Source organism: Carettochelys insculpta, chromosome 6 (genome assembly GCF_033958435.1).
Source record: "Carettochelys insculpta isolate YL-2023 chromosome 6, ASM3395843v1, whole genome shotgun sequence".
In the NCBI taxonomy this organism is placed as follows: Eukaryota; Metazoa; Chordata; order Testudines; family Carettochelyidae; genus Carettochelys; species Carettochelys insculpta.
Genome location: NC_134142.1, coordinates 113,774,498 through 114,062,855, shown reverse-complemented (window position 1 = coordinate 114,062,855; position 288,358 = coordinate 113,774,498). Strand labels below are relative to the sequence as shown.

The 288,358-nt window shown below is 45.6% G+C and overlaps 5 protein-coding genes across 11 annotated transcripts; 3 read left to right on the top strand and 2 right to left on the bottom strand.

Moving 5' to 3' along the window:
- Positions 1 to 5,289: 5,289 nt before the first annotated feature.
- DEAF1 (DEAF1 transcription factor) lies at positions 5,290 to 52,051 on the bottom strand. 2 transcript variants are annotated; one of them, XM_074997876.1, is made up of 13 exons: positions 51,112 to 52,051; positions 47,640 to 47,737; positions 46,091 to 46,220; positions 43,438 to 43,584; positions 42,232 to 42,371; positions 39,880 to 39,945; positions 38,630 to 38,756; positions 35,790 to 35,918; positions 33,735 to 33,863; positions 24,140 to 24,390; positions 12,568 to 12,633; positions 10,190 to 10,279; positions 5,290 to 8,779 (listed from the first exon to the last, which is right to left on the bottom strand). In XM_074997876.1, the coding sequence occupies exons 1-13, from the start codon at positions 51,350 to 51,352 to the stop codon at positions 8,675 to 8,677; spliced, it is 1,719 nt and encodes a 572-aa protein (XP_074853977.1). In that variant the 5' UTR covers positions 51,353 to 52,051; the 3' UTR covers positions 5,290 to 8,674. The 2 variants fall into 2 exon arrangements, with proteins under 2 accessions (XP_074853977.1, XP_074853978.1); XM_074997877.1 differs by lacking the exon at positions 35,790 to 35,918.
- On the top strand, positions 52,048 to 66,114 carry TMEM80 (transmembrane protein 80). 2 transcript variants are annotated; one of them, XR_012646041.1, is made up of 6 exons: positions 52,048 to 52,067; positions 59,637 to 59,653; positions 61,794 to 61,887; positions 61,997 to 62,089; positions 63,892 to 65,225; positions 65,836 to 66,114. XR_012646041.1 is itself a non-coding variant. In XM_074997878.1 (5 exons), exons 1-5 carry the CDS (start codon positions 52,049 to 52,051, stop codon positions 64,095 to 64,097), a joined length of 429 nt encoding a protein of 142 aa, XP_074853979.1. In that variant the 5' UTR covers position 52,048; the 3' UTR covers positions 64,098 to 66,114. The 2 variants fall into 2 exon arrangements, 1 of the variants encoding a protein (XP_074853979.1); XM_074997878.1 differs by having other exon boundaries at positions 63,892 to 66,114.
- Positions 66,115 to 78,622: 12,508 nt separating this feature from the next.
- On the top strand, positions 78,623 to 197,244 carry EPS8L2 (EPS8 signaling adaptor L2). Of its 2 annotated transcripts, XM_074997874.1 has the most exons (22): positions 78,623 to 78,915; positions 108,662 to 108,725; positions 110,788 to 110,843; positions 115,108 to 115,152; positions 142,647 to 142,711; positions 152,895 to 153,056; positions 154,108 to 154,257; positions 155,514 to 155,593; positions 158,042 to 158,184; positions 169,781 to 169,860; positions 170,664 to 170,790; positions 171,163 to 171,251; positions 180,099 to 180,173; positions 181,076 to 181,224; positions 181,517 to 181,643; positions 183,003 to 183,118; positions 187,032 to 187,143; positions 188,634 to 188,753; positions 191,693 to 191,825; positions 192,592 to 192,775; positions 193,750 to 193,879; positions 194,212 to 197,244. In XM_074997874.1, exons 2-22 carry the CDS (start codon positions 108,682 to 108,684, stop codon positions 194,281 to 194,283), a joined length of 2,259 nt encoding a protein of 752 aa, XP_074853975.1. In that variant the 5' UTR covers positions 78,623 to 78,915; positions 108,662 to 108,681; the 3' UTR covers positions 194,284 to 197,244. The 2 variants fall into 2 exon arrangements, with proteins under 2 accessions (XP_074853975.1, XP_074853976.1); XM_074997875.1 differs by lacking the exon at positions 115,108 to 115,152.
- Positions 197,245 to 200,016: 2,772 nt separating this feature from the next.
- TALDO1 (transaldolase 1) lies at positions 200,017 to 211,782 on the top strand. Its single transcript, XM_074995997.1, has 8 exons — positions 200,017 to 200,217; positions 206,127 to 206,250; positions 207,982 to 208,089; positions 208,667 to 208,798; positions 209,127 to 209,302; positions 209,475 to 209,672; positions 210,650 to 210,795; positions 211,596 to 211,782. Exons 1-8 carry the CDS (start codon positions 200,121 to 200,123, stop codon positions 211,626 to 211,628), a joined length of 1,014 nt encoding a protein of 337 aa, XP_074852098.1. The 5' UTR covers positions 200,017 to 200,120; the 3' UTR covers positions 211,629 to 211,782.
- A 40,777-nt stretch (positions 211,783 to 252,559) lies between these two features.
- GATD1 (glutamine amidotransferase class 1 domain containing 1) lies at positions 252,560 to 275,814 on the bottom strand. Of its 4 annotated transcripts, none has more exons than XM_074997869.1 (9): positions 275,641 to 275,814; positions 274,299 to 274,375; positions 269,211 to 269,316; positions 267,421 to 267,528; positions 265,158 to 265,252; positions 261,682 to 261,775; positions 260,186 to 260,297; positions 257,109 to 257,698; positions 255,774 to 256,396 (listed from the first exon to the last, which is right to left on the bottom strand). In XM_074997869.1, the coding sequence occupies exons 1-9, from the start codon at positions 275,744 to 275,746 to the stop codon at positions 256,152 to 256,154; spliced, it is 1,533 nt and encodes a 510-aa protein (XP_074853970.1). In that variant the 5' UTR covers positions 275,747 to 275,814; the 3' UTR covers positions 255,774 to 256,151. The 4 variants fall into 4 exon arrangements, with proteins under 4 accessions (XP_074853973.1, XP_074853970.1, XP_074853972.1 ...); XM_074997871.1 differs by having other exon boundaries at positions 256,241 to 256,396; positions 257,405 to 257,698; positions 275,641 to 275,808; XM_074997872.1 differs by lacking the exons at positions 255,774 to 256,396; positions 257,109 to 257,698 and adding an exon at positions 252,560 to 253,446 and having other exon boundaries at positions 275,641 to 275,796.
- Positions 275,815 to 288,358: the final 12,544 nt, after the last annotated feature.

Here is a 288,358-nt window from a genome sequence, read left to right as displayed (position 1 = left end):
AGGAGGGGAATTTGCCCTTTGTAATGCATAAGAAAGTGGTGAGCCCTGTTAAGGCCAAGGTTAAATGTATCAAACTTGCAAACGAATTCCAAGTCAGATGGCTTCCTCGGTCATCATGTGGTAAAATTCTTTTGCTGTGGGATGGCTTGTTTGTGTAGTGACAGACGAACATGGCTCCCCCTCTGAGACCATACAAATGAGTTTGTCTGTGGTAGTGATCGGTCAGCGCTGCATCTTTTAGGGCTAAACCAGGTTAACTGGGGGCGGGGGAGGGCTCTGTTTTGGTTTTGCAGCCCCAGCCCTGTGAGAGTCCAAACAGCAACACACAAAAGGAAAAAGTTCCTTGCCGACTAGTGGGCTTGCCTTGTTCCTGACCTCACACTAGCAGAAGGAGTCCTTCTGCATGTAGCCCATCCAGGAGTGTGAAGGGCCAATTGACAATGGCCCATTTAGGTTTGCTCAGCCTTCAATACTCCTCCCTGGGTGTGCAAGTTCAGGGCAAACGTCTTTGCGGTTACAAAGCAAAAACAAGTACCTTGTGGCACGTGCTAACCTTATTGCAAAGTATGCAGCAACTTAGAAGCATAGCAAAGGCTGACTACACTGTCATGATCCACGCCCTCTTGGAGCTAGGCTCACACAGATGAAATAGCCTGGTTTTCAGCAATGCGGTTTCCAGTACTCAGTTGAGGCTTAAAGCCTGGGCAAGAGCTGGCACCAGGTCAGCCAATGTTACTCAAGGCTTTTGGGGGAGTTAAGTCTCTGTTTGAACCAGAGGGAAAAGAGCAACCTCAGCTGCTACCCAAACCCACATATTGCAGCATCAGGAAAGTGTGGCCTTGCAAACAGCTACGCCAGGGTAGGCGCTCTGGCGCTGATGTAGCGTGAGCTGTCCCTTGGTATGGCCTGAGCGGTTGGGGTGCAGAGCAGCCCATGTTGTCCTTTGAACTCAATAGGAGCCTCAGGTGTTCCACACCACTGAAATTTGGGCCACAGGTACCTATGCCTTGATTTCTCCAGGTATGCAGGGTGGTGAGTCCTTGTTATGACACTGGATAGGATGGGGTGGAGGGCGCGTGTAGATTATAAATGCAGAGCATTAGGATCATGACGCTGAAATGCCATAAAGCAATAAACACACCCCACTGCTTGTGAGAGGTGTGGCCATCAAGCTGTTGCATCTGCAGCTGTTAATCACGCTGTGTTTCAGTAGAAGCCAGATGTTCATTTCCCCTGAATGCTCGCTGCTGGATTTTTTTTTTTCAGCTGTTCCAGTCCCTCTAAAGAGCTCCTGAAATAGGCAAACTCACTAAGTTGGCCCTTGCTGCGTCCTGGATAACACGCGCTGGGGGGGGGGGGGGGGGGGGGGCTGGGCAAGTAGGGCAAGAAAGCCAATTTGCAGGCTAGCCAAAGCTCCTTTCCAATTAGCCGTCATCTGTGCAGAGAGCCAGGCTTGGCAGCAAACCAGCGGGCTCGTTTTTGTGTAACAGCTTGCACTAGGCATAGCCCAACCCTGCCAGGCCATGAACAGTGTGTTTTTACACACTGTAACTGTTAGGCCTAGTATAGCTGGTCTCCTCTGTCTTTGCTGGAGAGGCTTGGAGAGTCAGTGGGTACAGCCACATCTTAAGGGAAGGGGCTAGGAGCACTGAGCCCTTAAGGCTTCCTTCCCTTTCTGATAGTGCTAATTAGGCAGTGACCTTAATAGGCATTAAAGTGTTAGACTTACTAAAAGCAGCAGCCTAGCTCAATGCCTGGCCCAGCACTCTGACGTGAATTAAGCAGCTCCCCAAGTGTAACTCACTGGGCAGAAAGCCTTTGCTATACTCAGAGGCGCGCTAGCGCTGGTCATCTGAACAAGCAGTGGCACAGCAGGTCCCCTCAGGAGGAAAGCTTAATGGGAATTCCCCAATGGCATATGGGAGCAGGTGCTTGTGTACAAAATGCAAGCTTTTGTTTTCTTCATCATAAAGCAGGGCTTTCAGGCTTGCTTGGCCCTCCTAAGCACCAGAAGGAAGGGCACAAGCCTCATTTTTTTCGTTCATGTTTAAAAGTCAGCAAACTGATTCTGCAGGTGCAAGCTTGACCAACACTGCATGATAAACCGAACCAATACCTCACATTTGCAAAGTGAAGTGCCAGCTGGAACTCAGGCCCCCCCCCCCCCCCGCCAACCCGCCCCGGGTCAGCCGTAATGAAAAAGAAACTTTGTACAAATGGACTTTTTGGTGATTACAGCCATTACCTTCCACAGAGAGACACTTACATAGTCCGCCCCCCCCACCCCAACTCAGCTACATCACCTTCCCTAGCTAAGCTTGTTTCTGTTCACCCCATATCCAGCACCACAGCCAGCCCAGCCCTGACCTGCTACCCCTTGATCATGATGCCCCCCCCCCCCAACTAATGTCTGTGTCTTACTGAGATGGTTGTGCCGCCACACTGCCAGGAATTTGTCTTGTGGCCCAGCCAGCGAGTGCGCCCTGCCCCGGGGCGGGGCGGGGGGGGGGGGGGGGTGATGGGAGACAGTTGGGCAAAGGAAGCAGTGTCTGTGACTGGGGGGGGGGGCCTGGTTAAGTGCTTACACAGCTGTGGCTGCAGATGGCCACTGTGCCACAAGCCGACTTCCTAGTGCACAGCAGGGGCACGCCCACCCAGCTGCGCCTCTCGTAAGTCCGCTGGGGCAAGTTTGGCTCACTTGGTCATGGGCTGGCACACTAACACCAGCCTCAGCATTTATGCTCTCAGCCTCTCATTCTGGGCAAAGAGGCTGCTGTCATTAGCACATTGAGCGACACACTTGTTCTGCTGGCAGCCTCCCCAACAAGGCAGGTGTCATTACGCACAGCTAATGCTGGTAGCAGACCTCATCCACGTGCGCAAGCCCACAACCGCTGGCCAGGAGGCCTTCAGTCTCTGCTACAAGAGTTCCAGAAAACGTTCAGCAAGGCATGCTGTGCATCCCACAGAGCACCATCTAGCCCATGCTTTCCAAACTGGGGCGGGCGGGTGGGGGGTGGGGGGGTGTCAGCCGAGATGGAGATGGGGATGGGGCAAGAATGAGATGTGGTGGTGCCTGGCTTTGTAGGAGGGGCTCGGACTGATGGGTGGCCAGCTAGCCCCAGTAGCATGGGTCTTAGGGGCAGCTCAGGTTGGCAGGGGGCAGCTCAGGTTGGCACGTGGTCAGCTGGCCGGGCAGGGTGGAGCTTGGGTGGCTGGCCCGGCGGCTGGTGGGCGGGTGGCTGGCCCTGCTGGCTCATGGCTGAGGCAGGCAGCTTGGGCACCATAGGTCTCAGGTGGGTGGGTGGCTAGCATGGCCCGCTCTGGAGGCTGGCCAGGGGCTCAGGCAGCTGGGTCAGCACCAGGCACCCATAAGAGACCAAGAAAAACTCTTTGGGCTTATTTTTAATTTAAAAAAATATTTTATATCAAGTTTTGTGTTTATTTTAAATTATAAATTGAATTTTTTGTTAAAGGACAGTTGGATGATGGTAAAGAAGAGGGGTCGGGGGTGGGGTGAGGGTGTCTCAAAAAAATCCAAAGGGGTGGGGCATGATGCTGAAAAGTTTGGGCACTACTGATCTAGCTCATCCCAACTGGGCCTTCGTCCAGGCTTTAAAAAAAATCTCCAGCTTCCCTAAGCAATTTATTCCAGTGTTTACCCACCCTAACAGGAAGCTTGTCCCTACTGTGCAGCCTAAATCACCCTTGTTGCACTTTAAACCTCCTGTCTCTTGTCCTATCATCAGTGGTTTAGGAGAATAATTTTTCTCCCTTCTTGTAATAACCTTTTAGATACGTAGAAGCTGTTATGGTCCCTCACCGGCAGCTCTTTCCCAGACCAAACAAAACCAGTTCTGTCAGGCTTCCTTCACAGCTCATGTTTTTCTGGACTGGCAGTAATTTTTTGTTACTCTTCTCTGAACCTTCTCCAATTTGTCCACATCTTTACTGAAATGTAGTGCTCAGAACTTGACCCAGTACTTCAGGTCAGGGCCAATCAGTGCAGAATTACTTATTGTTGCATGCTTACACTACGTCTGTTAATACGTCCCAGCCTGATGGGTCCCCCCTGCCAGAGTTACACTGCTGACCCCTATTTAGCTTGTGGGCCACTACGTTCCCTAGACTCCTTTCCACCATACCCCTTCTTAGGCAGTCATTTCCCACTGTGTAGGCTTGATACTGACTGTTCCTTCCTAGGTGGAGTACTTTACCATTACTCTTATTGGCTTTCCTCCTATTTGCCTCAGACCATTTCTTCAGTTTGTCCAGATCATTTTGAACGCTAATCCTATCCTCCAAAGCACTTACAACCCCTCACAACTCTGTATCGTATCATCCACAAACTTTTTAAGGGTATCAAAACAAAAAAAGCACTCAAGTAGCACTTTAAAGACTAGCAAAATAATTTATTAGGTGAGCTTTTGGTTTGATAGTATATAGAATAACACGACTCCTTCCCTGTTACTATTGGTAAGCATAGTAACAGAGAGATAGCCGTGCTATTCTCTACACTAGCAAAACAAAAAAAGCAGTCCAGTAGCACTTTTTGGCAAATGCATCCGACGAAACGGGTCTTTGCTGCCCCCAAAACCTTATTCTCCAAAATATCTGTTAGTTTACAAGGTGACTCAGGACTTCTTGTTGTTTTTGAAGATACAGACTAACACAGCTACCTCTCTGATAGGGAGGCCAATGTTTCCCAAATCGGGAGTCCTAACTCAAAAGGGAATTGTAGGGCAGGAGGGGGTCATCACAGTTATTTTACGAGGGTCGCGGTATTGTCAACCTCGTTTCTGTGATGCTTCCTGCAGAGCCAGGGGTGAGAGGTGGCTGTCAGCCAGGCACCCAGCTGGGAAGGCGGCACCCTGCCAGCAGCAGCACACAAACAAGGGTGACAATCCCATCCCACCCTTACTTCTGCACTGCTGCCTTAAGAACTGGACAGTGGCAGCTGCTGACCAAGGTCCCAGCTCTGCAGACAACATTGCAGAAGCAAGGGTGGTAATACCATTCCATACCACCCCCGCCCTTATTCATGTGCTGCTGCTGGCTCTGCCTTGAGAGCTGGGTTCCCAGCCACTCTCTAACTGACCACCTCACAAGGCTCTTCTCGACTGACCTCAAGCTGCAGTGAGAGGGCTGGGGGTCCCTGGGGCAGCTTGCATACTGAACCCTTCATCCCCAGCCCCACCCAAAACAATGATTTAAATGAAGCACGTCCATTGTCATTTTATTATCCAAAATACAAAATTTAATTGAGTTAAGGACCAGCACAATGCCGGGTAAATCTTCTAGTTACTTATACACACAAATCATCATGCATTGCCCACTGCTCCAGTAGTGCTGCACTGGCAGGCCGTATTTATTCTCCAGCATATTATAATTATCTGCCAGTCGCGTATCATATGTGAATAAGCTGGAATTTTAGTCCCCGTCTGATAAAGGCCAGAGTCTCAGACCCATCATGAGAAACCTGATGGGAACAGAAAATTGCAATTCCCACCAATGCTAAATTCTCCCTTTTAATCTCTTTAAAGTGAACCATCTTTAATCTCCATCAGATGAAGGTCAGAGATTCACAGACACAGTTATTGGCCCTGGCATTCCTCCCATGCCAAAGGAAAGGCATGTCAGGAAGGGAAATTGATAGACCGAAGCCACTAGTCTTTCAAATCAGCTGACCAAAAAAACTGAAATTCAACAATTTGCAGCTCAGGTAAGCTACCATTTGATTTAGACTGTTCTTGGCTCAAATAATGTTTCTTGCCTTGAAATGGGGGCTGTTAGTGCTTCGTTGTGGCTACAGTCCTTCTTCGGAAAGCACTCCTATTAAGCTAAGGCCTGAGTGGGGCCTGAAGATGTGGTCTAATAATAGCTTTGATAGAAATGTACACAAAGTGTTAAGGATGCCAAAGTACTTTAGAAGACTAGAGAGTATAAGCCAAACCTCATTTCTGCTCCTTCTGAAAACGTTGAGTCTCCCTTTTATTTCATTTCATGTAGCAATAGCTTAGGGTAGGAAGTGCAGAAAAACACCATTTCCAAATTAAGCTGCACAAGAAATTTAGGGAAAATGCTAGAGCTGATCTCAATGGTCATTTTTAGACCTTTTCTTCTGCAGAAAATTTGAGTTTTTGGCGAGGAAATTAAGAAAAACAAATGGTTTGCTGAAGGCTGTTGGGTCTTCTGACTACCTTTGGAACTGATCAACATGGTTTGATCAGGCATTGCCAGCTAAGTTTTAATTCCTGCCCACGCAAACCAACAAACCAAACCAGCCAGTAATTTTCTGAGTGGACTAGCTGGGGAACAGCAGGGCTCTGAAAAGACAGTGCTACAGGATCTTTAGTACCAAATTATCAGCACCAAACATTTACTTTGTGTCAGAAATATACATATGCAAACAGGCACAGGATGGGATTTCCTTATGTCTTCTGGTGACTCAGACACTGGCCATTTATTGGGACTTGGGCTTCTCTAACATGGCGACTCCTACATTGTTATTAACTGATGACACAATTGCCTATATCCAGTGTAGCTTTTAGAAGTGCCTTGGCACATCTTGTTGCAAGGCCAGTTTGCAGTTCCTTACACGGTTGTATTCCTCTGTAAATCACAGAGGGCTCTGTTCCTAAAACTGCAGCAGAATGGAACTATTTCTCTCTCTCTCTGTCTGGTGGTGGATAAAGCCCCTTCCAAGATAATTAACATAAGAGGAGTTAAAAAAAATAAACAAACATGAAAAGCAAAGTGCATGTCCAGTTCGCTATATTAAACACTCAAAATTGCTCTTCCAAGCTAAACTTCCTGCTAACCTTCAAGCTAACCCCAGGCTTCTCTCCTATGTTCTGGTGTGAGATTCCATGGAAATGCATGGTTGCATTTTGTCTTTTTCTGGCAGAATAAACAATACCTTGATCAAGAACTTTATTAACTTGAAGCTATAACTTTGTTTCTGGTGAACTAAGAAGTAGCTCAACAAAAGTTCTGCCGCCTAGCTTTGTTAAGTGGATGGGGACCCACCCAAGAAGGATGGGAAACAAGTACTTTGCTTAAGTTATGGAAAGGAATGAACCAAGCCACGCTGCATGTACTCAAATTACCTATGTGAAGTCACAGAATGTTTCCCTTGCCCCACTATGATCTGAAGTGAGATCAGTAACTCTTCACACAGAACACCAGTCACTAGACAGAGACTGAATCATTACCACCAACTTGTGCTAGATTTCAATCCTCTGCCTAGGGGAAAAGGTTTCATGTTCCATCAAAACTATTTTCCACACCATCCAGTTCTTGTTGGTACTGTTACTGGCAGAAGCAGTCTTAGTGAGGAGAGACCATGTGTGAGACCAAATGGTACAGCGTGAGATATCACAAACCAATTCCCCCTTCCCAGAACAAATTCTAGTTTACCCTTACAATAAGGGGCTGTCATGATCTTTTAGTCTGACCTCCTGCATAACAGCTTGTGGAATTTCATCAAACAGTTTTTGTGTCAGTCCCCTCACTGCTGCCCACTTGTCAGTCTATCAACTGGGACTGTACTTAAATTTTAAGCTAGGACATGGGCCCCATGGTGAGTGGCATTAGTTCACGTGAAGTGAACTGAAACAATGGCTAAGGCACATCAGTAGCAGATTTCATGCCTAAGTCAAAGAGAGCATGGAGGAAGAGTTTTTCATGGGTTGGGAGCAAGTCTCAGCTCAGTGTATTTCTCTTAAAAGGGACCTTGAGGATACCTGGCCTGGCAAATCTAAGTTACTTGCTAACTTGCCTTGTTAAGGTATCTAGCCAAATTAGCCACTTTTGTAGGCTCTTACTTCACTTAAAGTGTCAGCATTTTGTTTTAATAGCTATAGCAAAGGCCCAGTGTCAACACACTAATGCCAAGAATGAAACCATTTCATACTCATATGTTGGCTCAGGTGCAGATCCGATTTTGGCAAGGCAGTTGCTGCAAAAAGGCAGCTCAGAAACATAAGTGCCTTGATCCTTACTGTGCTGAGCAAAGCAGGCCCATGCTTTCTGGTTAACAATGCTCCAGCTAATACATTTGGTGTAAGAGGACTATTGCAGTAATGCACTTTCATGATTTCACTGTATTTTGTGTAATGACATGACATCTTGTGTTTCTATACACGTGCAGAATTTCCAGTATGTAAAACTTTGCCCTGGGGAAAAATGAATGAGAAAAAGGGCTTCTAATGACAGAATGCAATTTTATGAGATATGCTTTTAAAGACAATTAAATTAAACAAATGAAGGAACACTTTTTTCAAATGAGAGGTAGGGTTGCATGAGGTGGAATGGAACACTGGCACATCTTAACTTTCATTCTCAAGAGAGAGGGCTCTAACACCGAACCCCCTCCTTTGTGGATTATAAAGTCTTGCAAGTTTTACTTGACAGTCCAAAGTTCCTTAAATTGAGGGTGGCATCCTGATCAGTAAAGTCTAGGGACTCTTCCCAGACTACGCATCGTTAGTGTCTGCTTTGCTAAGATTTTGGGTAGGCCAGCAAAAAAGTGCTTAAGCATCTTCATAAGATGAGCTTACGATGAGAAGAGTTCACATTCCAGACCACCAACAATATGAGCTCCCATCCAGCTTGCTGGTCCAGCCAAGCACCTCCCCTTTGTCCTTCCTAGAATTTCAGTGAAGTAGATTTTTCACACTGCAACTTTCTCCATGACGCTGTCTGTGACATGCACCTCATCCGCTTGCACTGTGACTGTTGCTGACTGACCACACATATGCTGGTGATCTTTCCAATCCTGCAAAGGAGCATGCAGAGAGAATGTGAAAAAAGACAGCATCAAGAGACAGTGGATATAGCTAAAGAGCAAAAACAAAACCCCAAACCCAAACCTCAGTGTGATGCTGCTAGAAGCCCTGATACCAGCAGCCAGCCTGCAAGCATGCAGGTCTCAGCCTGGCTTCCCCAAGCCTCACTATGCCTTGCAGCAATTCCAGTCCATAGTCTCCCCAATCTCTCTACCCCATGTTGTTAACTCCGAGACACTCAGACTTCTTCCCTGACAGAGAGAAACCTGCCTCTGATAGCAGGTCATTGTGGGACACATGCCCCACACTTCACACAACAGGGTAAAAATAAACAAAATATGTTATCTATTAGAAAAATGCAACCCCCACAGCCTCATGCTCCCAATAGCTCATGTGGTGAGGTGACCAGGACCTGTTTTGGGCCTTCCCGCAATTTTCATTTTACCTTGGCAGTTCCCTTTGACCACTGAATTGCACATCTCAGAAAACCTGCTCCATATAATACAAACAGCAGGATGCCAGCAACGTCATAGAACACGTGAGTGACACATGGGTGCAAGTTAAGTGCATCCAGTGTGCCTTAGTGTGCAGGAGGTTGCAGTGAAGCTTGTGCGTTACACCATACGGAGGATGAACGTGCTGTGTGGGTGTATTTCCTTTATCAGCTGGTGTTGGGAGGAGAGTCCTAATGACAACGCAGAGTCTAACAGTCAGTGGAAACGTGTTGTGTGCGTGATTTCCTTGTTTTTAGGGACTGCATGATGAGGGATGTCACAATGAACTACCCAATCTCTTTTTAAAGCAACGTTTGGTTTCTGCACTACAGATAACTGAGGCACCTAAAACAGAAGAACTTTATTGTTCAGTGAAAATGGTCTCCTCCTCATCTCTCCTGCAGCATACCTCTGATTGGCAGGGTCACTTGGCATAGTGCCCTAGCGTGCTCTCTGCTGGTGATGTCACAAGCACTACAGCTCAGCCCTGGAACACGCTACGCATGTCCTAGTGGTAAGTTTGACTTTCAAAAAAATATGACCGCCAACTCAGAAGATGCAGCAGACTCTTGGGATGACAAGCAGAAAATACCTGAATAACCTAAAAAATGCTGAATAAGCTCCGACAACAAGAATGACCACACTCGTACAGGCAGCCTGTATGTTCTCAGTCATGGGTGTAATGCTGAGTACCTGCTGAGGTTACTCTGGGAACAGCAGCCAGGGATCTGTTGTGTCTGCAATCTGTAGATTCCCATTAGAAAATAACTCACTCATACAACTATGCTGGCCAGACCTCTTTACCTGGCTTATTTGGGGGTATTCAGTACACGCATGCATCGGTTTTGCCAGATATGCCGACTGCCTTTACGTCATATTATCTGTGACTTATAAAGAATCCATTACCTTCCGCTGGCAGAAAGTTGAGCAGTAATTGACTTTATGGCAACCGGTGCACTCGTTCATTGCCTCCCGACCACAGTTTACACAGGACTGCTGCAAAAATGAAAGGCAAAGGGGATAAGAGAAAGCTAGATGCTTTCAACACAGCAGGCTTTCCTAGCAATGCACAGGAAAAGGCACATTGGTCTCAGGCAACAGTTCTGGAAATCCATTCTCCTGGCTGTCTTGTGGTAAGTCATTTCAAAATGCAACATAATTCTGAGCCAGCACATCAATTTCCCAGTACTCCATCCTTCTGCTTTCCTGAAAACCAAAGAGCAACTCAAAGCCATGAAGCAGAACCTGGGACATTGGGGGAAACTAGCCACCCTGAGGTGACTAGAGGAACCTAAGAGGTTCTTGCCACCGTTTGACTTACACTGAGTTGATGTACTTGAAGACACAAGCAGAAAAAGGAGGTACATAGTATATAGAACTTGTTCATAATCCACCAACAAGCTCTTTACAGCTCTCTATAGGCAGAAGTTTAACCTTTCTGCCTCATTCAGATTCATCCAGGGTTTAAAAAGAATTGATCAGGTACTCTGAATGGATCAGGTACTTAAAAAGGCTTGGAAGAGGCAACATCATCTAAATTCGCTCTAGGTTAGTTTTAAGTATGCATTGCTTTAATGGAGTCTTCACACACATACATACTCTAACCCCCAGCTGGGCTCCCCAATTTTCATGAAAGATACATAAGAAAAACCTTCATTTTACCAATGCACTTAGCTCCTTTGTGCCAGTTTATTGGTGATTCTGACTGTAAGAGAAAGGTGTGCATGGACGTTTGAATAGCTGGCTTAATTTTCCCTGATTTCCACAAGAGGAGGAGGGGTCCTACAGACATGGACCATTATGTACTAAATGAGAAGCAGCATATAGACACATGAAGACAAACGAGAACTGAATTTCAGCCTTCCTCGCTGTATTGATCAAAAAGAACATAGCTGCTGATATGACCAAAATAGCAATTTCCTACCAGGAAAGAGAAGCAAAGGAAAACAGATTATTTTAGAAGCATAGAGGCAGAACCTCGGAGTCACTATGCCTTGTGTTTATTACTTTATCCCTATCTCAATAAAAATCCAATTAAAAATGAAAAAGCTGTATGTTTAGTTGGGCACATCATTTAACCAGGGCAGCCAGGGCACATTTCTTATAGCTCATTCAGTTTCCAACTCATCAAATTACTGACATGTCATTAGCAAGTTGCAATGGTGTAATGCCATCACAGGAAGTCGTTCTTGGCTGTGAATATATTGTCACACAGAGGCAACATTAACACAAGCAATATTTAGTTCAGCTGTCTCCTCTCTGTTTCAGGCACAACTGATTTAACATCCTAGTTCCTATTAACACTCCGCTCATTCACACTGTCTGTTTGCATCTGATCTGCATACCTAGAAATAAAGCCAGTGCAACAAAACTATATTCAGATAGCGTTAATGTTTGGACATAAATGCACAAAAATCAAGGAGAGACTTCCAGCTCCCACTCATGTGAACTCATCACCAGTGATGCTCAGCAAAGTCATTCAGTACCTCACACTCCTATGAGATACTACTAAATATCATTTCATACACAGTTCTGAGAGTCCCACTGAGATATCCAGAGACATTGCTACGTCCTTTGAATAAAGAGATCTAGTTTGAATCCCAGCTCAAAGCTCTGCTTCCAAAACTGCCCAGAATGCAGAGATATGTAAGGACAGTTTCTCTTCTTCTCTAGCAATACCTGCTACACAAACACAACTCAGAAGGGACTCAGGTTAGCCTGTCTGGCCAGCACACAATGGTGTCATGAGACTTGTGAACACAGAAAGCTATGTTAATGGAACACAGGATTTGCCAGATCATATTGCTGGTACATCTAGCTTGATATTCTTCATATTCTTCTGTGTGCTAGAGGACAAGACCAGATATTCCAGAGCAGTGCCATTTTTGTTTTTTTTTAAAAAAAAAGGTGCCAGTACTCAGCCAGCTCCCTGCCCCACTTCCTCAGCCAATCCCCTGGCTGGGGCTGCTGAGATTCTGGTACTCAATAGCAGCAAGTACCAGCACAAAAAAAGCACTGCTTTAGAGATTAAATACACTTGATGCAGATGGCTATGCAAACACTCACTGCACTCCATGGTGCTGTACAGCCATGGGGACCCAGATGATGCATGCAAGTTCCCTGGTGTGTTTTGTTGTACCACAAATCACAGCATGTGTGAGAACGAGCCCTGTATCTTTAGCAGAGAAAGGACAAAGAAGCCAGTAAATGCCTGAAGAGCACTCCTAAAGCATGTGGCATTTCCAGGTGGGATTTAAAGGGTGAAACAGCAGCTTTGTTCTTACCTTGATGATGATTTCTGTTTTACCATCGACATCTTCCGTTTGCTGATATAACTGGTTTTGATATTGCTGCAATGAAACAGACATTGGAACATTACTTGGCACATGGATCATGGATGTGAGGTGGTGCAGCACATGGAGCTGCTTATATCGAATGTTTAGTGTATCTAGGCGCCATGGTAATATAAATAGTAAAGATACCATTACTTGAGCTCGTTCTGTGGTGCCACTGGATGTGGTCTTCTGAATGAACCATCACCACTCTTTACAAGAAGCTGTCATGGAGGGGTCCACTCATGGTAAACAACAGAGCCTGTATGAAGTACTTCTTTTGTGCCAGTACTTGCCAGTACTCAGTACTGGCACCTCAGCAGTCCCACCCATGGGATTGGCTGGGGAGGGGAGTGGGGAGGCAACTGAGTACTGGCTCCTCAAAAAAAGCACTATATACGTGCGTGCATGCGTGTGCGCGTGCACACACACACACACACACACACACACACACACACAGAGACAGACAGCTTTTTGTTTGTTTTTTAAAGTAAATAAAGAAGAGACACTATGCAGCTGCCTCCCTGCCCCTTCCCCCACACCAGGGTTTCCATGGCTGGGGCTGCCACCAGGGCTCTCCAACTCAGAGCTGCTGGGACCCCTGCCCCCAGTCGGGGCCCCGGGACTGGAGCTGCTGGCAGAGCCCCGGCTGGCTCCCAGCCCTGGTGTGCCGGGGTACCCCAGCCACATCCAGGTCCTTGGGGCTGGAGCTGCCAGCAGGGCTCCGCCCCCGAGTCGGCTAGGGATCCCTGCTGGGATTGCCAAGGTGCCAGTATGGTGTCCCAGGTTGTACCATCGCTAAAAAATACTGCACACACACACATATATATAAAACATTCTAAGCTACGTCGTGTATTCTGACAACCATTTTGAGGTAGAAATAGACTTAAATCCTTATGATCATTATATGGTTCTTAGTCCCGAAGTAGTTATTGTAATACAGTATAATAAAAAAGAAGGAATGATTTGTTATGTGTGTGAGTGAGGAATGTGTAGGAGATAAGTATGAAGGCCATCACTGGGCCAGATGGTAGAGGGAGGGCCCAACAGCCCAGGAGAAGGCTCCAGAGATTGCTGCATATCAAAAGAGGGCAGACTCACAACCCAGGACCCTAAGGGAAGGCATGACTAGAACCAGCTTACCATGGCAACATGAAAAGATAAGGAACAAGAAGGACAACCTGAAATAACAAACATCCACTAGGATAACAGCATGCACTGACCATGACAAAGAGAAAACATTATAAAAGGAGGACTCTTTTCCCATAAGGTCCAGGTTCATCCTGCCATTACCACTGACTGAAACCTCAGTCCAGGCCAAAACAAACCTGGTTCCCCTCTCACATTTGGCCTGTTTGGCCACCAGGTTGATATGAGCAATAGATTGGTGACTTCCCATCATTGGCAGGAGAGAGAGATCGAGAGAGAGAGAGCATCTCTGTGTCTATGTAAGCATAAGCTAACTGCTTTGATATTGTAATCTCAAAATACTGCAGTGTATTGTATTCCCTTTTCCCTCTGAAAATATCCCATGTGTGTCTAATAAGCATAACATTTCAACATGCTGGTTTTCTGCTCATGTAACTGTCAACTAAAGGCAAAGTTCAAGCAATCCCAACTTCTTCTCTCGACACAAACAAGAACTCATCCATTAACTGCTGGCTGAGGGCACATCTTCCCTAGGGGTGCACTACATGGTGTACGTGCTTCCCATGATGGGAAGGTTCTTTCATCAATGTAGATAACTGACCTCCCCAAGCGGCAGTAGCTAAGCTGATGAAAGGATTCTCCTAACATGTCTAAACTGGAGGTCAGGTTGGCTCAGTGAAGTACTCGGAGGCGTGAACTCTCCGAAACACAAACATCTAGCTCAAACGGAATTGTAACAAACACAACACTGACCAGAAGCAGTGGAGGTAACTATGGCACACAGTTACAGGCATTTCATGACTACTAACTTGAACCAAGATTCCCTTAGACCATAAAGCACCCACATCTTCCCTGCAATAGAATCCTGTAGCACTGAGTCCCAGAGCCAGGGCAAGTGACTTGAACTCAGGGCTGGGGCTTCAGGGCTAAAAACTGCAGTATAAACATTTGGCCTTGGGCTGAAACCTGGGCTTTGATACTCCATGTGGGGGAGGGTCTCAATGACTGAGCTCTAGCCAGAGCCTGAAAGTGCACTGCAATTTTTACCCGCATGGCTCAGCCAAACTAACTAGTACCAAGTGACCTGGCTGAAGCTGTGTCACACGTTTTTTACTGCAGTGCAGCTATATCTAGAGAAACCAAGTAGATTCTGGAGGAATGGAATAACCCCTAAATGAGAACGGGGGGAAAAAAAACAAAAACAGACAAAATGTTTCAGATCTTTTAGAAACTACACTAGCTGTGCTATCCAGTCCCCCAGAAATATAAAAACAGAAGTAAAGGATCCATTGCAGTTCAGCTACCCTAGGAGAACTAAATGCCAATCTAACCAATTCAAAGAGCATGCATACAAAGTCATCTGGATTTACTATAATCATCACACTAACCACCAAGTAGACACATTTGGCCAAGACAGACTAGAAAAACTGGATTTTTTTAAAACTTAGGCCAGGTCTATAACTTGGTTTTTCCGAGATGCAGTGTTGGAGCCATCCATCTGCCTGTCTCCCACTCCTTGGCTTACTACAAGCAACCTGTCCCAAAGCAGTTGGCACTGGGTTTGTGTCAGAGTACTTTCAGTTTTTTCAGTCTCTGAGGCCAGGTCTACAACAGGAGACTGGAGTCGATGTATCTAAAATTGATTTTTGCTGCTGTCTACAAAGCATGAGGTCAATGGGAGAAACCGTCATGGAGTCTCTCTTTACTCCTCATGACTGCCGGGAGTACTGGGTTCGACAGCAATACCCTGATATTTTGGTTTAGTGCAGTCCCACTAGGTGCACTAAATTGAACCCCTGGAAGATTGACCGTCGATCTTCCAGTGAATATAGACACAGCCTGAATACAGTAAATGCGCTTACCCTCCCCGTAAACACCCTGCCCCGTGGGCCCAACAGTAGACACTGATGAGAAATTGTAATTAGCTAACATAAAGAAGGAGAGAAAGCAAATTATATTCAGTGCTGACCCAGAGTTAAATCTCAGTAGAAGGGGTAAAAACACGTTATCACACTGTAAAGAAAAGTAGGTTTATCTGAGAGTAGGTCCCAATGTTTAAAAAAGATTAAGGGCTTAATTTCAGATCATCTTTGTGACCTGGCAGCAAGGCATTTATGTACCTGTGAAACCACAACCTTGGAAATCCTTAAGTCACCCTGACATGGAATCAAATTAAGGAAATCTTGGGAGGTGACGAATAACAGAAATATCTCACTCCTTATAGCAAGCAGCTTGGTTTTGCTCCAGCTTTACTAAATGAAGACATTCAATCTATCTGTGTAGAATTCAAAGTACCATGCACAGAATCTTTAACACTTCAGTACTGCTTAGACACAAACAAACAAAGCCATAGTTGCAGCAGAATTTAGTAAATACAATTTCCTGTCTTAGAATTTGATGCCAAAATTTTGCCCAAGCTAAAGACAATCTGGAACAGTAACAATAATTGCTACTTTGAGATTTTTTTCTATGTGGTGCCAGTTTTAAGCAGAATGACTTTTCCTGTGCAAAGGGTAACCTTAAGTCTTGAGACAGACTGGAACTGACAATTTACACCAGCTGGGAATCTGGATCTGACTTCTACATTCTAACTAGCATTTGTTCTTTGGCTGCCTTACCACAAACTTGTCTGTGCAGGAGAGGCAATGAATCATGCTGTGAGGAAACACTATGTTCTTCCAGGAAGGTTAAAACTGACCTTCTAGTAACATGTGCAAGGCAAAGTACCTATAATAATACCTACAAGGTAGCATGAAGTGTGGGAATAGGCCACACTGTTTCTGAAAGTGGGGTTGAGGAGTTTTTGGTTTGTTTTTGGTACTCAGTGCTCAGGTCTGTATGACAGCAATTAAGCGCAGGACATTAAATTGTTAAATATTCCCCTCCAATACATGCACACATGGGCATAACACCAATCAGTCACAATAAACCCCTCAGCAATGGTCTATGCCAAAAATTCTCAAATAGTGTTCTGTGAGCTCCATTCACGTGTTCTGCTGGTAGCTCCCTCTAAGGTGTGTGCCTGACTCCACTGGTAAGGTGCCTGGACCCTGGAGAAAACATATTTGTAAGATGAGGTGGTGGCCTTGGGAGTGGAGCTGAGGGGTGAACAGAAGGCAGTGGGGGTGCAGTGGGGTTAGAAGATAGGGTGGGGGAATTTAGGATGTGCAGGGCTATGGCTGCTGGATAAAGAGGCTACCTTCTCCAGCTCCCAGGCTGTGGCTGCCAGGGAGAGGCCCCCTCTTTCCCAGCCCAGCTCGGTGACTGCCACAGACTACTGATTTTAAAATATGAGTTGTGTGGTTTTATTTATAGAACAAAAAAGTTAATTATGTTTTTTTATATAGTTCTTTTATACAAAGAGCTTTGCAATACTTAGCTAATGGTACAAACAACATTCAGTAAGATCATCAAGTGGTCTACCAAGACCCTCGCAATTTTCAAATGGTTTGGGGAAAAAAAAAATTGAGAACCACTAGTTCACATACACTGATGCACAATGTGGACAGCCAATGAATTCTAGTTCCAGGGAGCTGCCACAGGCTGTGAGCTCTACAGCTGAGACTTCTTCCCCACCTAATTTTCAGTGACAAGACAGCCACCAGGGAGCACAGCTCTCATACACCCAGCACTCTCCCAGCCCCCATGCCTTCCTGGAAAATGCAAATGAATTTTTTTCACCTCCATTTTATTTATTTGAGTCAGGAGTCCACCAGTTATGGGCCACAGATCATCAGCAAACTGCACATACTGAGACACTTCAGACCCAAGCAAAGGGGAACTGGGTGGTGAACTGAACCACAAGAGACACCCTCTCTCTTACAGTAGGGTTTCCAGAAAAGTTTGGAGAACCACTGACCTGCACTGGGCCTACTGCTGTGCTATGCAGCAAAATCCATATTACTAACTATGCTCTGTGTCCAGCTGGATCCCTTAAACGCCTGATCTTTTTTAATTTAATTTCATGCCCTCCTGCCCTGAACTGTTTAAATCTTTCTGGGAAAACAATTCAGAAAGCCAGCTGTTAAATAATCTGATCTTCAGTTGTGTCCTTAAAACGAGCACCCCCTCCAGCACTGTTTCATTGAAGGGATGGGACTTTTTCTATTGTTTTCTATATTAATTCAGAGAGGAATGATATTTTATAAGCACATTTTGGCTTAGAGTCTTAGGTTTTTTATTGGCTTAAACAGTATTCATTTTACACAGAATATAGGAAAGGATTTTTGGTGGATTTACGAGTTCTCTAAAACTTGCTTCAACTAAATAATGGCTTAACCAACTCTAAAAATATTATTTTTGTAGGCATTTGGGACTTTGTGTAAAGTCATGCCTTTTATCCATTTATTTTGGGCTTATCCTGAAAGATACTAAGTACTTTCTGTGAAAAGCTGAGCATCCTTAACCTTTAAATGCAAAATATCCCCCACCATTACTCAAACAAAAAGAAGAATTGAAACCAGAATTCAGTGACCAATCAAATGTGGTCTTTTAAAGGTCTTTCAATAAGGATGGCTGAAAATTTTACTTGCCTAGAAAGCAAGAATATTAGATCATACTTCCTGGACACCAACAAATATTTTATTGTTAAAACACAAATACTGAGATATGTCCATTGTTACACAACACATGAAATACCAATAGTTCATAAAAAAGAAAAGCCTTTAATGTGTAAGAGATCGCTCTTAGCCAAAACACAGGTCTGTCCATCACTTACACTAAGCCAACCGCATGTAAACAATGTCTGGTGCTTCCAAGTGGCAACAAACAGCAGTACACAGAACTAAAGTGTCAGATTCATGCACACCAAATGTTCACATATACTGGTTGTATCTTATAGGCACTGAGGTCCAAACCTTTTCAATGGATGTCAGTCCAATATCTGGGACTAGCGCTAGGAAGCTTCTGATTGCAGACAGAGCACAGAGGTAGTCTCTGAGTTCAGAAAATCTTTTGGATGATGCATAATCCAAAGTGGCTTTTAACGCTGGTTTCATTATAGTTTTAAAATACTGGAGATTTATTTAAACTTTGCAACTCAGACATGATAAACACTACATATCAATGTCCTGGGTCATTAACACCCCATTACAGAACATCTGCAACGGTTCTAATAGACTGACAACATATCCTAACTATTTGTAGCACTGATGCACAACTACCCTGTGTGCAAACTGAGACAGTTCCACTACAACTCCAACTGCTCCAAGGTGGTCGCTACAATAAATGATGGGATATTATCTTTCAGCTTTAAAAACTGCTATGAGAAATGATTTAAAAGTGATTTAAAGGATGATTTAAAAACATGTATGATTTATATATTGCCTGTCAGCCCAGGGAGGGAAACAACAGACTTTCGAGGGGGCACAGACATGAGTCCAGGAAATAAAGGCCAAAAGGCCTCTACTTCCCCCTCCTTTGAGAACCTGAACTCAGCAGGGATGCACGAAGAGGGGCTGGAGGCATAATGGCACTGGCCCTTCCTGACTGGCATGATGATAGGATGGCTGAGCCAAATCTGAGTGAGCAGAGTTATGATCTGGCATGCAGGGTCCCTTCATTGTAAAAGATAAGGTGTCTTCTTATAGTACCATTTGACATGCATTTTGATGAAACAGGAATGTCCTGAACAAAAACACTTTAGCAACAGCAGGTGGCAGTATCCTTCTTGCTATTGTAAAGGGGGGATGCTTCAAGCTTAGAAAAAGAGAAAAAAACAGTGTTGAGGTGGGATATGATAAAAAATGGTTGGAAATGACCTGGATTAATATTTTGTACTATAGTGCCTTCCATGCAGAGATCTCTCAAAACTTTTCAAACACTTGCTAAGACTTCACCAAACCTCTGTGAAGTAAGTACTATTGTTATTTGATCAATGAGGAAATTAAGACACAGCGAGGTTAAGTGTCACATAAGATATTTGTGGCAGAGTTGGAAATAGAACCTGGAATACACTCCCAGGGCTGTACTTTACTCACAAAACCCAGCTCCTTAAGCACATTTGTATCAACGAAAAAGACAATCAAAATTAGTCCCTGAATATATACGTACACTTAAAAAATTATATCTTGAAAGAAAATGTTTGAGATGTTTGGCTTACACATTTGGAGTCTGTGATCCTACATTTACACTGTAATAAAACTGAACCTCTCTAGTCTGGCAACTTCACGAGCTGACCAGTACCAAACAAGAGAATTTGCTGGACCATGGGAGGTCAATAATGTCTAGCAGCATTGCCAATAACTTCCATTGCTTACTGGACTCTTAGAAGACATTTAGGAGTAAAATACAGCTACATAACAGCACAGAACACTGAGAGTCACGACTGGTGTCCGTATACAAACTTTATGGGATCACAGAAAACTTGGTCACACTCTCTAGTCTGGCACTTTCTTGTCCAGCTAAATAAAATCATGCCAGATATTAATGTTTCTGGACAAGAGAGTGCCAGACAAGAGGGATTCAACTTGTAGCTGACAGCTTCACAAACATCTAAACTGGAGCATTTCCGTGCTATGAGCATGAGATCTATGATGGTATCAGTGGTCTAAGACAAACATACATTTGAACATAGGATTTGGAAGATACATGATACAGGAAAGTATTTTAAAATATTCCTTTTAAAAATGTGAACATGTGTTGTCTACATATATATTCAATTACTGCATCTGGCTGAATTTTGTTTCTAAAAGCTCTACAGTCCAGCCTTAAATCCATACATTGACTCAAACTATTTGTGCCTAGAGATTTTCACAGGTTAATAAGTATAGCCAGTGATCTAACACTCCTGCCCAATTTAGACACAATGGATCATTTAAGGAACAAACTGCAATCTCAAGTCTGTTTGGCTGGCTTTCATCAATTTCAATGACACAGTGTTTAATATATTTTTATTTGCTACATTTATTAAGTCCCCTTTTCCAAAAATTCTCTTTCTGCAACCACCACCCCTTTCAAGTATTTTTTTAAAATGCAGCCCAGTGACTCAAGTGAACTGTCACCAGACAGCAATATCAGTACAGAATATCAGAATGAAAATCTATGTCAATCATTTTACTACACGTTGTTTCATTCAATGGTCAAGTAATAAAGAAGATTTATACCCAGCATAAATCTTTCTTTCAGTCTAAGATGACTGGAAGTCTACCTTTCACATGGTTATGAATTCTACAGAGCTCTACACAGGAAAGGTAAATACCATTTTATTGTACAAGGCAAAACTTGCTTCACTTCAGTGACACTAATGAAACTGCTGTAATTTGGAAACTGCAAGGATCATTTGCAATATTTAAGGATTAGTCAGTCTTTACTGGTGATATCTGTGCGTTACACATGATCAGCATCTCAAAAATGCTTCATAATTTATCACTATCTAAAAAGAATAAACCAAAGATAATATGCAGACAAGCTTTCCAGTTTTCTTTCTTCTCCTGCCAGTAAATGTATACATCAACTAAGCTACGCATTACATATAAGGTGTCAAATGCCAAAATGAGTGTCATGTCACCATACTGAGCAACAGTTCTGCAAGCTTGTATTAATAGCTGTAGCAACAAAGCTTGTTACTGAACCACCTATTAGTAGAAGCAGGCTGTTTCCAATAAAACAGATTTTTTTCTTTAATCCTGAAATGTGCTAATTCCACATTACAGGATGATCTGACTCTATTGCTCTGTTCTGGTTTCATCTCTAATTAGGGCTTGCTCTGAATTTCTTATTTAATGAGAAGATCTTTCATTTGAAAATATGTAAAAACACGGCATTGCAAAGAGACCCTGCATAAAACCAATGGTGATCCTGAACAGAGGTAAGATAGCAACTGCATTCAGCATTTTTGTTAACAAAAACTGATGAAAGCCTCTTCTGATTTGTCCACATTAACCCCTAAGGATTCTCTGAACGTAGGAAAAGCACTTTGCTGTACCCAATTCGCATACTGCTACAGAATGGACTCTCTTTACTCTTGGCTGATTCATGGAAAAAATAAATTAGCTATTTAGAAAATAAAGCTCTTGTTCTATACTAATCCATGGAGATCTGAATATTCAGAGTAGCAATTACTTCCGATGGAACAATAACGACAAGATCCTCCCCTTCCACATACAGATTATTCTTAAGTATCAAAGATGACTTCAGATAGAAAAGATTCTTGTGTTACAAATTAGTTCAACTGGCTTTCAAGATTGTTACATCCAGACAGTGTTTGGCCAACAAAATTAAAAGTGGAAAAAACCACCTGTTTGAAAGTAAGTAAAATAAATGCCTTTGTTATGATCCCTGCTCGTGCACCCTGCACTCTTCCCTATAGTGAAAATCACAAAATTAAATATAAATAATAAGTAATGGTTACATAAAATTAATCCACACTTGTTTTGCTTAAAAACATTTACCAATAAGTCCACATTCATTTATTACACTTTTTTGCAGGTTTTCATTTTTTCCAGAAGTTGTTGCAGTTGGTTCTATCAGAAACTAAAAATCACGAACTTAATAACGACAGTGGATTTATGGCTCATTACAACAATCTGTAGCCCTCTGACCCTCCTTTGTCCCATGATTGAAGAGGTATTAACAGCACACTTTGATGTCTCACAACATTAACTCCTTTTATTTGTATTTAGCTGTGACACTCTCAGTGCCATCCCTGGGTCTGAGGAAGAGCTCTGTGTAAGCTCAAAAGCTTGTCTATTTCACTAACAGAAGTTGGTCAGTAAAAGGTATTACCTACTCCACCTTGTCACTGATTTTTTTCCAGAAGACCATTTCTTAAAAGCTAATTAAGAGACAAACCTGGAACCACTGATTCTAAATATTATTAGCTGGTATGTTAAACAGACCCAATAGCAGATTAGTATTTTTATTCTGATTGGGTAAAGCAATCTGTGCAGGCTCAAAAGTCAAAGTTTTACAACTGTTATTAAGGTTCAGTACAAATGACCACATCACCTATGCAATTTCTCAGAGGACTACTGTGCCACTCAGCAGCACACGTACCAATGACATATTACAAAAATGACAGCTAGAGATAGTACAGATGGGGATGTGTGTTACTGAGAAAAAGTCAGTCTCCCTCACAGGCTCTCAGGCTCACCAAATAGATCATTTTCTTAGTCTTTCAAGTGCTACAGTACTGCTGTTTTGTTTTGTTTTGTTGGGCTCACAACAGTTGCCCCATTAATTAGGGCTCTTAACTGCCATGCAGCAGCTGAATTTGATCCCTCACTTCCTGTGCCAGCAGAGAATAGAAGCAGCCAAGTGAAATGGGACAACTTGGCCCTGGTAGGAGGATAGCAGTCTGTACTGCCATCAGAGATGCTTTCATAGAAAACAAGAGTAGCATCAATGGGCTGCTAAAGGGAGCCCCAACCACCCTTCTTCATCTGGGAGCCTGAGAGAAGACAGGGCACGAACCAGAGAAGGGAAAAAACAAACAAGCAAGCAACAAATTATGAAATAATAAAAATCATCTATGCCTGCAATCAACTGTCTCCTCAAAGACCTGTTGGTCAGATTCTCCAATGCTTCAGACCTGGTATATTCCCCTCCACCTGCATAACCTGGGTGCTAAATCAGAAAAATTGCATTTGACAGCCACTGTGAACTGATGTAAAAAGGCACACCAGGAAGAATGCAATGGAGAATTAATTCTTCCATTGTTAGTGTGTTTCATGGGAGAAAAACACGTCAATTTTACTAAAGTAACTAAAATCCTACCAAGATTGTCCTGCTAGCTCTTAGCTCCAGCACTGAAGTTCTGTCAAATATCATCTTTCATGGATTCTCTCTACACTCTTCCCTGGGAGATCCACGGGGCTAGAGTCAGCAATGGCTGTGACAGTATCAGAAGTTGTAGCCATAATAACAGATGCTAGTCAGGCTTTGATATTTAGCAATAAATAAAATAACAATTTGCCAAATAAACATTTTATCCCACCTAATCTCCCCCTGCTAAACTTTACTTAGTAACATGTGGCTGCCCCATCCCTCGCTCCACTAGCAGGAAGTCAGCAGTTTGAGTAGTGTCTTTGAAGCATCCCCTTCCTAGACACCACCTGATTCCTTGACACCAGGGCTCAGGATTTGTGACCCCCAACCTACAGAGCTTAAACTATTACTATAGCATCCTCTGCTATTTAGAATCCCAGCGTGCCCTTTTCCCTCACCACAAGACATGAGTAGCTGAGTGACTTCAACAGAAGTTATGAGGATCCTTCAGGGTGATGAACACGACTTGGGATTTCTGAGACTATGCTCATTAGTCAGTCTTTCATTCCAACCATGGGGGACGCTGAGCAAGCTAGCACTTTGCTCACTTAGTAGTTGGGAACAAAGATAACACAGGCTCGAGCAATGTTGTCTCTTCCAGCTTTGTTACCTCTTTCCTCTCCACGTCGGCTTGGATTTTCGCTTGAGTAACAGCAGCCTCCCGGAAGGAGGAGCTGGCTTGTTTAGCCTGTTCAATCAGGGTCTTCAGTTGTTGGGCTGTGTTGAGTAAGGAGTTGACCATCTCCTCCAGGTACAGCCAGCTCCGTTGCTCTGTCATCTCTAGGCCGTTCACCACTGAGGGGGATATGGCTTTCATGGGGGTAGTGGGTGGCACAGCCAGGGCAGGAAGGGACGTCAACACTGAATATTAAGAAAGCAAAACAAATTACACAAGATCGAAGGGTTTCAACTCCACAAGATGCTTCTTTCCATATCTCAAATGTTCAATTCAATTTAATCAAAACCCAGTTAAACACATATAATCAAGCCACCCAAAAGACCATGACAGAAATGTGTGGAGTGATCCCTTAGGGAGCTTTCAAACTTAAGGGCTGAAGAACATATGCTTTTGAAAAACTTAACTCATTGTGACAAAGGGGTCCTGAAAGACTATGACTTATTGCTGGGGGGGAGGAATTAGCTACAGTGCAACTCTAGTGAAGCATAATGCAGTCAAGTGGACAACTGAGGTTTTTGGAAATTAGGTAGGCATGGAAGACAAATTGGAGCTCTCGGAGAACTAAATCAATTGGCTGTTTCTGCTACAATGATCAGCAACAAAACAGTTAAGGTTGACATTTGTCATCTTTGGGTTTCACAGATAGCTACATATTCTGATCAAGCTCTGTGGAGGCAGTTCACACTCATAGCTACTGTTTAAGGCTGCCTGCAAAACTCAAGAGGTCAAACTGTGTTCATTTACATCTGATTCGCATTTCAGAGGGTTGCTTCACAAGCATGAGGCTGGAAACATTTTTTATTTTTTTGTTTTAAATCATTCCAGAACATAACTCTGCAACATAATTCTGAGAAAAATCCCTGGCCACAATTACACAGCACCCTTAATATACTGAAAAGCTCTTTGAGGGATGAAATTCTGATTATTGGAACGTGTCACAAATATTCTAGAAACCTTATGGAGGAGGATAAAGGTGCGATGAGACAGGCAGACCTGCACTGTAGCCAGAATGTTCAGAATAGGAGCATACTAAAGGTTAATCACTTACATTCATATATAAGTATCTAACCAAGGTCCAGTAGCAGAGAGAAAGCCATGCTAGTCTATATACTATCGAAACAAAAAAGCAGTAAAACAGCACTTTGAAGACTCTTTAAAGTGCTGCTTTACTGCTTTTTTGTTTTAACCAAGGTCTGATTTTCAAAAATGCTCAGTTTACATTGGTAGGAGTTTGGAGTATTCAGCTCCTCTGAAAATCAGGTGCAAATCAATTACTTAAATTGCCTTAAAAGGAAGTAGGTGACTAACTTCAGAGACCCACATTTGAAAATGTAGGCTTGTTATTATGCCCTTTGTGAAATTAGTTTAGTGGGGTCACATGGGATAGTGTGTATCTGTTCATATCCAGACACAAACTCTTGTTCCTAGCTTTATAGGTGGAGTCTGTCAGCTGAGCCACCTTTGCAGGAACAGGATCACAATAGGAGCCCTTCTAACCTAAGAACACAGAGAAATGATTATCTATATATTCTCATCAACATCAGACAACTGGAAGGACAGGCATGCCAAAAACTCTAAGTAATAGCTTCATTTGGTATAAGCAGACAGGGCTGTGACATCAGAAGTGCAATCACAGAACAAAGAGCTATGGACAAACGAGTGAATGCAACAGCCAGGACTATCCTTATTTGTCATATTCTCACATGACACAAACAGTAAGGAGACACTGCTACAGAGAAGAGCTACCAACCCCTTCTCCCATTAAAAACATTTATCTACACACTCCTGTCCTTCTACACCTTTTAAAAAAATTCCTAAATGTAAGAACATCTGGAAACTAAGTTGAAATAGTCAGGCAATGTGCCACTGCCACATATTCCTTCTTTACTCACTGTCATTTGACCCAACACAAAGCAGAGCAGGGATCACAAATTCTTACACACTGTCATGCATGTTCATGTCAAACTGACTCACATAAGATATGGGAAGCAAGCTGCACCAGCATTCCCTGCAGCATGGGATCTTTAATCAAAATATGAGATTAATTCAAAATGATGAACATTTAACAGATTATGGCTGCATCTTTCCAAAATTGATATTCTAAATCTCTCTGGAAGTCTAAAAATGGCTGAGTTGGACACACACACTATAGCAACAATGTACTAGAAAGAACAAAACACATCACTCTTCTTTACTGCCTGCCACGAATGGTCATATCTACCATATTGATAAAAAGGCCTATGAAAGAATTTAGCAAAATCTAACCAACTTTCAAAATGTGTTAGCTCTCTGTACATCAGTCACAGGAAGAGTATCTAAGAGTGTCAAAAATGGCCAAATGAACTGCAGGGATAAAATAAAAACTGAATTAATCCCAGATTGACAAGGTAAACAGCTGCTCCTGTTATTAGCCAAACTGTGATTGGGGAGCATCCAGTACTGAAATCAATTCATATTAACTATTAAAAAATATTATTCCACTGGTTCATTGAAGTCAGCTTGGAATGAGCCATTCAGTGACATATGATAACTTGCAATGCACAGTATCTCTTAAGTGGCTGAGTGCACTCAGGAACCTCTCTTTTGCTTCTCTTATGAGCCAATAGCTTTCAGCACTCTCGTAGACTTCTGCCACACCAAAATTACTTTGCACTGGCAAAGTCACCTACAAGGGTTAATTGCCCTACTCCACAGTTTCACACATTGCATTTTTCAACACATTCAGTTCCCAGTGAAATCTTCCTCAAGTCGAGCAACCCCTCTTCTAGTAATTTTAGAATGAATATCTTAAAATCCACCAAAAAATGACCTTACTCAATCAGATCTGCTTGCTCTAGAAGTGTGTGTCACAATCTGGTACTGTTTCAAGATTTTTTCCCATTAATATAGTCACAAAGCCTCTTGCTCTTATGTTTTACTAAGAAGATGAAACATCCCATGGCAAGTATTTTCAGAAAAAATAAACAAGCAGAGCCTTCAGCTTTAGAATATTAGTCATCTTCAGCATAGCTCGCCACTGCTGAAGCTGACACCTCTGTGTATACTGGGCCCACAAAAAAGCAAATGTTAAATACCATCATTTTTTAAAATACAATGGCACATTTATAGGACTAGTAACAGAAGCATTTCTACAGAGACATACTATTGGTTACAGAGCAATGTCTAGCACAGCTGGAAATATTGGTGGTAAGGATACAATAATGGTGTTTTCAACTCCCACCATTGTCTGATGATAGCGCTTGAGAAGACTCAGAATAAAATTTCTCTCCCTACCAATTTTCTCTCTCCATTTGGGATAGGCAGATCCTTCTCAGTGATGAATACATCTGAGTATAAGGATGCTTTCTGTATCAGCTTCAGGCTAAGTCTGTGTCTAATGTGGCAGCACAGTGAAGGAGGTTATCTCAGCTCAGAAGAAAATGTTTGATAGAGTAAATGCTACTGCATGGCACAAAATATTGTTTTCACTAAAATGGTGGCTATGGGCTCTAGATTTATGCTAGAAAGTTTACGCTGGGGGAGCTTTGTGAAAATAAAGCAATGCATCAGTGCTAACATCTTCGAAGCATCTAAAGGATCTGGCTGTACAACTCCCTGTAACTTGAATAAGAACTGGTTCTTTCCTAACTTTGAAAAATTCAGCGTAGGTGTCCAGAGTCATGGGGGTATTGTCATTAGATACTAACAGCTCTTTTCAAGTTAGCAGGCTATTTTATCCTATTTAGCAAAAAGCAAAACTAGGGAAAACCATCTTTGTCTGCTTTTGCTTAGGCCTGGGAAAACAGAACTCAGGACAGTGAAGCCTAAGTATAAACAACGCAAACACAATGACACTCCATTGCCAGGCCCTAGTTCAGGGAAGCATCCCTGTCCATTTTATACCTGGGTTTGTGCCCAAAACACATACTTCAAAAGCAAGCACTGACTGAAGTGCTGTCCTGAAAATGGTTGGGTTTATGTGCTTTCCTGAGCTTGCGCTGTATTGAGAGGTAGACTGAGAGTCCTCAATTGCTTCAGTGCATTTATAATGTGTTCAAGGCAGTTTTGATTAGAGGGACACTCTGCTTAGTGAATTCTTGTCAAAAAAGACTTTACCATGTTGAATACTGAATATTCAATGTGCAAGTGATTAAAACACAGTAACATGTTAGCAGTTTTCAGGGCATAATTTCATTTGATATACAAATGACAAATCTTATGCAAATTTAGATGAGGTTAGTACTTCCTGCCGGAAGTAGCTAACTGTATTATTTGGTATGCCGGACATGTGACCTTCGCTTACAAGTAGCACTGCAGGTGTAGCAACATGAAACAGATGACTGACATTCTGCCCTAATGTCCTTAAAAAGACAGTAAGTTAAACAGATGTTTGCACACTATAATCACAGTGCTATTTGTATTTAGTGGCAGACAGGCGACCTACCCTCTTTGATCACAGACTGTTTGCCAACAAACTCTTCCAATGGTGGATTCTCTAGATAATAAAGACTACAGTTTGACATTTGATAACACTCGTTAATAGGAAGTATTTGTGTTCTCTCAGTGTTAGCATAAGACTCAGTAAACACCAGTCAATGTTCACAAACTTCATCCACTTCCTTTGTGAAAAAACCCAAATATTTAATCAATAATAGATTTAAGCCCTGATAGAGAGGCAAAGATTTAAATTTTATTTTTGACAGAGTAGAAATGTAACACATTGCTCCACCCTGTAGTGCAAAGTGTAGTTGTAAAACGTCGTACATTACTTTAGGATTAAAAAGAATCAAAATCTGTCTAGGAAGATATAGTATATTAAAAAGTTAGCCCAATGAACCCCAATTAGCCATCTAGCTTAATAACTTTTACAGTTAACTAAAATTCTTACCTATCTACAAAATGGCCAGTAGAAACCTAGCCTCACTTCAAAAATACTGTTACTGTAACATTGTGCATTACAGGACACCACTCCAAAACCAGTGAATGAATTTGCAAATGTGCTTCCTATCCTGAAATATCTGCACCATGATATTGTGCCTAAGCCCAACTTCCATCAGAACAGAACACAAACACTGAAGAATGTGAGTTGCCTGGTAATTAAGTTATCTAGTCTTTGCTTTGTAAATTGGACTTCAATTTATCTGATAACAGCACTAAAGAAATAGAAAGGTCTGATGAGTATTTAAAAAGGGAAGAGGAAATTAATTTTTCCTTCTGGCTTACAAGCTGCTCAGTTCATTTCTGTATATGCATATCCATTTCTTGGAACAGAAGAGAATTAATAAAAGGGCTTTAAAACTGTTCACCTTGAGCTCCTGAGTGTCAATAACCAAAGAGTCGCATTAGCTGTCACGTCCATTTGGTTCACTCCTGAATGGCTTCAGGGAATCAGAAAATTAGAGAAGCAAAAGGCCCAGCCAGAGCAGAGTACATACTTACTGTATGCTTTTTGGCCAGCTTCATTTGAAAGCAGTGGCCCCCAGACCTTTTAGGGTTGTGCCCTCTCTTTCCCCAATATGTGCCCTGCAGCTATCAGGTGTGTGAAAGTGGTGGTGGGCAGAGAGAGAAGGACACAGACAGGGTGAGGGAGCTGAAGGTGGAGGTGCAACTGGACACACCACCATGGCCAGGACCCAAGGCTACAGCTGGGGCGGGAGCAGAGCTTGGGGTGGAGCAGGGTTGGGTGGATATTCCCTCCCTGTTCCCCAGTGGGGCACGCCCAAGCCCTGCTACATTCTCTGAATGGTCCTCTGCACCGCTCTAGGAGAGCATGTACTACTGTCTGGGAGGGCGGGGCACTATTCTAGAGCAACACAACACAACACATCTGCCTGGAATGTCCACTCCCTAGCAATCGTTACAAGTGACATGAGATTAAGAGGAAGAGATCAGTGTAGCTGATTGTAAAAGTTGCATTACTACAACATTAAGTTTGCATCAAATAACTATATAAATGTGTTCAGATCCCCACTGAGCATATTTGGATGTAATTTTTCACTAGCTCATTAACTTTGTTTTTAAAATACACCCATCCAAGTCCACCATAGGCAGCAAACTAGTTAGAAGAAGGGTGAAAGGAATAGTTGTCGGAGTCACACATTCTGGGTTCTTATGCCTGGTTCTGCCACTAATTTGTTGTGTGACTGGACAAGTTGCTTAACTGCAGTTTTCTACATCTATAGAATGATAAAATTTCCCAAGCTCAGAGTATTGTATGGCTTATTAGTTTGTAAAACGCTTTAAGATATTCAGAGAAAGTCACACTAAGCAAGTCTATCAGGCTACTATATGTTCCCCAGTTACAGGAAAAATGGCTGCCATTTGAGCCTCGGGTCATACCTTTAAACAATACATTTAAATTCACCTTTGGGCTGAAACAACTTTTCCTATCAGCAAAAAATATGAACACTTATTTCAATGGAAAGTTGCATTCCAGTCATCAATACACTCTTTACCAATTCTTAAGAAGAATGGCTCCACTTAACTTAATGGGATGGCTTCCACTCCCAATGAAGCCTGGTCTCAGCTGAGGTCTCTAAATGCCACTGCAGTACATATACAAAACAGGAGCAAATCTCCCTTTAATTTCAATGGGGACAAGCAGTAAGAGCCTAAAACTTTTTACCAGTATTTAGTAACTAAGCTCTTTCTGGAAACCCCACCACGTACAGAGATTTCAGACAAACCTATCAATGATAAACTACAAAAATTAATATGTCAGAAAAATTTCTACTGACATGTAGAATACACAACATCTGTATGATGCCACCTTATCAGCGCAACTAGGATTTACAGACAATTATTTTTAAACCAAGATCTTCCCAGCAACCTGTACAGGAATGCAAGAGACAAACTTTGTGAAGGAGGAACATATTTAGATCACATAAAAATTCCCTCTTTTAATCAGTATGGATGGAAAGATGTTATGCTAGTACAGTGTAATTATGTTTAAACAGACAGGTCATATTTCTTCAGAGATAGCACAAGAATCCATATTTTGGTTAGCTACTTTATCAGAACTTTTCTGTACTGATTACGGGAACCAGTAAGACAAAAACATTGCAGTTCATAAGATTTGTGCTAATTTTTGCAGCTAATTAGAAAATAAATGTTTTCTTTTCAAAATGCTATAATCACATTGATGTCAGAAGACAAATATGCAAATAGCACAAGTCAGTCATAGTCAAATGTGATCTCAAATCCACAAAACGCTCATTGCTATGCTGGAATCAGGTCACAGCATCAGTTACAGCTGTGTGGAAGGACCCTAGCATCCATGCATTACATTACACTGAGTGCATTAGACTCTAGGGAATACACCTTTTGGGAAAATAAAACATTATCAACCAAAAATTTAGACTTTATGTCTACAAAAATGAAAGTTGTTTCCAAGTATCAGAGAGGTAGCTGAGTTAGTCTGTAGCTTTGAGAATAACAAGAAGTCTTGTGGCACCTTATAGACTAACAGATATTTTGGAGCATAAGCTTTCGTGGGCAAAGAGCGGGTCTTTGCCCACAAAAGCTTATGCTCCAAAATATCTGTTAGTCTATAAGGTGCCACAAGACTTCTTGTTATTCTCAAAGTTGTTTCCAGTCTATGTCTACACTAGGCAAAATAAGTCGACCATAGAAACACAATTTTAGCTATGGCAATTGTGTAGCTAAAATCGACATATCTGCACTTGGCTAACTTGGTGTCTGTACTGGGGAAAGTCGATGGGAGAGTTTCTCCCATCAACCTCCCTTATTCCTCACACACAAAGAATACAGGGGACAACTGCAACCCCTAAGAGGCTGATTTCGTTCATCTGTACTGGAAAGCGTCAATCTTCTGGGGTAGTGTAGACATAGTATGTCGATCTTCCGGGGTAGTGAAGACATAGCCCGAGTCTGCGTATCGCAATGTTGTGAAAACATCTCTTCACCTTTTAAACTCAATAAACAGCTCCTCCAGTCTTCAGATATATCACAAAACCTGTCAGTTGCTGTTCCTGAGGGTATGGTTTAAAGGCCCTTAGTGCACCACAGTTAACAACATATGTAACTCCGAGTTTGCTTTTGACAGGCTGAAATTTTCTTGACAGGTTGACTACGTATCAAGTTTTACTGAATCAATCCCTGTTTTACAGCTGCTGTTTTGGCATTCAAGATTGTGAGGCAAACAAGGAGACTACTCCCCATTTCTTTAGAGAGAATCCTAGATACAAGCACCACTTTCCTTTCAAATGGAAAGAGAGGGTCAGCTGCTTCTGCAGTACTGTCTCCAACAAGTTTCACATCCAGCACCAGACAGTCTGCAAAGGCCTCTGTATGCATTCTCTGATATATGCTGGGAAAGGGGAGGAAGACTAGCTGTCCAGAGGAATGAGTGGGGACAGCAGATGCACTTTATCCACAATCCAGACTTGGAGAAATCAAGTAAAAATAACACATACCCCAGTTTGTATGAACTTTTTGATGTGGCCACTGCAGCTAATAGAAACCATGGCAGTACGACTCCAACAATTCCAAGGAGCCAGGAGGAGATTTTAAAAGGCATCATACTTAGTGCTGAGGGGATGATCTCAGCCAGTGTTTTGCTTCTCAGAAGTCAGAAGGCACAGCATAGTTTCACTGAGTAATAAGTATGAGCTCTTCTACATGTAGGAGAGACAAGGTCTATTTTTAAGCAATAATATTATGATTTTTCTCCCAAAGGATCACTATCCTAGTCCAGTGAACATCAACGCTCTTGCAATACACAGTAAGATACCAATAAAGGCCACATCTCTTTCCAAGTATGTTCACAAAATTTGGCGAGACAGTACACTCCAACTAATGCAATTTTCATGAAGATTTCTGAGATTTTTTAATCAGTCCCACAAAAAAATTAGACAGCAAAACAAACAACACAAAAGCAAATGATCTTATCCTCAACTTTGTCACTAAATGTGTGATTTACATCAGGCATCTTCATTCTCACCTCCACAAAATAGTACGATTTTCAGCAGTTTGTCCCTCAACAAGATAGATCCCTCATCTGTGGTGAAACTTGCTAAACCACAAATATCCTAAAGAATGATACATGTCAACATATGGGAATTGGTTTGGGGACACAGAATTATAAGATTATCTCTGTGCAAAAAAAAACAAACTCTCCCAAAAAGATGAATGAAAACCTGCTAAGCCACAGAAGGGAATGGGAATTTTAGAGTCAGCTACATGTGAATTTGTATTTGGAGACTGGGAAAGAACACCCTGACTACAAGATTTTATTAGTCAAAATTAGCTAAAACCGGCTGACAACATCAAGACAGTTCTATGAAAAGGTGTTAAAGGAAATCTCAATCTGATTTAGGAAACGGGATTTTACTGTAACTCTGTGTGACATAAACCAACAAAAATGATTTGTAAGACTTCAAGGAGGAAGTGGAAAACCCTCTACAAAGAACAGATTTCTGCCCTCTTCAATTCTTAACCTTAGTTCAGCTGAGGACCTTAGGAGTAAATTTACTTCCGTGTACAATCATTAGCTAAAGCAAAAGTGGATGTTATGGGTTAAACTTACCTATTTTGGGATGGGAGGTTGGCAGTGCAGCTTCTGGAAAAGGCGAAATCTGACAATTGTCCGGATAACTTGGATAATGAGGTTCTGGATGACTGACACGGCAAGGCTGCTGGACAGTAGTCTCCTGTACTATTGGAAGAAGGGGTAGTATTACTAACAAGCTTTAGGGTCTCTGACTTTTTGTGTACTTAAATTGACGTGGGTTTCAAAAAGCTGTGAAAACTGTAAGGATTCAGAATGCTTCTGGACACAGAGATCTGATTTGACCAGACAAAGAGTTTCCTGCACTCCTGTTCCCTGTACCCCAGCCCTGAGCCCTCTCCCAGAGCCAGTACCCTGTACCCGCTCTGGAACACCAACATGCTGTCCCAGACTGGAGACTCCCTCCCAGAGTTTGAACACCTGACCCTCTCCTGTATGCCAACACCCTGCCCTAGGCTCAGCATGCAGCCTCCTGTACACCGCAATACCCTTGGGCCCAGTCCAGATCCTGTACCCTCTTCCAAAACCAACCCCTGTGCCAGCTCTGTGAAAGTGAGTGAGGGTGGAAGAAAGTGTGCAACAGGAGGTAGGGGGAAAAGGGCAGGTGTGAGTGGGAGTGGGAGGGATGGAGGGAGCGGAGCAGGGTCTTTGGGGAAGGAGCAGAATAGAGCTTCAGTTGTCCATAAATTCAAGTAATCTTGGGTATGCATTTCAGTTTATTAGCCTTCCGCCCTCTGGGATATAGGACTTCCCAAGGTCATACACAGTAGGCCAGCAGGAGAGCCAGAAGTAGCACATAGGTATCTCTCTCCACCCTACCACACAGCTCCCCAACCATTATTTCACCATGTTCAATCATCATGCCACTATATCTTAAAACGTTAAACATCCAACACCAGTTTTGCACCCACAAAAACTAAACCATGCAAAACCGTATGCACAAAATGTGGACGCATAAAACTTCAGGAGACATTCAGAGGGAGGGTCAATATTTTGAAGTTTTGCCCATAGCATGGTAACTAAATTATAGTGTCATTATTCTATACATTCCAAGTTAATACAAATAAACCTTTATATTCACTGAACTTGCTTTCAGGCTACATTCCTTTGTATGTAATCTGCAGGCTGCTAGTGTGCACAGACTAGAGGCACAGAGTTTAAAGAAAGAAAGGATCACTAGATCATCTAGCCTGATGCCCTGTATAACATAGGCCATGAACACCACGCAGCACATGCACACTAAACCCAACAACTAAAATGAGACTAAAACTATAACAGGAAACTAGACTATTAGGTGCCACAGATAGAAAATGAGAAGGACCAAGTTGCACCAGTGCCTGAGCCCCTGCAATGGCAAGAAAATAATTCAGTGAGGTATACCTGGATAATCCTGGCAAATGACCCACACCCCATGTTGCAGAAGGAGGTGAGCAAAACCCTTACGTTTTACAATAAACACACAGAGGACTTTAAAAAAATTACAGGACACATGCAATTTGTACTTGATTTTGTGCAAACTCTAAAGCAAAAGACACTATACTGTTGTAAGGTATGTTTTCATCATTGGTATTTGTTCGTTCTGTCAAAGCTATCCAAATTGTTTTACATTCCACCATGCAGGCCATCCAGGTAACACTTGAATTATCACTGAAAGAGCATGTGTGTGTGTGGCAGGGAATATTTCTCTTTTTTCAGTTTATTTTGAAAATTTCACAGTATCTTCCATCCAATTTCATTGCATGGACAATTTTCCATTTTTGTGGGTTGTTTCTTAAGAGGAAAAAGGGGAAGAGGAAAAAAAGCGAAAAATGGGTCTGTAAAAAACGCAAAAAGTTCCAGGGAGGACACAGAGCTAGCTGCAGTAACAAAATATTTGTAACTCATTTTATGAAATTGTCCAGATTTCAAGCTGATGGTGTCATTCTGAGGAAAAGAGAATGATCTACGCCCTTTCATTAAGCCCTTGAAAAAAAGCCTCAAAGCTGCCTTTCAATGCCCTTCCTCCCTTGGCAATGGGAGATCAGAACACTAAATGTCATTACTGCAAATGGCACATGGGTTTCGAGGACTCACCAGTGGCGCCAGTGAATACATCACCCTGGGCTGGGCTTTCTGAGATGATAGCTGTGGCCTCCACGGTTGATGCACGGTCGAAGGTCAGAGCACCAGAAGTAGTGATCTGTCCTGAAGGAGTCACGGTGACTGGAAATAGCAGAAGCACTTTCAAAATTAGCGCTCAATTCTGAAGCCTTGGTTGTTTAGCTGTTGATCTCCCTGTTCTGAATCATCCTACGTCACAGAATTCACAGATCAGTATCTGACCTGTGTTATCGATATTTGGATAACACCTCCATCCCACAGAATGGAAACAGAAACAAAAATCTCATTCTGGCTTCTGAATTTTCATTGCGCACACATCAGCTTCCCAGTGTTATTGGTCCATTTAATCTTTGAAGTGTGAGGGCCAGATGAGCCTGGCAGTTTTATTTGTATTGCATTACACACATGTTCAAAGTGCTATGCAAGTGACACTGCAACACAGAAGTCAACTGAAAATAAAGAAACAGGGCTAGAAAATCCAACAAGGCAGATCTCTAATTCATGGAAACTTTAGTGAGAGTAGCTACGACTGCTGTGAGAAATTAGACTGGCCTCTATATACTTCCACTATGGTTTGGTTCTTTGGACCAGTACGTTATTGAACATCCCTTAAAAGGTAATTGACACCACTCTTAGGCTAGGTCTACACTAGGCATAGGCATTACTGTCGATTTCAGATACGCAGTTCTAGCTACCACATTTGCGTACCTAGAAATGATGTATCAGAATCGACTTTCTTCTCTAGTGTAGTCCAAGCCTCTTTAGTTTTGTGTTGACATTCCTTGCTCCATGCAATAGCGTGGAGTACAGAGGTCGAAGGACGAGCCCAGAGAGGTCAATTTTGCCGCATCTTCACCAGATACGCAAAATCAAACTCCAGAAGATCAATCACAGCATGTCCATTTTTCCGTAAGTATAGCTGTGTTCTTAGACAATGAACACTGTGCAAGGCTAAAGTTACAAAATCATTCCATACCAAAATTCCAACAACAGTAGATTAGTGTGTTTAGAAAGATCTTAGAACAAAACGTATCTTTTAAAACTGCCCTAATCAGCCCAAGGAAAAGAACCACATCTTGAGCTCACTCCTGTTTCTATTTACTTTCAGATAGGTCTTTTCTCAGACACACACACAAACTTGAGAAATGACTGCAGATACACATTCTCACAAGGACAAGATGATGACTGCTACTAGCAATGTTCAAACAGGTTCATCTTTATCTCCCAAGCTCCTTTGAGCATGTTAGAGAGCCAGAAATCCTGACTTCAATTACGTCTTTAAAAACAAAACTGACCCACAGAAACCAATTTCTGAAACCCCTGGAGCACAAAGATCATGAGACTGAAGTCAGAAGGATTAAGCAAGAGACCAAGCCAACTCAAATTCTGGATCTCTTAAAATCAAACTGCTTTATTTTTCAACCAAACTTCCAGTCAATTCCTATACTCTTCTATATTTTCTTTCTCAATATTGCTGACTGCTAAATAATTTTCTGGGCTCACAAAAAGTTTATTTTCAGGCAGTATGATTCTTCCTGCCCATCTTTTTCATTAATGTTGCAATGCAGATGATCAGACTTCACTACCAGGAAGAGACTGGGCAGTAAAATATACTGAAAAGCAGTATCACTGAAGACGTCAGGAAACAGGAACAGACTATTTATAAAATTGAACCTTTGTTTTCACATAAATATCTCGGTAATCAAAATCAGTAGGAAACAACATAAAGAAAGATTACATGGAATCTATATAGGAGTTAAATTTAATATATTCTGAGAAACCTGATTAAAGGTAAAGATAGCCCATTCAGCAGCTCTCACTAAAAACTTCCAGGTCAGAGACCATTCTAGCATCTTTAGATTCTGAGTGAATTTTAGTACAGTAAACCCTTGAGATACATGCAACCAAGTTGTGCATGTCTCAGGTTAACATGACTGCCGCCCCTAACAGGAGCAAGTGGCGGGGAGCCCCCAGACTGCCCCCTGATTCCTGGCTGCCCACCACTCTGGGAGCCAGGAAACTGACCAGCCCACTAGGGCTGGCCAGTTTCCCAGCTCCTGCAAGCCCAGGGGAGCTGGGAACCAGGCTGCAGCCTGGTTCCCAGCTCCCCTCAACTTGCGCAAAACTTTGAATTACACAGGGGTTGCAGGAATGCAACCCCCACTTAACTTGAGGGTTTACTGTATGCCTCAAGAAAACACGAAGCTGAATATACAGCCATTGCCTGCTCTTGGACGGCAAAAGACTAGCATAGGGAATTGAACCTGTGTCTCCTGAAGAGCACAAAGGAGTACATTTTCAAAGTATTATTGCTTAACGCCTACTGAAGGTCAAATCAACAGGTGTTAATCCCTAGTTCTGGAAAATTTACTTCTAAATCTCTATGGAGCAAAACTAGGACTTCAAAGGTTTTGATGGCCCAGTGGACCAAAAGACTAGGATGGGGAAGTTTCCTGTGCAGCAAGAAAAAAAAATACAACCCAAATTTGTTAAACATAAAAAGTTTTCAAGATGCTTAAAAAATATTTTCCTAGAAATAGAAATAAACATTTTTCACCTGAGTTTGCAAACCAACTATTGCAACATGATGTTCATGCTAAAAAATGAAACTGACTAATCAGATTCGTGTAGTTTTGCTAGCCAAACAAAATGACATGCCAAAACTAAAACAATCAAATGTACTAAACTCTTTCCATTTGGATTCTCTAGGATGTACTTGATATTGAAATATAACAGAAAAGACAAAATATGATCTATCATGACAATGCTTCTCTAATAAAGATCCAACGGGTCTATTCCAGAAGGAGACTTACAAGTGGTAGCAGCTGTAGCAGGAAGCAGAGTGATGTTTTTGGGAGAATCCTTTTTCACTGGAGTTGTAGGCAGTTCATTTTCTTTTTTTCGCCTTTTATAAGGGACAAAAAGTCGTACAGGGCCACTCTGAGACAAAGAGAAATGAGCAGTTGCTAGAGCAGCTTTCTTATTAAAGCTTTATCCCTTTTTGACTTGACCATGTTTCCACTAACTCTCCAGACACAGCTGTGAGCATACTGTTTTATATATAACAGCTCTTCTTAGGGAAGATAGAGCTAACCAACCATTGGCCTCTCCTGCTGCCACATTTTGTCAAAAAGCCAATTACGACTACTGCAGAGTATCTGCTTCTTCTCTCCAAGACAAAGAGAACAATTAAGATGCACAATGGCTATGTCTACACTAGCCCAAAACTTCGAAATGGCCATTTCCAAGTTTACTAATGAAGCGCTGAAATACATATTCAGTGCCTCATTAGCATGCGGGCAGCCACGGCACTTCAAAATTGTCATGGCTCGTCCAGACGGGGTTCCTTTTTGAAAGGACCCCAGCACCTTCGAAATCCCCTTATTCCTATCTGCTCATAGGAATAAGGAGATTTTGAAGTTGCCGGGGTCCTTTCGAAAAGGAGCCCCGTCTGGATGAGCTGCGCAGCGGCGAGCCATGGCAATTTCGAAGTGCCGCGGCTACCCGCATGCTAATGAGGCACTGAATATGTATTTCAGCGCTTCATTAGTAAACGTCGAAATGGCCATTTGCATGGACATTTTGAAGTTTTGGGCTAGTGTAGACATGGCCAATATTTAAGGTATTTGATCTCAATCTTTTCAGTACAGTTGCTGGTGTCACTCCATGGTCAGCACTAGAGATGGTCAAAATTGAAGGCTAAAATATCACCTGCCTCAGCAAAGAGCATATTTTCAAACCAGTTACCCACCTGGACCAACAAAATTTCTGTCTTCCCACCACCATTATGCTACTAATTTCACACAAAATGCCTGCTACAGCTAAAAGGGCCCAGGCTCAGCTCCTTAACATCATTATCTAAGGAGCAGCTCGGAACAAACATCAAACATTACCCCAGTCATGAACAAAGCACGCTGCCTCCACAAGACTCCCAACCCCTTACTCTCTTAGGCTGTTCCTGACTTAAGCGCTGATGCTCATGTAACAGCTTAATTAATTGTCACTAAACCATGAAGCCAACACTGAAAGTTTTCAAACTTGTGGCTGTAAACTTGCAACTCACCAAGGTCATGTCATCACAGCAGGCAGCACAAGTGCATGAGGCAGCGTGAGGATTTAAAATCCCGTCCTGAAATTGGGAAGTCACCAGGACAGCATTAAAAGACTCACAAACCACCAAAAGCATGAACATAGTCTAGCAAAAGATTTAGGCCTCTCCTGAGAATCTGTCCACTCTCTGAAGACCCTGGATAGCAGTAAAAATGACAGCTCTTCAGACACAAAGGGAATGGTGGGTACTATACCATGGGAAGAAGAACTCCAAAAGCAAAGACAAAGGGCAGGTAAATGTGTTTAGAAAAGGACAAAGCAGGGGAGGACAAAAATCAGCCCTGGGGGCCAGATCTGGCCCACCAAGCATTTCTGTCCTGCCCAACCAGCTGATCAGTAGATTACAGCCAGCAGCATGTGTTCAGCTGCTCCTCCCTCCTATCTTGTTCCATCTGCAGTGGAGCTGCTCCTAGGATTGTCCTGCTAGCTGAGCAGAGAGTAGTGCTAAAGTCAGGGTGATCCCTGGCCCCATATCCCCTCTCTGCAGAGCAATGCCTGTGCACAGGACGACATACAGCGGAGCTGCTCCAGTCTGAAGAATGGATGGTATGTGACTCAGGAGCACAGAACAGGGAATGAGGCAGATAACAGAGTAGGACAGATTTTCCTTAAAGAGACAGAGCTTGTCTCCCAGAAACTTATCCAGCAGCAGCCAGCACTCACACACTGTGTCACTATCACACATACCCAGTCTGCCATACACACACACAGTCACTGTCACATATATACTGCAGCACATACTCAAGCTGTGCCACAAAGTCCAACTCTCACATACATGTTTCTCTTTCATACTCTCACACTCTCTGTCTCTCTTTGTAATCCCCAGCCCCGACCCTTTTGTCCAAGGCCCCATCGCTTCCATGGGGCCCAGAGCCAGTCCACAACCAGTACCAAAATTTGTGGAGTGGCACCTCTGCAAAAGTTATTTCTCACTCCTGGTCTAAAGGATCTCTGCCCAATTGTCTGTATCATATTAATATCTCATAAAGGATACTTGTAAAGAATGGGCCTCCCTTCTAACACTATGGCCGTGTCTGCACAACCCAAAAACTTCAAAATGGCCATGCAAATGGCCATTTCGAAGTTTACTAATGAAGCGCTGAAATACATATTCAGTGCCTCATTAGCATGCAGGCGGCCGTGGCACTTCGAAATTGACACGGCTCGCTGCCGCGTGGCTCATCCAGACGGGGCTCCTTTTCGAAAGGACCCCGCCTACTTCAAAGTCCCCTTATTCCCATCTGTTCACAGGAATAAGGGGACTTCGAAGTAGCCAGAGTTCTTCCAAAAAGGAGCCCCGTCTAGATGAGCCACACGGCTACAAGCCGCATCAATTTCGAAGTGCTGCGGCCGCCCACATGCTAATGAGGCACTGAATATGTATTTCAGTGCTTCATTAGTAAACTTCGAAATGGCCATTTGCATGGCCATTTTGAAGTTTTTGGCTAGTGTATACATAGCCTATGAGATATAAGATGTCTGGAATAACCTAATAGGGAGAAGCAAGGGAACAACTTGTTCCCAGTCAAACATCAGTGGAAGAGGTTAGATTATAGAATTAAAAGGATGTAATGCAGGTGGAGAGCCCTAAGGGCAGGGGTGGGCAATAACTGGCCTGTGGGTTGGTCGCAATTCGCAAGGTTTAGCCCCTGGTGGGCTGCTAGCCACTTTATTTATTTATTTACCTGCATCTGTAGATGTGGGCACTCACAGCTCCTGTTGGCCACAGTTCATCGTTCCCAGACAGTGAAAGCTGCAAGAAGTGCTGCAGGCTGGGCCACCACTTCCTGTAGCTCCCATTGGCTGGCAAAGTGAACCATGGCTAATGGAAGCTGCAAGCAGCCATACCTGCAGAGGTGTAGGTGAATCGTTTGGGAGTCTGCCAGGAACTAATCCTGGAGAATCATGTCTGGCCTGTGGGCCGCTTATTGCCCCCTCCCCTGCCTTAAGGCTACTGTTTTCTGAATTTTACCACATGTAATTCAGTGCTGGAACTTACCCCATGGCAGCTTCTAACTGAAATAAAGCTATAACCCTTTCTGAACTTATGAAACGTTTGGACTGACTTAACATGGGAATCTGGACAGAAGTTCTAACCCATGGCTTTCAGCAAAACCAAATCACTGTTAATGAACCGTCCCACTGCAAAAATCATGTCTCTTTAATACTCCTGTGACTGTGTGTGTTCTCTTCCCCACACCCCTCCCTTGACAGCACACAGGCATTTGGCCAGGACATTGGAGAGTCCCTGATCAGACATTTCCCTGCCACCCCAGAGCAGAGAAAAGCACAGGCTTGATCTTACGTGAATAAGGCACTGCAATGGCCTCCCAGCATAGCGGATGCTTCTTTTCCAATCTTTGCTGCTGGCTCTTCCTGCCATGGCTTCAAACTCAGTGGGGCTGTACCAGTTCTCTCCTTGCTTAATACATCGGCCACGGCCTCCTGAAACAAAGCAAGAGAAGGCCTCTGGTAGTTAGAATAACTTTCACTTTTCTGAAGACTTAAAACACTGAAACCATCAGGTGATGCAGCAGTTAAACCAGAGTATGTAAATACCTGGCACACTACTCTAGTAGTTCCCACCCTGTTCAAGTAATTGTACTCATTTAAGACCTTGGCTGTAATAACCAGCGCTTACCACCTCTTGTTCATTTGTGGATGCTTACGCTGCTCTACCTCCTAGTCACAGTAGCACCTAGAGCCATACTGGAAGAATGTCCTCATCCATGGCATGTACACAGCTTTCAAAGGGAAATCTATCAACTTCTTGAGAAGCAGCGCTTTCCTTTCCTTTTATTTAAATTTCTATGCTTTATGGTTGTGAAGAAACGCTTCCATATGTGAACCACAAGGAAACCATGGAAGCTTGAATTTGCTTGCTAAAAGCTTCACTGCCCCATGCTGCTTGTGGTTCTGTCAAGATTCAGCAGAGCAACAAAGAACAGGAGAGCTGCTGACATAGCCCAGGAATCCAGGTGGGAGTCAGACTTCCTACTCTCTGAGGCTACGTCTACACATAAGCCTAAACTTGAAATAAGCTATGCAATCTGCGTGATGCAAATTGCGTAGCTTATTTCTAGTGTAGTTCAAAATAGGCTATTCTGGTATTTGTGCCAAATATTGAAGTACTGCCCTAACTGGAGGCATCCCTTACTCCTACTGCAACAGGGAGTACAGGGATGCTGAAATAGCATTATTATTTCAGAAAAATATTTTGAAATGATGGGTGAGCACCAAAGACACAGCGTGGCTATTCTGGAATACCTCTGATATCCTGAAATAGCTCTGCCATGTAGACATAGTCTGAGGGAATGGAGAGGAAGGGCAAGAGGTCAAAAGATCCAAGAAAAGCAGTGCCCAAAGGCAGAAGACTGACTTCTAAATTCTCTCTTCCCTTAATAACAGGTTTTCATTCAGAGCACCACAAGGAAAACAAGCATGCACCAGATGAAGATATAAGAGTTGCCCTGCCTTCCTCGCTCACAGGAAACAGGAAGGGCCTTTTTACCTGAGCCAAGCCTGTTTTTATACAGGATTCCACTGATATTACGGCATCGCACAGGGAGTTCACTGTCATACACTGATGGGTCCCAGTTATACTTTGTGCCACTTTTTTCTTGACCAGGTGTTAAAGGAGTGGGAGGAGATTGAGGACCTTCAGATTAGGAAAATAAACAAACAGAGAAATATACATCGTTTAATCTAGAGTATGTTAACAACAACTTTCAGGCCAATGATGTTGTTTATGGTGGTTCTAGGAACTGCTGGTTAGGTATAACATCATAAAACTGATCTGACCAATAATAAAGGATGCTAAATCAAAGACGTGCAGGACTAGACACTGTGTCAGCAGGACTATGTTATTTAGTTGAATCCCCTGTGCTCAAGGCAGGACAACATAATAATAAGACTAAGTGCTTATCTAATCTGTTCTTAAAAATTTCTAGTGCCAAATATTTCACAACCTTCTCAGTTAGTTTATTCCAGTACTTAACCACCTTAACCAATAGGTTTTTTGTCTATTATCCAACCTAAACTCCCTTTGTTACAATTTAAGCCCGTTGCTTCTTGTCCGATCTTCAGAGGTTAACAACAACAATTTTTCACTTTCTTCCTTGTAACAACCTTTTATGTGCTCAGAAACTACTACCATTTCCCCCTCTAGTCTTCTCTCTTCCAAATTTCACACATCCAATTTTTGAAATCTTCCCTCATAGGTCATGTCTTCTGGACCTTTAATCTTTTTCTTAAACTCTTCCTCCTCCACAGAGGCCGTGTCTACACTAGCCCCAAACTTCAAAATGGCCAGGTGAATGGCCATTTCGAAGTTTACTAATGAAGCGCTTAAATACACATTCAGCGCCTCATTAGCATGTGGGTGGCCGTGGCACTTGGAAATTGACACGGCTTGCTGCCGCACGGCTTGTCCCGACGGGGCTCCTTGTCGAAAGGACCCCGGCTACTTCAAAGTCCCCTTATTCCCAACTGCTCATAGGAATAAGGGGACTTCAAAGTAGATGGGGTCCTTTCGAAAAGGAGCCCCGTCGGGACAAGCCGCGCGGCGGTGAGCCACGTCAATTTTGAAGTGCCGTGGCCGCCCACATGCTAATGAGGCGCTGAATACGTATTTCAGCACTTCATTAGTAAACTTCGAAATGGCCATTTACACGGCCATTTCGAAGTTTGGGGCTAGTGTAGACATAGCCAGAGTGGAGGAGAAAGATTCTCTTCACATGTCGTGCTCTGCTAATACATCTTAGAATTATGTTTGCTGGTTTTGAACAGCATTACACTGTTGACTCATATTTATCTTGGGAACTACAATGACCTCCAATCCCTTTCTGCAATACTCCTTCCTAGGCAGTTATTTCCCCTTTTTGCATATATGCATTTTGAAATGGATCTTAACAGTGAAATCGAACAAATAGTGAAATAATCTTGCTTACAAATGATGAAACTATTATTATTTCACAACATACAGTGAATATGTGGAACTACCTTCCAGAGTTGTTGAAGCCAAGACACTAACCCTGTGTCTACATGAGCCCCTTCCTTTTGGAACACCAGATAGGAAGAAGGGGCTTTCAAAAACTGGGAGGTCCTTTCAGAAGTTTCCTGTCTCCACGGGCGGTGCGCGATTTGAAAGCTGCACTTTCGAATCACCACAGCCGCCATTATGCTAATGAGGTGCTGCATAGTCATAGCAGTGCCTCATTAGCATCTTTCGAACCCGCTCATTAACATGCCCCTTCCAAAAGGAAGGGACTCGTGTAGACCCAGCCTAACAGCGTTAGAAAAGAACTGGTCATGAAGGATAGGACGATTGGTGGCTATTACCCAAGATGGACAGGGATGGTGTCCCTAGCCTCTGTTTGCCAGATGCTGGGAATGGGCAACAGGGGATAGATCATTTTACGATTACCTGTTCTGTTCATTCCCTCTGAAACACCTGGCATTGGCCAGTCTGAAGACAGGGTATTGGGCTAGATGGACAACCGATCTGAACTAGTATGGACATTCTTGTTTTCTTACTTGTGTCCTTTAAAACTACATTGGCTGAGGAAGAATGGTTGTATTAGGTATTTTCCAAAATCTGTTTCTAGGAAATGTGACTTTTGGTACTAAAGAACTGTTACGCCACCTTGTGCATAGAAAGGTGACTGCAATGCAGCGTCCCATGCACACAGGGAATTATAAAAAATAATTTTAGAAACAAAACAAAAAAATAGTGCTATCTTGACATTCAAATATCAAGGGAAGGTCTGAGTGGAAACATGACCACTTGCAAAGATTAAACCATAAATCACTCCAGAACTAGGACACCAAATTTATCAATGTTGCAATCCTTTTCCACTATCAACAGCTACAATGTGCAAAGACAAGTGAACATGAAAACAGCAAAGAGAAGGTAAGATTTTTCCCAAATATGCTTATGAAAAAAACCTCACAGAATGAGTGACAAATAGATTCCTTATAGAAGAAATGAGAAAATATTTTCCTCTGTGCCCAAAAAGTACTTGGCTTTTAGATCTACCAACAGAAGTTGACAGTCAATGTTTAAACATGGTTTCACAGAATTATATGGAAGGGTTTCTAGTTCCCAACTACAGGAATGGGAAATTCAGGGCTAATCTCCAAAGCACAGCAACACAGTGTTATACCTGGTGTGAGAGGTGCAGAGGGCCCCTTCAGCCCTGTTGTTTCTACAATGCTGCCATCCGTGTGAACCACTATCAGAGTGGCTTTTTCAGTATTCAAGCTGTCCCCGATTTGAAGAGCTGTTCTGCCAGACTACAAAAAAAAAACCAAAAAAAGTTTTAAGTAACATAATTCAAACATCAGTAATTTTGACCTCTCAGATTGTTTTCTCTGGACCCCTACAACTCCAATCAGTATAGGAGTAGCTAGATCAACATGTATGCTTTCAAGTCAGCCAAATCCTGGTCACAGAAAAGTGAATCCAAGCGATGCACTTCAATTTACCAGGGCTATATGAGGTGGGGTGGGAGGGACAGACCATGTTCAGAATGAGCTAGCTGTGTAATTCAACTTTCCTGGTGGTTATGTGGCTAAATTCCTGAATGTTGCCATGAAGAGGCCTCCTCTGATCTTACCACATTCTGAACATCAGAGTTTTACTCATCCTAAGATATTACATCAGGCTTATCAAATTCCCCAAAGCTGCATGGTCATGCAACTTCCCATTAAGCTCTGCACAGGAGCCTTGAAGCTGCAAGGGATGGAGAAGAGGAGCCCCCATCTGCCAGCCCCAGCATGGAGCTGTCTTGGCTGACAAAGGAGGGGGAAAGTGGGTGCCCCTCCATGCTGGTCCCAGCAAGGAGATGCTGGAAACAGCAGGGGATGCCCCTCCACACTGGCCTCCAGAGCCACACAGGTAAGCCCAAACCTTGAGGCTCTGAACATCCTCCTTCACTCCAAAACCCACATCCCAAGTTTACACCTTGTACCCCCAAGGTGGGCAATAAGATGGACGAGGTATTCCAGGGTTAGCCCCGGCAAGGTTCTGGTGCTGTATTTACCTGTACCTCTGCAGATATGGTTGCTTGCAGCTCCTGTTGGCGGTGGATCTCAGCTCCTGGCTAATGGGAGCTGCAGGAAGTGGTGTGGCGTGGGACACCATTTCCTGCAGCTCCCATTGGCCAGGAACAATGATCTGCTACCACCAACTGGAGCTGCAAGTGCCTGTACCTACAGAGACACAGGTAAATATAGCAGCCGTGGACCTCATCCAACCAGTAGGCCAATTATTGCCCACTGCTTCTGTACCCCCTTCTGCACCCCAATTCCCAGCCCAGAGCCTGTACCCCAAACCTCTCATCCCCAGCCCTACTCCAGAGCCTATCTTCCCAGCCAGAGCTTTTGCATCCCAACCTCTGTCCCAGCCCTGAGACCCTCAACCCCAGGCCCACCCAAGAGCCTGCACCCCAAGTCAGAGCCCTCACACTTCTGCAACGCAACCCTCTGCCCCAGTCCTGAGCTCCCTCCCACACTTTGAACCTCTTTGTCCCACTTTGGACACACAAATTTTGTCATGTGCACCAATATGAAGGTGATGTGTTGCATATTATCACCACATTGATGCATATAAGAAAATTCATTCTGCTCAGAAGTGGGAAAAATTAGAAGAAACTCTGTCAAAGGCCTTCAACATTCTAATGGAACAAGAAAAAATAAAGAACTGTAACTTACCAGCACATGTCCAGATATAGACGCAGCATTTGCCACAGAAGTGGTGAAGACATTGTCTGCAGAGGCACCCACATTAGCTACTGTCACCGTGGTCACCTCTACAACATAAAACAGAAGTTATCTTAACATACAGTGGTATCCACAGAACCTGATTAAAGTTAAATGGGGAAAAAACACTATTCCTTTTTTTCACACAATATTATTTCCAATATTTTTCCTAAGTTGGCATTCCTTAAGAATCAGGTCATCCAAAAAGGATGTTCCCAGCTCCACGTCTGATACCAATTTGAAAACTTTTCAAAGAATTTGAACAGTAACCAGAACGACATTTATTTCTAGTAATTTATAATAAAACTGGCTTGATCATTTGAACATTCTTGAGGCTAAGATAGTATTAAACAGCATGTGATTAGGAAGGAAAATGAAGCTGATCAGTGTGTATGAGAACTGTAAAAGGACGTGGAAACTTAGAGGAAACTTACAAAAATGAGGATAAAAGGAAGAAGACAACCTCAGAATCTCTGCCTGATTCTGTTGATATATTAATTGCTAGAACTTCAATAATTTTAAATTAAATTTGGAATAATATTTGATAGCATATTTAGTTATTAAAAGTTTTCCAGATTGTTTCTCTCATGCTGCTAGCTATAACATTTGTTTTTAAAGGAAATTTGGTATAAGCAAATAGAAGCTCAGGTTTTATATCAACTTCTGTTTACGCATTAATTACAAGGTGCATAAAAACCCTTATGACAACTAAGCTTCTTGAGCAGGGATGAGGTCCTATAACTAAGGTGTTGTAAGGCATATACATGGTGCTTCCCAAGGCAAGATCCTACAAGACCCCTTTGTAAAGCAGAAAGAAAAGTTGGGGGAGGCAGTATCTTTTGGACCAATTTCTATTAACATGAGAGAGAGAGAGGAGCACACAGAACTCTTCTTCATTTCCTGTCTTTCTAATATGCTGGCCAGGGCCATCTTGGGGACAGAAGTGGACAGGGCCCAGGGCAACCTCCCCCCACCCAATGCCCCAGGCACAAGGCCCATGGGCAGCCTCCCTAACCCCCACCCCAGGTCTCATCCCTTCCCTGACTCTGCCTCTACCCTGACTCCCTCCTCAACCAGCCTGGTCAGAGATTACCTGGGGCAGGGGACAGGTGGTAGACAGCAGCAGCTGCTGCAGGAGATTGCTTCCCCCTGGCCTCCCACCCTTGCACTCACCATGCAGCACTCTGCCATGCCATCTCCAGACCGTTGAGCCTTGCTTCTCTGTGGGTGACTGGAGGCCACCCCAGACACCTGTGTGGAGAAGCTGGGCTCAAAGGGCTGGGATGGTGTAGTGGTGCGTTTGTCTGGTGAACGCTGGGGATGAGGGTGGGCAAGAGGAAGCAATCCCCTGCAGCTGATGCTGTTGTTGTCTGCCACCCAGCCCCGGCTCCAGGTATTCCTACCCCTCCCATCCATAGGACAGCTGGGGTGGCCACCATAGACCCCCAACAGTGCAGGGCCTGGAGCAGCCACTTCACCTCATCCTATGGATGGGATGACTCTGATCCTGGGCCTGACATAGCTGTACAGAACATTTATAAAGTAATACCTGTTAAAAGTTGTTCAGATCACAAACAAAATACTCAACTTGAACCCTGCTGCTGTATTTCATGGCATATACAAAAAAAAATTCTATATTCTGTGAATGAAAAGGCATAAAAAATAACACTCAGATAGACAGATGCTTCATCAGGTGCCTTTGCCCATGAAAGCTTATGCTCCAAAATATCTGTTAGTCTGTAAGGTGCCACAGGACTTGTTTTTGAAGATACAGACTAACTCCACTACCCCCATGATACTCAGACAGATGTGCATCAAGGGTGACAGTTAGTTATGGGTAACTTCAGACATATTAGATTTTTAATCAGTAAATGCTGATTTTACTTTTCATACAAATTGATGAAAAAACATTTTCATCATAATTGAAATTTCCAATAGGCAAAGTAAGAAGTATGCTGCTAGAGCAGGTATTACAGTTTAAGAAAATTTACTTTGTATATTTTGGTGAACGACATGCACAATTTCTGTCTTAATGGTCGCAAAGCTTTACTTTTTTAATCTAATGCCTATTGTTAAACAATTACTGTTTTATCCCTCTCTTAATTTCCCACAACTATAAAATTTAAATAGATAAAACTGGAAATATTAATAAACATTCATATTAATCATTGATATATAAAAATAAATTCTATCAAGACTGATGTTGGGCTAAGGGCAACTCTCCAGACTGTATGGTGCAGTTTATCTCCACTATTCTACATTTATTTGGAGGGGCAACACCAATCAGAGATCTTTGCTCACAGGGTCAGTAGCAGGTCAAAAACAAGATCTGATATGCTTTTACCACACCAAGGGAAGCAGTGCAGAGTGTGCTTGTGAAAGTAGTTATAGGCTGACATAGGGTAGGATCACCAACTCTCTAGGATTATCCTGAAGTCAAAGACATATGATGAAACCTCCAGGAATAAGTTCAACCAAAACTGGCAATCTTAGCAAAAGGCTGGGACACGCTGGGCTGCGTTTAATTCTAACTCTAAATTTGCTACTTATTTGTTGTGTGACCAGAGATATAGTACTTCCCTAGTCTGCCTCCCAGTCTGTGAACTCAAAAAGGTGCCATGAGCATTCACTGTTGGAACAAGGCTGCCCCAAGCACATGAAGTCATTCTTCTGCTCTACTCAGCACTCATTAGACATATTGTGTTCAGTTCTGGGCACATTTCAAGAAAGATGTGGAGAAATTGGAGAAGGTCCAGACAGAAAAGAGCAACAAGAATTATTAAAGGTGTTGAGAACATGAGCTATGAGGGAAGACTAAAGAACTGGGCTTGTTTAGTTTGGAAAAGAGAAGACTTAGAGGGCACATTATAGCAGTTTACAAGCACCTAACAAAGGGTTACAAGGAGGAGGGAGAAAAATTGTTCTCCTTGGCCTCTGAATTCAGGACAAGGAGCTATGGGCTTAAACTGCAGCAAGGGGGGTTTAACTTGGGCATGAGCAAAAAGTTCCTGTTAGGGCGCTTAAGCACTGGAGTAAATTGCCTCGGAAGGTTGTGGCATCTCTCTCACTGGAGATATTTAAGAGCAGGTTAGACAACAACTACGGGAGATGGTCCAGACGGTGCCTGCTCCTGCCGTGAGAGCAGGCGGCTGGACACGATGACTCCTCCAGGTCCCTCCCAGTGTAGTGTTCTGTGGTTCTACCAAATCCCCGGAGAAGGGGTCACATGCCTGGCAGCGGTTGCAGTGGGAGCTGGGGAGAGAGCAGAGGCGAGCGGTACCAAAGCCAGGGCAGGAAGTGCAGGCGAACCCGCTGCTGCGGCATCCTCCGGCGTGCACAGAGAAGGAAAAGCTACGAAGCCGGTTTTCGCAGCTAGCGCGCGCGCCTGCCGCGCAACTGTGCGCATGCGCCGCCGCGCTCTGACCTGCGAAGGCGGCGGCGGCCTCGTCTGCGCTCGGCAGGGACTCGGCTCCCATTTCGATGTGTTCGGCATCCGCCGCCATCACAGTCACCGCCGTCACCTGTGCCGCTGCCTCCGCCTCAGGCTCCGCCTCCGTCCTCTGGTGCTCGGATCCTTCCGCCGCCACTGCTGCGGCTACTGCCGCCGCAGCCACTGCCGCCGCCTCGGCCAAGCCCAGCTGCTTCGCCGGGTCCGAGTCCTCCATCCGAGCCCGCCCGAGGCGGCGCTAGCTGGGGGCCGAGAGGAGCCGAACCGGAGCCGAGCCCTCTCCGATTTTACACGAATCCGGTCCGAGATCCCGGGTGGGGCGGGTGGAGGCGCTGCCCCAGGGTCCTCCGAGCGATCCCGAGTCCTTCCGAACAGATCCGAGTGCTGCCGAGAAAGAGCAGCCGAGAGCCGTGCCTCTTCCCGAATCCCCTCCGATCGTGGCCGAATGGCTCCGAGCCCTACCGAGCTCGCCCGTGCAGACCGCACGCCGGGCGAGCCGAACCTCTCAGAGTCCTCGCCGCTCTCGCCGGAGCGGTAGGGGGCCGGGGAAGACACCTGCCCGAGGCGGCTGGGGACTAGAGCCGATTAGACACGAGTCTGCACGAATCCTCTCAGCTCCTCGCCCCGATGGCAGCGAGGAGCCGAGTCCGTTCCGATCTCAGCCGAACGCCCCCCTCGGTCGGGGAGCCGAACGGACCGCGCCCGAGTGAGCCCGAAGTGGAACGAACCCGGCCGGACGCCCGAAGGTCTCCGAGGCGCTCCGAAGGCGGTGGGCTGAACGGAGCCAGGGAGCGCCTTTCCGCCCTGAGTGCGCGAGAATAGGCGGCAATGGCCGAAGGCGCTCGAAACCCGAGCGGCGCAAGGGATGCCGGGATTCTAGCGGACTGAGGGCGGTGAAGGGAGGGGGGAGAACATGGCTGCCGTTAGGAGAGGTGAGCCGACGCGTTGCCATCGTTACCGGGAGCTCCGTGGCCGAGGGGCAGGGGGACGGTTCACAGCCGGCTTGCCCCGGCCGTGATGATGGGCTAGGTCCCTCACCGCGTTGCTATGGTTACATCGCCGCGAGAACGACGCCTCCGGCCGGCGCGCGGCCCAGGGAGGCGAGCAGTGGCTCGCGGAGCGTTCACACGCGAAAGGGAAGCAAAGCGATTCCGGAGTTAGCTTGCGGTGGGGAGGGGTCAGGGCACCGCGACCTCTCGGTGGAGGGGGAGGGACAGGCTGGGTGAAGCCCCTGCTGCCCCTTGCCTACAGCTGGCCTTGGGAAGGGGGGCGGGATGGGTGTGTCCGAGCTGCCGGGCTGGAGGAAGGCAGGGGGAGACGAGTGATGGGTGTTTGGGAGAAGGATGCAAAACACAGAGCGGGGTCTTATGTGCATGGGGGAGGGGAGTTACTAATGGAGCTCTGGATGTCTAGGGATTTCCAGGAGTGCAAGGGACTAAGGCAGCAATGGACAGCCTTGGGCTAGAGTGTGGGCCGCTTGAATGACTTCTTCTCAATAGGCCACATCAGTGTACATAGATGGTCTCCAGGGACAGGGCAGTTTTACTAACTGCTTGAATATCTAGAATTTGCGAGTGGTAACAGAGAGATAGCCATGCTAGTCTATATACTATCAAAACAAAAAAGCAGTCCAGTAGCACTTTAAAGACAAACAAAATAATTTATTAGGTGATGAGCTTTCATGGGCCAGAAGATCTGATGAAGTGGGTCTGTCCCACAAAAGCTCATCACCGAATAAATTATGTTGTTTGTCTTTAAAGTGCTACTGGACAGCTTTTTTGTTTTGCTAGAATTTGCCAGGGAGCCAATTGAACTGTAGTAGCCCTTTCATTGGAAGCAAAGGGAGCATGTGGCTCTCACAGTCAATGTTGCATCCAATCAACACACACTTAATTTCATCTGATCTTGTTTTCCATATGTGCCAGTTTAGTAGTAGGGGCAGGAAAAAAACAACACGGATGGAATCTGGTAAGCTCGTGGGGGCAGTGGTAAATAATATGCTTTGCAGGCCACACATAGAAACCCAATGGGCCACAAGTGGCTCTCACACCTAGACTAAGGAGAGGGTTGCTGGTGGAGACTGAGAATGTGAGTGGGCACAAGCTGGAACTAAGGAGGGGGGTTAGGTTTCTAGGTGGACAGTTGGGGGCTAGAAGTAGGTGTTAGTTGGAGGGTGTCTGGAAGAGACAAAGAATCAGAAAAGCATGCAGCTGCCCTGGTTCACTCTCCCCTTTTCCCCAGTACATACCAATGATGATATCAGGCACCAGATGTCTGCAAGGGCATGACCAGAATTTTCTTGAGGGGAGCCAGGAGGGGCTCATGTGTAAGGGTTCTCCTCCTCCATATTGTCCTGATCTTTTTCCCCTCTTCCCCCCGCCAGCTGGAGAAACTTAAGTCCTCTTCCCCTTTTCTCCAGGAGAAATCTGGAATGATGGGGAGCAGTGTACCCTGTAAGCTAAGCACTTGGGCAGCCACCAGGAGAGATTCACATGCCACCCAGCAGATTAGAAGCACCTCCACAGTCTCCTATTGTTGGCAGCATGTTTCTGTTAGTGGTGTACATCAACATATACTTTGGTGCACATAAAATTTATTCTATGCATGTATGGGGGAAAAAAATGAGGGAACATTGGTGGGTAGTCCCTTCCCCCATCCAGAAACACCTCTGCCAGTGAGAACTTTAGTTGCGCCCCCTGCCTGCTTACTTCTGATTTTTACTTCCTGAACTCACTAGAGTATTTGGAGTCAGAAACTCCGTCCTATGCGCTGCTGCATCCCAGTGCTCAGTGAAGGGCAACAATTTGTTTTTTCCTCCCCGTTGCATGCTGCTGCCTACAGCTATATGTGCTGCACTACTGCATGGCACAGGCGTCTCCAACTTCTGTCCTTTAGGTGTGTGCAGCCTCCCACCTCCACACAGAGAGCACTTGGTGTGTCCTCCTGTGACCTATTCACATCTGTGCAAACTACAGCCCTTCACCACTTTCACACAGAGGGCCCTTCCTCTTGCTTGCAACCATAGTTGGGCAGGAAACAGTTTACATATCCCAAGAAAATTTTTGAAGCAATGAAAGTGTTCCTACTGCAAAACAGACCAACATCTCAAAAACTGCCATGAATTAACCATATTCCTCATCCCCATTTCAAAACATTTGAATTAATCAAAACACTTGAACCCTGTAAATGCAATAATGATGAATCTACCTAACTGAGCATAACTAAATTGTCAGTATCATGACTAACTTGTCAGGTATTCTTTGAATGAGTGTTTCTGGCAACATGCATTATACAGCATGGATATTTTGTTTAATTTGTTCTCCATGTGGGATACTCTATAACATATAGGCCATGTCTACACTAGCCCCAAACTTCGAAATGGCCACGCTAATGGCCATTTCGAAGTTTACTAATGAAGCACTGAAATGCATATTCAGTGCTTCATCATTAGCATGTGGGCGGCCGCGGCACTTTGAATTGACGCGCCTCGCTGCCGCGCATCTCGTCCCAACGGGGCTTCTTTTCGAAAGGACCCTGCCTACTTCGACGTCCCCTTATTGCCATCAGCTCATGGGAATAAGGGGACTTCGAAATAGGCGGGGTCCTTTCGAAAAAGAGCCCCGTTGGGACGAGACGCGCGGCGGCGAGGCACGTCAGTTTTGAAGTGCCGTGGCTGCTCGCATGCTAATGAAGCGCTGAATATGCATTTCAGCTCTTCATTAGTAAACTTCGAAATGGCCATTTGCATGGCCATTTCGAAGTTTGGGGCTAGCGTAGACGTAGCCATAATGAAGTAAAGCATGGGAGAGAAATGCTTCACCAGTGAGATAGCTGTAACTGAGATGCATGCATTATTAACTATCAGTCAGTACAATTTTGTCCCACTCCATACAATTTGGAAGTCACTGGCAAAACTCTTCTTGAGAATTTGCTTATTACATCATTCTTAGCTATTTTTAAATTGAGCTGATCAGAATTTTGTTTGTCATTATTTTGATGTAATGTAATATGAATAAAAAATATGAGGCTTACTGTTCACAACTGACCAATAGAGTGGGGTATCCTCCCTTGAATAAAATTATATTTTATACTTAAATTAGCACCAACCTTCTGCAGTGTTGAAGCATCATCAAACATCAATGAATGAAACCTTTCAACATCTTTCTGATATCGGTAAATTATCTCCCCACTGCTGGGCTGCTAGGGACCCCCCACTCCTCCTGCCAGATCCCTGGGGCTGCCAGGGTTCCCTTACGCGTGGCCCGGTCCCTGGAGCTGGAGTTTCTCATGCAGGTCTGTGCCCCAGCCAGCTGTCAGCCCCAGGGCTTGGTGGGGTCTCCCTGCCACCTAGCTGGGGATCCCATGGCTGGGGCTGCAGGGGTGCTGGTAAATATCTGCACAAAAAAAGCATTGCATATGCACAAGCTGCATGTATATCTTAAGAAAGCTGTTTTGAAAATTGTGACTTGCGCTAGATTGTGGAGATACTCAGTGAGAAGAACCTCACTGATTTCACTGGAAGTTTGACACATTGACAAAACATAGAACCAGGCCCATAGTCTGTTTCAAACAAGTGGTTGGGGGTTTTTTTTTTGTTTTTTTTTTTTAAATGTAGCCCCTGCCTAATTTTCTTAAAGAACACCATGCATGCGTATGGGAAGGGAGAATTTCAGCTGACGTATTTCCATTATTTTGGAAAATGAAAGCATGAAAAATTAATGTTATTCATGTTCATAAACTATAAGATTAAGTGGATGTGTTACTACTGGGTTCATAATTACTATATTTACAATATGTGTGTCATAAGTGTGTGTTGTCATGCATCAGTAAATTATGTTGGTGAAAGACACTGAGATTCTATTAATGCTAAGGAGGGTTATTAGTAGGGCCTACCAAATTTATAGCCATGAAGAACGTGTCACAGACCCTGAATTTTTGTGTCCTCCACCCAAACTGTGAAATCTGGTCTTTTGTATGCTTTTACCTATTTATACAGATGTCACGGGGGGAGATCAGCATTTCTTGAATTGGGTGTCCTAGCCCAAAAGGGAGTCACAGAGGAGTTATAAAGGGCATGGGGGAGGGGGTTGCAGTATCGTTGTCCTTAATGCTTTGTTGCCTTCAGAGCTGCAAAGCTGCAGAGTGGTAGGTGTTTGCTGGATATCCAGCTTTGAAGGCAATGCCCTGCAAGCAGCAGCAGCAGCACAGAAGTAAGGTTGGCAATACCATACCATGCAAGCTTACTTCTCAACTGCTGCCTTCAGAGCTGGGTGGCCAGAGAGTGGAAGCCGCAGACTGAGGGCTCAGTTCTGCAGGAAGCAGCGCAGAAGTAAGGATGGCAATACCATACCATGCTTCTGCTCTGCTCCTAGTGGTGACTCTGCCTTCAGAGATAGGATCCTGACCAGCAGCCACCACTCTGAAGGCAGTGCTATTGCCAGCAGCCACATAGAAATACGGGTAACCGTATTTGTTACAACCCCTTCACAATAACATGACCCTCCCAACTACTCTGAGTCTAGACCCCCCAAAATTACAACATCCTGAAAATTCATATTTAATTGGTGAAATTAAAGTCAGTTTTTAAAATCCTATGACCATAACATTGACTAAAATGGATCATGAATTTGGTAGGGCCCTAGTTATTCGCTATTATATCATTTGTCTTTGGTACAAATGTAGGACTATGTTAATTCTTAGTTGTGGGCTAATGACAATGGTATATGGTTTCATAGATAAGAGCAGGGAACTGGGAACCAGCTCTTTCATTGACTCAGTATGATATTTGGGCAGTTCCCTAAAGGCTTGCGTATACACAAAAATTGTACTGTTTTACCTGTCCCAGCATACTTAAAGTGGTACATTCATTGTTGTATGGAATTAGTTATAACGATGTATCTTAGGCTTGCCTACAGAAGGAATTCTGGAGTAAGAGCTATCACTATTGCAGAATAATGGTATCGTCTCAAGGAGTTACTTCACTTTTAATTAACACTTAATTACAGTAGAACAGGGATTTCCAACCTATGGGTTGGGATCCAAACATGGGTTGGGATTAGATTTTCTAAGGGTCGTCAACTGGGCAACTATGACCATCACATGGCTCTGCTGCCACTCGCCCCTCTGGTTCCCAGTCTCTGCCCTGCCACGCTGAAATGAAATTAAATTTAATTGGTTTAACTGCCAGCAGGAAGGGTCTGGCCATTAAACCAATTAAATTGAATCCCATTTCAGCACAGCAGGGCAGGGAACCATCCACACTGCAGGTGAGGGAAGGGAATAGGAGGGCTGTGGGGGAGCTGTGCAGAGGAGATGGTGGTGGCGGCCCAGCAAAGGAACAGTGGCTGGCAGCAGGGGCAGCACATGGAACTCATGTGAGGTTGGCGGGGCGGGGGAGGTTTTCCAGGGTCACCGCCTTGAAAAGGTTGGACATCGCTGCAGCAGAAGCTTGATTATCTGGCATCCCTGGGGAACAGGGCTTGTCAGATAATCAAATTTGCCTATTAGTCAAACAGAGCTGCTGGGGAGGCTGCCAACCCCAGCAGTGGAGCTGGCCCTTCTCTGCCCCCTGAATGGAGGAGCAGCTCCCTAGCAGCCAGCCCCAGCCAGGGGAACCACTCCGCAACAGCCGGCTCTGGCCAGGAAGCCAGCCCTGCAGCAGCTGACCATGGCAGAGCACCCGGCTTCATGGCAGCTGGCCCAAATGTTGGTTAATAGAATGTACCAGTTATCCAAGTGCCAAATAACATGGCTTTTACTGTAACAAATACAGACAAGCTTTTTTTTTCCTGTCTGGGAAGGGGAATAAACTATCCACATTACAGGTTATTCTGGTAAAATTATTTTGGTAAGAAAGCACCCCTTAACTGACATATCAATACAAAATTTGTGTGTAGCCCCACCTTCGGCCCTAATCCCACAAAGACTTCCTTCCACATCAGCTCAGCTTTACACATTGTAAGTAGTCTCACTGACCTAAGTGTGTAAAATTTAACAGCAGAGGCATAAATCTTTGTGGGATGAGTGTCCCAATCACAAAGTGACTTAGTTTTGCTTTCTGAAAACTTGGGCTAATACAAAAGATTCTGTATTCTTTATGTACCTATGAGGTGCTAGAGGGATAACAATAGACAGAGTGAGCTTTCTATGAGGCCAATACTGCCACACTTCAGGAAAACTTAAATTAGTATTTTATAAAAAAGTCAGATTAGACACTAGCCCCTCCCAGAGGAACTATTGCTTGGTCATGCATTTCTTTTTAAATTGCATTGTGGCAATATAACTTATATGGGCTTTCAGTGATTGTGGTTAGAAGGAAGTAGGTGGGGATAAGGCAACATTTTGGTGTCTGAGGCCATAGGTTGGATTTGGTCAACCTTTGGTTGTATTTTAACAACAGATGAGATATACTGATTCCTTGTGCATGTTTCCCTGGTTCTTGTACAGTTCAGACATAGGGAAACTTCTTCAAGTGATTCATAATGAGTGCTGCAAACATACAAAGCAGTAGCCGGTAACCTGCAGCCCCAGGGCTGTATGTGGCCATTGGGTTCTGTGTGTGGCTCACAAGACATTTTGTCTACTGTTGCACACAGTCAGCGTTGCCAGATTCTGCTGATTTTGGTCTGCATTGTTTGACACACCCTGCAAATTGTAGTCAAACTGCCCTGTCCTGGGAGACTCACTTGGTTGCAACAATCTAGTGGCCCACTGAGATGAAGAAGGGACATTTATGCAGCACACCCACTAGCCTAGGTTGCCCATCGTTGGTGTAGATACACAGAATATTTAATATCTATTAGGGATTTAAAATCCCATTTAATTGGTTAACTGGTTAAATGTTAGGTTTAACCGAATAACCAATTGAGTGGCAGGGGCAGTTGGAGAGGCCACTCTAGCCCAGTTTTCCAGCTACGAACGGGGCTGGACTGTCTGGCCTGGAACATCTTTGCCCACAGTGCTGCTGTGGGTGGGAAGGGCTCTGGTGTGGCTGGAGCAGCCCTATCAGGAGTGGCCCAGCCTGGGAGCATGCCTGCTGCAGATGGGGGTTGCTCTGGACACACTGGAGCATCCCCCACGCATGGGGCCCCACAGGGATGGAGCAACCCCCTACCCATGGTGGGTGAGAGGGCTGCTCCAGCTCCTACTAGTTAACCATACCCAGTAAGCCTCATCTGACTGAACTTTAACATCCCTAGTGTCTATATAGTGTTTAACATTTTCAGAGAGATGTACTCACAAGAGAAGGAGAATTCTTTCCAAGAAGATTTCACAAAATTACTTTAGGTTTAATGTATCCTAAAACAAGTTATTTTCTAACTCTGAAATGGCTGATGTAGAGAAATACTAGTTCCCCTCCCCATGGAATTGGAGGAAATCATTATTACAATCTCCTTAGCCTTCCAAATAAGTTTGTCATAAGTGCATTTTGAAACATTTTTAGGAGGAAAAATTTAGAGTGATTTTCTTCTAATTATTCCTTATTTTCCCTCTGAGAGCAGGAAGAACTTCATCAGTTGTATCCTTTTGGACATTCCATCCCTTGCACTTTACACTCAGAACAGTAGGAGTAGATTGATTTCTTCTTGTCTAATAAATTTGTGCAATATTTAAACGAGTATAGTTTACTGGTATCCTTTTTGTGTGTGGCATCAACCATCAACACCATCCATTTGAGCTACTGTTGGTAAGTGATAGCTTTGAAAGGTTTGTCTTCACAGCTGAGTTAATTCAGGGTCCTACTTGAATGTTGCTCCTACCCTGCACCCATACACCAATGAAGCCTTCTCACATGAATGTACTTATGTTTGCAGCCTGGGCTAGATGGCTAGTTTGGTGCTATAAGCTGATGAGTAAGTGCTGCTTTCACTCATACTGGTCACCCACCCACTTTGCTATCAGGACATTAGCTAAGCTAGTCAAATGGCAGTAATCCATTTCCTCTATTGCTTTCTCACAATTGCTTCTCCCCCATCTGTTGGGAAGTACAAAGTTCTCCTGCAGTTGTCTTGGAAAGAATCATAGAGTGGGTCATTTTACAGCCATACTAAAAAAACATGGAATGTGCCTCGAGAAATCCTAGCAACACATGAATCACTGTGGACCCAGTAACTCAGGTGTGGTTTTGCAATGTCCCTGCTCACATCCAGGCTAGTTAAGTCATGAGTTGCTCACCTAAATGAAGACATACCCTAAGTTAGTGATGTGTAGAGGAGTAATGGAAAGAGGTGAAACAAAAACCAATCACCAGATCCATGGTCTTTAGCGGTGAAGGTGAGAGATAAGAGGCAAAGGAGACAGTGACTGGTTGGTCCATACTAACAACATAGAATTTATGCTTAGATTCATAGACTGAGCCCTATGAAATCCATGCAGCACATACCCCTGAGACTTGGCATTACATAACTGACAAGAGGCGCCAGAAGAACATTGTAGCACTCTCTTTATCTGTCTGTCTTCTCTGTTTAATTCTGCTTCCTACCTCTCCCCTGGTACCCTCTTAAAAAGAGAAACAGACACCTTATACGTCAAAGACCTCTGGTACTGGAATTTCTCCACCATTTTTGCTCTACCTTCCTTCAACCAGATAAACAAGAAAACCAAGTTCTGCCTTATTAAAATTAAACATGCTTGGGAACTGGACTACACCCATGATATTTTCATCCAAAACTGGGTGGACAGTAACATTAAAATAATTTGTATGAAAACTTAATATGAGCTTAAAACTTGTGGACAATATAACTAAATGGCCACTAGAAATCTATGACAACCTCTCTCTTGGTTTAAATGCATGCAGCAGAGATTTTTGGCTCCTGTATTTTACTAAAGAAAGTATCTCCACTTATAAAAAAGGCATTGTCAGCCTTTGAAACACATATCACATTTGGCTCCTGTGGCTTTTCCCCTTTTAAAAATACATGATAAACTGTGAAGGAAATACTAATGAAACGCATGGCTGCTGGCTAAAAGACTCTTGCTAACAAACACTCTTTGAGTGGTAGCCTCACAAGTAGTCTGTAGCTTCACAAATAACAAGCAGTCCTGTAGCACCTTAAAGACTAAAAGGAATTACTAAGTCATGATCTTTTGTGGGTAAGACTCACTTCTTCAGATGAAGAAGTGGGTTTTACCCATGAAAGCACAAAGACTCTTGTAATATTTACCTAACTGGAAAAATGGATAAGAGCACTACCCAAGCCCTTAAGAGAGTTTGATTCAAGATCCTGCTCTACTGTAGACTTCCTGTGTGACCTTGTGCAAGTCACTCACCCTATGCATCAGTTCCTCAGATGCAGAATTAGGAATAATCCGGCTCGCCAGAGTGTTGCGAGGATAAATACCCTAAACACTATACAGCATAAAGATATTATGCTAATGAGGGCCCCCTTGACACCCAATTTAGCTAGAAGTAAGCATTCAAACAGACAAGAAACCAGCACACAGTTGCCCTAAATCCATAATACTTGGAATCACAACTGATTTTAGGTATTTCCAAGACACCACTTACCTGGCTATCTTAAGTGTAAAGGTAAAACCTATATGTACATGAACTGCTATGGAAAATAAGGCATAATAGGTTGAGGTTACTATGCTGTGAATGATTTATAAAATAGATCTGGACTGCATTACTGTTACAGATCCTTAATAATATTTGTCAGCTGTCATCTGTTCCCTTACAGATCCTCTTGTATTTAAATGGATTTTATTATATCTTTTATTTCTTGGCAACTCTTCTAATGATTATTTATAAAAGTAAGTTACTTTATACTTATTCTAAATACAGAACTCAGATGTGTGTGTGTGTGTTATGTTGTGGTGACAACGTACCTAGTGGTTTTGTTTATACTTTGTTATTCAACAGGTCAAGTGTTCAGTTATCCAGATAATTATTTGGCTGTTGATCTCGGCTTACTGTTCATTATGGCCATTTTAGAAGCAATCCGATTATACTTGGGTATGTTGATCCTAGTTATCGTTGTGCACTTTAAGATGGAATGTTTGCTTCATACTTTTCACACATTAATCATGGTAATAATGTGTGTCAAAACTTGCTGATTGAGCAGTTTAACCAGTTATTTTACAGACTCTTAAACATGCATGTTAAACTTTAACTGATTCATTGATGTGTGTGGCCAAAAAGGCAAATAATAGTAGTTATGTATGGGTTAAATGTAATTTTTAAGTATCCCTAAAAATGGACAGATTCACAGATAACAAGAACTACTGGAAATATAACACTAGCGTATTGTTGTGCTGGTTGTAAGAGTGTATGTTGTACAAGAGAATAAAGCTCAAAACATTTAAGTCCTGTTTCTACTGAAGTACTCTTACACTGCTACAGCAGCACCATAAAAGAGGTCAAGTGGCTGGTCATAGCCTCAGGGAACATTCAGTACAGATTTCCTTGAGCAACTTAGAGCTGTCACATTTGCTCCACACTCTCCTTCGTGCAGCTTTCATTCCTTCCAGCACTGTGCTTTGAGGATGGGGTATGGGCAGGAGGGACTCCCACCTTGGCTCTGCCCCTTTGCAGTGGGTTAATGGGCTAAAGTGGTATAGGAGCCACATAAGCCTCAGTTTCAACCCCCACTGTAGATATTACTGAGTCATCATAAGGGTGCTGGGCAGGGGTAGGGTGGGTATTTTTTATATGATAGGTGTTCTTAATACATTTATATCAGCATACATACCACAGGCTTCTGCTGAATTCAGCTAGGTTACAGCACTGATGAATTTAGCTTGTTCTAGTCATGTTATTGTTAAAATGTATCTAAAAGTAAATTCTCTGCATGTGTGCTCAGGGCCAGCTTGATGAAAACATTTTATAAATTGGACAAATACCTTTCCAGTCCAAGGTAATTGAACAGTATAGGTTGAATCTCTCACATCCAGCACCCTCCAGGCTTGATTGGTACTAGACAAGAGAATTTGCCGGATGACAGGAGGTCAATGTTTTCTAGCACAGTACCAACAAGTTCGGTGCTTCCTGGACTCTTAGAAGACATTTAAGGGAAAATTACAGCCAAATAACAACACAGAACTCTGGGAGCCAGGACTGGTGGCTGTAAATAAACTTTATGAGACCACAGAAAACTTGGCAACACCCAGGATAAGTGGTAGTCTGGCTAACTAAAATCAGGCTGGATTACAGAGTTTGCTAGTTGAGAGAGTCCTGGATTATTGAGGTTCAATCTGTAATAACAAAACTACTGACCCTACGACTGTCTTGGACATAAGGTACAAATATCTAACAAAGATTCTTAACAATTGGAACAGATGACTAAGAGATGTGGTAGACTCTCCATTACTTGAAATACTTACATCATGTTTGGATTTCTTTATAGAAAATATACTCATCAACAAGTTGTTAGGCTAGATGCAGGAACTATGTCATGAAATCTGATGGCCGTTCAAGCAACACATCAGACAAGATGATTGTAATGGTCACATCTAACTTTAAAATCAATTAATGCAGGTGAAAATGTAGGAGTTGTGCTTAGGGCTTGTCTACAAGTGCATGGTTGCAGCTACACTGATGTAGCACTTAATGAAAATGATATCTGTGCTGACGGGCGGATTTCTGCTACCTTCAATCAGACTCCATTTATGAAAGCATGTAAGCAAAAAGTCATTAAGCATGTACTTCTAGTTTCACGTGTTTACGTACCTTTACTGAACAAGGCTGCTTTCCTGGATTGGGGTGCAAGATTTTGTCACTGTAAACAAAGATTCATTTAACCTTTTTGTTTCCTTAAGGTACAAAGGGTAACCTGACAGAAGAAGAAGTTCCACTAGGGGTCAGTCTCATGATTACTGTTGGCAGCATAATGCTGTCTGTCTACTTCTTGGCGTGGGCGACTTACGTGCTGAAAGCAGATGTCATTATTAATGCGATTCTTCTTTGCACATATGGGCTTGAGGGAGTTCTACAGATCATAGCCATTGCTGCATTTGTCAGCTAAACCTCTGGGACAGCATGCTTCGTTAAAGTGTCTTACTAGTAAAGTACAATAGGGTTGCAACATTTGCGATGGTTCCATGTTCAGAACCCTTGCAAATGTTGGTTTTCACAAATATGGGAGCCCTAAGGAAGTGGCAGCCTCTGGCACTCCCCGCCTGGAGCCGCAGGGAAGCAGCGGCTGCCAGCGCTCCCCGCCAGAGCCCAGGGAAAGCAGCATTCACAAATAATTGAATTCACGAATGTTGCACTCACAAATGTCAAGATCTTACTGGTTTTGGTTTCACTTTCCCAACGTGAAATAGAGGGGAAATTCATCCTCATGATACAAGTTTTCATATAGCCCTACTTTAGCACAGAACCCTATGAATAAGCAGCTAAAATATCCTGTACGCTAGCTCTGTGCCAATGGCCCTGTTTCACAAAACCACTGAAGTACATGCTCCTCTTTAAGTTTGAGTAATTCCATCGCAGTCAATGGAAGTATGTCTGTGCTTAAAGTTTCACACATTTTCAAGTGTATTCCTGCCTTGGGTCTGTATGCTGACTTGCTGTGCCTAAAGATGAACATGTGTATTTAATCAACATTCTGCATCAGATATTTGTATCCAGATCAAAACATCTACACCAGCATATTACTCCAGTTGTATGAGGGGACAATGCCATTGCTTTTAATGGAATTGCGCTGGCATAAAACTGGAGTAAGGCAGAGGGGAGACACGTCCTATCTACATTAGAAGAAAATACTGTGAGCTCAATTCTGCCCTTCTGTGTACAGGGTTGTATTCCAGGGAAGAATTTTGTCCTGTTGTCCTTATTCTGATCTCACTTGTTCCATTTACACCCATGTAGCTCCACTGACTTCAGGGGGGTTATTCTGATTGATACCAGTATGTGAAAGAGCAGAATCAGGTCTCCTTCATGCACCAGGGTGCTGAGTTACAGCTGTTGTCAGAAATACAGGTTTGTCCACTGTTCATTTCCACTAAGGCACCATGTGTCTACATTGGCAACGTAAAGGCTGGGGCTTTAAAATGGGCATGAATGTGACATCCCCTTTCTACTACCTTGACAGTGTAGCGTGGCTGTTAGACTTTGATTCATCCGTTTGAAAGACCAGCTTTCATGTTGTGTAAGTTTTTTATAGTCTCTACATATGTCTGTTTTTTGTATCTGTCTTTCCCTGTTCTGTTAAATCACTATTTTCAAATCAAAATGCAAGCTAAGATTTTCAGATGCCCATGGAGTTTTGCAACAGTATAATCATTGGGTTGTGTACATAATTGTGGTTTTCATATTCATGTGATTTATTTTTATATCTTTTTTTAAAAAATAAAGAATTCTTTACACCCTCCTGCTGTTTGCAAGTGCAAAATATTTTGCACCAGATTCTGTGGTGTGACTAAGTCACACCGAGCACAACTGGGGGGTTAGGCAGAATGGGTGGAAAGGACTCCTTTGATTTTGCTGCTGCTGTGCACAAGCCAGTTCTCCTGTACATTGGGAGAGCAACCTGAGATCCCAAGTTGCAATGGCTGCAGGGGACTGAAAAGGCAATCAGAGACTGGTGCTGCCTGGGTAGTGGTTCAGCTATATGCCTTTTTCCCAGTTTTGATGGCAGCAGAGGGCCTATAATGTAAGATCCCCTGCAGCAGCACTGTGCCACCATGAGGTAGTTAGCTTCTGCTTCAGAGCCAGATTATATTACAGCATAAATAACATCAAAATCTGCATTTCTCCAGGCATATCTACTGGGGTAAAATCCTGGCACTGCTAAAGCCAATGGCAGAAATTCCCATTTATTTCGGTAGGGACAGGATTTCATCACAAAGTCAACGTGAGAACTGTGGAGAAAATAAGCTGAGCAACTGAATGCTTTCTTGTTTAACCTGTGTAGTTCAGATACCAGTCCTTTTGTTCTAAATTTGCCTGGCATAATGGAGTCTGCTCTATAACAGAATTTCTATTAATAAAGTGAAATGTACAACCTATAACACTGCTTCACGCATCCTAAGCATGATGAAAGCATACCGTGTATAAGTATATCTAGTTTTACTGTGTGTGCGCAAATAAATGACTGTTCATTTCCTGGTCAAGATTGGACCTCCCTAGTCCAACAGAGCTATCCTGTCCACACTGGGGTGGCTGTCCCAGACCCTGCACTTTTGGGGGCCCAGAGGCAGCCACCCAAACCATTCTATGGATGGGAGGGACAGGGAGTTACCTGGGGCTGAGGGTTGGGTGGCGGAGGCAGCAGAGACTGCCCCCCACCACCACCACGTGGGCAGTGGCAGCCTGTTCGGCACTACTTTGCCATGCCACCCTTCCAGCCCACTGCACCTCACTTCTTCGCAGTGGCAGGAAGTGGAGCGCCCCTCCAGTTCCTGCCACCTGCAGAGAAGTGAGGCACAGCAGGGCAGACCAGGCTGCCACCGCCCACCTGCTGATTACAGTGGGTGGGGGGAGGTGACCCCTGGTGTGTCCATCACTTGACCCTCAACCCCAGGTAACTCCCTGGGTCCTGTTGCTTGGGGGAGGGGGATGGAGAGGGAGATGGGAGCAGGGGAGGGCAGGGGCCTACAGCATGGTGGGGAGGGGTTGGGTTGGGTTGGGCCCCACCCCTGGACACTGGGGAACAGGAGGTTTCCCCCTGGTCCTGGCTCCCCTTTGGGATGGCCTTGTGGTCTGGTACCATTGGGACCTGACCACTCTCAAACCACGGAGTTTGTCAGACAACGAGTGGTCAGTGCTGGCCTCTCTGCTGCCAGTCTCCAGGCTTTCCTCTAGCCCTTTGGTTCCCCTGCTGGGGATGCTGGCCCTGATCCTGGCCTATGCCAGCTGCCAGCCAGCACGCTGAGTCCCACCTGTGCTCCCAGCTCCAGCAGGTCTTCCAGTTTCCCACCCGCCCTGCTGCTGGACCGGCTGCTCCTGACCCCAGCAGGGCTCCCAGCGACCAGCTCTCGTACCGCTAGACCCCACTCCTAGTTGTCAGGGCTTTCAGGTCCAACAATGTCGGTGGTCTGGATGTTGCTGAATGGATGTTGCCGAACCGGAGATTCCCAGATTACAGAGGTTCAACCCGGATCTACCTGTACCTGTCCCATGCAAATGTAGAAATGTAGGCCTTAATGGAAGCCAAAGGAAAAGTGATGTAAACAAAACCACAGTTACCTGATTGTTCATGAGGGGTAGCCATGTTAGCCTGTAACTTCAAAAATAAGCAGCAGTCCTAGGGCACCTTAGAGACTAACAAATTTATTAGAACTTGTCTTTTGTGGGTAAAACCGATGTCAGACAGGGATAGCACACCTTACAGTTCACACTGAGTTACCTATAGCATCCATCTGTTACTTACTTCTGGCAGTCTGGAAAGGTAGCTGCAAGTGGAGCACCTTATACTAGTCCAGCTAGAGGTAAGAAAGACATAGATAAACGTCTAACTTCATCAATAATTTAAATACACTTATCTTGTTTCCAGTTGTTGTTGTGAGTCCCATAATTAAGGCCTGAAGCCACGTGCCCTCTGTGCCAATAAAGTACCCCTCCTGTGTCTCCTGGTGTTTGCAGCTTTCTCTGTCAAGGATGTAGATGGGCTCAACTATATCTGTAGTGCAATGTTCTGTGATACATTGTTGCCTATATGCATTACTCTGTGTACAGACTGTCAGCAATTTTGAAACTCTCTGAAAGAAACTAGACTACAACTAAACCTTTGTCAACATCCCTTACACAGGTGTAGTTAAACTGGAACAATGCCCTGTGTAAACACTGGTATTTTTGAGCAGTATTTCTGACTTAAAACTTGTTCCTAATGTACTTAAGGTGAATTGAACCCAGTCTTAAAATAAGTGACTACATGGAAGTTGAACTAAACTGATTTAAATTCACATATTCAGTTAAACCAATGTGTCTGTCTTTGTGGCTAAACCCTAAACTCTCAGGCCGCACCAAATACTCCAGGCAGGGGCTAATGTTCCAGAGATGGATTCTGAGTCCTGTTACGCTATTATTAATATTAGCTTGGCACACCCAGCTCTCTGGGTAAAAGGCTGATCTCACTGATTATAATGGCTGTGGGTGGAAAGAGGAGGAAGGAGATTGTAGAAATGGGAGGGCAGCAAAGACAAAGTGAAAAGTTCAACAACCTCTTTTCTACTGTCTTGCTAGTGCAGCTTCAATCCACTGTCCAGGTTCATGGTTAGTCACTCACCTAGGCATCTTTTATGATCAGGATGGGCAACCCTGGCCTGCCAGCCAAATGCCTGGATCTGGACTCTGAGGCTTGGATGTCTCCTGCCAAGCATCCAGCCCATGGTGGGGTGGAGAGTGGGAAGCCTCAAGGGTTGGATGGGGCAAGACAGAGCTGGATCTGGAAGACAAGCTCTGCCGGGGGGCGGGGAGGGGGTTGGTGGGGGACAAGACGTGGCTCCATGTGATGCTGCTGCCACTTGTTGCTGCTCCCTTAGCTGGGGGAAGGAAGGAAGGAGCAGTAGCTGCAGGACTTCCTGGAGGCTTTATCCCACTGCTCTGGTTGGCTGGAATTAAGGCCAATCAGAGCAGCAGAGGGTGGTGCCTGGGATCAGGGGCAGGAGAGGCATAGAGCTATGCTTCTGTGGGTGCTGCCCAGGTAAGCTGCACCCTCATCACCCAGCCCCCATGCCCCTAGACCACTTCTGCACCTTGCCTCCCATCCAGACTCCCCACCTCTCTTCCCTCCACTCCCACTGTGACCTCACCCTTGCAGACTGAGCCCCACACTCCAAACCCTCCTGAACTCTTTCTCCCACCCAGATGCCCCCACCTCCAGCCCACTCCTGCACCCCACTCCTATCCAGATCACCCATCCCTGAGTCCACTCCTGCATCCTCCCTCCTGTTCAAACCCCAGACTTACTTCCTGGCAGCCCCCTCCCACACTGGACCCCTCATTTTGACCCCACTCCAGAGCCTAGAGGAGCCCACAAAATATACTAGCATTGACCCCACTATTCTCTGGGGCTAGTGTGTGAGGGAGGTGTCTCCCCTGCTTTTTTTTATTTTTTTGTCTTCCAAGCAAGGACCACATCAATGGTTTGGTTTTTTTTCCCCCTTTCTCACTTGTGTGGCCCCCAGATGATTTCTCTGTGGGTCAGTGACCCAAAAAATGATTCCCCCCACCCCCATTTTCCATGATCTCATTCGCTCATTTGTACCCTGAAATCATGGACGCTTAGAGCGAGAAGTAGAATTCTCTCCATAAATTGTGTGCTATTGCTTGAGCGTGTTTTAAAAGAGAGAGACAGGCTTCTCAATTACATAGGGGACTGTGAAATTACTAACTTTCTGGATGACATGATGAACTAGAGGATTTATACTATGATGGAATATTAACTAGTTATGCTTTTATGCCCACATGTATACCACTGCTACAGAGTCAACAGTCTGCTGGTTCATGTATACCAAGCACTTTTCCTTTCACACTTCAGAGAACTCACGGATTCCATGAAGCCAGCAAACCATAATGCTCACGCTCATCTTTCTGGTCACCACTGCTATTGTACCCACTCCTATATTTAAACACAGTCCTACAACAAGCTCTGTCGCCGCAGATCACTGCTTGTGTGTGGAGGTCCTTGCAGGATCAGGGTCATAGGCTCATTTCTTTGGGACAGAAATTTGTTATCTTTATTTAGCCCAGTATACCTGCCGTACAGCACCACATACAGTTACACTGCAAGAGACACTATTTTGGAGTTCATATAGCAACCCAGCAACAGCAAAACAGGAATATCCTGTTGCACAGAAAGGGCTGTTGGATGAGTCAATTCTGTCTTTCACTGGATGGAGCCAAGTTTTGATTAATACCTTTTATTTACAGTTAAAAATAATACAGACAAGCTCTGAGGATTTGCAAGTCTTTTGAGTCAGTGAAGGAATACATTGGAAAAGAGGCTGGTCAGGTTCCTATTTGACTATTTTTGTTGATTTAAAGAGGCCCTCTAAAGGATGAAATGGGATTTGTACTATTTGCCTATTCTCTGTGGAGCTGAAAGAAATTTTTCTTTTTAATCTTTCTTTTCCAGTTCATAGAAAGAGTGTACACACCCAATTGTTTTTCTCTTTATAGGGCACCTTTAAAAGGGACTGATCTTAGGGTCTGGGAGACACAATGGTTTAATTCACTAGTGTTCAGTGTTGGAGTTCAAAGTTCACATATTCTCGTTTAGGTCAACATTTCAGCTGCAGCTGGTGATTTCAAAATAGGGCCTGATCCAAAGCCTTCTCGAAGTCAGTGGGAGTCTTTTCATTGGCTTTGGATCAGGTCTCTAATCCCTAGTAAATCTCTACATCGCAAACTCTCCCTACAGTTGGTAATGTCCGCTCAGGAGAAGTCTAGGTGCTGACTAGCACATAGCACAGAGTTTCTCAACCAGGGGTATGTGTACCCTTGGGTGTACTCAGAGGCCTTCTAGGGAGTACATCAACTCATCTAGATATTTGCCTAGTTTTGTGACTGGCTACATAAAAAAACACTGGGGGTGGGTCTACACAGCACAGCTCTCCTGGCACATCTATGCTAATGAGCAGCCTTGACATTGCAAATGGCTGCTCATTAGCATCGTGCCATGCCTTATTAGCATAGCCATGCAAGAGCTTGGTCTCAGCAGAGGTGGGTGCTGGCAGTAAAGAGGCCCTTTGGACGTGCCCCTGCTGGGTCTATACGGCAGCATGTCCACATGGCCTCTTTACTGCCAGCATCCCCCTCTGCCAAGACCGAGTTCTCGCATGGCTATGCTAATGAGCCACAGGATCATGCTAATGAGCAGCCATTTGCAATTTCAAGGCTGCTCATTAGCCTGGATCTGCCAGGAAAGCCACACTGTATAGACGCAGCCTAGTAAAGTCAGTACAGCCTAAAAGTTCATTCAGACAAGTACATGTTTCTACTGCTTCACATGCCTCACGGTGAAATGTAAGCACAATATTTCCATTCCAATTCATTTATTTGATAAGATGGTAGAAAGTCAGCAAGTTTTCAGTAGTAGTCTTCTGTGAAATTTTTGCAGATAAGTAGTTTAAGTGAGCTGTAACTTGGTAGTATGTAAAACAAATCTGACTCCTGGAAAGGGTACCGTGATCTGGAAAGGTTGAAGGGCACTTATTTCAAGACCTGAGATTACCATAGGACCATGTTTCTCAACCATTGGTATGTGTATCCTTAGGGATACATGAGAGAAGTCTGGACTACTTACAATTTTTTTTTTTTTTTTTTTAAAAGAAAGGGGTACTTTATTAAAAAAGGTTGAGAAATACAGTTACAGTAGATGCACTAGCAAAACTGAATGGGGAAGCTTACACTGCAATTGGCATTTGTCAGTGCTATTAGCCCTTTGAGGTCTTCTGTTGGTTTCTCATGATACAACATCAGCAGGGAGGATGATACAGCAATGACCTAGGGCAGTGTTAAGGAGAGGAGGAAAAGATCCAAAGGTTATATAAACCCCATTCAGATGTTGGCAGAGAGGAGATTAGTCATCCCCACTCAGGTTATGTCAATACTAGACAAAGCAGTCAACTGCTGATACTCAATTTTAGCTAAGCCAATTGCATAGCTAAAATTGACTTAGCAGTTGACTGCTATGGCTGTCCTCATGGAAGAAGGTCAACAGCAGCATTTCTCCCATTGACCTTCCTTAATCCTCACAGCTTGCGAGAAGTTCCAGGGTCAACATTGACCCCAGAAAGCAACGTTCCACACATGCGCAAAACAAAACCACAGCAGATCAACCCTGAATTGGTTGATCTTCCAAAGTAGTGCGGCAATCATCTTAGAGGAAGAAGAGTTGCCTTCTCTTAGTGCAGACATTTACAAGGTAGCCAGTCCAGCCCAGCTGAAGTACTTGATTTTATATCCTGCAGTGGCACTTCACAGAATGCCCAGAGCTGTGAGTCACCTTGTTACCTATTTCCAGCATGATCGAGTCTTAACTGTACAAGCAGGGTGTTAAGTCCACCCTTATACAACCAGCCTGTCAGTCACTCAGGCATTCTCCAAGCTAAACAACCCTGCCTTCATTTTCAGGTGGAGAAGAGATGCACCTCAGCCCCTAAGTCCCTTTACAGTGTCTCCAAAACCCAGACCACTGGATACCCACAGAAATCACAAATCCTCTTTTCCAAAAAGGAACAGTGTACCACAGTCCACTGTTTTGCCGTATATCAGCAGTTCCTGACTTTTTCACTAGTGCAGTCCTCCATCAAAGCCAATTCTAGCCACTAGGTACACTTCAGTACACGTAAAAGGAAACCACAACATGGGTTTTCAGACAGCCATTAACAACATTACTGGAAACTATTTAAGTTAAAAATTATAATTGATTATAACTTTACTATTTGAAACTTATTTTATGTGATCATTTTTATCTCTCTTTTATTTTCTTCACTGACCCCCTGCAATACCTTAGGTTGGGAGCCACTGCCTTATACCATTATGCACAGCACGAGTTCAATTGTAAAATAAAAGGAATTATATTTAAGAAAGGATACAGATTCAAATAAACCAAACAAGAGATGAGAACAAATGGTTACCCATCAAACAAAATCGTACTTCGCATTCTAGAGACCAACCCTAATCAAGCTAACCTATCTAAAGCAATTTCTTTCTTCCAAACATCTTTTCAGTGTTTTCAGTCAAGCCTGGCTGAAATCTCTCTTTCATGAAGCAAACTCACTGTCAAGTTACTTCCTAGCATAGCTGAAGGTTACAAGGGCGCCTCTCTACATTGCCAGATATATTAGAACATACCTTCATCCACTTTAAACTATAGTCTTTGCACCAGCCATTTACCGCTTCCTGTTAATTTCCTTCTGAAGTCTCCACCAGCTTTTCATTAGCAGTTTTAGTACAATAAAAGACTCCTACTGCTGTCCTTATCTCCATATTTATAGAAGGGCACTATATTTGCCTTTTTCAAGTCTTTTGGAACCTTTCCCCTCTTTCCATGAGTTTTCAAAGATAATAGCTAATGGCTCAGATATCTCCTCAATCAGCTCCTGGAGTACTCTAGGATGCCTTTTATCAGGACCTGGCAACTGAAGCTATCTAACTTAAGTATATTTTTACTTGTTTTCTCCCTGATTTTCACTTCTGATCCTACCTCTTTTCCACTAGCATTCACTGTTAGATCTCCAACTGCCACCAACTTTCTCAGTGAAAACCAAAACAAAAGAGTTATTAAGTACCTCCACCATGCCCCCATTTTCAGTTAATATTTTTCTTCCCCTCCTCACTAAGCAATGGGCCTACCCTGTCTTCTGTCTTTCTCTTGCTTTAGATCTCTTAGGATTGAGCTCACAAGCTTTGCTTTATACCTTTGGGTTGGTTGCAAAGTTAGGTTAACATAGCTATGGTTCTCAGGTGTAAAAAATTCACACCCTGAGTGCTGAAGCTAGGCTAACCAAACCCCAGGTGTAGAAAAGGCTAGGTCAGTGGGAGAATTCATATGCTAACCTAACAATCCCAGTCTGGGGTGTAAATTACCTACACTGATGGAAAAATACTTTCTTTCAGTATAGGAAGCATCTACACTATGGGAGCTCCAGTGGCATAGCTACAGCGCTGCAGTTGTGCCACCAGAGCCTGCAGAAACAGGGCTATGTTTCTGTTTAGCCCTTGGAGAGCTGGAAAGTTCCATTTACTAACAAAGCAGTCATAGTGGTATTTAAATGCCTTTCTTAATTTAAATACCTGGCACACGGAATTACCTCTGACACTGCAACTCCACTTCATTCAGCGTAACAAGAAGATTGTAACTGACAGGCCACTGCAGTCTTTTCCTTCTTAAGTACTCCTTGGGTTTGATTCTCTACCACCCTTGCACTGTCTCATTTATAGCAATGTGAGCTGGATCTGATACATTGATATTTTATAAGCTCTTTGCATTCATATAAATATTACTATTGAGGATCAGGCCCCTTGCCTCAGATCACCTGCCTAAGCAATGACACCCTTTGAAATCTGTTCTCACAGTTTGGATCCTGGGCATGACATAGCCAAGCCACTGATAATATTTGCAAATGTGCTGCTGGCGTATATAATTATAAGGGCCGGTCCTTCTGAAACAGGCTGAGCAAGTGTGGTGAAAACTACCTTAAAAAGTAGAGGAATGCATATTTTAAGAAGCTTAGATTGAGCGTTGGGTGTTGTTTATGCTTCAGGGTAAAAGAGCCATCTTGGGGTGGTTGCTGCCAGAATGACTGAAAAAAGACTAGTACCTAGAAGCAAGCTCCAGTGATGTTGCAGTCAGAGATATTTTGGATCATATTGTTTCCTGGGCTGCCTTTGTTTGCAAGCAATAAAAACATGAAAAATTAAATACCAACAAAGCTCTGCCTTCTTCAAGAACTTATCTGCTGCTTTATCAATCACAAAGCAAGAGGCGTATGTAAGTTAGTAAATGTTATTTGTAGGAACACAGGAATTGCCATACCAGATCAGACCAGGACTGACCTAGTCCAGAACTCCATTAAACTAGCTAGCAGTCTGGCTTCAGGATGGGTTAGCAACCCAATGGTATGACAGCATAGGGTGACAACCAGGCCTATGTCAAGCTTGGTTGTTAGCGGGCTGCCATGTCATATCTTCAGGTAACCAGGCTTCCTAGATTAAAGCCAGCATGGGTTAGCCTACCTAACCTACAAACACACCTTTACCTTCCAGTGCAGACATGCTGAATCAGTAGGCAGCACGAATTGCTTAAGAGGAAGTTGCAGGAACACCTACACTCAGCAGTTCTGGGATAACCTGCCCCAAAGGACTAGTCCCTCTTTCAGCTCCCAGGGTTGGGGGTTGGCTCCTGCCATTAGCCCATCCCAGCACTTGTTTGTTTTTTAAAAGAGTTACTATTCTAGCTTGGGATGTTCTTGTTAGTCAAATAAGTCTCTATGTCTTTTTGAGTCATGACAAGAACATGGCCTCGATGTGGGATGGCAAGTCCCACAGTTAACTGTTGATTATGTGGAAAAGCCTTTCTTTAAGTACGTTTAAATTTGGTGCCTTTCGTTTAATTGACTGTCCCTTTGCAATAAGAGAACAGTCGCTGCAGTTCACCTTTTCTACCTTTTCTATACGATTGTGGGATACAGGTTCACAGTACCTTCCTTCCCCTTCATGTCTTAACAGGAGCTCATTTCATGTCATGCAGAAGTCACCTGCCTGCCCCTCCAGCCTCAAACTCTCTCCTGTGCTTATGGATTATTCTCTGGTGTGTGCCATTGGCGGTAGGCAATCAAAGCTGTCACATTCTTGACTTTGCTCAGACACAGCGGGCTGACCATTTCCTGGTCTGGAATTAGGGCCCAATCCAAAGCCCACTGAAATCATTGTAAGATTCCCACTGACTTCAACTAAGGTAGGATCAGGCCCTTATGCTACTTCCTAATCCACTCTAAATTACTCTTTCCTTTAGGCTAAACACTCATCATTTAACAGAGTGGTGGCGCTCTTGCTGTGCAAAGCCATGTACATTTGCCCTTAGGATATATTGTTTCACAGTGGACCATGTGGCTTAGATGTATAATTTATGTGTAGCACAGGCAGCCAGAGTGGGATATCTTAATGTGTTAAGCCTAAAGTGTATTGTGCCTAGAATCTCTGAAATTACAGGTGTGCATCTTGGGAAGGTCAACGCATATTCCCTCAGAAATATCTACGATACATAATATAGGTGACTGAGAAAGGATCTTGTGTGTGAAATCTTAAACCCGGAGGCCCTAGTCACTTTCTGCGAATTAAAGATTCCATCATGCTTTTCATAAAAAGAGCAAAGGCTCTTTCCAGAGACCTGGTTAAGCCTTCCCCTCCTTGTTATGTGTGGTAGTTATCTCTCTGCCTTTTGCCCTCCACCCTCGGGGTGGTTTCATTTTAATGGTATTGCAATACATACAGGGTTTATGAAGCATTTTTTAGGAAAATAAAGGAGTCATTGGGGGTCTTATGTACACACACAAGGTATATATCATTCCTTGTATTGGTGGTGAAAGAGGACATTCTGCTAATGTGGGGCCTCTATAACTGTCAGTAAAGTGGATGTCTATCAGCCCAGCCTCGCTGTGTGCATCTGGTCGTGAGACATTCCACTGGCGGGAGCTCAGCAGGGGCGTTTTCTCTCCAGGTAGTCCTGTGCATATGCAAGATTGAAAGCTGCAAATCAAGTCCCCTCCCATAACATGCAGGGCAGGAAAACTTTGTGGGACAAGATTAGACCCCAGGAGATAAGGCTGTTGCCACACTGTACATTGTTCTGGTGAGACGCCAGTATGAACTAACCTGTCCCATGGTTGGTGGCCTTATCAGAAAATTGTGTGACAGAGAGAAAGCCGTGCTAGTCTATATACTATCAAAACAAAATCAAAACAAAAAGCAGTTAAGTAGCACTTTAAAGACTAGCAAAATAGTTTATTAGGTCAGCTTTCGTGGGACAGGCCCACTTCTTCAGACCATAGCCAGACCAGAACATGGTCTGAAGAAGTGGGTCTGTCCCACGAAAGCTCACCTAATAAACTATTTTGCTAGTCTTTAAAGTGCTACTTGACTGCTTTTTGTTTTGATAGTGTATAGACTGGCACGGCTTCCTCTCTGTTACTATCAAAACAAGAAAACAGTCAAGTAGCACTTTAAAGACTAACACAATAATTTATTAGGTGAGCTTTTGTGGGACAGACCCACTTGTTCAGACCATAGCCAGACCAGAACAGGCTCAATATTTAAGGCACAGAGAACCAAGAATAGTAATCAAGGTTGAAAAATCAGAAAAAAATTATCAAGGTGAGCAAATTAGAGAGCAGAGGGGCAGTGGTGGGGGGAGTCAAGAATTAAATTAAGCCAAGTATGCAAAAGAGCACCTATAGTGTCCCAGAAAATTTGCATCCCGGTTCAAACCATGTGTTAATGTGTCAAATTTGAATATGAAAGAGAGTTCAGCAGTCTCTCTTTCCAAAGCAGAGTGAAAATTCTTCTTCAATAAGATGCAAACTCTTAAGTCATTAACAGAATGGCCCACTCCCCGCCCCTCTGCTCTCTGATTTGCTCACCTTGATAATTTTTTTTTCCGAGTTGTCAACCTTGATTACTGTTTTTGGTTTACTTTACTACTTTTTTGTTTTGATAAAATTTTGTGTTATTGAACAGCTGAAATCAGAGACATGGTAGAAGAGGCACAGAGACAGTTCTTTTAGAGTAACGATGGGTTACACACAATGTTTTGTATGCCCTTCTAAAAATCCAACATCACAACCAGGCCTAAAGATAAGGATGTGTGGAAGAGTTTCCAGGATAAGAGCCTGAGAAGGTGCTGCTTCTGAAGCATGAGAATACTCAACTTTCCAATGGTGCAGTAATATCGACTCTGACGCCCTGAAAAACTTGCCCAGTGAACACTTTTTAAAAGTCCCTGATGTGTCCAGCCAAATGTTTCATTTCTCTTTCTTCCAACCACAGATTTAGTAAACCCTGAAAATAGTCACTTCTAAGTGTAATGGTTATGAAACTGATTTTCCCAAGTGTTCTGCTTGGGGCCAACACCTAGGATGGACCCTCTCTGTCCATACAGTAGGAGTTGAGGGACTCTCATGCCTCCAAACACTCCTCTGGTCTGATCTGGCATTCCTCATGCACCCAAAATTCTCCCTGAACTCAGTGGGGGCCTGATCCCCTTCTTGTTTACAGGGGTGTCAATCTGGAGTAACTTCACTGATGTTAGTGATGCCAGTGTAAATGCAAAGTGAGTGCTGAATGTGTGTAGGTGGTTTGAAAGAGGTATGCAAGGACTAGGATCAGGCACCTGCTGGCTCCCATATGCTTAGGAGGAGGTGTTATTACTAGTGGAACAGTAACACAGCAGTGAAGCTGAAGCAGTGACTGTGGCCCAAACTGTCCATGTAAATCTGCTGATGGCAGTGAATAAAACTAGTGTAACACAATAGATGTTAGCCCTTTCCTCCTACACTTCATATCTACTTTTGATGTCCAGAGGCTTTGCATCAGGCCCTGGGTGCTATTTGCCCACATCCTTAGCCTCACTCCAAATTCCACACCAGAGATGCCAAGACAGGGAGGTCCCGAATTACTCAAGCAGGAAAAAACACCTAGGGAGACAGAGCGAGCCTGTGAGGCACTGGAAGCCTGGGAGAGGTGGCTCGTGCTTCACAAAAGACGCCTTGTTCCCCCTACTGAACTGCCAGGTTGGTAATTTCCCCTCCTCCTTCTCTCCTGCCGCCACTGCCCCCAGGCTTCCCAGGGAACAGAAATCATGCCATCCCCAAGCCCTCCCTGCCCTTTGCCCAGGCTGCGTGCAGCTCTGCTCCCTGCCTGCTGCGCCAGGTGTCAGCAGAGGCACCCAGCACTGGAGGCAGCTCTAGGGATGCCTCCTGACAGCCAGGGCCTCAAGCTGCTAGTTACACAGTAACCTGTTGTCTGACTGCAGCTCCACCTCGCCCTGCCTCCCAGCCCTCCCTTCCTGTGCTGTGCCTCCAATGCCCAGACGCCTGTCACCTGCTCTCAGAGCAGCTCCGGAGCCTTGAAGTGGAAACAGTGGCAGAGTGAATTTTAAAGGGAGCCACCCTGGACAATTAGGTGGCTCCCCCACTCCCTTGCTCTGTTACACTAGTGAGCTAAGAGCCTCTGGGATCTTGGAGCTGCATTCACAGCAGCCAGAAGCTCTGCGCTGAGGGGAAAACAGAGAGGTGGCTGGTGTACTGAGAATGGCAGCAGGACTTTCCTAACAGGGCACAGCTATCTGGGAGAGGAAACAGAGACCAGGAAACAGCAGAGGCTTCTCCGCACCGGTAAGTCTCACTTTTGTAAGAAGTCTCAGGGGCAGTAGCTGAGTTAGTCTGTAGTGTCTCAAAACACAAGCTGTCCTGTAGTACTTTAGAGACCAACAGATTTGCTTATGAGGTAAGGAGCTCTGAGGAAGTGGGCTTTACCCACTGAAAGTTCATTACCTAATAAATAAATCTGTTCATCTTCCAGGTGCTACAGGACGGCTTGTTTTTTTGTAAGAATGTACACACCTAGTTCAAAGAACAGGGCCGTGCGGCTAGAGAAAGGTGTGTGTTTGGTGAAGGGAAGGGTGATAAGAATTTAGTGCTGGTTGTCATTAAAGAGAGAGATTTCTGTAAAGGAGAAAAAAAGCAACAACTTCTCTAGAGTTTTCCTTTTCTCGTCCTTCCCCACCCAGTGTCCTACCTCCAGTAGGTGGCACTTTCTTGGCAGGGAATGGCTATTTGGCAGAGAAGAGGCTTTTAAATGAAATCTGAGGTTGGTATTTTTGCATCGTGCTGTTTGTTTGCAAACAAACTTGGAGGTTTCCTCCTCTCTGGAGAAGATGGAAGGAATTTTCCATGTTTCGCATTTGGGTCCTGTCCTACTTGCTGGTTTGCTGGGTTTTCCCACAAGCCACAGCACAACCGTGACACAATTTTACACCAGCTTTGAAACTCTAGTGGGAATAAATTCTGAGATGCAAAGTTAACCCATGACAGACTCCTTGAAGTCTTTCCTTCTATACCTGTCACAAACAAGAGAGATTGTCTGGATGCGTTCTCCCTTTTGCTTATTTGGATGTTAAATGCTGGTGCAAATTCCTCTGGGGGACGTTTGGTGAGACTATATCTCTTTGAAGTATTGACTGATTGTATTTTTAAACCTTGGCAATTATTCCTCTTATCGTGAAACCATCAGGCAGTAAAATATGATGGTCTGTTTCCTATAATCATATCCATTTCTTGGGGTTCTGCCTCTGCTGGGATTCTCTGGAAAATGTTCCAAGAACTGTCTGGAAGATTAAACAGGGGCAATTCCTTCAGCTCTCTCTCATTGAAAAACCACACTGCCCATCACTGAGCTGCCACTGCAGGGTTCTCCCCTCCCTGCACCCTGTGAAACCAGTTCCATGTCAGAGAAGGCAGCTGCAGGAAGAAGGCTGGATCCCCGGCTGTCTAAGCTGTCCTACCTGCCTAGAAGTCAATGGAACTACTCTGCTGCCCACCACCTGAGAAGCTATCTGTGAGCCTTCTTGGTGCCAAACATCAGTCAAGTTTGCAACTGTGCGTTCACAGTTCCATTTAGTTGTATGATCAAGTGATTCGCTTGGACAGTAGAAAAAGAGATCCTGATACCTAAGCTCTTTGCAAGTCTAAGCTTTTCAAAAAACTCTGTCATAAAAAGAGAGATTGAAAGCCATGGACTTTGCTTTGGAAATGCAAATAAATGCAGTAGAAACTGTCCTTCTGGGAAGCATATTATTCTCATTTAAACAAGGGGCATTTAGAGTGATATAAATAAACAATTTAATTACCATCCTAGATTTGCGGTCAGACCTGAGTCAGCTGATGTCCAAAACTGGTTGCCTAGTATAGGTTGGAATCAAACGGCACTGGTACCCACATGGGAACACTTCATCGTCAATATTATTTGTATAGTGGTAGGGCTAGGAGCCACAGTCATGGATGTCCACCCCACTGTGCTAGGCTCTGTACGAACTTTAAAGTGCTCACAAAGAAGGTTTGCTTGTTAGTGCCAGGCTTAATGCAGGTGCAGGGTTGTTTGTTATTTGTCTGACATTTTAAAGCGCCAGTCATTAGGTTCCAAGTATCAGAGGGGTAGCCGAGTTAGTCTGTATCTTCAACAACAACAAGAAGTCCTGTGGCACCTTATAAGCTCACAGATATTTTGAAGCATAAACTTTCGTGGGCAAAGAACCGCTTCATCACATTAGCTTTTGTAGGAGAGCTCTCGAAATCCAAACCCATGCTAAAGAAACATATTAGGGTGAATCTGCCAGTTTACTCCAGCTGAGGAGCTGCGCCCTTGATGTGACAGATCAGTTTCCTTTGTGTGTTGCAAAGGTGAGTGCCCTTGAGATGGGCTTTTGACTGTCTAGGTTCTTTATTAGGGACAAAGGAAATTTAAGAGGCCCCACTGTTCTAAAGGCCCTGAATGCCGCCAAAATATTCCAGAGGTTTTGTCAGATTAAGGAAAAAATGAAATATATCGCTGTTTGGTCAGTGGGTGCAGGGTTTGAGGAAATAACTCAGAGCACCGGGAGTGATCAATTAACCATTCTGGAGCATAAAAAAAATCCCACTTTGGGAAGTGGGGCACCCAGATGGGGAGGCAGGGGCGGGGGGAGAGTGAGTGTGTAATCTCATAGCATTATTGCCTGGATGATTTTTATGGGACTGGATCCCTCACCTGTGTCCTCTTGACACTCTCTCTCTCTCTCTGCTACCTCTCTCCAACACATCACAATTTCTCTGTCTTTGGTGAATGTTGATGCCAGGCTGTGCTATTTTTATGCTGGTACTTTCCAGTACTGAGTACTGGCACCTCAACAGCCCCACTGACAAGATCTCTGGCTGGGTGGCAGGGGAGGCCTGCCAGCCCTGTGGCTAGGAGCTGCTAGGGTGCGGAGCCCCACCAGCAGCCCCAGCTGTGGTAACCCCAGGGCCAGGGATGGGGAAGGAGACAGAAGCCAGCTGAGTACCAGCTCCCGCTTTTAAAAAAAAAACAAAAAACGACTGATTACAGGAAAGTTGAGTGGTTTTGAGGACAACCATTTTCTCCCAGCATGGAGCCAAGTTCTGCCCTGGTTCACATCTTTGCACAAATGTATTATTTCAGCATGGTTTGTAATAAAGTTACCCACTAACTGCTGATTTGACCCAACTATCCACAAACCTGCTGGCCTTCAAAACATCCCCTCTGAAGGCAGTCCCCAGAGGCTGTGCCTTTGAAAGGCTTCACACTTACTGGACTAACAGAGCAGCCAATGATTATTTCTCACCTTGCAATAAAACACACCCAAATGGCCCAACCTTTGTAACTCTTCTTCCTGGAAAGACGTCACAATGGCAGCGCATAGCATAATTAACACTGCAACATCATTCCTTGGCCAAGGTACCCACATCAGACCTATGCTGACGCATGTTCATTAGATAGATAACCAAGTACCCATGTACTAACTAAGGGCCTTCAAAACCTCCCACATGACTTTCAAGATAACTGTGGCTTCCTCTCCCATTCAACTTATCGGTAAGACATCTTACTGAAAAGCCTTCATAAACAACATGCACGTGATTATGCTGTGGCTAATCGGAAATCCTCTAGCTACAGAATTGTGGAAGCTTCCAACACTATCCCACCTATATTACAGCTGAGATTTATGGGCCCCTGCCAGGACCATGCTAGGCATTGAGTAATCTGAGCCCAAGCTGTGAGCAAACTTTGACTCCTGACTCCCAGTTCAGTGCCCTACCTCCATGCCCACATGGCTTATTTATCTTATTTCTGGGAGGTGGCACTGCTAGAGAAGAGAGGGGAGACCATGAGTCTCCAGATTCATTCATTCATTAGCCTCTCCGTCGAAATGGACTTTAAAGTCAGTGGTGGTGAGGTGGATCCTTGTTCACTCAAAGCTGGACTGAGACATTTTGTGGGTCTTTCATGCACCTTTAAGGGGGTAACAAATCACCGTACCAGCACAGGAGTTGAAGAAACAACCTTACAGTTACCTTATGCTGTTACCAAACCCAAAGACAGATGGTCACTAAAACCAGGAAGATTAACCTTCAGTAGGTGCCCAACCAGCTTATGTTTAGGCCACAGCATGGGCTGAAGACTGACTTTGGATAGAGTTAGGGTTTGGGGTCACTAACCCAGAAACTCTGGAGATCAACTCTTTGTGGGAGCCTCCTGCCACCTAGGGCAGAAGATCCATGATAGCAGAAGCTTTTGTGAAATTTAAGCTGCATCTGAATGGGACCATTACTGGGACTCTGGCTTTCAATCTAAAGAGGAATCAAAACCACTGAGGCAGATTTGGATGCTGGGATTGACTTGAAAACCTCCTATCACCCAACTCCCATGAAATTCACGGGAATTCCAACCTTGGCCCATGTCTAATTGTTCATAAATACAGCAACTTTTGTTCCTTATCCCAGTGAAAACCATCGTAATGATTGTCCAAGTTGAAACACGATGCTTGCTACTCAGGAACTCTTACACATGCAGGCTTCAAGATTCAGCCGTCCTCTGTAAAAGAAAGGTTGTCTGGAGCAGGATGTAAACTGTGGCGGTTATAGGAAGTATCGGTCTGGACTGTGACTTTCCTCCCAGGGAGAGTACGTCTCTTTCAGAGTTACACAGCACTGGTGAATAGCACAGCTGGCTTGATGGTACTTTGGTTTACTGCCATGCAAATGCACTTTACCCCTTGTGGAATATAAATCTGGACAGTTTGGGACTGATAAGGCAAGAAAGCACAGAGAAAAAGAAAACAGAAGAAAATGTTTCAGAAAAATTAAAATTAAGAGACTGTTTTGAGCTGATACCAGAATCAGACTCTAGAAGTAAGTGGAAGTTTGCTGTCCTCCTTGAGAATTTGCATTGAAAGAACACATCCACATTAAGCCTGTAATATTCTTATTAGTGCCAAATCCAGCTAGCTGCATTTCTCATTGGCTTGAATGAGAGTTGCACTCCTACAGAAAGGCTGCAATTTATTTAAGATCCAGATCCTCAGCTGGTTCAAGGCAGCTAGCTCTATGCTGCTCCCCCAGGGCAAAGCTGCCTTAAAGCCTCTTTACCTGGCCCAGAAGGATTCTATCCCCAGTAATGTAGTGGAAATTTTGCCAACTCTTCCACGCAGCCAGCATGGGGAGATGGGAAAAAGTTAAAAGCTCAGATCAGCTGTAGCTGGCATGAGGCAGGGTGTGGTTCTGGTGGGCATACAGAAAACGAGGGCAGGAAGGTTGTAGCAGCACTTTAACTGGGGCAGGCAGGGAGTTCTCTAGAGAGCTTCAGAGATGCCAGCATGACAAGTTTGATTTCAGAGCATCCTTGAAATGGAGATGCACTCAGCCTGAGTTCTGATAGATATTATGGGCCACAGTCTATGCTGATTTACTCACAGTGCAACTCCAAAGGGCAAAATTCTGATCTCAGTTACGTGGGTGTCAGTGGAAGTTGCCTCTTGACTTGTAGTGTGTGAATAGCCCTGTTGACTTTAAGGGAGGTTTGAAAGCTGGTCCCCAAATCCAGACCCATCTCTGGATAGTTTCTGTGTCTATAATGAGCTGGTCCAAAATCCCCAGATCAGAACACCTCCAAAATTCCATGGGGGCTGGAATCAACAAGCCTGATTGCCTCTCTTTTGCTGTGATAGCACCAGGAGTAACTTCATTAAATTGCACACACCACAGCCTCAACATGACTCCAATAGAAATGCACCAACCAGGTGATGCCAGCTGAGAATCTTGCCTTTATAGTTCTACAGATGTGAGACTCAGGGCTGGGCTCCAGACCCAGATTTGCTGTAACCAGCCACTATCTTGTAGTCCGAGCCCCCACGTGATTCAAATGAAGCCTGATTAGGGCGGCATGTTAAGAATGTGGATAAAGTGGTTTTTTTTGCCCTGGAGATGAGGAGGAAAAAGTAAACAAGGCACAAAAGGCTCACAGCACTGATTTCAACTCAGTGGCCAATCTCTGGGCTGAAGAGAACATCCAAAGATTAACTACTGCTGCTGGTCACGGGTGCTTAAAAAATAAAAAACACATAACAAAACCTTTATATGCAGCAATAAACTCGAAATCAGCAACTAAGTCAGCGGAGACTTGAGCACAAAAACTGGGCAGGAACAGATCCAGCAGGACAGGAAAGCAAAATGCTGATCAGACTTACACGACAGTGCACGCTGCATATGACACATGGGTGTGACCAGCTGATTTGGTGACCCTGTCAGATAGGAGATGGATTGGCAAGTAACCCTTGTCCTGCTGCATTGCCATGTGACTGTGGGTGCTCAATTCTTATAAGTACTGGTTGAACCTCTCTAATCTGGAACTCTCTCGTCTGGCAACATCCATAATCCGGCATGATTTTAATTAGCTGGACAACCACTTAGCCTGGGTGTGACCAAGTTTCCTGCAGTTCCATAAAGATTGTTTACAGCCACCAGTCCTGGTTCTCTGTTCTGTGCTGTTATTTAACTGTAATGTACTCCTAAATGTCTTCTAAGAGGCCAGTAAGTAGTGGAAGTGTTGGTAACCTGCTAGAAAATATTGTTCTCCTGTCATCCGGCAAATTCTTTCATCCAGCACTGGTCAGGTCCTGAGGGTACCAGATGAGAAAGGTTCAACCTGTAATTAAGCCAACGCAAATAACCTGTCATCCAAGTGGAAGCTGGCCACAAGAGCAATCTAGATTCTAGGAAATGAAGAGCTAAAAACACATACCTGCAGCTGTCTGTGGCTATCAGCAGCTCCCCATCAGCAGCTCCCCTTGAGCAGTGGATGGGCTGTGGGGAACCATTGCTCCTAATTACAGAACATAATTACAGTCTGGAAAGCCTCCTGAATCAGTCCCTCCCTTAAAGCCAAGGTCTTCATCCTGCCTACTCTGGAACATTCCAAGGGAAGGGGTTTCTGCCTCTTTCTGTGGGAGGCCATTCCACTGTGCAATAGTTCTTGCTGAGCCAGATTCTCCATTGCTGTTTAGCTGCTGCATTAACTAGCTGCTGCTGTATTTACTAGCCTAACTACAATTCATCTGCAAATTCGAGGCCCTCAGCTCAGGCTTAAAGACTGCGAATGGCTGGCTAAATACAGAAGCAGCTTCCCCTCCCTTGGTGTTCACACCTCCAGATCAACTGCTGGTAGTAAGCCTCACCCTTGCTGACTGAGCTAACCTTGTTATCCCCACTCTTGCTCTGGCTTATTTATACCTGGCCCTGCAGATTTCCAAGACCAGCATCTGATGAAGTGAGTCTGTGCTCACGAAAGCTCACGCTCAAAACTTTTCTGTTAGTCTATAAGGTGCCACAGGACCCTTCGTTGCTGTTACAGATCCAGACTCACACGGCCACCCCTCCGATACTAGCCTAACTTAGTGTGCCTCAAATAGCCACCACTACTCCCCCTAGTGCTCCAGGAGCCCATCAGCCTGAGGCTAAGAGGTGTTTTTGTCACCAGCTTCTCCCCGGCTGCTCCAGGAGCTTTCGAAGACCAGCTGTGCTCAGCCTGCTGCCCTGCATTGTTTTGAAAGAGCCTTTCCACTAGGTGAGCACTGGTCCTGACCCCCTCCATCCCTGAGAATGGGTACAAGGGTGTCAATGAAACAACTTCCTTGGGAAATGCTCCTCATTGGTGCCTACATGCAGAGCCTTACCTGTGAAAACCCTTCGGAGCTGGACATCAGGGCTGAGCCTCTGCCCAGACAGCCAAGAGACCTCAGAGGAGACAGCTGGGGGAAAGCTAGCCAAGGCCTGATGAGTTCATTGACTGCCAGGGATTTCATGCATCCAGCTTCCGTGAGGTAGTACGGGTGCTGCACAGACAACTGTTCCCCCACCTGCCTTGATGAGCCCACCCCACTGCTCACTCTGCTAGGCTGCTCCTCTACCAGTCAGTATTACAGCAGGCCTGGGGTTGCCAGACATCTCACAATCTGCTACCGAGGTCCCCCGCCTGGGGTTCCCGTGGCTGGGGTTGCCGGCAGGGCTCTGCATGTTCCGCATTGTGAAAATCTGGGAACCCAAAACTGGCCCGTGCCATCGCTTCTGCTGTTTGGACAAAGAACAAGAGCTCTGACAAGGAGCAGGGGGAAACCACATGGCTGAGGCTCTCTGACGCAGCGTGAGAACGGCAACATGGGTCCAGAGCTCAAATGCAATGATGGCTCTTTTTCCCCAGTGTGTCAAGTTAATTATTTAGGCTAAGATTATTAAAATGCTTCTAATTAGAAATGGTCCTTCTAAGCTCCCTGGACCAATCCAGTGACACTCTTCCTTCCAGTCTAAATGACACAAAGGGCAACACGAACACATTTCATTTGGAAGGTCTCTTGGTGAACCATCCCAGTTATCAGTTACTGTGCAGCTCACCATTCGGTATGTGCTATAGACAGTGCCCTTCTTGTGGAAAAAAAAAATGGTGCTGGTACTCAGCCGGCTCCCCGCCCTCCACCCCCAGCCAATCCCATGGCTGGGTCTGCCGAGGTGCCAGTACTCAGTACAAGCAAGTAACCGTTACAAAAAAAGCACTGGTTATAGATCCCCCTTTGTGCCTGATCCCCAGAAGATGTGTTTGTGGCAGCTTCTAGGTAGAGGAACTAGTCTTGCTTTAGCTCAAACTATAGGGGCTCACGCTCTTAGCTGCATAGGTCCAGGGTCCAGTCCTTCGTGCTGATTAAAATGCAAGTCATTACAAGTGAACCCTAGATTCAAGCTACTAGAGAGAATTACCCTCTCTCTTAAGCAGACCAGATTGCAGAGTTCAGATTCAACTGGGTGGTGGGGTGGGGGACACTCATTATAATGTAATTCCGGCTTATGGTGACATTTGGTTTCAACACAAGGCTCACCTGAAAACTCTTCTTTGCAGAATGAGCCAAATACTAAACCATCCTCAAAAAGCACCTGCTGAGCTGTACACCTGGCTGATTAAAATGGCTTTGAACAAAGGCAGGCAATGCATTGGGTGATACTGGAATCTACAATTTTGGTTCAGCCAAGACTCTGAGTTTGTAGGGTTGAGGTTGGAGGGTTGAGATCCAGGTTCAAACGGCGTGGCTGGGACCCTTCATCTCCCTCTCCAGATAGGGCCCCCATTCCCAAAATATCTGAGCGCCTCTCCATACTTAAAAGTATTTATCATCACAATACCCCATGGGGTAGGGAAGTTGCATTATCCCCATTTTACAGATGATAAACTGCAGCACAGAGTGGCTGAATGACTTGCCCAAGGTCAAATATAAAGTGTGTGGTGCAGCAGGGAACTGAACCCACTAAGCCATCCTTTCTGCCTTAGCACCTTTTTAAATGACAAACTGAACTAGGTTTTCACCCTCACTCTTATCTACTGAATGCACGCACCTTTACATTGACAGAGATGTGGCTCAGCAATATGGCAGGTTTCAGTAGCTGAGGGCAGCCTTTGTACAGCTGCACTATAGCACTTACTAGTAATTTAGGACATCTGAAAATGGGATTTCAGTTCCCGGTCAGGCCTGCCAGTGGGATGGGTGGAGGGGAAGGGCACTGCTACAGGGCCTGACAATTAAAAGGGTCTGGGCCCCAGGTCACCACCACTGCTACAACAGCAACAGCAGCAGCTGGAATACTGGGTCCTTTAACTTGCTGCTGGAACCCGTCTGTCAGCCACCCTGCCCTGGGGTTATCATCCCAACTCCCCTCATCAGGGAGAATGAAAGAAGCACTATATAGGGATGACTATGATTCAGCAATAGCTATCTGGTACCAGATGCCTCCGTGTTTGTGCCTTCAGCAGAGGTGTTTCTTCCTAGAACTTAGGAACACAAGAACAGCCATGCTGGGTCAGACCAAAGGTCTTCCAACAGGGACAACTGAAATAAAATGACTTCAATGAAATATAAGACGACTCCCCTGACTGAAAGCCAGCACTCTGCTTCCAAGGCACTTTGAAAAACGAAACCATCACTGCCATTTTCAGTCTACAGTCTTTTGCCCTTATTCCTGTGTTTTCAAACAAAGTTTTGTCCTGAGACCAAGTGAAGTGGAGGAGACTTGTAAATGACCTAAGCTCCACCCAGAGTGCAAGTGTTTAAATCTAGTCAAGTCTGTTTTAGAAGAGGATGTCATGAATGGAGATGGGCACCAATTTTCCACTGACAAATTCCATTTGGTCAAAATTTAAACTTTGCATGGGAACATATTGATTCTGGAAAAAAAATATTATGAAAAGAAAGTGAAGAAAAAAGAAACATTTTGCAATAATCAAAACATTCCCTTTTGATTTTAAAAACATGCAACATTTTGATTTTTGTTTCAAAATAACTCTTCTTTGAAAACTAGATATTACAAATAAAATATAAAATTAAAAAGCATGTTGAAAATGGAAGAAAACTGTGTCATCTGACTGAAATGGAACATTTTAATTAATCCAAACTGACAGCTTTTCAAAAATTGCATTTTGTGGGACTTGTCATTCAATTTTGAAGTAAAAACAAATTTCAAAAAGTTTCCTAAGAATGGAAATGCTGAGTTTCAGCCAGGTTTAGTCATGGTCAAAGAGCCAGACTATTGGAGCTCTGGGGCCAGCAATATATTTAGGTTTCCCTTACATAACCGAAAAGAAAGGATGGCATTGTGATTAAGGGCTTATCTACACTTACATGAAGGTTGGCAATCCAGAGATGGATCTCCTGAGGGGTTAATTTAGTGGGTCTAGTAGGGATAAGCTGAATTAGCTGCTAATTAAAACAAAAAAGCAGTCATGTAGCACCTTAAAGACTAACAAAATAATCTATTAGGTGATGAGCTTTCGTGGGACAGACCCACTTCTTCAGCTCATAGCCACACCAGAACAGATTCGATATATAAAGCACAGAGGTCCAAAAATTGTTATCAAGGTTGACAAATCAGAAAAATTGTTATCAAGGTTGGCAAATCAATACAGCAGAGGGGCAGCAGGAGGGGGTGTGTGGGGTGGGGAAGTTAAGAGTTAGATAAAACAAAGTATGTAAAAGAGTCCTTATAAAGGGCGAAGTAATTGCATTCCCTCTGTAAACGATTGTTAAAGTTCCTTTTCAGTAAAACATAAGACTTTCAGGTCATTAATAGAATGGCCCACTCCATTAAAGTGCTGGCTGACAGCTTTGTGAGTTAGGAGTTTTTTTGTGTCCATTCATTCTTTGTCGAAGAGTGTTTGCAGTCTGTCCTATATATACGGTGTGGGCATTGTTGGCACATGATGGCATATGATGTTAGTTGAGGAACAGGAGAATGTGCCTGTGATCCTGTGAATAACCTGGTTAGGTCCAATGATGTTATCTCCAGAATAGATATGTGGTCAAACTTGGCAACGGGGCTTGTTGCAAGGAAAAGTTCCAGAATTGGTATTCCTGTGGTATTGCCTGTGGTTTCTAGTGAGAATCCTTATAAGGTTGGGAGGTTGTCTGTAGGAGAGAACAGGCCTGTCACCTAGGGCCTTCTGGAGTGTGACATCCTGATTTAGGACAGGTTGTAGGTCTTTAATGATGCGTTGCAGTGGTTTGAGTTGGGGGCTGTAGGTAATGACCAGTGGTGTTCTGTTACTGGCTTTTTTGGGCCTATCTCGGAGCAGTTGGTTTCTGGGTATTCATCTGTCCCTGTCGATTTGTTTTTTCACTTCTCTCGGTAATTGCTTCTAATTGTGCTACCATCAACCCTGGTACTTCACGGGTTTACAGGGAGTAAAGGAAATCAACAGGAGAGTGTCTCCTGCTGACCTCCCACTGTGGGGACCCTGCAGAAATTCGGCTTAAGGTACGTGGGCTCCAGCTACACTATTCATGTAACTGAAGTTGTGTACCTTAAATTGATTTCTCCCTAAGCATAGACCTAGCCTAAGACTGGAACTCAGAAGATCAAGGTTCAGTACAATTTCATTTTGACTGAAGAGCATTGTATAGCCCTTTTGGACTGCTGTAACTGAACAGGGTGTAAATCTGAGTAATCACTGTGCAAAAATGACACAATAGCCGTGTCTACACTAGTCAAAAACTTTGAAATGGCCATGCAAACGGCCATTTTGAAGTTTACTAATGAAGCGCTGAAATACATATTCAGCGCCTCATTAGCATGTGGGCGGCCGCAGCACTTTGAAATTGACGCGGCTCGCCGCTGCGTGGCTCGTCCAGACGGGGCTCCTTTTTGAAAGGACCCCTATCAGAATAAGGGGACTTCGAAGTTGCCAGGGTCCTTTCGAAAAGGAGCCCCGTCTGGATGAGCCATGCGACAGTGAGCCGTGTCAATTTCAAAGTGCCGCAGCTGCCCACATGCTAATGAGGCTCTGAATATGTATTTCAGTGCTTCATTAGTAAACTTCGAAATGGCTGTTTGCATGGCCATTTCGAAGTTTTTGGCTAGTGTAGACGTAGCCAATAGGACAGTGAAGAAGGTGCTGGAGTACAACAAACTTATGTTTTAGATATACAGTAAATACATATTTCTACATTCAAGTGATAATAAATTGGGCAGTGCTGTTTAACTTGTTGTAGAAGCCAAAAATTTACCACCATGCAAAGAGAGATTGGACAGTTGCATGAATAACAAGAATATGCAAAGTTATAATAGCTAATGCTGACAGAAATTTGGGAAGAGGGATTGAACCCCCTGATGCAGAGTTTAAATCAGTCTCTAACTATTAGGGATTAAGGAAAGACCATCCTGCAGGTTACATTATATTACATCTGCCTACTGGGGAGCTTCCTGCGCTTCTACTGCTGAACACTGTCCAAAACAAGGTAATGGACTAGATGGACCCTGGGTCTAATCCACTATAGTAATGCTTATGCTCCTGTGTTGATTAAAATTTCCTGCGCATCTACCACACAGTCAATCCTGTGGCGGTTTAAAGACGAACAAATTTATCTGGGCAGAAGTTTTGTGGGATAGAAACAACCCACAAACGTTCATGCCCAAATAAATTTGTTAGTCTTTAAGGTACCACGAGTCCTCATTTTTGCTGAAACAGACTAGCATGGCTGCCTCTCAAACAGTTGGGCATGAATACTGGGATGCCAAGGGCCAAGTTCAATCAGCAGAAAAATCAATGGATTAGGTCAGTGGAGTTACAACAGCTGATAATTTGGCCCACAGACACATTGGTATTTGTTTACTGGATGTAACCTGCATCCAACAGACCCCCATTGCCTTTTGAGCCCGCCAGCAAAATCGGTCAGACCAGCTGAGCTCCCCAACCCCTTTCAGAGCCATCTACCCCTTTTGGGGGACTGTAACCACAAGGGGTGAGGAAACCTACACCACTCCTAACCAGAATCCATTCCTTCTGCCTGGCTGTGGCTGTAAAGGGCACAGGCTGTCAGAAGCACCTATTGTGCAGCAGCACAAGGAAGACTAGCCGGTATGAAATATTAACAGCAAAAGTGTGTCAGGCACACAGGAGGAGCAGCTGCAGGGATATCACCTAACAGAAATGCCACATCATACAGCACCGCACTAACCCACAGGCACACACTGGGAATGGCATATGGTTGATCAGCTCCAGCCAGCCCTCTGTGCAAGACTTCCTCTGACTCATTACTGGCAAATCTGAGCCCAAGGGTTCTGTGGAGTCAGGTCTCCAGAGGCCATCAGTGCCACCTCACACATTGTCCAGTTGCTGAATGGGCTGCTTCAGTAACATTCCCAAGCCAAGGGCTGGGACTCACACCGTCTGCCCATGTGGTTGTGCTGCCACCAGGCTGGCTCATACGGTCTCTGTCTGTTTTCTAGGGAGGGACTCCCAGCTGAGTTCATAAGTGCCAAGTTTCTGCCCAGAGCGAACTGTTAGCAAGTGTCCAGAAATACACAGGGTGTGTGTGAGAAATAAAAATGGAGAGAGAGGAGAGGATTATGAAAGCAGCAATGGTTAGTTTACAGACTGAATAAGCTCTAGTGTGAGACCAGATTTCAACAGATGACATGTCTAAATCCTCCCACCACCCAAAAAACCTCAAAATTCCCACAGTTGTAAATGGAATTTACTGATGCAATGGCCTAATCCAAACGCAAGCATCTGTGAATTGCCCCAGGCGCCCTGGAAAGTGGAGGAGGGGGCACTAGGAGCAGCTAGTCACCTGTAGGGTTAGACACAGGAATATTTGCAGCTTTATTCCTTAACGGGGAATATTTATTTATTCCTTAGAGAAGCCTGGCAGAGGCTTTTCGACTCAACAGAATGAAGAAACTAGCAATTTAACAAGGAAGGAAGGACGGAGAAACTGAGCCCATTTTAGGTGGAAGGTTCCAGTTCCCCAATCTGGATTTGCACCTAGCTGCAATCCCATTGACCTCAGTCAGGTGTGAGAGAGTCAGCACTGAACCTGACCCATGGTCCATCCCCCTTGAGGAAGCAGGCCAGCCAGCAGGCAAGTTGTAAATACTTTATGTAAGCCTCCAACTTGCCCCTCCTTTCGGGCAGCATTCTTCTGTTAACCCACAGATGTAAACCAGTGTCTCCACGCCTGGTTTCAGTGATTTTATCCCTTCGCAAGCCTATCAACCAGGCAAGTGAGCCAAGTTTAACACCACCTTTGAGAAGTGTCAGAGACATCTTAGCAGCCCATCTCTGTCTCAGGTGGAGCCCAGGGGAAAGAATTGGGGCCAATTCCCAGACACACACAGCTCACTGATCGCAACTCTATCAAGAACTGCAGCTGATGGGCAGACCTCTGCCCCTCTCCACAGAGGGCTGAGAGTGGCTCTTAAAGGGGAACACACCTCAGCATTTCCAGCTGGTTGGCATGAAGCAAGTCATTGTGGCAGGTTTTCTTTCTTGAAGCATTTTGGCCTTGTCCAGACTGGACCCATGCTTGTCCCTGTGACAAAGTACAGCTGTCAGTGCTACTGGGTCCTAGTGTAGACACAGCCTTTGCTGGGAAGCAGAATGTTGCAGTGTGTTTACCTCCCAACTCGATGCACCGAACAGGGAGCTGTTTTCTGGCAGCACAGATTACACCATCCAAACATGGAACATTGTGACTGGCGAGCAGTTAAAAGTGTTCAAAGAACATCAAGGATCAGTTATCTGTCTTGAGGTAAGGACCAGTGTGTATCATAATGCCACCTGGAGGTGGGTTACCCACAACATACTATTTTTGGTCAAGAACTGAATAGGCCATGCAGGAAATCTGCCCAATTTTCCTCATCCATGACTAAAGAGCTTCAGTACGGACAGGCTATGAAATAAAATCTCCAGTAAATCGGAAAAAAAAACCCCAAAAAAACCTCTATTAGAAGCAAGATTACAGGTCACATATGAAACCAAGTAACAAAGTGCAGTTGAGAGCCAGATGTATCTTATGCACAAGGCCTAAGGTCAAGGGCAAACTACAGATTACTGCATTGTATTAATATGTTAACTTGGCCACCTCACACATATATGTTAAGGACATGGTGGTTTTAATTAAATATTTATGCAGGTAAATGATTACCTTAAAATAACCATTGCTAAGAAGCCAATCACTGACCTGGCTGCCATCTGACTATAGCAGTGGTAACATTAGTGCTCTTAGGATAAGGGAAGAACTGTGATCTGTCCCTGGGCTCAACAGTAAGCATGGGCTTTTAAATGACAAGAGTTCTCACTGCAGCGCAGCCTGCTGAGGCGTAAAGCTGCTGGAGGAAGCATGCTCTTGCATTTCCTGACTGACGTGCTTAAATTCTCCAACTTCCTAATCCAGTAGTGCCATTTGGAGCGCTCAGTAACAACAATGCATCACAGGTATATTCCACCCCGTTTCAAGTGAGGCTCTCTGAGCTCTGGAAGATTCATTTATAAAGACTCCCCACCCCCACTGTTAGGTAGATCCGTATCTTACACCTTTTTCTTAAAATGGAAGCATGCAGACTCCAAGCAACAAAAACACATAGTGAGTCAGTGACACAGCCGGGAGTCCTGACAGTGTGTCTTCTGCCACTCCAGCCACTAGACCACACCATTACATACACATCGCTGCTTGTCATAGCTTTTGGTTGCTTCAGAAGGCAAGTGCTTCCTAGCCTGGAAGACACATGCACACGTCTGTGTGTAAAAGCAGTACACAGTGCTCTACTCATTATGAGTATCATATGCACTGCACAGCCATTCCCTGTGTTGACTGACCAAGCTTTTCATTCGGTATAATGCTCTATTTTGACTGGGCCAGTCTTTGATTTATAAATGCAAACACAAGGTGCACCCAGAGGGGAGAAAAAAAAAAAGCTACAGGAGTCTTCATCTCCAGAGACTTCAGGCCCTGTCCTGCTCCAAGAGAAAGTAATAAGACAACTCCCATTGATGATGAATCAGCCTTTAGCATGGTATGCCAGGTTGGAAAGAGTGAATTAATGGTGCTGGATTCATGTTTCTGAGTCAGGAGTGAGAAACATTCCTGTTTCTGCTATTGGGATCTGAGAGCATTTCACTCTGAAATCACCAGTGCACCTCCTAAGCAAGCACTATCCTACTGATACTTCAGGGTCTGGAGACAAAGTCTAGTGAAGTTGATGGAAAGACAACTGCTGACTTGGAGGGCTCTGACTCAGGTGCTAGCATTCTTCTCCCAGCCTCCTGAGTTGGACTTGCTGCTGAAATTAAGAATGCTTCCAAAGACCTCTTGTTCAGCTCCCATCTTTTGTGGACTCTGCAAACTACAGGTTTCCTCCTCTGCAACTTTGCACTGAGAAGGAACGAAAACTGGTAACAATCCAAGGCTCAAGGCAAGAGGAAAAGCTTTGGAACACTTTGCAAACACAAGTGGTGAGCCATTTCCAGGGAGCCTGGGCAGTTTTTAGCTGTTTTTCCACAGCAATGACTCATATTACAGACCCTCCCCTCTGGTGCTTTTGATTTGGGTCTTTTAAAGAAGATGTTAATGAGCTTTTCTATGCAATGCCTGTTGGGCCCTCTGCTCTTGGGCATCTCCATTTCAGGGAGCTCTGCTTGAGGCACCCAGCCTGATTTTCAGAGCACTCACAGCTCCCATTGACTTCAGCTGGAATGCAGGGCTCAGACTCAAATCAGGTCCCAGAGCTTTCAAGAGGGCACCTTAAAGCAGTGAACATTTAAGCCTTCACTTTCATTAATATTGTAGGGTACCAGACTTTAAGGCTAGAAGGGATCATTATGTTCCCCTAGGCAGGCACGCTTCATAGGTGATCATCTGTGACGTTTTGGACAGGACAGCACCGTATTTGGGACACCTTCTTGGTGTCCATTTTATGTTAACAAAGGGGCTGATTGCCCCATATTTGTGTGGCTGCTGGGAGCCGGGAGTGCAAAGGCCCAGCTGTCACCTGGTTCCCAGGTCCCTGCAACTTGGGGGAGCTGGAAAACTGAGCAGCGCTGCTGCACCTGGCTCCCCACCACTTGTTGTTTTTATAAATTTGTTATTTTTACAGGAAACAACTGGAAAATAAAAATAAACGTCATCTGACAGTTTTAATTGGAAGTGGTTTTGCATCTTTTGATCACAAATCTTCTTAACACTAGGAAAGACACTGGACAGTTGGAGCCTCATATCAGCTGCAGCATCACATGATTTCTCTGAACATGTCTCTTGCCAAAACAATCTGAATCGACTCCGATTGTTTCACCGTGAGTCAAATAACTATATTATTATGAATGCGATATAAATATTAATATGCCTGCAGTCTAAATACTATTCAAATACCTTAGTATTTCTAATACACACATCATTTCATATTTAATATATCAGAAGGCAAAATATCGCTAGCATCAAAATTTTTTCCCGGACACCCTCACTATGTGCGGAACACCAGTGTTCCAGGAAACACAGTTTGGGAAGCACTGGAATAGACTAAAAAACTATCCCGGGGCTTGAGGGTATGCTAAAATCAGGCACCCTAATGAAACTGGAGTTGTGCCCTTCCAATCGTTTAAAATCGCTATGGGGCCTTTGCAGCTAGAGGACCTGATTCATCATGGGCTGCAGTGCGTGTAGTCACAGCAGTGTGCACTGAGTGTAGAATGCCACCTGATTGGAATGGTCAGGCTCTACTGCGTGCTCTGTATTAAGTGCCTTCTCAAGAAGTGACAGGCCATGGAGAATTAGGCCCAGCGTGGCTACCAGGCCTTCCTCACCCTTAACCACTCTGCCCTGTGAGCAGAGGTACAAAGCAAAGGGTAAGAATATGAGGGAATTTCAAAAGACAAGAAAGAAAGTGCCCAGTTTTGAGCCAAAACTATTCAGCCTTGATAGAAGCACAGGTAACGTGCAGCAGGGCATGCTTGGCATGGCGTGTGATCAGCAGGCACATGACAAGCTTAAACCTGCTCTGTGTTTTCCTTAGCTTGGATGTGACAAAGCTGTCAGTACAGAAGCACACAGTAAATTCAGATGATATGAATCAGCTCAGAGATGGGATAATCTGCCCTCTGCTACTTCACCCTGCAGACTGACACTGAAGTCACCCTCCAAACATCTTCCAAGTTTGGGTGGATGCCACACTTTCCCTGCGCATTCATAGCTCAGAGATGCGGACTGGACGTGCATGCTCCTGAGGACAGATTCATCTCCTGGCCGGAAAATACTTTTGTTAGTAATAACCATGACATGATATTATTTTGGTCTCTCCACTAGTGTAAGCTGCTGAGGTCCCCTAACTCCCATTTACCTTGCTGGTCATGGAGAGCTTGCAGCGGTCTGCTGCAATGGACTCCTGCTGAGCTACACCAGATGAAGTGCTGCTTGCAAGTTGACAAGGCAGAAAAATAGACCCACTGCATGAGCTCCTTCCAAGCACTTTCTGAATTTCGTGTAAGGATCCTGCCAGTACCAGCCTGTTCTCGACAGTCCTGCTTTGTGGTATCAGTTTGTGTTTTGGCTGCATTAACAGGAGGTTGCAGGATCAGGTTTTATTTCCCAACCACTTATGTGATCCACATTAAGGTGGGCAGACAGAGAGGCAGTCCCTGTAGGAGATCTAATCCAACCTAGCAGCCGCCTTGCCGTCCCTCCCTCCCTCCCTCCGCCCCCAGGGAAAAATCCCTGCCAAGCACAGACTCAAGGAGAGACACATGGGTGGATTACTTTCAATGCTGGGAAGCTCACCCCACCTAAACTTTTTCTCAGGAAACTTTTTTTGTTCTAGTACAAATCCTGAGTTTTATTGTTTCTGGGGCACTTAGATAAACAGAGGGCATTGGGTTCCTCAGAGAATTCTTCAGCTGAGTAACAGTAGCACAACAATGTAGGTTAACTGTGAACAAAACACATTTTGTCACTGCTGATCGACCCCATCATGTGCGGTAAAGGGGAGACCAGCCCTGGTTTCTGAGCCAACGCCAACTCTGCAGTCAGTGGGAAGATAGGATGCTCTGCAGCATACCTACAACATGAGCACACAAAATGGAGGGCAGGAGAGACGTGACACAGGGAGGGCTGAGGAGCCTCGCGCTGCTGGGCAGTACTGCCCAGGGAAGTGAGTGTGAGCAGGTGCCAAAAGTGGCTGCTGCAGTCCTGTGAAAGTAGCCTTATTCTTGGGGTTAGGGAGGAGTGTTAACATGGGACAAACCTGGACCATCACAGACTTGCTCCTCTCCTGTCTCCCCCAATGCTCCCCTCTTCTGCCCCCTGGTTCAGAGCTGCAGGGGCGCAGTGCCAGGAGGGAGCTGGGTGGGGTTCTGAAGATCATCACTATGAAAAAAAACTCTTCCTGCATTCACAGGAGACACCCATTGAATGTCTCCTCCCTAGCCTTAGAGTTCATTCAAACACACCCACTCCTGTCTCAATCTTGGACCTGCCCAGTTTGCTTTAGCTACCTCCAGAGCCAGTGGCTGCCAGTCACCGAGGTCACCTCCCCATGAGGTTTGATTATTTTTAGTTGCGTGTTTATCTTCCATAGAATTTCTGCAATGTGAAATATTTAATTTGAAGAACAGGGAGTGTTTGTTTCAGGTTCCTAGCAGGACCCGCTCACTTCTTTAGTCACATCAGAGTGCCCCTGTGCCACACACACAGGCTGCCTGAACTCCCACACTCAGCTACCGGTGCTCTCACACAAGTAATAGGCCAGAATCTTCCAAACACTAGGAATGAGAACTGGGGGAGCCTCGGTCTTCAGGTGTCCAGCTGCAGACACCTTAAAGGGACCAGATAGTCATATGCTGGGGGGTGGCCTTTCTGAAAATCAGGACCCTTTAAGGCAGGTCAAGTCGGCTGCCCAATAACTGAGGTGTGCCATATTACTGGCTCCTCAAACAGCTTTTCTCACTTGGAAAGAAGGAGCCAGATTTTTAAAAAATATCCATCCAAAAGTAGCACTAATGCCCCTTCCCCTAGTAACTCATGTGAAACAAGCAAAATCAGGGTGGAGGGTTGGCACATTTCAGAAAACAGGTTTTGAAAAGCTTGATTCTTATGTTGCAGAGAGGAATTACAGCCACAGCAAAAAGAGATGAAGTGCATTTGTTTCCTTGCTGAAATTCTAAGACTTGAGTGTCGGGCACTGGTTTTCCACAGAACAGTGGACTCCCCTTCCAACCAAAACAAAACAGACCTTTCTTGAGTGTGAACCATTTTCTTAGTTTGTTTTAAACCAGCAGTTCCAGACCTTTTCAAGACGGTGACACATTTTGACAATTCAGTAAGATTTTGTGACCCAAGGCAATTCAAAAATGACTGGGGAGGTTCTCCCCTGGGATTCTTTTTTTTATAAATCTTGATTCACTCCCCCACCCCTCCCTGCAGAGCCCTCCAAACCCTCACAGCCCCAAATCACCCCCTTCCCCCAGGCTTAAAACCCTCACAGCCCCAAACCATCATCCCTGCCCACATGCTTACCCCTCACAGCCCCAACTTGCCCCCCCACCACCAGACTTAAATCCCTCACTGCCCCAAAACACTCCCCCACCCCCAGGCTTAAATCCCTCACAGCTACAAACCACACCCCCAACCTACCTCACACCAGTGTCACTGCTGTCCCTGCAGCTCCTTCACCGGGTCACCACTGCCTCCTCCCCGCAGCTCCCCTCAGCCCTCCTACTCCTTTCCCCCACGTGCAGCTTGGGTGGTTCCCTGCCCTGCCACACTGAAATGGGACTCGATTTAATTGGTTTAAGGGCAGGATCCTCCTGCTGGCCGTTAAACCAATTAAACTGAGTTCCATTTCAGTGGGTCAGGGCAGGGACTGGGAGCCAGAGGTGTGAGCAGTGGCAGTGGCTGGAGCTGCAAATGGCCCCTTAAAGAGCCACATGTGGCTCGGAGGCGCCCAGCTGGTGATCCTTAGAAAATCTAATGGTGACCCATGTTGGGAATCCCTGTTTTGAGGGATTTGTTGGTGGTGGGAGACAGAGCCCTTGACTTCTAAGACACATGTTGTAATCCAGACCAGGACGGTAGTGGCTGAAATTTATCATTGCCATCAAATAGCTTCTAGGCAGGCTATGTGAAAGAAACAAGAGATCAGCTTCTAGACGATTGGTGTCAGCATCACAGGACCCACACTACATTGGCACTTGCAGGCACGCTCATTAGCAGACCGAGCAAAGCCACGATGGGGAAAGAAGGGAGGATGGTTCTATCATGAAGGCACAAGGCAGGTTCAGGAAAGCTGGTTTCAATTCCTCGGTCTGCCAGGGCTTCCTGCTGTTGCTTGGCACGTCACTCAGTGCCTCACCCCAGACCTGTTGAACAAGGCTAATACTTTCCCACAGGAGTGCTGTGAGGATGGACTCGTTAGCATTTTCCAGGCGCAGTAAAGAGGCACAGGGCAACACGCTTACTCCTGACGGTAGACAGCCGAGGCTGTGGTAGAGGCTTGTGGATCAAGCAGCACAGGGCTGTTTGTACGACTGCCGTCTGTGCTCTACCTGTTCTTGTGAGCACAGGCAGACTTAGCTCTTCCTGAGTGCCAAGTGGGCAGCTTTGCCTAATGCCACATACACTGCCAAAACTGTCCAACAGCGTGAACAGATGGAGCTTTGTTACCCTGGGCACTGAAAGAGAGAATGTCACATGATCAGCAGCTAACTGGAGCCGGGTGTTATTCGCTCAGGCTTTTCCTAATCTAGCATTCTTGTGACACCCTTTCCAGCAACACTGGTCATACATGTGGCCAAAGGCAGAGTAAGAGCAGATCTGCATCCTGACTGAGCGGCATTTCTGCCACAAACATCTCCTCATCACCAAGCCCTTCCACTAACAACACTTGGTTCTTGTGTGGGGTTTCAGGGTGACCATATCTCCCATGGCCACATACGGGACAGGGGTGGGGGGGTGCTGCTTCTCCTCCTTCCCCAAGCCTTGTGAAAGTGGCAGAGAGGGAGCAGCCAGGGCGCTCTCCCCTCCCCAAGCCTCTGGGGAACCAGCCAGGACAAAGAAGCTGCAGCACTCCCCCCGTCCTGCTGCAAGCCGTGGGGAAGTGGCCGAGGCTTAGCAGCTGGGGCGCTTCCCTTCCCCCCAATCCTCGAGGATGGGGAAAGCAGCTAACATGCCAGCTCCCTATGTTGTGGAGAGCACATACTGATGTACAGTACATGCCCTCCGGCAGGCAGCTGCGCCCGCGCAGCAAATACGGGCAATTAGTCCCTTTTATAAAATAAGTCAGGACACCTTTTTGGAATGGGACAGATGGTCACCCTAATGGGATCCTGAAGCACTTCCTGGGCTTTCCTTAGCTATGCCTGATGGCATCCCTGGGAGGTGCCAACACTGTGCTCACTGACTAGTGCTCTTTCCTGCCTAAGCCTGCTGTCTCCCTCACCCACTCTAAGAGTAGAGAAGGAAGGAACCTGGCATAGTTGGCAACTCAAGAGTCAGCCCAGGCCAAGCCAGGCTTCCTACTGACAACCACATGTTCCATTTCAGCTCTCGTAACCATGTGACAGTGGCTAATGTGCAATAGAATTTCCCCAACTAGAATTCTCTTCAGAGGTCCATTGCATTTCAGTCGCACTGTTTGGTGAGACTTCAGAAAATAAACCACCTCTTTAGGGACACTTCAGCATCGCCTGGGCCAGAAAATACACAACAAGGCCAGAAGACAGGCACAGCTGACACTGACGACACCTTTCTGGGTTTATCCTAGGTAGCCCAACCTATGCTGAATATGATATGCCAGCTCCATCTAGAAAAATGGGATCTGCTCCAGGGTGCTAACCCATCAGATAGGGTCTGGATTCCAATCATACAGACTAATGTTTCATTGAGAAGGCTGATGAAGAGGACATGGTCTGCTGGAAGTAGAAAGGCTTAAACCCCAATGTGGAGCTCTCAGCATTACTCCTTAGCTAGCTTGTGATTTATTCCTCTACATTTTAGAGGCGGGAGGACTGCAGCAAACTTCCTAGTGGCAGTCAACCTGGTATATTAGGGCAGTGTGGACTAGTGGATAGAGTGCTGAACTGGGACCCACGAGACCTCCTATCTGCTGCTGACCTGCTGGCTGATCTGGGACAAGTCACTTCACCCATCTGCCTTGTCTATTTAGATTGTAAGCTTTTTAGGGGCAGAGACTGTGTGTGAACAGTGACTAGCCCAAAGAGACCCTAATCTCTGTGGGTGTCTCTGAATGCAACTGTAACCTGAATAAGAAATAGGCATGAATTAAGATATATATACACATATGGCAGTTTTGAACAATCTACAGCAGATCTGTAGGTTTTGCAGCCATTTTTAAATCAATGGATTCACTTCTTGCCATCCCATTTCTCTTGTCTATGTTTTAGAGAGTTTGTGTGTCTGTTTCTCTGAGTCCATCTGTTTGCAAGTCCATTTGTTCAAGAACTCCTCCTAAAGAGTAAGAGTTAGAGCCACCAAATTTGGTATACAGCTTCCTCACACCCTAAAGCAAGGTCAGAATTTAGTGTGCTAGGAAAACAGGAAGTGCCTGGAATGGGAATGTTTTCCAGAGCATGGAAAGAGAGGGGGGTAGAGAGGAGGGATGCTATACGGCACAGTGACCACTGAGGGCAGTGAGCACAGGGGACACTTATACTGCAAAGTCATCACCAGAGGTAGTCGGACCAGCAGGAGACAGACCCACTGGGGTCAAGCCTCTGCATGTCATCAGCCACCAGACTGGGTAAGTGGCACCTGTGCCCCAATCAGTACTGGATGGGGCAAACAGTGAAAGCTATCCCCCACTCAGAGGCCATACCACCCTGCACCTCTGGAACCACCCTGGCGACTGGGAAGCACAGACCTGGGATTTGATAGCAGCCTTCAACTGTCCTAAGGGAGGTTTCAAAGAGGATGGAGAGAGGTTGTTCTCAGTGATGGCAGATGACAGAATAAGGAGCAATGGTCTCAAGCTGCAGTGGGGCAGGTCTACGTTGGAAAAACTGTTTCACTAGGAGGGTGATGAAGCACTGGAATGGGTTACTTAGGGAGGTGGAATCACCATACTTAGAGGTTTTTATGGCCAGGATTGACAAAGCCGTGGCTGGAAAGATGTAGTTGTTATGAGTCCTGCTTGAACGGTGGGTTATAGTAGATCAGTGTTTTCCAACCGTTTTTTTTTAATAAAAAAAGTACCCCTTTTAAAAAAAATTGTGTGTCCCTCTAGTACCTCCAATTTTCAGACTTTTTTTTTGTACCACTGCAACACATTTGTTTAAACATAACTGGCTAGTTGGAAGAAACTGCCTAAGCAATAAACTCACAATCATACTTATGACTGTGCATAAAGGATAAATTAAAAAATTAGATGAACATAAAATAAGTCCAATTTTTTATGCCTAAAAAGGTTGAGATACACTGATTTAATGTATCCTCTGGAAGAGCTCTGCATACCCCCTGGGCTACATGTATCCTGGGTTGAGAACCACTGTGTTAGATGATCTGTTCAGGTCTCTTCCAGCCCTAATCTTCTATGATTCTACAACTGACAGATCCCACAGTACTGCTCATTCCTGTTTTGTAGCTTTGCATTTGATCTTTCCTTCCCAAGTGTTGTACTTTGCAGTTGTCTCTACTGAATTTCATCTTGTTCATTTCAGACCAATTCTCCAGTACATCAAGATTATTCTGAATTACAATCTTGTCCTCCAAAATGCTTTAAAAACCTTCCAGTTTGGTGGTGCCTGCAAATTTCTCTGCCTCCTATCTCCTCATCCTCAGAATTATTAATGAAAATATTGCATAGTACTGGTCCCAATACAGACCCTTGTGGGACCCCATTACATATGTCCTCCCAGTGTGACAGCAGGTCATTGATAACTACTCTTTGAATACAGTTCTGCAACCAGTTATGCACCCGCTTTATAGCAATTTCCTCTAGACCACATTTTCTAGAAATCATATAGTTCCAAAAGCATTACTAAAGTCCACTTCTGCCACATCTACTGCTACTTTAAATACTGAAATAAACAAAGGCAAATTTCCTGCTGAGGGAGATGAAAAAAAGGCAGGGAGGAAACAACCAATGCAAACAGCGACAAAGCGATCCTGATACACATCATGTTACTAAATTTGCCTTTTGTTTCATTTTAAAAAGTACCTCCTCGTGCCCCATTAATACAAAGGAAACAACCACGCCCATCAGGAAGATGGAAAGAGAGATCAAGAACTTTCATTAGGAAAGCATGAGTAAGAAAGGGAAGGGAAGCAAGCAGAATCACTACAGGAGACCTTTGAGAGGCCCTCCAGGCTGACAATACACAAAGGGAAGGGGAGAAGGGTGGATGACAGGCCTCAGTCACTTAGCCATTTTCTTTGGTCCACGTGTATATTCCACATTGGAACAGTTTAACTGTCACACTATTTTAAACTGGCTTAATTTTATTTAAACTTAGTTGACTGCAATTTAGCTTAATAACAACACCACCCTGTAATTCTGCACAGTGTTTTTTAGCTATGGATCCATGAATAGGAACTGCGCTTAGCTGATATAAGCCAAGTTTACATTCCGACTCAGAATTCACACAGGAAGATTTTGCAGGGAATTAAGTCAAGCTGCTAGAGATCACGTCCTCAGTTAAATATGGAGAAGGCCTACCGGTAAGAGCAGCAAGGCAGACAACCACCGTGGGCTGCAGGGCGAAGTGGGAGGAGAACCAGCTCGCAAAGCCACGAGTGGAGGGGGCAGGTTCAAGTGCAGTCTCCCTTAGTGCCACTGGGACTGCAGTGCTGGGCCCCCCACAGCCACATGGAGCAGCACTACTGGCACTTCAAAGGGGCTCGGAGCTCCAGCTGCCAACACTGCCGAAGGAGCAGCAGCTGGAGCACCGGGCCCCCTTGAAAGGCTGAGTCTTGGAGCAACTACTCCCTTGCCCCCACAATCAGTGGGCCTGGGTAAGAGATATTGGTGACATAATCACACAAAACCTTGTCACAATGAAATAGTTCAAGCTTGTGTGTGAGAGAGGAATCAGGCCAGGTTAAATGCTACTAACAACCACCAGTAATCACTGCACAAAATGAGAGGGATGGAAGTGCTGAAAGGAACGTTTGCCAACTCCCTGAACTCTTCCCTTCTGGTGTGTTCTTTCAGACTGTAACCTCAGTAGGGCTGGGGCTCACTCCCTGTCTGGCTACTTAGCTCTGGGGCTATTTGTAGCTATCACACTATAAATAATGATGATGATCGGTAGCTTCATCAGTTCCAAAACCAGGAGGAACCACTGTCATCATCTAGTTTGACCTCCTCTATAATACAGGTCTTCCCCAAAATGATTCCTAGAGTGCATCTTTCAGCGAAGCATCCAGCCTTGATTTAACAATTGTCAGTGCTGGAGAAACCACCATGATCCTGAATGAATTGTTCCAGTGTTAAAAATTTGAATCTGTCTGGTTCCAACACCTAGCCCTGGAATGGCCTTTGCTAGACTTAAGAGCCCATTCTCAAATATTTGTTCCCCATGTTGATGCTAATTGATTGCAGTCAAGCCACCCCTTCATCTGCTCTTTACTAAGCTAAATAGATCGAGCTCCTTGATTCCCTTTCTGTAAGCTATGGTCTCCAAGCCTTGAATCATTCTTGTGGCTCTTCTCTGAACTGCCTCCAATTTATCAACATCCTGCTTGACTTGTGGGCACCAGAACTGGAGACATTATTCCAGCAGCTGTCACACCAGTGCCAGATTTAGGTGTAAAAATCACAAGAGCCCTGTGTGGATGCAGAATTTGTATCTGCATCCATATCCGCAAAAATGAGGTGTGGCTCTGCAAGGATCTAAAAATAACCTTTCTATTTCTACTAGAGATTCCTGTTTATATATGTTAAGAGCTCATGCTCACTGGTTTATGCTCCCCACATAGATACAGGGAATCGTTCAACAACGCATGAAGCCACAGCCAGAGTGGAATGTGGCTCTATAGCTGTATGAATTCACCTAATAGAACAACAGCCCTGCAGTCCATCTGTAGGGACTGACCCTCAGACATTGGCTCTGAAAAGCAGGACCCCTTTCTGTTTGAGTTGCAGGAGTGCATGCAATTTCTGAGAGATGATAGCACTCTCATTAGCAGCTAGAAGGAGTCAAAGGACCACTCCATGTTAGCGTGGATTACACCCACAAAAACTCCAGCACAACAAGGCACCTAGCTGTGACTGTGGCTCAGTAAACAAATCATTCATCTCACTGACATCTGAGGCTCCCCATGTCTGTGTGCAGAATCAACCTGTTGTCTCTCGTCATACAGACTGGAAGCTGTTTCAGGCAGAGATCACTGTGTGTATGCAGCATGTAGCATAATGGGGCCCCAATTCCTGATAGGGCGACCTTCCACTGATTTCTGTGTGCTGGATTAGACCCTGAGTCTGTTCCATTCACTCTACCGTAATTGCACTCTCTTGCTGACACAGCTGTTGCTGCACAGCAACTCACCTTTAAGAAAGTTAGTGCCATCTTTCCACTCTACAGAAATGCAGGGAATTTGCATGTGACACTCCCATTGATATGCCAGCAGCACTTGTGCATGTGAATCCCACGGTTGGCCTCTGAAGCCTTTGGGCTTGTCTACACTGGCAAGTTACTGCACTGTAACATTCTGGTTCAGGGGTGTGAGCAAGTTACCGTGCTGTGAAACACCAGCGTAAACGGGCTCTCACAGCTGGGAGCTATGCCCCCATGGAAGTGTTTTACACAGAGTGCTGGGAGACAAGGCTGGTGCTGTCGCTGCTCTGTCATGTTAAAGTGCTGCTGATGCAGTGCTTTAAATTCATAAGTGTAGATAAAGCCTTTGTATGCACATGGGGCTTACACCCAGGGGGGCTGACAGACATGCCAGGCCCCTGGGCGAGGTGGGGAGGGTGAGCTTTGTGCTCCCACAGGGGGTGGAGCTTCAGGCAGAAGGGGCAGGGCTGGGGGGTACCAGCCCTTAGCGCTGCCCAGACCACATCACACGCCCCCACCCCACCAGCCCTTCAGTGTTCAGCGCTCCCAGAGTGCAATGCTCAGGGCTCCAGTGGCGAGTTAAAGGGCCCAGGGTTCCAGCTGCCACCAGGACCGCCTGGCCCTTTTAAATCACCAGGGCCTGGAGCAGCTGCCCCTACCCCTGTCAGCAAGCCTGCTGACAGCAACAGGAGACAGACTTTACCTCTGTGGCGGATGAGTCTCATTTCAAACAGTAAGTTTTAATAGGTGGCAGGTGACTCTTACTTCCTTTGAGGCTCCTGCTAGGCCAGGAGTGAGCAAACTTTTTACGTTGGCCCCACTTTTCATCCCTGCAATTAGCAGGGCCTCCCCAGCATGTCCAATGTAATCCAAACGGATAGAAAATTGAGTTATGTTCATACGAAAAAACCCAACCCTTTAGGCATCTTAAGAAAATAAGTCTGTAGAATGTAAAAACTATTAATCGGTATATAAATGTGAATACACATACATAGAACAGTAACATATTTCAACATTTTTAATGAGATGGATGAACCTCAGACCCAGCAGCCAATCGTACTGTGTCCCCCTTATGAAATGTTACGTCTTCCCTCCCCCCAACTTTGTGCACCCCTCTGTTAGACCATTACGCAGAATTCAGTCTTTGGCTGTTCTCCTGGGTGCAACAGCTTGTTCCACTGGGGCTCCACTGTTATCCGTCATGAGGTAAAAACCACTTCATTTTATGGATTGTCCAGATTCGGCAGAACTCAGTGCACTTGTGTAAAACTCTGCCTCCCCACCACAATCATGCTTTCTGACAGACCAACACAAGTTCTACAGTTGTCAGGGTGACCCCTCCATCTGTCACCTCTCCCATTAGAGCCTTCTCTTCTAGGATCCTGGAGGTAAACTGCCAACAGCCCAGTTCTGCTCTCCATTATGCCCACGCAACACTTCAGAGAGGTTGTGTAAGTTGGAACCCTGGTGCCATGGTTTAAGGAGAGGTACGAACAGGAGATAAAAACAGCCCTCAGGCAAACAGCGTACAACTGGGGTTTGTAGAGCACTGGCTGTTTTCCAGTAATCCCAAAGCACATCACAAAAAGATCCATCAGATAGCTGCAGCGTGGGATTTGTAAAGAGAGAGCCCCAGCCATTGTGGACTCTGCAGAAATTCACACGCACAGTCTGAGAAACTGCATCTGGCTTCAAAAGACTTTACCTTCTGCCTGGGCAGAGACGAACAGAGGGAACCTTGAGTTAATCTGTCATCTAAATAATGGACCTCTAAGAGTGCAGCAGCCTTTAATGATACCAGGCTGGAATGCCAGCACCAAGTCCTAAAAGAACAACTCAGAACAAACTGAAAGCATTATGTTAGGCAAGGGCCCACAGCCTGCTGTCAAATTTGAATCCAGGACCTTTGTCTGCGTGGGCATGCATGTGTAGAGAAGGTTTTATGAGCATAAGATTAGAGAAATCTGCCTGTGTGCATATATTGGGTATTTTATACAGGGTGATACAGCAGTACAGACAGATGTGTGCTTCGGAGAGGTCATGGAAGCACATGAGGTGCACCTGAATGCTATTTTTTGCACACACTATTGCCTGTGGACTCAGTAGCTGGGCCCCGCTGCCGAATGAAGTTTGATTATGAAGTGTGGTGCACACCCGGGCAAATATTTCTTCAGGTCAGATGAGCGGAATGCGCTAACCACAACTCATTTGTTTCTGTTGCAGTTTAATGTCTTGAGGGCACCATGAGTTTCAGAGGATCTACCAACAGCCAGTCCGGCTCCGCAAAGTAAGAATCTGAATCACAGAGTCTGTCTGAATGGCTCATCCCCAAGAACCTGCCACCACAAACACACGTCTTTCCACTCCTGCTTCTCCCCTAAAGCGAGACTCTGCTTTCTCCAGCTTGCTTACTTGGCTATCCTCAGTGGGGGCCAGGGGAGATTCGAGCTGGCCATGTCCCAGCACAGTCTAAAACTGAACATGCTCATGCATGCTGTCATGTATCAAGTCTTTGCCACACAGCACCGTGTGATCTGATTGGTTTCTCTGCCATCTAGACTGTCAATGTCCGGTTGCTCCGTTTCTGTAGTTATAGGGTGCGTTGGGATGCCCACAGATTGTATGGGGCAGATTCAGATTATACTGAAAAAAGCCCGTTCCCTCTCCCACTGAAAGCTTTACCCAACACTGGTCAGCGCTGGGAGCGTGCGGCAGGTACGCTACAAGCCTCTGAGTTGCTGCCTGCCCCAGGACGGGGAAACCAGGGAACATCTCACTATTATTGCTGGCCCTATTGCTGTAGCGCCCCCTGGCATCAGGTCATGTCACTGCAGGATACTTTATTATGTACGCCTCCTGGTGTGTGGCCTGTTGCTGTCTGAATCTTTTGTTGACATCACTTTAAATTCAGCTCCCTTCTGGGGTTACAGGAGTCCAGCTGTAAACCGAAATAAACAACCAAACTAACAGTTCTTCTGCCCCCTCAGGCAACGTTGAAGTTCTCTGTCCCCCACTCCTGACCCCGGCTGGGTTTCTCCTATGCTGTTTCCTTCCCATCACAAGTCTCTTTCACTACCTCACCTCCCCAGGAACTTTAGCAGCTTCCATCACGGGGCCTTATCGTAGATCCTACCACGGGGTCTCCCCAGAGGAACCTGACCAGCTCCCTAAGTTCTCCTCCTGTCTGACCTCCCCAGGTGCCTTCTCCTGCTCCATTCTGGACTGAGTTCACAGCTCTGTTTAAAGCAGTCTTCTCTCTGATCCCTCACAGCTGGGGGAATAGCCGTCTGGTCACACACAAGGCTGAGTCCAGATTGCTGTAACGGGCCAGCCAGCAGGTGACTAGGCCCTACAAACAAGAAGGGACCAGCAGATGCTGGGAGAATAAAGAGAAAACTGGGCGGTGGTCAGTAGTGGAAGAGCCATACACCTGTTGTCTTAGGCACAGGCTAGGTCTACACTACGCAGCTTTCAACAACAGGGCTGTGTCAATACAATGCTGTCACTAAAAGCTGGCACGTGTAAATGCCGTTGGCTGGCACTTTTGCCCCCACAAGCAGCTTTTGCTTTGTCAACAGGAGAGCACTTCTGCTGACAAAGCAGTATTTAGGCTTGTGGGGTGTCTACGCTGCATGTTTGTGGACAATAAAGGGAGGCAAAAAGTAAAACGTTCTTGGGGGGGAGGGTAGTTTTTTGCCATTGAAACTCGGCAACAAAAGTCGCCTTACACTGTACACGCTCCTGCTGTTGTGTCCCTTCCCCTGACAAAAATTTAAAGTTCTCCAGTGGGGCCTGCAACCATGATGGCATTTGCACATCCTGCTATTGCTTTCCAGCTTGTTGCACATGGAGGTGTCACTGGAGACATGGTGTCAAATGACTGATACAGCATGGCAGCCCCTAGCTGAGTGGCTGCACTCAGTAGTTGTAATGGCATGAGCACCAGTGCAGAGAGGACGTGCATTTCTCCAGCCATGTCATGAAGACCTGCTGTAAGTACGGAGTATAGGAAAACAGATGTCTGTCTGTTTCCTGTCATGCAACACTCAGCAGTGAGAAGTGTAGGAAACAGTTCTGACCAGACACATGGCATCTGGTGTCCTGTCTGCAGTAGCCTCTACTCCAGGGGTCAGCAACCCCCAGCAGGCGTGTCTCCAGTGACTGATACTCCTTCAGCTCACCAGGCAGGGTGCTGATAACTACCTCACTTACCCACTAACACATGCTGCTGGGGAAAGCCCACAACTAGACCAGATCAATTGTTATCATCTGTATTGTTCAAATGAATCACAGAATGAGAAAACTTAGAAATGAGTTATTTTATTTGCTCTTTTTCTTTCTTTTTGCAGCAACAGCCTGGGCAGAGCAGATGGTGCTTCGAGAATGAGCGCAAAAGATTTATATGGTAAGTCACCACAACTGATAGGCAAATCTCAGCAGCAGCCTAATGTGAGTAAAGACTGCCAGGTTCAAACTTGGCAGCTGGGAAGGCTGGAGGCCTCTTTATTGCATGGCATCCTATTTGCATCTCATGGTGGGCCATTGCAGAGCAGCTGTTACATCAGCTGACATCCACATGTCACAATTCACAGTTCAGGGGCTCCTCACTTTCCAGTGAGGTATCCAAGAGAGTAGGAGTTGGCAGCCTTTCCAAGGTGGAGTGCTGAAATGTGACCTTTTGACCCCTATGTACGGTCTGAGTGCCAGTGATACTTTTTAAAATCACTAGTAGGTCTACTTACAACAGCTTCATTAATAAATAAATTAAGATGCAGAGCTTTACTGTTTAGGCAGGGGTTGGTAGCATTAGCTGGTCTTTTGTTAATCCACAGGAGGCAGGGCTTTGAGCGTATTCCCGGCTGCATTGAGGGGGGGTACACTGACATCCCACCTTGTGTGCCGATGGAAATAGCTCCCATGCTACTCTTAACACACGTGCTGGGGGTTGCTGACCCCTGGAGTACAGGCTGCTGCAGACAGGACACCAGATGCCATGTGTCTGGTCAGTATTGTTTCCGATACTTCTCACTGCTGAGTGCTGCATGACAGGACACAGATATCTGTTTTCCTATACACCATATTTACAGCAGGTCTTCATGACTTAGTGGCAGAAATGCACATGTCCTCTCTGCACTAGTGCTCATGCCATTAAAACCCCTGAGGGCAGCTACTCGGCTAGGGGCTGTCATGCTGTATTAATTTTGCTAGTGTAACAAGCCTGCGCAAACACAGGCACTTCCTCATGGTCCCCAGCCGTCTCTGGTTGGTTTAACCTAGACAACTGCGTACTCAAAAGCGCCCATCAAATAAAAGACTCTTGTGAGAAGGTTAATGATTATAGCCTTTAATTACTCAATATAGGACTGAAAAGGCAATGACCTCTGAACCTGTCAAAGAGAGAGTTTATGAGTGATCATTTTCGAAATGACATTCAGGGCCAGATCCTTAAATGGTTTAAAATGATGTAGTTCCATTGGAGGCAATCAACCCACATATAAAAGCATTTTATCAGGGCTAGGTATTAATAATCATCATCACTAATGAATCTCTGCTGACTTACACGAGCTGAGGATCTGGCCCACTCTTTGTTATGATGACCTGATCAAACAAGGAGAGGGTAAGAAGAGGAATCTTCTTCATCCAGTTCAGCTAGGAAGATAACAGGCTTCTGAACTTGGGGAAGTCTAGTTGTGGTCTGGAAAGACGTCTGTGTCGAGAATTCCCACTGACTTTTTTTGCACGATCAAGCTACAAATACATAACTTTAGTTTTGGGATTCCAACGTGATGGGTGCAGATCTGAAGGCCACAACAGAACAGGACTTTTCTGATGTTGCTTTCTGGCTGCAAAGTTATTAAAGATCCTTGTGAATATTGGGTATTCTTCTCTTCTGGATTTCTATTGACAAGCATGCTGGCAGTAATTCAGCGAGTTGCCCTTACTTGATTAGAAACTTGCTTTTGCCTACTGGTTGCCTGAGCTTTATTGTCACTGTAAGGTGACCATGGTCACAGGCAGCTTGTGCCTGGGATATTTATTGCTCTGGAGTGACCTCTCCTGCAGACCAGTTGCCTGGAGATTTGTCACTGTAAAGTGACCTCAGCTTGGAATACTATCACCATGAGTGACCTCCATGGCTGAAAAGTTGAGCAGTTAGTCTACAGGATAAAGTGTTGAACAAGGTAATCATTAATCATTTAGATTAGCTGCAAGGCCCTGATTCACAGAAGTTACACCACTCATTGTTTGAGGTCTAATTTCTTTCTGGGGAGAAAGTGCATGGGTTATTCTGTAGGCCACTTGTCTGGTGATTAATCAACATGTACTTGAGAGGGAAAAAGAAACGTTGATGCATTGTGTCACCCCCCCCACGCTTTATGAAAACTGACTTATGAATATGCATAACTAGAAGACACTTCATGCAAAACAGGTCATGTACCATATCATTTTTAAATTTACTATCTGCTGAAGGGTATATCCCATTTTTGTGCATGTGTCATTCTTGTATGTGAAGCTAGAAATAGGAAATGTAAATCTGCTTTTAGTTCTAAATGTGCTAATAAGGGCCATACTTTAGGAGCTTAATGGCTCAGTACTCAAGCCAACAACCCGTGAATATATTTATTTTAATATATTTAAACATAAAATGTGGTTGGTCCTAGAAAGACATGTGACATGCCACCTGATACTGGAATCCATCTTGGATCGCATGCTTTTCCATGATAAATAGTCTCAAGGGGGTAGCTGTGTTAGTCTGTAGCTTCACAAAAAATGAGCTGTCTTACCCACAAAAGCTCATCACCTAATAAATAAAATTGTTAGTCTTTAAGGTGCTTCAGGACAGCTTGTTTTCATGATACTTTTCTATGTGGGTGTGGAGACTGAGCAAAGGTCTCCCACTCTTAGTGAAAGTCTATTTAAGGAATAGAAAGCAATCAGCTCTCTGTCTTCAGCTGGCTTTTGAAATTGCCACACACCCACTTCACTTTACACACACACAGAGAGAGAGAGAGAGAGAGAGAGATCGAGATCTGGAAACAAAGAACTGTAGCAAAAGGGCGAAGGCAAATCTGCTGGGCCCAGGTCAGAAAAAAAATCAACTCTGGCCTGAGATAAGAACAACTGCTTAGAGTAAGAATTTGCACATAACGAATTCCTTAGTGTATTAGAATTAGCTGGCTTATTTTAACTTAGTCACTTACTTTAATATGACTGTTTACAAATTCACTGGCACAGAGAGCTTTTCTACACAGCTCCAGTGAATATGGAACAATCAGCATTAGTCTGTGGGCCCAATCTTCAGTAGGCCAAAACTGGCATAGCATCATTGATTTCAAGGGAGCTTTGCTGATTTACAGCATAGCTAGACAGACAGACAGACCTCTCTTCCTTCAGAATCACTACAGGCTGAATCTTTCTAATCTGGAACTCTCTCGTTTGGCAACATCCATAATCCAGCACAGTTTTAATTAGCTGGATGTCCACTTTTCACAGGTGTGACTAACTTTCCTGTAGTCCCATAAAGTTTGTTTACAGCCACTAGCCCTGGCTCTCAGTGTTTTGTGCTGTTCTTTAGCTCTAATTTACTCCTAAATGGCTTCTGAGAGCCCAGTAAGCGGAGACAGTGTTGGTAATATCCTAGACAATATTGACCTCCCATGGTCTTGCAAATTCTCTTGTCCAGCACTGGTCAGGTCCCAAGAATGGTGGATGAGAGAGGTTCAGTCTCTACAATCAAATTAATGTTCCCTCATCCAGATTGCTATGACCACAAAGTGAATGGGTTACGTCCCGTTGTTGGGTATCCTACTTCCAGGTCACCCTGGGTATGGGATCATCACCCTTAAAAACAGAAACATAGACTCTCCTTTGCTCAGCACGCTGTTCTGGAAGGGTCTCTGGTAGCATTTACAGAAAGAACCCTGGCTAGCCAGACAGTAGGCAGAGCTATCATGTTTCTGCCTTATTCAACACACAGCAGCCAGCTGAATAAATGTTAATGTACACCATGAATAAATAAAGCTGCTTCTCTGCTTACCGGCCTCTGTTCTGAACCTAGATGAAAGGACATTGGGGGAAATCCATTGTATTCTTGGCAAAGCCAAGAGAAATGCTGGGAAGGAAGTACTTTTAAATAATTAGTAGTTTATACAACAGGCTTATTGCTGTCTTTGTGGTTGAATTAGCTGGCAGTCTCCTACTGGCCTGAACGGTTTTCAAGGCTTAAAGGTATCCATTGAAGAGCTGTCCACTGAATGCATGCACCAGGTGAAAAAGGGACTGATCCTAAGATAATTGATACTAAAGAGAGGCCTTTCTTTTGACTTCAGTGGGTTTAGAATCAGGTCATAAGAGAAATAAGACAACGGCAATATTCTAGTCTATATAAGTACATACATTGCAATTATCACCTGAGTACCTTGCAGTAGGACAGGGTGGGGAACCCCGGTCTATGGTCCAGATCTGGCCCGCAGCTTGCCTGGTTCTCGCCCCTGAGACTCAGGATTCCCCTCACCAGCATGCAGCCTGCAGCAGGATTGGGGGTGTGGAGCCTCGAGTGTTGTGGGCTGAAGTCAGGCAAGTTGGGACTGAATGTGGCCCACAGGCTCTGTCTAGTAGGGTCAGGAAGCGACTCTGAGATCTTGAGCACTGCCGTTCCCCTCCTGCAGGTGGGAGAACAGCAGCTCAGTGCTGCCAGGAGAGGGCACACACAGGTAAGTGCCTTCACCCATCATGCAGACCCTCTATCCTTGGCCTGCTCCTAGTCCCCTGCAGCCCAGAACCCCACCCTTACCTTGCTCCTGTGTCTCCTTCCCACCCAAACCCCACATCCCCAGCCCATCCCTGCACGCTTCCTTTCACCCAGACCCCACTCCCCCAGCCCAGTCCTGCCCCATCCCTCCTGCCAAGGCCCCATACCTGTTCTCTGGAAGCCCCATCATGCACATAGAACCCTGAAATCCCCATTTTTGGTCCTACCCCCGTCCCCCAGAAGAGTTAATCTGGCCTGTCTCTATGCACACCCTGGAGCGTCAGGGGAGCAAAGCATCTCAGTCAGGGGCAACATCAGTGAGGGCTGGTGTGCTTGTTTTGTTTCATTTTGTTTTGTTTCTCACTTCTACGTGGTGCCCGGCTGACTTTTCTGTAGGTCCATGGCCCCTGACCCAGGAGAGATTCCTCACCCCTACAGTAGTGCATTAAGCAGTGCGAATAACATGAATGGCAGGTGGAGCCCTCCTTCCAGGAGACTAGTCCCCAGCTCTGCTCCTTCTACCAACCCCGCCGCCCCCTGCATCCCCGTGGCCAGAGCCACAAGTCCCGCCCCATGTCTGCCCAAAAGGAGCCCTGAGCCAGCCACATCACACCTCCCCAGAACATAAGCTACCACGGGGAAAAGTGTCTTGAGCTCTGTTTTGGAAGAAACTTTTGCTATGCCCCCTGCAGGTTCCAGGGCAATTGAGGAGGTAGAATTTTTTACTCAGCTTCCTGGGCTCATTGGTAATCTCTCCAGAGTCCAGGGAGACTCCTGATGAGCCCAGGAAGCTCAATAGACCACACCACCTCCTCAGCCACCCTGGAACCGCCAGGGGGCATAATAAAACTAAAACTTCCTCTGGGGGCCACAGCCTATTATACCCATTGCCCTGGTGACTAACATCAGTCACATGTCTATACCAGCAGTCGGCAACCAAAATAACAAGAGGAGCCATTTTTTCCAATTTGGTAAAAAACCTCAATAATTCAAGAGACGCAATGCATGTGAATACGAGACGGTCTTTAATAAATAATGTCAAACCATACTTTTTTGTAACCCCTAGTTTAAGAACAGAGCACACACACAATGATTTGTAATGCGATACATGTTTACTGCAGGACGTTCACAAACATTTTACATATTCTATTTCCTCACACTTTACATATGTGTGTTTGTATCACTGTCTTCCTGACTTTCATTCCCAAACCTTCTCTCTCTCTCTCTCTCTCTCTCTCTCTCTCTGGAGAACATGAGGGGGACTTAGCCAGCATTTCAAGATCACATATAATTTGCTATTTAGATATGAGTTGTTCATTTTGGGGCTTTTAAACATTCACTGTTTATTAAAAATAATCAGGAGGTTTTTTGTTTTTTTGTTTTTACTTTGCAATTATAGTGCTGGGAGCCACAAAAAAGTCCTTAAAGAGCTGCCTGCAGCTCCGGAGTTGCAGGTCGTTGCCGACCCCTGGTCTATACCCTTCTGTTTGACTGTACGCTGTACTGATCTACTTGTCCATATAGAAGGGCTGAGACTAATGCATATAAACTGGAAGGGGAATTTCACAGTCTGTAACTGTATTCACAACAAGAAGTTGTCCTGCTGTCTTATCAGGGAGCCCAAGCACTTTGCCTGTTGCAGGTTAGCAGCTGATGAAGATGAGGAATGACAGCCTGGTAGCTGGGATCCCTTGACACCAACAGCAGTTTGTAACTGAAGAAAGGCTTCTGGGCTGTAACAGAACCCTGGACACCCTGGGCCTAGTCATTCCCACCTGCCTGACTTAGGCAAATGACGCCACCTGCCAGGAGGTGCCTTGCTTAAGGCATAGGTTGATGTGGGGTAGACAGGAAACTCTTAACAGGGGCAAATTGCACCCAGTCTATGGTGATCAACTGGCAGCACCATCTCCATGGTAAAGTGCCTCTGTAGGACCCCTGGCACATAAGAGACCCTGTGTCCTCATTGGCTGAGTGGAATGTAGTACAGGTCAAAGATGAATTTCCCACACAACCGCTTACAGATTGAAACTAAGGTTTCCACAGTTACAAAGTCCGAGGATCCAGAGCAAAGCTGGTTCAGTTATGCAACAGCCAGAGTGCTTTGGGAGGCTTGGGCGCAGTATGTGAGCCAAGAGTAGAGGTGTATGGGGGTGGGGGAGCTTTGCATAGGGAAGTGAGTGATCTGAACTGGGAGGAAGGTTGGTTTAGCAGGTTGTGCATGAGCTACGGGTCAGCTCAGTTCATATTTTTCCCTAAGCGGATTTGCTTCTCCCTAGACAGAGCTCAGCAACATGCTAGATCACTGGCAGTTGGTGTTTCACAAAGGCAGGACAAAACACTTAATGGAATTGTTAAGATTGTGACTCTGCAACTGGCTGCCCACATACAGAATCCTATCTTGCAGGGACCAGCTGTCAGGATCAGGGTTTTACTGAATAACTACATAGTCCAATGTTTATAACCCTTGCCCTCCACCAAGCCTAATTTTGACTGGTCTTTGCCCCTCACTTTGAGTGCCTCTACATTGCAATCTGAGTGTGACTGCAGCACAGGTAGATGCATCTGCTTCAGCACAGGCTATCAACGTGTGCCCATATCCACGGTCCCTGGTATGCCCATATAACTCTTGCTGTTGCATGCACACTGTTGTTTTTATTCATGCAAGCACTGGTACGTCCACCTCAGCTGCAATCTCACTTTGGATTGCAGCGTAGGCATATTCTTTGTGTCTTCTGGGATTTTATCTTGTACTTTTCTTAATGTAGGGATTGTCTTTTCTTGCTCTCTTGAGGAGAGTAGCATGCTATTAGATGCCTGACAAAATGACGTCAATGGCAGCTCATGGGGTGGGAACTAGAATCAGTGCTCAGCTGGTGGAACTGAACAAACAGGCCATAAAAGAAATGTCATTTTCTAACTTCCAAGACAGGTTGATAAACAGAATCACAGAATCATAGGGCTGGAAGGGACCTCAGGAGGTCATCTAGTCCAGCCCCCTGCTTCAAGCAGGATCAACCTCTACTAAGTCATCCCAGCCAGGACCTTGTCCAGCCGGGACTTAAAAACCTCAAGGGATGGAGAATCCACCACCTCTCTCGGCAATGCATTCCAATGCTTCACCACCCGCCTGGTGAAGTAGTTTTTCCTAATATCTAACCTACACCATTCCCTCTTCAACTTCTGGCCATTACTCCCTGTTCTGCCATCTGACACCACTGAGAACAGTTTCTCACCCTCCTTTTTAGAGCTCCCCTTCAGGAAGTTGAAGGCTGCTATTAAATCACCTCTAAGTCTTCTCTTCTGTAAACTAAACAAGCCCAAATCCCTCAGCCTATCCTCATAGGTCTTGGGCTCCAGACCCTTAATCATTTTTTTTGCCCTAAACTACAGTGTAAATGAAAATAAAGGCCCAGTTTTTGATCCTCAGCTGGTATAAATAGGCACAGATTCTCCAACATCAGTGGTGTTGTGTGTGTTCACGCCAGCTGAGCTCCAAAAAGCAAAGAGTTCTAAAAAGTGCCTTGGAACTATCTTTTTTGTAAAGTGGCATAGGAAATGGTCATTAATCTTTGATTACTTAGCATGCTGGACAAAAACAAAGGTGACTATTCAGCATTAGTTCTCTCCTGTATAAAACCATGGTCTTGTCAATTGTTTTCACCTGAGCTACATGTGACATTCAAATGGATATGCTGTGCCTGCAAACTTAGCATGTTGCCCTTCACCCGAAAATTCCACACCTTTCACATCGGTTTAAGATGTGTCACTAAAGTCTGCAATGTAAGGCCATTCAAAGAGCTTTGATTCAATACATAGCACTCAACCAATGATTTTGTTTAGTGACTTTAGGCCAGGATTCAGGGAAACGCCTAAGCACAAGCACAAGGTTATCCCTGTTCAGGACATAACTCACATAGGCACTGCTTGTGTAGGGAATGTGGCAGAAGGAATGCAGTGCTGCTGAAGGCTGGGAGAAATGAGTCTCCCAGAGGTCATCTGCATAAGAATGCAAAAGGTGTGCGTGTGTGATACCTTTTCAGGCAAATCCTAATGGGTAGCAAGTAAGCCATGAGATTTGGTCTATTGTAAACATGTAGTTGTAAAATCACAATTTAAGCTGACACTTAATGCGGGAGTTGTGAGATCTCACCAATGCTCTGGGTTGTTGTGGGGGACAGGGCAGTCGCCGTAGCTGTGTAAGACATTGATTACACAGGTCTCCCTGATTTAAAGCATTGTGAGAGAGGAGGGGAGGAGTACTGGTTGAACCAGCTTGCTGAGTGTCTTGGCCCTGCCTATGCCTTGGCCATATAGCTATAAGCCTGGCTTGACTAACCCTCCCCATCTGTTGAAAGATAGAACTGGATGTTAGAGTGTTTGGGAAAACCCCACACTAGAGATACCAAGAGCTGAAATCACAGAGTGGCAGCTAAGGCCACACAGAGTTGAAATCACAAAGTGACAGCTGAGGCCACACTGAGCTAAAATCGCTGGGTTCTGCCTTAGGGCAGTCCCAAGCAGTGGGGTTAGGACCGGCGGACAACAGCAGGACCAGTGGGTGGCTGGTAGGAGCGGCAGCAACCGCTGGGTGGTCGGTAGGAGCGATGACGGTGACTGGCAGATGGCTGGTGACAGCAAGGGGAGGCTACAGACAAGTGGACAGCTAGTATTGCCCTGGTAATGTATCTGTGGGCTTTAAGTTTGGGACTGAACCGCAGAGGGTACACCCTGTAACTGTGTGTGTGTGGAAAAGGGCCAAGAGCCCCAGCAAGAAACTGGGTTCTACTGCATATGGGGATGGTATCTGGGAAAAAGGGGTTTTGTCTCTTCTGTGCTGAAATATACTGCATCTGTCGCTGTAACCTTGGGATAGGTTACGGTCATTAAACAAGCCATTTCTATCTCAGACTCTGTGCTTGTGGTGGGGGGAGAGAACCGCCTTACAGGCACCCAGCACGGGGGTGAAATTGTCCCAGGCCACTGGGTGGGGGCTCGAGCCGGTTGGTTGTATCCTTGATAGGAAAACCCCACAAGAGTTGAACCCGGCCCTTCTGGCAGGCATCTGGCGTTAACAGAAGGGTTACACTTGAATTTAAGATTATGCTTAAAAGTAAACTACATGCTTAAGTCCTGTCTTGTACTGGGATACCTTCCTGAATCAGGGCCTTAATTTGGTTTCCAATTTTGGAGACAAAAGCAGAACTCTGTGCCACAGACCACCAAAGAGCTGACTTTAATAAGTTACAAGCTATTGGTACATTAGTGCAAAATCCCTCCCCATCCCACAAAATGAACACAGCACTCTTAAAAGTACAATTGCCATTAAGATGCTTGAAGACTTAACCTAATTCCTCACCCCATCTCATTTATTTACTTGGGTCCCTTCTTTCCTTGTTATTTGCCCTGAATGTTGATGGGTGGGTGAGAATACCAGTACCCAACTTTGCTTTGTATAAGAGTAAGGAAAAAAGAAAAATATCCTTCTCTGTCATCATATATTTCCAGGTTATGTCCACACTACCAAGTTTCGTGGACAAAACGTATGTCAACACCCAAAAGTCAACAAAACAACAATCGCCAGAGGCTGTTCACACTCACTCCCTCTGCCAACAGATCACATCCACATTGGGGGGGGCACCATTATTGACAGCGTGAGCAATGTAGTTTGGGTATGTACCCCACAGTACAGCACTGTGGGAAGGCTGAGCAGATCCCTGTGGATACTGGGATTCCCTTCGAGTTCTCCCATAGCCTCCTCAGCTGTCAGGAATGGCATCATGAGTAGCTCTGTGAGCTCCAGGAGCTGAGGGATCTCAAAGCAGCACAGCAGCCGGACCCCCTCCCGCTGCAGCAGCAACCTGCCTGGGCTAAGGAGCATTCCAATGATTTGTTCTTTGCTCACACTCAGCTGTCAGATACTTCCAGAGCTTTGAAACGGGAGGGGCACAAGCCTGCAGGGCAGGCATTGTGGGATACTGGTGGAGGCCAGTTCTGTCGACAAAACAAACAGCAGTGTTTACACTGGTTCTTTGTCCACAATAAAGGAAAGGGGAAAGAAAAAAGTCTCTCCTAATTTTTTTGTCCCCAAAAATGGGTTTCTCCTAACAAAAAGTCGCATTGTAGTTTGTCTGCTCCCACTGTTTTGTTAATAAAGGCAGTTTTTAGTGACAAATCTTGGTAGTATAGCCAGACCCTCAGAGACTTTGTGCACTTCCTGTTCAGCTGCCTGTCTAGTGAGTAGAGCACTGGAAAGAAAATCAAGAGATTCCAGAGTTCAGTTTGTTTTTCTGTCACTGGACTTGGACTCATTACTTAACCTTTTATGAGTCTGTTTCCCCATTCACACAAAAGGCTATAATAAGAAAATATCAACCTCCAAAGAGGTGACTATCAAGATTCATTAACTTGACTGGGGGGGAGGAGAAGTGGAATTTCTGTGGACAATAAATCCCAGAATAAGAAGCCAGTATATGCACTGCTACATACTTTTGTCATCATCTTTAAACAAGGTGGACTGCAATTCAGGATATAGTAACTGCAAAAACTACCGACAGAGGTTCTCCATGGAAACCATCATTTTAAAAGGAGTGAGATAAACGATCCAAAAAAAAAAAAGTCACTTCCTTAGAGGAGAAGAAATGTTTTCTTCTAATGCCACTGCATCCTATCAGCAGACACTTATTTGGTAGTTGTGACATGATTAATCAGTATAAGAGACGTATTAGGAGTTGACTGAGTTCATGTGACTTCTTTCGGTCCATTGTGAGCCAATGTTTTCTCATCTGTAACGCCACCATTAAGTTACATCACAAGGCGTTGCAAATATTTATCCCAGCACCTGGCCAGCCTGAGCACAGGAACTGTTTTCTAATGTGCCCCCTGGCATGCAAGTCAAGTTATGGGAGGCCAGGAAGCTGGGTCCTGGGGCTTATAGCTGCACTGGCCAGCACAGCTGATTTGCAGCATGTGCCCACAGGTGAGTGGCAGCTGGCATGGTCACTGTGCCTTGGGATCCTGCATCTCCATGGAAGCAGAGCTAATCCACACTACTCCCTAAACAGGGCTATGGCTAAAAGCTACCACCTGGCTCTTAAAGTCTGGGGAGTTCTTTGAGTCCCTCGGGCACAATGAAAGTAACAGCATTGTGTCCCATGGCACCCAGCCCTATCCTTATGGTTGGCCTGGGTAGTTTTCCGGGCCCCTCCCATCCAATGGCCAAAGTCTCTAGCCAAATAAGAAGCTGTTCATGTTCACCTTTATGGGTCTGAATATTTTAATCTTGCTACAATAATTTCGGCCTAGCCCAATAAGAGCAATACCAGGAGGAAGGAGGACACTGTTCTCATCAGGATTGATGCAGCATTCTCACTTCTGCTGGCCAGGCAGGTCCTACCTTCAGCTCTAATCAATGGTCCAGTGGCTAGTGCACTGGTCTGGGAGCCAGGAGATGTAGGGTGCATTTCACCGATCTGTTTGCGTATACTTGGCAGCACAAAGTCTGCTCTCATCTAAGGCAGGCACCAGCATTCAGAGTCCTGCATTGCCTGTCCAAGTCACTTCAGTTCTGTGTGCTTTGGTCTCCCTCCTGCCCTTTATTGCTCTTGTCTAGTTAGACTGCAAACGGCTTCAGGGCAGGGATTGTCTCGCAATGTGTGTTTGTGCAGTGCCTGGCACAATGGGCTCTGGTCTCATTTGAAGAGGATAGGCCCAGGCTCTACTGACAGCCCTTTGAAGCAATGCCATCTGCACTTTCCCGGTGCCTGGCTGTTGCGTGTTCATGCCCCTCCTGCCACCGAGGAAGCTGATCTGTTTTCATGGAACCATGCCACTGGAATGCCTGAGGCACACGAATTCCACCTTTCCCCGCAGACCGTGAATGACTGCAGTGTTCACAGGCCATTGCAGTTTCTCTCTTCAAGTTTCCTTTCCTACCACAGATCCCAGCTTCCCGTTACCATTGCTCTCCCCGCACTGCAATGCAATGCTCCTCTTACTTGCATTCTCTCATTGTAAAGTCTCACCCTTCCCTCTTCCCCTGTGCCATCCAGGGATGAAGCTTTTCAGAAGAAGGCTGCATCCTTTGGGCAGTAATTTAGCTGTTTACCAATAGTGGGTGAACTTCAGTGTGTGTACTCAGTTCAACTCCAGGAGGCTTGGATAGGAATCTGATGCACACAAATCCATGGTCACCCTGCTGCCCCATTATTGGTATAACAGGGTGAGGGGCCCTACTATGCTAGGCCCAGACAGAGAACAAGAAGACAGCCTCTGTCCCAGAGAGCTTACTATGTGCAGCAGCAGAGTAGCTGCTGTTGCAAGGAAAGGGTGTGAGAAATAACTGGAAAGCTCAGCTAACAATGCAGGCCTCTGAATGCTGATCAGAGCCGAGAGCTGCTTATTGCAGATAGGAGTAGACTCTGGTCTGAAGTGCCAGGTGAATGCGAAGTTTGACTCACGTTCTCCTTACATTAAATAGTAACAGAGAGGAAGCTGTGCTAGTCTATATACTATCAAAACAAAAAAGCAGTCAAGTAACACTTTAAAGACTAACAAAATAATTTATTAGGTGAGCTTTCGTGGGACAGACCCACTTCTTCAGACCATAGCCATAGCAGAACACACTCGATACTTAAGGCACAGAGAACCAAAAACAGTAATCAAGGTGGACAAATCAGAAAAAAATTATCAAGGTGAGCAAATCTGAGAGTAGAGTGGCAGAAGGGGGAGGGAAGGAGTCAATAATTAGATTAAGCCACGTATGCAAACTTCTGTGTTACTGAAGAGGAATTTTCACAACACTCTTGAAAGAGAGGCTGCTGAACGCTCTTTTATATTCAAATTCGACATATTAACACGTGGTTTGAACCGGGATGGGAATTTTCTGAGTCACTATAGGGGCTCGTTTGCATACTTGGCTTAATCTAATTCTTGCCTCCTCCCCACCCCCTTCTGCCCCTCTACTCTCTGATTTGCTCACCTTGATAATTTTTTTCTGATTTGTCCACCTTGATTACTGTTTTTGGTTCTCTGTGCCTTAAGTATCGAGTGTGTTCTGCTATGGCTATGGTCTGAAGAAGTGGGTCTGTCCCACGAAAGCTCACCTAATAAATTATTTTCTTACTCTTTAAAGTGCTACTTGACTGCTTTTTTGGTTTTGCATTAAATAGAGAGAGCACCACATAGTCTAGGACAAAAACAGCTTTCTGTGCTTCCCAGCCAAGGATTCCATGACCAGCCAAGGATGGTTTATCTCACTGGGTTGATTATTTTCTAATAATTATTTGCCTCCACTTGGGTTCTTGTCCCCAGGCCAGAGCCTTCGGTGCTGCTGTAGGTATTGCCTTCTATCCTTGCATGCTTTGACAAGTTAGAGGCAGATGTTCAGTGTTATTGACAGCAGGAAGCCCTTGCACAAGCAGAGATTGCCCATGTTTGTATTTGCTCTCACAGAATGGGTTAGGTCTGCAGCAAATAAAAATGGACTCTGAGGTCTGGGAATTGCTAAGGTGGTAAATATGAAGCACGAGCAGCAAGAATTTAGTTACGTAACTCCAACTCACGGCTGCTGACCTGCTGACCACAACACAAACCGTTATTGTTACTGAGCTTTCATACATTGGGGCATCATCCAGACGCCCCTGCAGTCAACACAGGAGTCTTCCTATTGATTTCCAATGACTTTCCACACCAGTTCTTCGTCACCGAATAAAAGTGATAGTTTCCCCAGGCATAACTCTGTAGCATGACCACCACGCAGACATACAATCTCCCACACAACATTGTCAGGGCTAGCTCAATGTGCATTGACTCCCTTAGCAAAGGTGTGCGTTGTTGCTTTAAAAAGGTGCTGCAAAGTGGCTTCCATGAAAGAGCAGTGCATTGTGGGGAATATTTTTCTTTGTCTGTCCCTTTAGAAACTATCTTGGCAACATGTGTTTGAGCAATCTCAGATTTTCTGTACCGGTGCGTGGAAAACCACATGCACTGTGCCCTTCTCCTGCGTGCTACGTATACACTTGGAAAGTTTTGTTATTGTAGCTGTATCAGTACACTATGCCAGCAAAGCACTGCCAGTGTGTACACAGCTTCTGCCAATACAGCTTCTTCTAGCCCTCTGGAGCAAATACACTGTACCAGCAAAAGGGCACTTTTGCTCATATAACTGTGTCTACACCAGGGACTGTTGCCCACATAGGTACAGCACACCTGTTCACACTTCTGTAGCTAGGCTGACATTAATCTGTAGTGTGGACCTGGACTAGGAGTAACCACTAAACTGTTATAGATGTGAGCAGCACTATTTAATGATATTAGAGGCCTGGTTGCACTCCACTTGCAAGTGGAAGTTGGGCTGGAAGAAAGTTCTATACAGAAATTTGCTGTAATGCACAACAAAAGTGCATGGGGCTGGGACCCATGCTGGCCGGGGGAGTAGCTCTGTTGGGGGCTGGGCTGGACAGGGCCCTCTACGGGCCAGGGGAAGGGTAGGGCTCTGCTGGAAGGGGCGGGGTGGGGCCAGACTTTGGGCTGTCCAGCGAGGGGGCTCAGGTTGGCACAGTGCCAGATGGGCCTGCCGTTTTGGGGCTGGGCCAGGCCATGCACTGGCTGAGCAAAGGCCTGGGCTGAGTCCTACTCGGGCCAGGGTAGGGGCTGGGGGCAGCACAATGTGGGCGCAGGGGCAGGAACATGATAGAACCTTGCCTGGACAAACAGATAGACAGACATAGCAAAAATAATGTATGATGCAAGTAGATTGCTTTTCTGAGCCATTCATCAGTTACTGGCAGTAAGTTCAATTTCATCAGTATCTTCAATAATCCAACTCTGCAAAATACACATGGCTGTTTCAATACTATACAGAGGCATCTGTGGTCTTGTTTTGTCTCTAAGGGCCTCTTGGAGGGGCTTTGCCCCAACCTGTTATTTGGCACAGATACCAAGAGCCACGCTACACATTCCTGTTACCGCAATGTGTGTACACTGGCAAAGTCTTAAAGCTGCAAGTTTCAAAGGATTGCTTCCAAAAGTTGCCCGATTTATGCTCAGAATGAGGAAGGTCCCAAAATCCAGAGGAGCTCAAAGGTCCTTCCCACCTTAATGCTGACATTTTCCAGTTTTCATCACAAGTTTCATCAGCTTTGGGTTTGTATGGTCTTAAAGGCCCAGCTCCTGGGAGACTGGGGCTACATCTACAAGCGCACGCTACATCGAAATAGTCTATTTCGATGAATAACGTCTACAAGTCCTCCAGGGCTGGCAACGTTGACGTTCAACTTCGACGTTGGGCAGCACCACATCGAAATAGGCGCTGCGAGGGAACGTCTACACGCCAAAGTAGCACACATCGAAATAAGGGTGCCAGGAACAGCTGCAGACAGGGTCACAGGGCAGACTCAACAGCAAGCCGCTCCCTTAAAGGGCCGCTCCCAGACACAGTTGCACTAAACAACACAAGATCCACAGAGCCGACAACTGGTTGCAGACCCTGTGCATGCAGCATGGATCCCCAGCTGCGGCAGCAGCAGCCAGAAGCCCTGGGCTAAGGGTTGCTGCACACGATGACCATAGAGCCCCGCAGGGGCTGGAGAGAGAGCATCTCTCAACCCCTCAGCTGATGGCCGCCACGGCGGACCCCGCTATTTCAATGTTGCGGGACGCAGATCGTCTACACGTGCCCTACTTCGATGTTCAACTTCGAAGTAGGGCACTGTTCCCATCCCCTCATGGGGTTAGCGACTTCGACGTCTCGCCACCTAACGTCGATTTCAACTTCGAAATAGCGCCCAACACGTGTAGCCGTGACGAGCGCTATTTCGAAGTTGGCGCCGCTACTTCAAAGTAGCGTGCACGTGTAGACACGGCCTGGGGGAGAATAGCTCAGGAAAGTACACACTGAAAGAGCAGAAGGCTCATAAAAGAAACCCAGACCTCCTGATTTTTAAAATCTGAAGATTGCTAAGCCAGTTTCAGGGGGCTTGACTTTCGGGATGTCAGTCCCGTTACCTATTCTGTTCCAACAGCCTGTGAGCATAGCTCAGATGACCTGGAGCAGCTGCCTTCCCTCCCCGCCCCAAATATCAAAGTCGCGGCATGTTGCCCAAGAAGAGCACTCCAGATCTGGCCTTCCTCTGCCTTAGATCATAATTTCTACCTGCGCAAAAGGAGTGTAAAACATATACCAGGTCAAAACGAGGTTGCTCTCTGAAGTCCATGGCACTGAGTTCCTGGTTATCACCTGCAGAACCACTTAACTCTATGCACGTCTCTCCAGAGTTTAGAAGTCACCCAGGCCCCAAGCTCAGCAGCAGTCCCTAGGATATTTATAAACTCCTGAAGGATAGACATGAAGCTCAGCGTGTCCTACTGTGTTGGGGCCATTTTCTGGTCATTGGGAAGGCCTCTGCAATCAGCATGAGAAGATGCTCCTTGAATGGTCTTCAAAACCTGACAGGTTTCTGTGGCTGAAATTTGTAGGACTACTCCCTGTCCTACATGTGGCTGCATATTAGCAGTTCTGTGCATATCTAGTTTGCCAAGTGCTACAGCATGAAAGGCACAAGGTAGAGAGGTTTACTGGTTAGGTTGCATTTCCCATGTCACAATCTCAGTCCTCCATGCTCCTGCATCTGTGGCTGCCCCTTATTACTCTGCTTCTGTTAGTTGCAGCAAAATCCAATGTGGGGCAAGAAACAGGGAGCCTCCTTTGTGATGGAATAGTCATCTTAACCAGGTTAGGAGGTAGGGCACAGAGTATTTGTGGTGCATTGAAGTGACTGGGGACAAGTAGAATGGACATCACGACTGAGTGTGGCCCAATGTGTACAGCTAGTTTGCTGTTAAGTTTCTGTTTATAGCAATGGCACAAATGCAAATGGAATGGAGATGAGAAGAGATCTTAGAACCGATCATCTCTTTGGAGTCTGCCTATAATAGGCTGCTCCCTGGCTTCTGCAATGCTGGACTGTTCAGAGCACTACAAAATATATGCCTCCTATCAGGCAATAAAAGAGTCAGAAGCATATTGGCACAAATTCTGCAGAAGCCCAAAGTGGTGCTGTTCAGAAAAGACAAAGCAAGTTAAAATAAATAGCAACATTTTTTTTCCTGCTGATGTCTCACAGCCTTCCCTGTGCTGTCATCATCCATGAACATCCTTTGGGAATCAATGCAGGGCTGGCAGCAGGATTCCCTGTAACTTTTTCCATCCATGGGAGGAATAACTTTTGTTATGTGCACAAGGCATATGGGGATGTGCACCACCAATAGAAACACACGCTGCCCACTGTGGGCATCTGTGAGTGCTCTGTAATCAGCTGGGTACCACCTGTCTGTCCAAGCAATCAGCTTACAGGGAACACTGGTTGAGACATACCCAGAACACACACGATCAATAAGTGTGCCTATTACGATAATGCCTAGAGGCTCCAAGTGTGATCAGGGCCTTGTTGTGCCAGGTGCTGGACATACACATCATAAAAGAGATCTCTGCCCCACAGAGCTTAGAAATCAACTAGACAAAAGGTGGAGGACTGGAAGCCTTATTATCCCCACTTTACAGAGGGGAAAGCAGAAGTCCAGGAAGCTTAAGTGACTTGCCCTGAGTTATACAGAAACTCTGTGGCAGAGCTGGGAATTGAAGCACAACCCAGTCCAGTGTGGTAAGCACAGAACCATCCTTCCTCTCCTGCATTTTGTCGGATGCTGCGCCTGGTATGAGTGGCAGAAGTAATGCAATAAAAAGGAGAGATCGAGTTCTGCTCTTTTGTGGGCATAAATCCTGAGCAACTCCGCTGATGTCAGTGAAGTAACTCTCAGTTTACACCAGCAGTATGGCGAGCATAAGTCAGCTGATTGGGTGCCAGGCTGATACCTTGTATACACAAACTCTCAGGCCAGAGTGAGTGGTTACACTTTACAGCCAAGTTAGGTACGCAGTGATAAACTTGGCACTAAAGCTATTTTTACTTCCTGGGCCCAGCCCATAGCCACATACCTCTAGGCTCATGCATCAATTATTTTTTCTTGTTTTTAAGCCCTTTAACTCACCTATGTTAAGTTAAACTTGACATTCTCCCTTCCAGCCAAGGGAGCCAAATCGAGGGTGTTATCTTTGCAAGGTCAGCACACAGCTTCTAGGTTTGATTACCAGGGTGAGGTTCACCATGCTATCTCTGATGTGGTCTGATTTTCTTCCAAAGACTCATGTATTCATTGGTTCCAATAAAAAGTAGCCAGAGCACTGCAGAAGTGATGTTTATCCTTTGGCTAGCTGTTGAAGAAAGTACTCCGCGACCATATTTGCTGTTTTTTCACAATCCTGGATATATGATGGGTTTAAAGATTGCTGTCTAAGAAAGGAATGAAGGATTGATGTTAACAAAGGGTGCCTGCACAGGGGACTTATGATCCAATCCTTGACTGGCATAAATCCACATTGTTCCATTAATTTCAGTGGAACTATGCTGACTTGCACTATGGATCTGTTACTGGGCGGGTCACACACCTGAATTCTGATAGGACAACTTGCCCTTAAGCGTATATTTCTGTCCGACATGGTCAGCTGATAGCCACAGACCTAGCAAACTGCTCGGTATTTAGCACTAGAGTCACTTATAGTAAGGATAGGAGAGAATCAAACTCAGGACCTGCTTCACCACCGTATTGTTCCAGTTTTAATTGCATCAGTTTCAGTAGCAACACATCAGTAATATAAAACCAGATTAACACAGCAGTCAAACAAGTCCCAAGTGTTTTTGACTCAAAATCTAGCTAAGCATTGGGGAGCTGATTGCATTTCACTCAGCTCAGAACTTCAAGAGAAACTCAAAAATGTGTCTTCCTTGGACCTGAAACTGAATCAAATGCTGCTATGAAATCCCAGGATCCCGAGAGGGTGAATTTTGTGCAGCTTCTCCCACCTGTTTGTGTCTCTACAAGCACAGACACATTGAATCTGAAGGTGTTGGCAAATGTACACAAACACTTTACCCGTTGTGCCTGCCACCAACTGAAGACAATAGGCCAGTGTAAATAGCTCCATTCTGGCCCTTTGCCTCTTCCTTTTCTGGGACACAGCCTTGTTTTTAAAGAATGCATTTTTCAGATATTTGTCTGCCTCTCCCTAGTGTGCTATGGAGAGGGAGGAGGGGACAGGAGCATCCCCATTCTCGTCCAAGAGAGAAAGACCAGACCAGAATGTCCTACTTAGGCTACGTCTATACTAGCACACTAAGTCGAAGTAGCCTATTTCGAAATAAGGACATCGAAATAGGCTACTTCAACGTGTATCGTCTACACATCCTCCAGGGCTAGTGCCATCGATGTTCCATGTCGAAGTAGCGACGGGGAACATCGAAAGAAGCCGTCCCGGAAGGAAATGTGGAGCGTCCACACACACAAGCGCTCCCCGTCGAAATCAGGGGCCAGCAAAGCCCCAAGCCACTCCCTTAAAGAGCCCCTCCCAGACACACTTGCCTCGCACAGCATGAGATCCACAGAGCCGACAACCAGTTACAGACCCTCTGCACACAGCACGGACTCCCAGCTGCCGCAGCAGCAGCCAGAAGCGCTGGGCTAAGGGCTGCTGCACGCAGTGACCGTAGAGCCCCGCAGGGGCTGGACAGAGCATCTCTCAACCCCTCAGCTGATGGCCGCCATGGAGGACCCCGCTATTTCAACGTAGCAGGACGTGGATCATCTACACACGCCCTACTTTGACGTTGAATGTCGAAGTAGGGCGCTATTCCCATCTTCGGATAGGAATAGCGATTTTGACATCTCACCGCCTAACATCGATTTCAACGTCGAAATAGCACACAGCGCATGTAGACGCGACACGTGCTATTTCGACGTTGTGCTGGCTACTTCGAAGTAGCTGGCTAGTGTAGACGCACCCTTAGTCCCAATGCATGTGGTGTGTATGTCCAAGTCATTCAAGAGTAGAAGCCTCTCTAGAATACATGCGCTAGACAAACACAATTAGCCTTGCCACAGGAGTAAGTGCAAGAAGTGTGGGGGCAAGCAAAGGGGGCTGTTGGACCTGACATTTCAAAGGGGCCTGGAGCTGTGGAATGCTGGGCTCCCACACAGTCTGTGGTGCTCGGGGGCCTGAGGCTGAGAGTCCTTAGCTTCACTTCTTCAAAGCCAGGCCTCCCTCCCAACTTGCCCCGGCTGGTTGTCAGTACTGCTAAGTGGGTGAAATTTTGTGGGTCATAGGCACCGACTTCCCCTCCAGGCAGGGGTTGCTCAAGCCCCCACTCTACCCCAGGGCCTACCCCCCCCTACATCCCTCCCAAAAGCTCAGACCTGCCCCCCATCCCACTCCACACCCACTTAAACCCCATCCCACCTTCTTACCCCAGCTCAATTCCCAGCCTGCCTGCATTCCATCCCTTCCCTCAAGCCCCTGCCCCTGCCCCACCTTCTGCACAAAGCATACTCAGTCCCCGCACTTCCCCTACCTTCCTGGAGTTACCTGAATCCTGCAAACCAGCTGTTCATGGCACTCTGGAAGCACCGGGAAGTGGGGATGGGTGGAGTAGGTCACCGAGGCACCAGGGAAGGGGGCAGAGACAGACAGCTTGGCACTGAAGGGTTCTAGTTTTAACCTTAGGATGCTCCAGCTCCAGAGCATCCTCAGAGTTCATAGAATCATCATAGACTCATAGAATTCTAGGACAGGAAGGGACCTCAGGAGGTCATCCAGTCTAGCCCTCTGCCTAAAGAAGGATCAACCCTGAGTCGATGCCCCAGGCATGGGTTATACAGGAGGTTGGATGTGGTGGCCCCTTATGGTCTTAAAATCCATGTAAAAAATCCCCCATGGATGAGCTTTTCCACTGGCTGATATCTAAAGCAAGGAACAGAGCTCTTTCCTGTCTCTTTGGGTGTGTTACAGTGGCATCCGTCTGTGAGAGAACCACACACGTCGTATATCCCTCGACAGGCTGTGACTGAAGGATGATTTGGGATAGCGCCAAACCAGCAAGCAACATATTTTGTTCTACCAAATACATCCTCTGCTCTGTGTGCCATCGCACACACCGTTTGTGCAGGTCATGCTGCTCAAAAGACACCATTTTGCCTGCAAGTGTGGCACCGCATGCCTGATTAAAAATGTCACGTCAGGCCACCAGTGTGTAGCCATAAACAACAGGGAAGGGAAAAAACAGAGCTGTAGTTACTGTGGGTTTATGCTGCATGGATCACAAATTACGAATGGCCAGCTTTTATCAACATGCTCCCTTCCCCTGGGAGGAGGGGGTTGTTCTAACAATATCAGAGCCCTGAGACTCTCCTTCCCATTTTCATTCTCTCTCTCTCACACCCACCCACCCGCTTTCTTTCTCTCTCTCTCTCTCTCTCTCACACACACACACACACACACACACACTCTCTCTCTCTCGAGCCAATTGATGCACCTCTGTCTCGTCAGTGAGGTGGTACCCATACTGCAAAGAATTGCTTCCTCCACGTTGTGCAGTTGGCAGCATCTGTACACTGAACTCTCTAAGGAAACAAGAGACCATATGTACTACCAAAGTAACCCACCTGGCAATTTAAAGCAAAGCTATTGGCAATCAATCCAGCCCATCGGTTTTGATATTGCGCAATACTTCACTTCAGCACTGCAAGGAATAAATATGCGTATTGCACAGGGCTTGGTTGTAAAAGTCATATGTTCACCTTTGCTCTGGCAGAGAGAGGACAAAGGGAAAGGCAGCAGGTTGAAAGCCAGCAGATTTAGGGTAAGCCTCCACAGCCGAGTTAACCCCACAGATAGCGGGCAATCACAGCTCGCGTTGGCCATGGCTCACCATTCACAGCCAATGGGAGTAGGGGGGAGCAGTGTCCTGGTCAGAATCTCTTCCTGCCACTCCCGTTGGCCGCAAATGGTGATCTGTGGCCAACAAGAGCTGCGATTCGCCCAGGACCTGCAAAGGTTCAGGTAAATATAATGGCAGCGGCCCATCAGGGACTGACCCTGATGGGCTGCCTCTTTCATTTATTGCCCACTGTGATAGGGTGCACAAAGTGGGGGGCATGAAATTTATAAGGGGTGTGCAGCATGATCTATCTCCCCTCCAACTGCTGTCCCCTCACCCTGGCTGCATCACTTCCAGGAGACTGCCCTCACTTCCAGACAGATAAGGGCAGGGAGAGGGAACCCTGCTACTTTTGGGGATGAAAAGTGGGGCCTGACAGAAAAAGTTTGCTCACCCTTAATCTAGACCATCCCTGACAGGTGTTTCTCTAACATGCTCTTAAGTCTCTCCAATGATGGAGATTCCACAGCCTCCCTGCACCATTTACTCCAGGGCTTAAACATTCTAACATGGAGAAAATCTTTCCTAATGTCCAACCTAAACCTCTCTTGCTGCAATTTAAGCCCATTACTCCTTGTCCTGTCCTCAGAGGTTAAGGAAAATAATTCTCTCCTTACTCCTTGTGACACCCTTTTAAGCACATGAGAGCTGTTACCATAGCCCCTCTCAGCCGTCTCTTAGCCAAACTAAACAAGCCCAGTTCTTCTAATCTTCCCTCATAGCTCATGTTCTCTAGACCTTTCATCATTTTCTGTTGCTCTTCTCTGGATCGTCTCCAATTTCTTCCCATCTTTCCTGAAATTTTGGGAGGGTGAGATGATTGCCCAACCCCACTTCCCAAATACACAAACCCTTCAGAGATGAGATTCCATAGCCCATTAAGTTCTAAATGATGAGTTCCAAGTTCTCTCGCTATGGCAGGTGTAGGAACCTGCATGGCATTTGGAGGGAGGACCATGGGCTGCAGGAAGGAAAGATTTAAAGTAGGGTGGCCATATTTCCCTTTGCCAAACACAGGACACCTGATAAAATTGCTCTGATTGAAGCGAGTTCAATGGCAATCAATCAGAATTATGCAGTAGAAATGTTCAAAATCACATTAAGTTGACTGAGCCCCTATTAAAAAGACATAGTGCATTATTAGACTGAAAATAGGTAAAAAAATTTAAAATATATACTTACAATTAAGTGGGTATTGCTCTTCAGAAGGTCTTGCCTTGTCCTCATCTTGCTGTCCTCCACAATGTGGGGTGGTAGTGTCAGGGTTGGTAGCACATGTGGCAGCTGCAGGAGCAAGGCCAGGGGGCTGTGGATGTATGGGGAGGGCCAGCTGTTTCTGGGGGAGCTGCAGGAGTCAGGGCTGGGTGTGGGGGGGGCAGGAGTCAAAACAAGAGGTTGGGTGCGTGTGGAGGAAGGTTAGGGGGCTGGGGGCAGGACAGCCCTGGAGCCAGTTACCTACCTTACTTGCTGCCACAAGGGAGCTGTGGGCCATCTGCATTGGGGCACTGCCGCTTGGAAACTGGCAGCAGCATGAGATGCACACACCCCAGTTTTTCCCAGGCGTGGCTGGCAACAGTGTATGCCAGGGACAGCACGTTGGCTGCACAGGCTCTGTTTAAAGAGTCCCTCTTCCCCGCTTCCGACCAGCCCTCCCGCCCCCTCCGCCCCACTGTCTCTTTATTGACACGGTAATCCATATACACACGTGCATGAAATGTTACTCACCCTTTGCCAGCTGTAATGTTTCAGGAAAGTCAGTGTAACTACAACTGTTTATAATTCATACTGGTGTCATGCCAAGGGCCTTAGTCATGGATTAAGTACCCTTGTGCTAGGTGCTTTACCTTCTGCCACATTTTTTGGTTTATTGATTGTAATTTCCAACATCTGAATTAAAATGAAACTACACACAATAGCACACTGCAGAACACCACGGAAAACAACAAGTAGAGAAATGCAGGAGGATAATTTGCCTTTTACAGAAGCAGAAACCAATCAAGAAAATGAGACCAAAGAAAGAAAGAAAACTTGTAGGCAGAGTGCCATGGTTCAGAGGACAAGCTACGAAATAAGATGAGGCTGGTGCTTATAAAAGGTGCAAGAACAGATACAATAAAGCGGCATAGAGCATATCCTCTTTAGCACTTCTGTGAATTGCAGAAGTCAAGGAAAACTATGCTTGTCATATGCTAGAGACTCAGGGACATGATTCGTCTAAAAAGAATTGTGTATGTCACCAGAAACAATGTTAGGACTCAGGATCTCATCATGCTTTAGATTTAGCCGTGTAATTTATATTACTGAACCGAAGGGGAGGAGGAAAAGCGTGCTGCCCCATCCCTCTCTTTGCCATAGTATTTGCGTGCAAAAGGACAGAACATCATACTCTCTAAGGGAGGAAGGTTAGTACCACTGGTGTCAAGTGAAGCAGGAGAATAAGCAGATTGCAAACGCAATAAAAAAACAACAACCTAAACATATGACAAGAGACAACAACTGCGGCTAGCATCACTCATCAAGTGGAGCAGGAGTTGATGGCTCTAAACAGTGGGTCTCTATTGTTTGAGGAGCTTCCCCTACCACCTTTCCCAGCAGCCCCGGGCAGCTCTATGTTGTTTAAAGAGCCCACCCAACTCATTCTGCAGCCCTGCTGTATAACATCCTGTTCTGGCAAGGCTGTGATCTGAAGAAGTGGGTCTGTCCCATGAAAGCTCATCACCTAATAAATTATTTTGTTAGTCTTTAAAGTGCTACACGACTGCTGGTTTGTTTTGACAGAATACAGACTAACACGGCTACCTCTCTGTCACTCTGCAGCCATCCCAAGCAGTTTCTGCTGTTTAAAGAGCTTGCCCCATGGTTCTCCAGCCCTCCCAGGCAGGTCTTTCAACAACAGATCAATATAGGGACTATTTGCCTGTTTTAAAAAAATAGTCAGGGTGCCTGACATAAGGGACCCCTAATTAATTAGTTAATGGTCCCCCTAATCTGAAGGAAGCATCAAGAAGCCAGTCTGCATGCACATGGCTGGAAAGCTAGCTGCAGCTACATCTGCTCTATAAACAGTCCCTTAATAAAGAACTAGTTCAGGTTTTAAAAACATGCAGGTGTCTCATATTGCCCAGCACAGCTCATATTATGTGACAGGGGAAGCAACAGAGATCAACCATTGTCCTTTGAAATGGGCATTAGGGGCCCTGCTGTAAAACAGCAGCTGTGAGACACTAAAAGGGAAGAGAGGATGAGCCTACTTGCACATGGAGCTGGTAAGATGCAGAGCATGCATACTGCAGCCACAAGCTTTCCCACACACCCTCTCCCTGAACTACAACACTTCATCCTGTTTGAAACATGCCTTATCTCAGCTCTGCCAGTACCTCAGTCCTCTTATGTAGCACCCACTGCTATTCCATTGCTAGGTCCCTCTCCTCTTCAGCCAGAACCTTTACAAATAAGGGAAGTTTGAGATAAGCTTGTTCAAATGTTAATAAGTTTCAGTTTCCAGATCTGACGGTTACTACTCTTTCATCTGAAGTAAATTTACTTTAAAAGGGAGGCACACAATATCCCACGATCCAAACTGATCTTCATCCCATCCAGACTTGGTTTTCTTATTTTTATTAGTGAAATTATTTAGGTCAGAAATGCTAAATTATACAATAGAAGCTATGGGAAGCCTTATTCATGTTAGACATTAATCCCACAGCCTGGTCTGTTTGTGCACAATCACTTGGGTGCCTCATTGTACCTTTCCATTCAAGCTGGGGCAGTTTGTGTGAAGGGAAAATGGAAATGGAAGATTCTACAGATGTGAGACTCTGAAGTGGGGAACAGAGACACAGGCTGTCTACAATGCAGAGCTATTTGGGGATACCGAGTTATCCCGAAAGGGCTACTCTGCAGCTATGAAATGCACTGTTATTTCAAAATAGTTTTTGAAATAACAGGCATGCTATTTCGGCATCCCTAACACCTTGTTGCAGGAGGATTGAGGGATGTCTAAGAATAACCATCCTGTGGCACCTTATAGACTAACAGATATTTTGGAGCATAAGCGTTCATGGGCAAAGACCCACTTTGTCAGATGCATGAGTGTGGGGGCTGTGGGGCATTCAGACAGGCTTTCTAGGCAGTCTCTACATAAAAGAATAAATGGACATAAATCAAACAGGAGTGGTAACATTGCTTTCTCCAGATGCATGATGAAGATATTTGGTGATATTGGCTCTCCTTGGCTATGTCTACACGTGAAGCCAACATCGAAATAGGCTATTTCGATGAATAACGTCTACACGTCCTCCAGGGCTGGCAACGTCGATGTTCAACTTCGACGTTGCGCGGCACCACATCGAAATAGGCGCTGCGAGGGTACGTCTACACGCCAAAGTAGCACACATTGAAATAAGGGTGCCAGGCACAGCTGCAGACAGGGTCACAGGGCGGACTCAACAGCAAGCCGCTCCCTTAAAGGGCCCCTCCCAGACACAGTTGCACTAAACAACACAAGATACACAGAGCTGACAACTGGTTGCAGACCCTGTGCCTGCAGCATAGATCCCCAGCTGCCGCAGAAGCAGCCAGAAGCCCTGGGCTAAGGGCTGCTGCCCACGGTGACCATAGAGCCCTGCAGGGGCTGGAGAGAGAGCATCTCTCAACCCCCCAGCTGATGGCCACCATGGAGGACCCAGCAATTTCGACGTTGCGGGACGCGGATCGTCTACATGGTCCCTACTTCGACGTTGAACGTCAAAGTAGGGCGCTATTCCGATCCCCTCATGAGGTTAGCGACTTCGATGTCTCGCCGCCTAACGTCGAAGTTAACTTCGAAATAGCGCCCGACGCGTGTAGCCGCGACGGGCGCTATTTCGAAGTTGGTGCCGCTACTTCGAAGTAGCGTGCACGTGTAGACACAGCTCTTGTCTCGTATCTCTACTTGTTTTAAACCAACTTCCCAGCTCCCTGCACAGAACCTAAGCCACTCTGCACTGGACGGGGAACAACGGAAAGGAATAGTGAGAGAGGCATCAGACACCAATGGGCGCTGAACCCACAGTTATTGATGATGATGATGAATGGTAACATACAAAAACCTGTAGGAGAACACTTAAATCCTCCTCTGAAACCCACACCCAGCTCATGCATCTGATGAAGTGGGTCTTTGCCCATGAAAGCTTATGCTCCAAATCATCTGTTAGTCTATAAGGTGCCTCAAGACTTCTTGTTGTTCTCTATGCTACCTCAGAGAGCCACCTGCTGGCCATTCTCAAACAGCACCATTCAAACTGAATGACACGGGCTCTGTTCTGCCTAGCTGGCTGGAGAAAAAACGCTTGAGGTGAGTAGGGAAAAAGTTCACATGGTGAGGAGAGACAAAGAACAGAAAAAGTGCTGATAAGTCAGGTTTGACCTGCACTGTCTGTGCCCTGGGATTTGTTGTTATTATTAGCATGAGATTAGCACTAAGATCAGGGGTGAGCAATAAGTGGCCTGGACGCAGTTCATCAGGGTTAACCCTCGGTGGGATGTCAGCATTAATTTACCTGCATGTCTGCAGGTGCAGCCACTTGCAGCTGCCGTTGGACACAGATTGCTTTATCTGGCCAATAGGAGCTGAGTCCCAGTAGCTTCCATTGGCCAGGAACAGTGATCCACAGCCAATGGGAGCTGCCAGGGGCTGCACCTGTGGACGCAGATAAATAAAATTTCCCCACCTGAACACCGAACCCCCTCATTTTTGGTCCCACCCTGGACCCCCAGAAGAGTTAATCTGGCCTGGGGAAAGCCCTGAACTTCATTCCCCACTTCTCCACCCCGCAGCCCATCATTCTAGAACAGGAGGGGAGTGTCTCTGTCAAGGGCCACATAAGTGAGGGTTGTGTGATTTTCCCCAACCCCTGAATTAGAAACACTGTGCAGTAGAGTAGGTTCTCACTCATAAATCATGACCATTTTTCACTAATACTTTTGGTTTGTGATACCTTGTGATAGGACCCAGTATTCAAAGGGCAAGTGCACCAGGGGTTTTATACAGGGGCATTACACTGTTTTCCCTTTCCTAATATTCTTAGCATTTATTGACTGCTGGTGTACACTGAGCTGGTATTTTCAGAGAACTGTACACAATGGCTCTCAAATTTCTTTCTTGAGCAGCAACTGCTATTTTAGACCCCATCATTTTGAATATAAAGTTGGGCTTATGTATTCCCAGGTGCAGGCACTTTTTCACATCACTTTTTACCCCTTTTTCTAAATCATTTATGCATTTGTTGAATAGCTCTGGTCCCAGTGCTGAATCCTTTGGGACCCTGGTATTTCTCTCTCTCTCCAGTGCAAACTAGCTAACCATTTACGCCTCCCGCCAACTACTAATTCATGAGAGGACCTTCCTTCTTATGATTGCTTACTTTGCTTAATGGCCACAAGTGAGGGACCTTGTCAAAAGCTTTCTCAAAGTCCAAGTGCATTATACACATTGTCACCCTTCTTCACATATGTGTTGAACTTTTCAAAGAAGTCTAATAGGTGAAGCGTCATTTCCATTTCCAAAAGCTGTGTTGCTTCCTCCCCAACAAACCAGGCTCTTCTGCATGTCTGACAATTCTGTTCTTTAATATAATTTCAGCCAATTTCTCTACTACTAAAATTAGGCTTACCTGGCAGTAATTGCCAGGATCACTTCTGGATCCTTTTTAAAAAATTGGCGTCACATTAGCCGCCCTCCAATCATCTGGTACAGAAACTGATTTAAGTGTTAAGTGACACACCACAATAGTTCTGCAATTTCATATTTGAGTTTCTTTACAAAGCTCTTGAGTGAATACCATCTGGTCCTGGTAACTTGTTATTGCTTAATTTAGCAATTTGCTTTATTTGAGATATACATTTAACGTAAGCCTCCATTATGATATTTTTTAAAAAAGTTTCCATGCAGCTTGCAGATGTTTCACTTGTGACTATTCCTTGTAATTTCTGTTTAACTAGCATCCTCGTTGTTGTGCTGTTTCCCTTTTTGAAGTTAAATACTACTGTGGTGGGCTTCTTTAGTACCTTCTCTGCCATAAAGATGTTATATTCAATTACGTTATGGTTGCTTCTATCAAGTTGTCCAGCCATATTCATCTCTTGAACTAGGTCCTGTGCTGCACCTAGAACTAAAACAGGAATTACTTCTTTTCTTGTGGGCTGGTTGTTGGAATTGCACTTGTCGTCCATTTGTTGCTCACAAAGAGTGAATAACAGGGATGGACTGAAGGACCTGCTGAGTCACTGTCTTGCTAGCACTCATCTAGAGCACAAACTAACACAGATACCTTTCTGTCTGTTGACATAGTTTGAAAACATCTAAAGAAGTGGGTGGCCTGCTAATTTGTAGATACCATAGCGTACAACCACATGAATTGGGAGATACCATGGAACTTGGGTTACACAGAGTGGCAGGGGGTAAGAACATTGCCTGGCACTTCTCTCAGTCAACAGGAAGAATGGCAAGGCTTGCTCATATCCATGTTGAAGCAGCTCCTCTTGGTAGCTTTGGACATTACTTGCCTTGACAACCGGACCTCCTGATTTTTCACTGTGTCCATTCCAATTTATAAGAACTGAAACTCCCTTATAGGAGTCTCTGTATAAGCTCTCCTCAAATCTCTGCATTGTCCTTCTGCAGCAGATTCAGATTCCTTCTCCTTATGTCAGGTTTCTGCAGAATTCTTCTCTTGCCTGCCTCTCAGCTCTTTTCACTCAGTCCATTGCTAGCACCACCAAGCCCTCTCCTGCTCCTCTTTTCAGTGCTTCCTCCACTGCCTGTTTTCCACTGCTGATATCTGCTTGGGTGTTCCTTACGGTCATTGCCACACCTGATCATGATAAGATGTGTGCATGCAGGTCTGTTAAGAAACATGATATGAAGAAACACAGTTCCTGTTACAAAAGCAAGCCAGATGCTCTGCACCTCATTCTTCCCTTCCACTTGTCTATACATCTCATCACCTTCCTCTCCCACATTCGATACTCACCCTTCTGTTACCTTATCTATGTATGCACCACAACTTCATTGTTATAAACTATGTCAACTGGGGGTGTGAATAAGCCACCACCCTGAGCAACACAAGTTACACCAACTTAAGCATCGGTGTGGACCAGGCTAGGTTGGCAGGAGAGTTTCTCCTGCCAACATAGCTACTGCTGCTCCCTGCGACTGGAATAAATAAACTGATGGGGAGAGCTTTCTCCCTTTAGCTCACATCACCTGCAGTAGCAATGCAACTGCACTGGTGCAGCTGTGCTGTGATAAGCTCTGGTGTGTAACCCTAGTCTTGATTTATGGTCTGATTCCATTCTTACTGAAGACCATGGGAGTTTTACTCTTGACTTCAGTGGGGGCTGGTTGGATTCTGAGATAAGGCATTCCTTAGGGTCTGGTGTTTGGAGTGTTTTTCAGATTTGTAAAGCCACATGCACCCTTGTGACACTGCATAAATAGCTGCAGCAGGAAGATAAGTTCCAGAAAATAGTAATTTTAGTATTCATATACTTCTTGACATATTTAATGCATGGACTGGTAGTAAATAATTAACTCTCAAGACAGCCCTGTGAGGTACATAAGTAGTGACATCCCCTTTTCACAGATGGGAAAAACAGAGACTGAAAGATAAAGTGACTCATCCATGGTCATATATCAAGCAGTGGCAACGTCAGGATTAGAAGTCAAGGTTTCTCAACTCGCAGAGCGATCTATGATTTTGCCTGTAAACCCCAATTCTTGAGACTACACAATTGGGAAAAGGGCTCATAGGAATGGAAGTGTGGAAAGTGAAGCTTGTGCACATATCAAACCTATAGAGTACCTTGAATGATTAAAACACCAGTTTAGTTTGATAGGAAGAAAAAAGATAAACCGACTCTTTTTGTACTATGAGGTTGCACTGAGAGAATGTGAGCATCATTAGGAATCAAAATGTTATTAAGCTACTGTAGATCTTAAGATTAATCCCCAAAAGCGGGAATTAACACTGCTCAAAAAACTGACTTTGCCAATCATTCCCAGTGCATTTTTGAGGACTCAAGAAAAAATCTTGCAGTTTTCAAAAATGGTATTGAAAGTATTATCAATGTTTCTGAAAATATCAGATGAATTTTTTTTCATCATTTTAAAATTTTAACCACAAGAATTTGGTAAATTTGACCAGAATTGCATTTTTTAAAAAAGTCTGGTGAAGTATTTGACTAAGCAGTAGAGTTTTTGTGCAAGGTGGCAGGATTTCCTAATTTCCTTTCAGATAAACTTTCATTTGTGGTTCTGAGCCAGGTTTTTCAGGCAAGGGAGCCATACCTCACCAGCACTCTTCTGATAAAAAGCCAGGGAAACTATGAGGTTAAGTTTCATTTCCTTGACAAACTAGCACCCAAGTTACCAGGAATATGAATATCCAGACATGTTTGTGAGTCTCTATAATGACAGTTATTATATTTTTTTACACATGTATGGGTCCAATGATTTGGTTAATCCAATAACTTCAGAGGGGGTGAGAAAGGAGCTAGCTCACATGACTGGCCAGACGGCCAGTCATGTGCGTTCTTTCACTGATAAATGAATATTAAATGCGTGCCTTGTTTTCATTTTTTTTCCTAGAACAAAGGAAGAAATACTCCAACTCCAATATAATTATGCATGAGACATCACAGTACCACATACAGGTGAGTTTGCACAGAGCCTTTATGAGAATGAGCAATAAACTGTATCAATGATGGGTGCTGGTAAGGATACCTGGTTCAAGTGTATCACGACCCTTGCATAATTCACTATGCTTGGCACATCAGGAGCCTAATTAGTTCAGAGGCCATTAGAAGCCTTTCTACAAATGAGCAAAGGTTGCTTTGCCTACATGAAGCTCTCAATAGTGGCTCATAATGAAAGCTCTCAAACAGCATTTTCCTTGGGGCATAGGTTGCTAGTTTTTGTTTCCTTTTTCCATAACCAATGACCTTTGGGGGGTAATGTAAAGGTACTGTTATACCAGGTCCCATTCCATGCAGTCACCATTCTATTGGCAATGGATCTGTGCTTCTGAGACAAGTGGATCTGGGTAGAGCATCTAGTCACTGTTATGTCACACTTTTGGTTCAAACCTTGCCTGATACTCGTCCTTGGCAAAGGGAGGCATTGACTCTCAGCTACCCCAAATCCAGCTTTGAGAGTTCCTAAGCTCCCCAACCACTGATACATGCATTGGGCACCCTGGACTTCCATTTTAAATCTTTTAGGAACAAACTGTCAGGAAAACCAAGAACATACAAAAGGAATTTCATAGTCACTGCGATTTTATTCTTAAAGCACTCAACAGAGACACATCTCTAAGGCTGTGTCTACACTACAGCGATCCTTCGAAAAAATCTTCTTAAAAAACTTCTTTTGAAAGATCACGTCCACACACAAAAAAGCAGACTGAAAGATCATTCTGCTCTTTTGAAAGAGAGCATCCACACAGTCCCCACTCCTTCGCAAGAAGGGGCCAGGGATCAAAGAATCCGGCACCATGAGGACTCCTCTTTTGACAAAAAGAGCCCTCAGTTTATCTACACACACTTTTTCCTGACAGAATCTTTCAGAAAAAGGTCTGCTTCCTCATCTGGGAGAGGAAGAGGGCTGCCGGAAAAAGGGCCACGTTCTTTTGATTTCAGATCTAAAGAGCACATTGTGTGTATAGACGCGTTGTGGATTTTTTCAGACAAGGCCCAGCTTTTCCAACGCAGCCTACATCTCTTAAGATGTCGCCTCCCCTCAACTGATTTCACCCCTTCTATGATTCCACGGGTTGTTCTCATGCCCAGCTGCTTAAAGCTGAGCTCAGACATAAGTGCTCCATTGGACTGGGGCCTTTTTGTCTGGATCAATGTAATCTAAGGGCTAAGACCTGCCCTTTACTTTTGGTCATTGATGTGCCTCTTGATTTACACGTAAGAAAAGGTGCCTAACGTGCCAGTTGACAAGAATATTAAGTCACAATTTCATTAGGATCTTTCTCTAGAAAAAGCGTGCAGTACAACCACTAGAAGTAGAGAAACTTTGTACTGTTCATATTGTTATGGATGACAGTACAGTAAAACCTTTGCCTGGCTTCATTTCTCACTGGCCTGTCATTTTATATGCACACTTGTACAGACACATGCTATGCACCGTAAGCTGAACGACTCAAGGTTCACTTTTCTTCTCACCCTTTTTCATAGATCTCAGATGCAGCGTTTCAATCTGGTTTTTATTTTAAGCTACTATTAGATGCCTCATAATGTCATGTACCAAAGGCAGAGCCATCCTTACCCTTACACAGAATATGCAGTTATATAGGGCACCCAAAAATTTAGGGCATCACGGAGTCTTCCCACCTGCCTCTTCCCTCCCTAGTCTGCGGCTCTGCTTCCTCTGGAGGGAATTTAGTTAACAGAGAATGTAAAAGCCTGCCTGATCTATTAGCAGAACTTGTGAAAGGGCCATTCAAATGGTAATGAAGCCATTTAACAGGTATTTGCCAATCCTAGACATATATTGCCAGTTTCTGAATTTACTGTGACAGTCTACAAGACGTTAGTTTACAATTTGTTTTAAAAATATTTCATTAGTGTTTTGCCGAAGAGGATAGAGTCACATCTCCAAAAACTCATCACCCCACTCCCACCCCTCTGGGCTGCCTTTGGGCATAAAGGAACCAGTTTAATAGTACTGCAGAGGGCTCCATAAATCCTAAGGATGGCCCTAACCAAACAGTGACAGAGAAGGGACTTTAAACAGTGACATGCTTAATCTCCCACTAGTTATATTTCATGTCATCCGTCTACGAGGCTCCAGCTTGAACTTTGATCAGAGCAAATACATTTTCATTGCCATCCTACAAGCTGTATGTGTTTTCATAAAAAATGAGTTGGCCTTTAATATGCATAAACAGCAATTTGTATGCTGACAAAACTTTTGTTACTAAATTGCAGTCACGATCATTCTTACAGTATTTGTTGGATCTGAATCATATCAGGGATGAAAATATTAAATTTTACCTTTAAGCTTTCAACTTTTCTTAAAATGAGATAAATACAAGGCAGTAACAAACTTCCCCCTTCTCCAGTAACTTAAAAAGTTGGCCCTAGAATAGATTGAATGACTGGGGCCAGAGAGTGGGAGAGGGAATCTACCAGTGCACGCTATCACAGTGATGTGAGCAACTATGACCTATATAGTATTAATATTATCAACAGCAAATAGCAGAGGAATTTATGAAGACTGTAAAAAAAGGATGCATGAACCAAATATAGCTGATTAGAATTTCATGCAGTCACTGTAAAACAATGCAATCCACTGCTTGGAATTCAGTTTTGTCACCTCACTACCACAAATATAGATAATATAGGTATCACTTTTATGAAATAACATTTGGAACAACATTATAGAATAACCATAAAATACCCAACGGTGTGTATTCTCACCTGAGTGTATAGCCAATCACAGCTTTCAGCATAGCTGCTCCAAGCCCACCTGCCAATATCTGATTTATTTAAGACCTGATTCAGTGTCAAATGCAATCAATGGGAGTCTTTTACTTGCCTTCGATGGCTGTTGAAATAGGTCCCTATTAAGTGTTAGGCATTTTGCACACCTTCCTCCCTCCATCCAATCCCACATCTCCTCACGGAGCAACTCAAATGCAACATGACCAAAACAGTTTTTCAGTTTACCCAAACTCTCTCCCTCCCTGTCCCCAGGGATACTGCCACCATCTTTCCAGTCACTCATGCAGGCTTCCTTGACTTGATTCTCCATCTAGGACAACACACTTTGGCAGCGTCTCATTCTTGCTGCATCTTCCTACATAACATTTCCAAGATCTGGCCTTTTCCCTCTGTCCCAGACTACAGTACTGGTTCTCTTGTCTAGGCTCATCTCTCATGCTTTGGCACCTCTAATCTCGTCCTCTCTTGACTCTGCCTGCAATAAGTTACCCTCCTCAAATCCATTCAAAAGACCAATGCCTGGATGGTTTCCCTCTTATCAATCCACAGAAGAGTTACCCACCAACTTGGTATGGGGGTGACACTGAGCTGAAGAGCTCTGTATTCCTTCATCAAGTCTCTATGTAGGGCCAGCTTCATAAGCAGCAAAAGAGGATGCCTAAAGGCCAGCTGCTCCCACGTTTTTCCATACAATGACTGACACCATGATAAATAAATATGTACCGAATTCCTTTCCTTGAAGCCATTAAGAAAGGGAGGGTCTTATGCCCCCACCCTCTAACAGATCACACATGACTTGGGGGTTGAAAGTTTAGGGTTCAAAGTGCCATATCTAAGAGGTCCTGTGAAAAAACCTGGAGTTTGCATGACTAGCCAGTTGGAATTACTTCACTGGATAGTCTCTCTCAGGGTAGCTGGAATGGGAGCCCAGTAGGGGGGTGAGGAAGGGAGGCGGAAAGGAGCAATATACTTAAGGAGTGAATGCTGCTTTACGGCAGCCTTCCCCTGATCTACAGTCCCCCTCTTGCTAAACTTTATTCTGTTATATGAAAGAAGAACCATAGATGATCCCATGCGCAGGCCTAGAAAAGAAATCCAGTGTCATGTTTATATGTCATGAGCAGATAAGGTACAAGGGCAATACTGCAAAAACATTGGGAAGCTCCTGGACTAAATGTTGTTTGGCTGGAAAAAACATAGAAGTGACACAAATTAATTCTGTGGTTAACATATGGTGTTTTGTAGTGTTTTCGAACAATTCCAGTCCAAGTGAGGGAACCGTCTGCCTTTCCATGAGAGGCTTGGAAATAAACCTACTCCCTCTATAAATAAGTAAACCTAAATAGATATAAATAAACATAAACCCCGCTCTTCAATATGTTTTTCTCCTCAAGTCTTCTACTTATTCTGCCACCTTGACCTTCAACTAGCCAGCCTGCCCCCCTCCCCTGATAATATTCTAATGATGGCCGTGGAACAGTGACGTTTGGTTTAAGTGTCTCAGCACTGGGGAAAATTACACATTTTTCTGCTAGTCCAGAAGCACCCATTTTTTCCCCATGCTTTTCAGGTGGGCGGAACAGCCCCAGAGTGAGCTGATCTGTTTGTTAATCCTGATTCAGTCAGGTGTATGAACTGTACACACAGTCATCTGTTTACTCTTTACATTCGTGCTTTCCCCTGAGCTAAGGCCAGGTTCTGCAAGGTGCTGACCAATCTCAGCTCCCACTGCTCAGCCAGAGAAGAGCTGGTTGAGTGCAAAAGCCAAAGCCACAGTATGTTTTAATTATGAAAACTGTGTAAAAATATTTCCATTTTTAAAAAAAAAAAGCTTTGTAATCTTATTGATGTTTCAAAATCCCCCAAAAGATTGCCCATCTCTATCCCTGAGGGATTTGGTACAAGAATAGATCCATCTTCATAAGGAGCAGGAGTTTATGTTAGACATCAAACAGTTAAAAAAAAAACTCTGGGTAGTTCCAATCACTCTGGTTCCCCTATTTGTTCTACTATTTAGTGTGGCAGTGGCAGTGTCACTGCAGGCCACCAGGCTTCTGCTCAGTCCACAGTCCTGCAATATGGGGCCCACTTGCCCTCATTGGGAATAAGGTTTTGGTCCTTTGGACCAAAGAGTAGCAGATAGGAACCCCCTGGTCTGATAGGGCAGAGTGTACAGTCCCTCTTAGCCTCCAGCTGAGCCCTGGACTTTACCAAACACGCCATGCAGGAGCCCCTCACCTCCTCTGCTGCCTCTGGTTCTGGTTTGTTCGTTTGCTCTCCCCTCTTGTCTGCTCTAGTCTCCTCACTTCCCTCCAACTTCTTCATTCACTCTCCCCACTCCCCGCTGGGGGAAGGCTTTTTCAGTGGCTCTTGGCAGCCTCAAGTAGGATCAGCTGGCCCGTAACTGACTCATAGCAGCCTCTTCCCTGCTGCTCCCTCTCTACCTGTGATGATACCTGATTAGCCAGGGCTGTTTCTGCTTTTTAGAGCTGCCTCTGGCCTGACCTGTCATATTACCCAACAAAAAGGGAAAGGAGAGTTAGAAGAGAAAACTAACTCCTTGCCCAGAATCTTCCACCTTAGGACTCTCTCCGCTTTGATTTCCAATGACTGTGCCGCCATGCCATTGCTGCAAGGCTGAGAGTCCATCCCTCACAACGGTCATTCCTCTCCCTGACAATTCTGTTTTTGCTCCCAGAACCCCTTGCACCTTTTTGGCAACACAGTGTGAGGGCTAGGTTCACCGCTTGGGCTGTCTATACTGCAAAGAGAAGACATGATTGTAGTCTGGATGGGCATGTCCATGTTTGCTGTAATCTAGCTAACCCAAATGACAATAGCAGCCCGGATAGGGTGGCACAGGTTTCTGCATGGGCTAACAACAAGAGTACATAACCACAGTACCTGAAAGAAGCGGACTCTGGTTGCCAGGCCATGCAACCATATCTATACTGCCCCTGTAGCCCATGCTGGCTAGATTAAAACTAACACAAGAGTGCCTGTGCCACAATCACACCCTCACCTGTAGTGCAACATGAGTTTCCTCATATGAATTTTTTTGGTTTCTAACATTTTGTCGTAGAATTACTTCAGTAGCGTTCACTATATCAAAATCCTCTTTCATCCCTTTTTTTCCCATGCTAAATAGTGCCCAAGGAAAAATAGCCATAATAACAGGCAATGATAACCCATAGTTACCTTGTAACAATCAGTGCTGGAATACAGGCCCAGCCTCTCTGTTGTACCTGAGTTTGCTCAGAGGAGCAGAGCTTATGCCTCAAACATGCCTAGGGTTGCCAGACGTCCCGCAATCTGTGGCGGGGGACCCGGGGACAGGGGGAGCTTGGCAGCCCTGCGAGATAGTTTTGCGTAAATATGGGATGTGGGACTGGTTATAGGAATTCCCTGCACCTGGCTGGGGATCCTGCAGCTGGGGTGCCTGCGGGGCTCTGTGTATCCCACATAAGCATTATGAAAATCTAGCAACCCTAAACACACCCCACTTTGGCCTACCACATCATCCTCCACCACAGGCTACAGCAGAAACTGTTAGTAACTGTGCATGATTCCCCAGCATGGCAGGCCTCTTCAGTGATGTAGGCTGGGCCAGTTATCATCTCACTTACTCTGCTAGCCACAAATCAGAGGAGAGAATCTGGACTGTTGACTTTGGCTCCTGAATTTCCCTGCTGCTCCATTGTCATTAGGACTTGTGGCCTGAGTCTGCTGTCACTCATACTAGTAAAAACCAAGAGCAACTCCAATGAGATCAAATGAGCTGCACCACTTTAAAATCAGTGAGGGTGCACAATCAGCCCCACAGTCTGTCCAGAGAACACTCTTGTGTGTAACCACTTAGAGGGAAGGAAAGTCTCCTTGTTGCTATTTGCATGAAATTCCCTCTGCTGGTTGATAAATTACAGGGACATATTAACAGCCTGGGGAAGGAGCAGGTGTTCTGGCTGTGAACTGTGGCAAGTAAATCAAGAGACACCAGCATAAGAGAGCAAGAACTGACATTGATTGCAAGGGTGGAATTCACAAGTGAGAGAAAACAAATGCCATCGTTATGCAGAATACATTCTCCATCTCCTCCACTTCCCAACATGAAACCTTCTCTCATACATAGTATCAATAGCAGCCGGAAGCCTACAAGGGCAGCACAGTTATACAGGCACCGAGGTTCAGGGACTCTTGGTTAAAGTGATCACATCCAAGGCAATTTTTAATGGGAGCATTGCCTGCTGTAGGAAATGATAGGATGTGCTTAGAGCTGTCTGGAAGTGCCTGCAAGAGCAATCATGTCTGGAATTCTGTTACCTGAGCAGAGCTGTCTTCTGCCCATAGTACAGAAGTTACACAACATGCAGGAGGATGTGCTCATCAAATTCAGTTTGTTATGGGGAAGAGGCTCATATATAAGTGCTATAAAAGCTAGGCACAGGTTTCTCTGGGTTTGGGAGGAAGGACTACTGGGAAACTCCTCTCATGCCAGCAGTACTTCATTTTCAGTGAAAGAGGTGCTGGGATTCAAGAAGGTTCCTTCTTACTTTCATAACTGACAGCAGGAGGCCCAGAAGTGCTGGAGCAATGAATTACCAAGCCTAAAGGTGCAGGGACTCAGCTCTCACAAGCCCTAGCACAAAGTAAGCACTGAGTGCTAGAGGTCAGAGCTGAAGGGGGAGCAAACAACAAGGGGTTATGAAGGCAAGGGGAATCCCTTTTCTGTAGCTGTGCTGGCAAGCAGAACATGGCAGGTCCTGTGAGCTTTTACACAAGCAGGTACTAGCATGCGAAGTCATGGGCCACTTTCATGATCCAAAGCACCAGAATGGCTACAGTGTGACTGCAGTGGCTGGGCCATTCCCATAGAATGTGGTTGTATTTTTGCTCAGGAACATAGGAGAGCAGAGGGCTGCAGTGGAAGTCTCAGCTGGAGCATATAGGACAGCAGGAGCATCCTCTGCAGGCTAAGTCCAATCAGACCTTTGCATACAGGGTCCCCTCCTTCCTGAAGTGAAACAGTAAGGAGAACTCTAAATCCTGCACCACCCTTTACAATCTCTCCTCCCCATCCCTCACCCACCGAGTGTAACCAGAGACACCAGCTTTCACTAAGGTCTCAGAAGAATCATGCCACTGCTTATTGGGGCATTTTGGTCCTGTGGTATCTGAGACAGTTTAGCAGGCTGCAGTAGTTAGGAGTCAGGTTAGAGGCTGCCCTACTATATGCTGGTTGCTTTGCAGCATAGAGAGCTTTGTGGTATAGCTGCAGTGTGGGTGGCGCTCACCACTGGACAGAAGGCCAATACAGAGCCTACACATCACTTAAGTCCCACAGGGCTTACATGGAATTAAAGTGGTGTCTGCACAGCTCTACATGAGCCATCTGCCCGAGGTGAATTTCCCTTGTGGGGTCTACTGTATAAAGAGAGAAAACACTGCGCATGCTTAGTCTGGGGAAATTATTTCAGGCCTAATCAGTGCTTTTTTTGTTTAAAAAAAAGGAGGAGGAGGAGGAGGAGCCAGCATTCAGCCTTCTCCCCCAGTCCCCAGCCAATCCCATGCCTGGGGCTGCCAAGGTGCTGATTCTCAGTATCGGCAAGTACTGGCACAAAAAAAGCACTGGGCCTAATCCAGCAGAGCACTTAGACACAAGCTGAACCGTTGAGCCCATGAGCAGGCCAGAAAAACAATCTGACTAGTCATGGCCTTAAAGTGAGACACGCACTTAAGTGCTTTGTTGGACTGGGGTCTCAACAGCTAGAATTAAAACATGTCCTGCTAAATCTGTAAGTGAGGGAATTGAGAGCATGCCTGCATGGGGACACTCCAAAAAGTTAAGTCAAATTAACTGAAAGTGTGCTTTAACTTTATAGTCATCAGTTAATGCAGCTTAGCTTTCCCAGCATGTCCCCATGGAGATGTGCCCTTTCTGAGAGATGAAATGCTACCATGTATCAATTCTTTCATCAGGAGTCCATGAGGAGTGGCACTGGCATGATGATGGTTCCTAAGACAGAATAGGCAGCCACCTGACAACTAGGGATGTAATACAGTATCTGGTTACATGACTAACCAATAAGCATCTGCTCATCGGTTAGTGCTATCGGTTACCAGTCCCCTTCCAAGTAAATAGGGAGTGGCTAGCTCAGCCTCTATCCCTGCTTGTGCCAGGATGAGGCAATTTCTCCCCATTGCCACTCTGCATTTAAAAGGCTGAGCCAGTGCATAGACTGGCTCAGCTTCTGTCCCCACCATGGGGATTGGACTCCAGCTGGGGAAGAGCCTGAGCCTCACGGCAGGGACAGAAGCTGAGCCAGCCTGTGTGCCTGCTCAGCCTTTTCAATGCAGAGCAGTGGGTCAAGGGGATGTTAATCAAGTAACTGGTAGAAATTGTGGCGCTTACTCAGTTACCAGAGTACTCACTCTTTAACATCCCTACTGGCAGGACCCAAATATTTAAGTTATGTTTACACTGGCAACTGAACAATAAAACTTTTGTTCTTGAGAAGTGTTAAAATGACACCTCTGCAAAAATCAAAAATTTTGCATAAAAACAAATGTTGGAGTGAACAGATCTTTCTCTGCAGTGGCATTCTCCTGCCAACAAAGCTAATGCCGCTCGTTGTGGGTGGAAGCATTTTGTTGGCAAAAGAGCTGAAAGATAGCAGCTACACTGCCCAATTTTCAGTGATAGAACTGTAGCTACACACCAGTGCCACTACAAGTTGCCTAAGGCCTTGTCTACACTTACCAACCTCACCAATCTACTTCAGCATAGCTAAAGTCAACAAACTTACAGTGGCATCATACATGCAGTAAGGTTGATGGGAGCTGCTTTCCCATTGATGTCAGCATCTCTTCACATCTTGGCAAAGGATCAGCACGTCTGGGAGGGAACTCGGAGATCAATTTACCACATCTGCTGTAGATGCAATAAATTGATGGCCAGTGGATCAATCACTACAGTATCGATCCACTGCGTAGCACAGACAAGGCCTTAGTGACCATTTCTTGTGTGAGTTGCTGCAGGTGGTAAGGAGCCTATCCCAAACTTCTGAGAGACACTGCAAGGGATATTTACAGTATAGGAGAGCTGACACCTCATGAAATGTGTGTAATATGGTGCCCCAACTGGGCAGCAGACAGGACTGAATCTGGAGCTTAACACATAAGCCTCTAAGCTAAAAAAACCCACTGGCTTCTTAGCCACTGCTGCAGCCGGCTCACCAGCTTCCTTGTGCAGCCCAGCCAGTCCTGAAGGGCGAGAAAATGAGTGGGTGTGGGCTAGACATAGCTCATTAACAAAACTAATCTGACTTGAGGTGACCCTCACCATCATTTGTCTGACACCTGTATGTTTCCTCCTCCTCCCTCACAGCACTTAGCCACCTTCATGATGGATAAGAGTGAAGCCATTGTGACGGTGGACGACGCCATCAGGAGGCTGATACAGCTCAATTCTAAAGAGAAGATCTGGGCCCAGGAAATGCTGCTCCAAGTGAATGACAAGTCCATCCGACTGCTAGACTGCGAGTCACAGGTAGGTTGGGAACTTTCTCCTCCAGGACAAGATGCAAAAAGGGCCACAGACTCCATTCAACCTGTGCCACTTTCCAGCTGGCTGGGAAGTGGTCACATGCTTTTCTGGAGCTACTAACATGGGAAGAATTGACATGAAAACACGCTGGGGACTGGCTGATTTTAAGCTGTAGGACAGAAAGGTTTCTCTGGAATCAGAGTGCAGAACAAGGTGGGACTGAACTAACCAACCACATTCTCAGCTCCTTGCTGCTACAAACGGGGTAACGATCAACTCAGACTTCAGAGGAAGTGACAGTTTCATGGAGATTGATGAGTGCAGTCAAGAGCCTGCAAAGCAGCCTGGGTGGAATTGAGCATTATGAATGATTTGTATTTCTGTACCTCTGGAGCCCAACAGAGACTGATGCTCTGTTGTGCACATACACCCACACGCGTGTTCACACACACACACACAGAGCAGTCAGTGCCCCAAAGGGTATATAGGCTAAATAGCCAAGCCAAAGGGTGGGAGAAAAGGCTCCATATTCCCAGTTTAATAACAGGGAAGTGAGCCACAGATGGGGCGCCCAAGGTTACCCAAGGACTGCAAATGTGCAGCAAAGCCAAGAACAGAGCCCAGCTGCCCTGACTCCCAGTCCGGTGCCTTAACCACAACAGTGTCCTTCCTCCCAGTGCTCCCAACCAGCACCTTTTGCATATGTTAACACAAGCCGTGCATGGCTGGGTCACTGCTGCAGGCAGAGCTTGGCAACAGAATGACCTCTACTACTCCAATATCCATGTGCCGTGCTGCAAGTCCAAGTAGCAGCACGTGCACTGGGCCCACATCCCCGGAGAGCAAGGGGGAAACTCCCCCTCCTCCTAGCTCGTCCCTCATTCCCAGGCTCATTGGTCCTCTCCAGCACTGACAGGACTCTCTTCAGGATCCTATCGGGAAGCACCTTCCCTGTAACATCTCCTCTTCCCTGCAGCAGTAACTGCCTATGGCAATGCAGGGTTTACTGTAACCCTACTCCTGTTTGCATGACTCACTCCCCATTGTTTTTCAGGAGGAGCTGGAGAACTTCCCCTTGAACACAGTCCAGCTCTGCCAAACCGTGCTGAATCAGATGCGCTACTCCTCTGTCCTCTTACTGGTGTGCCAGGACTCAGAGCAGCACAAGCCCGACATCCACTTCTTCAACTGCGACGAGGTGGAGGTGAGAAGGAAGGGAAAGCAAGAGGGGGCCTGCGGGGGCTGAATCATTATTGCTTGGGGTGAGATTTTCAAGCTTTCCCCCTGCTTGGGTATGTCAAGAGAAAAAAGCCAACCAGAACGGCGCATGCAAATAATGGTGCAAGCCACCAGGTGCAGGAGTGAACACAGACTGGCTGCACTGATGCACAGTGGGCATTGAGCTTAGCCTAAACTGGCTCACGAAGGGGTGCAGAGCAATGAATGTTGTCATGCTAGAGCTGTTTGCATAGGACATTGCCTTCCTCTCCAACCTGTTTCCTAGGCTATGTCTAAACAGCAGACCTGCTCCGTGGTCACATGGTATGCCAAAATAGCTACTCCGTGTCTGTGAAACGCACCCATTATTTCTATAGATTTTTCAAAATAACGGGCTCACTATTTCAACATCCCTGTACTCCTTATTGCAGGAGACGGGATGTTTTGAAATAGTGCATTATTTCAAACTACACTCGAAAAAAGTGACATCATTTGCGTAGCGCAAATGCGTATCTTATTTTGAGTTTAGGCTGTCATATAGACGTAGCCATATGGACTAAGCCCAGTAACGTTTCACCAGCGTATGAATTACACCAGCAGTTCTTCCCATCACTCCTTCTAGCTGGTAGGACTGGAGAGCGTTCTGCCTGCCTTAACTGCAATGTCTTGCCTGTCTGCTATTGCTACTGAGACTCCCTTCAGAGTCACAGTGGTGTAAATTGCTGTAGCCCCATTCAAGTCAGTGCAACTGGAATTCAAGAGAATTAAGTCAAGACATCTGAAGTTGCTTATTGAGAGGTTACTCCAGCATTCCTGTCCAGTAATCCCTGACCCAAGAAAGGTTCCCCAGCCCTGCCCTAGCACAAACTCAGTTTACTATAGAGCAACACAATGTGTCCCAGTTCTAAGTCAAAGGTGCAGACCACCAGCATAAGTACATAACTGCCATCAGGGTTTGCACTGACACCAGTGCATGAAATCCTAGGACATAACATGCCCAAGACTGTCAAAATCTGCTGCTTCATTGTTAGTCCTTCTCCTGCTTGAGGGCCTGCTCCTTTCACTTGCACCAGTGTCTGCTCAGACACAGGCAGAGAGTGTACACAGAAAAACTGCTAAGTGCTGAGTTCACTTGTATTGCAATAATTGAGCATGTAGCCAGTGATATCCCCAGCATGCCGCCTACACCCTCCAGTTCATTCAAAGCAAAGCCTTCATGGGAATCGCTGTTTTGTGTTTGAGGCGGAGATGGTCCATGCGGACATAGAAAGTGCTCTCGCCGATCACAAGCAGGGCAAGAAGATACGGCCGCAGACGCTCAAGTAAGTGCCGCAGGCGGATGGGTTCCACTGTGAAGGGAGGGCACACCAGACATGGTTTTATAGACCTCTGTCATACACATCTTAGTCATCTCTTTTCCCAGCTGAAAAGTCCCAGTCTTAATAATCTCTCCTCATACAGCAGCCACTCCATACCCCCAGTCATTTCTGTTGCTCTTTTCAGAACTTTTTCCAATGCCAATATATCTTTTTTAAGATGAGGTGACCACACCTGCTCACAATATTCAAGATGTGGGTGTATCATGGATTTATAGAGAGGTAATAAAATATTCTCTGTCTTATTTTTTATCCCTTTCTTAATGATTCCTAACATTCAGTTTGCTTTTCTGAGGCTGCTGCACATTGAGTAGATGTTTTCAGAGAACTATCCACAGTGACTCCAGGATCTTCCTCTTGAGGGATAACAGCTAATTTAGTCCTCATCATTTTATACCTAGAGCTGGGATTATGTTTTCCAATATGCATTACTTTGTGTTTATTAACATTGCCATTCACTTGCCATTTTGTTGTCCCATCACCAAGGTCCGTCAGTCACTTGCCCAGTCACTTTAGATCTGTCTATAATCAAAAAGATTTAGGCAGACACAGGTAAAAGGCTACAGTCAAACCTGGTGCAAGATGGTTCAATTCCATTGCAAATTTACAGCTAATCTGAATCTAATTCTTCACTCAAAGTTTATCCGTCTTTTCCCTGTCTGGAAATGAGAACTGCAAGCACTTGAATAGATGTATGTTCTGCTTTCTCAGGGGTTCCATCCAAAGGCCATTTGGGAACCCACAGCTCCCCGGTATCTGGCCAGCAGTGGCAGGCCAGATCAAGGCAAGCCAAAGCCAGACCCAGCCCATGGGCACCTCCTGGTGGAGGCAGGAAGAGGCTTCCATCACCACTCTGATTGGCTGGAACTCCAGCCAATCAGAGCAGCAAGAGTGGGGTGGTGCCAGGGTAAAAAGCCTCTCCAATGTACTTTTCTGTCTGCTGCTGTTCCCCCAGCCAGAGGCGGGGATGACAGTGGTGGTGTGCAGAAGAAAAGGCTACTCCCCCATCAACCAGCCTGCCCCTGCCTCCTCTTCCTGCTCCTGCCTCCTCTTCCTGCCCAGACCACCCAATTCTGCTCCTACATCCCTTCCGGGCCAGAAGCCCAGGTCATGTCCCCTATACCCACCCTGCTACTGCAGCCAAATCCTGCCCAGACCCCTCAGCGCCAGCAGCCTGCTCCTGAAACCCCCCCCCACCCACTGGTGCCCCCAGCCCACTTATTCATCTTACCTCCCATCCAGATTCTCCAACTCCAACCCACTCTTGCACCCTCCTTCACGCCCAGACCGCCTGCCCTCAGCCTGTTCCTGCATCTTCCCTCCCACACAATCCCCAAACACCTGCCCCAGTGCAATCTTGCACCCTCCCTCCCATGGAGACCCCAAACACCCACACACAGCCCACTCCTGCACCCTCCCTCCTGCCCAAACCCTGAACCTGCTCCCCAGCAGCCCCCTCCCACACACTGAAGCTGTGAGGTGAGTGAGGTGTCTCAGTCGGGGGCCACATCAGTGAGGGGCTTTTTTCCCGTTCTCTCTTTTATGTGACCCCTGACTGATTTTTCTGTGGGTCAATGGCCCCTGACTCAAAAAAGACTCCTCACCCCTGTTTTAGAGTGATACTCTTTGGTGACTCCCAAGTGATAGTCTGGAGGCTGTGATACAACTGGGGACTCTTGTTCATTCTCTGCTCCACACAAGGAATTCCACCTGATATCATAAAATATTCTGCTGCTTCAGGACACCAACCAACCCCCATATCCCGCCCCCACACCCGCCCACACCAATATCAAACTTTACTGACAGCATGGCCTCTATAGGCTAAACAATAGGGAATTTACTGTAATTAGTTAACACCCAATGTTCTTTCACTCACAGAAACTTACCAGAAATATACGGGGAAATGGGTTCTTTTAATAAGCTTGTTATATTGCAAATTCCAAATGCTAATTAAAATGGGAGGAGAGGTGAACAGGAGCACAGGAGCAAGCAAAATACATTGTACTGAATCGTTTAGCATTTCTCAAATCATGAAAGAGCCGTACGTTAAATGAAGAGCTGCACACCTCTGATGCAGAGGGCCACATTAGCCCCCACCCACTCCACTGGGTGCTCTGTCTCCCTCTAACAGTGGTTGGGCCACAAATGAGGCTGAAGGAGTGGAGTCTTTTAGCTCAAGCAGTAGAGGCTCATGAATCAAGATCAAGACATATCAGGTCTGATCCTGACTGATGACGGCCTACGCAGGGGTGTGACATTGCACAAAAGTGGATTTTGACTAAAAGAAAATAGCACTGAGTTTCCCTTCCCTGCTCTAGCTGGCCACACTTCTGTGAACAGCAAAAGCTGCTGTTGGTGGTAGGATGAATTGCTGATGTGTTCTTTGCCCCACAGAATAAACCAAGAGAAAATAAATCAGCGACAATCTATACTCCCACCACCTCCAGGCCCCGCTCCGATCCCTATCCAGCGTGAGAGGCGAGACTCGCAAGTGAGCAGGAACCAGGCAGCAACCCCTCCAAAGGGGAACGAACCAGGTACCGGAGACCCTCCTGGCTCTGTAATGTGAATGTGTGACTACTGCAAACACACAAGCTGACTCCCATCCTGGACTTTGGAACTGCCCTGAACTCATTTTAGCTCTGACATTGTACCACAAGAAAGCAAATGTCATTCTGCGGTGGTGCAAGGTGGTTATCATAGAATCGGAAATAAGCCCCCTTTGTTTATGCACTTCAGAAATGCAACCAACAGTGCATATTTCTACCTGCCAGGCTGGCACAGGCAAAAGGCGCAGTGTGAGTAGGCTCAGCAAATCTAAGGCCTGGAAACTGTTTCTGAGATCATATGGTTATCACCTGTAACATGGTAGCACCTGGACTTCCCAATAGAGGTGAGAACCCCACTAGGCAGCGCACATTTAGTCTGTCCCACAAAAGCTCATTACCTAATAAATCATATTGTTAGCCCATTTCCACAATACCATGGGAGATCGACCTTCTCAGGGTCAATCTTCCATGGTTTTGCTTCATGCATGTGTGAAATGGTGCCTTCCAGAGTCAACATCAACTCCAGAACTCCTCACAAACGGCGAGGATTAAGGGAGGGTGACAGGAGAAATGCTTCTGTCGACCTTCTTTTGTGAGGACAGCCCTAGCCGTCGACTGCTGATTGGCCAATTCGTAGCTACGCAATTGAGGTAGCTAAAATTGCATATCAGCAGTCAACTGCTATGTCTAGTATAGACATAGCCTTAGTCTTTAAGGTTTTACAGAACTTCTGTTTTTGTTTTGAGAAGATACAGACTAACCTGGCTACCTCTCTGAGACTTTGATCAACAAGGCATTTATTTTTCCTCCCTGAAAGAAGTTCCCAATTTCTTTCCTTGAAAAAGCCGAGACTATGAGGTTGGCATTCTACCTGCTTTTACTACGTTCAAGATAAGTCAATGTAACTAGGGAACAATGTGACACTTCAAATACACAGAATCATAGAAACATAGGGCTACAAGGGAACTTGAGGTGAGATAGTTCATCCCCTTGGCCGTGGCTACACTAGCACCTCCCCTTTTGAAAGGGGGATGCTAATGAGCCACTTTGGCGGATGCTAATGAGGCACTGCCACGCATATGCAGCACCTCATTAGCATAATGGCAGTGTGCATTTCAAAAGTGCCGCTTTCGAAATGCACGCTGCTGGTGTAGATGGGGTCTTTTCAAAAGGACCCCCCAGATTTTGAAAGTTCCTTCTGCCCAAATCCAAGTAGGAAGAAGGGGCTTTCAAAATCTGGGGGTCCTTTCAAAAGGCCCCCATCTATCCCCATCTATACCAGCAGTGTGCATTTTGCAAGTGGCACTTTCGAAACGCATGCTGCTGCCTTTATGCTAATGAGGTTCTGCTTATGCATGGCAGCACCTCATTAGTATCCCCCTTTCAAATGGGGGCTACTAGTGCAGCCATGGCCCCTATGTACTGAGACAGCACCAAGGAAACCTAGTTCAATCTGTTCTTAAAACCCAGTAATTGGGATTCCACAACCTCCCTTGAAAGCCTATTTTAGTGCTTAGCTATCCTTAGACTTAGGCTAGATCAACACAAGGAAACAAAGTCGATCTCAGATACACAATTCTAGCTACACCTTCAGTGTAACTAGACTTGATGTATCAGAATCAACTTTCTGCCCTAGCGTAGATCAGGGCTTTTCAGGCTCACGCCAACATCCCTTGGGTCAAGGGAGAAGCTCAGAGCTATCAATTTTGCTGCATCTTAACGCATGCAGCAAAATCAAACTCTGGAAGATCGACCACGGTGCAGCAATCTTATGGTAAGTATAGATCAGCCCTTAGAAAGCTTGTTCAAATACCTAACCTTACCCCTTGTCGCAGACTAAGCCAATTACTTCATGTGCTACTTCAGAGGATATGGAGAACAATTGATCCCAGTCTTCTTAATAATAGCCCTCATCCTAGACTTCTTCTCTCAAGACTAAATATACCCTGTATTTTTAACATTTCCCCACAGTTCGGAGCTTCTAAATCTTCTATCATTTTGTTGCTGTCCAATTTGTAGAGCCCTTCAAATTCCCGGCTCATTTTTGTGTATCTAGCACTCTACAAATTTGTGGATATCTGCTTTATATATATAGGTACCTACGAATCATTTCTGCAGATGCAGGTGCAGATACCAATTTTGGGTCTGTATAGAGCTCAACCAGTTTGCCCACATCTTTCTAGAGTTTGTTGCCCAGCATGGGATATAGCAATTAAAGCAGGGCAGTTACGTCCCATGTCTCATATCTGACACTCCTTTTCAGACATTCCAGAATATTTGCCACTTTCACAATTGCATCATATTGTTGATTTATATATAGTCTGTGACCCACTGTCACTCCCAGATCCTTTCTGCAATGATACTTAGCCAGTTATTCCCCATTTTGTAACTGACCATTTGAGTTTTCTTCTCAGGTGTAGTACTTTTCATTTGTCTTTATTGAATTTCGTCTTGTTGGTTTTGATCCCATTTATCAAGGTCCCAAAAAGAGGAAATACTCTTTCTGAAGCATGGATAGTAAAGGACAAACAACTTCAGCGTAGCAAAACTGTGTTTTAGAATCAGCTTTGCATAATGAAAATAATATGCATCTTGGATTAGACAACAGAAATTAGATTCTTTTAGCAACTATGTGCACATAATATGAACTCGATTTATTGCTTCTTGTTCCTAGATTCAGAAACACGTCTGGGATAAAAAGGGAAATAATGTTTATAGATAATATTATTGCAGTACCTAGTGGCTCCAATCAATATCAGAGTCTCCTTGTAACAGATGTTTCATAAACTAGAGACAGTAACTGCCCCAGAGAACTTTACAATTAAAATAGACAAGACCGAAAAAGAAAGCAATACTAGCTCCATTGCATGGTAATGAAGTAGTTCTTTTTCAGCTCTCGTTTCTATGATACTAAGTAAAGTCTATTTTCTTCCTGCTGTCTCAGACCCGAAGATATAAAGTTACATTTTTGTATTATGTAGCTGGTATTGGTCACCCAGCGTATGCACAGAACTCACAAATATGGCCCCCATGATTAGTAAGTGTCATGGTGCTGTTCTACTTTCACTTGCACTGCAGTACTGTCACCACAAAAGTCTCTCTGCTCAGCACTCACGACAAGATCTTATACATGTGAGCAAGCTGGAGCTGAAACGTAAATGATCTGATGTCGCTGTTCCATAGGAGAAGCCCTGCTACTAAAAGAAAACAAGCGGCCCCACACCAGAAAATACCATCCAAGCTATAGCTTAAAAAGAGATTGCCATTCACCCTTCCAGTCACCCAATCTGATTCACCTTCCACTCCAAGGGGCACAATGATATGTCCAGTTCATACATTTTTATTATACTATATTGCTGGTCTAGTTGATTTCATCCTGGTAAAGTGACTCCACCCAGTTATGTCACTTTCGCTTCCCCAGGTGTAAACCTCAGCTACAGGACTAGATGTCCATTGTGCAGACATCAATCCTGGAATGAGCTCTGTGCAGACAGATTAAGTTAGTGTGTGCAGTAGTTTGCCCATGCAGGATCAGTGACATCAATGGGGCCTTAAACTGTACAGATCAGTAACTCATTACAAACTGGCCAACATGCTTGCTGGCCAACCACCATGCTCAAAGAGGGCACAGGTCACAGTCCTAAATAGTCTACATTGGCCACAGATTGCAGAAACTTTGGAATATGTAGGCAACTGAGCTCTTCCAGGTCAATCTCTTTCAATGAGATACATCAAGGGGACTTCAGAAAATGCCAAGGAAAATTTTTCTGCCATTCATTGTGTACTTGGCATGAAACTGATCTCTCTGGTTTCTCTCTTCTCTCCCATCTAATATCTATGATGTACCAAGTGCCATTAGCAGATGTGAGAGGCACTTCATGGTATTTTGTCTCTAGTTCCACAAATAGCTTCCTTTACTGTTTTTCCAACACTGACCCCACTACGAACTGTGCATCTTCCCCAAAAACAACAAGCTCCAAACCCTTTAGCTGAAGCAGGATCTTTAACAGCTATTATTAGTATTTTATGCAACATAGGCTGGTGTAACACTATAGGGCAAAACAGTCACACTTGAACAGGTCTGCCAGTCTGTCCACCTAAAGACAGTGCTATACTAACAAATATACAGTACAATACAAGGTCTTACTTTGGATGCTGTGTTTATTATTGGATCTGAGATCCATTGTATAATTTAAGAATTAAGCCTCCTGAATTGTTATAGGCAATACTTCTGGTGCACATCATTATCATAAAATGGCCAAACTAACCCATCCTTAACTCTGCTCTTCACAGTAGGCATCAGGTGTTCTGTGGAATTCTCTGAATCTGTCCACTACATCAACAGGGCAAGTTCAGGGACCAAGTCCAGTTAAAGCAGAGTTCAGAGTGCATCCGTGGGACTGTAAAGTACCTTGAATGTGGATGCCTCACTGAGTCTGTTCCCCATTACGACGTAGTTCAGAACCTTTTCAAGAATATCTGTCCAACCTAATCACTTAATCCCCTCAATTAAAGAAAATCTGCAGGCAGTTTTTGTGGTTCTCTGCCAAAACAATCTCCCAGCATTCCCATATTATTTATTCTGGTGCATTTGTCTGACTTCCTATGGCACTCGCTGAAGGAGCCTTCTGGGACTTTCCTGAACTTAGTTGTTTTTCTTATAACAAAAACTTGACCCAGAAAAGAGAAGTTACTCACCGTAGTAACGGTGGTTCTTCGAGATGTGTCCCCGTGGGTGCTCCACCATAGGTGACGGCTTGGCCAGCGCCGCAGATCGGATCTTCCAAGCAGTTTCTGCCGGACCGCGCATGCGCCGGCGCGCGCCGCTCCCTGGCGCGCTCCTGGCCATGTGCGCGATCCGGTCCCCGCCAGTTCCTCGACCAACCGCCTCGGGTGCCCCTGCAAAACACTAACAGAGATCCGAAGCGGGGAGGATGGGCGGGAAGTGGAGCACCCACGGGGACACATCTCGAAGAACCACCGTTACTACGGTGAGTAACTTCTCTTTCTTCTTCGAGTGTCCCCGTGGGTGCTCCACCATAGGTGACTACCCAGCAGTAACCCAAGATAGGTGGTGGGTAATCGGATTATGTGCAGCTGGTCCCCGAGAGGACCGCTGCAGAGAGACGGGTATCCTCTTGGAATACCCTGTGAAGGGCGTAATGTTTGGCGAAGGTGTCGTAGGATGACCAGGTCGCCGCTCTGCAAATGTCTTTTAATGCAACGCCCTTGAAAAAGGCTGTTGATGCTGCCACCGCCCTGGTGGAATGAGCCCTGGGAGTGGCCGACAGAGGAGTCTTTTTGAGCTCGTAGCACATTTTTATGCAGGATACAATGTGCTTTGAGATTCTCTGCAATGAGAGACCTTCTCCTTTCGATTTGGGAGCGAGGGAGACTAGGAGTCTATCCGTTTTCCGGAAGGACTTGGTCCTGTCTACGTAGAAGGCTAGCGCCCTCCTCACGTCCAGGAGGTGTAGGCGCGCCTCTTCACTGGAGTTATGAGGCTTTGGATAAAACGAGGGTAGAACAATAGGTTCGTTGATGTGAAACTCGGAAGAAACTTTGGGAACAAAGGCTGGATGCAGCCGTATGGTTACCTCCTCCTTGGAAAAGACAGTGCAGGGTGGCGTTGCCATGACTGCCGCAAGCTCGCTCACCCTACGAGCTGACGTGATTGCAAGAAGAAAGGTCGTCTTTATTGTAAGGAGGCGAAGGGGAACCGTGGCCAAGGGCTCGAACGGTGGTCCCATGAGTGTGGTAAGCACCAGGTCCAAGTTCCACGAGGGTGGAATCGGTTTCCGAGGGGGGTAGAGGTTTACCAACCCTTTGAGGAACCTGGTAACCATAGGGTGGGCGAACACCGTGTGCCCTCCTTCGTCATGTCTGAACGCCGATATGGCGGCAAGGTGGACCTTTAACGAGGATAGCGAGAGTCCTGCTCTCTTGAGGTCCAATAAATACTCTAGAATTGTAGGTATAGGCACCGAAAGGGGGGCCAGCTGCTTGGTAGAACACCAAGCCATGAAGCGAGTCCATTTTTGTTTGTAGGTTTTCCTAGTGGAAGTCCTCCTGCTACTTTCTAGGACTTGCTGTACTTCCACTGTGCATGTGCTCTCTAGGGAGCTGAGCCATGGATTAGCCACGCTTGCAGTGGCAGGCTTTGGGGGTGCGGATGCACTATGGACCCCTGGGCTTGCGTGAGCAGATCCGGCGCCACCGGAAGAGGTATCGGTGGGCGGTCCGACATGCGCAGGAGTAGGGGGAACCATTGTTGGCGATCCCACGTTGGGACTATCAGGATCATCCGAGCCTTTTCTCTCCTGGCTTTTTGCAGAACCTTGTGGATCAGCACTGCGGGGGGAAACGCGTAAAGCAGGGGGCCCCCCCACGGGATCGCGAACGCTTCCCCCAGGGACCCCCGGCCCAGCCCTGCTCTGGAGCAGAATCGTGGGCACTGTTTGTTGTGCTGAGTGGCAAACAGATCTATTTGGGGAAACCCCCATGCGTGGAAAATCGGCCGAAGTAGATCGGGACGGATCTGCCACTCGTGGGTGAGCGCAAAACGCCTGCTCAACTGGTCTGCCTTCACGTTGTGCGCGCCCGGCAAGTATGAGGCTCTCAGGATTATATCGTGGGCGATGCACCAGTTCCATAGGCGGATTGCTTCCGCGCATAAGGTACGGGATCGAGCTCCTCCTTGCCTGTTTATGTAAAACATGGTGGAGGTATTGTCTGTACTGATCCCGACGACTCTGCCTTGTATATGGTCTCGAAAGTGTTTGCAGGCGTTGAACACTGCTCTGAGCTCTAGAACATTGATATGTAGAGACTGTTCCGTGGGTGACCACAGTCCTTGAGCCACCTCTTCGCCCATGTGTGCTCCCCACCCTATGAGGGAGGCATCCGTAGTGAGGAAAACCGATATTTGCGGCTGATGGAAGGGTACCCCTGTTAGCAAGTTCCCGGGGTTTACCCACCATTGCAGGGATTCGCGCACCCCAGGTGTGGGCAACACCACCCTGTGAACGGTGTGTACTGCCGGCTTGTATACACTCGCCAGCCAGTGTTGCATGCTGCGCATGTGCAACCTGGCGTTCTGTACCACAAACGTCGCCACTGCCATGTGGCCCAGCAGCTGCAAGCACGTCAAGACCGGCACTGTAGGGCTGAAGGTGATGACCTGCACGAGGGAACCGATGGCTCGAAAGCGAGCCTCTGGTAGGTATACTCTCGCCGAGACCGAGTTTATGCGAGCCCCTATGAACTCTATGTCCTGTGAGGGGTCTATCTTTGATTTTGCCAGATTGATAACCAGGCCAAGTGAGGAGAACGTGTTTGCTGTGACGCGTATCATGTGGAGAACCTCCCCTTTCGAGGTCCCTTTGAGCAGGCAGTCGTCCAGATACGGGAAAATAAACACCCCCTGTCTGTGCAGGTAGGCTGACACCACTGCCAAGGTCTTGGTGAAGACTCTGGGGGCCGAGGAAAGGCCAAACGGTAGGACCTTGTATTGGAAGTGTTCGTTGCCCACCATGAACCGGAGAAAACGCCGGTGAGCCGGATGGATGGTTATGTGGAAGTACGCGTCTTGTAGATCGAGGGCTGCAAACCAGTCTCCATCGTCCAGTGCTGTAAGGATGGAGGCAATCGTGATCATCCAAAAACGTTGCTTGCGTAGATACCTGTTGAGGCCACGAAGGTCTAAGATGGGCCTCCAGCCTCCTGTCTTTTTCTCCGTCAGGAAATACCAAGAGTAGAACCCTTTCCCTTGCAGTTGCTCCGGCACCTTTTCCACTGCCCCTATGAACACGAGGTGGGCCACCTCCTGCCTGAGCCTGGCTACATAGGAGGCCTCCTGGGGGTGGGGCTTGGGCGGGGGTCGCGGCGGCGGGAGCGACTGGAAGGGGATGGCGTACCCCGTGGCTATGATCTCCAGCACCCATTTGTCTGTGGTGATCCTTTGCCACTGGTCGTAGAATGGTCGGAGGCGATGGTGAAATAGTCGGTTCGGATGATCTTGTGCAATGGTGGTGATGGCGCAGCCCTGGATCTGTATGTCAAACTTGTGGCCTTTGGCCTCGCCCCGAGGACGGACGGCCCTGTTGTGAGCGTCGCCTGGGGGTTCTGTACTGCTGGTGCTGCTGATGCCGCCCTTGCTCGTAACCCCTGTGATACTGGGGGCGCTGTTGCTGGTACTGGTACCGCCTTTGCTGTGGGTAGTACCTTTTCTTTGAGTATGGAGGGGTGTAAATCCCCAGGGTCCTGAGTGTGGCTCTTGAATCTTTACTGGAATGAAGGACCGAGTCAGTTGATTCAGCAAACAGCTTCTGCAGGTCGAAGGGAAGGTCAACTATCTTCGCCTGCAGATCTCTCGGTATACCCGAGGTCTGGAGCCAGGACTCCCGTCGCATCACCACTGCAGTTGCTGTGGAACGTGCTGCCGTGTCCGCAACGTCCAAAGCAATCTGAACTCCCATCCTCGCAGCCGCGTAGCCCTCTTGCACTATGGCCTTGAGGACCGGCTTTTTGTCCTCTGGAAGCGAGTCCATGAGGGAAGTTAACCTGGCATAGTTGTCAAAATTATGGTTCGCCAAGTGCACTGCATAGTTTGCCATTCGCAACGTTAAAGTGGAGGAGGAGTAGACCTTTCTGCCGAACAGCTCTAGCTTCTTGGCATCTCTGTCCGTTCCCCCTGTTTTAAATTGAAATGTTTTTAATCTTTGTTGCGAGGACTCCACCACCAAGGAGTTTGGCTGGGGGTGGCTAAACAAGAACTCCATGCCCTTCGCCGGCACGAAGTATTTCTTATCCGCTCTCTTTTGGACAGGCGGAATAGTTGCAGGGGTCTGCCATATGGTAGTGGCGGACTCCAAGATCGCTTCATCAAGCGATGCTACTCTGGAGGAGGCCGGGGAGCTCAAATTTTTAAGGAGCTTATGATGTTTCTCTTGCACTTCTGCTGTCTGGATGCCTTGCGTGAAAGCTACCCTCTTAAACAGCTCCTGAAACTGTTTGAGATCGTCCTTAGGATGGACGTCCCCTAGGGCCGTGGCCTCATCCGGGGAGGAAAACGAGGAACCGCTGGGGTACATTTCTTTGGACTCTTCCGGTTCTTGATGGTGATGGTGCGCCCTCTCGCTGGAGGTTTGCGAGGGAAAATCTCGTGGTTCCACGGCCCGTCCCCCCTGGGATGCTTGAGTCTCTGTCCCCGATCGCGATTGCCCTCGGGGGTACAAGGTAGTATGTGGGGATCTTTCCCTGGTAGATTGCCGATGGTGTCCATGCCCCGCATGGTAGGGACGACCATGGCAGTATAGGCACTGTTCCTGGGAAGGTGACCTTGACCATTCCCTTTGCACGTACCCTCTGTGTCTGGGAGAGGGGGATCGTCGAGACACTGGAGAGAGCGATTTTGCATAATAGTCCAGCGTTTCAAATCCCAGGAAGGGTGAGGGTGGTGCCAGCCATGGGGAGGCTGATTGCAGGAAAGGAGAAGGGGGCTCCGGGTAGGCTAGGGGGGACCCCTGCCTTCTGGTTGGAGTCTGCAACATGAGCGGAGGGCTGTGAGAAAAAAGCTCCACAGCCCTGTCTGGAGAGGGGCTGCAGTGCCTCCTCTTGTGTGCAGCCTTTCCCCTCCCTAAAGGAGGTAACTCCGCCCCCTGATGGGCGGGGGATCCCGGCCCCGTCGGCACCGTGCTAGGCACGCTCGAAGGCAGTGCCGCACGTGCGGAGTCCTTCTGCGCCTGCAGGCTACGTGCCTGCGCGCTCTGCACCGCCGGTTCCCCGGGGGTCGGTGCCGCTGTCTGCGGTGCCGCCGGTACCGGCGCTTGCTTAGCCGCCGCCCTGCCTGCGGTGCGGGGCGGCTGGCTGATTATCGGAGGCTGAGCCGTTTCCACGTGGCTCTCCGTGCCGCCGCTGATCAGCTGTTGCTGCGGCTGGGGGCTGCTTGCTCCTCCCGTCCCGCTCACTGTTGCTGCCGGCAGGGATCGGGTTGGAGAAACTTTCCTCCGTTTTTGCGCTGATGGAGTGAGGGAGGCAGCTTTTCTTCTAAGGGCCCCGGAGGGTCCCTCCTGCTGCGGCCGCTCCGGCACGTCTGGCTGGAGGGCCTTGTCAAGAAGCAGCAGTTTGATCCTCATCTCCCTGTCTCTCCGTGCTCTGGTTGTTAATTTTGCACAGAAGGCGCATTTTTGTGCCACATGGGACTCCCCCAGGCACCTTATGCATAGACTGTGCCCATCGGACACTGGCATCGCCTCTCGGCAGGACTCACATTTTTTAAAGCCTGAGGAGGACATCGTTGGTGAGTCTTTGAGTTTGTTTGTGGGTACTTAGCACCTTCTTTGTGCTGTTTCCCCGTCCGATGGCCTGCCTCAGCAGGAGGGCTAATGGCCCTAGCTCCCGGCCTCCGGCGCTTGTTACTGGGACTGGCTTGAGCTGTCCCTCCGTAGCTTGTTTGTTGTTTGTTTTTTTTTGTTTTTTTTTTTTACAAAAATAACAACCGGCTACTTATGGTAGCCTAAATAACTGAAAACTTTAAAGAGAAAAACAAATAAAGTCGTTGAATACGCTATGTGGCTTTAGCCTAGTCGGATTCCGTCTGCAGCCGACGGCGGTTGAGAGGAACTGGCGGGGACCGGATCGCGCACATGGCCAGGAGTGCGCCAGGGAGCGGCGCGCGCCGGCGCATGCGCGGTCCGGCAGAAACTGCTTGGAAGATCCGATCTGCGGCGCCGGCCAAGCCGTCACCTATGGTGGAGCACCCACGGGGACACTCGAAGAAGAACTGTGTATTCTGAAATACTGATAGGTCGTTGACCAGCCTGTCATTTGAAAGCCTTGTTTTTATTTACTCCAGGGCAAGCATATACAAATTAAATCAAATTACATTTTGAGGGAGCACATACAAATTTGCACAGTGCTCCTCTGATCTTTGTTCAAGCATGTATAAAATATCAGTCAGGCAGAAATCTAGGCACACCAGGCTAGCAGACGAGCTCTTGCATTTATTTGTCTTTTATTGTCCTTTCTTCACTCTGATCATCCCTTGTATTTTTGATCTTTTGCCCACGTGACAATAGAAGCTTCTGCTGACAGATGGTGTGTATGCGTATTTCTGTCATCCTTGAGCTAAGCAGGTACCTGGTGGTCTCAGGTTGTACTGCTTAGAACTGTCAAAAGACTGCAGGTCAGATTTCCAACAGGTCAGCCTAACACCACTGAAGTAATTGAAGCTACAGCTTCAGATCTAGGACTGCACATTGTTTAGGGTAGCTAACAACTAAGTGGGTGTCCCTTAATGGATTCCTGCACTGCCTGCATCCGTAAGCTGACAATAACTCAATACACAGTAGATATTGCAGACGGTGCTACAACTCTGAAGGGTTTAATTAAGCAATGTTAATCTCCCGATAGCTGTATGTTCTCTGCATTCTCATAGACAGATTGTTGTAACCCAACTTAAGTTAAAATACAAAATCAATTGAGTTTTACCACCCAGTTGAGCAAAAGGCCTTCATTAGAGATTGGGTATTTACCCGTTTCAGCCTTCTGCTTGTTAATACCTTCCTCTTTACTTCCTTGGCAGAATATGAATCACCCAGCTCCAGCTCCCATGAGCACGAAGAATCCCGAGAGGTCTTGGCACACAAGATTGAAAAAGAAACGGTTGGTTGCTGGAGTTATGCGTCCACAACAGGCACAGAGATGTGGGGAGAAAGGGCAGAAGTTTGTCCTTCCTAGACAACCTGTGTGCAAATTAATCATTTAAAGCTAGCACCTCGCTCCACCATCAATAGGAGATTGGCAAGAGAGAAAACAAGGCACAGATTGTGCCATGTGTACTTGGCCTACTCCTTGAGTCATTCTGCTAATTTCAGAAGGACTCCTCATAGAATTAAGGGCTAACTTCACGTGGAAAAGAGTGCCGTGATTAAGCCCAGAGATGCTATTGATGAAGTTTATTTTATCCAATTGCCATGCAGTCCCAGTCACAGATGGTCACATACCACACTGAAGGTAGTGTTCCGTGTAAGCCGAGTGCTTGGGCAGCTGCCCAGGGGAGATTCAGATGCTGCCCAGCTGATTAGCAGAGTGCCCACAGTGGGTGACATGTGTTTTTATTGGTGGTGCACATCTGCACATGCCTTGGTGCACAGAAGAAAATTTATTCTGCTCATAGATGGGAAAAATTAGAGAGAGCACTTGAGTGATGGGTGCAGTAGAAAAGCCTAAACAGAATTTTCTGCCTGGAAACCATACTGTTTCCATACTGTTGGAAACAGATCAATTCCACTTTATTTCATGCCTTGATAAAAGAGCCCCTCCGGGGGCTCAAAGGAATTGATCCCTAGACCCTGGAACTGTGGCCCTGGTGGAAGTTATACTTCAACACTTGGTTTCCTACATGTGATGCATTAGCTGCGCTTTTGCCCTGGGTTCAGCAGTTTTGTGTCTTGTGCTATTCACAGCAAACCCTAAACTGCACCTTGGATGACATTGAGGTGTTTGTGGCCCGGCTTCAGAAAGCAGCAGAGGCATTCAGACAGCTAAACCAAAGGAAGAAAGGGAAGAAAAACAAGAAGAAAGGGCCTGCAGGTATATTCCATCAGCCAGTACCATAAGCAAGTGGGTAAACAATGGACTGAGGTAATATTTGTGGGGGAATCAAATTGGGCACAGAGCTGATGTCTCCCTGAGGTCTTTAAGTTCACATTTAGTGGCATAATACATAGTACATCATTCCATGGCTCCAGCTTAGTAAGCTCTGCCATTCCTAGAACACAGAAAGACTGCAGCATGGAGAAAACATGTTCTCCTTGTCTTTATTATGTATGTGCTGCATCGCTAGGACTCCTGAAATCCAACCAGACAAACATCCCCTTGTGATTAAATCCAATTACTTTAATTAATTTAGTAATTTATGAGCAGGCTTTGCTCAAATAATTTTTCTTACCAACTCATTTTCAGAGGGGGTTCTGACTCTTCGAGCAAGACCGCCCACAGAGGCAGAGTTCATTGACTGCTTCCAGAAAATCAAGCTGACATTCAACCTCCTGGTAAGACACTGATGTACTTCATTCACTTTCAGTGCTGCTCTCAGAATACTGACTATATACAGTAAACTCTCGCTTTACACATCTTGAGGTTGTGCAAAACTCACGTTAACGCAAGTTTCACACAACTTGAAGACACGTGGCTGTCAGCCTCCCTAGCTTCCCACAGCTGCAGGCAGCTAGGCAGGCTAAGAGCCCCTTCCCCCTGCCTTCCCAGAGCGGTGCTAGGCATGGCTCTGAGAAGGTAGAGGAAGGATTTTAGCTCGCCTAGCTGCTCACTGCAGTCAGCCAGGTGGGCTAAAACTCCATTTCTAGAGCACCACTGCTGTTAAGCTGACAGCAGCACCGCTCTGGGAAGGCGGATTTAGCCCACCTAGTTGCCCGCTGAGGCAGGCAGCTGGGGGACTAAAATCCTTTGCCCCCACCCCCCAGTTCAGCCCCAACCTGCACACAGGGATCCCAGCCTCCAGCGTACTACAGCCCAGCATGAGGGCTTGGGCTCCAGCCCCCGCTCACCACCCCCATGGACTCTGCTCCAACCCCCACATGCCCTGACTCAACTCCCCTCTCCTGCCTCTCCCCCCACCGGCACCTCTAACCCACCCCAGGCTTAACCCCTCAGCCCCAACCCACTGCTGAAGCCCCTCCCCAACTTACCCAAATTTCAGGATGTACAAGGGTTGCGTGGAAACCAACCCTCGTGTATCCCGAGGGACTACTGTATGTGTGTGTGTGTGTGTGTGTGTGTGTATATATATATATATAGAGAGAGAGAGAGAGAGAGAGTACAATACCTATGCATGTGTATTGGAAAACAATTGTGATCTTGCAAAAACAACAGACAATAATACTGAAGCAACTTCATTTCCTCCTGCTTATTTTACCTCAGTGGTGGGGTGGGATATATCCCACGCTCCTACGTCTCAGGCACTTGGTGACAAAATGCTGGTTCAGGCTTTTATCTAATATTTCTTGAGGTGGGTTTGTAAAGGTAAAACGATGGAAGGTTCAGGCACAAAAATAGTTACCACATTTGACCTCAGCTTCTAGTCAAAGTTCAGCCCTGCAGGTTGTTCTGGTACTGAGGAATACTGAAGGCAGAAGTCTGGTAATGCTGAGGCACTCCTGTTTGTTTACAAAGAACACACAAAGTCTGGTTCCCTGATAACTGGAAGAACCAAAGAACAGAAGACAGTGTCCTTACTCACAGCGCCAAAATTCTTTCAGCTGACAATTCCCCTTCCACACACTCCCTCCAGTGGTGCGCTCTCTCTCTGTCGGCCTTTCCCAGGATTGTGCTACCATCTGTTTGGTAGACTACTGTCGGTGTCTTGCTTCTCCACCCACAGATGCCCACCCTTACCCAAGGGCAACAACCAGAAGAGCTCACCACACAGATGGTAAAAATGACTGGGCAGGCTCAGGTACCCACTTCTGCCTTGGGCAGGACAGCATGGCTGTTTCTCAAAGATACCTTAAATGAAGGGTGGAGATCACAACAGTTTAAATGAGTTTTTAACCCAGCCCTCAACAATGTGTACATATTTTCTGGCCTCCATTTGTGTCAGCAAAATTATCATAGCTGTGCATGCAAATGGACCATTAGATAGCTAGTTGCTCATTTGTGCACAAGTCAGTGTTTTGCACATATACTTCTGCTTCCTGCCCTTAAAATCCGACCATTTATGCAATCTTTCTACTTCTGTGTTTCAGCGGGGAACAGGAAAGAAAAGAGGCTGTAAGTTATTCACAACAGACATTTTATATACAGTGTTACTTTGAAAGCGCTCCTAAAATAGTGGCCCACATGAAGTCCATAGGTAACTGAACACACCCGTGCTCCTATTTTTCCCCAAATGCTCCATCTAGTTCTTACTTTCCATTTCTCCTCTAAAGGAGTTGCCCGGTTAAAAATGGTAAAGCCAGGTACTACCAAGCATGAAGATGTACCAAACACTGTTGATTCTGTTCAATTAATCCTATTAGAAAAACAGTACAATGACTCTGTTTGAATGGATTATCTCAGTTCACAGCACTCGAATCAAGCTTGTCCCATGAACCAGATCTAGCAAGACTTGTCTTAAGGAAGCTATTTGCAGAGAAACCACAGGCTGTAAACAAGTCTGAGGCAAATAACAGACCAACTTCTGTATTTTCTACTGCAACTCAATATTCGTGCACATTCCCCTGCCATGGAATCGGAGCTGCTGTAACCACCTTCACACGGACTTGAGTCTGGGACCTCTGGAGCTTAGTGCAGGAGCCTTTACAGTTTTAGCTAAAAGCCAATTGGCTCTCAGCTAAGGCTGTAGAGGGAACTCATTCCTTCTGTGCGTAAGTGGCCGGGGTGCTACTACGCTCATCCCTTGTTTAACGAGTACTTTACGTACGAGTACTCGCTAAAACGCCGGACAGATATACTTACCATTGTTCACTATGCAAGTGAAATTCCCCCACTTACATGACCCAGCCATGGGGTCCCTGGTCGGGGGCAGGGAGACCCACAGCCCTGCGGCTGGAGCTGAGCCAGCCACAGGTCCCTGACTGGCGGAGCGAGAAGATCCACAGCCCCACTCAGCCTGCTCCCAACACTCCCCCTGTGGCAACTCCCCGCACACCCCCCCAGTACCAACACTCCCCCAGTCCACAGCTCCCCATGCAACCCCCAACACCCAGCCTGCTCCCAACACCCACCCCGTTCCGCCCCCAAACCCCTGGCCCGACCCCAGGGACTGCCGCTGCAGCCTGGAGGAACAAGCTGCCACCTCCTCCACCGGAGCTGCCACCAGGTTTTAACCCTCCCTCCTGCTCATGGCCCCAAACTACCCCCTGCCTTAAATCCTCCGCAACCTGCCCCCCCACAAGGTTCACTTACCTTTCCAAAGCAGCGCCACCTGCTGCCATTTTTTCGCCAAGTTAGGAGTACTTACAACCAATCAGAGACTTTTACATGTATTTTAAGGGTAACAATTTCCTTCTGACGAGTTTTCACTTGCGAGCAGAAAGTTGGGAACAAACTGTGCTCATATAGTGAGGAATGAGCATACATGAGACAGTGAACCACACCCCTAGGTGAGTGGCTTACAAGGGCAGCACCAGCCAACTCTACCACTCCTCCCCCTAGAGACCATCACTCACAAGGAAGAGAGCTGAGGTAGGCAAACTCTGATAGGATAAAAACAAAAAAGCAGTCAAGTAGCACTTTAAAGACTAACAAAATAATTTATTAGGTGAGCTTTCATGGGACAGACCCACTTTTTCAAACCAAATTTGTTAGTCTTTAAAGTGCTACTTGACTGCTTTTTTGTTTTGATAGTATATAGACTAGCATGGCTCCCTCTCTGTTACTATTCTGATAGCATAACTACCACCAAAGACCAGATTATGACACCCATCCCAAAGCAAACTTTGGGCATCTGGAGCACCAACTGTCTTTAAAAACTGCCCAAAAGACGTGGTCTAGGATTCACCAAATATGCCTCCTTAGTCAACAGGGCTGAATTTACCCCGACTCCCACCTGATTCCTTCAGTCACCATGGGGTGGGGAAAGAGTATGAGAGAAGTAGCAAAGCAGGCCAGGGCAGAATGCTGTACTTGCTGTTGTAAATTAAATCAGCCCTGAAGCTGCTGTTATCTTGTGCTGGAGGCCAATCCAGAATGATGGGATTTAGATCCACCTTTGATCCACCTCTGCCTCTAGGATTAAGCCACAAAGAGGGGAAAGAATTATTTAGTTTGCTTCAGAGGATGAGGTTAGGAAATACAGGATGTACTTATGTGAAGCAAAATGTAAGCTGAATACAAGCAGCAAATGCCAAGTTACAAGTTCTGTGAGACTGGGGAATGATCACCTAAGGGAAGTGGTGGAAGTCTTTTTAAAAAGGGATCTGTGGACTGGAGGAGATTGTTGGGAACAGTCCTGTGCTAGTTCTCTAGGGGTGACCTTCCAAGTCTTTTCCATATCGAATTTTTCAGATTCTGAAAGAATCACTTTGCATACACACACACAATTTTTCTTTTGGACTCTGAAAGAAAGAATCACAACTTTGCCTCATTGGAGCAAAAGTGACACCAGAAGTATAGAGATTTTCCAATTAGAATGTAAACTCTTTTGGACAGAGGCAATTCTTTTAGGCCTTTCTACAGTGTCTAGCACAATGGAGTAGTGTGTCTAGGTGTTACCGCAGTACCAATAATTAATATAAAACCAACAACACTAAGACTAGAGCTGTCTGCAAGAGGATTTTTTCCATAAAATGTTTGTGTGTATAAAACCAACAGGCTCATGTTATCAACATTTCATATTTTAGTCAAAAAAACAAAACAAAAATTTGTTTGATCAATATGGGGTGGGATGGAAAAAAATTTCCATTTAGTAGAAAAGCCTTTTTCCTGTTGAAAAACAATTTCAGTGGCAGATTTACAACCAGCTTCTTTGGAAAGTTAGTATGGTGACTTTTTTAGAACTTTGTCCTAGATAAAAATTAGATGTTGCCTGTTATAATTAGAGATGGGGCACATTATTAGTACATTCACTCTAGGCAATAGAAGAGTGTGACGTGAATATAGAGATGGCACAATTTGATCTAAATTTCCCTTTAAATAGCTCTTGCCTCATAATAGACCCATAAAAGCTTGGTTTACTCACAGATTTTGTGTGGGATAAATGTTATTAGTGTGATTAAAAAAATAAACAGAATAGTTATGCCAATACACAGGTCCGTCCTTAGGGGGGTGTGGAGCTCAGAACATATCAGCCACAGACAGCTTCAGGACCTTACTCTGTACTAGCAGCTGGGCCAAAAGCGATGGATTCATCTTCTGGGACAGACCGCATTGCCCAATTGCACCAGCCCACAGGGGCCCCCAACTCACAGGCGCTGGACCAGTCACCCCCAATTCACCATATTCAAGGGATGGCTCTGTTGGTGTAACTCATAGAATGGATGTAGTTATACCAGCATAAAGGCTCTGTAACAGATCAGGGCAACTCTGCCTGTTTTCCCACTGGTGGCCCAGCCAGGACATGCACTCCAGGATCTGAGCTCTTCAGTTGTCTTGAGTCTCCCTCCCTCCTGACAAGATGAATGCCTAGTCTGTGAACTCTCCAGCAAGTCAGACTGCCTAAGGCAGCTTGCATCCATACTGTACTTTTTCCTTTCAGGCTATAAACAGTAATTGCCCACAGTTATACACAGCTTTTTCTAAGCAAATCCATTTATTCTTAAGGTGAAAGCATGACAGCGAGAACATATATAAACAATAAAAACCTACACACATGATAATAAACTGACTAGAGATCTTCTCCAGTTTAAGTCAGGGCTCTAGTAGGTAGTCCTTCAAACCCTACATAGGAGTTTTTCTGTGGCTACAAATTAATAACAGTTTTTAGCACAGAACTAGCACACATGCTCAGGTTGGTCTTTCCTGTACACAGCATAGATAGTCAACCTTCAGAATCCAGGAAGAGCAAATTAGTCAGAAAATGGCTCATTCCTCAGGGACGAGTTTGAAAAGATTGAGTCTGAAGGTGAGAATTTTCATTCACTTTTCTCTACAGGATTCCTAGGAAAGCAACCTAACTTTCTTTGTCCCAATGGTGTTGCTGTCTTGTCTGACGCATTGGTTAAAATAGTCCTTTCAAGCTCATAACACTTCCCAGAGTTCACACTGGACATATCTGCCTCCTACAGAAGTTGCACACAATCCCACATTCACATATAAAATTTGCATTGACAATACAATGGACTTCAAATCTACTGTGATTCAGTAAGATCCCCCAAAGATATTGAAGGAAATTGCCGGATCAGTCACAGGTGTTTTAAACTGGCACAGCTTATTACTCTTCCCATATAAGAATAGTTATACTGATATAAAAGCACCTTTATACTGGTAAAACTTCATCTATGCTGGGGGTTTATAGCACTTTAACTATCCTGGCATGGTTAGCTGCACACAACTTCTGGAATTAGATAAGCCCTTAGGTCATAGACACAAACGAGTGCCCTGAAAGAATGTGAAGGGGAATTAGTAATGAAAATGTTAATATATTACACTAGCCTCAATAGGAACATAACATTTGCAAAATCCGGTGTTGTCTAACTGCACAGGCCTTAGGAGGCAAAGCTTCACTTAGTAGGCTCAAATACATCAGTTCTTTTTTTACATTTTCTTCTCCACATTAATATTTAAAACATACTGAGGAGCAAATATGCTGTGCTCCAAGTCCTAAATAAGGGTGGAGGTGAGAGGTGGGTGAAGTGTTGAACTGAGAAAAAAAAAAAGGAGGGCTGCTTCTCAGTGATGACCCGCACCACTGGAATTGATTTTCCTATTAAGAAACTGGTGTAATTATAGCCGTGGCTTACACCGCACTACTAACAGGAGGAACAGGATTACACCCAAAAGAAAGAGAAACACCCCCTGAGGTTTTTCTAACTCCCACTAGTTATCTAAAACAGCCCACGGGTTGATGGAATTCATTGGCTGTTACCCTGATTTCTAAGAGCTGTTATCTATCCCTAGGAAGTGAGAGTTTCAAGTTTCAGGGGATAGGACTTAAGGGTTAATAGGAGAGTGTGACGTACAGATACAAACAAACTGTCCTGTAGAACACAGAGGTCCAGTGGACCACGCTTCCCAGCTGAGGCAGCTTGCTTTCAGAACTTCCCAGTCATTGGGTCAAAGCCCTTTCAGGGGTTCTGGGGTGTCTCTTCCTTAGCCTTACACGTGACCCTTACAGGCTCATGAAACTAAAGACATACACACAGTAATACACATAGCTATGGCAGGGTACTAAAAGGAAAATCAGAGATAAAAATGCAAATGCTAACTTTTACTTACACAGCTGAGCAGGTACAGGTACAGGAACAAAACAACAAAACACTGCACCTGGCTGTCTAAGCTATACTGTTACAGATTTCTTCGTGGTACCAATAGGTATTCACGCACTACTCTGTTTAACTCACGAGCAGGCGGGAGGAGCGGCGAAGGGTGATCAGTCCTTGTGGCAGACACCGTCTGGTCTCTCCAGGATTCGGGAGTTCCTCCCTCTCCTTAGGTTGTTGCCCCCTTTATGGTGCTGCCGTTTGTTGACACATCACATCCTGCTTCTGCTTCTCTTCACCTGCAGTCCCTCTCAGCCCCCTCCTCATTTTACACAACCATACATCTCGTGCTTATTTTTTCCTTTTAAGGTATGCAGCTGGTGCCTCTGGGCTGCTAGGTCAGAGGCCATGGATCTTTCCTGTATAGGTTTTTCCTGTTTGCCAAGTTTAGACGGGGGGGAAGGCTGCAGATAGTGCAGTCTGCAAGCAGTTCAATAAATTCTGTTGCTGAATGATTTAGACTTGCCCAATTCACTTGGTTCCTCGGTTCTTCGTGTGGGGTTAGTGGTTTAGCCTGTTTAAGCTAAGGCATATTTCCCTATAACAGTTTAAAAGGGTCGCTGGACCCTGCTTCCACCCCACGTACGTCACTGCGTTGTTCAAGTGCCCTGCAATTCGCCCTAACATGCCCAAGTGTGGCTGTTCACTTACGGGTCACCAGGTAATTTTGCACACATACACTGTCAGTTTAATGTTACTTAGAACCTATGTAGCACTTCCTCAAAATGAATCCTTCCTCATATCGTGCTTGGGAATTGGGTAACTCCATTTTGCATATGGAAACACTGAAGCAGAGAGGTAAATTGATTTACCCAAGACCACAGAGTTGGATTTGGTGCTGGAGCAGGGACTGAATTCAGCCATGCCAGTCTCCTAGGGCTATGCTTAGATGACCTCATTTCTCTCACACAACAGGATGACTGCAACAGAAATAACTGAAGCACAACAATAAGGATTTTAGTGTACATGGAGACGCAGTACCTTGCGTTTCCGTCGAGAGATCTAATTTACCATTTTAGCAATGCCAACAATTTGCAACCAGGAGAGAATATAAAGGAGGCACAAACTGAAGTGATGTCATTACATCTTCTGTTGATTGATGTAAAAATGCACTTTGTTACTGTAATTTACTCCCAGGCATTTGTTCTTCCTCTGGCACACAGCCCATTTAGGCCTTGTCAATGCTGGGGATTCTGCAATCAGTAACCAACAACTGCTGTAGATACATTGGTGCAAACCCTCAAAAAAGGTAACACCTTAAGCTAGGAGTACTCTACAGCAGTTCAGCTGAGCAGCTGTAGCATAGATGCTTCCCACATGGACAGAAGAGTTTTTTTCTTTACTGTGGTAAATCCACCTCCTAGCTAGGTCAATAGAAGTTTTTTTTGTCAATTTAGCTGCAAGCCTACAGTGGGATTAAGTTGTTTTAATGATGTCACACACAGATTTGAACAACGTAGGTAGACTGACCTGAGTTTTAGGTATAACGAAGGCCTGAGTAAAGATTTTTCCCTGTTGGTAATTTGCTAAATACACTTGCTGGGCACCTAGCTCACAATGGGAGTCAGATGTCTAAATATCCATGAAGTTCTGGGTCCTTTTCTCTTCCCAGGTATTAATGGCCCCAGTTTTCATAAGTGACCAATGCTTTTGGGTTCCTAGCTCTATACACCTTAAAGTGTCTGTGATTTTCAAAGGGTAAATCCTTGGCACTTAGTATAAAGGGGCCTGATTTTTCAGTCTCTCAAAATGGACACCAAAAAACAAAAGAATTGAGTCACCCAAAATCATTATGTCATTATATCACTAGATCTCATGAGAAGAAGCTCACAGTTTATTTATTTTGATTCTCGGACTCCTAAACTAAAGGAAAGTAACAGAAAACAGTAACCTCGCTGGATCACAGAAGATAGGAGCCAAAAGCTAGTTGTGGATTAAACTGGGATTCTTCTCTCTTTTCAGGCCAAACTGAAAAAGCACATCCAGAACCCAAGTTCTTCAGAACTACTGCACTTCCTGTTTGGGCCACTGGAACTGGTAACCCTTGAAATACAATTCTTACTCTTACCTATGTGCCTGTATAACAAGCAGCACCACTAGAAAACAAGAGACAGAGAGAAAGACACTGGATGTGATCTGACTAAGGGCAAGTGTTGTTTGTACAAGTGCAAGGTAAGCACTGACAAGCAGCACAGGGAGTATGGAACCCAGTTCTGTATTAGTGATTGCCATTGTAGCAATGCCAGCATGTAGCTTCCCAAATTATCAGGTTTGGTGCTGCTGCCATAGCAGAATACGCTGCTTGGTGCATGTTGTGTGTTCCTCTCAGTGCCTGACCCACAATCTAGTACAGCCCCTGCTCACAAGATTCAGTCCTTTAGCACAGGCATGTGCTCTTAGCACTGCATGTCCATCCTTCAGTCCCTGATCACAATAAAGAAGCAGCGATTGCAGAAAGTCGGAGAACCAGTCCTTCGCCAAGCAAGGCACTTGCTAGATTAGGATCAGGACAGCACTGAAACCCCATTTCCTCAGAGACACCCGCCACATGCTTCTGTTTTTAATTTATGCACTTGCAAAGAGCATACGGAGATTCTGACTACTGAGCAAAACTGCACAAAGAAATTCACAGCCAAACCTGTAAGCAGCAAAACACTCGTCTAGGTTCAGGTTTAATTCCAACCTTGAACGTGGCTCATCAAGATATTCACTTAGGGTTGTGAGCCTTTTCAGACTTAGGGCCTCTAGGAGTGAGAAAAAAATGATTTCAATGTGGAGTGGCTCTGGGTCCCAGATTTCAAGCAATATCTGCATTGAAATGCCATGTGAGATTCCCAGTTTCAACGAGAAGCCAGAGAAATTGAATTTCAGTTTAAGATTGTGAGATTTGTTACTGAGGTGAAAGTTTGTAACTGGCATTGTGTGTGTGTGTGATCTAGATCATCCAGAGCTGTGGGGGCCCTGAACTAGCGAAGTCTGTCCTCAGCCCGCTTCTCTCCAAAGACGCCACTGATTTCCTGAAAGGACACCTGACGCCGAAAGAGATGATGATCTGGGAGTCCCTGGGAGACGCATGGACCAGATCCAGGTGAGAGTTAGGCTAGGGCAAAAAGCAATCAGCAGCTTTCCAAATTCTAAGAACAATTCAGAGCAGCATTTCACTTCTGTAGCCTGCTGGGGGGACTGAGCATAAAAGCAGGATTTTGTCCAATTGGTTGGAAAACTAGGGGCCTGATTCACTGTTGTCCTGCACCCCTATGTCTATGTACACCCCTGGTGCTGATGTAAGTGATGTCACCAGGCGTAGGACAATGGGAACTTGGGTCCTAGAAGTGTATCATTTGAGGATCTCACTCTGTTTTTCCCTCCTATGTTCTAAGAGCGGAATGGCCTAGAGAGTCTGTTGTCCCACCTTACATCCCAAAGTTCCGCAATGGGTGGGAGCCACCCCTGGAAATCTTCCACGGAGCCCCATGGGAAGTAGACATTGGACATTTACAAGAAGAGGTAGGTCTCACACATCGAGTCATCTTTCTTTTCTATAGACTTACTCAGCCTGCAGGCCAGATCCTCTGCCAAAGCCTATTGAGTGATCCCTGGCTACACCAGCGAGAGATCTAGTCCTGTTTTTGAAAGCTAACCCTCAGGGACAAATGCCAGGTATACAGTGAGATACTTGCTGTTTGTCAGCAGAGTCAAGTCAGGTACTCTATTACTGCAGTGAAACGCTACTGAATTCAATGGAGTTACACCATCATAAAACCAGTGGAGAAGCAAATCAGGTGCAAAGAGTCAGTGGCTTGGTTGGGTTAGAACCCAAGTTCCTAACTCCCTGCTGCCAGTACAGATCTCTTGGGGTATGTCTGCACTACAAAAGCATGCTCCCCAAACCAAAAACCAGCAGCCATGAGACTCCCAGCCTGGCTACACAGATTCAGACTCATAGTCTGGCACTAAAAATACCCATGCAGATATTCTCACTTGGGCTCAGAAACCCACCCATCCCCCTTGCTGATTTTCAGAATACAAGCAGGAGAATCTGCCCTGCTGTTTTTATGGCTGTAGTGCAAGCCTGAGTCTGTAGACTTGTCCTCCAAGTCTCACTGCAGTGGTATTTCTTTTACCATAGACTTACCCATAGTGTATACATTGCACAGAGAAGAGGCCTGCTATTGTGCAGCACACTAGCTTGTCACACTGCTGTAACCCTGTAACTCTCTTAACAAGTTATTTTTGGGTCTTCCTGAAAGTAACAGGCTTTGGTTAGAGAACGTTGGCCTTCTGCTTTACCATTAGTCTGGCAAGCAAACCCTGAAGAAGCCATCAGCAGCAATATTTTAATTCAGAAATCCAGTTATCATCTACAGTAGCCTGGCTTCTGCAGCTGCACACAAAGAATCAAACCATACTTCAGGGTTGATAGTGCCATCAGGTGCTTCCCAAATATACAGACTAGAAGTTGACCTAATGGTGCTACGATGAAGTTTGTGATGGGAGTCTGAAATACAGTAAATGGGTCGATCAAGAGCTGAATTCGCTCTTACTAATCTGAATAAATGACAGACACACAAACACATTCCTGGATTTTAAGGCCAAAAGTGATTACTGTGATCAGCAAGCGTGACGTGAATAACACAGGCCTTAGCATTTCACCCAGGGGAGGGAATTATTCTTCCCAGCTTAGTAAGCAACCTATGAACAAGCAAAATAGCAAGTGCTTCATCTCCAGCACTTCTTTTTGAAAAACATCCAATACTGTTTTGATTTAAAGACCACAGGTAATGAAAATTTTATAACTACCACCTTCCTCTTGCTGATGCAGAATTACTCTCTCAGTAACACTGCAACTGTATTTTACCTTTACAGCTCTCATCAGCCAATGGACATCCCCATCGTAGTTCATCGTTAAAACGTGGCCAGACACCTGATCAAACACAGCCAGTGGATGCCTTTAAACAAGGTGTTACTCAGCCTGTAAACAGGTAATCTACCATCACCAGCGCTTAGCAAAATGAAGACTTCATCCTGGATTGGTGGCCTTCGGGCATTATCACAATAAAAAAGATAAATACTAAGATATTTCCGCCCCCGCTTTTGACATCTCTTTGCCATCATTAATTGTTGCTAGTTGCCCACATCTAGAGATGTCTATCACCAGTCAAATTATTATTCATGTATATAGTGCCTGCCTGAAACACATTTTAATTAGCGTGTATGTGAGGAAATGGGTTACACCCAAGTGTATTTCATCTTAATAGGGGAAGAACTATCAGCTGATTTTGTCAGTCAATATGCTTTTCAATTGATGGAAGTTCTGTTTCCTCGCATATTAACCTGTGTTTGGGATTCTTTGTCACAATCTTTTACAAGCACATCAGTTGGATGGCCAGAGAAGTTAGTTTGCACCTTCACAGTCATTCCCTCTACTATTACGTATTTAGAGGAAAACACTTTTAAGAACTAAATACACGCTAAGAGCTACAGCCAGTTGAGATTTTTCTGATGAGATTTCTGGTTTTACATAACACAGTACTTTTTAAAAAGTGTGACTTCAACAACATTTTTATTTTAATTAAATGTTTTGTTTCAACTTGGAATTTTTATTTGATTTTTGGCAAACCAAATTGTTTAAGGATTTCTCCCTGTTCCATCAACAAACTGAAACTTTCCTCAAAATATTCTCAATGAAATGCTATGTTTTTTTAAAAAATCCAACAGCTCTATACAACAGGCAAGCATTTATTATTACCACAACATCCTATTCTAGTATCTGTTTTACACATACTATAAGTTGTGATTTTAAAACTGCTGGCATGGAGATGAGGATGGGCCAACAACAGAACTGCAGAGCTCAAGCCCCAGATCACAACTTGGGAAAAGCTCAGATCTCAGTCTGATTTGAATATCAGGATTCAGAATTCATTTTAGTGGACCAAACCAGAAAGCCAAATGCGATATCCCCCTCACTCTCCTCCCATGCTCCCTTTAAAACCCATACACTGGAGTCTGAGGAAGTTCAGATCTCATCAACTATGTGAGCTAGTTCCAACAGAGCAGAAATCAATTTGCACACTAGTAGGGTGACCAGATCTCCCATGGCTGCATAGGGCACGGGGACGGGGGGGGAGGGGGGTCGCTCCCCTCTCCCCTTCCCCAAGCCTCAGGGAAGCAGCGGGTCAAAGCAGCCGGGGCACACTCCCCTCCCCCAAGCCTCAGGGAAGGGGAAGGTAGCTAACCTGCTGGCACCCTCTCTTGCGGAAAGCACCTATTGATGTACAGTACATGCTCTTCAGCAGGCAGCTGCGCCTGCACAGCAAATACAGGACAATTAGTCCCTTTTATAAAATAAGTCAGGACGCCCTTTTGGCATCCCAAATACGGGACCATCCTGCCAAAAACAGGACAGATGGTCACTTTCCACATTAGAAACTCTAGTGTAGACTGAGGACAGGGCCACACTGCAAAATATTGGTATAACTACCTTGCTCAGAGGCATGAAAAAATCCACGTGCCTGAGTGGCACAGTTATATCCACATAACCCCCGTGCAGACAGCACTAGAACAATGGGAGAGTTTCTGCCATTGGTATAGAGAAGATGAATTAACTATGCCAACCAGACAAGCTCTCTTGTTAGCACACAACTGTCTTCTCTTAAGCTCTATAGTGGTGCACAGCTGCACTGCTGCAATGTTGCACATGAAGCCAAGCCCATGCCCAAGAAAAGCATGTGGCTTGCTTCGGGGCATGAGAACTTTTTCTTACGGACATTTAATTCTTTTATCAGGAAATTCCCACAAGTGAAATTCCCACAGGAAATTCCACACTTTTCTCTGGTTTTACCACCTTAGCCACTTTTCAGATGGTAATATATTTAGCGGCATCCATGACCCAGTTGTAGTCACATAGGCCTTGATTCCAGGTTAAGCATATGCTTAAAATGCTTTCATGAATCAGAACCAGGTGTGTCTATGATACAGAAGTTTTGCTGATACCATCCTACTAGTGTAAATAAAGCTTGTTCTGGCAAACATATATACATAACTTGAGCAAACAAGCTATCCAGGCAAACAGAGGAGGGCTTTTACTAGTATAAAAATGTGCATGTGCCTGTGTCTCTCACAAACACCCACACACCAGCTTCTTAGCATTGCTATACCAGCAAAAGTTCTAGTGTAGCTAGTTAATGGTGGGCTGAAGACTTAAAACTCCTCAAGTCCCTGCCCTTCCCTTTGGTGACTCACTTTGCAGCTGGCATGCTACAGAAGTACAACTCAAACATTCCTCCCTCTCCCTGCCTTCAGGGCAGCTGCTTGGAAAAGTTAGCGTTCCCTTTTCTGTCTAGTGTATTCAGGCTGTCAGCGGATTGATTCCCAACCCCAGCCAGAACTACAGACTTGTGACTGACATACCGTACAAGGCTATAATATTATGATAATTTATTGCCTGATCCAAGCCAGCAAGACTAGAGGCAACATCTCCCAGCAGACCTCATAGCTAGCTCTCTGTAGGCTAATGGTCACATAAATATATGGTTATATGCTACATTTTAAGAGGCATCATCTTTTGCACCTGACACAGATTTTCCAGTTGCTGGTTTGAGGGCAGGGCAGGGAAGAGAAGAGCAGGCTGGGACATTTTAGAACAGTAAAACCCACAAACAAACAAGAGACACCGAGGAAGTGTCCAAAAGAACATGCTGGTTATGAGCCAATCCAAAGTTAGGATCTTGGGGGAAACACGCCATTGGGGGAAGAATTATTGCTATTTACTCCAAACCATGCAGTGGGCTTGAGTCAATATCTAGACAAACAGATCAAGAACATATGTCTATGCCAGGGAAGCAAAGCTAGAATAATATTTGGGTGACACTAGCAAGGCTGGGTCAGATTCTCAGCTGGCTGTCACTCATCAATGGAAGAGAATTTGGCCCACTCATTTTACACTTGCTAAAAGGACAGAAAGTGCCCAGCCATCTGTACTGCATAGTTACACCGAACTGAAGATCCACAGAGAAAACATCTTTCGGGGTCTTATTTATGCCATTTACGCATGGCAGGTTCCCCTTCCCCAAACAAAGGAGCCTGCTTCTGCCTTGAGATGTCATTCAGCCATATGAGAGTGGTAGTGTTTTACACCCATTTTGCACATGTATAAATGGCTACCCAGAATACCATGGCATATTAAATCTATGCTGATTTATGTCATGAACAGCTAACACGCTCTGGTGGGCTGGCTATTATAATTTTGTTTCAGTACAGTATATTCAAGGGTTCTCTGTGTCTCAGTGTTTCCTTAGCCTTTGTCTGCACTACACAGCTTTTAGCAATACATCCATATTGCTAGAAGTCAGGCAGGGTAGCTGCTGTTGTCAGCTCTTTTGTCAGTAGAATATTTATATTCCCAGTGAGTAGCATTTGTATTGTCTGCAGGAGAGTGCTCTGACTGATAACATGCTGTTCACACTGGCACTTGCCACAGTAAAACTTTTTGCCTTTTGGGAAGTGGTGAGGTAAGCACCTCTGAATGACAAAAATTTTGTGGTTTAATTGCCAGTGTAGATGTGCTTTAGTCCTCACTGCAGCATAGAAACTGCTATTTGGAGAGAAAAGTTGTTTTTTTGTATCAGTCTGTTTACATCAGCCTCACAGCTGTGCACTAGTTACTGGGTACAAGCCTGAGCTTTCCATTTGTGCAGTAATTTTTATTGCAACATGATCAAAACTTATACACTTCCTAGTCACAAATAAATGAGACTTGGCCTGGGCCATTTTCTCATCAATAGTCTTTAGATGAGTGCTAACATAGTTACTATAAGCGTCAGTTCATTGAGCTCTGCCTTTATGGACATGGCTGTTAGAGGAGCCCGGGTTATAACCTCCTTTTGTCTCTTGAAGGAATTTTGAGCCACCAGTGATGGCCCCACTGAAGAAATATGCCAAAATCTGCTATGATTTCACTGCTCGAAATGCCAATGAACTCTCAGTGCTCAAGGATGAAATCCTGGAGGTAAATTAATAAACTTAGGAGCAAAGTTATTTAGTCCCTACTTTCTGGAGAGGGAAAGAAGCTGCACCAAGCGATTGAAAAGTCCCGAAGAATTTTCCTCTAGAAGTTCTGAATGACAATAATAAATTTATTTTGGATAGTAAGCTTTAAACCTGAGTAAGGGCAGGAAGACTAGTACTCTTCTAGCATCTTAAAAATTGACTTAGCTGAGATTTGAGACTACACTGTTTTAAAAAAATAGCTACAAAAAAAAGACGATATCATTATAGTAAAACATTTGACAGAATACTAACCCCAATTTCCAAGCATAGGGCTCTGTCTTGCAACAGTGAGCACTCTGACCTGAAGGCAGCAGAGCATTTAAACCTTTGCTTAATATACTCAGCTTTAAGCATGTGAGTGACCCCACTATGATTCACTGGTGCATGAATGGTCCTTCCACCTTAAAATTTCAGTGTGATAGTGAACTTGGAAACTATTTTCTATTAAAAATCTATCAAAGAACTTTTAACCTACAGCAGTCTCTCTCATGACACAGTTCACTCTCACAAAATACATGATATAACTTTAGTCTACATGTTGAGAGTAGGTTGGGTTAAGAGACAGGCTTCTGTTAAATATATATCTGGATTTATTTGCATCATATTGGATTAGCGAATTTGTAGAGTAGGAAAACTGAAACTTTAAAACCTGGTTTGTCAAATATAATTATATTAGAAACATAATGCAAATCGACACTGAAGCACAAGTGTGTGGTTCAGAAATCATTGGGTTAAGGACAGCTTTCTTCCCTGAACACATGATATTTTTGAATCAGAGCTCGAAAAAGAACAAGCCTATAAAATGAGACAGGTGATGTCCCGAAGAGGAAGATACTCTGATATTTTCTATGTCCTATTTATGTAATAGATAAGCTGTAATCAAGTTATAAGAAAATCATGCAAGCACTTTTCTCTACTTCTGGCAGGATTAATTGTTAAAGAACTTCAAAAAAAATGCAAAAGCAAGGCAAGTGTTTCTGGACACCATGCTCACAATCATCTACTAAAGCCTTAAAAAAAAGGGAAATTAAGGACTTGGGGGTTTCCTAATGACACTGGATGAAGCAGGTCTTTGCCTACAAAAGATTATGCTCCAAAATATCTGTTAGTCTATAAGGTGCCATAGGACTTCTTGTTGTTTTTGAAGATACAGACTAACACAGCTGCCTTTCCGATACTGGATACATTTTCCCTCCAAATTGCTGTCCAATCAGCCCTTATCATGATTTTTTACAATCAATCCTTTCCAGGGAGTGTTTATTAATATTGCACTTGAATTTAAAGTTACATGAATCTGTTGCAGTTTTGTTGCCTGTATTACTAGGCTACCATACTACTATGTGTGCTTTTTCCACTGCAAACCCATTGGAAGATTTGAGATTTTTGTTATTTTTTGTGTGTCATGAATGCTGAATTGTCTTACTAGCTGAATTACTTTTTCCCTCACAGGTGTTGGAAGATAATAAGCAGTGGTGGAAGCTGCTAAATCGGAGTGGGCAGGCTGGTTATGTTCCATATAATATCCTAGATGTGGTGCAACAGGAAGATTATGAACAGTTGTATACTCAGGTGATTTTAACTGGTGATCAGCTGCAGTGTAGAATGAGTCTCTGTTCACGGTCAGCTTCAGTAGGCATTAAGGAAAGGGGAAGGGGATACAGATAGGCCTTATAAGATAGGGTGGGCAATCATTTTTGAGGGGGAGGCCACTCCAAGGTTTTGGTAAGTAGTCAAGGGCCACATTTTTCTATGGAGGGAGTATGGGGTCTGGAGTGGAGGTTGGATGCGGAAGGGAGCTCAGGGTAAGGGACTGGGATGCAGGATAGGCTGTGGGGTCTGAAAGGGATTTGTGACCTGGGCAGGGTATTAGGATGCAGTATCCAAGAGGGGGTATAGGCAAAGGAGAGGATTCTGGGCTGGGGAGGGGTGCAGGAGTGGGTACAGGGTCTAAGAGGGAGTTGTGGCTGCAGGGTGGGGAACCAAAGAGTTTGGGGTGGTCATCTGTGGCAAGAGAGCTGAGTACAAGGTGCAGGAGGGAGCAGAGATGCAGGAGAGGTTTCTGGCCTGGGGAAGGGGTGAAGAGTCTGGTAAGGAGTTGGGGGCAGAGGAGGTGGCGGCAGGCTGTAGCCGGGAGGTGCTCACCTGAGCAGCTCCTGGCCAGCAGCACTGTCAGGCAAGCTTCTAGGCTTGCTAGCAGCCCCATACCACTCCATGCAGCTCTCTGTGCAGCTGGGAAATCTTCACACTGCCCCAGTCCTCAGCAAATGTCCCCATTCCTATTGCCTGGGAGGGGGCGCAGGGGGATGAAAAGTCTTCATGGGTCAGATTCAGCCCACGGGCTGTATCTTGTCTGCCTCCTGTTTTAAGACATCCTCTCCCTGACTGCATAGGTTTTCATGAGCTGTGCTGTCCTCACAAGTTGGAAATTAATGCTCTACTTAGACATCTCACACCTGGTGTGGACGGTGAAGTGATAAAGTAAAGCTTCATCATGAAGACCCAATTACACTTTCAGAGAAAAGTCAGAAACCTCTGAAAAACACTTCTGGGCACTTGGAGGAGATACAGCTGCACCCCCATTTGCTAGAGGTTTAAATTATAGCCTGAGACAGGATTTTTCTCTCTACGTACAAGGACACTACACAATTGTTTTCTCCTTCCTACCCTACACCACCAGGAAATAGCCATATTTACTTAGCAAAAGGCCTGAGTCACCATTGCTCTGTGCTATTTTGTCATTGACCCCTGTGGAATGTGGGAGTAAAATGCTACCAACTCTGACCTGGTGACGTTTCGCAACCACGTTACACTGGTTGAAATGCCTGTTCAAGGTGCAGAACAATAGAGAGCAAGGCCTTTGGTTTTGTTCCTGAGCCAGGTAGCCTCTTCCACTAGCTTGCAGACATTTTGCTTATCTCTAGCCTTCCATTCAAGGATTTCAAAGTAATGTGGAGATGCAAATGCTACCCAAGCTTGCTGGAGGGGTGGGACAACAAAAAGGGCAGTTGCACAGAGACCCAAACCTCTGGCTGCCACCAGTGCTACTTGGCAGTGACAGCAGCCAGAGCACTGGGCCTCTTTCAAATGCCAGAGCAACACTGCTTCACCAGTCTGTGCAGCACCATGACGGGAAGAAGCATTGGAGCACCACCCCAGTCTGAGCAGTGCTAAGGGCTGACTGCCCTAGGCCTCACCCCTTCCATCCTTGGTCCTGCCACAGCTGGGGGCACAGAAGTAGGCCCCATTCCCACCTTGCCCCTTAAGCCTAATAACATATGACAGAACAGGCAGAAAGCCCCAGATTCACAAAGGGTTTAGGCACTCAACTCTCACTGAAACCAGTGGCAACCAAGTGCCTCAATACCATTAAGGATCTGGGTTAAAATGATTAAAGGTCAGATTTCATGATGGCAAAACCCCTGTGGCTCTCATTGATGTGACCTGGAGTTGAGGGTGCTCAGCACTTCTTGTTTGTGGGTGACACAAAGAAGCGGGTCAGGGATGACAAAAATAACAGGAGGCGTGCAATTCTTAGTCAGTAGTCACAAATTGCCACCTGCTTAGCTGATCTAATCCCATCTCTTAAAACTGGGTCAGATGAGAAGTTCACATGCTTTAGAGTTTTAAATGCAATGATTTTTGCTATGATTATATGGCCACGCCATCAAGAACTTCATGTACTGATAAAAGGCTCTTACCAAGCTTGTGTAAAAAGATTAATTATGTAGCTGAAATAGGAGTGGAAAGTGACCTACAGACAGTCAATTCAGTATTGTCAGCCCCAAGCATTCACGAAACATGGTCATGCCTCAGATACCATAGAGAGAAAGATGAGATAGGCTGGAGTAGAATGAGATTTACTTAAAAACATAAGCTGTAAAGATATACATTTTCTTTGATGTATGGATTCTCAGCCTTAGGGGGCACTCAGGTCATATTTGCAGGTTTTCAACATGGTCATAAGGCAGTTTTTTCATTAAAAACTAATATGCTTACAAAATCACAACAGCTAGAGTGTGAACTTTAAGAAAACCATTCACTATTGCAAAGGTCATCATAAAATCATGGGAGTTGACAGCACTGTCAATTTGTATCTTTTAAAAAGTTTTGTGGGAAAGTTATTAAAACAATTAATTTTGATCTTTGTGGGGCCATACATACATAATCACGCTGAGTGTGGCATGACTTAGAAACACAACAGCGAGGCCTTCATTCAACCTGACTCACATGGTGACAATAGTATGTGAATATTCATGCCTCTGCTTATGAAGATCCTTGGTTAAATTTCACTGGATGGTGTAAATCACAGAACTCAATGAAGCTCGTCAAGTCAATTTCACATGATTACAAGTTAACTTCCAAGAGAACTGGATCAGTTTACAGAACAGCAGATGACCTGGCCCACTGTACTGTACTTTAATTCACTACTGTTGTGGGGGGAAAATATTTAATAATGCTGAAAAAATATTTTACTTAATAAAATCCTTTTCATTATTTATTCTAACCAGATGCACAAAGGAGACCTGACTTCAAGAGGAATGGGCCCTACCAGTCCTTCTTACAGACTTCCTGCTAGCTATGCTGGTGATAAATGGGGAAGTGAAATGTTAACTGGGAACTCCTCTCATGATGCCAAAGAACGTAGGTGCATAGTATCAGGGTTCTTACCATTCACCACAATTCAAATGTGCAGTATTTTTTCATAATTCACAATCAACAGCACTTGGCACTGCAATGCTGGAACATAAATGGAGAAGCTTCCTCCATTGTGTTATTTGTTTGTTTGTATAGGGTTCTAGCAGATTTCTTCTTCTTCTTTACTGTCCTACTGTTCCTAAACTGTTCCTGTCTATTTGTTTTCTTAGTCAGTCACTCACTCATTCATCTTAGGAGCAAGTAACTGCAGCACTGATCCTCAGCCAATGATCTGAAACTAAAACCAGCCTAATTGTGCATTTCCTCTATCAGGAGCAGTATTGTGGCAATATATAGCATTTACAGGCATAAAAGGAGGCTCAGACTTAAAAAGCTGAACAACGAATCTGAAAAGATGGATGCTAGCTTTGGGGCCTGTAGGACATGACAGAAACCTACAGTTTGTTCACCATGTCTGCCGTGCTTCTAAAGTAATGCCACATCAAATGTTTCCTTTACAATTTGTTTCTGAAGCAGGTTTCATGGTCAAAATGTCATGGCTCACCCAAGCACATTCTTTAAAAGTTAACCCTGTGATTAAACTTTTCTGATATCCTGTCAAGTATGCATTTTATAGTGTTAATAGAACTGCAAAGAGAGCCAAATCTGCCTTTACTTGTATCTCATGCAACCCCATTGATTTCTACTGGTTGTAACTTAGGGTGGAATTTCACCTCCAGTCTGTCACCTGAAAATGTACTGTGTTTTCCAGAACTTATTCACCATATGGATGAAGTGAATGATGAGCTGCTGAAGAAGCTCACAAATAGTAAAGTTCAACCCCCCTCAAGAAACTTTAAAGTGGAGAAAACTCAGCAAGTTACCGTGCCCCTGACATTTGAGTCAAGCCCTGAAGAAGTCAAAGCATGGCTGGAAGCAAATTCATTTAGCCGAGGGTAAATCTGCACAGCTGTTATGATCCTGAGCTTTCACTGAAAAGAAGCAGAGGGGAGGTTTTTGATGATGTTATTAGATTACAGGGTGCTTATATTTGTTTAATTTATATTATAAAGCCCTTACGGAAGAGACATTTCAACCCTGTTCCTACTATGTTGTGCACAGCCTGTATAGAGTTCCTGGGGTTTTGTTTCATTGACAAAGAGACAACCAATGTAACACAAATTCCAGCTGGTATCTTCTCCTTCAGTTCCTCCCTGAGAACTGTACTCTCTATATACCACTTTTTCGAGGGGAGCACTCCACCTCACTTATATTGAAGGTGGAACAAACAAACCGGTAGTCAGTAGGACCCAGTTAGCATCTCCCAGTAGATTCAAATCTTGATGTCAGGATTAGTTCAAAGCAAAACACCTTACTGCTGAGAATCTCAAAGCACTTTGCAAAAACAGATATTTTATAACTGGGAACATTGGAGCACCCAAAGAGTAATGGCCAAATTTTTAAAAGTACTTAAATGCATAGAAACAGAAAAGCACCTGTGGGGTAGTGAAAAAGATAAGTGCCTACCACTGTTTAATATCAGTAGGAATTAGTTGCTTAGGCACTTCTTTAAAAAAAAAAATCTCATACATCCTATGTATACATTTAGGTACCTGGGTACTTTGAAAAATCTGGCCCTACGTGACTTGCTCAATACTGCAGAGGCAGTCAGCAGAAGTGGAATTAGAACTGGATCCCATGACTGGGTTGTAATTCTGAAACACATCTTACCCACAGATAATAATTAAGTATGCAACTAAACATGGGGTGCTATTCAATATTTAATAATAAATATATGTAGAAGCAGAGCCTAATCTCAAAGTGTTTTTTGCTCCCGTTTTGACAGGGCAAACTCACTGACTTCTCACTCTGTATTTCTCCTTCTGAATCATTTGTATCGCATGCTTTTTCTTTAATTTTGTTTTTCTAGGACTGTAGAGCATCTTGGCATTCTTACAGGGGCCCAGCTTTTCTCGCTGAATAAGGAAGAATTGAAGAAGGTGTGTAGCGAAGGAGGCAGGGTATACAGTAAAATCACAGTGCAAAGATCTTACCTGGAGGTAAGATATACTGAGACAACTTATTAATATGGAATCATATAAATAAGACTAGCAACCCTATTACACAGGCATTTTAAAAACAGTTTTTATTAACCAAGGTAAATGGCATGCTAAGCACTCATTTTAGCATAAACAAAGCAGAAATCTTGTGAAAACTACAAGTAGGAAACATGGGGCCATATCCTCACCCAATGCAAAACAATATACTCCACTGGAAGGAGCTGGCCTAATAATTTATACTCTCTATCCTTGACATTAGCTCCATTTAGCATACTGTACTACCTATAAGCCATTTCTGAGGTTCATATTCTTATGTTTTATTCCCATTTCAGAAAAGCAGAGGGGATTCAGAGCTTCAAGAAATTATGAAACGACGTCAAGAGAAGATTGATCCTGCTATTTAAAGTTCTATCTGCTTTTTTCAACTATTATTCATAGTCGTGCAAGAAAAAGGGAATAACAGCAATGATCCCTGATCAAAATGAAAAGAGCACAGAGATCATCTCTTAGCAGTGTAATTGCCATCAAGCTGACAGTTCCTTAAGCACAGTTGATAAGGAATATACTCATTCACTTATGTTGGGAGAGAAGTTTTAGTATTGCATGAAATATTATTTTTCTATCTATGTATTTTATACAGAAATTGTACATGAATGCAGTCCAGAGCACTAGCAGGATCTGAATTCACGGGATTTGAAATGTGTGAGACTTCCCAGGACTTCATATTATATTGCCACTGATCTGATAAAGATCAAAAAAGGCTAGAAATAATGCTCAAAAAAAAATGCTTGAATGCTTACAGTTTCTGTACCACAAGGTCTAGAGCTTTTTCCCTCCTGCACCCTTCTCCACCATTTTCTTCTTCCCCATGGTAACAGACAAGAAGCAACAGTATCCTGGGTTTCCCTGTTCATGAAGGCACAATGACAAGTAAGTTTCCTCCCTTTCTTCTTCCCCTGTGCTCCTCCCAAGTCTTAAATATTTTGGAACAAAGTCCAGGCCTGTCAATACCTGAAGATGACAATATAAAAGCCTGTAACAGATTTTCGAGTGGGGTCACCATATTTAAACATACATACAATGCTGCTGCTTTCTTTGAGCGTGGGGGAGTGTTTTAATTAAACTGTAAAGACCATTAATTCCCTAAATTTTTGAATTTGGCCACTGGAAAACAATGTTCAGTTAATTCTCCCACACAAACGCTACCAATGGATGAGGATCAGCAACTATGAAGCAGTTTCACTTGGAACTGATCCTGACTGCCAACAGTCTTGTCAAACCCAAAACTTCAGTAAGCAGAATAATACCCATAAAACTAACGTCCAGTCCGAAACATATAAACACACACAACCATTTCCCATGCATACAGCGCTATGCCCTGCTTTAATAACGTAAGTGTTGCAGCTAGCAATCTTATACAAGAAATGAACATTTAGGAAGCTGGGATGGCCATTTCACACACAAACTCTTTGAAAAAAATCTGAAAAATTACTTAACTTAATAAATACATCTGTTACTTTATTTCCTGTTTTTCCAAATGCTATTAAGTATCTAGATAGCACTGACAGTGTTAGAGATGTTATATATAACTAAAAAGAAAAGATTCCTGCCCAAATTAACATATAATCAAGTAATTGTTCAGTGATAATTCATTAATACATTTTAACAATCAGTGCAAGTATAAACTATATTACCTGGGTTTTGATTTAGCATGCACAGTGATATGGGCAAATTTGCAGTCAATAAAATGTGTATATAACTTCTCTTGACTTTGTCACCAGCCTTAGAGTGGGAAGGGCAAAAAAATGTACATATACAGCTCATTGTTTGAGAAGACAGTAATAAAATTGGAATAACTTTGATTTTTTTTTTACTCCTTTAGCCATGTTAACTTTGGTAATGCTAAATAGAAATTCTGGCATGGAACATGCAGAGACTTACACTTGTGTTTATTTTACATACTATGGCTATGTCTACACTACAGTGGTCCTTGAAAAGAAGTTCTTTCAGAAGATCTCTTCTGAAAAAAATCTTTGGAAAGACTAGGGCCACACACAATAAGCAGACAAAGAGCCATCAGCTCTGTTGAGAGAGGAGCCAGTCAGTCTGTCCACTCTCTCTACAGAGCTGCCAACTGGAAGCTCAGCACACGGGGCTGCCCAGTGAACTGCAAGTCCTGTGTTACAATAAAAGGGCCCCTAGAGTATCTACACACATTTTTTTCTGAAAGATTCTTTTGAAAAAGGCACTCTTCCTTATCTGAGAAAGGAAGAGAGCCACTGGAAAAAGTGCTGCCTTTTTTCGATTTAATATAGAAAAAACACATTTTGCGTGTAGATGCTGTGCAGGTTTTTTCAAAAGAACATAGCCTGTGAGTTTACATACATTACGCACAGTGCATTATGTTAAGCAAACACATAAGCCTTTGCAGGAATGGGGCCCAAACTTGTTTATTTAATCAAATATAGCATGATTCATCATATTGAATTGTATGCACCTATAAATGGAGTAGAAGGTTTCTATATTAAAGAACACCAATGCATTATATGTTTTTTCTAAAATGTTTCTAATGGATTATTTTCTTAAAGTAAAGTCTTAGACAAGGCCATCATTAGCACTAGTAGAGCTAAAACTATTACAGAGCAGCAGGTAGGGAAAATCATGAGTGCAAAGAAAGTACTAGATTGTGAGGATTATGTTCTTCCCACCTCAGACTTACTTGCCCAGGTAGTTAGAAAAGGACACTGGGAGGCATAGAGGAAAAAATCCTTTAGGAGAGCTATCAGCTTTTGACAGGGGTTGAAGGAAATCAAGCAAAAATACTGGAAAATGATAATTGTGGTATAAGTATGGTGAATTACATGAATTCTTAAAAAGAAAAAAAAAACAACACGCACACACAATAAACCAACAGGCAAGCAAAGAAGCATAATACACCATTTCTGCCTTTCTGTATAAAGAAAACAAAATTGCCCATAATTACAGCTATTGGGATTTGTATTAGCAGTCCATTCAACAGTTCTGTGAAGAATTGTTGCCAAATCTGAGAGCCAAGAGAGTATCTATTAAAATATATGCTTTATTAAACCTCGCCATAGGTTTAGTTTCCATATGAATGAGCTATGCAACTGATAACGTGTACTGTCTGCAGATAAAACTATAATGTACATGAATGTAATCGAATTGAGGATAAAATGAAATAACCATGAACTGTTTAAGATTTATTAAAATAGTTAAGTTATAAGTACAACTCTTTCTTGCTTTTACTGGAGATGAGCAAAACCAAGAGAATTTAGGAGCGGATTACAATGCCTGTTTTTTCAAATGTTTTATTGCAGTGAGCCTGTCAATGTACAACAGTAAATTTGGTAGTCTGCTTCTGTTTGTCAGCAAATAGAGTTTAAAAGTGAGATCACTACAGCATAAAAATCTTTCAAAACTAGAAATAGGGGAAAACCTAATTCTGAAAGATCCCCAACTCTTTAAAAATTAGGATCTGGATCCAAACTCCACACTCTTTGATACTTTGAGATAGGAACATTTTTCACCTCTGGAAGAGACAAGTTGGAGAGCACAGTTGCATATGAGGCATTACAAGCTAAAATCAAAGGGAAGGGTCTGATCAAAATGGCTAAGTTGGGCACCCCAAAATAGCTAACTTGAGCCAATGTTTTGCCTGTTTAAAGGCAAGTCAACAGGCTGTGGAACATTCCCATCATTCTTTTCTATTAAACTATTCAAGATGCACAACTCTGTGAACAGGTCCTTTAATTGTCTAACAGAAAACAGCACCATATTTGAAAAGGGCTGCCTTTTATTAAAATTAATAGACACAATGATGCTAAGAACAGCTGTGGTCCAATGCACAGGTATCAGAGCAAACACATCCCTGCCTACAGCTGAAAGGGAGGGGGAAACATGGGAACATTGATATAGTTCCTTAATATCTTTGGCTAGTAGGTACAGCCTAAATCTTGCTTCACAGGTATAAACAAATATATGCTATCCGCATACATCAGATCAAAGTCAGCCCTACACCCGTCTTCTCATTCAATATTCAGCCTATTCCAGCATGATGCAGGGGTGGGTGAGGAAAGAAGATAGCAAATACATCTGCATCATGGGCTGTTACAAACAGAGACCCAGAAAGGGCCTTCAGTCTGCCTCCTTTATGCACACCAGATCACCTGTTATTAACAGCATGGCAAATCTGGTTTCTTTTGACAGATCTTTATTCTTCTTTCCCCATACATCCCCTCAAGCACTAGATACCCACTACCTGCTAATGAGAAAGCACATAAGACTTCTCCCTCCCATCAAAGGGATTGGAAGTGCTAGCCTCCCCAATAAAGGGGCATCTTAGTTTGACCCAAAAAAGGGCATCCAACAACACTGATGACAGGGAAAGGAGAAGCATCACTTTTCCCTCCTTATCAGTAGGAAGACAAACACTCCATTCCTCAATGGAAAGAAGCACCTGCTTCCACCTCAGTAAAACAGAGAATGGTAACACTCCCAAGGGACACTCCTAGTTCTGAGGCACCTCACCACCACCTGACTTTAATGTAAGAAACTCTTGTTCATGATTAAAGTGGCTCTGCTTCCTGAAACAGCTAGACTCTGACAGTACAAGCACTACTATCCAGGCCTATCTCAGGGTACAAGCAGTAATAAGTATATCCCCATCACTAAGTCCTTGGAGCATCCAGACCCTTTGTCTACTGAAAACTCATAAAATGAAAGGCCTGCTGTTCCCAAAGGAACAGTGCGTATCAGTCTGCAAGATCCAATTCAGGATCATCACTTTATTTACCTCCACAGCACAGATATTTATAACAAAAACAAAAATAAATGATCAAAGAACAGAGATCCAAATGATTGTAAGAATATTCGAAACAAATGGTAACATAAAAAAACCATAGCACACTTTCTAGAGACTAACCTTGACTAACAAACTATCTGCCTTTCTAAAGGAACGTTTTTAAATTACGTTCCACAGAACACTGGTGTTCCATGAACAACTCACAGGTGCGTCTCAAGCATCTGACACTTTTTTGATATAATCCCTGATGGTATATATTTTCTGTTATTAAAACCAGATACAATGTTAATTCTGCATTGCTACAATACCTGATTAAATTACTTCATTTTGGTTTTGCTGTATATGTTGCTATTTGTTTTTTGGTCTGTCAACAATTTTTTGAAGAAAATTTTCATAGATGTTCCATATAAACATATTATTGTTTGGTGTTCGGTGGTCCCAAAATGTTTAAGTAACACTTGTCTAAACGATCTGATCGCACACAAAGTCCTTTCCATCATTTTCTGCCAACAGCAGTTAACACACCGCCTTTATGAAGTAAAACTGCTCACTTCCTAGGTCAGGGGTTTCCGACATTTCTTCATTTGCAGAGCCCTAAATAATTTCAAATGGAGGTGCAGACCGCTTAGGAAATCTTCGACCTAAGTCACCACAGTCCGAGGTGAAAGATACCAGGGTCTCTTCTTTGTCCCCTAATACATAAAATCTTTGCCATGCTTCTCAAGCTAGCCACCCCCGCCACCCAGTACTTCCTGGTACTGTTTCCTCTTAGAAATCCCACAGCCCTTCACTAGCACTCAGTTGAGATGGGCACACACAGCGGGGGCCCATCGTACAACACCCATCTTGAACATCCCCCTCACGAGGCCGCCCGCCGAACCGCGCTTGTCTGACACAAAGACCGTCTTGACCAGGTCCTCTGTAATGGTCTCGGAAGACAGAAAACAGCTCCGGCACCCGACCCGCCCTCAGAGCCGGTGTCACACACATCATTTGTGGGAGGCCTCGCACACCTTCCGGAGAGCCGTGCAAACCCCACTCTCTTCTCGCCCCTCCCACGGACGAGGTGACCAGTCACCGTGCTCGCGCTCACGAGTCTCCAGGAGAGGAAAGCTCTCACACGGCCACCTACTCACCCAATCGGATGCCTTCTTTCCCGCACGTCCTGATTGGTTAGCGCCCTCTAGTCTCGCGGTTGACCAGCTGTCACCGCCTCCTTCCCCCTCCTCACAGCCCTGATTGGCTGTCAGGGAGGCCAGCGCGCGACGCCACTGTCCCTTCTGCCTTGGGCGGCGGTCACGCGCTGCTTTGTCCCCTCCCCTTGGCGTTTCCTGTCGTGCGTCGGCTGCGGTGAGCGCGCGCGGGGCGACCTCTCGGCGGGTATTTAAAGGGTCTCCGGGCCAGCGCCCCTAACGGATTATGTCAGTGTCCCCTGTGAAGCGGCCGAAGATGGAGCCGGCACTGGAGCAGCTCAAGCAGTACACCACGGTGGTGGCGGACACCGGCGACTTCCACGGTGGGATCATCCCCCCCGCCCCCGCGAGGCATGAGGGGCCCATTACGTCAGTCGAGGGGTGTCCTGATCCCCCCTAAAGCGGCTGCTCCTCAGACGCCCCGGCGGGAGGGGGAGCTCGGGTCTGTAGAAGTGGGGGAGGGGTGGTGACCTGGCGGGAAGGCGGCTCTAGGGATCTGAGCGCTGGGCAGGGCGCGTGCGCTCCCAGCTCCCACTAACTCCCTCGCGCCATTTCCTCACACACCCAGGAGGCGGTTGGGGGCACGGGGCCTTCTGGTTCGGGTGGAGGGTGTGCGCCCCATGGGTCAGGGCTGGGCCCTTCGCTTCACCCAGTTCCTCTTTGTGGTGGAGAAACAGAGCGATGTGCTGCTGCTCCTGCCTCCGGGGACGGGAGCCGGGAGCGCAGCAGCAGGGCAGGGGGCACGATGGGGGGGGTGTCTGGCAAGGGGGGGCCTTGCTGTATTTGAACGGATGCTGCTGGTAAGGAGGAAGCCAGCTCTGATACCCGCTGGCTGCTGATACCCGCTTTCCTCCTTTCAACACAGTGTCGCCTTCCCCTGGACCTTTGGGATCGTGTTGGCTGGTATCAGTGTTGCCCATGTGAACTAACACAGTTACCTGCTGTTACATCAACGAAGGGTCCTGGGGCACCTTATAGACTAACAAAAGTTTAGAGCATGAGCTTTCGTGAGTTAACTCACTTCTTCAGATGAGTTAACTCACGAAAGCTCATGCTCTAAACTTTTCTGTTAGTCTATAAGGTGCCACAGGACCCTTCGTTGCTGCTACAGATCCAGACTAACACAGCTACCCCTCTGATACTGCTGTTACATGAGCAGTATGTAAATGAAACCCCGGGGTTTCTCATCAGCAGAGTACAGCGAGACTGAAGTATTAAGTGAGGAATTTTGATAGAGAAGGCAAGACGGGGTGTCTTTACTATCACTTACTTTGCACAGGGATGTGACTGTCCTTTGCCTTCACCCCAGAGGGCCACAAGTTATCTGTGCATAAGTGCTCGCAGTGCTGTATCAGGTGACAAGCTACCCTGGCATAGCTACTATTGATGCTCTTTGGGGTTGAATTAATTTTGTGGCTGAAAGCAGCTACACAAGAGATCTTTACAGTATTGGTTCAGCTGTGGCTCTGTGAGCGCTCTAGCTTAGGCACAGCCTCGTGTTTTGATCCAAAATTATAAGCTACGTGGAGAACATAACTTTGCAATGAAAAGAAACCCCTTTGTTAAACTTGGCTAAGAGTTCTTTGCCTGTTTTGTAATTCTTGTGCTGTTATGAAAGACTGAAATGTTCCAGTTGCTTAATGTGAGATTGCACCTGTTGATTTGGGGGTGGTGGGGAGGGATGAGTTTGCAGATAAGAAAAGATAAGAAGAGCCTTCTGTGAAATACGGTCAGTCTTTTAAGACATTTGGAGCTTATGGGTATAGGGTAGTGCAATTTGCTAATACAGAGTTGGACTCAACACGATCACTGAATAAAACTATATAAATGCACCAGGAACAAGAGAGACTTCACAACGGAGGAAGGCCAGTGTTGTGATGAAGACCCAGTGGCAGGAATCAGACATGCATCTTTTCTACATATTTTCTTTGTGAATCACTTGGAAAGTCAGCTGTCTTATGATTCATTTGCTTTGAAGCTAATATCTGCCTCATGCAGCTAATTGGTTTTTTTATAATAATTCTAGCTTGCTGGATGGAAGAAACTAGGAATCCAAAACAGGAATTGAAATGGCTAGCCTTAGACGTATGGCTACAGCTGTGTTACTGGAAATATGTGGCATCTGCAGTAACCTGTGGAATGCACCTATAAACAAATGTCAAACATGCCATACCAGCCTTGACTTTAACTGAGAACTGGAAAGTTGTTTGCATTGTTACAACTTGAAGCAGCCTCCCCTATATTTCATTAAACTATGACAGTTCTATTCTTCTGGTTAGTATTAGCACCAGAACTGCTGTGTGCAGTTATTCTTTAAGTTGCTGCTTGGCTGTATTGATAAGGTATACCTGTTCTGCTCATTCCCTCTGGGCAGGGATTCCCAACCTGTGGGTCACCATTAGATTTTCTAAGGGTCACTGGCTGGGTGGCTCTTTAAGGAGCCATTTGCAGGTCCTGTCACGGCTGCCATTCACTCCGCCGGCTCCCAGTCCCTGCCCTGCTGTGCTGAAATGGAACTCCATTTAATTGGTTTAATGGCTGGCAGGAAGGATCCAGCCCTTAAAATTGATTCAGTTGAGTCCCATTTTAGCATGGCAGGCCATGCTACATTTAGAGGAAGGGAGTAGGAGGGCTGGGTGAAGGCACATAGAGGAGATGGCAGTGGCCTAGTGAAGGAACAGTGGGGGGCAGCAGCAGTGCTTGTGTGAGGCAGGTGGGGAGGCATTTTGGGGCTGCGATTACATTTAAGTCTGAAGGTGGCGGGGGAGGGGGGGTCTGGTTTGGAGCCGCAAGGGGTTTAAGCCTGAGGGTGGAGGGGATGAATCAAAACTTTTTTTTTTTAAAAATTGCCAGGGGAGAATTCTCTTGGGTCACATAGCCTGCATATATCTTATCTGCAGGCTATCAGTTAACTTAATCTTGTTTTAGTTGTGACCATAAGCCTTTAGTAATGGGAGCCTCTTACTTAGGGTAGGTCTTCACTACTGGGAAGATCAACCCTGCCTTGGTTAATCTTCTGGATTTCAATTTACTGCACCTAGTAAGAACATGCGAACTCGAACTTACAGGGCAGCCATGTCAATGCAGGTTATCCTGCCCCCATTAGGAGTAAGGGAAGTTGATGGGAGCACATACTGTACCTCCCTTAGTGCGGACACACAGAAGCCCCAATGAAGGCCTGTTGGTGCTATGTAATTAATGTAGCTGGAATTGCAAACAGCAAACCCTTGCTTTGTGATTTTTGACAGACATGTTAATTGTATTAATGTGAATGTCAAAATCCTGGGTCCCAGCTGCCCGCTTCCCCTAGCTAGGGGAAGCAGGTGGCTGGAGCCTGGTGGGAGCTGGGGGACACTGCTGCTGGGGCAGGCAGGGAAGCCCCCCAGCCCCTAGGAGCCCAGAGCCAAGCAGCAGGGAACTGGGAAACTAACCAGGCACTGCTGCACCTGGTCCCCGGGGCTTGGAGGAGGAGGGAGAGGTTTCCATCTTACGTGAAATTTGAGTTACATGGGGATTGTGAGGAATGCAACCCCTGCATAACTCAAGGTTTTACTATACCCTTCCACTGTAGTCTGTAGGTGACTTCTCTTAACTACAAAAGTAATATTATAGTTGTTTGAATAGTCAGGTTTCATCTATGGTCCAGAAAATAGCAGGAAACCAGTAATTGCTTATAGTCCATATTGGTGACCCAAAGTGGGGAAAAAAAAGACATAAGTAAAAGCACCCTTCAATTGAGTGTTTAAAACAGTAGGTTATGCTAACCTGTTAGCGCCTGGTATGGTGTTCTGGCTTCTGAGCATATTAATAGACCCTAAGTGTTGGCCCCGTGTGGAAGAAAGGACCATAGGGCAGAAGAATATAGAAAGCCACAGCAAGTTCCCTGGAGCATAAACTCAGTACAGGTTGAACCTCTGTAGTCCAGCTCCTTTGGGACCTCACTAGTGTTGAATCATGGGGGAAAATATTGTCTATCACCATTATCAACGCATCTTACTCAAGGCACTTAGACATTTGGGGTAAATTAGAACTACACTAAACCCTCAATATAGCGGACCCTGTTTTACTGGACATAGGTAATAACAGATGTCCACAAGCCTCCCACATCCTTCCCAAAGAACGAGTAAGTAGGATATAACATGGGGAAAGTGATACAAACTCATTGATCCTCACTTATTCATCTTGGATTTACGTTGTGTTGTCAAAACATGGAGAATGAATATAAAAACTACAGTAAGTTGAGTATCCAGAGACCTAGGCTGTTTACTAGGACAGTGTAGCTTTCTGTACAACATTTTGAAACAAACTGTAAAAATAAGTGGAATTTTGTAAAATTTTCTTCCAGAGTGCAGAGGGTTCTGAAAAATTGTCAGTTATGAACAATTTCTATCAGCTCTTTCAAGATGCCTTATGTCCTCCACAGTGACCTGTGTATAAAAATATTTGCTGAGTCAGGCATTGCATGCCAGGCTGCTCAGCTATTCAGGCATTCTGGAATCATTGCATAGTAAACCATTGTGTGGTAAATATCTGTTCTGACACACAGTAACTATAGCTTGTGGTACCAAAAGCTTAAAATAAGTTACAGGCCTCCTTACAGAAGGTATTTGACTGCAAAGTCTACAGGTACGTTCTCAATATTGAACTTCAGTATCAGAAATGATTAGCCCGATTTGCATTCAGAACTAAAAGCACAATTCCTTTGCCTTGACTTTTATTAAGTATCTTTCTTATATGCACCTGTCCACATGAACACAATCTAATCAAGTATCTTGTCTGTCTGCTGTGAAGGAAGAAAGGGATTACTTACAAGTCTTTATGGGGTAAGGGGGAAAACTGAAACCACAGTTGTGGACACTAAGAATCTAGATAAGATAGATTAGTGCAGGGGTCAGCAACCTTTCCGAGGCAGAGTGCTGAAGTTTTAACCTTTGACCTCCATGTATGGTCATACACGGATATGCCGGTGATAATTTTTAAAGTCAGTCATCTTTTCAACAACTTCATTAATAAAGATGCAGAGCTTTACTGTGACTGTGATCCTTGGCTCACCAAGGCAAAGCAAGGACATACTCCTCCCCCACCATCCCCATTCCTTGGGGGGCTAAAGCCCTGTGTTGCTCATTTCCCCTCGCCCCTTCCAGCCCCACTGTTGAGATGGGTTAGCCCCTTCTAGATAGGGCCCTCCCAGGGCAGACACAGCCTGCCTGCCCTCTGGCAGGGCTGGCTGTGATCCCTCCCCTGAGGGCAGCAGGTCACAATGCTGAGGCAAGTGAGTGGCAGATGGAAGGGGTTTACCAGGCCGCCCCGACCAATAACCAGCCCTGGACCTTAAGCCACCAAGCCAGGTCCACATCCGCCAGCACCCTGCCAACTTGAGCCTAGAGGGTGCACCCCCCCCCCCCCCCTTGGCAAGGGCTTGCCCTGACCAGCCCTGTGCTGCACTCACCTTGTCTGCAGCAGGGACACATTCCACTGGATGTCCAGCAACAGCAACTTCACGTCAGGCATCACCAGTGCCGCTGGGGCTGGCACAAGCCGCAGCTCCCCACCATCCTCTTTCTTTCCCTGCCCCCTCCATCCAACAGCACACTCACAGTGGCCCAGACCAGCTCCTGACCCCCAGCTGGGCACTCTCATGCCCTCCTGCCTGCAGGCTGCACATTGGGCAGGCCAGCTCCCACTGCTTCCCCAGCCTCATGCTGAAGCAGGTGCCCTGGCCCCCTCCCATGCTATCTTCATGGCAGTGGAGGAGATGTGGGGCTGAGCTCCCACCTCATGTGCTGCAGTAAATTGTCTTGCATGCCAGGAGTGGCACAGGTGCCATGGGTTACTGACCCCTGGATTAGTGTAACTTCTGTAGTGTCCTGGCCCATGGTTTGTTCCTCTGTTGTAAATAAATCTTTCTTGATCTTGTCATAGATCTGTCACTGCTTTGTGCAGCGGTTCTCAGTTTTATTCTGGCGACTCCTTTGACACAGCAAGCCTCTGAGTGTGACTCCCTCTTATAAATAAAATAACTCTCAACCCTCAGTTTAAGAACCCCTGGTACAGCCCCTTTTGGCATCACTCCCCAGCCTTGCAGATAGCCTCTTACTGCACCATTTCTTTGTCACGAAAACACACTTCAGATCTATGTTGGACTTAAGAGGCGTGTTCCAGTACCCTATAATGGCAGGACTAGTTATCAGACGGGTAACATGTTTTAAAATAGCACTCTTTGTTTTTGTAGCAATTGATCAGTACAAGCCTCTGGATGCTACTACAAATCCATCTTTGATACTAGCTGCTGCTCAAATGCCAGCTTACCAGGAATTAGTAGAGGATGCAATTGAGTATGGAAAAAAACTTGGTGGGTAAGTAAGACTATTTATGACAGCTGATACTTTATGTAACTATTTGCAGTAACGTCAATGGTGTTCTATAGCACTTTTCCTAATCTAAGCCGGAGTCTCAAACTTTGTTTACCTTTAGGGCCAGTGCTACTCCTCAAATCCTGCTAGTCAGCCAGCAGGAAACCCCATCTGACAGGCACCAGGGGCATGGAAGGATGTCTCCAAATTATTTCCACTTCCCCGCCCCCCCCACAACATGCATCTCCCAGCCACACCTGGCTGGTGCGTTTCCCCCACATGCATCCCACCAGGGACTCCTGGCACCACCTCCAGTACAGTAGGAGGCTTAGAGGGGCTTTTTGCTGCTAGCTCTGTGCCCCGCTTGTGCATCCCTGTGGCCTTGGGGAGGTGTGTGCAGAGCTGTTCCATCCATATGGTGGGTTGGTGCAGCTGCTGGGGGCCCTGCAGTGTCCTCTGCAGCCATCCTATGGACAGGATAGTCCCCCATACTCAGGTTAGCCTGCAAGAGTTGGCCCCATCCACACTCGCCATGGCAGTGGAACTAAGCAGTAGGTAGCTGCACTCCACCACTGTCTCCCAAGCTAGCCCATGCTAGGATTGTGGTGTTCCACTTTCTGCTGCTGGGGTGAAGTGAAGTGAAGTGTACAAACTGGTGTGGGAGGTGATGGCAGAGCAGAGGCTGCTGAATTACTCTGCTTCCCTGCAGCTGCTACAATGCATGTGGGGATCAGACCCCTGCAGCAGGTCCACAGTAATCCCTGAGGCAGCGTACCTTGAGCAAGGGAGTGCGATTGGTGGGGGAGAGGAAAAGTGGGGCACGAAGGGGCTGGACTTGGGAAAGGATATGCGCGCGCACACCCACACCCCGCCCCCCACAGCCCCCCCGTCAGGGACTCATGTGCCAGCCAGCTGTGTACAGGCCAGATTGTGGAACTACGCAGGCCTTGTGTGGGCCGCTGGGCTGTGAGCTTGAGACCCCTGACCAAAGCAAATGCATAATGTTTTGTTTCTGATAACTCTTTGTCTAGAGGACTACCAAAGCATGAGTGAAGGGGATGCAATGTACAAATCAGCAAAGATGGCAACAGGCCACATATGATAGGTGTAAAATCCAGTGTGAGGTTTTGTCCTGAGTATTATAAAGACTATCTCCAATGAGCAGTTTTTAGTAAGCATTACGGGTATATCTACCGGCAAGAGAAACCCATGGCTTTCCTGTGTCAGCCAACCCGAGCTTGTGGGTCTTTGGCTATGGAGTTTCATAGCTGTGTAGATTTCTAGGCACAGGCTGAAGGCCTGAGTGTCCAGGAACCTGCAAGGTGAGGGGGAGCTCATGATGCTAGAAGCCAGGCTCCAACCTAACTCCAGAAGTCTGCATGAATGGTGAAACAGCCCTATAGCATGAGCCTGTTGGCTGGCACGGGCCAGCTGTTGTGTCTAGATGTGTAGACATTGTAATTCAGTTTCTTCAGAAGTGGCTTTGAATTTGCCCAGGGAGAGTGTTTCATGAATAGGCAGCATCATGAAAGAAATCAGATTTGAGTGAAAAATGGTATATGGGGGATATTGGTGAGACATAGTTAAAAGAAAAAAAAGTAATAGGGAATGGGAGAATTAGTTTTTTATGTTTTTGTTTGTTTAAAGACTTGAACTGTATGTGGAGGAAACCAAAGATCTGGGATACCAGCCTATAGCTCTCACATTTCACTAAGTACATTTTCATTGTTTCAGGTCAGAAGATGAACAGGTCCAAAATGCAAGTGACAAACTCTTTGTGTTATTTGGGGCAGAAATACTGAAGAGGATACCAGGTCGTGTGTCCACAGAAGTAGATGCAAGGTTTGGCTTTTCTGAATCAGAGCAACCTTTGTAGACATCTTGTAGGCAATTACAAACACCTTGGTTACAAACCTGCTGATCTATTATTTCCGTTTGCATGTTTAGATTTATACTGCACCCAAGAAAACTAAAGCGTGAAATAAGGTTACTCTACAAGGCAGTAGTAAATAGGGTTCACCTTCAGCATAGTTAAAGCACAGATCACAATCTGTCCTGCCGTTCTTCTGACTTAAAGATTCAGGCTTCTGATTTTTTTCAACTTGAGCTGGGTTTCTTCTCCTTGCCTTTCTACCACCAAACTATATACAAATTAAAGCATTACCTTTTTCATCATTTTTAACTGCTGAGAAACAGGCTTGAGCTCTGGGCCCACTTAATCCTAGAGGACGTTTAATGCTTTAGTAGGTTTCTAACTACAGCCCCAAGTAGAAAAGACATTATTGAGAGAGAAAATTAATAGAGGGCATGCTGGAGACTCATAGCTACTATTACTCCACATAAGAGCATGCATCACTGTCCAGAACTAGACTCAAGACAATAAATGTTTCACTTGATTAACGTCTGTCTTGTTTCAAAGGTTGTCCTTTGATAAGGAAGGAATGATTAAGAGAGCTAAGCGCCTCATTGACCTTTATAAGGAAGCAGGAATTGGTAAAGATCGCATCCTCATAAAACTGTCATCAACGTGGGAGGGGATTCAGGCAGGCAAGTAAGTATCTGTAGCTAGTGTATTTACTTCAATTTATAGGCTTCTAGTGACTGGTCTGTAGTGTTGTTTTTTTTTTTAAATGTGTATCTGGCTGTTTTGAGAACCATGCACCATTCATTAATAAGGTTATAGCTAACATGAGCAAGAACTTCATTTAAGGTGTGGGACAGATAATCATACTAGTGCTAAATTATTGCTTTAGAGCTCAGTGTGCTGTAGTTCAGTAATTAACTAGTGACAATTTCACTTATGGAGTTAAACTAATTTATAGATTGAATAATGGGGAGAAGAAAAGAGTGTTCGAAGCTTTTGGATTTTTTTGTTGCAGGGTTCTGGAAGAGGAGCATGGGATCCATTGCAACATGACCTTACTCTTCTCCTTTGCTCAGGCAGTGGCCTGTGCCGAAGCAGGAGTTACCCTTATTTCCCCATTTGTTGGACGTATCCTGGACTGGCATGTTGCAAACTCAGACAAGAAGACATATGAGCCCTCGGAGGACCCAGGTAAGCTTGCTTCTGAATGTGATTGGAAAAAGTTCACTACAGACAAGTTATTTTTAAGCCTCTTTCTCCTTTATGAATGTGACACTAAAAATACAGTACTGGGTACTAATATTTCTCTGTTCAAGAATCTTTAACATTTAAAACTCTCAAATCACCAGTGTTTTCTTCATAGGAGTGAAGAGTGTCACTAAAATCTATAATTACTACAAAAAGTTTGGCTACAAGACTATTGTGATGGGTGCTTCATTCCGAAACACTGGGGAGATTAAAGCACTGACAGGCTGTGACTATCTTACCATTTCACCTAAGCTTCTGGGAGAGCTCAGTAAAGAGAACACCAAACTAACTCCCACACTCAGTGCCAAAGATGGTAAGTCATTTTCTTTCCTTGTATAATACAGACATGTTCCATAATCCTGAGACTCCTCTTTACTACTGAGCATAGCTGATAATATGGAAGAAGCCAGCTTTGGTAAGTGGCAGTATGTAGCTTCAGCTTAAACTTAATGCTTATTTCCTCCATCCAAACTTTTTAAAATTGCTGAGGTGGGAGGGAGAAACACGTAAGTTTTATCTAGGATTTAAAAGGGTTTTGTAAAAATAGTCCTGTTTCCATAAGACTAATTTTGAGAATGTAAGTCATCTGAAAGACTTAAAGTAAGGCCAGAAAATTATAAACAGTCAACCTTTTGAAGCAAGGCTTTAAAAACTGGTCCTTTTTTTTAAAATAGTACTGAAGTGTTGCAACTTATTTGGTTTAGCAAGGGTTTGTTGAGGTTCTTACATGTGTTCCTGGTAGCTATATCACTTTTTACTTCCTCTTGGCTTTATGAACAAATGGTGCATTACAAAATCCAGGCTGGGAATAGTACACAGCTACAGTCATGAGCTACTAGGAAGTGGCTGGCAGGCTTGTTTCAACTGAGCTTTTGTTAGGCATCTGCTTGATAATGAGAACCAACTGTCTGCTTGAATCCTTGCTCACTGCTGCAGAATGTTGTGTAATTTTTGTCCTGTGTGCTGACAGCTGTGTGCCAGTGGGAGCTAGATACAAAAATAATAAATATGAATGCCTGAGCCTAAAATTCTAGACTAGCTGGCTTACTTCCACTCAGGTGGCAATTTAAATAAGATTGTTGATCTTCCTTATCAAAATATGGTCACACAGTAAGTCTTTCCAGCAGTGTTGGGGGAAAATAAACTTCAGCTAATGGAAGGGACTACACTGGGGAGTCCCATCCCATGTGTTTTTTATTTTTGGATAGTAATCTTGTATTTGAATTGAAGTGTGTGTGTGTGTTTTTTTTTCCCCCCCTCCTTTTTCTGTTACAACTCCCTTTTGTATAGCTCAGGCATCTAACCTTCAGAAGATCCACCTTGATGAGAAAACATTCCGCTGGCAACATAATGAAGACCAAATGGCTGTGGAGAAGTTATCAGATGGGATCAGGAAATTTGCTGCTGATGCAGTTAAATTGGAGAGAATGTTAAAGGTAACTGCTGAATTCTGTGCTGAACTTGTATGCCTATTTTCCAGATCCCCCTCAATGATACCAGGTGACTTAAGTTATAGTCGTCTTGGTATGGTGTCTTCATTTAATACAGTGTTAATCTTTGTATCTAGGCTTTGCATACAAGCTATACTTAACTTGCATTAGGTTACCATTCTTCAGTGCAAAGATGCATACTTGCCTAGATTACCATACGAATCACACACTTGTCTTATTATACCTCCTGTGAGAAATGACTGATTCAAGATGTAAGCCTATGTGAATGTTATCCCAGGAGCAAAGCAGCATTTATACAGTTAGCTAATCAAGACTGCACCACAGCTAACTCCGAGTTGTCAGGCAGCATTCTAAGGCATTCAAATGGCTACTAGGAACTCCTGACAAACCTGAAAATGAGGTTCTTCGAGGGGTGTCCCTGAAGGTACTCCACCTTCGGCACACCAGCACTGCTGCGCCCAGGGTCAGCAGATTCAGCAATTCCATAGTAACTAGGCCTAACTGGTAGTAAAACAAGCTTGTGATTTACAGGCTGCAAAGGGAGCAAATAAGGTGCAGTTTTTAGTCTCTCAGCACCTCTTAAATGCCCATTGAAATGAGGTGAACTAATAGCATCTACATGGTACTAAATTAGCATAGAGATCTTTATCAGTTGTATACACTGGTTATGTTGATTTCATGATTACTGTTGTGTTGGCTTAGTCATATGTCCAAAAGCACTGCAGTTTCCAAACTTGTTTGGGAAACTTAGTGGAAATGCTAACTCCAGATTTTTTCCCCCCTAGGAACGAATGTTCAGTACTAAAAATGGAGAGTAGAAAAACCAAAGTTCCTGCTGAATTGAAGGCTGAACGAGGATTATTACAAATGGATGTACAAATTTAATGTAAAGGCTTATGCTATCTGAGTTTTCTGTATTCTGTGCTTTTTTTAAAATCTGTGTGGAAAGCGAGACAGAAAAATGTATTAAAATATTTTCCATGTAAAGAGCGTCACTGTCATGCTCTAACTCAGATCAATATTTCCATATTGCTGTACTCCTTGCCACCTCTTCTCAATTTAAGCCTTTCACTAGAATTCTCAACAAGTAGCTAATTAAACCTCGTGTCCCTCTATTAGGTTACTAGTGAAACCTCAGCCTTGTTACTTAAGCACCCTCTAAAATCATAGTACCTGTGAGTGCCTTTCTAGTAAAATAATCTGCTTCTCCAAATTAGGAAGATTTTTTTTAAATCTAGTAGAATATATTGTGTAGTTGTAGAAGGGGAAGTTGTCACATGCAGCTGTTTCCTAAATCCCAGTCCACTAACACACCCATTTGCTGTAAGTGACAAAGAAACCAAGAGGATGTATGCTTTCACAGCCACATGCTCTAAGATTAAGCATGGAATAGAGGTTTCAGAATTAAGTAGAACTTGAACCCATGGGTATTCCTCACTCCTATTGAAAATCACAATTGCCCTCTGGTATCTGCTGATCAAAAACTGCTTTGCATTATTTTAGAAACAAATGAACAGTTCTCAGGTGTTACTTCATTCTATAGCTGAAGAATAGGGTTGAGATTTACTCTCCTACACAGTAAACTAGCAGAGCAGGGTGCAGAAGGTTGTCCTGACACCTTATACTCGAATGGGATAAGAGCAAGTCTGTTACTCCCTGGAGCTATTTTTGACTGCTAGTTCATTGCAAGGTGTGTATGTGCCCTAGCTCTAGCAAATACTTGATGGAGCCTGTGCAGTGACTTGGGATCCTCCGTTACACAGAGCCAGGACGCGCACCATGGGACTGCAGATATTTCAGACATTTCCCGACTTGGCTTTAAGCAACATTGATTATGACTGGCTTTACTGACTTGCTGTTTTCAGTTGACTAATTACCTCACCCACTTTGTAGTCTTATATTGAGCAATCACGGTTGCTCAGACAAGCTTTGAGCTTACAAAGAGCTGTAATGGACATCATAAAAGCAGAAGCCTGAAGAAAGCAAGCATTTTATGGTCTAAGGCAATGAAAGTAAAGCTAAAGTTGCCAAGCTTGATTTCTTAAGTGGTGCACATTCAAATTTTAAGCAGCTTAAGAAGGATGAACATAAAAGAATAGAAGGTACAGCAGAATCAGGAAATCTCCTGCCAGAGTAACAACTTAAATGGCTTGTCCAATGAGCTAGACTGGGGTGGCCAACATGTTGCCTACAGGCCAGAATCCAGCCTGCTGAGCATTTTTATCCAGCCTGTGAGCTTGGCTTGCAGGTACTAGGTGTGGGTAGGGCCCATCATCTCCACACCCTTCTCCCTTGTGTGGCAGGAGGGGCCTGCGCCCTGCTTCCCCTTTGAGGGTGTGAGCTATGGGTAGGCTGTAGGGAGCCTCAGGGCAGTAGTCCCTTGTCTTGCTGCTGCCCTGTGGTGCACCAAGCTAGGGTAGGTGTTTCAACTCAGACATATGTCCCAGCAGGCTGCTGTGAAGGCTGCCTGGTCTCCTGCTTCCCTCTCCCATCCGAGCAGCCATGGCTTTCCAGTGTCAACTTTGTAGCACTGTCATTTGTCCCCTTGCCTGGGGCATCTCTGCTTGCTGAGGAAAGGAGTGCCTCAAAGCATGGCTCTTGTGTACATACAGCAGTAGTACAGGTTTAATTCTAGGTGGGGAGCAGCCATGGGGGTTGCCCTAGTGGAGCCTTGACCTAAAGGCAGTACTCTGGCAAGCCACCATCAGATACTTGATGAGCTTGGAGACTTTTAAAGCAGTGGTGAGTTTGTATCTTACCTAGACTAATGGTTTTCGTGTCCTGGAATAAATATTAGCTATAATTACACAAGGGGTTGTGTGAAAATAGCTATTTCAGTGGGCATAGGAAGCTGATGTCTTTTATTGATATTGTTTTCCTTAGATTTAAACATACCTCACATCAGGACAAGCAGCAAGGGGGGTTTAGAGTAGACATTAGGAGGATCTTTGTCAGGCTGTTTAAGCAGTGGAATAAATGGCCTGGAGGAGGTTGTGGAATCTCCATCACTAAAGATATTTTAAGAGCAGATTAGTCAAACACCTGTCAGGGAAGATCTAGAGTAATAGAAAAATGCAATGATAAATTGCTATTTTGTGTTTGGCCCCTGGAACATGTAAAAAATTACCATATGGCTCCCCCAATGCAACAAAGTTGGCCACCCCTGAGCTAGACAATCCACTTACTGCTGCAGAGCTTACGTCTGTTCCTAACAGGTGAACAATGCTGCCCAGCTGTTGAATTCAGAGGCATTACAGTGGTGCTGGAAATTCCAGGCTTAAACTTTACCGTTCACTGCAGGCTTAGTAAAGTTCTGCAGCAAAGTTGATGATTTGTTTTTATTCCTGATGTCCTTTGGTCTTGTGCAGTAGTAACTTGGTTTCAACTTCTAGGGCCCTTATTTCAGCTAAGGTCTCTAATCCTCTGGCTCTTTGGGCACAGCTTCCAGATAGCCTGTCACCATGTAAATTTTTGATGCAGAAGATATACCTTACAGTGACCAAGAACTGATCAATCAGTTTATGCTGCACAAAGGCATCTTGCAAGTATAGAAGCCTTCAATTGACCCTCAAAATACATGCAACTTAACAAAGGAGGTAGCTAGGCCTCAAAAGCAGCCAAAACTATAAGTGTTAGTTCCTAGGATATCAATCTGTTGAGACATTAATGGACAAACAGACACCAGTGCAAGCTGGTCACTTTACAGCAACTTGAAATCCTGGAATGAACTGCTCATTTATTACTACACAGTGAACAGAGCCACCTGGTCCCATCTCTACAACTATTAGCGAGGTAGCTGTGTTAATCTGCAAAAACAACGAGAAGTCTTGTGGCACCTTTATAAACCAACAGGTATTTTGGAGCAGCTGATTAAGCAGGTCTTTGCCCTTGAAAGCTTATGCTCTGAAATATTTAAGTCAATAAGGTGCCACAAGACTTCTCATGTCTGCAAGGTTCCTTTTTCCAATCTGAATGCCTGTGAGCTACCTGCACTCTCAGGCGATGAAAACTTTGTAGCAGGAGAGCACATATTCCCTTCCTCTAAGAAAGGCCTATTCTTACTATAATACAGCTATGTCTACAGTTGCATTCCTCTTTTGAAAGGAATGTAAATGTGGGAAATAGAAAATGCAAATGATACACTGATTTACATCTCATGCTTCATTAGCATAAATTTCTTTTCAGAAGAGATTCTTTCGAAAGAAAAAAAGTGGTGTAGACAGGGCTCTTCTGAAAATAAAGATCATCTTCAAAAGAACCCTTCTTCCTGAAACAAAATAGGAAGAAGGATTCTTTCAAAGATGGGGTTTATTTTTCAAAAGAGCCCTGTCTACACTATTATTTTCCTTTCAAAAGAATCTCTTCTGAACAAGAATTATGCAAATGAAGACAGATATGTAAATCAGTGCCTTATTTGCATTCCTCTTTCAAAATGCAAGTGTAGAGACAGCCTATTGTGATTTCGCTAAGCTCTCTAGAGCATTCTGAACTAATCAGCATGATTCCTTTATGTCCCTTTTGCTCTCTCTCTTTTTTCAGGCTCATAATTGAATCTGCTTCCTTCCTTATTGGTTTATAACTCCCATTATAGATCAGGACGATCTGGTGCTCCATCAACACAATTAACTGTTTCCTGATTAAATTGAGGTTAACTCAGTAAACTGTATCAGAACATTCCACCTCTTATAAAGCAGTACTAAGCTCATACATCAAGAACATTCTGCTATTACACTTATATCTTCATGCTGAACAGTACAAGGAGATTCTCAACAAGTAACAGGAATAGGAGTTGCAACGAAGGGTCCTGTGGCACCTTATAGACTAACAGAAAAGTTTTGAGCATGAGCTTTCGTGAGCACAGACGCACTTCATCAGATGCTGGTCTTGGAAATCTGCAGGGCGAGGTATAAATATTTATTAACTTTTCTGTTAGTCTATAAGGTGCCACAGGACCCTTTGTTGCTGTTACAGATCCAGACTAAACACGGCTACCCCTTCGATACAGGAATAGTAGTTGTGATTAAGTAACCATAGTAAATGTTGGCAACCAAATGTAGCTCAGGCAGGACAAGGAAGACTTTTCTGGGTTTGGTGTTAGTACAGTACAAGATATGCAAGGGCCCCAGTTCTCCCCTTGAACATGTACATGTAATTAACTTCACTGGGCCCTGAAAGCAGAATTGCCCATCAGAACCTTATGTGCGTTCAAAAGCTAGCATGGTGGAGGAAGGGCTGATGAAATTTTCAATCTCCCTGGCATTCTGTAAATCAGCCACACAAAGAATCAGAGAGCCTGTGCTGATCTCCATTAATGGTTTTAGAAGCTAGTTTCAAAGGGAGTTGGAACTAACAGATTCCCACTCACTTATGTGACCTTGCTGGGGCTCAGAGAATGGGTAGTGAAGTGTTTAAAGTGTCCCTAAAGGAGCACGTCAGGTGCACATATGCCTTTGTCTGTTCAGCCCCTACTGAGGACATACAGAGCTTCATGGGAAAGCAGCACTCCAGTGCTTCTCAATCACAGTTCAGCTGGAGGGCGAGGGTCAAGCATGACTGTTTCATTCAGGGCATAGTTAAGCTTGCCTTTTTGTATCTTTTCTGTGATAAGCAGCCTCCAGAGAGGTCAAAAGCCACCACCTACAAAAGAAAACAAGTCCCTGAAAGGCAGCTGGTTTTCCCAACAGAAAGTCTAGCTAAGCTTTCAAAGGAGAGTTTACAAACAGCCTGTAGTTAAACAAAAAATACATGTAAGTCACTCATTGTGCAACCTGTACTTCGAGAATTAGGATAGTCCTGTAGATTTCAGAGTGGCAGATTTCAAGCAAGAACTGAGACCCAGGAATTTAACACTCTTACCAACCAGTAAGCAGCACTGCAGTAACGCAAAGGCCCTCACTCCCATGGATGATCTTGGGCAAACCATTTACTTTTGTTTCCTGTGTAAAACCTATTGGTTTTGTCTTGTCCCTTCCGCACATCAGTTATTTGGGGGTAGGGTCTACCTTGTTGCGTGACAGTAGAGTACCTGCTAGTACACAGGGTAGTGGCCCATAACCAGTGCTCCTAGCCACTACCACATTGCAAACAATAGATATACTTCCTGAGACATGGGTTGCTGCAGCAAGATCTTTCAAAGAAAATAGGACAATGAGATATTCCAGATAGATCAAGATACTTACAACTTTCAGGCCTTTTGTGAACCAGCCTACAGCTCAAGACGCACAAGCCTTGAACCAACCACCAGCCAAAGCCAGAGCAGGTTAAGTCAAAAAAGCAGACAACAAGCAAAACTGAGGAGAGTTTATCCTCTGCTAAAATGTGAATGGAAACTATATGTGGGGGTGGGGGAGGGAGAAATAGCAAGGGCGAGTTCTTTCACTAAAACAAGAAGTCCGGTCGCACCTTATAGACTAATAAATATTTTGGAGCATAAGCTTTCGTGGGCAAAGACCCACTTTGTCAGATGCATGAGACTAATTGGGTCTTTGCCCTTGAAAGCTTATGCTCCAAATATCTGTTCGTTTGTAAGGTGCCGCAGGACTTCTTGTTGTTTCTGAAGACAGGTTAATTCAGCTACCCCTCTGATTTCCTTCACTATGCCGTCTTGACTTCAAGGCTACAATACACATGAAGGTGGTAATACTCAATTTCCACCAAGCTACTTCATAACCTCTCAAATTCAAACACTTGGAGCCTTATCCCATATGTTAGATGTTAAGTATGTACTAAGTTACAACTTCTTCCAACAGGAGGCAGAAGCCTTTGTTCAATGTCAAACTACTATTCTGTATGAGCTCATCCAACAGCTGCCCAGACGTGAGAGCTGATGGCTGTACACAAGGGGCAAAGCTGCCCAATGAATCAAGACCTCCGAGTATATATGCACCTATGAGTACCTATGAGTATATGAGCACCTATGAGTATATATGCACCTATGAGATATTTTTAAGACTGTGGTTGTACTTAGTGTGAGGCAGGAAACAGGCAACCTGCTCAGCTCAACATACTACTTTGTTAAAATGCTACATATTGACAATACTGCAACAAAACAGCTAGGACAAATGCTTCCATGCTATACACTAGCTGCTCCCACTTCTCGGTATGGGGGCATTGCAGGGATAAGATGACACGGCAGGAATGTGTCCAAGCTAAGGTTGGCATGTACAGTGACTTCATGATCTTGGGCTGTTCTTATATCGAGAGTCATTTCAGTCTCAGTAGTGCTAGGATTCATGCAGAAAGATGGGTTACATTTACCTCCCTACCCCATTTAACCTCCTTCTCACTCACACACACACACTTTCCTTCTCAGTGGAGAGCTCAGCAAAGGTGAGGATTTGGCCATAGATTCTAAAAGCTAGATGTGTGTGAATACAGTCGTAGCTGTGTTTTTCCACTTGCTTCTTCCTGACAGCCATCAGTGTTTGCAGCGGGGGTCTTTTCTGCAGACAGGAACATACAGCATTCATAGCAAACCATGAATCCTGTACTGTTGACGTGAGGATTTTTAGAATTTGGGAGCAGTAGTTTAAGGACTTCACAGTGCTGTAGGTCTTTCTCCCCATCTAACCCATGCTCTCTGCTGTCAGAGCCAGCTTGTATCAATTATGAGGATGATTTATATGACTCCTTACCATCAAGAACAAGACTAAAATTTCCAATGGGTTTCCTCCAGACTAGAGTCATTGTGTAGGACCAACATTTGGTCACCATCAAACTTGGACAATTTTACAGCAAACTAGTGGAAAAAAACCTGTCACCCATAAACTTAAGCAACCCAGTCTCCACCCTTTCTTTTCCCTGTTCACAGTGTATTGCCTGTCTGTTTAATTGGCCAGACTTGCATTACAGGACAGAGTTAACGAGCACTGAATGGCTTTCTTGTTAACATCTCCAGGGCTCAATTGCTGAAATGGGAGGACTCTGTTGATGTTAGTGTAGCAATTACAATTTAAAGATTGGGCCTGTTTATCAAAGGACATGCAGCTCATCAGAAAGAGAGGGGTTAATGTCACCGTAAAGTAGAATGGAAGTTCACATGGACAAGACTAAGCCATTCTTTCAAGCAGAATTAGGAAATAGACATTGAACAGAAAAATCTCAGGTGACAGGTCTGACCTGCTGCCCCGCAGATGGATTGCCACTGTCCTTTCAAACAGTGTAAAGAATGTTTTTTCCATTACAATTAGTTTAACTTTTGCAAAGTCACTGCATCATATGGCAGGCAATCAAGTGGCCATGACAGCTGATCCCTTACATGTCCGGTCTGGAGCCAAACGAGCCATGATGTTTGGTCCTACAACCACATCTTTAACTTCTGGGTTAGGTTCATCACCTGTCAGTTTTTTTCTTTTCCCCTACAAAACTCCAGGCCGCCCCCTACTAATGTAGATTTCCAAAAGCTGCTCCGATTTGCTGCATACTTATTCCAATAAGCCATGTTCACTGGGGAGTAGGGAATAAATACGGTGAACTGTGTCCTCCCCCTGCCTCCTCCCACCTTTGCAATGCCAGGGAACATGAAAGCCAGTGCTGCAAGCACTACAACCACCATACAATGCACTCACACAAATCTGTAGCCTGCCTTTTGATAATGACCACAGACAGCGCTAGGACTCTTCTGTAGATTTGTGGTGCAGCATTGGGCTGTCTGGATTCTCTCTCATTTACATTAAACATCATCATAAGTTCCAGCTTGGCCAGCATCCTGTCTCCTTTCCCCAAATCTCAACACTGCATGCCCTGACTCTGCTCCAGTCAGAACTGGAAAGCTTCCAATTTCAAGCTGTGTGTGACTCCTTAAATAGACACGTGAGGAGGAAACAGCTGGTAAGATCCATGGATGAGAGCTTCTGCCATAAGCTCACCTGCCAGACCCTCTCTCTCCTCCCGCTTTCACCACAGGTGATACAGGTCACCAGAGTCACTTGGTCCCTGTAGTTCTTGTTGGGGAGCTGTATGTTCACTCTCTCTGGCTAGCACACAAACAGCACCAAGCAGAGAAAGTCCAGGAAGTGCATGTCCTTTTCCTTTTGGATAACTGTGCTGTCCTTGGGAAGAGTGCTCTCCATGGATGTCTCTCACCTGGGATCCTCCCTGAGCCTGCCATACTCCTCCTGGAGGAACACAACATAGATGGGTGCCTTCTCATTTCCTGCCTTTTGCATCTTTTGTTAGTAAACAGAAGCCCAGTTGGAGTTTCCTGGACTTTATACTATATGATGTTACTATTTACTGGCTACCTAATCAGAGAGACTGTAACAATATAAGCAATATGGTTTCTCTAGCCATTTTGAGAGGCCTATAGCTTGTCTGCTGCCAGATTAAAGAGCAGCAGCTATTAACTGTGAAGCTACAAGTCACATACTCACATTCCATCTACATTTCAGCACAATAGTAGCATATCAGGCTGTTAAGAAGACAACCACGTCCTAATGCCACCCACTGTTAAACAGATCTCAAGATGGGCAAAGAAAACTTAGTTAACAGCATTTCATCTGGCAGGCAAAGACTTATCAACAGCTGAGGTGGAACCATCATTCTCTGATAATTGTCTTTACTTTTCTACTGTTTTCTGTATATTCTCTGTCTGTTTTGTAAATGCCCCATCTGCTGTATAATTAGTCTTGTTAGGTGTAAATCAGCTAAGGTGGTGGGTTATGATTGGTTAGGTACTTCTGTTACCATAGGCTATTATTGGTTAGTAAAATTGTACTAAAATAATTGGTCAAGGTATAGCTAAGCAGGACTCAAGTTTCACTACTTGAGAACTGGGGCCCAAGAAGAAAGAAAGGAACAGAACATCAAGAAGAAAGAAAGAAGAGAACAGAACAGAACATCAAGGGGGAAAAAAAAAGAACAGACCATCAAGCAGGAAGGAAGAAGCAACACCTTAAGGGGGACTCACCCCCAAGACCCTGAGATGCAGCAACCAGCATCCACAGAGTGATTTATCTGTCCCAGCAGTAGAAGTCTGCCTGCCTGCCTGATCAGGACTGGTGAGCATGATACTGTGTGCTTAGCATGTATTCTGCTTTATTGGCAATTGTAAATAAATAGAGAAGAATATTGCTGTGTAAGGCTTTTTCAGTGGCACAGATCCTGCCTACCCACAGGGAATTACGCCCTGAGCCCTAGGAATTGGGTAAGGGTGGGAGTTTCAATTAACAGGATCACGCCTTGAGCCCTACAAATCGGGTAAAGGTATGTATGTCCCTGAGTACGGGAGGGATGAGAAATTTGTGCAGGTAACAAGACCCTGTGTTTTGCTGATACATAGAGCTTTAGGGTGGGATTTGAGCAAAAGAATGGCCATACTGGGTCAGGCCAAACATCCATGTAGCCCAGTATCCTGTCTGTTGACAGTGGCCAATGGCAGATGCCCCAGAGGGAGTGAACAGAACAGGTAATCAAAGTGATTCATCTCCTGTCATCCATTTCTAGCCTCAGACAACAGAGGCCAGGGACACCATTCCTACCCATCCTGGCTAATAGCAATTGATGGACCCAACCTCCATGAATTTATCTCGTTCTTTTTTGAACCCTGTTAAAGTCCTGCTCTTCACAACATCTTCTGGTAAGGAGTTCCACAGCCCTACTGTGTGCTGCATAAAGCAAAACTTGTCCTTAGCCAACTCTTGTTACTACAAGCTTCTGGTTTGCTCTGTGGTGTCCAACCAGTTCTGAAGCAGTAGCTATAGCAGTGGCTACTGCTATCGCAAACTAGCCACATTATTCTGAAAATATATTTATTGTTCAAGTCTACTAGTCACACTGAACCGGCCAAATAGCCACATGTGGGCCAGTGTCTTGTGTGTTGGATACCCCAGATTTAGCTAGAGAACCTCTGTCTTCTCAATTTACTCAGCCTAATCACCAATCCTAAAGGAGTCCCTCTGATCCACCCTCTCTTATACCCTTGTGCTGCACTGTTTTCAGAAAAAAAATCTTATTATCTGAATGGCTCAGCTCCTCAGCCCTCCAGAATGCATCCACTCATTCACTCCTGCACATGCTGTAAACCCCTGGAAACCTTAAAGAGGAAGGAAGCTTTCCTGACTGATTTATATTCTCATAGGAGTTTGTTTTGTCTCTTCTACTCTGGAAGAGCCAAAGCCATCATCTTAAGTGTATTAAAAGGGCTCACAAGGTCAGGAGGGGTCATTTCAAAGAAAACAGCTGAACACCAAAACTGTTCAAGAGTTATAAGGTCTAGGCCAGGAGTAAATGGGTCTAAATATAAATAGGTCTCAGTGGAGCAAAGCCTTATTCTAGCATCTGAATATATGGCCCTGTGTTTTAAATTGTGCACGGCTCTATCACATCTCCTGCTGCTATGTGTTTATTTAATGTTTATGAAGCATGGAAACCTAGAGAAGCCACATTATGTATGCACAAAGCACCAGTGATTATACTGGGCTAGATCCTAGGTTTGTGTATGCAGGAATACATCTACTAAAATCAATGAGAGTTAGGTTTCTCAAGTACCTTTGGGGATCTGGGCCTCCCTGCCCACTGAGCTATGGAGTGGTGGGGTGTGACCAAAGGGGATAATTCAAAGCTGGGGGATAATTTTGCAGAACACATATCAACCTGTCCAGTAGCACAAGGCATGACTTTAAAGACATCTCATGAACATTTGACTGTTCAGTGCATGCCAGATCTCCAAAAAGGTAGCAGTCCATTTGCATAGGCAACTGCATTTGCTCACACAAGTACCACAAGTGCCTGCATACATTGGGTGGCAGCCTGGGCCAATACCCCAATGGGCATCTTGCAAGCTAGTGCCAGTCTCTGCCCTCTGGCTTGGAAAATTCAGCCCTGAACCTACAACCTGCTGCTAGTCAAAACTCAGCTCCATGAAAGCTGCAGCAGTTCTTCTCTGAATTCACAGCTGGCCCATTACACACAGGGCAGGGATCCCCCTCCCTACTGCAAACAGACCTCAGAGATTTGGAAGAGAAGCAGTGAAGCGCTGTAAGAGTCTCTCATGCTGCCAGGGTGATGCTGTATTAATTGTTTGCATGCCATTGTCAGGAACTTTTATATTACCGAGGGATTGCTTCTCCTTGTTGCAGTACAGAAGATGAGATTTGCAGGGCTATCAACTGCACTTTCAAGGTCCTCTCTGCAGGTTTAGAGAACAATGCCACAGACCTGTGCCAGCTGGATGGAGAGGCAGCCATCTTCTCTGCTTCCCCTGGATCCTTCCCCAGGAGGTAAGGAGTGGTGTTTGCTCACTTCCTCCATGAAAAGTGCTCCGCTGCCAGGCACAGTGCATGGTAGGGCCAGCTTCTTCATGCCCTGCTCCACGAGCATGCCTCAGCTAGACCTTTGAGGGCTTCAAAAGCCAAATCCAGCTATCCGGACTTTGCATCTGTGCTCAGACGGCAAACAAGTGCTACAAGTGGGAACGGGGAGGAATTGTGATGTTAGCCAGGCTGAGGGACAATGCCTACCTTCATGTCAAGTGCTAGGGCTACAATTCCGCTCACTCCTTGCATGGGAAATCTGCTCACACCTCCACCCAACAGCTAGCCACCATGTACCCCTCAGCAGGAATTTCTGAGTTCCAATCCTGGCTCAGACACTGAGTTCCTTTACCAAGGACCTCACTCAATCTCTCTGGGCTTCCTCAGAGATGGGGGCTGATAAGTTTCTGTTTAAAGTACAGGACTGGGATGCAGAATATCTGGATTCAATTCCCAGCAGTGCTATCATCTCCTTGTTTGACCTTGAGTAACTCATCTAATCTTTGCCTCCCTTCCACCTCTGTACAATGGGGCATCACACCCCTCATTTCTCCCACACCTCTATGTGTCTTGTCTATTTAAATTATCAGCTCCTCAGGTCACAAAATGTCTAACAGCTGCATGTATAGCATCAAGCTCAGTGGGGAACTGCTCTGCGTCAGGCCTCTTGGTGCTGCTTTGTCAGTCACGTAAAAATACTACAGTTTGCCTCCGTCATGCAGTGACTGGTCAGACCAGGCGTCCTTAAGCCCAACAAGAGCTGCAGCTATACCAAAAGAAAAGGTCACATTTATTGTCTTTTCTCCTCTCCCTCCCTCTTTTCTCAGCTGAATGTCATTCACTCAGCTGTGTTCTATAAAAGGGAATACAGGTTTTGCTGCTGGCTTTGAAGACTCTTTCCCAGATCTTTAGGTAGTCCAAGTCAAGATAATGCACTGGGTGCTGGAATGGCTCCTCACCCTGAGCAGCCCTCTAAAGTCAAGAAATAAAACAAGCCAACCCTACACTAGTGAAATGGAAATAGGAGAGTGTCTCTGGGGCAGGCAGCTTCCCTGACAGAGTGGGTGGCCTAGAGGGACAGACCCAGCTCATCACAGGTCACAGCTAGCGTAGGAAACTAGAAGGTCTCAGAGATCCAGCTGGAACAGGGAACCCAGAGAGGGTCTTACAAATGCAAAACATCTACAATCTGCTTACTCGTTAATAAGACCAGGGTCATTACACCCCATTCAGTGGGACAGACTAACTGCACTCAGATCCAAAAAGCCCTATTTAGAGGATAAGCTTCTTGGGGCCAGGTCTATGCTATGTCTAAGCTCTGCAGTGTAAGGGAAAAGCAATGTCTGCTTTCCACCCCCATTATCAGAAGAAAGATCTTCTGGTACCTAGTTCAATTCCTAGCTCTGCCACAGACTCCCTGTGTGACCCTGGGCAAGTCACTTAAGGCTAGGTTCTCCAACAGGCTTAGACACCTAATTGCCACATTAGATGCAGGGGGGTCCTGAAGGTGCAGGGCTGCCACCAGCTGGGGTTTCCATGGCTGCAGGGTGCTAACTCCAACTAGGGTTCCTGCTGCTGTGGGGCGCTGTCCCCGGCTGGAAGCCAGCTGGGGCATGGAGTCCCACGGTCAGCCCCATAGCCAGGGCACAGAGCTCTGGCAACAATTCCAGCTCCAGGGACCTGGCAGAGGCCAGGAACCCTGGCAGCCCTGGGGATGGGAGCTAGCCAGGCAAGGCCCACCTGCAGCTGCAGAGACCTGGCCGGACTGGAGCCCTGGCAGCCCCAAGGCTGGGAGCCTGCCAGGTGTGGAGCCACAGCGGCATGCATACTTTAAAGTAGGGCTGTCAATTAACAGTGAGTAATGTGCATTATTTTTTTAACCTGTTGAATCTGCCCTGTATTAATCGCAGGCATTAGCACACATTACTGTAATTGACAACAAAAACCCCTCAACCAGGAAGACACCTGGGACTGTCTCCCTGTGGGGGTGTCCCAAGCTCTTACTCCTCATACTGGAGAGAGCTTTGAACAAAAAACTGCAGTCTAGTAGCTGACCTTTCAGTCTAAGGCGTGCATGTACACAGACCCTTCTCAGGACACAGGAATCAAATCATTTTTTGAAGTAATTTACTCAGAAAACAAGAGAAAATAAAGCATGGGGCTGCAATACAGAGAAAATATTTCCCTGGGATTCATCTTAAAAGTTACAGTGGGGGAAAATCATAATTAATCAAAGCAAAAAACGAAAAACAAAACAAAACACAAATTCAAAATAACCATAACCTGATCACATCTAATTACACATTTCCCTTCTACTTACATATCTATGGTTGATTTTGAGATGGCCAGAATTTTTATGGGATTGATTTTAATTGCCTGGGAAACATCTTTCTCCCTCTGCCTTCTCTCTGCCTCCCCAGCAGACAAAAACACCTTACACTGCAATTGTTCTCAGTTCAAAAAAAGTCACCCCACTCCCATTGGCTCACCTGGACTCAAGTAACATCAGGAAGAGATTAACCCCTTCCCTGCACTCATTCATGACACAACCCTAATAGATACCTAAATTAATTCTTTACATCAGTCTTCACTGCTGATGATGTAAGGGGAGTCAGGGACATCCAAGCTATTTTTGTCAACAAGCCTGAAGTATTGACCTACACTGATTATAAAGGCTTTGGAACAAACTGATATATTAAACAGAAATAAGTCACCAGGACTAAATTGTGTTCATTCACCCAAGAGTTCTGAAGGAAATCACATATGAAATTACAGAACTGCCAACTGCGTTATGCAACCTATCACTAGGACAGCTAATGTAACTCTGACTTTAATAAAACAGTCCAAAAGAGATCTTGATAATTATAGGCTGGTAACCCTAACTTCACTAACAGGTAAATTGTTTGAAAGAATAATACAGAACTGAATTATTATATGCCCACATGAACACTGTGCATTGGAGGAAGAGTCAATGTGGCTTTTGTAAAGGGAAAATCATGCCTCACCAATCTATGTGAATTCTTTGAGGGAATCAAAAAGCACATGAATAAGGGTGATCCATTTGATACAGCATATTTGGATTTCTAGAATGCCTTTGACAAGAAAGGAAACTAAGTAACCATAGGATAAGAGAGAAGGTTCTCTTGTCAATCAGTAACTGGTTGAAAGACAGGAAACAAAGGAAACGAGTAAATGAAGAGAGATGAACAGTAGAGTCACCCCAGGCTCCATGCTGTTCAGCATGTTAAATAATTATCTGGAATAGGGGTTCAATGGTGAAGTAGCAAAGTTTGCAGATAAGTGCAAAGCAGACTTTGAGGAATTACAGGGATCTCATAAAACTGGGTTACCAGGCAACAGCACAGCAGATGAAATTCAACACTCGAAAGTGCAAACTGCAGTAATGAACACCACAAAAGTAATCTCAGTTGTGCATCTACAATAATGGGTTCTAAATTAGCTGTTACAATCAAGAAAGATCTTATGGTCACTGTGGACAATTTTTTGAAACTTCCACTAAAAGCACAACAGCAACAGTCAAAAAGGCAAACCGTATGTCCAGAACTATTAGCAGAGCGGAAAATAAAAAGACGACATCAGGGACAGGCTAAATGAAAAGGCTTGGTGGGCTGGATCCAGCCCATGGGTCAGATCTTGCCTGCCTCTGGCCTGTTGGGTCCCTGCTCTCTCCATGCCTCAGTTCCTTACCCTGTGAAATGGAAGAGATAATACATTAGACTCCCAAGTTACATGAGGGTCGTGCCCCGAGCAACCCTGTGTAACTCAAATTTTGCACAAGTCAGGAGGAGCCTGGAACCAGGCAGTAGCCTGGCTCCCAGTTCCCCTGGGCTTGCAAGAGCCAGGAAATTGATCAGTGCACCAGCACTGATCAGTTTGCTGGCTCCCACAGTGGCAGGTAGCAGGGAAGAAGTCGCAGCAGCACAGCTGTCTGTCTGCCTGGCCTTCCCCAGCTGGGGCAGCCAGATGGGTAGACAGCAGCTGCAGAGAAGCTTCTCCCTGGCCTTCCCCAGCTGCGGGAGCAGAGGGCTGGAGCAGGGAGCTGGCGGAGGAGCTGTACTCCCATCAGCCCCTGCCCCTGGAAACCCCAGGATTTCAACTCGGGTTAGTGCAAGTTAAGCACAAGTTGAAATTGCATATGTTGGGGGTTTACCGTGCTCCCTCTTGCCCACAATCTGTCTTGCCTATTTGGATGGCAAGTCCTTCCATACTGCCTCTTACTAGATACGTGTACTGAGCCAAGCCCGACAGGGCTCTGATCTCAGGTGGAGCCTGGAAGGGCTGCTGTAACACAAAGGGTGGTGCTCAATGGTCTGCTTCAGTGATGTCATACCACATGCCCCCTCCTTCCCCCAAACCACCCTCTCCTGGTGCCTCAGGCCCTGCTCCACACTCTCGGGATGGCACAGCCTGTATTCACCAAGACACCAAAAGCAGCACAGTGACCACAGGTCAGCAAAGATCACTCCTGCGCAACTCACAGCATCTCTCAGACAACTGCCAGTGAATGGAGCTGACTTGAAACACTGCCAGCCTAGCCCCATGGTGACAACAAGGGGCATTGTAGTTATTGGCTGCTCCAAAGCAGGCCCATTGTCATCCCTCCACAGGCATGATGGGTACTGGCAGCTGTTCTGACTCACCGTGCTTCTTGGCATTTTTATTTCCGCTACTCTGGAAGGGTCGGTGCTTGGATTGTCTATGTTTAACCTCACTCGTATTTGAAATTCAGTTTCAGTCAAGGGCCCTAGTGACTAACTTAACCAAGGCCAGTCAAAGCAAACAGCTTCTCTGGAAACTGGCAGGAGAGTCACGCAGGTGGGGACTGATGTAATCTGTGTATCGCTTCCTCTTGGTACGAGCGCTTGGCAGGATTAAAGAGTGACCCAGGGAGTTACATGGAACACAGTCTCCAATATCAGAGGCCAGATCCTCTGCTGGTTTCAATCTTCTTTCCTCTGTTAATGTCGTCAGTGGAACTGCACAGACTTACAGCAGCTGGAGAGCTGTCCCTAGGGCTGTCCCTCCCGTCCATAGTCTTCTGGCATGCATTAACCATACAAGTGATGGGGCTCACCACAGAGGGGTGACATTCTCTGGGCTGGTCTTACATAGGAGCTCTGACTTCAGTCTTAGAATCGACAAGAAATACAGAAGCAACAAAACACATCCCTTGGAAGGAAAACACTAACTAGTGCTCTCACCTTTTGTGACATCTTGGCATTCTCAGCCCCATGCCAGACTCCCAGCTGCTTTCCAAATGTCCAAGCCCCACATTAACCATTCCCAGTTCAAACCCCCCACCCCATGCTCTCCAGTGCAGACGGGCCTGAACTGCTTGCAAACCACCGCCAGCCTCAAGATAAGGGCTTCCAGAGCCTCAGCCTTAAGGAAATGCAAGATGGCCCAAACCACAACAGTGCTCAGGTTGCAGGGGAGGGCATGGAGGTGTGGCGCAGGAGGTTGTCAAAAGCCACTGTGGACCCTTGCGCTGTGAGGGCACTGGCAAAGGCTGTGACTCATTAGTGACCAATAGCCATTCTGGGAGCCACATGAAGCAAGTTAACGGCCTCTGGCCAGGCCATCAGTGGTATCTTGGCCATGCTAAATGCTGTAGAAAGAACAAAAAAGATGGTCCTGCCCCAAGAAGTTGTAACACCTACTACTGCCCCGGCTCTAATTAGCAGCCTTAGCTCAGATGCCAAGAATCAGGAAGATTGTAGAAATGGAACCAGACCCACCAAAAAAGCAACTAACGTCATCTCAGCAGTGAAGCATGGGGATGCAATCAGGAAAAGAAATGATGGTGATCCCAGAGAACTCAAAACCCTCACACAATGTGACGATTGGTCAAATCTTTTCAAAAGGCGGGGCCAAATGCTGCACCTCTTTAACCCCTTCATGTCAGTCGGGTTTTAGAGGATTTTGCCTAACAGGAAACAGGAAAATAACTGACCTAGATTTTATATTGTTGTCGCTAGTACTGACAGCTTTCCCCAGGGCTCAGTGAGGGGAGGAGTTCACACAGAGTACTCAGGAGAAAAATCACTTTCCAGGAATGGACAAGTCAAACTGTTATTTGAATTGCAGCTAGTCACAGAGGTGCTTTCAAATATTCCCTCCTGTGGTTTCTGCTGTATTGCTCCTCTAGGTTCTCCAGCTGCTGCTGGTCCCAGGCTGTGCTCTCCCCAAGTGATGATAACTCCAAGGTCCAGTTTGAGCTGGTGATGGCGCATACCCTGGGCGCTCACTCTGATACAGGCTCAACAAACACCTCCCCAGACACTCCACTTCTGCCTCTGATCAGGTAACTTTGTTCCATTCAGCACATCATCTACGAGCAGGAGTAAGAACACCAGAGAGAGTCCAGCTCACTCATGCTGCACTCAGCTGTGCCCTGTGACAGAGATGGAAATTTCTCGACAGATCCTTGAAAACAACTTACTGAATTCCAGGTACGTCTCTTTGGGATGCATTCTACTAAAGGCAAAGTTCACAGCAAAGTTACTGAGCCCAACACCCTTTTGCCAGGGAAAAGTCTCCTGGAATAACGCCAGTCAGAACTGGTAACTCTAGGTGCAGCAGGGTGGAAGTCTGGAGGGTCCAGGGCAGAGCAGGGAGTTAAGCACGCCTTGGGCCCAGAGGAAGATAACACCTATGGATGGGCACTATGAGCAGCAAAATCTCACACGTATAGGCACGTGTGGTAGATCCGTCAGCTCTGGCAGCTCAGTAGCGGCATTTATCCAGAAGAGGGAGGCACAGTCACATATCTGATCAAACCTGATACTTCACACTGTCTCCCTTTGGGGACTGATGTCTTCTGTTGGATGGCTTACTACAGGGGTGGGGGGAACCTTTTTCAGGTTGGGGGCCACTGAGCCGTAGACAAATCAGTCAGGGGCCACACAAGCGAGAAGGAAAAAAATCCAAAACACCTCATTGATGTTGTCCCTGACTATGGGGTACAGGGGAAGCAGGGCGGGGGGGGTTCAGAAGCCAGCTGGAAATTGAGGGGTCTGGGCTGGAGTGGGGTGCACAAGCAGGCTGGGAATTGGAGGGTCGGGGGGGTGCAGGAGCAGGCTGGGAATATAGATCAAGGTGAGGGGAACGGTGCAGGAGGGTTTGGGGTCTGGAAGGGAGGGGGCAGGGTGGAAGCAAGAGAGCAGGAGCAGGGTGTGAGTGGGGAGTCAGTGTGGGAGGGAGGGTACAGGAAGGAAGGGGGTGCAACGAGGGCCTGGATGGGAGGGGGTCCAGTAGCTCTCTGGGGGTAGGGGGTCTAGCTGACGTGGTGCACTTACCTTTGCAGCACCCCCAGATACACATGGCTTTCTGCCCCCTCCCCACAGGCACCACCTTCCACTGCTTTGATTGGTAAGAATGCCAGCCACTTAGAGAAGTGATAGGAAGTCTCCAGGCAGGTTGCTGAGGCCGCTGCTATACTCCCTGTGTTGTCCTGACTGGGGGACCAGTAGCGACCAGCAGTGGAGCCCAGAGCCAATTCCTGTCCCTCAGCCCCTGGGAGAGCCCATGGTCTGGATCCAGCACATGGCCTGCCTGATCCGGCCCATGAGGGTTGGGGCTACAAACCTCCCATCCCACTGCAGGCCGGATGCCATAGAGAGTTCGGATTCAGGCTACAGGCAGGGGGTTCCCCATCCCTGGATTAGAAGATAGAGCACAGGACTAGCCCTCAGGAGACCTGGGTTCTATTTCCAGCTCTGTCACTAGCCTGGCTGATCTTAAGTCGCTTCACTGCCCCATACCTCAGTTTCTCCATTTGTAAAATGAGAATGATACTGACCATTGTGACAAAGGAGTGCTGTTTAAGGCCTTTGTGCAGTTATTACAGGAGACATATAGGCTGGCACACAAACATAGAACTTTGGAAACTCGTATTCATAAAACCCTTTCCTTTTAACAGATACCACAGAGCATAAGTAAGTTTTTCTATAAACTCTGCACGAGATATCAATTCATTCACCAAGAAATGCAGCTGCTTCTAGGGGAGGGAGTGGAAGTGGCAAGTGTTTAACAATGCACATTAACATCACATATTCAAACACAGGTAACTACAGCTCATCAGATAACCGAGACCATTTGTGAAAAAGACTGAAAATAGTCACTTAAAACAAACCAAAAACCCCACACAAGCAGCAGTGCGAGAAAGAAAGGGGTCAATGGAAAAAAAAAACAAAACCAGCTCTTCCAAACCATGGTGTTTGTTTCCACAGAGTTCCCCAAAACTGTGCTACCCTGCATAATCTGGAGCGCCTCAGACCAAGATGGGGATGCAGTGAGGTGCCGATATGGGCGGCGAGAGGACGGTACCTGTGCTTTTTGCAAGCAATACCCTTGTCTCCATTTGGAGCTCCTGTGCTCTCACAGCCAGCAGCAGAAGCAACCAGCTAGTAGTGGGACCAGTTACCTCACACACTCATGAAAGAACTTGCAGAGGTCAGTAGTGAGCTGCCACTACAGCCTGACACAAATGCAGCTGAAACCTTATTTAACCAGTAGTACAAATACACAGTAGTTAGCAATGGGCAAACAGCAAAAAGCACAGAGGTTTGTGTCAGTTTACACAAAATCTATGGTCAGCTCTAGCTCCTTCTCCTATCAGAGGTGCAGTCCACCCTGAGAGGAGTCAAGAACGAGAAGAGTGAACAGGATTTACCTGAATTGTGAATGCTTTTGGAACAAGTTCCCTTACCTTCATCCATCGTTGTCTCAATTTCCCTCTGCCAACATCTTGGTTTGTCTTCGAGGGTGCTGTCTTCAGTGCACTTGGAGCAGGGAAGTGCCTTAGTAAGTCATAAAGTCCTTTCTGTCTGGTGGGGCAACAAGTCCTTTAAAAATTCACCTGTTACCTAGACTCTTGCTGTTTCACAGGCCTTCCCCTGAACATCTAGCTCTGTTGACTCAGGACCAGGGGTAAAGAGCTTCCTTCCCCCAATCCAGGGAGCTTTGTGAGCCATTACCTGACTCAGGCTTCAAGCCCACAACGTAACCTATTGGCTACACCTCTTCCTACAGGCCACTGTGCCCTGGCTCCTCCTGAAATCAACCTAGGAGCCCCTCCCAGCCAATTCCCAGTCTTCCTGCTGTGCTGCCAACTTTCCACAGTATTTGGTGGTGATGGTGGTGGCTAGAAGCTCTAGCCCCGCCCCTGGAATTATGTGATTAGGGGAGGCTCTAAGTTTTCATTAAGTGTCTAGCCTTAGCAGAAGAGCTTGGCAGTGTAAAGGAAGTGCCCTGCAGGCTCACAAGGCAGAAGGCAACTTAACCACACCCCAGATGTACTCCTTTTAAGCCAATCACCACCTATTTGAACATTTGGGGCTAGCAGTGCTGCCTAGCTACTGTGGCACACCCCAGCACTAGCCCTGCTTCACTCCTCCACATCCACAGTGTGAGAGAAAGGTGTTCTTCTATGGCAGGCCCTGCCGCTCACCTGTAGTCACATGACCCCAGTCCAGCAAGCCTGTCCAATCAGCTTGCTCCCTTTGAACAGGGGCATCACCTGGGACTCCATCCCAAGTCCCATGACTCAGGAGAAAACCAAATAGCATTGGAGCCCCCTCCCTTAAAGGCCTAGCTCCTCCTGTCACACACAGACAAAACACCATCCTCATTGCATCAGGTACAGAGGCACTGAAAGGCCTCAGCCTGTGCCAGGGCCCCATGATGTGGTGGGGGCTGTGCTCACTCAGAGCAAAAGACAGTCCCTGTTCCAACACATCTGATCTAAAAAGACGAGTCAGGCAAATGAAGCCTTATCATACCCACTTTACAACTGGGGAACTGCAGTGCAGACAGATTAGGGACAAGTTTCTAGAGGCATGTAGGAGCCTAATAGTGCAGATAGCTGCCTGGTGGATTTTCAAAATCTTCCTGACATGCTGTGACATTTTAGAAAGGTGTGCAGTCCTATATGTGTGTGTGCAAAATAGCACCCTCCCCGCAGCACACAGAAAATGTGACCTAGTAGCACTTTAAAGACTAACAAAATACTTTATTAGATGAGCTTTTGTGGGACAGACCCACTTCTTCAGCTCATAGCCATAGCAGAACGGACTCAATATTTAAGGCACAGAGAACCAAAAACAGTAAGCAAGGAGGACAAATCAGAAAAAAATGATCAAGGTGAGCAAATCAGAGAGTGGAGGGGTAAAAGGGGGTGGGGGGAAGGTCAAGAATTAGATTAAGCCAAGTATGCAAACGAGCCCCTATAGTGACTCAGAAAATTCCCATCCCGGTTCAAACCAACACTAACACTAAGACATTAACACGTGGTTTGAACCGGGATGGGAATTTTCTGAGTCACTATAGGGGCTCGTTTGCATACTTGGCTTAATCTAATTCTTGACCTTCCCCCCACCCCCTTTTACCCCTCCACTCTCTGATTTGCTCACCTTGATCATTTTTTTCTGATTTGTCCTCCTTGCTTACTGTTTTTGGTTCTCTGTGCCTTAAATATTGAGTCCGTTCTGCTATGGCTATGAGCTGAAGAAGTGGGTCTGTCCCACAAAAGCTCATCTAATAAAGTATTTTGTTAGTCTTTAAAGTGCTACTGGACTGCTTTTTTATTTGGATAGTGTATAGACCAGCACGGCTCCCTCTCTGTTACTATTCAAAATGTGACCTTTGAGGGAAGAAAGAATTGAGTTTGTCGAGTGTGGACAAGTGAAGATTGAGCGGAGACTTGGTAACAGCTTTCAAGTACTTAAAAGGCTGTTAATAGTAGGGGTGGGAGAATAATTGTTCTTTTTAATCTCTGATGAAAGGATCGGAAGCAATGGGCTCATGTTACAGCAAAGGATTAGGAAAAACTTCCTGTCAGGGTGCCTAAGCACTATAACAAATTGCTTAGGGAGGCTGTGACATCTCTGTCACTGCACATTTTTAAGAGCAGGTTAGACAAACGCCTTTTTGCGATTGTCTCGAGATGGCCCTTGGCCCTGCCAAACGTACAGTGGACTTAACTTGATGACTTCTTGAGGGTCCTTCCACTTTTAGTATTCTGCGATTCTATGTTAGATCACACTGGGCAGAGGACACCATTTTGTTCTAGAAGGCGCATTTGGGGGCCAGATGGGATTGGACCGTGACTTTGGGGAAATGTAGATATGCAATGTATACTATGCATGTAGAGATGGCACACCACTGCTGCCTAGGCACCTAATTCCTGGAAAAATTAGTACTGAAAATACCAATAGGCAGCCACCTACAACTTTAGGAGATTAAGTACCTTTGAAAAATCTCCAGGAGTCTTATCCGAGGTCACTTTGGGAGTTAGCAACTGAGGTAGAAATTGAGCCCCAATTTCCTGGGTTCCACCCCGGTGGTTTAACCACACCAGCAACCAAACTCAGATTTCTTTCATCCGTCTTTAACTTGGACTCTCAGAAGACACTTAGTTTAAGAGTTGAGAACAGATCCCAGTTAGATTCACCAAAGAAAAAAAGAAAAAGACTTTCCTCTCCTAACAGTCATAAGTATTGTTCTGTTGGAACATACCAAGATCACATTGTTCTTCTCCATCTCCCATTTCAATGAGTCCATGTTCTGAGCAAAGACAACATCTCTATGGAGCAGCTCATTCGGCAAGGCTGGGGGCACCCCACTGCATATCTGGAGAGCAGAAATATGTCCCAGAAATCTCAAGGCTGGCAGAGTGTGGTGAAGGTGTAAAGAGGAAACTGGGGAAGATTTTCATGATCTCTTTATTTGAGTGACAAATACCAAGCAGTAACATCATGACTGTGTCTGTGTAGGCACAACACTGGTGTACCTACTACAAGGCTCTGATCTTGACTAAAGCCTGAGCATTATTGCAGTACAAAATTAAAAATAAAGTACAATAACTAGCTGACCTAATATTTTACTTTATTTACATGCACATTTTAAACATGGTATTTCTATTGTAGTTCCCAGGGAGTTAAATATTTGCTAGTAATACAATTGAAAAAGAGAAGTCCATCATAATATAGCAATAGCCTTTTAATATACTCAATAAAAATCAACCAAGTCCTTAGCTTAGGATACAGTGTATGTGGCACTACTAGTTTTATTGTTATTTTAGTAGAGTAGCACCAGATAGCTCAGTCATAGACCAAGCTACTGATGTGCTAGGGGCTGTACAAATAGAACACAAAGATGCTCCCCATCCCAAAGTGCTTACTCTAATGCCAATTTCACAGCACCCAAAATCTCAGCACTCCATCAGGTTCCCACCTCCCTGAATCCACGCAGGGTGCCTTGTTTCTGGGCTTCCTGCTCGAGGCTGCATGGGACTCCATTGAAGAGCTGACCATAGGACAGTGAAGTGTTGCTCAGTGCTCCAACCCACACCCTACCTTGTGAAATGCGTGTTCTGGATCGTGAGCCGAGACTGGCACTAATGGCTCAAAATGAAGCCTTGTAGCCTGCACAGCTTCTGATGAATCTTTCTTTTGCCTTCAGGAAGGCTGTAACCTTATGTAAGATGGAAGGGGCCCTGAAGGCGCATATCCAGTAGAGCCCATGGTGGAAGTTTTCCCCAGGAAAATGGTGGTCCTAAAACAGGAGGATGGGATGCATGAGATTCAGCCATACAACAATTCAGGGGGCAGCTGGAATGAAGCTCTAAGTTCTGCCCCTCTTCAGTTCACCTTAACAGGTAGCAGCGCCAGTCTCAAGTCCATAGGCCAAAGATTGAAATGTCAGCCCCCAGAATGTCTCTCCCAATTAACTTCCATAGTCTATCAAAACTGTGTCTGTCTATTCTCAAACACTGACTTCTTGAGAAATCGTTTACAGAAGCAGGATTTGTCTCCCTAATGATTGGTTCCCTCTCCCTACCTCACAAATGTGATGTCGTACCTTCTTTGTATGACATCAAAACTATGAGCAGAGCTGTGGTAGAAATTTTATGTTTGTGATATCTTAGCCATGCTAATAATCAGTTATGATGTCATCACCTTCTCTCTATGACATTATATGGTTCTATTAACACATGATGATGTCACAAGTTTAGTTACTTCAAGTTTTCTAAACAAAGAAGGAAAATATTTATGGGGCTGGGGGGAGAATCAAATGCTGCCATTCATCCTACAAACTATTGTAAGGTTGTGAGGAACAAAGTCAGTTACTTCATCTCAGGGTTATGAATTACAAACTAAAATAATTGACATGGAAAGTGTTTTATTTCTGTTATAATACGGAGCAGTAGCTCAGCATTCCTGTCAGCCTATATCCTCTCTCAGGTAGATACTCACATTGTGAGGAGGCAGGATGCCCATCAGGAGGGATAATGGAAGGCAGAAATCGGAGATGGTTGCATTACTGTAGATGGGGGATCCCAAAAGCTCAAAGGTGTTGAGGTGCCTAACTCCAGTGATACAGTTTGGGAGTATGTTGTTTGAAGGTGAGGGTCTGGAAGATGTAAGTGCCCTCTCCTATAATGGATCGCAGATATTAGTGGGGTATTAGCATGTTGGGAAGAGAATGAGAAGTGTCTCAGTAGAAGAAAGGAAGTGGCTTTAAGGCAACATGCTCTTGTTTTGTTTCCCAGTGTAGAAGACAGTAGAGGACTGTGCTTTTGGAATTCAAAGGCCCATGTTTGTCAGCCCAACACCAGGTGATGGGGACAGGATCATGATGCTGCCATACGAGGAGGTTTCCTTCACAGCGATGGCCATCAGCACGGGAGAAAAGTGACTGAAATCGAAAAGAGGCTGGATCATTGAACCACAAGCCCAACAACAGAACTGAGGCCTACCAAGCCCAGAGAACACAATGCCAGAACTTGCAGGCTTCCTCATTACTAACTCAATGTTAACAGCTCGATCCTGCAAGGCACATGAGCATCCTTAGCTCTGCACTGGCTCAGCAGGCGCTCAGAACCTTACAGGATCTGCAGCCAGAACCAGCGAACGAAAGCAACTAGAATTTAGTGCTGTGAGAGTAAATGCCTTGAAATTACATTCTCCAGCACATACCAAAAAGCAAGAAAAACAAACTCTACCCTGGCCAGTGCCGGGGATGCAAGTTAGACTAGGTACACCTGGAAAAGTCAACACTCACCTTAGTAACCTGTAGGATATTGACAGTAGTGGTGCAGATCAGACTTGCACGACATCACTCATGACTCAGCACAGAAGGCACAAGAGTACAGCTGAGTTAATAAATTCAACCCGGTAGCAATCAGTACTGGATCTACATCCATTATGTGCTTCATTGATGAGCTCCGTCCTGCTCAGCTCTTTGCTCAATTACAGTGCCAGGCTTAAATTTGGATGACCCCCGCCCCCCCCGCCAGTGCTTTAAATGCAACCTCTTGCACTTTTCCTGCAGGATGGCTGACCTGCACGTTCTGGGTCCTTACGGGCTGCACTCTTTGGGTCTATGGAGGGCAAATGATCTCCGTGCTGGGTCTGTGCATGTCATCTGGGAAAGCAGGAATCCTGCAAAACGGTGCTAGTTCTCTGTATGTTTTGTGGCCAGCACATTGTCTGGGTGAGAACTGCAAAAGCACAATGGCCATTGTGTGCACAGCTGTTCTGCATTTACTGTATTTCAGTGTAACTAGGAAAGCTTAAGGTCTGACCTCCTCTGCCCTGGCATGTCACTACCCTCCTTTGCTTCTTCTTTGGTTCTAGATTACAGTCTGAGCTCCGATGAATTTGGATTGTACAGCATGAGTATCTCAGAACGGCTACTGTCAGTTATCTCTCGTTTATAACTGAAATGCCTCCCCAGCAGGGCAGCAGCCTGGGCCAATTCTACATGCAGATTCACAGGAGGCAGTGTTTCCACTTAGCTAGCTGCAGCCTGAGCCTACTTCAGTCACAAAATACAGGCAGCTGTTCAGAGTGATGGTATGCTGCAGGGATGAACGGGAGCTTTCTTCCATAGACCATCGGTCAGTCTCAGCATCTGAGCAGCTGGCCTAAGGGGATTAAAACCATGTTCTGTAACTTCGGTGACTTATCACCCTAGTGAAGGCCTTTCCCATGTGCCCTCCCCACCTTGCTGCTGGTTGTACATTTGTCTAGGACTGCTGGAGATCTGTGTATCCTTCAGGCTGATTCATCAGAAAACCAAGAACTTAACCACACCAACCTAACTGCTGTCCTTACCTCTTACCCCTCAAGATTGTGAGTGAGTGACTAGACCAGAAATGGTGTTTTGTTGGCTGCCTCTAGGTTTTGTGCACAGGATGAGGTGTGGGCCCCAGGCAGATATGCATAATGCAGGGGAAAGGAAGGACTGAACTGTTTAGCTGGGTAGGTCAGGGTTGAGGGGCTTCCCAAAGGTGGACAAATGTAGGATAATTTTAGCAGAAGTTGGGGCAATGTGGCTGGGTACATGTTTTATAGGGCATGGTGGGGTGGGGTAGAGGGCAGGAGGTGTGGCAAAGCCAGGGCTTTTGGGAGGTAATCCTAAGAGGAGCAGAGGCAGCTGACTTCATGGCTAGCTAGTCTCTCCTCTTCCCTGTGCCCCCGAGATTTGGTTCTGGAGCATGGGACTTAGTACAGCAGCAGCTCTAACTCATGGGGAGGGCCAGCTGCATCTGCAACCTCTCACTGACAGCAGCTTTTAATATTAAAAGGTAGATGAATAGATATTATGTACTGTTGCTAAAAATGTGTTGGGGGGTCATTTCATGGGGTTTTCTTCTTCCTCTTTTTTGCAGAAGCTGCTGACCACCCCCAGGGCACAGGTAAATACAAGTAGCCGCTGACTGCTGGAAATTTATAGAGGGAAGTCCATTTGAAAACCCTGATTCTGCATTTCATCTTTTATCAAGCACATGTGGCACTGGCTGTTTACTATAAATGCAGCATCTCAGAAGGGTAGCTGTGGTTAGTCTGTAGATTCACAAGCAATCCTGGAGTTCTTTAAAGACTAACACATTCATAAGTTCATGACCTTTCATAGGTTTTACTCACAAAAGCTCATGACCTAATATATTTGTTAGTCTTTAAGGTGCTCGAGGAGTGCTCATTACAGTAAACTCTTTCCTATCCAGCATTCTGTCATCCAGAACTCTCAAATAACTGGCATGTTAACCATAAGTAAATTGTACTTGCATTTTCCATAAGTAGTCTAGAGTTTCTTAACATGTAATCTTGCTTTGCTTTAGTGTTATGCATTGCTAGGAATACCTCTCTATCATACAGGAATATATGAATATCCGGCAACCTCCAGGTCCTGGGGCTGCGGGATATAAGTTTACTGTACACTCATCCCTCATTAAACAAGTACTTTATTTATGAGTACTCGCTTAAATGAGGGACACATATACCTCCCTTAGTTCACTCAGTGAGTGAGCTCCCCCTGCTAATACAAGCCTTACCCTCTCCCTGCCTCTCCAACCTACACACACATCTCCTAGAACTAGAAGGGACCTCAGGAGGTCATCTTGTCCAGTCTCCTGCTCTCTTGGAAGGACCAAGCACCATCCCTGACATCTATTTTCCCCAAAACTAAATGGCCTCCACAAGGATTGAACTCACAACCCTGGGTTTAGGAGGCCAATGCTCAAACCTTAACCTGCCACAGCCTGACCTCCCCTGCCAACCCTGGAGACACCAAACCACCAAAACTTAACCCCCCTCCACCTGCCAGCCCCACACCCCTGAATTGCTGAAACCTGACCCCCCCCCGAAACCTAACCCCCCTGCACACCAGAACTGCCAAAACCTAACTCCTTCCGCCAGCTCCTGCGCACCTGAACTGCCAAAACTCAACCCCCACAACCTCCCGTGCGGAAGTTGTGCTGCAACACAAATCCCCCGCCAACCCCCATGTACCTAAACTCCTGCAGCCTAACCCCACACCTGCCCCCTGGCAGACCTAACCCACCACCGTGTTTTAATCCTCCCTCCCACTCATGTCCCCAAACTTCCCCCAGTCTTTAACCCAGGTTCACTTACCTTTCAAAAGCAGCGCCATCTACTGCCACTCCAAGCACTTCGAACCTATCAGAGACTCTTACACGTATTTTAGTGGAAACTTAGTGTCCCTCTTACCAGTTTTCGCCTACGAGCAAAAAGTTAGGAACCAATTGTGCTCATATAGTGAGGGACCAGTGTATTTGTAAATGTAGAGGTTTGTGTGGTGTAAGTGCACCACCTGGTGGGCAGATCAAAAACCAGCCTGCCTTTCCTGTGGCTGTCCCAGCCCTGCCAGTGCTGCTAACTAATCTAAAATCAAAGAGGTCTCCACTTTCCCCCCACTTATTGAAGCCTCACATTTTATCAGATTGGGCTCAGCCCTGTGTCACTATGTAAGGAAGACAGTGCAAGAAATGTCCCCTCCTTCCATCTCTGAGCAGGGGGAATGGCACAATCTCTTGAAGGAGCAGGGATTACTGCTACATGGCCTTGCTGTAGACCCAGCAGTCTTCCTGGGAAAAGGCCACCTACTCCACCTGCACTGGGGGAAAGGCAGAGCTACCAGGATACCAGCCTAGAGGGGCCATTCCTCTGATTCATCATAGCAATTCCTATTTTATGCTCTGCTGCCAAGGAAGATGCGCACTAGCCCTACCACCAAACCTCCAAGCATCTCCATGCAACTGCCACTAAAACAAAAGACCCTCAGAGAAACGTCTTCCTTTTCTGAAAATGTGGACTTGCTCCAAAAGCTACACTGGGCTAACGCTAGTCAGTCCCTCACATCAAAGAACCAGTGCAGACAGTCAAAAACGGGGGAGACAAAGAAAGAGAAGTTACTCACCTGTAGTAACGATGGTTCTTCGAGATGTGTCCCCGTGGGTGCTCCACAATAGGTGTCGGGCTCACAGGGCGCTGCAGATCGGAATTCTTCTAGCAGTTTCTATTGGATCGTGCATGTGCCAGCGCGCGCCGCTCCCTTGTGCACCCCCGGCCATCTGCGCGATCCGGTCCCCGCCAGTTCCTTGACCAACTGCCTCGGATGCTCCTGAAAAACACCAGACAGAGATCCGAAGCGGGGAGGATGGGCGGGTGGTGGAGCACCCACGGGGACACATCTTGAAGAACCATCGTTACTACAGGTGAGTAACTTCTCTTTCTTCTTCGAGTGGTCCCTGTGGGTGCTCCACAATAGGTGACTACCCAGCAGTAACCCAAGTAAGGAGGTGGGTAATCGATTCATGTGCAGCTTGCCCCCGAGAGGACTGCTGTCAACAGATGGGTATCCTCCTCGAATACCCGATGCAGGGCATAATGCTTGGCAAAGGTGTCGTAGGATGACCAGGTCGCCGCTCTACAGATGTCTTTTAACATGATGCCCTTGAAGAAGGCTGTTGACGCCGCCACCGCCCTGGTGGAGTGAGCCCTAGGCGGGGCCAGCAAAGGGGTCTTTCGAAGCTCGTAGCACATTTTTATACAGGACACAATGTGCTTTGAAATTCTCTGTGAAGAGAGGCCTTCCCCTTTTAACCTGGGAGTGAGAGACACCAGAAGCCTGTCCGTTTTCCGGAAGGACTTAGCTCTGTCTATGTAAAAGGCCAACGCCCTTCTCACGTCTAGGAGATGTAGGCGCGCCTCCTTGCTGGAGCTGTGAGGCTTCGGGTAAAACGAGGGTAAAACTATTGGTTCGTTAAGATGGAACTCTGAGGAAACTTTTGGAACGAAGGCTGGGTGTAACCGTAAGGTTACCACCTCCTTTGAGAATACCGTGCAGGGCGGCGTTGCCATCACTGCCACGAGCTTGCTCACCCTGTGGGCTGACGTAATCGCAAGGAGGAAGGTTGTTTTCATCGTAAGGAGTCGGAGGGGTACCGTGGCTAATGGTTCAAAGGGTGGTCCCGATAGCATGCTGAGCACCAAGTCCAAACTCCACGACGGCGGAAGCGGTTTTCGAGGGGGGTAAAGGTTTACCAGCCCCTTCAAGAACCTTGTGACGATAGGGTGGGCGAATACAGTGGGCCCTTCCTCTGTATGCCGAAAAGCTGATATAGCAGCGAGGTGGACCTTTAGCGAGGATAGAGAAAGCCCGTCTCATTTGAAGTCCAATAGGTATTCTAGTGTTATGGTTATAGGAACGTCAAGGGGAGCTAACTGTTTGGTGGAACACCAGGCTGTAAATCGACTCCATTTCTGTTCATAAGTCCTCCTGGTGGAGGTCCTTCGGATGCACTCCAAGATTTGTTGTACTCCCTCCATACACGTGCTCTATAAGGCGCTGAGCCTTGGATTAACCATGCTTGTAGGCGCAGTCCCTGAGGGTGCGGGTGCACTATGGACCCCGAGCCTGCGTGAGTAAGTCCGGCACCACCAGTAGGGGGAGTGGTGGACGATCCAACATGCGTAGAAGCAAGGGAAACCATTGTTGCCGGTCCCAAGCTGGAACTATGAGTATCATGAGAGCTCTCTCCCTTCTGGCTTTCTGCAGAAACTTGTAGATAAGCATTGTGGGGGGAAACGCATAGAGTAGAGGGCCCTTCCATGAAATCATGAATGCATCCCCCAGGGACCCCCGCCTTATTCCTGCTCTGGAGCAGTACTGGGAACACTTCTTGTTGTACTGGGTGGCAAACAAATCGACTTGGGGAAACTCCCATGTACGAAATATGCTCCATAGCAGGTCGGAGCAAATCTGCCATTCGTGCGTGAGTGCAAAGCGCCTGCTCAGCTGATCTGCCTTCACATTGTGGGCGCCTGGCAAGTATGAGGCTTTCAACGTTATATTGTTGGCGATGCACCAGTTCCACAATCGGACTGTTTCCGCACATAACGCACGGGATCGTGCCCCTCCTTGTCGATTGATGTAGAACACAGTGGAGGTATTGTCGGTATTGATCCCGACTACTTTGCCATGCAGGTATTCTCGAAAATGTCTGCACGTGTTGAACACTGCTCTGAACTCCAGTATGTTTATGTGCAGTGTCTGTTCCACAGGGGACCGTAGCCCTTGCGTCACCTTGCTGCCAATGTGCGCTCCCCATCCTATGTGGGAGGCGTTGGTAGTAAGAGAGAAAGAAATTTGTGGTTGGTGAAAAGGCACCCCCACTAGCAGATTCTCGAGATTTTCCCACCAGGCTAGGGATCTGCGCACCTCCGTCGTGGGCGACACTACCCTGCAGACAGTGTGGGATGCCGGTTTGTAAACACTCACCAGCCAATGCTGCAGGCTTCGCATGTGTAACCTGGCATTCTGTACCACAAACGTCGCTGCCGCCACGTGCCCCAACAGTTGCAGACACGTTAGGACCACCACCGTGGGGCTGTACGTCATGACTTGCACCAGGCAGTTGATGGCGCGGAAGCGGGCGTCAGGCAAGTGTACTCTTGCTGTGATAGAGTTTATGCGTTCCCCTATGAACTCTATATCTTGCGTGGGTTCGGTCTTTGACTTTGCGAGGTTGATAACTATGCCCAGCGAAGTAAACATGTTCGCGGTGACGCGTATCATGCGTAGGACCTCTGCCTTTGAGGCCCCTTTCAGTAGACAGTCATCCAGATATGGAAAAATAAACACCCCCTGTCTGTGCAGGTAGGCTGATACCACTGCCACGGTTTTGGTAAAGACTCTGGGTGCCGAGGATAGGCCGAACGGAAGAACCCTGTACTGGAAATGTTCCCTGCCGACCGTGAAGCAGAGGAAGCGTCTGTGTGCCGGGTGGATTGTTATATGAAAGTAAGCATCTTGTAAGTCGAGGGCTGCAAACCAGTCTCCATCATCCAGTGCCGTAAGTATGGAGGCAACTGTGATCATCCGAAAGCATTGCTTGCGCAAGTAATCGTTGAGGCCCTGTAGATCCAAAATCGGCCTCCAGCCTCCTGTTTTCTTCTCTGATAGGAAGTAGCGTGAATAAAAACTTTGGAATTGTTCCAGCACTCTTTCCACCGCCCCTATGAACATGAGGTGATCTACCTCCTGCTTCAGCCTCGCCTCATGGGCAGCGTCCCTGAGATGAGGCCAGGCAAGAGGCTTCGTTGGTGGAAGTGACTGGAAAGGGATCGTGTAACCCGTGGCTATAATTTCTAGCACCCATTTGTCTGTGGTGATCTTTTGCCATTGGGAGTGGAACAGTTTGAGGCGATGATGGAACATGAGACGAGAATGGCATTGAGCGATGGTATTGATAGTGCAGCCCCCGACATACCCGTCAAACTTACTGTCTCTGGGCCTGTCCCAAGGGTGTACGGCTTTGTTGAGAACGTCGCCTGGGAGTTCTGTACTGCTGCTGCTGTTGATGGCGCCCTTGGTCGTAGCCTTGCTGATATCGAGCGCGCTGTGGTTGGTAAGCATGGCGTCTTTGCTGAGGATAAAATTTCTTTTTCTTGTATGGGGGAGTATAAATACCCAAGGTCCTAAGTGTGGCCCTCGAGTCTTTGCTGGAGTGGAGGACCGAGTCGGTTGAGTCCGCAAACAGCTTTTGCTTATCAAAGGGAAGATCCACGATCTTCGCCTGTAGGTCTCTGGGGATACCAGACGTCTGGAGCCAGGATTCCCAATGCATTACCACTGCTGCGGCTGTTGAACGTGCCGCTGTGTCCGCCACGTCCAGGGCAATCTGGACTCCCGTCTGCGCCGCCGCATAGCCCTCTTGGACAATCACCTTTGACACTGGCTTCTTGTCCTCCGGGAGTGAATCCATGAGGGGAGTGAGTCTAGAGTAATTGTCAAAGTTATGGTTTGATAGATGTGCCGCGTAATTTGCCATTCTCAATAATAGGGTAGAGAAGGAACAGACCTTCCTGCCAAACAGCTCTAGCTTCTTAGCATCTTTATCCGACACCCCCCCAATTTGTACTGAGACATCTTCGACCTCTGCTGGGACGATTCGACCACCAAAGAATTGGGTTGCGGCTGACTAAAGAGGAACTCCATGCCCTTGGCTGGGACGAAGTACTTCTTATCCGCTCTCTTGTTCATAGGTGGAATAGAGGCCGGAGTCCGCCATATGTTAGTGGCTGACTCCATAATGGCTTCGTCCAGCAGGATAGCGATTTTAGATGAAGCCGGGGGTCTCAAATTTTTCAGGAGTTTATGGTGCTTCTCCTGCACCTCTGCTATTTGAATGTCCTGCGTGAAAGCTACTCTTTTGAACAGCTCCTGGAATTGTTTAAGGTCATCTGGAGGGGAGACATCCCTGGGGGCCATGGCCTCATCTGGGGAGGAGGAGGAGGAACCGCTGGGGTAAACCTCCCCCAAATCCTCTGGCTCCCAAGTTCAGTGATACACCTGCTCCCTGGAGGACTGTGAAGGGAAGTCTCAGGATTCTGGACCTAATTCCCCCTGGGACAACTGTGTTCCCATCCCAGAGCGAGAGTGTACACAGGAGTATTGATGAGTAGTAGGAGGGGACCTGCCCCTGGATCTAGACCTGCGGTGTCTGCGTTCAGCATGATGAGGACGACCATAGCAGCATGGGCAAGGGCCCTGTGATGGAGACCTGGACCATGATCAGGGAGCGTACCCATGATGTCTGGGAGAGCGGGACCTCTGCGACGACATAGATAGTGGTGAAGCTGGTTTGTGATAGTACTCAAGGGGATCCCTGCCCAAAAATGGTGAAGGTGGCCCAAGTCACGGCAAAATTGGTTGGAGGAACGGACAGGGAGGCCCAAGATAAGCCGGTGGAGTTACAGCCCGGCGGTGCGGCATGTGTATCTCAGGGGTGGGGGGGTGGGAGCTGGGTGATAAGGGCAGCGCGGCCCTGCCTGGAGATGGACTAAGGTGCCGAGTTTTTGCTTTTGCCTTGCCCCTCCCCTGTGGGGTGGGCGCCGCCCCCTCCCATGCCAGGGATCTCGGCACCATCAGCGCTGGTGCCGCGTGGGTAGCTTCCTCCGGTGCCGATAGGCTCCGTGCCGGGTGCCCCTGCGCCTCGGCGCTGTACAAGCTGGTGCCGCATGCGTCGGTGCTGCCAATTCCAGCACTTGCCGTGCTGGCGCTTGCAGTGCCTTCCGTGCTACCTGTTGTGTAATTGGAGGCTCGGCCTCTGCCACGTGCGCTGCTGCGCTGCCGCTTTCATGAGCTCGCGGCTGGGGGCTCTGCATTCCGCTCGTCCTGCCTGCTGGGCCCGCCGGCAAGGATCGAGCCGGGGAGAGTTTCCTCCTCTTCTGCACAGAGGGGTCAAAGAGGCTGCCTTCCTTTTATGTGACCCAGAGGGCCCTTCTGCGTGAGGCTTCTCCGGCGGTTCAGGCTGGAGAGCCTTATCAAACAAGATCGTTTTGAGCCTCATCTCTCTGTCTTTCCCGGCCCTGGCTGTAAGCTTAGCACAGTGGGAACACTTCTGCGTAACGTGACTCTCTCCCAGGCAGCGAATGCATTCACTATGCCCATCGGAGGCTGGCATAGCTTCGCGGCATGACTCACACTTCTTAAACCCCGAAGAGGCCATCGCGGTGAGTCTTTACTGTTAATAGGGTTCTTAGCCACTAATCAGTGCTTTCTAACCCAAAATAACATTCACAGCCTTCAGGGCAGCGGACGGCTTAACAGCCTTCTTGCCCGCCCCTCTCTCCTTCATTCCTCTTCTCTCTGCTGTCTAATATTCTCTTTCTTTCTCTTCTTTTTTTTTTTAGTGACAAAACGAACTACACGTAAAAAACAACTCTCTTATCTGTTTCTGGCTTTAGCCGGAGCGGATTCCATCTGCAGCTGATGGCGGCTGAGAAGGAACTGGCAGGGACCGGATCGCGCACATGGCTGGGGCGTGCAAGGGAGCGGTGCGCATCGGCGCATGGGCAATCCAATAGAAACTGCTAGAAGAATTATGATCTGCAGCGCCGGGCGAGCCCGACACCTATTGTGGAGCACCCATGGGGACCACTCAAAGAAGAACCATGCTAACCTTTCCTTCTCTTTAATTGTCCTGAAGTAGACAATGGCCGACATCCTCCATGTGAACTGCCACGGTCCCATTGACTAACGTGATTTCCAGCAGCTGACAGTTGGCCCATTTTGAAAAGAAACTCTAGCAGAATCTAAGGCCTTCTATTTATTGCACAGTTATTCCATTTCTAAAAACTGGTGACTGCGTATGGACAACTGCTATTGCCCTGTTCCTTTTTCAGCAGTGGACTTCCTCCCTTTTGAAAGCTGTCTCTCTCTCTCGTTTGGCACCTCCGTTTCTCAGTGCTGCTGAGTCTTGAGGATCGAATGCAGCTCTCTGTTCCTCAGTCAAGTTTAGGAGACATGCAGCAAAGTGACCTTCAGAAGAACAACCCTGAATGCCTGATCAGCAGCAACAGCATGCACCTCCTAGTCAAAATCCCACTCAATGGGTGTGGAACCAGGATAAACATACTGATGTCCAGTGTGCTCTGCTAGATGTTTACAAGGTCTGTATGTGCACCAGGGGACGGCCAGCAGCTTGGGGTGAAGGGAGGGTTTGATGGAATGGAGTTAATGTCTACTAGACTGGAGCCAAGCAAAGCTTCTGCAGTAGCAACAGCAGCAGCAGCAGCAGCAGCACTGTCTCGTGGCCAAGCCAGTAAGTACTTGAGAAAGGGTGCATAACCAGCAAACCAACCTATTATTGCAGACTCCCACTGCTGGCTGGAGGCTCTGTACACACAAAGTGAGAGACCAACTGTTCTAAAGAACAGACTAAATAGACATGACAGACCAAATCTGAAAGAAATCGAGTAATGCATTATTATCTGCCCCTTATACAAGAGAAGGAGAGGAACTAGGGCACAGAGTTTAAATAATTTGCCCAAAGTCACATAGAAAGCTTGTGTCTGAGCCCAGAACTCTAGATTGGGTCCTCACCCAGTATCTTAGCCCTGAGACCATCCTCTCTCAAACCATCTATATCAGGGGTCAGCAACCCTTCTGAGGCAGAGTGCCGAAATTTGACCTTTTGACCTCTGTATACAGCCCCAGTGCCAGTGATACTTTTTAAAGTCACTAACAGTCCTACTTACAACAGCCTCATTAATAATGAAATTAAGATACACAGCTTTACCTTTTAGGTGGTGGTTGGTAGCATTAGCTAGTCTTTTGTTAATCCAAGCTCCTGACTGCATAGGGGAGGTGAGGTGGGGCTGAGCTCCTGCGTGTGCCCATGAAAATCATCTCACGTGCCACTCTTGGCACCTGTGCTGGGGGTTGCTGACCCCTGCTCTACACCATGAACTCATGTGAGATTTCTGTAGATGCTAATGGGAATTCTCTGGGGAAATCTCTCCTGCATCAGGGAATATATATCCCCTAGGTCTTTGGAACATTAACTTTTGACCCCTCACTCTAAGCCAGACATCTCTGCCCTTCCTGGTTTTGCAGGAAGAGCCACCTTTCTTCATCTTCACCAACAACATAATAGTTGGTCAGCACCAGGGAGCTCTGTCCAGTTCATTCAAGAAAGCCCTAGCCATCCCAGTGAGCTGCAAACAGGAGAATAGCAGCACCTACTGCCTTTTTGTGAGCCCTGCAGACAAAGGCTTTGGCAACGCCAGCTTTGATATTAGTTTCAGCACAGAAATTGCAGATGGGATGAGGTTGCTAGAGCAGGGGGCTTCCATTGATGGCAGTGTCAATGACCAGTTATTTATCAACGTGTCAGCCAGGAGTGACCTGACTGATGCTCAGCTGCTGTTGCAGTCCTATCAGGTGTTAGGCACCCAAGACACTCCCAATGGCATCTTCATCGTACAAAAAGGGTAAGAGAATTTCACCTCCACATCACCAGTTCAAATCCAACCTAAGTCACTAAGTGCCTTCAGGACCACCTCTGAAGCCTTTCGGTGGAACTAGGTGAGAAGAGTTGGTTGTCTCTGGCCACTTCCATCTGTGCTGCCAAAAATCACCCTTGCTATGGTCGGGCTCAATAGAGAGGCCAAGGCCAAGTAGACAGCACTAATACTGGTCCTCTTATGACATATGAAGCACCCCACTTTCCCACTGGCATGGGAGCTGTGTCAGGGCAGGGCTATAGTGTCTTTGCTGCTGGCAGATAAGGTCACTGGAAGTCTTTTACCAGCTGATGAAGGTCAGAACACCCAGTCCTGTGGGCAGAGTGCAACAAGCCAGAGAATACAGCACCCTGGAGTTCAATGCTCTTGGCTGTGCAGCACAGAATTAGGCCCTGAACTTGTATCAGCACTCCCTGTATATAAGGTGACCATATCGCCCCTGCCCAAATATGGGACAAGGGGAGTGATGCCATCCTGGCCAAAACAGAACAGATGGTCACACCCTATCTGGGAGTCAGGAAGTGGCAGCCCTGTGAGGACTGTCACCCTCCCAGTGAAGCTCCCGGCTTCCACCAGCTGGGGGGCTACTATGCTGCCATACAGTCCGGCTCCCGGCTCCCCCAGCTGGCGGGAAGCTGAGGGTGGGGGTAGCCATGATGCGGGTCCAGCCCCCGGCTCCACCAGTCCGGGGGAAGTGGGGGACAGCCGCACTGCTGCGGGGGAGCCAAGCGAAGCTGTGGGGCAGCTGTGCTGCCACGTGGTCCGGCTCCCCGACTCCACCAGCTGGGGGAAGCAGGTGGCAGCCGCCTGAAAATACAGGGAAATTAGCCCCTTTGACAAAATAAATCAGGATGCCATCCTGGCACCCCAGATACGGGATTGTCCCACCAAAACCTGGACGGATGGTCACCCGACCTGTATACACAGGTGAAAGTCAAGACTGATTAGCTATTGGTGTCTCTCAAACCACAGCTTAATCACCCACCGGTCACAAAGTTATTTGCTGTAAGTTTTTTGTTTGTTTTTTAATAGTTGCTTGAATTACAAGGTGGCCAAAGAAGTCATTCCAGAAGACTCCAAAGACAAGGTGTATAGTCTCAGACTCTCCTTGGTAACCGATGTTTTACAGAGATGCTTTCCCACTTTGCACCTTCTGACACCACTACAGTTAGCAGCTCAGTATTGCCACACACCTGCACACTTGAGAGATAATGGGATGAGAACCCAGGCAGTTCCACAGGCAGAGATACTGTGCAGATAGGGTATAAAGGCTCCTTACTTAACTACTCTGGAATGGACACAATAGAATCATGAAAGACACACTCCTCCCATGCATCTCCTACAAAGTAACACAGATAATTTACTCATGGACCCAGAGAAAAAGAATCCCCATCCCTCTTCCTTTTTACCCAGAGCTCCACAAGCCCATTTCCATACTGACATGAATGCCGTCCAAGTTCTCACACACCACGCACCTCTGACTTGGTTTCTAGCTTCCTCCTCCCACAGAATGTTAGAAATGTGAAAGAAAAATGCTCCAGCTCCTGAAAATCAACACCTCTATTCCTACGAGTCACTTCCTACCCTGTATGTGTAGAGACACAGGCACGAACAGTGCCACATGGAAACATTTGCCGCAGAGAGAATTGAAAAGTAGGACATTTTCACCAAAAGTCTCTGTTTCTCGTTCTGACACAACTGAGGAATATGCAAGAGAGCAGGACACAGGTGGAAAAATAAGAGTGTATCCCACGGGAAAATTTTGCCACAGAACCATGAATAGTTGAAATGCTCAGGCTGGGGCATGGAAGGTATAGAGCTAAATTGCCAACTAAGCACAGACTGCTAGGATTTACCGCCGGCTGTCCCGCTTTCTAGGCGTTTGTAACTTGTAATGTAAAGCCAGGCCCTTTGGGGTGCAGGTCCTTCCCAAGCAACGATTCACCACAGAAGATACAAGAGACAAAGATCCATCGGATCATTGCTGGGCCAATTTGGATCACCAAGGGCCCTTGCCACTTAACAGGTGCACCTAAAACAACCTATGAGAAGGAAGGCTGGCAGCAGTTGGTGTGTTAACTCAAAGCATCCACCAGCACTGAGAACCAAGGACTGTAGAACTTGTATCCCTTACATAACAGATACAAGCAGCTGCTCACTCTCAGGGTGCCATGCTGCACTGGGTTTTCACTCCATCATACGGACTGCAGTGCGCGAGGACTGCAACAGATATTTTTTAAAATGGTAGAGCAGGCTTGTGCCTGGAAGACACAGTAGCAGTGTTTGGACCTGTCTGAAGTAACAGTCACTCAAATACTGATTTCCCTTTGGGGGGGGCCTGTAACTCCTGATGGTGTATAGTAACAAGCTAGCACAGGAGTAACCTCGTTATGGAAAGGTCTGACCAGGTCAAAACAAAGGTGCTGCAACAGGAAAACAGTGAGGCTCCCTGATAACATTTATTTCTCCCTCTCACTCAGAAACCTTATCAGGCAGGCTCTTTACAGAGATCATAGCTCAAACCATCTTAATCCAGATTGTTACAGATTACAGTGATGTTCTACATTTTAGTGGAGGGTCCACAGAGTGCTGTATGTTTAATTTTTATTTGTAAATTGTTTTTCAGCAAGAGGATGAGAGCTAGGAACTCAAGTACTGCATAAAGCTTGCTACCACATGCGTTCTGCGTGTAGGGTAGGGGTTTTAATTAGTTTGGGGATTTTCCCCCCTTCTCCCTATGAAAGCATTTTTAAAAATCAGAACTTTTAAAGAACATTGAAGTACATGCCACAGGATCCATGATTTATCAAAATGCAGAAGAAGAGAGTTGTCAGCTCCAGAAAATATTAGATCAAGATACTCCAAGCCACAGACTCACAAAGGAAAGAATGGGCAGTTGCTTTGTCTACTACAGGCTGCACCTCTCATCCCAGATGGTTGGAACCTGACAGGTCCCAAACGACAAGTTGCTGGACAAGGGGAGGTCCAGGTCTGCTGCTCTGGGCCTCTAGAAAGGCACAGAGTCCATGATGATGTAGTTAGGTTGATGCAGCATCAGTGTAGATACTGCATTGCTTATGTAGACTGTTGATGGCTTTCCAAAGCTGTCCTGTACCAATAGTTCAGCTGGTGCCAGCGTGCCTGGTGAGGATGTGCACCAATGACATAAGCAGCAAAATCTAATTATTGAAATGGCTGTACACTAAGTTAATTACTTGGCTTAATTTTGTAGTGGACATGGCCTCAGTCTTGGGCTCTATATGTTAAAAAAATACAAAAAGGCATGTGATGTTCCACATTTCAGTGGAGGGTCCACTGAAAACTGCAGCCAATAAGTATGTTCTGGCAGCAGAAAAGAAGCTATAAGAAAATCCACGGCATAAGTTGATAGGAATGAAGCTCTAATCAATATTGCCATCAATGCCAATCTGAAAGCAGGGCTTTGGTCTATAAACACAGCCAGGAATCCTACAAACTCTCTGGCAGATTATTTAAACTCAGACAGTAGGTATGAGAGGAATCAGAACAAATATTTCCTCTAAGAAAAGGATATAGGGCTTGTCTGTCTGATATTTATGGTTAGAGCATTTCACGCTCCACTTGAGGAAAAAAAAAACACAAGTAGAAGACACTGAGTCCTGTGCCCTATAGAGTGCTGCAGAAATGAGTGGTCTCAGTTCTAGTCATGAAAGAAAACCATGAATGCATTCACCTTCCAGCAACAGCTTTCACATGGCTAGGAGAAAGGTGGAGAGTGGTTTGACTGTCCCCATTCATTTCTGAAATGGAACAAATGACCTGTTCAATATGAAACGTAAAGAGAGAGTCATTGAGAAAGTAGCTTTAGGATGAAATCTATCTGGTCCAAGTACATTCATTTTTACTTCTGTAATAAAATTAATTCCAAAAACAGGCAATTGCATTACACGTGCCAGAGACTGATACTTCTGACAATCCGAACACCACAAATTCATAACACATGCTGCACAAAACTGTACGACAAATGACTATGAGAGTCTTTTAAAACACTGATATTTTTACAGGAGTACATTAAGCTGAACACACAATGAGAAAAGAGCACATTATGTGAATGGTATTATCAAGGTGAGCTGCTTCAGACTCAGTTGTTCTGTTGCACTAATGCAGGAGATATCTCAAATCTGTCACAATTTCAAAAATCCATTTAGAGAGTCTGAAGCCAAATTTGTGAGTCATTGGACAGAGGACTCGAATAGACTTCAAACTGCAATTCAACGCAGCACCAATTTGTGTAGTCTGCTATGTGAAGCGCAGACTCCAAGATGGACTTCAGTTAAGATTATTCCAGAACTGTTTTGCTAACGAGCTGAATTACCAGATTCCCAATTTAAGGCTGACATTATTGGAATCTTTGCCCTTTAGCATGGGGAGACACGTGCAACTACAATATAAACACTCTTAGGCCGTTTTCCCATGTAAAATGTAACTTCTTTAAGGGCAGGGAGTAGTAAAGCAAGTTTTACTGCCAGAAAGATAAGTGAGATTGTTTCAGAAACATCTTTATGGAGTGATACACATAAACACCCTGTTGTTCAGAAGCTTTATCCACCCCGCATATACAAACATGGGTACTGCCTCTTCATGAGTCAACAGAAGTGCTGATGGCTCTCTCCATCAGCAAGACATCCCTTTCACAGAGAAGGAAGTCTTCAGTCTCACTGGCTCTTCCTCCATCCCCGCTACAAGGAGACCTGCTCCTTCATTTCCTGTTGAATGAAACACACCCAACAGAATGACATGGCTAGTTAGCTCACAGCTGGGAAGGAACTTTTCATCAATATTCACCCAATCCTACCCAGATTTTTCTTATTTGCAGTCTCATATCAACAGATCCAAGAAACAAATTAAGCCACCAATCAATCAGTTAATTCCTACTATTCAAAATATATTGAGCTGCCCAAATACTAACTCATCAAAGTTCAAAGTGTACCACGAGACAGTGAAATATCATAAATTTATGGATGGGTTGTGTTTGACTGCATTGTACTCCATGGGGAAGGACTACTGCATCGCCTACAGAGTCTAACAGTAGGTGGTGATTGAGGTGAGTCATTAAAGGAGACTAAACAACTTTACAAAAGGTACTGCCCCCCGGCTGGCTCAGGAGTTGTTTCTGGAGACTAAGGCTATGTCTAGATTGCAGGGATTTGTTGGCAGAAATTTTTGTCGAGAGATCTATCGACAAAACTTCCATCACCATACCACATCCAGACTACAATGCATATCGAGAGCATGGCCAGACAGCCCAGGCGCCCTCTTGGCAAAATGGCCACCTGGACCACTTCAGCCAGGCCTGTGGGGGCCCCCACATCCTTCCGGGGTCTGTGCTGGAGACTTGTGGAGAAACATGCTTAAAGGAACCCCTAAACAGCCATTTCTCTGCTTCTGCTGCGGGCTTGCCAACCTCCTCAACAGAAAGCCAAGCCCTTGCACTGCTCATTGTGCTTCATTGGACACTACAGCTGGTCTCTGCACGCTATTCAGCCCAAGCAACCCCTGGGCTTGCGATGGCCTCACAAAGACATGCTGCAGCTGTTGCTGAAATTTCTGACAGCTGCCCTCCTCTTCCTCCCTGAGGGCAAGCCCAAGAGCACCTTCAGGGATAGCCCCCTGGCTGCAGGACTTGCACATCTACACCCATCCCCACCCCAGTGCACAGGCAGCTCTGGAGGCACTGCACCAGTTCAGACTGGTGGGATTAGCTGGTCATGAGGCAATGGGATGACCAGCAGTGGCTCCAGAACTTCTGCATGCAGAAGACCACCTTCCTGGAGCTCTGTGCCTGGCTCACCCCAGCCCTTCAGAGATGCAACACCCAGCTGTGGCCCGCCCTGCTAATGGAGAAGTGGGTCAAAATTGCCCTCTGGAAGCTCACCACCCCCGACAAATACCAGTCAGTGGGCAACCAGTTCAGCACGGGGAAGTCCACTGTCAGGGCCATCCTCATGGAAGTAACACTCTCAGGTTGCAGTCCTGCCACAGGGGCACCCTTGGAAAGCAGGGTCAAGGGTTTTAGGGGTGGGCTGGGGAAGCCTTGTCCTCAGGGGACTGTGCTGTCCCACCCTCGCACACTCCTGCTGCTGGGGGGCAGCCTCACAGGGGGAACAGGGATGGGAGGGGACCAGGGACCCCCCCCACCAGTCCTCACCATATGTGTTTGGTCACCTTCCTCTGCAGGCTGTGACAGCCATCAACATGATTCTGCTGCAGAGGGTCATCTGTCTGGGAGACCCTGATGAAGTCGTGGCCAGATTTGCTGCCCTGGGGTTCCCAAACTACATTGGGGCCATTGATGGGGGACACATCTTGATCCATGCCCCAGAGCATAATGCAGCCACGTACAGCAACCAGAAGGGATACTTCTTCATGGCGCTGCAGGCCCTGGTTGACCACTGTGGACAGTTCACAAACGTTTACGTCGGGTGGGGCCAGGCATACAATGCCCCGATGTTCCACAACTCCAGGCTGTGCTGAAGGCAGGCACATCTGTCCCCCGCCATGAGCTGGTGGTTGGGGACATGTGGATGCCACTCTGCATTGTGGGGGACATGGCCTACCCCCTCACGCTGTGACTGAAGAAGCCCTATACTGACCAGCTGGACCCCAGCTAGGAACTATTCAGTGCCTTCCTGAACCACGCCAGGACACAGGCCAAGTGCATCTTCAGCCACCTCAAGGCACGGTTCAGGTGCCTGCTCACCTGCCTCATCGTGGGGAGGAGCAATGTCCACCAGGTTGCAGAGGCTTGTTGTGCCCTTCACAACACTGTGGAGGGGAAGAAGGAGGCCTTCCTCCCAGAGCAGGGGGGCAGCCACCGGCTGTGAGGGGCATGACTATGAGCTGCCAGGCACAGCCACCATTCACCAGGCCCATCACGATGGGCTGCGTATTTGGGAGGTCCTGAGGGAAAGCTTCTCCCAAGGACCCCAGTAACCCTCCTCAGGGCCCTCAGCCTACCCTGTCCCCACCATGACCCCTCCTTTCACCCCCTAGACCCCCCCCAACCCACGCACAAGGAAGAGGAATGCGGGTGTGTCGAACAATAACTGTTTTATTGATCAATAAATAACTTGTGTGAAAGAAAGAAACTGTGCTGTACAAAACTATTTACAAGACAGTGGTGTGCAAAGATCTATCTACAGTAGGTGCTGGGCTTGGGACACAGGGGCAGGGGGCCTCAGAACATGGAAGGGGCAGGGCAGGACCATGAACCTGAGGTGGAGAGGCATCGGCCTTGGGAATCCCCTCCCACCACGGGTTCAGGGCCCCCCATTGGGGTTGGGCTGGGATCAGGGGAAAGTACGTGTGGGGAGGGGCTGCAGTAGAATGTAGGTGGGCAGGGGGGCCTGGAGGCCAGGGGGGCAAGGAGAAAGGCCAGCAGGTGCTGGGCAGCGGGGGCGGCTACAGGCGACTAGGACAGCATGTCCTGCCAGACGCTGGTTACAGCTTCAAAGCGGGACATAAGCTGGTCCCAGGCCTGTGACCGCCACTGCGTGTCAGCCCTGAGCCGGCGCTCCATGGTACCCCGAATAGCCCAGAGGGCAGCATTGTGGTCCCGCATCAGGTCTGCGTGGAGGCGCCACCGACTCCTCCGGCTGCGGGCTCGGCCTGGTGGTGAGATGGGGGTGGCCCGGCCCTCAGACAGCGCGGGTCCAGCTGTACAGAAGAAAAGGAGAAGAGATGGTGAGTCATTCATGCAACACAGCTTCTAGGGCCCTGCCCACCCCCACTGTGAGCAGCAACCAATAACCCCTAGGCCAAAGGACGGGGATGTCCTGGAAGCAAAGCCATGTGTGGCCTGCAAAGTGGGATCTGCTAAACGGGAATTCTGCGGTGCCTCCAAGACCATGCTGATCACTGCTGCAGCGGCCCCCCACCCCTGCTCGACAGGCTGGTGGCCAAGGTGGGGGGGTGTCCATCCACAGAGGAATTCCCTCATGGATGGCAGGTGAGCCGGGAGCAGCCTGGCCCTCCCTGGGGCCCACACACACCTGCGGCTCGCAGTGCTGTCCGCGGGAGCGGATGCTGCCTCTCGCCTGCTGGCATGCCTGTGTGCTGCACTCCTCGATGTGTCAGGGATCATGCTGGCACCCTTGTGGCTAGCTCGCTTCCAGCTGTGGCAGGTGTTGGGAGAGCCCCCCCCACCCTAGGGGCTCATCTGGCCTCCTGTGAGCCTGGCAGCAGGAATGCTGCCCATGCCATGGGGCCGTCTGCTGCGTCCAGGTGGCGCACACTACCACTGCACATGGTTCCACCTGCTGGGACAGCAGCGCAAGGTCCCACCCATGCTGGCCGAGTGACGCTCACAGCCCACCCCACCTGTGCCCATATCCCATGCCCTAGGGTGTGTGACAAATGGGACGCTCACTGGAGGAACCCTCGCCCAGCTCGGACGAGGCACAGGAGGTATCCTGGCTGCCGGGGCCCGGGTCCAGCGCGGTGACGAGGCTGCTGGTCTCAGACTCCGGCTCCTGGGGCTGCCCCTCCGGTGGCTGGTCCTCCTCCTCCTCCTTGACCACTAGGGGGCCCTTGAGCCCCAAGTCCAGGCTGTGGCAAGGGGGTGATGTGTCCCCCCTGCCCAGGATCCTGTGTAGCTCCCAGTAATACGGGCAGGATGGGGGTTCTGCCCCTGAGCATCCCACTGCGTCCCGGGCCCGGGCATACCCCTGGCGCAGCTCTTTGACTTTGGAACGGACTTGTTCCAGGCTGCGCGGTGGGTGGCCCTGTTGGGCTAGGGCGCTAGCCATGCGGCTGTAAATTTCCGCATTCCTGCGGCGAGTCTTGGGGTCTTGCAGGGACTCCTCTTTGGCCCAGAGGTCCAGGAGGGCCTGGATCTCTGCCTCGCTGAAGGAGGGGGCACGCCGTTTGGAGCCCCAAGGTGGATCCTGGGACCCCTGAGGCTGCTCCCTTGAAGGCCCAGGGGAGTCTTGGTCTGTCTGCTGCTCAGCCATGTTTGAGCTGTGGGGAAAAGGTGCAGCTGTGAGGGCATGGGGGACTGCAGCATGTTGCTCGTCTGTTTCCTCGCTCTTAGCTTCCTGCCATGGGGTTCTCCATGCTCCCTGCAGCTTTAAGAAGGGCTGGAGGCAGGAACCATAGAGCGCTGATTGATGTGGACAGGGCATCCCCCAGGGCAGCTGTACAGCATCCTGTCGACAGAAGGCTGCCCAGAATGCCCAGACCCCCCTTTTGTTGGCAGTGGCGGTCTTCCACACGGCAAGCGGGGTGCAGCTGTCGACAAATCAGCTGCGTTCTATCGATGTACTGTCGACAGAACGCACTTTGCAATCTGGACGTTCCCCTGGTTTTGTCGACAAAACGGTGGTTTTGTCGATAAAACCCCTACAGTCTAGACACAGGGTAAGAGACAAAGAAATGGCTGTTATAAAAGGATGAGTGAACTTATGCAGGACTTCTTTCTGATTCTTTAAATAATGAGTTGCTGTCTAAGGCACACCCCTCCTCCTCAACGTTTGTGAAAGGATTGGAAAAATTTTGGCCTGCAAGGGTCCCATCAAACTGACGATGACACCGGGTACACTCATCCCTCACTATATGAGCACAACTGGTTCCCAACTTTCTGTTCATAGGCAAAAACTCTTAAGAGGAACACTAAATTACCATTAAACACACGTTAAAGTCTGTGATTGGTTCCTAGTTCTCCTAACACACTGAAGGAGTGGCAGCACATGGATCTGCTTTTGAAAGGTAAGTCAACCTTGGGGGTTGGGGAGCGGGGTTGGAGAGGGTTAAAGGCTGGAGGCAGTTTGGGGCCATCAGCAGAAGGAGGGGTTAAAACCTGGTGGTGGCTCCAGTGGAAGATGTGGCGGCTTGTTTCTCCGGGCTGCACCAGTGGTACGGGGGGCTGGGGGAGAGCAGCAGGCTGGGGGCTTCAGGGCCCGGGCTGGGCCAGGGGATGCCCGGGAAGCTGTGGTCCGGGGGAGTGTTGGGAGCAGGCTGGGCTGGAGGGTACGGAGGGAGCTGCGAGCCAGGGGGAGGATTTTCAGAGCAGGCTGAGCCAGGCCGGAGGGCGCACGGAGAGCTGCGGAGCTTGGCTGGAGGCACCTGACCGCATGGCTGCAGGCACCCCGCTGCACAGCCAGAGCCGCTACGCTGGACACAGCTGCCCTGCCACATGGTGGGAGCTGCTTTGACATGTGCAGCCAGAGGCACCAGCGGCTCCTCCAGGCTGCACCAGCAGTAAGTCAGTCCTTAACTTACTGGGGGGGCGGGGTTAGGGGACAGGGCTGGGTGGGTGTTGGGAGCGGGACAGGTCATGGGGTGGGGAGCTGCGGGCTGGCAGCGGGTTCAGGCTAAGACTGGTTGGGGCTGTGGAGCTGGTGGGGGAGGGGGGGTCAGGCTACAGTGGATTGGAGCCACGGGGAGAGGGGTTAGGCTTGTACTAGCGGGGAGGCATTCACTCATCTAGTGAGCAAAGGTAAGTATGTGTGTCCCTTGTTCAAGCAAGTACTCATAAGTAAAATTCTCACTTAATGAGGGATGAGTGTATTTTTACAGCTGTGCATGGTTTATTATGTTTTCACTGCAATGCTTTTACCTTATAAAAAGGTGCTTGCTGGGCTATGAACTGCTGTCACCACATTGTTCATAGCCTTTGGAGAGAAAGCAAAGCACAGGCACTGGCCGTCACACATACTGGCAAGCTGGTGATACCACAGTGTCAGGTGGGGGAGCTGTGAAGCCTTAAAACCCTATTGTCAGAAGTCAGTAAGACGAGGGAACCCATCCAGATACAACTGACAGCTGGACATGCAATACCCAGCTGGGAACACCTGGATCTCCTCAGTGGGAGACATACAGGTAAAGCTTCTCTGTAATTGTGACATTACAATACATTCACTTATTCTAATGAAAAGGCTGAGTAAAATCAAATACCACATTTCCCTTCAAAACCATTGGCTGCATCTAGATTCAGACTGGCTGCTGGCAGCATGATGCAAATGAGGGCTCATGAAATTGCAAATGGCCACTCATTTGCATATTTGCAGCAGAAAACAAGCAGTGTACATGTGGTTCTGCTGGCAAAACCCCCTCTGTTGCCAGCATCTTATTCCTGATTCTTTTCCAGAGTGAGCTTTTGCCAGCAGAACCATATCTACACTGCTTGTTTTCTGCCGCAAATACACAAATAAGTAGCCATTTGCAACTTCACAAACCCTCGTTTGCATCATGCTGCCAGCAGCCGGACTAAATTTAGATGAAGCCAATAATTCTAAGAGTCAAAAATGCTGTTAATAAAAATTATTAAAAGACACAGGAGACAAACTGTAGTTTAAACTGTAGTTAAGCTGCAATATAAAAAGACTCACACTTCTGCTGTTATGTCAGATAAATTGTCCTGTTTGTGGTACTATTTGGGGGTTACTCCTGAAACCAAGATTCCTGGTCAAAGAACCCACCCACTGTGCTTTACACGTATTTCCTCACCTGCTATTGCAAAGAAGAATAAGGTTCTGAACTGCTACAGCAGTGGAATTTTCATTCTGTCCTGTAACAAGGTGCCTGTCCAGAACTACGTGTACACCATCTGGCTTGCTGGCTGATCAGAGAAAAATATTGAAAATTTGAGGTCAATGGACACTGCTTCATAATTTAGATTTCACACATCCATTGAGACTATACTAGAGAGGTTAGCTATTTCAACTTACTGTTTAATGACTAATTGATGTACTGAGCTGCCTATAACCTAGACAGGAGATAAACCTGATCCTACCACCAAAGCCTCCTGGGAGTTCCCTGCATGGAATGACGATCAGATTGGCCCTTTTTTGTACCATTCCTCTTTCAATGTCCCTAGGTATTTCATGAGTCTATCGTGGAAAACAAATTCTGAAGTGCATTTATTTAACTTCTAATCACTGATGCAATGCATTATAAAAACCCTTCATGTAAGACAACCAAGACCAGCAATCATTGCCTTACAAAGAGTCTGCAGTTATACAGATTCTCTCCAGTATTTACTAGGAACATGTTGGTATTTCACCAAGCCCGTTGGTCTCCAGACCTTGATCAAAGATTTTAAAATACTATTTTATAAAATTCCATAAACCTCTCATTTGGTTTCTGTATTCCACACATTTCCTGACCTCTGATGATGATAATCCAAATGCGTGGGTAGGTATAAATGGCTTAGCTCTGAACATACTCCTCCTCCATCCACTCAGTAAAGCTTCAGCCAAATCTGTATGATATTGCAAGTAGTCACCATGGAAGTGACTGTGACATCAGGTGCTGGAATATCATTAATGAATTAATCAGGGAGGAGGAAGAGGCAGCTAATTAGAGAGGCAAAGCCGCTATTTAAACACACAAAACGCTGTTTAGCAGCAGTAATGGAAAAGAAAAATAAGCAAATTTTATTTACATGGCAACTCAAAGAACTGCATGTTAAAGAACGTGCATGCAGCATGTTATTTAAGGGTCTGTCACAGTTTCCATTATAAAATTGCTTTTGTACAACTTCTAACTCAGCTGTTTCAACTGCATCAGCCTAAAACCTATGGCAGTTTTCTTTACAAAAAAATCCAATGCATTAAATTTTGTGGGCTTCTCAATTATTTTTCATGTGTAGATTTCAAAAAAGTATATTTCCCTCTCTTTCTCCCCTCCTTCCTAGTTTCAGATACCAAAAGTAAATGGGACAGCTGCTTAGTTATAACAAGAGGAATGGAATCTTCGACAGAGCATATTTTCATTCTCCCCGTGGAGCCTGCATGTAACAATAAGTATGGCACATTAAGCAACAACAGCTTTAAAACATTTTCATCTTTCCAGAGTTTTTTCCACATACGCTACATTTTAATTTAACAGAGTAGAACAGAGCATATTCTGCAACAGGCCTTCTCACATGCATGACTAAAATATAACAGCTATTTGACCAGTAACACTCAAGATATGAAGGGCTAACAATCAAAGTGACATACCGCTAAATATAGCTCCAGAATCTTTCACAAAGTCCTCCATAATAATGGACAAACTGCCAAAATCAGGTTGCCTTATCAGCTCATATACAGAGGGCTGAAAAGGAACAGAAGAACTAGATAAATCTGTTTAACTTTTACTTAAAATAGAATATTTTCCTTCTTGGTTTTGCTTGGATCTATCACAATCCATTCTTCTACCTCCTGCTTCCAAAAATCTTAAAAATACGCAACTGAAGTTATCTTTGACATATTTAAAAACCCAACCCCCAAGATATAAAATATCCTACAGATACCCACATTAGGGAGCAAACAAAAAAGTCTTAACAGGAGTCAATCTCCATCAGCATAGGAAGGTTAAGCACACAAGCATCTTACAATGGCACTAAAGGTACATGGTTAAGAATTTGGGACTTCTTTCTATTTTAGGATTTGGTGCTGGCACTGTCTGAGCACCTCTTACTTCATTAGAATAGTAAAACTATGTCCCTAGAGAATATAATTGATTTTTCAGTTCTTCTCCCTTCTCTGATTCTGATGTCTCTGAACATGTTCAATAATGAGAGATGAAAAGAGTCTTCCAGTGGTCACTAAGGAGTAGAACATCATGCCCAGAAAACAGGAGAAAAGCTTCTGAGAAAACAGTAGTTTACTGAGAACTGCATTATACTGATGCACCCTCAAGTTCTAATTATACATATACAGGTTGAACTTCTCTAGTCCAGAATGCTCTCTCCCAGCAACATCCAGAATCTGGCTCAATTTTAGCTGGCCAGCCAGCCGCTTATGGATGTGGCCAAGTTTACCATGATCCCATAAAGTTTACAGCCACCAGTCCTGGCTGTCAGTGATCCATGCTGTTATTTAGCTGTAATTTCACCCACTGTTTATTTGACTCTTAGAAGCCATTTAGAAAGTGTTGGTACTGCTGCTTAACAATATTGACCTCCCATGAGTCAGCAAATCCTCTCCTTCAGCACTGGTCAGGTTCCCAGGGTGGAGAAGTTCAACCTGTAATTCCACTTAAATTTCCATTTGATTACTTCAAGGGTTTTTTTTTTTTTTTGAAATAATGGCAATAGCAAGCTCTCGCCAATAAAAGCTCCTTGCTTGTCCACCATCAAATACAGCATGATCACCCATATGAAGAGAAAAGCAGTTTTGTGCCCACAAAGTATGGTAAGTCAGGATGAAATTACAGACTATATTGTTTGTAAAAAGCTAGAAATGCCTATGGCCATTTTATAGCTACCATGAAATACTCCATGAGTAGGTTTAGCTAGCATTCTGCAATTCTTGAGGTTAAAAGACATTCAACTCCACCTCATTATTTACAACTGTAATGAATGAATGCTTGTAAAGGGTTAACAGAGGACTCCACAGGAGGTGGTCAGGTAAATAAGGGAAGGAAGTCAAATTATTTTAAACTGAGAACAATTGCAGTCTGAGGGGTCTTTGTTTGGGTCTGCCACTGGATCAGGGAAAGACCAAAAATGCTTGAATGAATCCAGTAAGCCTGCTGGCCGTCTCATAACCGGCCACAGATATGCAAGTAGAAAGGACGTGTTTAGTTAGATACAATCAGGTTATTTTTATTTTTGGGACTGTGTGTGGAGTTGCTCTGGTTAATAATTTGATTTTTTTTCCCCTGTACTTTGTAACTTCTAAACTGGATCCCAGGGAAGTAATTCTCTATGATGCAACCGGAGTGTCTGAGTTTTCTATCATTTTATGAATAAATTACTTTTTTGGGGAATGATTTGATTCCTGTGTCCTAGAGAAGGGTCTATGTATATTCATGACTTAGACTGAAAGTCCAGCTATCAGATTGCATCTTTTTGTTTCCAAGCTCTCTCCAAAGGGAAGGCTAAGAACTTGTGACTTACTCCACAGGGAGACATCCCAAGTGGATCTCCTTGGGTTAAAAGGATTTTTTCCTCACTTGGGTGACTTTTTAAGCACAGCCAGCAGCGGCAATTTTACAGGTTCCCACTTTCCGCACTCAGAGTGTACTTTTTCTTTAACAAAAAGCCTAGATTGCTGGCAGGCCCACCAACACCAGGAGAAGGAATGGGGGGAGGGGGGAAGGGCAGTTGCCCTGGACCCTTTAGAAATGCCACAGCAGTGCTACTCCAAGTACAGCTGAGGGAGCATGGCAGGGCCCTAGGGCTGACAGTTTTAAGTCCTGCTCCTTCTGCCCCTGCCCCTGCCCCTTCTGTGGGCAAGGAGCTGCCCCCCCCCACACCTTGCCCCCAGTCCCATGATGGTTGTCAGCCCAGCTGATTACTGAACAAATCCTTTTGTCTTGTCCTGTGAGTGATCCGCCTTCTGTAAGCTACTGCTGCATCACTTGTACCTGCAGCACTGGCTAAAGAGAAGTAAAAAGCTCACCAGTGCGCTGCTTTTAGGGTCTGCCCATTCAACCCTGATACAAAGGACCTTCCCAATTCTGCACACACACAAGAACATGATACTGAAAACTAATTTAAACACTAGAAAATATAGTCCTGGCAACAGTAAATAATATGTAAGTGATGAACCCCACTGAAATGTCTCCTGATCATGATCTTCATACTGTGAAGCTCTATTACTTGGATTCCATGAAGAGCATGGTTTTTTCATATCCAACTGCACATTTAAAATGTACAGCTGAGTCATCAATTTAAACCAAGTTACACCTTTAAATAACCATAAGTAGGCCACAATGTCCATATTACATTGAAAGTATCAGATTATGCCAGGGTATCAAATATACATGAACAAGGAGTCCATGTTACAGTTCAGTGGGAAACCTAATTTACAGTTTCCTGAATTTGTGTGAAAATTTTGAGCCACAGTATTTGCATTAAGGATGTTCAGTATGCATATTTATAAATGAGTACAGATCCTGCATAGACAAGTGATAGTGTGTAAGTAACCTGAGACATTACAGCCTAGCAGCATTAAAAAGGATAAGAAAGAAATCAATAATGGCAGCACGAGTTTAAATTTTTTAGTTTGTAGGAATAGCTCTCTTCTGAGTCAGATTTCTTTAACATTTAAGAAGAAACAATTCATAGACATAAAGGTCACCAGCAGTGTTTTGGCACCAAACTGAATAACTACAGTGTCTAGGGATGTTTAAATGTATGAACTATCAGCCAGAGAGGCTGTGGCTAATATGTTTAGAAGTTTTATCACCATGCTTTTATATTTATAAAATACTGCAACTGACAGCACTCACCAGAGCAAGGCCAAGTTGCAGCAGAGCCCTAACCTGCAGTCTTGGGCCCCTACACAGTTCACCCCTTGCCAACGACAGTTCTGCAGCTCACAAATAACAAGTTGTTAAACACATCAGATTGATTATTTTGATCTGAATCAAAGTCTCTTATGACCTAGGACAACACCAAAATCCCTAGCATTTCCAGACTAAATTCCATTGCCCCATGAACTGTAAAAATCCTTACTTTGGATGAAGTTTGCCTCACAGTACCTACCCCTGTCAGGCTGTATCCATGAAAAAGCCAGGATTTATCCTCATTTGTGGCACAGCATAAAGCAGCAACTCCATGTCCCACAGCGCAAATAGGCTCTAAAAACCAAACAGAATTAAGAAATTAATCATAAATTTCCTGAGTTTAAAAGACCAAAAATATCCTTTACCTTCAGAAAGGTAGCAGACAGTAATTTAATGTTATGCAGCATTGTTTGCATTCTCTTTGGCTTTACTGTTTTCTTTATGCATCAATTTACAAAATTATCAATTTCCGTATTTCACCAAAGATTTAGATAATGGCATGGAGCATGTGCTTATCTGATTGGCAGATGATAACAAGTTGGCTGAGGTTGCAAGTGCTTTGGAGGATAGAGTCAGAATTCAAAAAGATCTAGACAAATTGGAGAAATGGTCTGAGGCAAATAGGATGAAATTCAATAAGGACAAAGGCAAAGTGCATTTAAGGAGGAACAATCAGTTTCACACACACAAAATGGAAGGGACTCACTAGGAAGCAGCACAGCAGAAAGGAATCTATGGGTCATAGTGGAGTATGAGTCAACTGTGTGATGCTGTTGTGCAAAAAACACACCATGATTCTGGGATCTATTAACAGGAGTATGGTGACCAAAACATGAGAAGCAATTCTTCCACTTTACTCTGTGCTGATTAGGTCTCAACTGGCATACTGTGTCCAGTTCTGGGACCCACATTTTAGGAAAGATACGGAGAAACTGGAAAGGGTCTGGAGTAGTGCAACTGAAATGATTAAAGACCTACAAAATATGACCTATGACAGAAGATTAAAAGAATTGGGTTTGCTTAGCTTGGAAGAAAGAAGGCTGAGAGGGGACATGATAGCAGCTTTCCACTACCTAAAAGGGTGTTACACTGAGGAGGGAGAAAAATGATTCCCCTTATCCTCTGAAAATAGGACAAAAAGAAATGGGTTTAATCTACACCAAAGAAGACTGAGTTTGGACATCAGGAAAAATTTCCCATCAGGGTGGTTAATTACTAGAATAAACTGCCTAGGGTGGTTGTAGAATCTCCATCCCTGGAGATATTTAAGAGGAAGTTAGATAAATATCTAACAGGGATGATATAGATTGGGGTGAGCAAACTTTTTATGTGGGACTCCCTTTTTTGGCCCTGCAATTAGCCAGGGTGCCTGCAGGAAGGGATGTGGGGGGTGGGGAGTGCTCAGGATAGGGGTGGGACAATCAGGAGGGGAGTGCTGGGAGGCTTCAGGGTGTGCCTGAAGGGGGAGGGTGCTTGGGGGCAGGACCCCAGGAGGGTACCTTATCAAGCCAGGAACTCGCCAGCTGACCCCACTGCTCGCCTCAGAGCCTCTGAACAGTGACCAGCCTGGCAGCTCAGGGGGCTCACAGGGCAGCTGAGCCAAAAGAAGCTGCCAGGAGGCAAAGGGGGACCCCAGCAGGGGGAGAGGGGACTAGAAATGAAGCCAGCTTTCTCTGGAAGAGACCAGGGAGTCAGGAAGCAGGCAGCAAGCTCCACACAAAGTGCAGATGATCAGAAAAAGGCTGCAGGGCACCCGCAGGGGAGGGGAGAGGAGATGATTGCTGCACGACCCCCTTTCTGAAATTTCACCTCCTCCCTTGGGGGGCACCCCGCCCCTGTTTGCACACCCCTGATACAGATGGTGCTTTGTCCTGCCACAAGGGCAGGAAACTGGACTTGATGACATCTTGAGGTCCATTCCAAGGTATAATGTTCTATGACTCTATACTGCAGTCCTCCAGAGTTACACATGCTCAATATAAGCAGCTCCAACAGGACTACTCAACACACACTCATGTGCTTAAATTAAAATCATACATGTGATTCTTTGCAGGGTCAGGAGCTTACTGAAGAGGAGTTCAGAATACTATGTAACTGACTATGAGCGAGTAGTCCCATTTGATTCACAAGGAGCACCACTCTAGTTGTGGAGATTTATAAGGCAGAAGAATTCTCTTCAACCTCAAGTGTTCAAAAGCTACTAATCCTATTTTTATTCCTTTCCACAAAGAATAAAAAAAGTGGGTGCTTTTTTAAATGTTTCCCAGTTCTGATGTTGCTGCACTCTTCCAGCAGTATCAGTATTTTAAAGTTTACTAGCCACATCACCACTTCCACTACAATGGCTCCATATGTTCACTTCAAGATAAATGGACTCTTGCATCGACCCAGAATGAAGCAGTAAGCTAGGTACAAACTTTGGATTTTGTTAAACAATACAAAGATCCCAAAAAGGCACCTACTGTTCTCACTGCAGAAGTGCTGCAATATCTTAGCTAGGTATCCACTGTTTGCAAGGTCAGTCATAGCCCCAGGACAGTTAGGGATCAACAAGGCATGGTATCTAGCACCTAGTTAGGAAGAAAGAATAATGAAAGTTTGGAAAATAAACCTGAACAAGCAAAAATATCTGAGCATGACTTCTTTTCAAATTGATTTGACAAAGCAAAGACTATTACACACACATACACAGGGGAAGAATAGCTCACTGGTTTGAGCACCGGCCTGCTAAACCCATGGTTGTGAGCTCAATCCTTGAGGGGCCATTTAGAGACCTGGGGCAAACAGATTTAAAAAAAAAAAAATCTGTCAGGGATGGTAATAGGTCCTGCTGTGAGGGGAGGGGACCAGCCTCAATGATCTCTGAAAGTCCCTTCCAGTTCTGAGATTTGTTTTATGGAGCTATACATGTCTCATACTACAATATGTAAAACGTACAAACAAAAAACCCACAAAGAAATTAAATTATAAACAAAAAACAAAAACAAAACAAAACAAAAACCACTATTTTGCTCACTACAAAGCCCAGGACTTGGGAAGGAGAACGCTATATTTTATGGTATCAAGGCCTATAATGGTCACAAAAACTTCTAAAAAGATACTTAACAAGCCAAAGATTTATAATGCTTCTTTCTACTACAGGAAAAATCCATGTATTGACCCCATAGATAACTATCCCTATTTAGTATACTCTTTCTTCAGAACTAATATATTAGCTTTTTAGTAATCTAAAATATTCCCTCCTTGCCCGCATATAAACACACACGGTGTGCTAGGAAAAAATGAGATACAAATTAAAAACCAACTACTGTTTAAAACAGGGAACTGTTTAGCACAACTTTGATTCAATCACAGGAAAAATCTCCCAAGCTTCTTCCCAGTCTACACAAGGGAGTAGAGAGGCCCACTGCAATACGTAGACAGGACCCATATCTTAGTTGAACTGCAAGGCAAAATTCAAGATGAAGACAAATGCAAGCTGCTAGTCCCCTTTCCCATAAGGCTGTCCTGTCTCACTTTTTGACCGCATCAGTTCCTCAGTCCAACTGACTTTGTAGCCACTCACACTACTTCCATAGTATATGAGCTCCTCTTCTTATTGATCCTCTGAACTTCTTTGCCCACTCCTGAATTTTATACCTTCTTTCAGGAACCCTGTCATTTATTATAAGCTAAGCCTTCTCCCACTCTTCCTTAATAAATGTTCTTAGGACCAAGTTCATCTAATGGAAGGAAATCACAAGAGGGGCATCGGACACCAAAGGGCCCTTATGCCCATGGTTGCTGACAATGATGTTCATCCAGCTACAACATACACACAGTAATTTCCAGTACTCTCTTGCACTGCATCCACATGCCCTTCTATAGCAAGCACTTGGGAAAAATTATTCCATTAGGCACATTTTACCTAAACAGTGCTGAGTACAAGTTAATAAAAGCCAAAGAAAAGACATTGTATAGTTTCATCTCTTCCAGTAGTTTTTTTGTCTCATTGATTTACTTAAGCAGTCTGTTTGCAACAGAGGATGCAGCTCCTTGAGGAAATTGTAAGGGGTGTGGGGGAAGGGGAGACAGCCTGATTAGGATGGAAAGACAACAGTTATGCCTACTCTTCAAATTTGACAGATGGTCTCCAAAAACACAGGTCCCATCACTTTTGTTCGCTTCCTACTTCCTAAAGGTTCAACACTCAGAAGCATTGTTTTCACAATACAGAGTGAAAACATGTAAGATTAACATCAGAGACACTCACCATCAATTGATTCCAGCTTGGCAGGATTTGCATAAGATTTCATACGAAAGTCCTGTATCCAACGCATGTTGTTTTCATTCACATCCACAAAGTCAATTAACTTTCCCTAGTTGAAGCATTGTTCAAAAAAAATTGTGATTAATATCACTACACTGTTTATTTAGTTGTTTCCAAGTATGTAGAGAAATCTCTTTAAAAAAAAATATATTAAAACAGGGACCCACTGGAACCCAGAATTCTCTTTCATCCACAGAAAATGTATTTCTCTCTCCAAGGTTACTTAATCTGAAATCAGGAAATCACACTTAATGGGAGGTCTACACTACAAACATATTTTGGAACCGATGTGTCAGTTAGGAGCAGTATGCCAGCAAAAACCTGTAGTGTACACTTCTTTGGTAGTACAGCTCATTTTGCTCATGGGGGGCTGGAATAAACACCACCAAAGAAAGACAAAAAGCAGTCAAGTAGCACTTTAAAGACTGGCAAACTAGTTTATTAGGTGAGCTTTTGTGGGACAGACCCACTTCTTCAGACCAGGGTCTGTCCCACGAAAGCTCACCTAATAAACTATTTTGCCAGTCTTTAAAGTGCTACTTGACTGCTTTTTGTTTTGATAGTGTATAGACTAGCACAGCTTCCTCTCTGTTACTATTCAAGGAAAGACAGTATATCATTATACTGGCAAAGTATTAGTAGTATAAACCCGGCCTCAGTTTGAGAACAGGATATTGAATCTTCCAAGGCCCACTTAATCCCACTAGCATGGTTGTACACAATTTGATAAAGGGCTTCTCATTTAAAAAAAAAAAAAAATCAAGTAATTGTTTACTGTGTTCTGCATTTTACAAAGCTAAAGGTCTTCCATGAATTTCTACGCTTTAAAAAAAAAAAAAAAACTCTTCTAGTTAGTCTCATTTACATGTTTTTTTAAAATCATTAATGTCAGGCATTGTGTTGGATGAAATTCAGTAAGGACAAACACAAAGTACTCCAGGTAGGAAGGAGCAACCAGTTTCACACATACAAAAAGTGAAATGACTGTCTAGAAGCAATGCTAGAAAGGGATCTCAGGGTCATAGTGAGCCCTAAGGATAAGTATGTCAACAAGATGAAAATGTTGCAAAAAAAAAAAACCCAATACATCTCAGAATGATGAACAGGAGTGTTGCAAGCAAGACACACGTAGTAGTTCTTTCATGCTACAATGCCCTGATTAGGCCTCAACTGGAATAATGTGTCCATTTCCAGGTGCCACATTTCAGGAAAGATGCGAACAAATTGGAGAAGGTCCAAAGAAGAGTAAAAAAATAATTAAAGATATGGAAAACATGTCTATGAGGGAAGACTGAAACAACTGGGTTTGTTTAGTCAGGGAAAAAAAGACAGAGAGGACATAATAGCTTTCAAGTACCTAAAAGGGGGTTAAAAGGAGGGAGCCCTTAAATTCTGGCAATAAGTCAAGAAGCGGTACACTTAAATTGCAGCAAGGGAGGTTTAGGTTGGACATTAGGAAAAAACTCCTGATTTGTCAGATGGTTAAACACTGGAATAAGTTGCCTTGGGCAGTTATGAAATCTCCATAATTGAAGATTTTTAAGAACAGAATAGACAAACAGCAGTCAGGGATGATCTAAATCAGGGGTCAGCAACCCCCCAGCATGGGTGCCAAGAGTGGCACACAAACCAATTTTCATCAGCTTGTGAGGTGGGAGCTTAGCCCTGCTTCTCCTCCCCCATGCAGGCAGGAGCTTGCTCAAAGCCATGCCGTCTATGGATTAACAAAAGGCCAGATAGTGGTACCAACCACCACCTAAATGGCAAAGCTCTGAATATTTATTAATGAAACTGTTGTTACGTAGGACTAATAGTAAATTTATCACCAGCACTCCCACCACACAGCGGTCAAAAGGTCAAATTTCAGCACTCTGCGTTGGAAAGGTCGCTGACTGACCCCCTGGTCTACATGGTGCTTGGTCCTTCCACAAGTGCTCGGGGTTGGACTTGATGATCTCTCAAGGTTCCTTCCAGTTTTAGTATTCTATAAGTCTATTATGTTTGAACTCCATTTGTGACTGTTGCATTGGTTTATTGCGAGGAAGCCAAGACAAGCAACTAAACTTCACCATTGAAAGGTCAGTAATAGTTATGTCAGAAATTTGAATTCCAGTCTGTTAGAAGTACAGAAAACGACATTTGTCAAATGGTAATCCTGAGTCCCTGTTGGTCAGTAGTTCAGATCCACTCTGGCCTAAGAGGTGAGCAGATTTACATCCCATTAGCGATCTCCTGCATATGTAATTATTGATTTCAATTTATTTTATGGTAAACTCATTTAGAAATTTCTGAAAAACTTGTTAATCAAAATAAGTTATATGAATAAATACATTTTTAAAATTACGATATTACATAAGGCTCAGCTGTCTGCTCCCAGGTTTAGAGAAAGGTAGACATAGCACAGGGATGATGCAGTACTGGGAAAAGCGTACTCTTAGTTAACATTAATAAGGGCTCTGTCTACACTAGCCCAAAACTTTGAAATGGCCATGCAAATTGCTATTTAGATTACTAATGAAGCACTGAAATACATATTTAGTGCCTCATTAGCATTGCGGGCAGCTGTGGCCCTTTGAGTCTGCACAGCTCATCCTTTTGAAAGGACCCTGCCAACTTCGAAATCCCCTTATTCTTATCTGCTGATAGGAATAAGGGGATTTCAAAGTTGGCGGGGTCCCTCCTGTTTGGACAAGCCGCACAGCAGCGAGCTGTGGCAATTTCAAAGTGCTGTGGCCGTACGCATGCTAATGAGGCACTGTATGTATTTCAGCGCTTTATTAGTAATCTTCAAAATTGAAGTTTTGGGCTAGTGTAGACACAGCCAAGCTGTGTAATTAGTTTTTTATGCATACCTTTAGATATAGTAGGATTGGTACATTTTACTTCAGTTTACTTGTTTGTATAGGAGGCAATATAACAAAACTATTCAGTATGAGCATCATCTTGCTAAATTTGGAGAAAAGCAATTTCAGTTTGGACTATGGGAAATAGCACTTCATTCTGCACAACTGAAAAGTGTTACAATGGTAGTCTCTTCACCATGGTAAAAGAAAAGTTGCTTATTTGTCCTTTTATGATCCATTTGAATATTTTGCAATCAACTATACATGTTTGTTTTTCCTATAATTCATACAACCAAGCTAAAATAAAAATGAGACTGAATATCAGAACTTAAGACGTCGATCCTGTGTGGGCACACACAATGATTTTATTAAAGGGAAGAATCTATAAGAAGATATCCTTTGAGTAACATGCTCAAATAATTAGCAAAAAACACAAGGGTCAGATTGTCCGTACGAATTCCAATCTCTCTTCACCATCTAGAAAATAACCAGACAGTAGTGCTGACAATGAACACAGGCCCTGGGGCAAGGGGGGAGTGGGGCCCAGCGCCATGCCCCTGGAAGAGGCAGAGCCAAGGGCAGTCAGCCCTTGGTGCCACTCAAACCATGGCACTGGGTCCCTGCATAGCTCTGAAGGAAGAGGGAGAGTGGCAGACAATTTTACCACAACACTTCAAAGTGGTCTGGAATTCTGTTAAAGTAGCAGTGGCAGCAGCTGGTGCTCTGGGCCCCTTTAAAACACTGGGCCCCAGGACAACTGCTCCCTTTCTTTCCCCCCAACCCACCTCCAATCATCGGGCCTGCAACCAAATCTGATAAGTGACAATACTTTTGTTGTACAAGACCTCTCAGCTGCTGCAAAGTTGCCACACCTGCCTCATGTGACAACACACACATACACACACTCTCTCTCTCTCTCTCTTTCACACATACTCCAGGACTCAAAGAATCAGAGACAGAGGAGCATGGTCAGAGCCAGTGTTCACATGGGTATACCCCACTGGGTTTGCAAACCCTGTAGATTGTTGTCAGGTGCTGAAATTCGACCTGCCTCCTGCCTGCTCTAAGTTACACCCATAACATTTAGAGATCAGCCCTGAGAACCAGGGAGATGCAACATGCTCCTGATGGCTTCCCCTTGAGCAGCAGAGAATCTGGGCCAAGCAGTTCTACAAAGTCTAAAACCACCCCATCTCATTCTACTGCTCAGTTTTTACCATCTCTATTCTCGTGATGTCATCAATTTTCCTAATTTTCTAGTCAGAGTCCTTCAGAACAGGAAAGACCAAAATTTCCTGTGTATAAAACAAGCAACAAAAGAGTTAGGGGCTTTTTGTTTGTTTTGTTTTGTTTGTTTTGTTGAGGGGGCAAGAAAGGGAAGGAGACTGACTTTTCAAACTGTCTTTATATAAAACACAGAGAAACAAAAGAGAGCAATCTCCATATTTTTTCTCCTTTGTAGATCCCCTTAAAAATTCTTACAGTATTTCAGGAAACATCCTTTAGAATGAAAAAATTAAAAGGACTTTACAATTATTATTAAACAATGAGGACTGTCATACAGAATCTCTTGAAGAGTACCAACATAGACAACAAGGGTACAAAAGTTATGCATGGCTTTACTTCTATACATATGAGTGTTCTCATTGAAGTTATGCATGTTAAGTGCTTGAAGATCAAGAATCGTAATTTCTAAAAAGGTTCAGCATTCTCTCAAGAAGGAACTACCATACTTTTCGATTATTAGTAGTTTACACATTAATACAGTACCTTTTTTTTCCCCCCAAACAACTACAGCAGAGATACCCAATACATTCACCACTCATCACACGTGGCGCATAGGACACCACATTGTAGAGAATGCAGCTCTTGGAGCCTTTAAATATGGCTCCTGCTGAGAGCTGCATTCAGGGCATGCCTTCTGCCCGCTCCACACGAGCACCCCACTGCTTGAGGGGAGAAGTGTGTGGCAACAGCAGTGGCAGTTCTCGTAAGTTGCTGGCATTGAATTAGAATGTGGGGCTGGGGGTGGCTGGCTGGCTTTAGGGGAAGGAAAGGACATTTATTGAGGCGGAAATGTGGCAAAATGGAAAGATGACAACCACAAGTGTGGCAATCTTTGAATTCCTATTGGACACTGCTGCATTATAGTATGTACGTGTATGAATTGCTGTTCTCGCACACTTACCCCTGGGGTGGCAACTTGTAGATTAAAAGCTCCACTAGCCAGTGTAAAAGTATGAAGAAAAGATTGGGCAGACACACCTGGAAAATAGAGTCGGGCAACACATTTTAAACCTAGCTACACCGTGCACATTTCAACAACTAGTGTATGTTAAATAAACCTACAGATCACTTAAAGGAACCCATGGCCTAGGGGCATTTTTAATAACACAAGGAGAAATATTCACAAAGATAATATATCATGCTTTGACTCACTGCAACTGAGATTAAAATATTAACATTAGAAAATGCAATGCTTTGAAAAATAGCAACAGTATAGGCAGAGTCAGTTTTAAAGAAATTAGAATTAACAATAAAATCTAAAGTCAAAGACCAATAAAAAGATTAGTTGAGACAGTCTCCCGAAAAGGAACCGTGTAGACCCAGCCAGCTTCAGAAATCTCCCAAAGAATGACCAAAGTTCGTCTAGCATCTGAGGCAGCAGAATAAAGGAAGGTGAGAAAGGATTGTGCTTCCACACATTATAGAAAATGTAAGTTCTGCTCAAATCAAGTTCTAGTTTAGGTTCTTTTACAGTCTGAATTAGTACAACAAGAAGTCCTGTGGCACCTTATAGACTAACAGGTATTTTGGAGCATAAGCTTTTGGGGACAAAGACCCAGTCCACCAGATGCACGAGTGCATCTGACAAAGTGGGTCTTTACCCCCGATAGCTTATGCTCCAAAATATCTGTTAATCTATATGGTGCCACAGGACTTCTTGTTGCTTTTGAAGATACAGACTAACTGGGCTACTCCTCTTGTACCTGAATCAGCACAACAGCTGAGCAGGTCACACACATTAAGGAACTCGCTCCCCCAATACTACTGGAAAGCAGGCAAGCAGCATTACCCTTAGTTTCCAGGGGGGAACTGAGGAACAACGAGCTAAGTGACTTGCCCAAGGCCGGGCCCGCAGAAGGACTGATAGGGCTGACTGCTGAATCCCTCTCACAATCAACCTTCCTCTGCAGTTCCTAACTTTCTTCCGCTGGAAGCCATTACTCTCTCCCTCCCCCACCACCCGCGCACACGATCGGTTGCCTGGCGAGGAGTACCACCCCCTAGAGCCCCCCAGAGCGCGGCTCCCACAAGGAACAAAGCGGGCTGCGGGCGGGGGCGCAGGCCCCTCGCTCCCCGAGGCGCCACCACGCGTGTGTCCCGGAGGCGGCAGAGCGGGACCCTGCAGCCTGAGGCCTGCTCTTGCTAGGACCGCGCAGCCCGGGCCAGAGGCGGCCCAGCTCCCTGCCCCGGTCCGGGGCCGCTCCCCGAGCTCCATGGGGGTCGGGGCGGGGCCGGCGTCTCACCCCCGGCGGCCGCGCTGGCGACGATGAGGCCGACGGGCTTGCCGGGCCGCTCCGACATGGCGCCGGCGGCAGGGCCCTGGGGGGGCGGCTGCAGCTGCCTCCTCATGCGAACAGGCCCCAACGGTGCTTCGCGGGCTCGGCTCGCATCGCGCAGGCGCCGCAGCAGCTTCGGGTTACAGTGGGGCGGGGCCTCGGCTCCGCGAGGCTCTTCGGTCGTCACAGCCCGGGCCAGCCCCGCGGGGCAGAGGGGCTGTGATTGGCTGGGTGAGGGGACAGGGGCGGGGTTGCGGGGCGGGTATAAGAGGTGCGGTGTCAGGGGTGCGTGAGATGTTGACGTCATCATAGGGGGTGGGGTTAGGGAGGGGGACGCCATGGCCAGGTGTGCGGGGACTAGGAAGCTGCCATTGTTGGGGTGGGTAGGGATGGGGGGGAGGGTAGCATGGCCAGGTGTGTGGGGACTAGGAGGCTGTCACTGGTGGGGTTGGTGGGGGGCGGGGGTGGAATGGCCAGGTGTGTGACTCAGTGAATAGTCTCAGAGGATTATGAGGCTGTCACTGTTGGGGTTGGTAGAGATAAGGTGGGCAGGGTGGCATGCCCAGGTGTGCAGGGACTAGGAGGTTGTCATTGTTGAGGTTGTGAGACAGGAGATGCAGTGGTGGCCTTGGGGCCATATGGAGAGTCATGAGTCATAAGGTGGGGCTCCCTTGCCATAGTGAGCTACACTCACAGTGAATGTGTCACAACTGCTCTTCATTCAGGCAAGCCCTAAATCACGCATACTGACAGGCTGGATCACGGATGTCTCCTTGGGATTATCACCTCCTGTACCAATAAATTACTGAGCCCATGTTCCTGCCCCACTAACCTGTCCTGCTGAGCCAGAGGCTCTGATCTTCTCCGGACAAGGCACAGAGTTGGGGTTACTGCTCCCTTACAGAAATACAGACACTGAAGCACCTCATCTAGGGCAGGACTCAGCTATAAGGCTGCTGATAGTAGTCAAAACCCCATGATTTGAGATATACATATTCATAAGCTAATTTTTGTAAAGCATGGTGAGGGGCTATAACACACAATTCAGTTAACATTTGTAGGGTTGCAAAATGGAGCACTCAGAAGTTGGTAAATGCCCAGAATTAACAATACTGTGCAGGGTCATACAGATGACAGCTTCCTTCACTACAGAATGCAATTGAGCCCCAGAGCAGGGGATGCCTATGCACTGAGAGGCTGAGGAAAAACATCTGTGGTCATGTAATTAATGGCAGTCTAATGCAAACACATTAGGGGCCAAAATGAAGAGTGCAGAAAGATCATCTTAATTCTGGTGGCGGGGGGGTGAAGCCCTGGCTTGGAGAGGCAGTCCTCCAGCCCAGTCCCTTCCACCAAAAGCTCTGCCCCTTTTACACCCACTGGCCCCAACCTCCCCTGTTGTGGCCGCAGACCCCTGTACCCCAGCCTAGGAGCCAAGGGTTGTCAGCCAACATATCACCAACCCCTCTGGCTCCAAAGCTTGGGAAGGCTGGGCAGTGCAGCACAGGCCCGCCAACTGGACATATGTGGAAAGGGGCAGGTGCAGTGGGCCCCTCTGAAGCGCCACAACAACACTGCTCCAGGAGGCAGGGGTACAGGGCAGCAAAATGGTCTGAGCAGTGATAAGAGCTGATTGCCCCCACCCCATCCTCTTGTGCCCCCATGTGTTCTGGGGGACCCCAAAGAATACATAGTTTCTGTAAAGAATATTCACTCAGGGTTTCTGGATTTGTATTTTTTCTGGATTTGCATTATTTATGGCCCATCAGTGGACTTTTTATCGTCTACATTCCATTAGGAAATAAAAGCCTCAGAATCCATACACCAGGGCAAAGAGACAGAAAGAACAACTTTTTCTTTTCTTTTCTTTTTTTGTTTACGGAAACCTGTTTTGTAAATGTATATATTACCTTCTGCTTCATTATAAAGCAGGGTTCATTAACACCAAATAGCCACAGACACATTTTGTGATGCCATAAGAGTGATATGTATAGTATTTGTTTTCCTAATAGAATTGTAAGTAATGTTCCCCCTAATTTTTTCCATCCATGGGCAGAATAAATTTTGGTTATGTGCACAAAAGGCATGTGTGTATGTGCACCACCAATAGAAACACATGCTGCTCGCTGTTGGTGGCTGTGGGCTGCTAATGAGCTGGGTAGCACCTGAATCTCTCCTCAGCAGCCACCCAAGAATTCAGTTTACAGGGAACATTGGTTATAAACCTGAAACACAAAATCTTAACAACCACCTCAACAGTAATGTATATTAGTGCCTGACAGGCATGAAATGTGCAACAGGCAGCCGTGCTGAGTCTTTGATCTAAAACCGAGTTTGGATACGTATTTGCAAAACATTTGTTGAAACCATTTCCTGGCCACTGGAAGTATGCAGACACCCTGCATGGATCGGGGAGCTGCAGGGATTCAAACAGCAGGGTGGCTGTTGCAGCTTGCTGTATTACACATTGTTATATGGGAAAAAAAAGAGTCTAAGGAGCAGCCTGCTTCCCCAGTTCTACATATTTACGTTGAAAGAACTCTGTGGACTCACTCCCCAAAACAGAAAATTAAATAAAGAGTGAATAAACACCCCACATGCTGCTTATTTTGGATACATGCTGCTGAAGATAGACCCTGAATACCTCATTGGTTATAAAGTGTGTTGTTGAAGCTATTGAAGGAAACAAGAATTAAGGAAAGAGTTTTGCATCTTTTCTACTTTTGTATGTTCAATCATTTAAGAATTTTGGGTGGGTGCAATATGTCTTGATACAACCCGAATCGCCACTAAATGTAATTTTTGCTTGCCAGTGGGACTCTGCAGGGAGCATCCTGTGGTCTAAATTCAGTTTATGGTTTCATGTTTCTTTATTTTTCAAAACAAAAAAGCAGTCAGATCGCACGTTAAAGACTAACAAAAAGCCTACATGACTCCATGCTACATGACTGCTTTTTTGTTTTGCTAGAATACAGACTAACACAGCTATCTCTCTGTTATTATTTTTCAATCACTGTTTAATCCCTAAATCAGTGCATTAAATCTGTGATGTCCGCATATATCTTTCCACTAGGCCAAGCGTCCCACCCTACCTGAATTCTTCACTCCTCTCTCTCAGTCCCCCCAACTCCCCCCCCCAATCTTTATAGCTTAATTTTGTGGAGGTGTTCAGAACCTTCATCTTTAGTAGATTTTAGTTGCAGGTGCTAAGCACCTCTGAAGTAATAGGTCATTAACTCCTAACACATATGCAGGCCATATGTGGCCATATCCCCAGCCAATATAGCTCCAGTGACTTCCATGCAGGCCTGCAGATGCAGGGGGTGGGAGGAAGGTTGGTAATTGCATAGGGGCCTGGTGTTTCAAATAGGCAAGGAGCTCCCACCCACCATGCAGCAACGGTGGAGACCAGGAGCGCCCGGCCCCTTTGAAATGCCATGGGAGCGTCACTCTACTGATCTAGACAGCTTTTGAGGGTGGGGGTAGGAGCAGGGGGACCCAGCAACATACTTTGGGCAGCACTAAGGGCTGACTGCCTTGGCCCTGCCTATGAAGCCTGAGGCTCTGCTCCTTCCAGGGGTGTGGAGCCAGCCCCCTTCACACCTTGGCCTCTGGTGGCTGTTAGCCATGCTGTTTCCATGGAGCTCCATCAATTAACACCTGTTCTTGATCTGACCCTTGTGCATAAATCTTGCCTTGGGCTACTAATGAAACTATTTTGGTGGGTCATAGTCTAATTCAGAGGTCTCTAACTCATGGTCCCGGGACCATCTGCAGCCTGAGCAGTTCCACAAGCTGGCCCACACATGGCTGCTGGCTCGTGAGTCCCAATCATCCTGCGGTGGGGGGGTCATACCTTTCCTCCAAGTCTAGCCCCTTCCCCGCCTCTTTTCACTCCAGCTCTGCCCTCTGCTCCCAGCCCAACCCTTCCTTCAAACCCTCTCGCAAGGGGCAAGGCCTGGAGATTACTGAGGGGGCCTGGCACAGGGTGGCAGCAGAGGTTGGCACACTGCAATCACCCTGACAGCAGGAACTACGGGCAAACAGAGTGACACAGCAGCCTCTGCTCTGCTCTGCGGCCATCTCCCAGGCCGGCCTGGTTGCTCCACCTCACTGCAGCGGCGGGAAACAGAGCGTCCCATCCACAGTACAGGTCGGCTTGGGAAATTGTGGTGGAAGAGAGGAGACTGATGCGGAGCTCCACTTCCACCTGGCTCCCACCACCACAGTGAATGCCAGGGAGGGGTGCAGGGGGCGATCGCTGCTACCAGCCCTAGCCCATCCAGGGCCCCACAGACTATTCTGAGCACAGGGGACCACCCCATCTGCAGGACGGTTGGAGCAGCCAGTAGAGGGCCTCACAAAATGGTGGGCTCAGAGTAGCCACCTCAAACCATCCTATGAACAGGACAGCTCTGCGCACGCTTCTCCAGGCCACAGGGACGTGCTAGCAGCAGTGCAGAGCTTGAAGCCGGCAGCTGCTCTAGCCCTGTTGTGCTCCCAGTGCTTGGGGCCAGGAGTCCCCAGAGGGGACGGGGAGAGGGTGTTAAATTGCTGATGGGCTGCAGAGGGGATACATGGGGAGATCATAAGGGCTGGCAGGTGGAGCCAGGAGACTTGTGGGTGGGAAACATGTTGAGACCCTCGACCCCTTCATTCCAGAGCCCAGCCAGAGGGGGGTGCCTGCTGAGAGGATGTAAGGACTGGCACTGGCCCTAAGGTAAATTGTGTTTGATGCTCCTGGTCTAATTCCTAATGTGCGTCATGTACAAAACCAGCACACACTGTTTAGTAACAGAGAGACAGATATTCACTGGTTCTGCTATACTGCCCTCACGTCAGCACGGGATGTATGGGTAAAAATGGCTTTGAAGGGGATTTGCAGGCCCCTGATCCTGGGACTGCCTGGTCACCAGTCTATGTTTCATATAGCTACTATAGCCTCCAGGAGCTGTTGGAAAAGCCAGGAATTGCCAAGGTGAAGACCTGCCTAGAGACACCTCCATCTTTACTCCAGACTGTTCATTATGTCAGAGTCTGAGACAGAGGTTGCCTTCCAGTGGCCAGTTAAGCTGACTTGATAGTTGCTTCATGCATGAGCAGCAGGACAGAATTGCCTTAAGCAGCAGAAAAGTGTCTCTACTCGGTTGATCCTTTGCTAATCTGCTGGATTTAAAAATCTAAATTCAGAGTTTAAACTGATACATCAGTCCATGGCCATGGACTTATCAATTAAATCAATATGGGCACAGTCCTAGATTCTGCTGCAATTTTTCCTCACAGATTAGTCAGATATACCCTTTCACCCAGCCTAATATATGCTGCGTCTAAAAATACAATTTGTTTGTGATGTAATTGTATCTGTGTTCGTCCCAGCCCTGATGAAGAGGTTGTAGGTAAGATCAAAAGCTTGTTTCTTTCACCCACAAAAGTTGGTTCAATGAGAGATATTATCTCACTTACTGAGTCTCTCTAAAAAAAGACTTGTTCACCATCGGGTCAGTCCCAGTTGCTAAGAGGTTAAATCACAAAGTGATGTCACAGTCTGTGATGTTCCAGTGTTCACTGGGTACCAATGTTATCAGTTTTATTGGCTCACATGACAGGTTGGTTCTGAAGATGATCTGCTGTTGACTTTAGATTTCTCAATGCTGGATTTGATTGGTTAGTTAGTAACTGTGAGTAGAGCCATTCTGTAAGTATTTAGATAACTGTGAAACATACCTACTGCTGTACTAGGTCAGAGGGGCCATTTCTTTTATTACAGTTTTGCTGTTATGGCTTTATTTAATCAATTGGGTGCTGCTTCCATGGGAACATTGAGGGAAAAAAAACAACCAACTGCAGTGCAGCTTAGCACCTCTCTTTCAGCCTGCCATGTCACATTTTCTGTCAAAAAGTGGCTGGAGCTGTGGAGAGCAGCAAAAGGGTTATGTCATGTAAGAAAATGATCATAAGGGTAGCTTCTGGGTTTCTGAAAGAAAGAGCCCTTTAAATAATAATATTTTAATTTCAGAAAATAATCCGCCAGGCCTAGAAATCCAAACACATTTGATTCCATATCTTTTGGTAGTGTTGTAAGGCACAAGGTCAAAGAATGCTTTCTTTCAGCACTCAAGATCCGAGTGTTTGTGTGTTTATTTGTATCATATCTTTCCAACCCGCCATTCCAGAATATTTGTCTTTTAAAATAATTGTTGGTTTTGATTCAACTGGAAGAAGGCACCAGGTGGAAGGCATTTATTGTTCACAAATTTGCAAGGCATCAAAGGCAGAGATGGACCAAACCACAAAATTTAGAGCTGAGCCTGCCTCAGTTCATTATAAAGGCTGGAAACAATCACAAAAGTCTGACCCCAAATTCACACTTTCTAGAGGTTTCAGGGTGAGTTCAGATCCCAGGTTTTTGTCAACCTCTGAAAAAAATGTGAATAAGATCAATTACGGTATTTGCCCTAATGGATCACATCATTTGTCTGTTGAAACCAGTCGCTTGCTTCTGACCAGGGTCAACATGATGATTTAGCAGAAAGCCTCCATTCTGCATCTTAAACATTGTCCATTGCCATTATATATCAAGGGAGCAGGAGCAAGTAGGAAGGATTCCTTCCTGTACTTTTAATTTCTGCTTGAATTCACATTTCAGAAACTCCCTAGCTGTCTGTGCGCTTGCCCACTGGAATAAATTACCTAGGGAGGTCGTGGAATCTCCACCAGTGGAACGTTTTAAGAGCAAGTTAAACAATCATCTGGAATACAATTAGTCCTGGCTTAAGTGCAGGGAACTGGACTAGATGACCTCCAGCCCTATGATGCAACAAGCTGTTGTTACAAATATAGCCAGCAAGTTAATAGTCATTTCTGGGGGAGGCTGGACACACTGTGAGTCACGTAGACCAGTGACGAAAAAGGGACAGTAGAAACACGTGACTCAGTGAATAGTCTCAGAGGGCAGCTGTGTTAGTCAGTAGATACACAAACAACAAGCAGTATTGTGGCACATTAGAGACTAAGAAATGTACAGGGTCATGGGCTTTCATGGTTAAACCCACTTCCCCAGAAGTTATTAAGCTTTGTGTATTGTGTGTTATCCCCCAAACAGGAGGTCAGTTTCAGGCCAAACATAAGATGCATTTCGTGAGTTTCCCCACACTCCAGAGAGTAAAGAGGGATGAATTCTTTGAACAAGGTAAAACCACTAGTTCTCCCTGAACTTTTTTCAATGAGCTTTAGATCAGGTCACTTCTTGCTAACCACCCAATAGAACTGTCAGGGCAGGTGGAATTCAACTTTGTGCAGAAGTCATGAACAAGGCTTATATAGCATTTAGTTTCTTGTACCACATTAGGGTGGATTTCACTCTTGGTACTTATTTAGTACTTCTCATCTTCAAAACACCATACAAACAGTAAGTTTTACTATATTTGATGGCTTGAAATTTCAGTTACAGTAAGGAAGAATTTACATCGCACAATTAAGTTGACCTGAGTTATGTCAATGTATAGATGCTGGAGTAATTAAATCACTTTTGCATGTCCACACTATGTTACTTGTGTCAGCAATGTGCATCCTCACTACCTAAATTTGCAGTGCATCATGGGTAGCTCACCCAGTGTGCAACTTTGCATCACCTATCACAGAGTGTTTTGGGAAGGGTTTGCATTGCCTCATGGTGAGAAAGGAGTAATGCAGGGGTCACTGGGACTATGGGTTCAATGTCTTATTATACAGTTTTCTCCAGCCTATAATTTTATCTGCATCCCATAACGTTTCATGCCTCTTCTCAAAAACCTCACAAACCTGCAGAGCCACTACTCGAGCGGGAAGCAAGCATGGCTCTGGCACAACTCTCTACTACTGGGATGAGCATTGCAGGTGCAGCACGCCCAGCTCTTCAGAGTTTGCAGAGCCATCAGAGGAGTCACTGGGAACATGATGATTCCTTGGAAGTTAATTTGCTGTAGGACATAGAAAGAAACAATTCCAGGGGGTTGTTAGCATTCATGGAGCAGCTGCAGACTGTGGAGCACCAGTTCTGGGCCTGAGAAACAAGTACGGACTGGTGGGATTGCATCATTGTGCAGATATGGGATGACAAGCAGCGGCTGCCAAACATTTTGATGTGCAAAATCATTCCTGGATGTGTGTGCAGAGTCTTCCCCAGCCCTCCTGCTTGGAAACTCCAAACCAAGAGCCACATGACAACAGAGAAGAGCATGGCTTTTGCTGTGTGGAAGCTTGTAGTGCCAGACTGATTCTTGACTGACCAATATCAGTTTGGAGCTGGGAAATCTATTATGAGTAATGCTGTGATGAAAGTGTGCTGGGCCATTAACCTTGTCCTGCTATGAAGGACTCTGATGTTGGGCAATATGCAGGCCACAGTAGATGGTTCTGTAGTAATGAGGTTCCTGAACTACAGAGGAGCAATGGATGATATGTGTGTCCCTATTTTGGCACCAGAACATATTGCCCTGAGTACACCAATGGAGAGGGCTGATTCTTTATGCTATTGCAAACACAGGGGATCACCTGGGACATTTTAGTGCCATCAGAGTGAGACAGTCATGGAAAGTGCCTGAGCCTCTTGAGCCCACAAGCCCATTCAGAAAGGTGCCAGAAGGGATTTTCTTCCCAGATCAGAGGGATACCAGTGGGGGATGTTGAAATGCCAAGAGGGACCCTGGAATACTCAGCCTATTCCTGGAGGAGAAAAAAGAACAGGCAAATCAAACTGAGGCAGCCAAACCCTGATGGACTGAGCTCAAACCCTTCGCTGGCCCTCCAGGGTGGGTGGTATTGTCTAGGTACTTCACTGTTAGAAATGCCATCATTCAAAATGCTAAAGAGTTCTGCAATCCCTCCTGTCACTCGCACAAGGTCTTATAGCCAAGGATGTGCCTGAGAGTCACTGCCAAGAGCGTCATGGTAGCCTCACCACTCTTACCTAACTGATAGCTTTGGAAGCATTTTGAGAGGACCACAAGATCATCCTTCCTCTACTCAGCAGAAAGCACTAAACTGGGTCTAAAAATATGAGAATCCAATTGCCAGCTCTGGCTGACTCCCTTGTGACCTTGGGCCAGTCACTTACTCTGTGCCCCACCACTCCCCAGCTATGAATTGGGAGTAGTGCTTCTCCCTGGTCCTGTTTAGACTGTAAATTCTTCCAGGCCCAGAATGTCTGTCAGTGTATATACATATACAAAGTGTATATGTGTGCTGAGGTACAATGGGGCCTTGTTTTGGTTAGGGCCTTTAGGTAGTATTGTAGTATAATCAGTAGTGGTGTACAACCAGATTCTGGTCTATGCCAGTGCAAAGTTATTCACACATTTTGCATTCCTCCTGGCTTGAAAGAGAAGCATTTGGCCAAACCTGAAAAGGACGCAGATGAAGTGCAGGCAACAGTGCTTTAAAAGGAACAGGCTTTGACACCAGCAATATATTGTCATAAACAACACCATTTTCGGGTGGAGTGGAGGGGAGTGTGTTACAGGTTTGTGGAAAAGCCAATCTACAACTAATCATTTCCTTGTCTTTATTCTCCCCTTCCCGCTCTGGCCCACAGCTGGAAAGTACATTCTAGGTGCTGTCATTGCTGCATGCATTTTTTGGGGCTTGGTGTATGCTTTACTCATGTGGCTCTATAGATGGTAAGTGTCCAGTGTGCTACAAGTGTGACACATAATGCTAGCAACTTTAGCTGTGAAAATATTTTCAAAGCTCTAATATATATTTAAAAGTAATTAAAGAAACCAAAATGTTACTGTGCCAGGGGAGAGTAGAATGTTCAGAGACTTTCCCAGGAACTATATTTTAAGGGAAGGAAGAATATCCATTGTGCAATCACAATAATGTCCTTCCAACAGTGTGATAGTGCCAATTAATTCACAGTGGTTGTGTGATTAGGCAAGATGAGGCTTCTTATGTACCAAAGGTACATGCATTAGGCGGCATCTACATCAAACATCCACTGTCCATCATGCCATCTTTGTTCTGTCTGTACTTAGGTATATAAATCCTCAACCAGACACATGAGTGCTGCATTTATGACCGCTGTGCTCCAAAATTACTACACAAATGGTTTTAGTCCAGTTCAGACCATAGCAATCTTGGAATGACAAACTAATGGATTTTATCCCTCCTGAATTTCTTGGTTGATGGTGGACTTGATTTTGTAGCCATATTGAGAATTGTGTTCTCCAATGGTCTTAGCTCCTTGCAATGTCATTAAAAATTATGTACACTATTTTGTATATCTAAGACATTTCAAGGGAAAACAATAGAATCCAGAACCTACAGTCTATTACATGAGTGATAGACACCATCTTGGCTGACACCCTGCTGATTGAGCCAGAAACCCGCTGATCTGAAAGGAGAGCTTTCTAACTAAGAGCTATAGTAGATCCACGCCCCCTGTAGATCAGGTACAGAAGGGCTGAGTAACACACAGCAGTAGGTTACATTTTTGTGAGTTGAATAGTAGGACAATTATTGAGCCCAGTACTCTATCCCATCTGAAATGCCCTTGGCTCAGGACGTGGGTGGGAGGGGACAGGAAGGACTATACAGTACATTTGTACTTTTTCTGTTCTGGGCCTGGCTAGGGAACTGGGTGCCCCCTGATACAAATCAGAGCAGCTTCCAGGCTACTCAGATGAGCACCTTGCTGCTAATGTTCCCAAGGTCCTTCCTACTACTCATGAATAGCAGAAGCACCAAGGTACTCTGTCCAAATCCCATGCTACGGGCTGATGACCAACAACTGCTGAACTGGTATTACACTCCTCCAGAGTTTCACCTGCCTCTGTTCCAAATAGACTGATAGCTATTATTGGAGGCAGATTTTAGCTAGGAGATTAGTAACTTCTAAGGACTAGACTTTATCCCCACTAAGGACAATGATATTCCAGTAAGGGCAAAAGTTCAGTGAAGGACATCCTTCACTGACTCCCTTTTTGTATTTACATCATTGCCTTCAGAGTTACTTTTAAATATACAGCTGTGCCTGCAAGGTACTTCGGTGTTCAAAGTGGCTGTAACTGAATCCATAGGGGTTCACAGATAATGGTAAGAGGTCCATGAAAGACAGACTGAAAACTGACTAAACAGAATTCAGCTATAGGTCTGTATAATAAGTTTCCAAAGGTGTCCACACTGCCATTTGAAATGTTTAGGGGTCTGCAAATGAAAAAAGTTGGAGAACCACTTAGAACATACATCAGGAAAAGGAAGCAATATAATTAAGGTCAATTAAATTTCAAGCTAAATGGATGATAACCAGGTGTCAGATTAACATTGGTTGTTATTGTTTCTAATTCCTATTTAGGAAGTCTGAAAAAGAAAAGCAAAGGAAGGATGGAAGCTGCAGGAGCTGAGTAACAGTTTGTGGTTTCCTTAAAAAAAAAGTACATTCTTTCAATTATGATGAACTAAAGTCAGTAACTTAGCTACACTATGACTGAGAAATGTAAATCTAGCACTACCTGAGTGTGACAGTGTTACCATTCCAGGTTGCTTCCTTCTGCAAAAGCTGGATCTGTGCTCACATTCTCCACCAACTTGTAGCAGGTTTGGTCTCACATCATTGCCAACTATTGCATTGCTCACCCTGTCTCAATTTCCCCCACGTGGGAGACACTACTTCACAGGAGAACAAGCAGACAATAGTATCAAGTGCAAAACAAACAAAAGTGTTTGCTGTGCTTACTGGACTCAGCTGTCAGTTCTTTCTGATTCTCCTACAAAGCCCTGATTATCAGAGGTTTTCCCCTACAGGGGGTCTCCCCTCTTTCAGGGCCAGGCACAGAAGGGAGCCACAAAGCAATCAAGCATGCTGGCCTTTCAGTCCTCCTCCGAGCTACCGGTCTGGAAGTTACCCTTGTAAAGGGCCTACCAGAAAAGCTAAACAAAATTCTGTAACAGCTCTATCTTGTGAGGTCACCGTTCTTCACAGCTATCCCAAGACTCATTCCCACTTGAGTCTAATAATTAAATAGGGTCATCTGATTTCTAGCTGATCAGGATCAACTGGGAAGGTAGCTGACCTACTCTAGGTGAGGCAGGGCCCAACTCCTGTTGGAGGGCCAGCCAGCCTGAAACACAAACAGGAGCTTAAGAATGGGCATCCTGAGTCAGATCAAGGAGTGTTCCAACAATGGCCAATGTCAGGTGCCACAGAGGGAATGAATAAAACAGGTAACTATTAAGTTATCTATTCCATGTCACCCATGCCCAGCCTCTAACACAGACCAGACACACCATCCTGGTCCATCCTGGCAAATAGCCATTGATAGACCTATCATACTCCACGAATGTATCTAGGTCTTTTCGGAACCCTGTCCTAGTCTTGGACTTTGCAACATCCTCTGGCAAGGATTTCACTTGTGGGCTGTGGGCTGAGTGGGTAGCCCTCAACCAAAGTTCTCTCTTAACTGTAGGCACTCAAGGTTGCAGAAGGGAGACACAGCTCTCCCCCCAGCCCCAGAGCTACACAGCCAGGGGAGCGATTCCTTTCAAACCCCCAGCTGCACCCCAACCTTGAACTCCCTTCCTGCATCTTGCTTCTAGAGTATTGCATCCAATTCTGCCCTGCACCACTTCCCCTGTTACAGAAAGGAATGTGGACACATTGGAGAGAATCCAGCAGAAGGCAACAAAAATGATTAGGGGGCTGGAGAAC

Bases quoted from the DNA above. Each gene is read 5' to 3' on its own strand.
- DEAF1 (XM_074997876.1), bottom strand. From the start codon at position 51,352: ATGGAGGACTCGGACCCGGCGAAGCAGCTGGGCTTGGCCGAGGCGGCG. The intron at 33,864-35,789 runs GTGAGTCCTCGA...TTCTTCCAATAG, and splicing joins TGTATTCACTGGCGCCACTG to TACAGGAGACTACTGTCCAG. The intron at 8,780-10,189 runs GTAATGGATTCT...GCTCCTTTGCAG, and splicing joins CAACTTTCTGCCAGCGGAAG to GATTGGAAAGATCACCAGCA.
- TMEM80 (XM_074997878.1), top strand. The intron at 61,888-61,996 runs GTAAGTTACTTT...GTTATTCAACAG, and splicing joins TCTAATGATTATTTATAAAA to GTCAAGTGTTCAGTTATCCA. The intron at 62,090-63,891 runs GTATGTTGATCC...TGTTTCCTTAAG, and splicing joins AGCAATCCGATTATACTTGG to GTACAAAGGGTAACCTGACA.
- EPS8L2 (XM_074997874.1), top strand. From the start codon at position 108,682: ATGAGTTTCAGAGGATCTACCAACAGCCAGTCCGGCTCCGCAAA. The intron at 170,791-171,162 runs GTATATTCCATC...ACTCATTTTCAG, and splicing joins CAAGAAGAAAGGGCCTGCAG to AGGGGGTTCTGACTCTTCGA. The intron at 192,776-193,749 runs GTAAATCTGCAC...TTGTTTTTCTAG, and splicing joins GCAAATTCATTTAGCCGAGG to GACTGTAGAGCATCTTGGCA.
- TALDO1 (XM_074995997.1), top strand. From the start codon at position 200,121: ATGTCAGTGTCCCCTGTGAAGCGGCCGAAGATGGAGCCGGCACTGGAG. The intron at 209,673-210,649 runs GTAAGTCATTTT...CCTTTTGTATAG, and splicing joins CACACTCAGTGCCAAAGATG to CTCAGGCATCTAACCTTCAG. The intron at 210,796-211,595 runs GTAACTGCTGAA...TTTCCCCCCTAG, and splicing joins AATTGGAGAGAATGTTAAAG to GAACGAATGTTCAGTACTAA.
- GATD1 (XM_074997869.1), bottom strand. From the start codon at position 275,746: ATGAGGAGGCAGCTGCAGCCGCCCCCCCAGGGCCCTGCCGCCGGCGCC. The intron at 261,776-265,157 runs GTAGGTACTGTG...GTTCCTTTTCAG, and splicing joins ATGGATACAGCCTGACAGGG to CCCTCTGTATATGAGCTGAT. The intron at 257,699-260,185 runs GTGAGGAAATAC...TTTTCCCCACAG, and splicing joins ATTCTTCTTTGCAATAGCAG to CTCAAACATGGCTGAGCAGC.